The following is a 288,358-nucleotide window of genomic DNA, read 5'->3' as shown; positions in this document are numbered from 1 at the left end:
ACCACCCCAATAGCATTATGCTTTGAAAACAACTTAGACACAATGTAAATAAATGGCATTTTATTAATATCATTAGGCTTATAGGTGCTATTGTTTAATACAAAATGACAACAATTTTAAAAATTGTTAATAAAAAAGAAAATTCATGCCACACACAAATTACAGTCTCCATTCAACTATTTTGTTTCTTCTCTGCCTTTCAGCTTGCTATGTTTCACACCGTTCTGAGAGCAGTGTACAGATTCATTTCCAGCTAACACTGTGTGGCTGTTCCCTGGGAGATACACGTGGGGAGTGGCTAACTGCCTTTTGCCTTCTCTTCCCTTATGTTTGGATTCAATTTTGCAGTTGAGACTTGCTGAAGACTGCAGGTATGAAGACAATAAGACAAGTGGTTGAACTAGCTAACCAGTCTGAACTTAGCCCCAAGATATAAGAAATGTTCAACAGTTCAACCATGCCCTGTCATTTCTCTTTGAAGAGACTTCTTAATCACCAAATCACAGACAAGCTATGTATCTTGCACTGGACTGGTTCCTCATCTGGTAGAGGGACCAATGAGAAGGAAAGAACCTCAATTTACATAGCCACTTGTTATTTCCCTCAGGAAAAGGTATCAATATTCCCTCAAGATAATGTACAAACAATGAGTGATTTCTAATCGCATTTTTTTAATGTGTAATTGTTCCACTTAAGTAAATATTGCAGCCAACTTGCATTCAGCAAATCATAAAATGCATATGAATTGCTTCAGTCTTAGTTCAATAAGGGATATAGGGGCCAAGACAGCAGAAAAATCACAAAATCTCTGGGGTCTTATAGTGCAGAGGCCATTCAGTCTGTCATGCCTGCACAGTCTCTTCAGATGAGCATCATCTACTGCTAATTTCCTGCTTTATTCCCATATCTTTGCACATTACTTTTATCCAAATACTTGTCGAATGCGCTCTTGCATGTCTCAATTGAATGTGCCTCCCCCACATTTCCAGGCAGTGCATTCCATACCCTACCTACTCGGTGAATGAAAAGGTTTGTTCCTCACATAACCACTGCTTCTTCTGCACATCATTTTAAATCTATGCCCTCTTGTTCTTGTTCCCTTTATGAGTGGGAATAGCTTCTCCTCATCTACTCTATACAGGCTGCTCATGATTTAGAAAACCTCTATCTGATCTTCTCTTAATCTTCTTCCATTCAAAGAGAATGGTCCCACTTTCTTCAATCTGTTCTCACAACTTCTCATCCCTGGAACCATTCTTGTAAATTTAAGCTGCAATCTCTCCATTATGTTCATATTCACGCTTTTCTTCAAACACTAAGCAAATTCCCATTGCATCTCTAAATCTGCAACAGTCCTGCATTCATGTCTGCCTAAGTTACCAAGGTGCTATCACTTTAGCCAAATTCATTTTGATTTTAGCCTGAAAACAGCAGGCATCAGCTGATGCCAGATTCCAAATGAAAAAGCAACTCAACACGGAGGCACAAGTCTCGAGGCACATGATTGAGCAGCTCAGAGCTGATACTGTTTGGTGGTGACTGAAATGGATTGGTGCTGCATGAGGTCATTGTATAAAGGTTACCCTACGTTTCACTTCATGGCACCATGAACACAGATCATCTTCTGCTTACTGAGGGGAGGTTCTGTAAAGTTTCAGGTCACAGCTGATCAATATAGCCACTGGACGTGCTAACTGCTTTCTGTGTAGTGACCGCAGTTTTACCTGCAGAAGACTGCAAATATGTGCGTGGGACATTCCAATGATCCAGACTGTCAGAAAACAGCACTTTAAGGTGGATTCCACATAAGCGTGTCAGAATGTGAAGAATGTGATAGCATTTTAGCAGGAATGGCAAACCATGGCTCACTAGCTGTTGCTAACCCTTGGCATGCAGTGACAGGATGTTTCAGAAGAAATTACTCAAACCCTGACATTCTTTTTTTGAGAATAAAGCCTCTGAACAAGTTGAATATTTGCCAAAGGGATGCATGTTTTCCTGTACATGGGAAAGGCATGACCGCCAGCACAGCAGAAGTCAAATATTTTGGTCCGTCATTCGCTAAGTTCCCTGAACCCAACTGTCTATATACTTCTATTTCTCTCTTTAGAAATTTTCGAAATACCTTCTGTGGGGGGAACTACCATTGAAACTCTTTTGCAGCAATAATGGCCTGATTGCAATACATTGATTAAAATGTTTTTCATTACTTACTCAATAAATTTAACAAAGGGGATTTACCGACTAAAATTTGTCTTCTGCTCCTTGCTCCTTAGTACATAAACAGAGTCTGATGTACACAGTTGGTCTGTATGCCAATACAACAGAGAACAATCCCAGGAAATTCTTGTGTCAACAGAGAAATGTCACATATAATCAATTGTTGGAATTCCTTATTAGTAGATATTGTTATTAAAAACCCCATCTGGCTCACTAATGTCCTTTCAGGAAAGCAATCTGTCATCTTTACCTGGTCTGGCCTACATGCGAGTCCAGAACCACAGTAATGTGGTTGACTCTTAACTGCCCTCATAAATCCTACTGACACTCTTAATTCAAGTGCAATAAGGGATGGGCAACAAACGCTGGCCTTTCCATCAATGCTTACATCCCACAAAAGAATAAAAAGACGTATTTTGTTGGGAAGGTGGTCTCCCGTCGTGTATCTCCAGAAAGAACAGCCCATTTACAGACTATTGAGATAAAAATAAACATAAGCAGGAAAACTGAGCACAAAGGTTGTCCTGTGACTAAGAGCAGCTTAGTTAATCTTCGATCATATGACTAACAATCCAGCACAAATACTCTCAACAGCATATTTATACCTGCAAAGGCAAATATATGAAAATATTTTTAATATAAAAACCTTCTAAAAACTGCACAGAACTGAAGTTGAGAGTAATTCATTCTTGAAAGTCACAGATATCAAGCAACAACTCTCTGGAATTTGTGAATAACTGAAAGCAATGTATAAAAATAGAACATGCTATAACTTGCAGTGTATCCAAAAATTAAATGTTATGAAATACATATGATGTTAAAAACAATCTTGGAGGACTGTTTTGATTGCTAGGTGTAGTTACCTCATAAATATGTTCAAAATCAAGTTGTTCACAACCTTGTTAGACTTTGTGAGAGCGGTTCATTCCCCGTTGCTTTGAGGTCTGAATAGTCCGCTATCCCGAACAACATACAATCTACAGGCCAGTCCACATGAGGTGAACAATGAACGTAGATTAATTCCTGAGTGAGGAAGACATAGGTAATTTACAACTGGTCCCCACAAAAGCAGAACATTGCAGGCATTCTACTACTAATTACGATGCTTTAACCTGAAGGAAGGAAACAAGATCTGTTGTCCCTTTTTCCTGAAATGATTTGTTCCAACAGCTCCTGGCTTTATCATGCAGATGATGCAGGGTTAAGTGCAAGCTGTCATTTCAGCTGGCTGAGTTCTCCTAGCGGAAAACTGGATATATTTGTTTAGTTTATCAGGAGTCAGGGAGGAAGCAGACCAGGAGAGGAGAGACATCATGGATCCACACTGATCATAGTTAAAATTTTCAGCATGAATATGTTACAAGGGCCAAATCATTACTGCTCCTATAATATATGGAACAACAAACCACCCAAATTCCATTCAGGTTGTCCAAACAACATTTAAAGCACCAGTAATTATGTTGGGACAAATCCTTGGTACACTGGGTCAATCTCTCACTAGATTTTCATCTGGGTTTGGCTTTAACCAACATCAATGTAGGGAAAATTACTGCAGATGCTGGAATCTGTACTGAAAACAAAAAATTACAGAGTTAACAGCGAGTGTCTATAAATCCCACTTCTATCAATGGGTCAGGCATCTATGAAGAGAAGGCAAGGTAATGTTTCGAGCTTGGATGACACTTCATCACAGCTGAAGTTTTCGATATGAGGAAAGCCTAGTCTTTCTGTTGATCTTTGGAACATGAAATTAGATGAAAAATATCCTCTAAAATGTAACGCAGATATTGAAAATGTGCAAAGTTTGACAGCTTATGAATGTTTTTCATCAGAAGGGCAAGATTGAAAGTATTATGCTGGAATAACACTGTACATCCTTCTGACAGCAGGACAAAAGACAAAGTTAATACACAGCAGATCAACAGGCTCAATTTTTCAGCTCGAAGCTTAACCCTGAGGTGTTGACCCAAGCCATGGTTAAAAACAGCAAGGGATGTTAGTTGTATGAATCAGTATTTATGGTGCTGGAGTTATGTGACTTATATGGAATTGAAAGAAGCTGGTGCAGCCCAAAACTCTGTAATACCTTCATTGTTTGTCCGTAATAAACTCAACACAGTAATTACAAACAAAATCACTGGAGCTTGAAGTGCCAAATCCATGCGCTCAATTTTCACAATGTATTCTGGATTCCCTAACAGCCCAGGAGATCATCATTCGAATTTTTCTCTGATGACGTACAGAAGTGGCACAGGGCCTTCCCAACTCAGAAAGATTAATGCTTCCTTTCAAATGGGAATACTGCTGGTGTACCCTGCATTTAGGTAGAACCTAATTTATTTCAGGGGATGAGGCAGGAAAAGGAGTGGAAAATCCCACCTTGCCATTCAGCTTGGTTGCTCTTCCCAGCTGTCTTAGTGACTATAACTCTGTGTCATTCGGGGGAATCAGCAGTATTGAATGTTATAACATCCTTTTACAAAGGCAACACTACCCTCTGCTGTTCAATTGACAGAGTGCCTCACAATTTCTTTTGCACAATAAGGTAAATCTAAATATCAAATCCCCAGTGTTCCCCTAAGTGGGTTAAAATAACATTGTTTTGCTCCCCTTCGATCAGTGAATACAGCCAGAAGGTTCCTATCAATGTACCCAGTATTAACCCAGTGCCTGAGCAGTCATTACATTTGGTCGAAGAATTTAATCTTTTTGCTTCACTGTTTACCTCCTCAGCCATATGTGCTTGCTCCTTGCAGAGGCTGTTTCCATAAATCATTTCCCAGTAACTCTCTCATGTGTCTATATTAGTATCAGGAGGATTTTTACTATGTGTAATGCAGCAACACTGACTTGCTAATCCTGTTTAACAACGTTCACAGAACCAGGTCTCAGTCTGAGATGCCTTATTGCTTTCCATCTCTGGGCACTGAGGCCAACTTTGGTTTTTATTGAATGTGATCCATTTGAAATCTACCAAAACCGCACACATGTATGATCAAGCTGGGACTTTCCTGACATGTCTACTGAATAAAATCACCAGCATATCCTAATGCTACCAAAATTCAACAGTCTTGCAGACCTCTCCCCGAATAGGAACCACATGCATAACTTTTGTTTCCTCAAACTGACTCTGAAATAATATCAGCTTGGAATGTGGAATAAAAACAGAAGATGTTGGAGAAACTCAGCAGGTCTCACAGCATCTGTGGAGAGAGAAACAGTGTTAACAGCGAGTGTCTATAAACCCCACTTCTATCAGCCTCCAGTCACAAACACTTCAGCTGTCCCTCCACTTCCTCTCATGGCCAATTTTGGGTCCATTTTGCTATTTTCACGCAGGATCCATCACGGAATTCACAAAGCACAGAGACAGGGTGCCTCTCCACCACCTTATGGTCTGCATTGCCCTTAACAGGTTTTGCATGTAAATAAATCAACTGGAAAACACTAGTGTTTTCTGGTGCTGGTTAACAGTAACAAAAAATGGGAAATTTGAAAATGATAAAAAAAATACAGTTGTGTATAACAGCATTTCTGGATGTAGAACCACAAAGGAAGACATGTGACCCATCAAGTCTATCACAGCCCTCTGAATGAGAAAAAAATGAAAGCTAGATGAAAACTTTTGAACTGGATGAAAAATAGTGCATAAAAAACCTTCTTCAATATAATCAGCTTCAAAAAGAACCCACATTCCAAGAATACTAGAAACTGACACTGGATGAATAAGGATAGTGATAGAAAAGAGGAATTCAACAAGATGGTGATATTGCTAGTGGTATTTTGAGTACCTCTTCAAGCTACAGAAAAAGAGTACTTAATTTGCAACTAAAATTTGTGGCAATGAGAGTCCAAAGCAACACTCATATTCTCTGGGCAATCCCCGCTCTGTCTCGTCTGTACAAAATGGAAGACGTTAACGGAATAGAAAGCAGATGGTGGAATGAGAGTATTTAATTAATGCTTATTCTTCACTGCCACCCAAAACAAATTTCAACCCCATTTGTGCACTTCTTTCTGTCGAAGCAGAGATATTTAGCTGGATTTTGTTTCTTAAACAAACACCATTTTTTGATATTTTCTTAATTTCTTCTCTAACTTTTCCCGGAGCATTATTGATTGCTGGGTGAAGCTCTCAGCTGTGGCTTTCTTGGTAGAAGGAACCTACTTTAAGTAGTCAATGAACTCGTCCAGAAGAATTTAGCAAGATATTTTGGGGTTATAATGTTACCGGGAGCAACTTTGGTTCATTCCAATAGATGTTCTTCCTTTTTGTGTGGGAACTATTCAAAGAATAAAAGTTTAAAAAGAGACGAGAAAGGAATCAGTTGAGAGAGCACAGAGTCAGAGACGTGTTCCAATCACTAACTCTCAGAGCTGGGTAGAGAGTCTCTGAGAATGACTGTTGCTGGAAAGTACATATCAGGCTTAGCTTGTTGCCTGATACACTGTAAAAGGAGATTATTCCAGCATCAAAATCCACAAACACTCCCACCTTAGAGGATATTCGGACAGCTAGGTCTGTGATATTACCATTGTGCTGGGCTGAAACAGAGCTGGACCTTGATAAGTAACTCCACAAATTATTATTATTCTCGGAGCACACAATCCATGACTTACTGCTCTCCCCCAGCACACTTTCTTTATCCCGACCCTTTCGCTTTATGCTACCGTAACAGACACCAATTGCCCATTTGCCACGGACTCCGGCAATCTCCACCTCCCAGTAACAGCGGCCACTGTCGACTCCCTCAGAGCACAGCACCTGACCCCAGGCGTCAAATCTCTTGCGGTTAGCGGGATAGGGCTGCCTGTACTGGGTCCCAGACATGACTCTCCTATCGCCTGACAGAATGACACTGCGATGAGCAGTCTCCACGTCCAAAGTCGGTGTCTGTCCATCTGTGAATAAAGCAATGTTAGAGAGGATCACAGCTCTGATCCGTGAAGTTCTCTCCTCATCGATGAATTAGAAATGTTAAGGAGGAGGCACACCTCTTAATGACTGTGGGGCCACAAACTGGGCACCAAGCTGGGATGGAGTGGGTCACTTAATAGCTGCCAGACCATATCTCAGGCAATCCAATGGCATCAAAAGGCCCCAAAGTATGGTAAAATATGCCAAATTTGAGTAAAGGGACCCCAGAAAGAGGATGGGATTTTTCTCAACATCTTAGTAAAGGAATAAAAAGTAACTGTCAACCTTTTGCACCTTCAGATCCGAGTGAAATCCCAGGCCTGGATGTCCAGGTAGCTCCCCCAGGATATATGCTTCCACTTCTCACAACAGCCCAACGTCTGTCTCCACCCCCATGCCCTGGCAATCCCACATCTTAAAACTGTTTGGCTTCTACTACAACAGGCCCCAGTAGGAACTCCAGAGAAAGGCCAGTTCTCAGCTTCATTTGCGACGCATCACTACAGTTTAGCCAGACTTGTGGCTAGGCTGGAGTGGAACTGCCACAGATTTATGACCCTGACGTCTTTGGTGCAGTGGACTATGCAAGCTGAATGCTAAATTGTTATAATTTTAAATAGATCCACACTTTTATAGGAAAGCCTCAATTCAATTTAACAAGTGTCACAGTGAAGTACACAAGAGGAACAGGGCTGTACTTACACACAGTTGCCATTATGTCCCGATCCCTCTCGAGTTGGGAAACCACTTCATACTGTTTCTGCACCCAGTTTATCTTATCCGTTGTTATTTTGTTGACATCAGGCGGTGGTGGCTGTGGGGCTAGTGGTTCAGATGCTGCTTTTATTCTAAAGAACAAAGGCAAGCTACATTAAAATGCATTCAGTGTACCATATAAATAAATCAAGCTGATCTACAGAAGGGAATATGAAGAATTATTCTGGAAAATGAGCCAATTGTAATGATTGGCAGACAGACAGATGTAATGAGCTGATACAATTAAAATGTAAGAATCTACAATGACATAAAAGCCAGCCTGCAGCTAAGGCTGAAGTTCAAAACAGAGCTGGATCAATCCCTGGAATACAACTACTCAAATATACTTGGAACTGAAATATTAAAAGTCCACTGATTTATTAGAGGAGCTACTCTCAAAAGATCCTAACCAAAATTGGAAGGAATAACAGTAGAAAAGAAACAGTAATTGGGAGGTGAAATCTACTATTACTTCACTACTCCAATCTTCACACCCGTCCTCCTGCCCCTGTCAAAATCATCTTTGCTGCTCCTTCCATGTGTGCTATTTGTAAGTTTAGCTAAGGCTTTCCGTGGATGGCTAGATCTAGTCTTTGATGCAATAACTTTTTGAAGTTTTTTCAGCAAAGTCCTGATGGGACTCGTGAAAGAATAGCTAATGAATTCTTTTGATATCTTAGCCAATACTTTGCTCCTCAACCAACACCACCAGGAACAGAGTCAAGGGATCAGAAATCAGGTTCCAATCTCCAGTGGAACAGGAAATTGCAATAGTGGGAAAGCGCTTATGAGGACTAGTGCAAAATATACAAACCTCCAGCGCAAATCACATAGGGAAGTTATTGCTACACCATCAGGTTATGTAATTGAATGGTTCAAAATGGATATTGAGTGAGCATTCCTGACATAAGATGCAGGGCCGGCAGACAAGATGACAAATAATGCCGAAATAGAGAGAATATTGGGAAGGCCCGAAATTTGTAAAGGGCTGATCAAACATACACTAAGATACTTGATTAATGAAGTGACTATGTGTACACTCTAGATGACTAAACACACGTTCACTTCTTGGATAATGGCGCAAACCTAAACACTCAGAGGTCAAATGGTACTGTTTTCAGAAAATTTTCCAAATGGCCATCCATTTCCTGTCTGATAGTCGTGCTTAATGGGGTGAATTTTAGATTTGCCCAGGTGCTTAGTAAATGGAGTATTTATGCATACACTCAGATCCATGGACAATGTCCTGAATGTAAACTCAAGTACTCAGTTTATGGATTATTTATACATGCAGTCAGTTACTTATTTAATGGATCATTTATGCACACTCAGTTTCTCATTTAATGGACTATTTATAGTTATGCACAATTATTTATTGGCACAGCAGATAGCGAGAAGCAGCAAAGCTAAATTTGACAGAATGACTGCTTCATCATAGTCACAGATATTTTCCAGATGCACAACAGTTATAGATGACTGCCAGAATTTCCTGTTCCACATTCTCCATGCCACGATCATCATCATTTCCATTTCGATGAATGTGAGAAAAATGGCAGGTTAGCTAGTGCACAAGTGGTGATCCACAGCATATGTCTCATTTGTCATTCAGGAAGTTACAATATTTTAAGAGGCATTTAAAATACCTCATGAAGAACCTGTTTGCTTAAGCGATTGTATTGAGTATTTTACATAATGAAATAAAGAATGTGCATTTATATTGTGCCTGTTTTATAAAAGCTCCATTGTAGCTTGTAGCCAATAAATTACTTTGAAATGCAATTGGTATTGTCAGATGGAAAACTATAGCAGCCAAACCGTACACGACCAGTTCCTATTAACAGTAATCTGATAAACCACAACTTAATCTACTTTGATGGCGCTAGTTAGGGAAAAACATTAGCCAGGATATGTTACAAATTCTCTGGTCCTCTTTACATCATACCACTGCACTCTCATGTCCACCTCATCGGCAGCTCATTTAAATATCTGATCTGAAAGTAAGCTTACTAACAATGTAACACCCTTTGGGGACTGTGCCGAAGTGCCCACATGGAGCTAACTCCCAACATCCTGACACAACAACAATAAAAAAAATTTGCATTCAATTAGCATCTTTCCCACAGACAAAAGTGTTCTTAAGTCAGATCCAGAATTCAGAATGTGGCCACTGAGCCAAGCTGATGGCTCTATTTTTTAAAAAAAACTAACATATGGCATAGGACGTTAAAGAACAAAAATGTTTAAAGTTAAAAAACAAAGTAATCGTTTTGATGTTTACATAGTGAAGATTTATATAAATTCAATTAATTCCAGTGAATTATATTAAAATTTATTTCACTTACCTCAATGCCATTGAATTAAATCCCTGAAATAATGAGATAAAATGGATAATGATTACAATCGCCCATTTGAATAAACATATCAGATGTACACTCATCCTGTGCATTAAGTATCAGCATTATTGTAGATTATATATACTTAGATACATTGATATTCTATAGCAAAATCAATCATAGTTTCTTATAGTTCTATTTCTCGCTAAGAAAACAAAACAAACTTTATTCCATTGCTACCTGCTGATGGTGAAACATAGCCAACTATATGAACCAATTATAGCAGAATTCAATAACAAACAACAAAAATATTTCTGACCCATACATGAACTAACCCTCTTCCACCGTCCTTCCTGATGATTGGAAACCAAGGAGTCAAGAAGGCCTGCAAGGGCCCATAATATGTGGTACCTTGAGTTGAGGATTGCCTGATCAGCCAAGACCTCATTGAATGGCGCAGCAGACTTGATGGCCTGAATGGCCTACTTCTGGTCTTATGTGAGATAAGACTGAATTTAGGAATATAGTCACTCCAGGAGGGCATTCAGCCGAATTTCAGCTGCATTGCCATTTTATGTGCTATTGGAGTGGTTTGTCCTTTACATCAAATTCCAAAGTCATCCATAATAGCCAGTGTGAGCCTTGTCTCAATTGGGAGGACACTTCTCTCAGTTAGAAGATTGTGAATTCAAGTTTTTTTAATAGACAACACCATCACCACCCTCAGTTATGTCCTGTCCCACTGACGAGACAGATCCAGCAGCACAGTGGTATATAGATGGCCTGGAAATCCGCAACATAAAGTCTCATAGCATCAGGTGAAATATGGATGAGGAAACCTCTTGCAGATTACCATCTACAGCAACACCTACCCCTCGTTCTCCTCTACTTCCCACCCACTCCCCACCATCCTGATGAATCAGTGATCTTCCTTATGGAACACCAATTGAAGGAAGCAGCACGGGGGCCAACGGCATGTAAAGTACCCTGGGGGGAGGCATCAATGTCTATCACAAAGACTAGCTTGGCATCACCACTACTGACCCAGCTGGTCAAGGCTTAAAGAACATAGCTACTGGACAGCAAGTCAACAGGGGAGTCATCCCTGGCCAATAGTTATCCTTCAATCTACATCACCAAGCCAGATAATCTGGTCTCTATCACACTGCAGTCTGTGGGAGTTGCTGTGCTACATTTCCTACATTCCAACAGCAAGTACACTTCAAACGTGCTTCTTTGGCTGAAAGCACTTTGGAGTGTTTTAACGACAAGAAAGTCACTAAAAGATGCAAGCTCTTTTTTTTATTTCTCCAATTATACTTTCCCTCAGGTCTGCTTTTGCATTGCTTTTTAAACAATACACTGATTTTCTGTCTGTAACCTCTGGAGCAGTCCATTTGTATCTTTCTTACAACAATTTTTCTCCTGTATTATTTGCGGAAACAGTTTAAAATTTGCAATTTAATCTGTAAAAATCATATGTCTTACCCTTACTTTGTGTTCCCCTTCCAGCAAGGATGCATTCCCGGCTGGTCGTCTACATTTTATTCTCCATAAACATTTCCTCATCAGTCCCTGTGCTCACTGACCTACACTGACTCCTGCTCAAGCAATGTGATCATTTTTAAATTCTTATCCTTGTTTTCAAATCTCCCTATCTTTGTAACCTTCTCCAGCCTCATCACCCAGTGCTCCTTTAGTTTTGGGCGCATCCCAAATTTTAATTGCTCCACCCGTTAGGGGTCATGTTGTCAGTTGCTAAGGCGCCAAGCTCTGGAACATCCTACCTATACCTATCTGCCTCTCTACTTGCTTTACTCCTTTAAAACTGTCCTTAAAACCTACCTTCTTACCACATTTCTGGTCACCTGACCAAATGTCTCCTTACATGGCTGAGTGTCATTCTTTACAAGGCTCCACAATACAAGTTGCTGTTGTGGAAATGATAATCCATTTCTTGATGTCCCCACAGGCTTGCAAAACAAACTTCCGATCCACGGCCCCCAAACGCCAAGTTCCCACCAACACGTTTGTTGGAGAAGGGGTTTGTCTCAGGAAGGGTTAATACTAAGGAGTGTGTTAAGCTCTACCCAATACTTCTGAATGCCTGGATGGGAAAACTGCTCTGTACAACAAAGAGATAGAATAACCATCTACGACTCCTCATATTCTTAGTAACAAGCAACATCTTGCTTAAGAGAAGACCCTCATCTCTTTAGACTACCAAGTGATATTTTTTCTCAACTACACAACACAAGCTGGCCCTGAGGATCCCAACCTCCAATGAGGATGGTGCAGTAAATTTACCTTCTAGTGACCTACAATCCAGCAAACTCATACAACATGCCAAGGTATGGTGGGGATCAGATATGGCTGGTGCCATCGTTGGGTAATGCTTAGTCTATCAACAGACCATATCCGAATCAATGGCTCCTTTTTAATTCTCGGAAACCTCAGCACCTCCTCTCTTCTCCAATACTCAAACCACATGACTGACATCTCCCCATCCCAATACCTACCCTCCTACAACAGGGGAATTTTCTTCTGCATTTCAGACATTAGATTTTTTTAAAAAGCTTATAATTCCCCCATTTTTCTTTATTTGTTGATGTCATGTTGACATCAGTAACAAGGCTAGAATTTGTTGCCCATCGCTAATTGGCCTTGAGCTAAATGGCGTGGCCAGCCATTTCAGAAGGTGTTTATGAGTCAAGCAAATAACAGCACAGTTGCATGCAGGTCAAATGCAGTAACAGTCATAGTCATAGAGCTGTATAACACGGAAACAGACCCTCCATGCTGACCAAATATCCTAAGTTAACCTAGTCCCATTTGCCAGCATTTGGCCCATATCCTTATAAACCCTTCCTATGCATGTACCCATCCAGATGCCCTTTAAATGTTGTAATTGTACCAGCCTCCACAGTTTGCTCTGGCAGCTCATTCCATAAATGCACCACCCTCTGCATGAAAAAGTTATCCTTTTTAAATATTTCCCCTCTCACCTTAAACCATTGCCCCCTAGTTTTGAATTTCCCCACCCTGGGGAGAAGATCTTGTCTATTTACCCTATCCATGCCCCTCATAATTTTATACATCTCTATAAGGTCACGCCTCAGCCTCTGACACTCCAGGGAAAATGGCCCCAGCCCATTCAGCCTCTCCCTGGTGCTCAAACCCTCCAAAACTGGTAACATGCTTGGAAATCTTTTCTGAACCCTTTCAAGTTTCACAACATCTTTCCTATAGCAGGGAGACCAGAATTGCACGCAGTATTCCTAAAGTGGCCAATGGCAGATTTCCTTCCCATAACTGAAGGATACTAGTGAACCAGATGAACTTTTACAATCATCGTTGATCGTTGCATCGGCATCATTCCTGAGGCTAGATTTCAAATCCAGAATTCTATTTTTAATTAACTGAATTTAAATTCCACCAGCAGCCATGCTGGTATTTGAAAATTCCCCACAGCATTACCCTGGGCCTCTGGAATGGTAGGATAGTGGCATTCACGCCATCACCATTTCCATGTAGTGGATCTTAAATAATCTGCAACATAGACCTACATTACCTGTATAAAAATAAGCTTTTCGTTCTTCGTTAAAAGGTCACTGAAATCAGACATATTCTTCTCAAATTCTTCCATTTTGTTTTCCAGTTCAAGTATCTGCGCATCAATTTCCCTGGTCACATGCCTCTGAACCTTGTCCAGGTATTTACAAGCTTCCTTCTCTTCATTCTCAAAATACTTCCGTACTGCGTTACACTTCTCCTGAATCTGGAGTTTGGTTTCTCTGATCAGAGTCTGAGGAGTGGAAGAATTCTCGTTAATACACCATGAGTCACGTGACTGCACGTAACTTTCCTGATTGAATCTGTACATTATCCAGACTGAGCTTGCGAGACCATGATCTCCACATTCATTGTAATCAGTCAGGTTTGTGAATCTGAAAGGAACAACTGGAGATTAAACTTTGTTGTGGATGTCTCTTTGGGCTGAGTTTAGTGCAGCCTGCCAGGGTTAGCATGTTGGGGTGGCTGGTGAGTAGGCGTACCCAACTGCAATTCTCATAATTGGGAAGACAGTGTAGGAATTCCACCCAGGATACCAACAGGACTCATCAACAGTTTAAAGCCAAATTATCCCTGAATACTCCAGGGTTAAGCGGTGGTTCAGAGATTTGACAGGCTTTGCATGGGTCCCTCCTGGCTCCTAAAGACCATGTAGCCATGAGCTTACCTGGGTGTTCCCATGTTGATGGGAACATGGTGGCCAAACAAAGAATGGGGCATTGGGAATGAGAGGGGGTGGGGACAGGGGTACTGAAAGTGAGCCATTTCTCCTCAACTCCTGCTCCATTCTCCCCTGCCCTGTCCATCCTCATTCACCTCTTCCCATGGATCCAATGTCAATCTCCTGAGTAGGCCTTGGAGTATTGTTGGCAACAGCAGCTGGCAATGGGCAGTTGCTAACATCTGATGATACAAGACCCAGTGGGATTGTCCATGACTGTGAGGCCTGGCACTAACCAATCAGGTGCCTGATTCTGTTTAAGTTGCAGAAACAGAAGCAGTGCAGGGCTCCCACCAGTTGTCTCAGGCAGCAGGGGCAGCATTTCTACAACATATCCCTGTCCTTCATGTTGGACCTTATCGCAACTGGAGCCAGATTAATTTATTTGTTCCAAAGTTTAGCCAATCTCAAGTGAAGAGTAAAAGTGGGGCAACTTTTACATTTGCATTTATAGCATCACAAAGGGTGTTAATCCCTCTAAAAATAGAGAAATAAAAATCTTTGCAAACAAGGCCGTGAAAGTTGTGTGCTCGTTACAGTGCCCTTTAAAATGATGTCCCCATTTAACGCCATTGTCAGTTCCCTGGTTATAATGACCTGCAAGGTAATCAGACACATCAGCTCTGGCCACTGTTAGGTTTACCTTCCTGCAGGACAGAAAGGAGAAGGCAGGCTGGGAGCAGAGAGGATATAGAAGATGTACAATACACACCAGAACCCATATCAGGCTTCTACCCCATAAATCACACATATATGACACAGTAACTGTCTCTGGGGAGGCTCAACCTCTACTGTACCCAGGGTGCCTCAATACAGGAAGAGGCATGGTGTAGGCCTGATTACTGTGGCCTGGGTTCTAAGGGTCTCTCTGTCGTCTGGTCAGGGGCTAGGGGCAGTACTGGGTCCTGTGATGTCAGTGCTTTTAAATATACCATCCTACCCAGCAGGCCAACAGTGACAATCAATCATCTGTACTGTTTCTCCAGTAGCAGTATAGATTGCCCCTTCTCTCAAATGTCACAAGGCATTTACAGGGGGCAGTGCTAGATAATTTGACACGTACATTTTCATTAAAAGACAGCAGAAGCTTTGCTTGACCCATCTGTCCACTGCCATTTCCTTCAGAAGTGTATTCCTACCAAAAGCAAAAACTTTCCATCATCTGAACATGCTTCTGGATTTTATTTTATAGGAATATTCAGATCATGCTCTTTCTTAACATATGCAGAATTCCTCATTCACTTGCTGACCAGTTCATATACAATAGGCCTGCAATCAAAGTTGAGTTTCCAGTTTATCTCTTTCCCATGCAAACATTAGTGTCATTATGGCATTCTATTAAAATGTTTACAAGTGTTTGTAATAGTTCATCACTGAAATAGGATTCTCTTTAGCATGCACCATTCCCCGGTACAAACGTGCATACCACAGGCTGCTGTAATGACAAATGAGAGATTTCTACTGCAAAACCACCTCATTCATTGTTTTGAAAAGCGTCAAAGGATCATTAAAATGTATGGTGTGATTGTCCATGTTTCAAGTGATTACTTTTTCTTGCAGGAATTGGACTTACCGATTATAGAGTTTTCACTTTTTGCATTTTTTATGAAAAGCTGGTGCCGCTGCCAAGTTTAATTCCCTGCGGGACTTGTGTTATATTAGATCTGACAGTGCTTGAGGATGGGAATTTTACTCTCGACTGAACCAGTGTTCTATCTGACTCAAACATATTTGGTGGGACTGTAGACAGGGAGTTTAACTTTGTATTTGCACCTGATAATGCATTACTTACATTGGAATTTAAACTGACTTGTATCCAACACAGAAGTGCCAGGCAATGACACTGGGTACAAAGTCCTACAACTGACAACCTCATCTGATAAGCACCAAGTGTCCAAACTGAACTTAAGCCAATGTGAACAAAACATGTCCTATTTGCTTTGGGATTAGGACAATAGTATCAATCATTCTAGGGGAAGGTATCAGTTCTTCTGTCATTCAAACATACCTGGGTACTTTCCTTCTGTATTTGGAGATGGTCAAGAGCAGCTTGGATTAAGGTTGTATTTGTTCGGACTTTTTCGATTTGCTGCTGCAAGTGGTCCTTGAAATAAATCAAAATAGATACTTCAATGTGGCAAATGAAACAGAAGGACAGATTCTAAACTGAAAATGACATCAGTGACAATGAATGGCAGACAGAGAAACAGCAAATATATGAAGAAGATGGAGTGAGTGAGGGTATGAGTGTGAGAGAGAGAAAGAGAGACAGAGAGAGAGAGAAATGAAACCGAAGACGGACAAATCGAGGAAGCAATACGGTGGAGCCAAATATAGAGATACAATTAAATCAACAGACGGAGCAATAGTGAGATGCACAATGAGTTATGGAAAAATGAAAATTGAAGAGATGAGATTTGGAAGAAGTAGCAGTTCCTTACAATGTTAACTAAAAAACTAATCACAAAATGATAGCTCTCATCAGCAAGATGGTGACTCTGACCGCTATGATGCTGGTCAAATTCACAACAACAGAAAAACTAACTGTGCAACCTTCTGACAGTTAACAAGTTGGTCGTCACTGAGGAATAAAACCTTGGAACAATTTATATTTAATGCATAAGAGATAACAAGGTGTAAGAGCTGGATGAACACAGCAGGCCAAGCAGCATCAGAGGAGTAGGAAGGCTGACATTTTGGGCCTAGACCCTTCTTCAGAAATGGAGGAGGGGAAGGGGGTTCTGAAATAAATAGGGAGAAGGGGGGCACAGATAGAAGATGGATAGAGGAGAAGATAGGTGGAGAGGAGACAGACAGGTCAAAGAGGCAGGGGTGGAGCCTGTAAAGGTGAGTGTAGGTGGGGAGGTAGGGACGGGATAGATCAGTCCAGGGAGGACGGACAGGTCAAGGGGACAGGATGAGGCTAGCAGGTAGGAGATGGGGGTGTGGCTCGAGGTGAGAGGAGGGGATAGGTGGGTGGAAGGACAAGTTAGGGAGGCTGGGATGAGCTGGGCTGGTTTTGGGATGCAGTAGGGGATGGGAGATTTTGAAGCTTGTGAAATCCACATTGATACCATTGAGCTGCAGGATTCCCAAGCGGAATATGAGTTGCTGTTCCTGCAACATTCAGGTGGCACTGTTGTGGCACTGCAGGAGGCCCAGGATAGACATGTCGTCTGACGAATGGGAGGGAGATTTGAAATGGTTCACAATTGGGAGGTGCAGTTGTTTAGTGCGAACGCACATTACTTTAAATCTTTCAAGGGATTTGGATGTCACTAGCTAAGCCAGCGTTTATTTCCATTCCTAATTTCCTGGAGAAAGTGATAGTGAATTACAGTCTTGAGCCCCTGCACTCTGTGTTGTGTTTCTGTTAAGCATAGAGTTCCAGGGTTTTGACCCAGTGACACTAAAGGGACAATGATATAGTTCCGAGTCAAGTTGGTATGTAACTTGGAGGGGAATTTGCAGGTGGTGGTGCTCCCATGTATCTGCTGTCCTAGTTGGTAGAGACAGGTGGCTTTAGAAGGTATTGTCAGAATGATTCGTGAGTTACTGCAGTGCATGCTACAGATGGTACACACTGTTGCCTGTGCAAGGGAGCTGAACGGAGTGAACATTGAAGGGTGAAGTCAAGTGCTTCTTCCTGGATGGTGTCTAGCTTCTTGAGTGTTGTTGGAGTTACACTCATCCAGCTAAGTGGGCAGTATTTGATTACACTTCTGATTTGTACTGTGTTGATAGTGGACAAACTTCCCCCAAACTTGAGGGCCAGGAGGTGATCTACTGGCCACAGAATCCCTGGCCTCTGGACTGCTATTGTAGCAACACTAGGTATATGGCTGGTCCTGTTCGGCTTCTGGTCATTGGTAGCCCCCAGGGTGAATGCAGGAGAGGGAGAGTACTGTCGAGGCTTAACATGGGATACATGCTTGTGTGACAGAGTGAGAGACAGGGAGGGAGTGTCGTGTGAGTAGTTGGCAAAGGGAGAATGTGGGATCAGCGATTGAGAGGGAGAGAAGATGGGAGAGTAATTAAGTGGAACAAGGAACAGGTCAGTATGGCAAGGAGGGTCAGTGTGTGTGGGAGAGGAAGACCGTGTGTGAGCCAACATATTACCATCCTCCTTTCCTTCAACCTCTACAAGAACCTGTCCACAAAGAAAGCTGAATGAGGAGGAAATCCCAGGCTGAAAGGCAATCCGCTTCTGACCCTCACTTTCATGTGAATTCTGCTGAGGCCAATTCCGATGATGCTCACCAGAGGCAAACCAACGTCTATGTTGGTTCAACCCAACTCGTTACCTTGGCCAGCCTCACTCGCTGGGGCCTCATCTGTCTCTCTTTAGGTCTGTTTTCTCAACAAAAAGGCAAGGAAAAAGTTTTCTTATTTGGCTGGGTTTATAGTCAACACCATCATTAGGTGGCGCATTGACCAGGCAAGTGCATAAATACAGCATTACAGGGCTTCATCATCATAAACCAACAGAGTGACAATGACCACTTACAAAGATGGCATTGTCCATATATTAACAAGACAAGGCCAAAACAAATTCAGAAACATTCTGGTCTCTGGTTACCTTGATCCTTTCTCCTTATATTATCCTGATATTTTTCTCACTGCATTCTGTCTGAATGACACAAAGTGAGGCTGCAGAACTAACTTGATTGAAATTTGGGATGGTAAAACTGCGAGCTAGAGGAACTGAACAGCACTGGCTGCAATTGAATCAGAGATAATAGGAACTGCAGATGCTGGAGAATCCGAGATAACAAGGTGTAGAGCTGGGTGAACACAGCAGGCCAAGCAGCATCAGAGGAGCAGGAAAGCTGATGTTTTGGGCCTAGACCCTTATGATGAGGGAGAGTATTGTAGAGCGTGAGTCTAGGGTCTAGGCCCGAAACGTCAGCTTTCCGGCTCCTAAGATGCTGCTTGGCCTGCTGTGTTCATCCAGCTCTACACTTTGTTATCTCTTGATTGCAACTGAGTTGTGACTGATTAAACAAAAGAGGTTTGGGTGTCAATTTAAACACAGGGCAGGGAAATCCTTCCAAGTCGTACCAAAATCTATCCCTGCACCACCAGCCAACCAGCACTGCTGTCAGAACTACATTCACGCATGCACATGTCCTGTACAGCTCATCAATATGTGCTTGCATGGGTGCTGATGTCATCCACACATTTGCAGATACGTACCTGAGGTCCTGTCGTGACTGACAGACAACACAGGGACTATCTGTACATGGTGCCGACTCCAGCTGTCACCTTTACTGTAGAGACACATGCTCTACTATTAGTTTGCACTGCTACTGGCACTTTTTTTAATGGCGATTTTTATTAATTAGCCATTTATTCATTAAATTGGTTTATTGTCTTGGATTTATTTTTCTCTCTAAAATGCATAGTTACAGTTATGCCAAACCTTATCTTTATATTTTCAGATTTAAAAAAACACAAGCCCCCCCCCCAAGTGGGAAAGAAACTGAAATGCACCACCTCAACCTCAGGTAAAAAGGTTAGATGATCCTGTTGTCGAGGGTCAACAATGCTGTCACTATGTGTACTGATGGAGGGAATGAATTTTGAATGTAGAGGACAAGGTGCCATTCAAGCCAACTGCTTTGTGGTGTTGAACATCCTGAGTATTGTTGGAGTCATTATCATCCAGGCAGGTGGAGCGTATTTAATCACACTCCTCACCTGTGCCTTGTAGATGGTAGGCTGACTTTATGGAGCCAGGAAGCAAAAAAGCTGTCGTGGAATTCCGAGCTTTTGAGCTGCTCTTGGAGCCACAGTAAATGTACAGCTGCTCCAGGTCAATAGCAACTCCTAGCATGAAATCAGGGTCTTAGCACAAGCAACTAATATATTAACTACCCATGCCTTTAAAAAATATTTTCAGTTCTTTTTTTCTGCATCTGTGGTGTTCTGCTATCGTATTCACCTTTATAAAGGACTCATTTGTTAGCGATGTAATTTGCAAGTCACAAGGAACACACATGACGATTGAGCACCATGAGGAATATGATGGCTCAGAAGCAACTGGAATATTGGAATGATGCATTAAACAAAAGATGAATGTTCCCTGTGGGTTGCACAGATTATTAAGATGATAAAGTTTGTTCGAATTTACCTTTGGCTGAGAGATTTAGGAAGAAAGAGGTTTGCCAGATCAGAGATCTTTGAAAATTCTACATCAAAATTTTTAGAAAAATAGATTTAATAGGCTGTAGAATAATCAACTGACCTTCAAAAGAAAAAGGAATGCAATTTTTCCCAGTGTCATAGCATCTCAGAATGGAAAGAGGCCCTTTGGTCAATTATGCTGCTTCAGTCATTGAGCACCTCTGGAAACTCATAATCCATCACTTGGAATGCAGGATTTAAAGATCAATGTCAAGGCCCGCTACAATCTCCTCCCTTGCTTCCCACAGCTGCTTGGGGGCTTAAACAATTTGAAGCCCACTCAAATACCTCCTCCCTTCTCAACTGTAATTCATCCAAGGATATCATGGCTCTCTGCTGATTTCTACACTGCCATCATTCTTCTACATTGTGCATGGCAGGAAAGCACCTGTTCTTTGAAAGCTCCAGCTAGACATCACAAACCAGCTACTTCTCAGAACTTCTGAGATAGTAAAAACTGCAGATGCTGGAGTCAAAGATAACACAGTGTGGAGCTGGAGGAACACAGCAGGCCAGGTAGCAGAGGATCAGGAAAGTTGTGTTTCAGGTCAGGACCCTTCTTCAAAAAAAACTTTTCAGAACTTTGTCCCTGCCCTGGTGATAACAGGAACAGATGTGACGTGGGAAAACAATTGTAGGGCACACAATTTTATTTTGTAATGGAAATAAATGTTCAAGTGCTGATGGGATGTGTGGTCTAATTTGGAAAAAAGTGGAGCATAGGTTGTGAAGAGATAAATGAAGGGATACAACCCTGGGAATAATACTGAAACTATTGGATAGGTAGACGAGCAAAAACATATTTGCCTTGGGATACCAGCCTAGCAATCAGCAGCTTCCCTTGAACACAGAATTTGTAGGCGATTTGCAAATGAATGAGGGAGAGGAGTGCAGCGTTATGTGCAAGTGCCTTGTTTAATTACAGCAGCTAGACGCGGTGAATAGCTTTGGGGAAATGGCGCTACTTCAACGCAAATTGATATTTTTGCCACATCGAAACTTTCTGACTGCAGAGCCAAAGAAATCCTGGTATGTGAAAGACAGCTCCAGGTACGTTTAAAATCGTTGTATTGAAACAGGATTTGACAGGACCTTGCAATTTCAAGCAGGAAAGTCCTGCTGAATGTGTCAAGTGGAAGGACGATCCCTGCTAGCAACAACTGTTCGATTTTCATGAATTAATAGCTGCTGGCTTGATTTGGTCACTGAGTAGTAACTCCAGTGTCCCCGACAGGTTATAGGACCACTGGGCACAAGCAGCTAGTCCGCAGCAGAGCGATTAGGATGCTGACATATCAGAACAATAAAACATACCCGCAGTTCCTGTTCCCCCTCACCGATACTGACACAGTTATGGTTCTTGTGTTTCCCCACGACAGGGCAGAGACAGCAGATACACACTTTGTCGTCCTTACAGTAAATCTCCAACAGTTTCTTGTGTTCTATGCACTTCCATGTAGACATGTCTGCAGTGGGATCAATGAGGGGGTGGTTTTTAAACACAGCGTTTTCCCTGTGATGTTTGAGGTGCTTGGGACACATAGAGGCCTCACATTTCAGGCAGGTTTTGACAGCTGTTAGTTTTTTCCTACTGCAGTAGTTACAGGGTAAAGCTACTGGAGTTCCATTCACTGCCTGGTATTTCAGAGCTATGTTTGCCAGTTTGAAATTCCTTTTCAGTACAGGCCTCTCTCTGTAATTGGCTCTGCATTCTGGGCAGGAGTAAGTGCCAGATTCTGGCTCTTTCCAGGATTCCTCAATACAAGCTCGGCAAAAGCTGTGTTTACAGTTCAGTATCACCGGGTCGGCGTAGATCTGGAGGCAGACAGGGCACGTTAGCTCCTCTTCCAACCACTCCGGAGGTAAAGCAGCCGCCATCAGGGTCAAGAGAAACCGAAACTGAAACCGTGGCACTTGGAAGCACGAAGCATAACGGCCCGGGGGTGGGGACCGCTGCAAAGCGGGGGGCGGACACCCTGTTATTTTAACTTTAAGCTCATTAAAGAGCTCGAACTGGAACATTTTCTGCAGGAGTCTGCACAGATGCAGCAATTTTAAAATAAACTGAAAGTAAGTGCGTGCTCCTACACCTCTGCAGGGCAGTGAATTAAGATTGTGGCATTTCCAAACTCCCCTGTTTGTGTGAATGGATCACAACCAGCAAAGCGCACACTTCAGTCAGTAGCTGTCCATCTGGCTGTGTATTTTTGAAAAAGCTGCTGAGTGCCTATCCTGCCCGTGTTTGGTCGTGGCTGGGTGGATATCTGTAACTGAATCAGGATCATTAACCGCCAAACACCCATTTTCATTTATCAAAACTGAGCGTCCCACCGTCTGATACTGACGGCTGCAGCTTCAGAGTGCTTTAACTCCCCTGCAACCCCAGTGACATATTCTGGAAAATCTTCATTGATTACTATTTCTTTAATCAGGCAGTCGGCGGGGTAATCGCCCGGTCGTTGCTATTTTCTCAGTGAGCTGCAATACCTTGAACGGAGAATTAAAACATCTCCAGGCAATAAAAAAATCCCAGATTCTGTGCAAATTAGAGCAGCGACAATTAGACCCTGAATAAAACATTCACGGAGTAAAGAAACTAGCGTCAGCATTGGGAATGTATAGGGCAAATCTCATATATATCTACACGCATTCACATTTCTATAAATCCTTAAAACGTTGCATTCTAATCACTCTGTATGTCGCTATTAAAAATTTTAATACCCAAGCTATTCCAAAAATGCGAACAAATAAATATTATAAAAGCACATAATTTCAGGTAACCACCTGTATTTTAAAACTTATTGGTGGCGTAACTTGTGCAGGGGCTGGAGACACTGTGGCACAGAGTTACGTGGACAGCAAGTTTAGGAATACAGGAACAGGAGTAGGCCGTTCAGCCCTCTGAATCTGTTCCACCATTCAATGGCGGATCTGTGGCTTAACTCCACATACTCACCTTTGGCCCATATGCCTTAACATCTTTGCTGAACAAAAGATTATCTATCTCAGATTTAATATTAACTGATCCAGAATCCATTGCCGTTTGATGGAGTAAATTTCAAACCTCTACTACCCTTTGCGTCTAGAAGTGCTTTCTAACATCTCTCCGAAACACTCTGACCCTAATTTTCAGACTATGCCACCTAATTCTAAAAACAGCAAGCAATGGAAATAGTTTTTGTTTCCCTTTCTCTTCTGTTAATATTTTGAAGCCTTCTAAATTCTAGAGAAAACAAGCCTAATTTGTATAATCTCTCCTCTGAACTTAATTCCTGAAGTCCAGGTATCATTTCTATAAACACAAGTTGTACTCCCTTTAGGGCTAAGATATGGGTGCAGTATGTGTCTGCAGCATAACTTCTACATTCTTTACTCCAATCTTCTAGGTACAAAGGGCTGCATTCCATTAACTTACTGATTATTTTCAGTATGTGTTTATGACATTTTAAAGATCTATGGACCCAAATGCCTCTAGGTTCTTTAGACATCTGTTGTTTTTAACTTCATTTAGAAAGTACTCTAATCTGTCCTTTTTTAGTCCAAAATAGATAACATCACACATCCTTATATTGAATTCCATCTCACACAGTTCTGCCCACTCACAGTGTAACAAAATCCCTTTGTAATTTTCTTATTTCATCTATACTGTCGACAATGTCACCCAACTTTTTGTCATCAGTAAATTTGGAATATGACTTTCTATTCCACTGAGTCAGACAATATGAATAATTGAGGCCCTGACACAGATCCTTATGGACACCACTGGTCACATCCTGCCAAATCTGTGTATCTTCCCATTATCCCTACTTTTTACTGTCTGCCACTCCACCAATTTCCCAGTTGTGTCACTGAGATGTACACATGTTAATTCAGGGGACTGAAGGGTAAAAAAAAGAATGGGTGACCATCAGCCAGATAGTGCAGGAGTTCCCTGGGGTCCTGCTGACAAATTTGTTTTCCATTTCAGAAGCTAATGAGACTGTTGGTTCCTCAAAGGAATGCAGACAGAGCCAAATTTCCAGCACTGTAAGCAGCCTGACTGTAAAGGAGGGGAGGAAGAAGAAACCAAAAGCAAGTGAGTGTGGATTCATTCATTACAGGTACAGACAGATATTTCTATGGCTGCAGATATGACTCCAGGATGGTGTGACGTCTCCCTGATGTTAGGGTCAGGTGTGTCACTAAGTAGCTGTAGGGTATCCTGTAGGTGGAAGGTGATAAGTCAGAGGTTGTGATGTCAATGACAGAGCTAGAATGAGGGATGAAGTCTTGCGACAAGAATTCAGGGAGTTAAGCAGTTACTTAAGGAGGTTATAATTTCTGGATTACTCCTAGTGCTACATTGCTAGCAAATAGAGAAATAGAAAAACAGTGCAGATGAATGCATGGCTCAAGATTTGCTGCAGGAGGAAGGGTTTTGGATTCCTGGATCACTTGGCATTTTTCTTGGGAAACAGAGAGTTGTGAGAGCATGAAATGCGTTGCCAGCAGCAGTTGTGGAAGCAAGGTCATTGGGGACATTTAAGAGACTGCTGGACATGCATATGGTCACAGATATTTGAGGGTGCATACATGAGGATCAATGGTCGGCACAACATTGTGGGCTGAAGGGCCTGTTCTGTGCTGTACTGTTCTATGTTCTATGCAAGTGGGACACATACACTTGAACCACAACAGGAGACTAAACAGCCTTTGGGTGGGTTTGCTCATACTGTCAGCAAGAGTTTAAACGAGTTTGGCAGGTGGAGGGGACACAGATCATTCATTCAATAGGGACACAACATACATTGGTAAAGGAACTAAGGTAGAGGGAATTCAGTCGTGTTGCAATTCGAGGGAGTACGGCAATGATAGTTTCTACTTTAATGCTAGGAATGTAATAGGTAAGACGGATGAGTTAAGGATGTGTAAGACAGGTGGAATTGATGTTGCTGCCATTATAGACACATGGTTGGGGAAGGAGCAGGACAGGCAATTCAGCATTCTAGGGCATAAGGGCCTTCAGGCAATACCAGGGAGGTTGTAAAAGAGGAGCTGGTGTTGCATTATTGGTTAAGGAGTCAGTCACTGCAGTAAAGAGAGTGACATCCTGGAAGGGTCTTCAAATTCAGCTCCAGGTTTGAACCAAGGCTGTACTGAGGTCAGGAGCTGAGTGGTCCTGGTGGAACCCAAACTGGGTGTCACTGAGCAGGTTATTAGTGATCAAGTGCTGCTTGATAGCACTGTTGATGACACTTTCCACCACTTTACGGATGATTGAGAGTAGACTTATGGGTGGTCATTGGCCCAGATTGGATTTATCCTGCTTTTTCTGGACATACTTGGGCAATTTTCCACAGTTAGGTAGATGCTAGTGTTGTGGTTGCACTGGAACAGTTTCATTAGGTGTGCACTAAGATCTTGTCAGGGCCCATAGCCTTTGCAGTATCCAGTGCCTCCAACTGTTTCTTGATATCACGTGGAGTGAATTGAATTGACTGAAAAATGTAGCTGTAATGCTAGCAACTACTAGAAGATGCCGAGATGGATCATTCACTCTACCCTTCTGGCTGAAGATTATTGTGTATGCTTCAGTTTTAACGTTTGCACTAATATGTTAGGACTTTCCATCATTGAGGTTTGGGAGATTTGTGGAGTCTCCTCCTCCAGTTAACTGTTTAATCATCCAGCACCATTCATGACTGAATGTGGCAGGTCTGCAGAGCTTAGCTCTGTCCATCGCTTGTGCTTACGGTGAGAATGAGGGTAAGTGGATTTGAGTCCACGAGAAGATGAGTCATGATCTTATTGAATGGCGGAGCAGGCTCAAAGGGCCGAACGGCCTACTCCTGCTCCTAGTTCTTATGCTGTTTGCCACGCAGGTAGTCCTGTTCAGTAGCTTCACCAGGTTGATCCCTGTGGAAGATGTTAAAAGACAAGGGAGTACTTCATAAACAAAGGATACTGGAGAACTCAGAAGAACATACAGATCTTAGGGTGCTTATCCACACAACATCAGGTTATAGTCCAACTAGTATGTCCACGTCAAGGCTACCATTGACACCATAAACTGCTGGCTAAAAGTGGAGAGGATCTCCAAGAAGATTTCACATATTGATTAGAAATCAAGGTTTCTGCAAAGATGCAAGAAAGCAGAGAAAATACCAAAAGGACTACAGATTATAAACCCACTCAAGACGAACTACAACACAGACTACACTTAGAGACTTTGCCATCGCACCTCTCGCACACTCCTCAAGCATCTTGCTCACCAGCTCTACAACAGATGCCGCAACCTTGAAATTGAGATAGAGTCCATATTCTCAGCTTGAGCTCAGGATACAGTGAACCAGCAATGAGACACTTCCAAGCAGATGAGGCATTGGATTATACTGCCTACATGCCCACCAAATAACTGGCAACTCCTTAATCAGTTATAGTATAGATTATAAGTGCACAAAGGACATGTCAGGCCATGTTGAACTTTGGTTAGGCCACAGGTGGAGTAATATACGTAGTTCTGGTCCCTGACTACAAGAAGGATGTGACTGGTCTATTCCAGTTGCGATTTCACCTTATGCTGCAGCTGTACACAACTCTGGTGCGGCCGCACTTGGAGTATTGCGTACAGTTCTGGTCACTGCATTATAAGAAGGATGTGGAAGCTTTGGAAAGGGTGCAGAGGAGATTTACTAGGATGTTGCCTGGTACGTAGGGAAGGTCTTACGAGGGAAGGCTGAGGGACTTGAGGCTATTTTCATTTGAGAGGTGGTTGAGAGGTGACTTAATTGAAACATATAAAATAATCAGAGGGTTAGATAGGGTGGATAGGGAGAGCCTTTTTCCTAGGATGGTGATGGCGAGCATGAGGGGGCATAGCTTTAAATTGAGGGGTGAAAGATATAGGACAGATGTCAGAGGTAGTTTCTTTACTCAGAGAGTAGTAAGGGAATGGAACGCTTTGCTGCAACGATAGTAGATTCACCAACTTTAGGTACATTTAAGTCATCATTGGATAAGCATATGGACGTACATGGAATAGTGTAGGTTAGATGGGCTTGAGATCGGTTTGACAGGTCAGCACAACATCGAGGGCCGAAGGGATTGTACTGTGCTGTAATGTTCTATGTTCACCATAGTTGCCAAACCAGCCATCAGGAAAACTTTTCTTTGAGTAATGCCAGACAGTAAGTGACAGGACTGGCTGCAACACTCCAGCTTTTCAGCTATGAGGAGCAGTGTGTCTCAAATGCCATTCTGAGGCAGGGTCACTGGACCCAAAACATTAACTTTAATTTCTCTCCACAAATGCTGCCAAACGTGCAGAGCACTTCCACCAATTTCTGTTTTCATTTGTCCCAAACACTTGTCTGCCACTGCTCCCTGTGCATTCCTATATAGTGCCTCGTTGCTGAGACCACAGGGTCCTCGCCTGCTGGGGGCTGAGGTGCCTGGTCTGCAGCAGTCCTCTGAGGGTCACTGGCTTGGGGTGGTTTTTCTCTCGCCCACCCATGCCTCTGATCCTACAATGTCAACCCCAACAAGATATAAGTATCGGAGCTGGTAGGGGTCCCTATGAACAGGAACTGAGTCTTTGATGCATTTCATGACGATATGGTAGAAGCAAAGTTTTAGGACAAACATAGATTCTTTTTACGGAAGAGAATGAAAAGAATGTGGATTTAACGTTGCAATCCGATGAGCCATGACCTGATTGAATAGCAAAGCAGGCGTAGGGGGCTGCATGAAATATTCCTTTTTTTTATTATGTTCTTCACAAACCCTCAGACAACGTAGCAATCCACACTGCATGTGACAAAACCAAACACTGGGCAAGACAGCGATGGAGTTAGACGCTGCAACTAGAGCTCCTCTGCTCCTCCCATTTTTTTCCTTTCTTTTCCTTCCTTTTCTGCGTTTCTTCTCCCCCAGCTTTTGACTTACCCGGAGAAAATGGAGGAGGCAACTCATAGAGGTGAGTTGACAGACTGAGTCCTGGCGCAGAGGCAAATCGAGTTCCAGATGGAGGTCAGCAGAGGGCGGGGGGGTAGGAAAGAGTCCCAGGTGACGGGAGTCCCAGGGAAAAGATAACTTGGAGCAGCTGAGAGCTGATGCAAGTGGACTGGAGGCTCGGAGCAGAGGAGGAACAGTTGCTGGACTGGAGTCTGGCGCAGACAGTCAGACCTAAGCTACTGCAATGCATTGCGTCTTGCAATGTATTTACTTGTAAGTTGTTTATCTGAGTGTATTGTCTATCCTTTCAACTATTTTATTTCTAACTTATACTATGAATCCCTGCAAAGTAATGCAACAAGTTTGTTTCTTATTCATCTTTTTGTATCTAAAATTTGTATTTAAAATGCCAATATAATAGGTGACATTGTAAACTTTTCACTGTACTCGAGTACATGTGACAATGAAGGATATCCTAACTGTAATTCTATTTTTATTGATGATACGAAATGAAGTGAGAAACAACCTTTTGACGAGGACAAAAGAATGGCTACAAGGAATATGGACAGGCTGAGTAATTGGGCAAGAATTAGAAAATTTAATATAATGCAAGGAAGTGTGAAGTTATGCACTTTGGTCCAAAATATAGAAAAACAGAATACATTTTACATAGTGACACCCTGCCACATACTGGTACTCAATGGGAACCTGGAGGCTGGATTTTCTTCATTTTGTGTGGAGTGTGGAATAGATGTCTTTAATGGTGAGTAACATCCCTGATCCTATCTGTAAGAAAACCCACCGATCCAGTGCTATCAGGTACTGTGGTGAAGATGACTTGGTCTAGCCGATGTCACTGGCCAAGGCTTCAGGGAATCATCTGAGTTTAGGCTGTTTAGCCACAGAGACAGAGACAGGTGCAGCGTAGGTGGGGTGGGTCTGTGTATTTTTGGGCTGACTTGGGGGAGTATGGACAGGAGTCACATGGAGAAATGGTCAGCAGGGTCAGAGGCAGGGAAGGGAGTTGGCTTTTTAGCAGCTAGCTCCCTAGCCCAGCAAATGGAGGCCATAATGAGATTATCATAAATAGCAAACTAATCATAGTAATGGCAGCACATAGATGTTACATAGTTAAAATATTCATTAACCCTTGCAATTTTACATAGAGAACAAGTGTTCACTAAACATCTGTGGTTTATAGTTTGACCCCAAGTATGTATACTTCCTCATGCTCAAGCATCAAGTCCAGACCTTAACTACTACTATAGTTTTTCCCCACATAGCTTTTTCATTTATTCTTTCACAGATGTGGGTATCACCAGCAAAATCAGCAATTCTGCTGCCAATTTCTAACTGCCCTTGAATGGACTGGCTTGCTGGACCATTTCAGAAAACAGTTAAGAGTCACATACATTGCTGTTGGTTTGGAGTCACATGCAGGCCAGACTAAGTTGAGATAGCAGATTTCCTTCTCAGAATTATATTAACAAACTAGATGTTTTTATGCACAACAGTTGTTGGTAACGATTGTGCTATTGGCATTTGAACCATAATTAAACTCTTTTCTTAAAAACCTTGTCTTATTACTGACCCCACTGCCTTGCATATCATTCCTTTTGTCAATCACTTGCTTAGTTCAGACTTAGTCTTGTTTTTTTGCCCTCTCCTCACCTCAGCATTTACTTCAAACCTGTTTTACCTTGATCTAGCATCAGTTTTGAGCTGAAACACCATCTAAAACAGAAAACGCTAGAAATGCTCAGCACTCTGGATGCACCAGGATTTTAATTCAAGAGCCACAGGTCAAGGACATCAATTTGGTTTCCCTTTTCACAAATGCTAGCAGATGTGCTGATTACTTCCAACATTTTCTGCTTTCACACCCAATTTAACAGCACTTGCAGTATTTTGCTCATGCACAAATGCAACTTGTCTTGTATATTACAGGAAGTGTTATAAAGAGATTATCAATCTATTCAATCAAGCACAAAATAAATCAGCCTCCTGAACTTAGGCTAGCCTTGTTTCACCAAAAAAAGTCAAAAGTAACACCTTTGGATGGTCGGCAAGGGAATATGAGAGCCTGTGCTAGGGTTACACAATATGGTTCATCTATCAAGAACCATATTTTTACAGCTCACAGATTATTCCATCATGTATTGTTCAAAGAAAGTAAACTCCTGACCATGAGGAAGCTGAAAAGGCTTATTCAAATGAGCCCATATAATCACCGTATCATCAAACATAAATTGGCATTTCCGTAAAACCACAGTAAAAACATCAGGTGCCACCTCTATACATCTTCATTGTAGTCTCCACGAGAATATTTCACACTTTTGAAAAAAAGAGGCATGCTAGCCATAGCCAAAATGCTAAGCAAAATCAACACACAGGATAAAAAGAGCTTTGGACTAACCTAACTCAGCAAACAGCATGATTAGGGAGTCTTTAATTGGTCAAACCTTTAACTCAGTTTTTGATGCATTAACAATCTTCATTTGCACAGCATGCTGCAACTTACTAACACCGCTTCCAAAATTCAGGTGGATCATTTTACACTGAAATTATACACAGACTTGAAGAAACCACTAATCACAGTGGATACAAAATAGAAATAAATTTAATGCTATAACCTGCACATCGACCTGCCACTTGCCATTTGATATTGGTCACATGTATTTTAAATGTATCCCTAGTACTGCTTCTAGGTGTTATCCAAATGAGTAAGCGACGTGACTCATAATTAAGACAATAAAGGTGTGAAGCAGGATGAACACTGCAGGCCAAACAGCATCAGAGGAGCAGGAAAGCTGACGTTTTGGGCCTAGACCCTTCTTCAGAAATTGGGGAGGGGAAGGGGGTTCTGAAATAAATAGGGAGAGAGGGAAAGGCAGATGGAAGATGGGTAAACGGGCAGATAGGTGGAGAGGAGACAGACAGGTCAGAGGGGCGGGGATGGAGCCAATAAAGGTGAGTGTCTGTGGGGAGTTAGGGAGTGGATAGGTCAGTCCAGGAAGCACGGACAGGTCAAGGTGGTGGGATGAGGCTAATATGGAGGAGGGGATAGGTGGGAGGAAGGTCAAGTTAGGGAGGCAGGGACGAGCTGGGCTGGTTTTGGAATGAGGTTGGGGGAGGGGAAATTTTGAAGCTTGTGAAGTCCACATTGATACCATTGGGCTGCAGGGTTCCTGAGCGAAACCTGCAACCTTCGGGTGGCATCATTGTGGCACTGCAGGAGGCCCAGGATGGACATGTCATCTGATGAATGGGAGGGAGAGTTGAAATGGTTTGCGACTGGGAGATGCAGTTGTTTGTTGCAAACTGAGCGTAGGTGTTCCGTAAGGCGGTCCCCATGCCTCCACTTGGTTTCCCCGATGTAGAGGGGGTCAATGTTATCAGTGGACTTCACAAATTTCAAAATCTCCCCTCTCTCAACTGCATTCCAAAACCAGCCCAGTTTGTCCTCGCCTCCCTAACCTGTTCTTCGTCCCACCTCAAGCCCCACCACCTACCTACCTACTAGCCTCATCCTGCCCCCTTGACCTGTCCGTCCTCCCTGGACTGACCTATGCCCTCCCTAACTCCCCACCTACATTCACCTTTACTGGCTCTAACCCCGTCTCTTTGACCTGACTGTCTCCTCTCCACCTATCTCCTCCTCAATCCATCTTCTATCCCCTCCCCCATTTCTGAAGAAGAGTCTAGGCCCAAAACGACAGCTTTCCTGCTTCTAAGATGCTGCTTGGCCTGCTGTGTTCATCCAGCTCCACACCTTGTTATCTCAGATTCTCCAGCATCTGCAGTCCTTATCATCTCTAACGCATAATTAATCGGGATTTTCAAAAAGCCTTCAATGAAACCTCCTATAAGAGTCTAATTTCCAAAGGTCAGAAAACGTGGGGTCAGGAACCGAGTGACAGGGTGGATTGCCAGTTTGCTTCACAACAGAATGCAAAGAGAGTGAATAAACCTTAAGTATTCAGAATGCCAAAGATGGGGAGTGATGTTCCACCAGGATCAGATCTTGGTACAAATATTGATCACAATTTACATTCATGACTTGGAATCTCAAATCAAAAAAAAATTCAAAATTCAGAGTTGGTGGGGATGGGGACAGTCGATTCGAAGAAGGATTGTAACAATCATAAAACAACATTAATAAACTTGCAGAATGGGCAAATAACTGGCAATTGGAATTCAACACGTTAAATGAGGGGTAGTACATTATGGTTTCAAATAACCTGCAAAGTACAAGTCTAGGTGAGGCAAAGGGTCAGACACATTTGAGTAAAAGCTTATCAATAAAAATTGTACCATAGGTTAGCAGTCTTTAAAAAGAATAACCTGTATAGGTTTTATTTCTAGAGGGCACAGAAGAATCATATTTGACTGAAAACAAACTGTTTTTCTCTATCCATAGATTTGGCCAGACTTGCTGAGTTTTTTTTCCCCAGCACTTGGCAATTTTCTTTTTAATTTCTGAAGGGGATGGAACTGAAAACTTACAGACGTTAGTCTCAGATAACAAAGTGTGGAGCTGGATGAACACAGCAGGCCAAGCAGCATCTCAGGAGCACAAAAGCTGACGTTTCGGGCCTCGACCCTTCATCAGAGACGGGGATGGGGAGAGGGAACTGGAATAAATAAGGAGGGGGGGAGGTGGACCGAAGATGGAGAGAAAAGAAGGTAGGTGGAGAGGAGAGTATAGGTGGGGAGGTAGGGAGGGGATAGGTCAGTCCAGGGAAGACGGACAGGTCAAGGAGGCGGGATGAGGTGGTAGGTAGGAAATGGAGGTGCGGCTTGAGGTGGGAGGAAGGGATGGGGGAAGAGGAAGAACAGGTTAGGGAAGCAGAGACAGGCTGGGCTGGTTTTGGGATGCGGTGGGGGGAGGAGGCGAGCTGGGCTGGTTTTGGGATGAGGTGGGGCAAGGGTTGACTTAATAGACACTTTTAAAATTAGAGTGAATGCAGACAGAATGTTTCCTCTTGCAGTGATCATCAAGTAATTCCACAGGAAATTCAGAAGAAATGTCTTCAGCTAAGGAATGTAAGAACACAGAATTCCCTATCACAGGGAGTCATTGAAGCAAATAATCTGGGTGCATTTGAAAGGGAAACTAGACAAGCATGAGTGAAAAAGGACACAAATGGTTTCAATGGTAGATTTAGAAGAAAAAAAATCGAAAGGAAGCTCAAGTAGAGCGTAAGCACAGGTGGGACTAAATGGCCTGTTTCAGTCCTATATATCTTATGTAGTTGTAGGGTCATTATTTTTAAGATCAAAGTGCATTCTTATGTCATTGATAGGTTATAACATTGCTGCCTATCCACTTTAATTTGTAGTTCCAAAAGTACATTGCAAAGGTTTCTAGAAGACTCTTCTTTGCTCAAAATAGCCATGTTTCAGCATTACTACATTTCAAAACACCATTAATCTTCTCTTCAGATATCTATTCATTTGTCCTTCCTTCTATTTTAAAACAAAGCTTATGATTGTCTTTTCTTGTGATATTTACAACCACCAATCAGTAATATTTTATATATTACATTTAGTCCAACTGTTTCAAGTTTATTAGAAGGCTCATTCTTTCATTTTTTCATAACTTTAGTCTCACCCATGTTAACATTCAGGCTACATACTACCGTACACTAATGATTGTAGTCCAGTCAATATACTCACTAGAAGCTTTTACCTCAGCAAATGTGATATTCGCTAACTGATCTCCAACCTTCTTTCTCATCTCTACTTACTATATAGGAACAAGTTGATCCTTTAGTCTTTGGAACTGGCCCCTCCATTCAATAAGATAATGGCTGATCTGCAGCATAACAACATGTGCCTTGAACATAAGAGTAGAGGAAAAGGAGAAGTAGGCCACTTAGCCTGTTAAAAGTGCTGCATCATTCAAATAGATAAGGTTTATCATCCTCCACTACACCCCTATCTCTCACTCAACATAATGAATACCCAGAAATATATTGACTTCTGTCTTGAACATACTCTCACAGCCTTATGGGGTAAGGGACGTATTAAGATTCACAACCCTCTAAGTGAAGAAAATCTTCCCATCTTAAGTCTTAAAGTACCTGCCTCTTAGTTTGAGACTGTGTCCCCTTCTTGTAAACCTAACAGCAAAGAAAACTCCTATTCATATTGAGGCCGGCATGCCTTGTAACAACTTATAAGTTTCATTGAGATCACCTCTCATTCTTTTGAGATTCTACAGAATATGGGCTCAATTTTTTCCAATCTTGCCTGATAAAACAATTCTGGGATTTGGTCTGGCGAAGCTCCATTGGCACTTCCTCTTGTACTTGCTCAACACATTGTTAGGAGGCCAAAACTGTACACAATCCTCTAGGTGTGGTCTCACCAAGGCTTTATACAATTGCAGTGAGACTATCACTCCTGTGCTTTATAGCCCTTACACAATAGATTATTAATTGAGAATCAATTTCTTTCATGGGATAGCATTCCACATTTCTATCATCCTTTGAATGAAGTAGTGCTGCCAAACTGCTCTGCTGAATAGTATGGCTCTGATTATAAAGTTATGGATATCCACACTTGCATAATAGTACTGACTCTATCCTATTAATCTTCAAAATCTTAAAAGTCTCCCTTACACTAAATATGTCCTTAACCTTGAACACACTACAGAATCCAAAGCTTAGTTTACGGAATCTTTTGGAGACATGGTATTTTGACCAGAACTGTCCACAGCAGCCCAGATATAATTAATCATGACTTTCTTCCAATATGGTAAAACCTCCCATCACAGTTATAAAGGATAACATTCAATTAGCATCTTTACTTATATTTTATGCCTGACTACATATCAGTGGTCTGAGTACACAGACCCTGAAATTTGTTCTTAGTTTAATCACCACTTGAACATTGAGAACTTTCCTTCGTTGGTCCAATATCTATGACCTGTACTGAAATCCATCTGTAACAATTTTATCTACTCACCATCCTAGAGATTATTTTTCTTGTAATTTTGTGCTCCTGTCTTAATTTACTGCACCAATCTATTCATTACCTGCAAACTTGGCGGTTTAGGTCTCTACTTAATAAATATGGCAAATAGTTGAGACTCTAGCACAGCTCATTGAGTACCACCATGTAAGTATTTATAAATTTCCTGGACTTAAGAACTGTGCAAACAACAGTAGAATTTGCAAACACAAATCGTGGCACACGACAAATCATGATAGGAGTACAGGACACAAATAGGCTATGAAAATGGTTGCGTATTTAGCAGATTAGTTCAATGCAGATAAGATGAAATAATTCATTTGGAACAACTCTAAATATGCACATCTAAAATATGATCTTACAGAATATGGGGTATATAGATAGGTAATCAATGGCATGGGTGAAAGTAGGTACCGTTACAAAAAGGCCAGCATAATCATTAGTCTAGTACCTTAGAGGTACTGAATACAAAAGCATGAAGGTAATGTTCAATTTTTATAAAATCTTTAGTAAATCATAGTCGGTATGCTGCACATAGTTTAGGCAACTCAAGAATAGAAAACAAAGTATTCACTAGGAACAAAGTGGTTAATTTTTAACAAAGCTTTTCATGCTAGATTTCGGCAGCGGAGTGGTGACCTTTTAGAGGTTTCTAAGATTTTTAAAGGTCAAGTTACTTCTGCTGTTTGATGGCAAGTTTAAGTTAATACAGAAAGAATTAATAAGTTAGAAAAAATTGTTAGAGTGATTAGAATGTGAACTTCTCAGGGTTTTATTCATTGCCCTTGTTCTGCGAATGTTTTACAGACCATGGGTACCATAGGAATAGGAGCAGGCCATTCAGCCCCGAAAGTCTTATTCACCATTCAATTAGATCACAGCTGCTCTGTGATCTAATGCCATATAGGTCAATGCCTTAACATCTTAGCCTAACAAAAATATATCTCTGAAAATTAACAACTGATCCAGCATCAACTGCTGTTTGTATGTAGACATGCTTCTTCATATCTCTCCCCCTGATCAGTCTGGCCCTAATTTGCAACTATGCCCCTCATTCTAGAATCTTCAATGAGTGGAAATGATCTAACTTTATGTACCCTGTCTTTTCCTGTTAATATTTTAAAGAGCAGATTAACCCTTAACCTTCTGAATTCTAGAGAAAGCAGGGCTAATTTATATAACCTCTCCTTATAACTTAATCCTGTAAGTTCAGTATCATTATTGCAAACCTATAATTTATTCCTTCTAAAGGTCAATATATCCTTCCTAAGGTGTGGTGCCAGTTCTGTTCTCACTGCTCCAGAGTTTTGTGTAACTGCAACATAGCTTCTGCATCCGTGTACTCCAGCCCTTTAGATACAAATACCAGCATTCCAAATGATGATTTTCTGCTCCTGTCTGTACTATGTTAAAAGATCTACACACCCAAACAACCAAGTCTCTTTGGGCATCCATTACATTTAGCTTCATACCATCTAGAAATTACCCCGATGTATCCTTTATTGGTCCAAAATGGACAACCTCAAACCTTTTGCTTACATGGAAATTCATCTGTCACAGTTTTGCCCTTTGACCGAGACTATCTCTTTGTAATTTTATGCTCTCACTTAGACTGTCGAAGTATAAGATGTGAATTCTTGAGAAAGACTAATGCCATTCATTGTATGAAACAAAACAGGACTGCATCAAAAATGTTATCTTTTTTAAAAGAAAACAGAATTTAAGAAAACTCAATTGTCTTTATGTTGGGTTTTATGAATAAATTTAGTGTAAACCTGATAAAGGTGATTTAGAGGATGGTTCCAGGGTTGAGGAACTTCATTTGTGACAAAGGATTATTTAAGTCAGAACTGCTTTCCTTGGAGAAAACAAAGCTGAGAGGAGATTTGAAAAATATTCAAAATCTTGTGAGATTTGAACAAAGTTGATGGGGAGGAACCGTTTCCACCTGTAAAAAGAGCAAGAATAAGCAGGCACCAGTCTATAGTAATTGATAAATGAAGCTAAAGTGACATGAGGAAAAACTTTTTCAAATAGTAAGTGGTTAAGGTGTGCAGTGCACTGCCTGAAAGTTAGATAGAAGTAGGTTCAATTGAGGAATTCAAGAAGAAATTAGCCTGTTACCTAAAAGAGTACGCAGAGTTACAGGGAAAAGGCAGGTGAACGGGACTCAGCGAACTGCTTATTTTAAGAGTTGGTGCAGATAGATGAATGGCCACCTTCTGCTTTGTAACAATAAGTGATTCTGTGAAATCTTCCTGAATTATGATTGGTTTCCAATGACTCTAATATCTTCTTTTGATAATTTGGTGAATACTACCAAAGTGTTCAAGAAGAGGAAACAAAGCCAATTAAGATAGATAAATACAACAACACTCCCACACAACCTACGTAACATAAAGTGTTTTGTTAAATGTTTAATGTAATTCAGAAATACATTTTGATATAGTAATCTTACACAAACTTTTCAACCACATCAGTAATGATTTCCTCTAGGAGCTAAGGCTTTAGCAGAAAGTAACCACTTTCCAGCTCGGTCCTGTTGGGAGGGGGTGGGAGAGGACAGGATGGGTCTTATTCTATTTTCCTTTCAGAACTCTCAACTATTCAGTGTAAAGAAAGCTACTATTGGTCCAAAAAGGACTAACTACAGAGACAGAGAAAACACAAACTGACCTACGCGGATCCAACCCCAAACTACATGGAGCGCTTCTGAAGAAATAAACAGAAAAATAAATTGGAGGTTTTTTGTCTTTTTCTTTTTTGAACAAGGAAACATTACATACTAATCGTTTCTGTGCTAAAATTTAACTATTACATTTCTGCTTCCAAGGCTTGCTGCAAAAGCAAGTGGACAGGTAAAGGGAAAAGCACACTTTAATTTACAGCTCAGTAACCTCCCAGCATCTCCGTGTTCTTCCCCCTCAAATTTACCAAAGTTCTTGGTTCCTTCAAGAACAAAAACATTAATGTGTACAAAAAAGCCTGAATTGCAGGATTCTGTGAACACACAAGCATAACTCTTCAAAGAAATTAAAAAAAAACAGCACAACACAAATCCCGGTAATAACATTGGAAAAATGAGAAATGGGCGCTTTTTGCCTAAAAGTCCATTATAAGTCACAAAGTCTGTTAATATTACAGCTGCTTTGAGATGCAATCCTGGCAAACTCTCCTCTTCTAAGTTGCAAAATCTGACCTCCGTGCACTCGTCCGCCAGAGTATAAAATGTATTATGTGTAGGTGTGCGAGAGACAGACAGACACTGGTAACTACAACCCAGAACTTCGTGCACACTGGCTGTACTGAATAGACAAGTCCCATTGGAAAATTGAAGTGCCTTGCTGAGTTATTCTAGAGACAGAGAGCAAATTTCACTCATCAATATGATGAGACTCTGCATCCCAAACTGAAAATCAGCAGCTTCTCAGTTTAACAGTGTGAAATCCATTAATTCAGACAAAACACAAGAATAAGAAGGCACAGGCCGCCAGTGAGCTGTGCTGGGCCCAGTCTGGAGTTCATCTTCAACACTGCCTAAAAAAACACTGGTCTGGGGTGTCCACAGAGGTGCCTGCAAGACCCTGGAGCAGAAACCTTGCAAGCGGAATAGTTCCAATGTTGCTATGTGCTTCCTGTAGTCTGTTTGTCATCTGTGTCACACGGGCCTGCATCAACAAGAAAATAAGCATTAATTGATATGTTTCCACCACATTTGCAACAATCATTTTTTTCCCTGAAAACTCCCAATTTAATGATTTCAGATATCCAAAAAAAAGATGATTTAGCACAACAGCTGTCTCAATAGAAGCCATTAGGATAATCTTTTTAAAACTATTTCCTCATTTTTTAAAAAAAAGTAAAAATTGATTGTTTTACTCTAAAGCAAATCAAGCCAAGTCAACCACTGTAGAATGTAGAACAGCTGTTAATTGATATTCTAGCATGGTAAACAAAAAGAATCAATTATCTGAACTGGGGCGGCATGGTGGCTGAGTGGTGAGCACAGCTGCCTCACAGCACCTGGAATCCAGGTTCGATTCCAGCCTTGGGCGACTGTCCTTGGGAATTTGCACATTCTCCCAGTGTCTGCGTGGGTTTCCTCCGGGTGATCCGGTTTCCTCCCACAGTCCAAAGATTTGCAGTTTAGGTGGATTAGCCATGCTAAATTGCCCACAGTGTTCAGGGAGGTTTGTATTTGGGGGGGGGGGGGGGGGGTCTAGGTGGGATGTTTTAGGTTCGGTGTGGACATGTTGGGCCTAAGGGCCTGTTTCCACACTGTAGGGATTCTATGATTCTAAACATTTCGAATCTGGCAGATTCATAACAATTTGAATAAGAATCGACATAGGTACAAGAAAACTTGAGAGAAATACATTGAATATAATCTTTACAACTTTATTTAACTGGAATATTCATTGAGAATTAGACTAGGAATGTTTTAGATATCAATGATACTTCTAAAATGTCTAAAATATTAATCATGGAATAGTTCAATTAGTCAGACAATTTAGAAGAACAAAAAAGAATGGGAGGCCTTCCAGTGAAGTTTCATAATCTTTTGAAGGGCATTCAGTACTATAGATAATATGGCAGCCAATTTGCACACAGCAAGTTGATAAACCAGTAATCTGACAATTAAGAAATAATTTTGTAAAAACTATTTTTGGCAAAGGGATAGGATACCAGGAAATATTTCATTGCTTTAAAATAATGCAGAGTCCAGTGAAAAGGCAGAGCATCTCAATAATTCTACTTGAAAAACAGTACACCCAATGCATAATACTTCATTAGTACCGCAACTGAATGTCAGCCTGGATTTTATGCTGATGTCTATGGAGTATGGTTTAAATTTGCATCCTTCTGACTCTCAGGCAAGATTGTTACAGTGAACCACAGACAATACTATGAAGTGCATACATCTTGTAATGGTGCAAAGCCTTATTTGGCTCATCAAACCACAAACTTGGTCAAATAAAAAAACAAAAGAACTGTGGATGCCATATGTCAGGAACAAAAACAAAGTTGCTGGAAAAGCTCAGCTGGTCTGGCAGCATCTGTGGAGGAGAAAACAGAATTAACGTTTCGGGTCCGGTGACCCTTCCTCAGGACTTCTGAGGAAGGGTCACTGGACCCGAAACGAAAACTCTGTTTTCTCCTCCACAGATGCTGCCAGACCTGCTGAGCTTTTCCAGCAACTCTGTTTTTGCACAAACTTGGTCAGCAGTTTTATGTATCTAATCTTTAGCATTTGATGATGTATAGCTTAATCTCACATGGTCTCTTAACAATGACCACAGATCTTTCAACAGAGAAACAGGTCTTCTATCCAATCAGGTTTGCCCTAGTGCTTTTCTTCACATGTACCTACATTATTTTCACATTCCTGTTCAACTGGCTTAAACTTTCCGATCACTTCTTTAAAGTTACTGTCCAATTATCTTTTTAAAAAATGTGCTCTTCTTGCATGTGATTTGTTACAGAACTTCACAGTCCTCTAAGCTTCATTTTAACATGAATATTTTAAAATTGTGCCTTTTGCTCAATGTCTTTCACAGCAACGAGCATAATCTATCATTAAGAATAATTCATCATTTTAAATACTTCTATAATATTAACTCTTAGAAGAAATGATGTCTGGTCAGAAAAATAATTTTTCATAGTCCTATAATACTCCCAGAGGAGTTCCTTAGGGAAACATTCATTGCCTAACTAGCCACAAACGTAGAGGTGTATGATGACGTATGCTTAGTAATCAGCCTCACTCACAATCCCTCGAATTCTGCGCCATCCTACAGCAGGAACTGGAAAACGATGACACTTGTGCGAACAAATGCGATCAACAGTCATAGCTGTTTAATGTGCAGCGAGTCACTAATTTCCACTTAATTCAATGCTCAAGTCAGTTAGATCATGAATTTATCAGTAATTGCTTGGAGGTGCTATTCCTGCAAAGAAAATTGTGCAAAATGGTATGATTTCATTTAGAACACAGTTTGTTCCATCCAAGTGATCTTTCAATTGGATTCAATTATTACCCTTCGCTGCTGAAGATCTGTGGTTACATTATGTATCATCTCTATAGCATGAGGTGTAGCAACTTACTGAGAATACCATGTCAACAGCTTCTCCCAGAAACCCACCTAACACTATCTGGCTCCATGAGAAATGATCAGTATTTATTATCAACCAACATCATACTTACCACTTGTTGCTGTTGCAGGAACAATAACCTCATCGTCATCATCGCTATCTTCCTCATTTGACTGTGTCACCACTGACTCTGAGACTATGCATGGAGGTTCTGGTTCCTGTTCACAACGACTTCGCAATGCCAAAATGCGGTGATGTAACGCTGCGTAAAGTTGCCCTGCATCCTTTGAACTGGCCTGTGAGGAATTCAAGAGATGCCAAACCTTGATATTATAAAGCACCTTTCTTGATTTAAACAATAATATCTGTAAGGGAGTCTGGGTTATGGCCACTGTATGATGGAGTCAAATAATTTATTTTGGTTTGAAAGCAATTATACGATGTTTCATCTTTCTCAAGTTTATATCATGGAATCAAACAGATTACTGTCTTAAAAAAGTGGAAGAAGGAATTTTAGTTCCATTAACATTTGCACTCTAAGGTGCAATTTTGATGAAGTTAAGACACAGAATAATTTTCATGCAGTATTAGCATTGAGCATTCCCAAAGCACATTTCATGGATTGATGCCAAGAACAACATTACCCAAATCAAGCTCTCTGATTTAGCATGGATTAGTACATAAGTAAATTTCCATGTGGATTACCCAAAAATATTTCTCGCTCGAAGTCTCAAACAACCACCGTTTACAGGACCAGAATCGTTTCCTATTTCTAGTAAACATTAATTTTAATGAGGACCCAATTTACTAACAAATCCTATACAATTGTGAACTGTTAAACAATATCCGCTAATTCAACTAAATAAACAAACTGATTTTTATCATCCCCCACAGTTGTGGTAGTAGTGGCAGCAGTGTAACAGAGCAGAGAGCGCGAGTGAATGCGAGAGACCGAATTATCTGTCAGTATACTGGGCTGACAGGCCTTCCACCCTGATTTTTGCTTTGGTGGAGCCTTCTCTTTTCCTCCCTTCTTTTCTACATGGCTCTGCACCCCACTGTTCCAGTAATTCACATGCTACCTGTATCTTCTAACAGTTCTCCTATTCTATTATACAACTTGTTCTCTGTCATGAATATCACTTGTCAATTTAACCACCAACCACTTTCTTAAAAACTCTTTATGAGTCAGTCGCCTTGCATGTGAGTGTGTTTAAGTGTCTGTAATTTCACAAACATTCATGTTGGTGTGTTTGTTTGTGCACATCACTTGTGTATGCTGGTGTACCAGCATGTGATTCCACTTGTGTTTTTTAAGCCTATCTGTAGTGTGTGCAAACTTTGATTTGATTTATTATTGTCACATGTACTGAGATACAGCAAAAAATATTGTTTTGCATGCTAACCAGCCAAAATCATACATTACGTAAGTAAATCAAGGTAATAAACCAGAGTGCAGAATATAGTGTTACAGCCACTGAGAAGGTGCAAACAAAGATCAACTGTAACTTGTGAGGTCAAGTTGCATGCACATATCTACCTGTGCTTGTGTGCTCATATGTCTCTGTCCTCTCCATTCCTAGTGTTTTGTTCCTTTTGAAAACCCTGTTTTGCTTAAGTACCTGACATGACCTTGAGGGTTTCCAATATTTTCTTTCTCCTTTTCTCTTCTACTTGCTCCTCAGTCTTTGCCAGTAAAGTCTCATTCCCTGCCTCTTTCCAATCCAGTCTCTTCTCCACAATCCATTTCTACTCATGCCTCTATCCCAATCGTTTTCTTTTCAGCTGTCTCTTGTACTTTCTTGGCCCATTCGACTCATGTCTCTATTACCTTCTATTTCTATTTGCCGATCTCAAAGGTCTCTTTCCCCTTCTGCTTGTCATTACTTAAATTGAGGACTTTGAAGCATGGCAATGGATTTTTGTGCAGATATCCAGCCGAATAAAAGAAAGATTTAAGTTCAAGTTCTTGTAACATTTAAAATTAAGCACTACTGAGACATATACCGATATGAGAAAGACTTTGACACCCTGGTCCTCAGCATCCATGGCTGTGATTCGAATGCTCTTCTCACTTGCTTTATCAATTTGCATCTGGGCCCAGAGTTTGGTGTTTAGAATTAATCGAAGGCTGCCCTGAGTCCGCATCACTACAACAACAAAAAAATGCACTGAAGATATAAAATCAATGCTGTACTGAACATTTACTGTAGATTAGTTCTTGTTGTGCAGATATTGAAGCATTTTAAACAGCTGAGAATGAAATAAATACTTTATAATTCATTGGCAAAGTGCTCTAAGCTAGCAACATTACTATGAGGCATTTCATACTCATACATTCTGTAACAGTAAAGACGCGATGGATTGAATATTTAATTGATTATCATCTTCCTCACTCTTTGGATGGAGGTGTGCTTCACTCAGTAAGAACTGAAAAACCTCAAAGAGTCAGCCTCCTGAAAAGAGTTTCACATTTCATAGCTTTAGTGTTTTACGTAGTTCCCTGAGTTATACTCACAGTTGCACACTAAAAACCACTTTGAATCAATGTCGAAGTAGCAGTGTGACAAAATCTTTTGAAAGAAATTAAAGCTATGTAATTACCTAGCCTGTTATCAACTACGGGGCTAAAAAATTAGAGTAATATCTTTTAGAACATTTATACTTTGCGTCATCAGCTAATTCCAATATACTTCTTCCTACGCTCAAGTCCTTGTCATCCGGACATACCATATGTAGTAATTTCAAAGTATTCTCCAATCCAAGCAACACTCACATACATGAGCACTCTGATTTCTATCCATCAACTGTATTCAACTGCTACTTTTTTTTGTACTGTACAATCTGATGTTTTTCTCGCAAGCTACTTAGACTGAATGAATGATGTCTGAAAATCCATACATACTAAAGCCATTTATCAATCGAAAATTCTTAAAGAAAAATCAAATTCCTTTACTAACTTGATACCAGCTGTCATCAATTACTAATTTCACTTTGAACTATATGTCCAGGAGTTTACTCTCAATGAATGTTTAGATTTTTTTCTACAACTGAAACAAACAATCTATGACTTCAAAGCTAATCATACCGATTTTCATCGCCAGTGGTACTGGCCGTCTACCCTGTACATCATGATTTCTTCCATACTGCTTAAATCTCTGAAGGTCAATAAGTGCCCATCAGTTAATAATGATTTTCAATCTCAACTTTTTCCTTCAACAATTCACACTCATGGCCTTTAATGTCACACATTATTTTTCCTTTTGTAGGTAACTTATTTCCCCTCAATTTTTGACAAAATACAAAGTTAGTCACAGGCTTAATATTTTGCACTTCTCGGTAGGTATCAGAAGTGACCCAACACAGGAAAGTATTCTTCATACATAGAAGGTATTTTCCCCCTACGTTAAAGAATTACAGGAGAAAACAACCACTGTAGAAATATTGCTGCCTTAAAGTGGAGTACAAAGTCCACAAACCTAGAAATATAAGTCTATACAACCTCTCAAAACCATTCTGACACACATCCACATCATAACTTATTTATACCTCGACCCACAGATGTTTGGAACAGCAGTAACTTCTATATATTGAGTATCTGTGGTACGTATCCTGCACAATTCTGGCTTTAATTTGAAGGTTATTCCCACCTCTTCTGGATTTCTTGGAAATGAGTGCCTGACCAAATCCCTAAATTGTTTAATCACCAAATCTTCTAAACCTAAGGTATTATGAGTCAAGCTAATGTGACTATCTTTATAATTTAGGCCAAGAAACTGTGTTACCATTCTTGAGTGTGCAGGTTTTAAATGACTCACTAAGTTCTGATGTAGTAGACATCCCAAGTGTCAAGAGAAATTCTGGAGTTGAGTGTACAGCCTTCAGCAAATCTTACCTGTATTGCCAGCAGCTGACAGTAACTAGAATAGGAGTAAAAGATATATTGCTGAACATCTATTACTTTTATAGTAGCACAAAACAAAAAGAGCATGATCAGTACCAGCAATCGCAATGTCTTTGAGCTGAACCTCAAACATTGTGGTACAATGTGGTTGAAGCTCAATTAAGCAATTGTAAGATGCAGTAACTAATAGAATTATCCTGTAAGAACAAAAGTTTTTATATCCTCGTATAGTTTTGCACCAATCCACAGGACACTTCTCAAAATATTGCTAGAACACAATCTCAGACCCCAAACTCATCTGCCTCTCCATGAGCACATTCTCAGGAGATCTCCTAATAACATTTTACAAGATTAGTATTTGCACACGCTTCATTTACTGCATAAAAGGCATTCAAATACTGATCTTAATTAGGCTGTCATTTCTAGGTTTCAATCCAATTTCTATATTAAGACTCTTTTCAAGGGAATTCTGAAGTGCTAGACAATTAGTATCTTTTTCGAGTAATATTGTGTTTTGATTCTGTTTGAGATGATAATCAGTGCTTTAGTATGCTGATGGCACTGTATGGCTCCAGCGTGTCATAAAGTAAGTTGTCAAGTGTGTGTAGCAGAAATCTGCTTAATATGTTGTTCACGAAGAATACTGTATAAAGGAATTCATTTTACAAAGTAACTCAAAGCTGGTGGAAAAAAGATTACTTGGAAATTGTGGAAGACCACAAGACCTTTGTAGTCCAGCCTACTTCTTTCAGAGATTACAGGCCTGATCCAAGTTTTATATCCATATCACAAGAATTCAGAATACAATCTTTTTAAGATGGATAGCAAATATTTACAACACACTACAATATTTCTAATGTTGGCAAAATAACAGCATTAATTAAGCTAGATTTTAGTCCAAGAAAAATATTTCAGCAGGTATGAAAAATCAAGGTCCCCATGGATGGCTATACAAAGGATACAAATCTATTCCTCTCATGTAGTTCTTTCCCACACAATAAGTTTTTGCATTTCGACAAATAAGTTATTTCCCAAGTCCAAATACAGTATGCTACATAGAAGAAAACAATAAGTAATGTTATTTTGTCGTTGCATTTCTCCTCTCCCCAGTAACTCAAGCTTTTGAGGTGTTGGAGGTCAGTTAACTGTCATCAGCTAACTCAGGACAGGATGGGCATCAGACATCCGATTTAGCTCATGTACATGAATAATTTTCTATAAATTGGGAAGTACAGGTACAAATCGTTTGGTTAGGATTGTGTGTTTAAGGCTCCTTAAGTACTTACAAAAAGAAAAATCAAAACAGGATTTGCACTACTTTTATGAGATACTGCAAAACTCAGAAAACCAAAATTTCTACTTTCTAGGTTATAAATTTTAACTAACCAAAAAAAAATCAATAACTATTATAAACAGCAAGTGTCATTAAGTATTATCAGTAATGTCAACAGAAGATCAACTCATACCTAGCCTTGACTGCAAGGCTCCATCGTCAGCAGATGCCATGTCGTTGAGTCTCAAGAGGCCTCTTCCTCTCTCTACCCAGGATTGTGATGTCTTGTCAAAAACAAACAGCTTGCATTGAATCTGAAATTAATCAAGAATATTCTGAAGTCAAAGAATATTGCCTTCCCATAAATTGCCAAGAAAACTTTTTCTAAAAACAGAAATGGTAGCACAGCAGGCAGGCTAACGGGGCTAGTGATCTGGAGACAGGAATTCAAATGCCACAAGGAAAGCTGGATAATTTAAATTCAGCTAATTAAATAAATCTGGTTTAAAACTACCAGATTGTGTTAGTAACCTATCTAGTTCACTTATGCTCTGTGGGAAGGAAATCAATTGTGCTTACCTGTACATATGTACAGGTAAGCCTGTATGTAATTGCTGTCCCACAACAATATGGTTGATTGTCTGCACAAATGGCCTACACCAAGTTCTCTGGGAAGATGACAAATCCCCCAAGCACTTAATTCTTATTTATAAGTAATTGACTATAAAAATGTTAATGAATCTTCAAAACGTTACGAGCAGCCTACTGCAGTAAAATTCCAGATTGTTGCTTGGCAAAACGCATGCACCTTCAAGGGAATATTGTTAGGAAGCCACTCAAATTATGTCAAAGGCAATTGGGAATTTGCAATAAATGCTGGTTGGTTCACCTTGCTGGTGATGCCCATGTCCGGGAAAAATTCAAATCCAATGAAATAATAGGAAATGATCAAGCAATCCAAAAGCACACTTCCACCAAACTGCCAAAGTCAGTATAAAATCTGCTTGTTTCTAACTTGAATACTTCTTTGAAGTTTTCTCCAAATTGCTCTTTCCAGTGGCTCTTCCAAAGCTTCCTCATACTAAAGGCTCTTGTAAAGAGCCTGCCTGTCACCTGGGCCTGCTCACCACATAGCCTAACTGATATCAGAATCATATCTAAGGCATTTTGATTGGTAACCAATAAGATTACCCAAGGCAAAACCATAAAGAGTTGGAGAATATATCACAAGCCTAGTGTCACCAGACCAAATGAGAAGGCATATGCAAAAGGCATGGAGAAAAACTGTTATATTACATGATTTTGATAGTGTCACTCAATTCTTGAAAGTGTTTCTTCTTTTATGTGCAAATAGCTATAGTCAATCAAAAGGATGGAGTGGGCCTAAGATATATAGTGTCGTTTGAAGAAGTTGACACCGTACAACATCTAGGTTAAGCACACACATCTTCCAAAGATCAATTGTTTTTGTAGCCTCATTTTAGTTGCATGTCTCATTTAGAGGAGGCAATAGAAGGCAGACACAGATTGATGGAACAAGAAACATTCATTAATAGTTTTAAATCAGATGGGCACATATGGAAATACCTTTGAATATGGAATTGAATCTACAAAGGAAGGTTATATCAAATGTTATCCAACACTATTCCTCAATCTACCAGTCTCTTAAAGAATATTAAAATTGTTACATAGACCTCTTGATACACTTAGAAGAGCTACAAATACATTTCCCATGCCGATGCCAATGTCAAAACGGTTACTCCGAACTATTAGTTATAAGTTATGTCTACGTGTAATCAATATATGGCACCAAGTGGTGATGTAATGTGGGGAAAGGTAAAAGCACTGCTAGAACTTCGATATACCTCCAATTTTTGAGAATTATTGTATATGTGATTACTTTTAAAATACAAAACAATCACAATATTTGACGATTTTACAGTTCAATACTAATTCTCCTTCTCCAGTTTCTATGGATGTTTCTTACAGTACCAATCAAATAAAGATTTATTTCTTTGTCCTGAGGTAGCTGTATCTTTCATCTGCCATAAATAATTTTGGATGGACTACTCAACGATCAGTTTGACATATTTTCCCTTTGTCATCTATACATTTTTATGAAAAGATGACCAATGCATACAAAAACCTATTTCCATACTACAAGATGGTTCCAACCATCTTGGGTTCTAAAAGATTCATCAGTTTAAAAATGTACTGAATTCAGCAAAGTGATTGTTGGTACTTTTGACATATATAAAGCGATCTACAAAGTACTATAATATTCACTAGAACTCAGTATTGACTCTTAAGAGGGTAATTTTATTTGGACATATGCTTTCTGGTTTGCACTGGTCTCTTCTGAAGAAAATAAAAATGAGAACCCTTAATTTAAATGGACATTCTTAGCAAACAACTGTCTAATTCTTCATGCCAATAGAATTAGTTCAAAAAGCTCATTGACTCCCTTCTGCCTGGTCATAATGTGGACATGTGGTCACAGAACACAAGTACCACCTCGAATATCTGTCCATTTTACTTGCTACCAACCATACTTCAATAAAGCAGGAGATAATCATCTGACAGAAAACTCACTGTAACAGTTAACCATTCATTCTGACGACAGCACCAGCAAGTATGGATAGCATCCATTTGCTAAGAAGTTGTGCTAACGTTGGGTTTCACTACAGCAGATTAGTATCCCCCTTGATCAAAGTTTGTCTGTCTGTCATACCAGATGTGGCTGGATCCCACACAATTCAGTGTCACTGGTCCACGGAGAAAATAAAAATGAGAACCCTTATTTTAAATGTTCTATTAAGCAAACCACAGTTGTTGACCACATGCAATCTACTTAACACAGTCAGAGTCATACAGCACAGAAACAGACCCTTCGGTTCAACCAGTCCATGCCAAATATAATCCCAAACTAATCGATTCCCACCTACCTGCCCCTGGCCCATATTGCTCCAAACCTTTCCTATTCATTTACTCATATAAGTGTCGATTAAACATTGTACTTGGGTCACATCCACCACTTCCTCATAACTGACTCAGGACCTCACAATGATATCAACAGAACCAGAAAACTCATTACTTCTGGTCAAGGTTAATCTCCAAGTGCAGCAAAAGTCTGACAATCAACACCATGGAGATGACTATGTTCTCAAGATAAACATGTAATATCAAATCCAAATTCAACACTTTATAATGAGAGCAAAATATTTAGGAATTATCTAAATTAACAAAGTTCTAATGGAAAACACAAGCCAGAGCCTTCAAAATGCATGATCTGGAAGTAAATATTTACATAAATCCATGCCCATTGAATAACATGATCATCCAAACACATTAATTACCACAGCAAAATAAAAATAAAACAAATTTGAAAGCTCAAGATTACAGCACTGACCATACAGCTGCCTAAAACTCAGTGGAAATTTGTAAAGGCCCTTCTAGAGTTTCAGAAATGAATTTTACCAAGGACTGCAGGCAATACTTCAACATTTCGCAGCTTCTTAACAAAGCAGAAGAATGAACTGGTACAGATGGCAAGATGTTGGAACAAAAATCCAAATATGTTACCACAGGCAGTTGATAAGAAGTAGATGCTTGAGGTTAACATGAGACTTACATGGAATCAAACACTTTAAAAAAGAAGTGGAAATGGAATAGGGGACAGTAATTGGGACTAAAATAGTAATAGCCGCTCTGGCCAACAAAACTGCAGAAGAGAGTTAATGAGCTATTTGTACTATTGCTGGTCATATCAAGAACTAGGCAGCCATTTGCCACTTTAAATTTTTCAGTAGTAATCTTGGTAATAAATTTCTAGATTGGGCAGCTACAAAGAAGGAAAATGTAAAAAATATAAAATTTATTAATAGTAGTAGAATGGACAGCACTAATCAAGAATTAGACAAATTAAATACAAAACAGACATTTTTGGAGTTTTAATCACATACCTGCAAGACATTACTCTCAGCTTCTTCACCAGTGATAACTTCCACTTTTTCCAACAAGCATTTCTTGGCTGTTGCTTTGGTATAAGCAGCTGCAGATTCTTCTAGTGATTCAGTCACATTGTTTACTGGAATTAAACAGAAGTTAATTACTCTTTGCACATATCTGGAGCTTCAAATACTCCATGTGATTTCTGGTTTTCAAATGCAGCAACCTTTGTTCCACAAGTAAATGCAGCAGTGACCTTTGCTAACATCATTCCACAAAAGCAAATTAAAATCTTACAATGCTAGCAGATAAAATATACTAGGTTAAAGTTTTGGGTAGTAAAACTAAATACTGCAAATGTTGACAAACTGAACTGAAAATACAAAATGCTAGAAATACTCAGCGGGTCAGTTAGCAGCTATGAAGAGAAAAATAGAAATGACATTTCAGGTCAATAACTTGAGTTTTGACTAAAATCACCAACCTAAATCTTTTCTTCTCTTTACAAATGCTGCCTGAACTGCAGCAATTTCTGTTTTTATTAAAGGCCAGTGGAACTACTAATTTCCCTTACCTAACCAATCGGTAGCTTTCTCAGGTGTAGTTTCTGCTAATGGTTCAGGAACAGATCCTGTTGAAACAGCTACATTTTCTCCAAATAGCTGTTCTTTGTTGCTTTCAATGCTCACATCACCTGCTCGTGGCAAGCTCTGTAAATACAATGAATAATTCTAGGTACATTGTCAACTGCTTCTTTGTTACTACTCTACAATCTATATTCAAATATAGCAAATGTTGACAAACTATCAACTATTAAATTAATGTCCATACCATGTTAAACTACTAAAAATCTTAAAACAATTCAATAGAATCCTTTCACATGTTCCTGCATGGTAGACTAATTAGTAAAGTTAGATCACATGGGATTCAGGGCGGGCTTGCCAACTGGATACAAAATTGGTCTAATGGCAGGAGACAGAGCGGTGGAGGAGGGTTGGTTTTCGGACTGGCGGCCTATTATTATCACTGTTCCACAGGGGTCAGTGCTGGTTCCACTTTTGTTTGTCATTCATATAAATGATTTAGATGTGAATTAGAAGACATGGTCAGTAAGTTTGTTAGTAACACTGAAACTGGTGGTCTAGTGGACAGTGAAGCTGTTTATCTAAGATTACAAAGAAATCTTGATCAAGTGGGTCAATGGGCTGATGAGTAGCAGATGGAGTTTAATTTGGATACAAGAGAGGTATTGCACTTTGGTAAAAACAAACAATGGCAAGACTTACCCAGCTAAAAGTAAGACCTTGGGTAGTTTTGTAGAACAGAGAGACCAGAACAGAGGGTTCAGGTACATAACTGTTTGAAGTTTGAGTCACATGTAGACAGGGTGGTGAGAAGGCATTTAGCACGCTTACCTACATTGCTCAGACCCTTGAGTATGAGAGTTGGGACGTCATGTTGAGGTTCAGAGAAGATTTACCAGGATGTTGCTGGGAATAGAGACTTTGAGTTATAAAGAGAGGGTGCATCGATGGAACCTTTTTTCACTGAAGTGTAACAGGTTGAGGGGGTGATCTTACAGAGGCTTATAAAATTATGAGGGGTATTGATAAATTGAATGGCAGGTGTCTTTTCCCTAGACTATGGGACATATTTTAAAGGCTAGAGAAGAGAGATTTAAAAAAAAGAGGGACAACTTTTTCTTTGGCAGAGAATGTGTGTGGAATGAACTTCCAGAGGAAGTGGTGGATACGACTATAGTTACCATGTTTAAAAGACATTGGATAAGTACACGAATAAAATATTTGGAGGGATATAGACCAAGCGCAGGCAGGTGGGACCAGTTTAGTTTGGGATTATGATTGGCCTAACCAGTCCATGCCAAAAGATCTCTTTTTGTGCTGTATAACTCTATGACTCTAGAATTGCTCCCAAAATACCAGTTATATACATTAGTGTCTGTCTTCTTCTTAACACATGCTAAACTTGCAACAAAGTGAAAAGAACATATGAAAATATATATTTGCTGCACTCACCAGTACCCTCTCACTCATGTTCTCCCCAAAAACAAACTTGGCACTTCTCGTATTGCTATCTGCATTTTCTCCAGAATCCAACAGACTGTAGTTGAGATAAAAATAAATAAATTCCAATGAACTGGCCAGAAATACAGCATTCAATCAGTATGGGTAAGTGCAATGAACTACAAATTTAAAGAATAGCAGACAGAAGAGTAAATACATTTAGTCAATGGTGTTACACCATTTCTGAGAGAGGCTGGAAGTGACCTGAAAGGGCCATCAAGCTCAGTATTTAGTGTAAGATCATACAAATTAAGAAGAGTAAACCATTCAATCCTTTGAGCCTGCTACTTAATTCAACAGATCACAGTTGACCTGACTTTAGTCTCAACTCGATATTCCCCACTACCCCAGATAATCTTTAAATGCCTTGTTTAACAGGGTTTGAAAATCGAACACATTGGCTCCAAATCAATCTACCACCCACTGAGAAAAAGAACAGGAAATGACATCACCAACCCAAGGAAACCTAACCAGATAAATAGAAAGCGGGACATAACACCAGCACTTCGTCGGAGGCTCACTGATGATGTTACCTAGAATGGTGACGAGATGTCTGAAAACTAACCTTCCAGCTCAGCGAGCAAACTCACATCGAGAAGGTTTGAAAATATTCAAGACTCTACCTCCATCATTATTTCGGGAAAAGAGTTCCAAAAACTTCCAACTTTGATGGAAAAGAAATTCTTATTTCCACCAAAATAAAGAACTCCTTATTTATAAACTATATCCAGCATATCTAGTAATCAATGAAAGAAGGAGAATTCTGAACTACCCAAGTCTTTGTGACACACAATACTCTGGTACGGCTACATCATGTTATGGCTATGACACAGATGAAACATCTGAACTCTGACAGCAGCATGAACAAAGACTAAAAGATTAACTTTTGGAATCTGAGAAATTTCCGAGGAAAGGCTGGAAAAAATTAAACACTAGGGTCTTCACAGCCTAAGCATGTAGAAACACAAGGTATCATGAAAAATGGATCAATTGATTTTTAAGTGCAAGATTAAAGATAAATCATAACCACAGGAAAAAGGGACACATACAAATTAGCAAAGGACCACATCAGAACAAAGCACTCCTTCAAGCAAGGAGGTACTTACAGTACTTATCTGGGTAGTGCAGTAGAATGAAAAACTCAATACTCAAGAGACACTGTTGAGGTGTAAATGAGAATCACAAAATCTCTGCAGTGTGGAAACAGGCCCTTCAGCCCAACAAGTCCACAATGACCCTTACAGCATGCCACCCAGACACAACCCCCTATAACCCACACACCCTTGAACACTACAGGCAATTTAGCATGACCAATCCACCTAGCCTGCACATCTTTGGATTGAGGGGGGAATCTGGAGCACCTGGAGGAAACCCACGCAGACAGTCACCCGAGGGTAGAATCGAACCCGGGATTCTCGTGCTGTGAGACTGCAGTGCTAACCAGTGAGCCACCGTCCTCCCTCCGTTCATAATAGAAATTATGAATTTCTATGAAGGGTCATGCTGGATAGTCATCTTCATCTGTACATACTTTTTAAATTCTTATAATTCACTGAATTTGACATCATTTATTTCAGGGTCAGAAGATATAAAGTTAAGCATCCAAGTTTTCAATGCTTGTTAAATGCTGTCTTTCTCACTATCATCAAAAATCCCTGACTAGCAGCACAGCACATCTCTATGGACTGGTGGAAGAAGAAATAGGAGAAATAGAACAGGATTCTTTTGCATCTCCATGTTAGAAGCAAGTTCGGCATAGGCTATTGGCATTCATATGTGCACACCCAGAAAGTTATTGAGCAAGAGATAGCACTTATGTCTTCCTTTCATTATTTGAATGAAATTTACCGCCATAATAAGGTCAAAGTTGATACTTGGATTTTGATAACATCAAGATGGTAACAAGATGAGAATCTGCCAATCTCAGTTTTCAGATTCTGCTATCAAGACGTCAACAGACTTGAAAAACACCAAAATCAGTGATAAAAGGTGCTAACTATTACTAAACATGAGAAACATGGTAAAACTACATCTGCAATGAACTGAAACAAAATAATCTTCAAAGTACAAATGAATGACGTGGTGATCAAGATGCACTGTTAGAGATCAAGTTGATGAAGGAACAGAATTGGACTGAACTGTCGCATATTACAGTCATGGTGTTTAGAAGTGAAAATTACACAATGGAGTAAACTATAAGTCTACAGCAGCATTATTATAGAATATAATTTTGATTGCAAGGATAGTATATAAAATTCTGAATTTACAGTTTTTAAATTGTACGGCAGATTGGTAAGTGAGGGGTACACGGCAAGGCATCACTTAAAGCAAGTTTGAAATGCATGGACAAAGACAATATTCTTTGCAAATACCGTTATATGTCCTTAAAGAACATTCAATCCTCATTTCTAAACAGAACCGATAACATATTATCAGTTTCCTTTACAGTCCTGGAGTCAGAAGTTGTAGATTTTGCTGATTCTATATAAATAATTAAATTTAGACACTTACTTTGCAGTGTTTTGTTTGATGTACTGGAGGAAGTAGTTGGTTGCTGGCAATGTTTCTCCATCTGCAGAACTTTGCTTCAGAGGACATGTAAAATCACTGCCCTCCATCATCTGCAACATATCACACATAACAGATATGTACAAGCTAGAATATAGGTCATCCCGGTTACAAGTACTCAAAACTATCATCAGTTTTGCCTTTCTCTCTTGATACTGTTTTTTTTTGCTGAGTGTTATGCAGTAGGTTAAAAAAAAACTCAGGTTGGTTTTTGCTTTCTAAATACACTTTCCAAAAGTTATAGGGCTTCAGAACAAGCTGCTAACTTCAAAATAAGGTAAAACTGAAAACTAACTTTGCTCTAGTATTTATAGGAGCTATAAAGTTTTTTCTTCTGACTGGTTGGTGATCTGCAGTGGCAGGAGCCTGGTGCACATTTAGGCATTAGGATGTACAGAACACCACAGAATTTGATTTACATGCTTCTGCTGATCGTTTATCATGGGTTCACGGGGTGGAATTGTTTGAGAAAAAGAACATAAATTAAGGAAAACTCAATTATAAAGTTATCCCAGGGATGAACTTTTATGATGGCAGTTCAGAAGGAGTCAGGGTTGAGACTTCCTGGATGAGAAAAACATAAAGCATAAGGGGCCCAATGACACACCAGGGCTGCTTTAGGATGGCGAATGAAGGGGTTTTGTACAGCATGTAAAATGTGAAGACGGGATGACACTGCTGTATGTTGGCTTTGGAGGGAATACATGTGAGATATGGAATGGGAACGAATGAACTGGCTTGGAATGGGGGCAGGATGGAAGGATCAGAAGGGAAAGGTAGCAAGGAAAGATTGCGTTGGTTTGGGATCATGGGCTAGCATACGAAGGAATGAGAAATGGCAACTGAGGGCTTGGATGGGAAAGTGAAATAGCAAAGCACTGATTAGCATAGGAAGATTGAGAGGGATAGGATGTCATCAAATGGCTAAGCAGAGAAAGAATGGAAATGGGATGGTATTGGAGGATTGGAGAGAGGAGGAAAATGGATGACATGATGACTAAACGTACAAATAAGGTTATGAATGTTTTGCAGGACTCTGCTAGTATTTCTTAAAACATCTTTTACAGAACAAAAGAGCTTATAGGAACAGAAACTAAAGTTTAATTTAATACCAAAGTTAAAACCCAAGTTTAGTTTAATATCAATCTCATCTTTTCACTAAATCTTGCAATAAATCTCCTTTCAATGAAATAAGCCATATGAATTACAAAGGGATGAGGAAGGATGCAGCGTAAAGCTCAGCACAGAGATGCAGGGTCAAATGGCTGTACATTTTTCTTCGTACTTCTATATCTCAGGCCCCCTTAGTATTAAAATTCTACTTTGGTGAACTATTTGGAGGCAATTTTGAGTTCAGTTTTTAATAAGGAAAACTCCATGGAGTCTTTTCAAATAAAATAAGCTTAATTTCCACTAGCAGTTTTTCATATTTTAACATTTCAGGTATTACGAATCATTATAGTATCACTCCACATGAATTCAAGGTGACAATATGCTTCATACGTCTGACAAGTGAACAGTACATCATTTCTATTATTTACTGTTCATCTGGAATCAACAAACTCAACTTTATCTTTTTTTCAGACAATACTAAGAGCAACTGTAATGTATAGCTTCTAACTTCATTCCTTATTTCTTTCTACTTACAAGTACTGAAGATTTTCATGTCCTTTAGTACATTTAAAGTGGGGGAAGAGAAGTATTCCCAACACACAACTGTTTTCATGAATTACCTCTACACTAAGGATAGGAACTCTAACAAGCACAACCCTAATTTTTCCTGGATCAAATTATAATAATTATTTTCAAAGACTACTAAATTAAGTGTGAAATTCCTCTCTGGCTGTGAATGGCTGAATTTTAAACTCCTGTTGTGTTGTACAAACTACATATTCCTTTGAGTCCACTTTCTCAGTGGAGGCTTGATTGTAAACTTCTAGAATTTAAACAAGTTTCACAGAACTGCACAAGAGTTAGTGAAATGGATCAGAGAAAGACACTCACAAAAAGCAAGCAGCTGTGAAATGTGAAAAGGAAAAAACTACAGGTATATAAGAGCTTAAACACAGAAAAACAAAAGATAACTCAACACTCTGAGTTTGGGCTCTTTGTCAAAATGCAAAGTCAACGCAAAACATCAATTTCCTTTATCTTTACCTGGATGTTCACGTGCGCAACACAACGTCTTCTTATAAAATATAGGGAAGTAGCCTAAGGTTTGAAAATAATGTTTCACATTCCTATGTTCTTTAAATGCCTTTTGCTGTAAGTTGTCACTTCTTTACAACATGCTTGCTAACCACAATTCACCTAATCTGAGATAAGTTCATAGTTAATGGTTCTTCTTCATCTTGAATCTGTTGTCCTCTTTTCTTTCATCGTCATCTTATTTTCTTCTGTCCTAATAACTTTTCAGTTTAGATTCTTCTATACATACTAGTGAACTCTTTCTGCATTTACAGTTGTTCAGTTAAAAGAATCATTAAAATTACAGTTAAGGAGCCATTTGATACATCATACATGCCAGTTCTTTCTCTTCCACTGGAACTTGCTGAACTTCCTTTTAGTTTCCTACATGACTATGATCTTTCAAATCAATTATTTATTGCATTCCTTTTCTAATCATATTGTCTATGACTCAGTGCTCACTTTAGGTAAAGAATTCCACGTTTTAGTAACTCTGGAAAAAGTATCACTCTTTACTTGTTTTTATATTCTTCTAAAGGCAATGCTTCTTATTCTCTTTGATTTTATAAACTGGCCAATCACTAGGAACAATCTTGCATTTCATCATCAGTCCTTTCATTATTTTGACAATCTTCCCCTTAAAACCTTTTATTCCAATGAAAATTCCTAATTTTTTTGAGCAAGGCTGTTCTCCAGCTCATTATGCTCTCATGCCAATGTCTCTGCCCCAGTCTTTACTGCAGTAGGTATTCAACAAACTCAAAGAACAGCAGCCTCATCTTGAATTAAGCACTTTGCAGGCTTCCAAAATCCACTCAGAACTCGACAATTTCAGACCCTCCTCCCTGCATCCATTTTGTTTTGTTTCACTTGCTGTATATTCTCGCTGTAAACAAATTTTTCTACTGCTTTTGCAGTTGGAAGGCAGCAGCTCATTATTCTGCCTTTCACACCTTCCTTGAAAACATCCTGCATTTCCTTCTATGTCTCATGTCCACTCCCTTTAGAGGTCAAAGCATCATACAGCATGGAAACAGACTCTTCAGTCCAACTAGTCCATGTCTACCATGTTTCCAAACTAAACCAGCCCGCCCCCTGCTGGCACCAGGCCCAATTTCTCCAAATCATTCCTATTCATGTACCTATCCAAATGTTTTTTAAAAGTAACTGTATCTGCATCTTCTGGCACACATTAACCACTTTCGGTGTGAAGAAGTCCAACTCTGCGACATCAGCTATTTGTCATTTAACATCGCCCATGTTCAACCTTATCACAGATGTTTCCTTTTGTTTGATTTTAAATCCCTTGTCCCAATTTCACAGTGTAAAACATTATAATATTTCCCTACACTGAGTAAAGGTCTTAACTTAAAACATTTATTCTGCTTCACTTTTCACAAATATCCCTTGACCTGCTCAGTATTTTCAGCACTTTCTAGTTTTCAGTTTTCTAGTATCTGTAGTATCTTGTCTTTGTGGAAGTTCTCAGGCTTGGGTAGTTATATAATTACATTGTTATGGACCCATAACGGGGACCTCTTGTGGCACAATGGTAATGTCCCTACTGTCCCACCTGCTCCAGATGTGTGTCACAAATTCTATGAACAGGTTTATTAAAAAACCAGGTTATTAAAAGTTGCACCTGTAACAGAGCGGACCTTGTTCTCATTCTGTTTAGATAATATCTTTCTTGTGGCGCCACAATTTATACCGAAGCAAAATCTTTGGTAATAGAACACTCTAAATGCAAACATCATTTGGCCATCATCATCCAAACAGCTGTTTACTCCAACATATCAAATACTTCTGGCAGAAACGTGACATTTCATTTTCAATTTCTCAATTTATCTAGAGATACTTTTCAGCTTTTAAGTATTTCTATCTTATATCATTAACTGTTGGATGGTTTGTACCACTTATTCTTACAAAAAGTGCAAACATCCAAACATGGAACAACATTAAGCTACTCGGTCCATCGAGCTTGCTCGCAATTCAATAAAATCACAAATGATGTCATTTTAATTTCAACATTGTATTCCTGAGCATCGAGATTATATTTCATCCCCTTGATAATCAAGACTTGGACCCACTTCGGCCTTAAAAATATTTGAAGATTCTGCATCCACTATCTTTTAAGGAAGGGAATTCCAAACACTCTCAACCCTCAGGCAAAAAATGCTTCCTCATCCCTGTCTTAAATGGGCAGCCCCGTATTTTCAGACTATGATCACTAATTCTAGATTGTCCTTCAAAAGAAAATGTCCTTTTGACATCCATCTGGTGAAGTCCCCTCAGGACTGTTTACGTCTCAGTTAAATCACTTCTAATGCTTCTAAACTCTACAGGTTACAGGTATAGCCTGGCTAGCCTTTCCTCATAAGGCAATCTACTCATTCCAACTCTTAGTCTAGTAAGCTTTCTCTTCTTATACATCCTGCTACAAATGCAACTCTAGGGTCTGCTAGACAACTTTATTAATGTAAGTAATGTTAATAAAACATCACTGAATTTACAAATTACTATAACCTTGTTTTAGTACTTTGTTTCCTTTAACTCTTACTTCTCAGGTTCAATTTCCCTTTCACAGTTAAAATTCTTACTGATGTGGAAGACACATCAATCTGGAATGTTTTATATAATTCATTGTGATTTTTCCGGTTTCTTATCATCTTTCATCAATTCATTCTACACAAACATGACTGATTCTCCATTTCCATACACTAAACTTTCAACAGATTCTGGCTTTGGTGTTAAGATACATATTACTTACATTTAAATCAGTTAATAGTACACTGCCACTCTTTCACTATCAATATCAAACTATAGAAAGGCTTGAACCAACATGTGAGACATGAAGTAATTAACCAAAACTACATTAACCCAAAACAAAACTGTTCAATGGAAGCCTGTACTAGAGAAGGGACTGCAAGAGCATTGAACAGCACAAGTGGGTTTTCAATAAAAACCAAAAGAACTGCGGATGCTGTAAATCAGGAACAAAAGCAAAATTGCTGGAAAGGCTCAGGTCTGGCAGCATCTGTGAAGGAGGAAACAGAGTTCATGTTTCAGGACCGGTGACCCTTCCTCAGAACTGGTTCTGAGGGTCACCAGACCCAAAACGTTAAGTCTGTTTTCTCCTTCACAGATGCTGCCAGACAAAGTGGATTTTCAATACTGGAATAACATAAACCTTCACTCTGTCTTGAAGATTTTCCCCAAACACGAAGTTCGTCTGTTCCATAAGTTGTTCAGGCTGCTCCTGGCTGTCCAACTTTTCTTTCTTCTCATCTACTTCACAGCTGCTCTTCGACTTTGATGATTCGGCTAACTTCGTATTCTCCTAGAAATGTAGAGAAATAATTTTAAGTAAACCATGTATACAAACAAAGTAACCTAAATGTCATACAATAAAGATTTATAAACAAACTTTCCAATCCCCATTTCAGGGCCACCTTACCAAACAGAAAGAGTGACTGCCTCAATTGATCTTCCACTATCATTATCTCTAAAAATTTTTAATCTGCACTTAAAACAAGAGCTTTAATAGACAAAGGAATGTTACATTCTTCCTTATCAGTCAACCTCGACATACAAATAGTTGCGTACCAAAGTTCAAGATATGGTTCCACCGTTGGCTCAATTGGTAAACTAGTGCCCAGTGTAGAACTGAGCCATACAACCAAGAAGATCCCAGGTTCGATCCCTGGTTTATCCTGAGTTAGCTGATCTCAGCTGCAGCAGGTGTACAGGTGCTCCAATTGGTCTTAGTGCCCCTGGGCTAGGGAGGAGAGAAAAAAATAATCAGCCAGGTCTCCCACTCCTGATCATTATCCAGTGACTTTCTAGCAAAGTGCATTTGCGGTCATCGGACAAGGACAGGATTGGCTTGGCTGTGGTGCCTCCCACGATTACTATTTAACCCACTTCCTTGGTAGATTTTGCACTAATGATTGCCAGGAAATTGCATCATTACTTCGAGCCAATTCTTACCATGGTGAGCCCTGATTGGATACAAACGTGTTCATACCTGTGGTCCCCTTAATTGTTCATTACTTCTCTTGAGAATACTCCAGCAGCACCAAGATCATCAATACCCAATTGAGGAAATCAAACAAGGAAACAAGTAAGTTAGCCAGACACAGTCCAAAGCTAAAGTACCTACAGTTCACTAGATTGCTCTGAGTCACCATTTTCTCCATGCCCCGTACATCACAACCAGCCTCAAAACCTAGACTACCAACATCTCCAGGTTGTTCAGCTGGCCTTAGGCTGCCTCCAATAGTTTTAGTGCCTGCTTAACAACCTTGTAACATCAATCGCCAGACAATATCACGTTGCCAAATCTACAAACATCTGACGGCTGCTGGAAGTTTGACTTGCAGTCAACGGGATGCTATCAAATTCCGTCTTGATTTCTTCCGCTGTTCTTCATATATGTGCCATATGACTATGACTCGGTGTACCTTTGGCTCAAAGAAGCTCTCACCACTGCGATTTTCACCAAACTCCTCCTCCTATTTTCAACAGCTTTCGTGCTATGTGATCATTTCACCACAGAACTTTCAAACCCCCTCATACCCAGGTGCTGATATCCCCGACCTCTTCAGTATTTACAACAATTACTACAGAGAGCAAATCCGTTGAAGTTTATGCAGTCTTGCACCCCAAATCACACCTGCCCAACATACCAATAATCGCAAAATCTTCTACAATGGAGAGAAGAAAATCTACTCCACAGCAACCAACTACCCATTCCCCACTGCACTGCTACCCTCCACCCACTAAGGCATTATTGTGGATGTTTATCTTCTTGGAAACTACCTTTAATTCTCCCTGAAATAAGTTCACTCCTAGTTTGTCACTCTTCATATCACAGACTTGAACGCACCTGGCACATGACTGATCTCGTCATCCACTGTCAAGCTTTCTTTAATGTGTTATATATTGTCAGATCTCCTTTACGTAATTAAACTCTGTGTCCATACAGGAATAATTCTGGGGGGCAAGGATAAATCCCTACCCTTCTTTTCTGTAACAAACCACCTTAAAAGTTCCCCACCCGCTTGTCTGAAAAACAAAAGATAAACTTCTCGAAAATTTTATCTTCAAGACTGAAACTATCAAAATTTATTTATCTCTGGAACCTCTTTATTCACTCTCACTCACTCCAGCTCATTTTAAAAAAATCTCCTTGCCTTCTCTCAACTCATTTATTTCACAAGATCCATTTTGCTCTCTTAAAACTTTCCCACTCAACTCCTGATCACTTAATTACATTTCTACACTCCTGCTTGACAATGGTACTAATGTCTATTTGTTGGGCTTTACCCTCTTAACAATGCTTGCCTCACCCCATCTTCAAAAAAAAAAATGCACGATCAAGTGGTTTTATTTTGAGGATCATTTTGAACACCCCTTTGTTCTTGGCCCTTGAATGTATTATTTACTTCCCTGTTCTGAATTATCCTCTCTTGTAAAGATACTTCCTACTCAACATGTTCAGAGGTGTTACAATGCACATCTTGAGTAGGTAGATGTGATCCTAGGCCTCCTAGCTCAAAGGTAGGGGCACTACCACAACTTTTTTGAAAGTTAAACATTTTCACTTTGCTCAAATCAACAATCTGTTACAGTGACTATATCATCCCCTCCTATCCTCTTTGACCATGGAAACATACAAGGAATTAAGAAATAAACTGACATTCATTTAGTATTGTTCCAGTACTTATGATGGCCAAAAGTACTTCCTAGTTGTTACAACTGAAAATGCCATCATCTTCCATCACAATTTTGCATTGTGGGACTGTAGTTTCATATTTAATGTCACAATTCAGTTTGTGCAATTAAAGCAAGGGGTTCTCCTGTTCTCTTTGCATGACCGCACCAAAGTTGAAGGATCCATTACGACACCCTCTTAACACCCCTTTTCCTCACTCAAATGCTTCCATGAATTATGTCATCCATAGGTAATTATTAGTATGTATATTAATGAAAGTCAACTCTTTCCCAACATTTCCTTCAATGCCAGAGCCACCCGTATGACGTTGAATGAAGTTTTGACATCATGAAAGTAAAAGCCAGTGTTGAGGGGCGCCTTGAGACAACAGTAAATTACATTGAAATAGCACAACTAATGCAGAAAATAAGCTCCAATACACTTCCAGTGGGGAATTGAAAAAACAGATGCAAAACTAAATAAACTTGAAGGAGAGGGATAGTCAATGAGATGGGTTTTAACAATAGCCTTCAGGATTAGGAACGGGTATAAAAAAAGGGAATGAATAATAGATTGTAAAGAAAGGATTTTGGATGGAGGGGAAAAATAGATAGAGGGCTCAAGGAATTCACAGAAATAATGATTAAAACACTACGACGACATTTTAAATTTAACCATTTGTGAGCCAATTTATAGCACTGAGGACAGAGGTTGGTATTTGGTGCATGACTGGAAATAACAGCATAACTTCAGTTAGGCTGAAGCTCATCGAAGGATGAAAGACAGGAGCCCCTGCCAGGAATGGAGCACTGAATCAATCAAACCTGAAGGTAATAAAAATGTGAATGAGGGTCTCAGCAGCAAACAGTTAGCCAATACCATAAAATATAAGTAGGTGAGTTCTATGACAGATGTTGAGAGGAACTGGAAGCTCACCTTATTGTCTAACAGAATGCCAAGATGCCAACAGTGTGATTCAGCCTGAAACAGCAACTGGAGAGGAAGTTGGAGTCAACAGAGGAGAGCTTGTGACAGGGATGAAGATTAAGCCTTTGGCCTTTATAATATTTAGCTGGAGGAAAACCTCAGCTAATACTGATGTGGACAAAGCAGGGTGACATCACAGACAAAGGGACAAGTGATGCAGATATAGTGTTGGGGATTAGGTTCAGCCCATGCTTTCAGATGATGTTTCTTAGTCATAGCATATGTAAATTTGAGCAAGGGAAGGTCACATAAATAGGAGTAGACTATTTAGACCCTCAGCCTCATCCACTATTCAATGAGGTTATGGCTGATCTAAACCCCAACCCCAAATACCCACCTTTGTCTCATATCCCTCAACACATTAGGTCAACAAAAACCTATCAATCTTAGTTTTAAAGTTAACAATTGATACAGCATCAGCAGTTACTTGCAGGAGACAGTATCAAACCTCTATCAACTTTTGAGCATAGAAGTAAATTCTAATTTTACATTTGGAAGGTATGGCTTTAATTTTTTAGGTTAGATTCAGACTCCTCATCGAACATAATTTCCCCCCAATGCATTTTTCTTAATAACATGAAAACATCATCAAATCACCCCTTCACCTTCTAATTTCAACTACAATTAACTGCCTATTAGCAGGACATTTATCAAATGCCTTTTGGGAATTCCACATAAATAATATCCAAAGACATGTTCCTGTTCAGTGTATAAGCTACCTTTCAAAATATTCAGAGTTTCCAGAATGGCTTATGCTTTATCAATCAATTCCTGACTTTGTCTAATCAGCTGAAACTGTTCAAGGCGTTTCATCACCCTATTCTTAATTACAGAAAGTGACAATGACACAACAGATCTCAGATTCGGCCACAATTCTCTTGTTTCCATCTGTCATCTTCCGTAAATAGTGAATTGAAATGTGCAATTTTCCAATCCAAACGAATGGTTCCATACTCAGACAGAGGACACATCATTCAAGATAGTATGTGGGGGATGGGAAAATAAACCATGTTGGATATACTGTCATTTGACTTAATCAGGGAATGCAACTGCTAGTGGCCTCACTGTACTGGATAGCACTAGGGAGATGTTGAAGAAAATTGGCATGGCCAACTGCGTCAAAAACTGCAGGGTGTTATGGAAGGCAATGAAAAATAACGAACCATGACTACAAGTACAGGGAATCTCATTAGTGATTCTGATGAGGGGCATGCAGAAACCACACTGAAGAGAATCAAATGCAGCAGACATGGTTACAGACTTTTGAGATATTCTCATCTTTAAAATTTTGACAGAAATGTGAGGTTGAAGATAAGGAAAAATTTTGTAAAGATGGAATGAGCAATGGCTGTGACTGTTGAAAAATCAATTCCAGAAGACAGGAAATCATTTACAATGTCAGGAAGGAAAATTAGGCAGTCAGCAGTTTTTTGGGAGAGGAGTCACAATCTCCTAGATTATGTTAGCCTTTATTTCAAAGTGAATCAAATATTAAAATATATGTAAGGTTTTGCTAAAACTACACAAGGTATTAGTCAGACCACAGGTGAGATACAGTGAACAGTTTTGGACCCTGTACCCAAGGAGAGATATTCTGGCATCAGAACGTTCACTAGGCTGACACCAGATATGGAAGAACAGTCTTACGAGGAGAGTTGAGTAGGTTGGGCCTATACTCATTGGAATTCAGAAGAACGAGAGGTGAGCTTATTGAAACATTCCAGATTTTTAGGAACTTGACAGGAGAAAAGCTAGAAATAGTTCTTAGCAATGAATTCTTTGAACACACAACAGACATAAGAACATTTGGATCAAAGACAAAGTAGGTGTAATTGCCAAGTTCTTTCAAGATTTCCTTCAACAATACTACTAACCTTAGCCAGTTAATAATTGTTTGACAGGTAGTCACGCAACTGTCAGAGTTGTGCAAACATGAGCTTTAGAGCACTTCATAACTGTTTCAGATGAACAAATTAGTTGAGAAAATTAACAGCATGTTTAAATTAAGGTACTGATTAAATATTGTAACTCTGTATAAAGATACAGCCCAGTAACTGATATGATTCTCACTCTTCAGGTTAATCTGCATATCAAATAAACAAACCTACTTCAAATTCCATTCAAGGGTCAGCATGAACCTAAAAAAAATTAACTGCTCCCTCAACAGATTCTGCATGACTCGTATTTCTAGTATTTTTTGATTTATTTCAGTTTTCCAACATCTGTAGTATTTTGCTTCTGTGAACTTAAAAAATTAGAATTCTTAGTCACTAATTTCCAGCAAGTTGTTCAGAGATTACACTGATCCTCTATTTTCTTCTGCATAATATCAGGCACATGTATGATATCCATTCTAAGAAAAATGTGACTGCTCAATTTTGATTAGCTTACCTCAAATTAAACAATTCAACCGAAACTGACCACTTCCAGACAAGTTCGTTGTAAAGCTGAATGGCACTGATTAACTACGTGCAGCAAAAAAAAACCTGAAAGGCCCTGTCGATTGCCAGGGAAGTATACAAACATACCCTTCACAATCCAAAACATGGTAGTCGTGTTCCAGTAACTAATGTATTTTGTACCAATGAGGGCCAGGGATTAGATAGGAGTACACATACATCATGGTTGCTTTCAATCAAATGCAAGTAACACATCTTTTGATAAACACACTGCTTAAAATAATCAATTTTAAGCAAAAAGATCAGAAATACATGTGAACTTGGTCTGTCATCTACAGAGAGGCTTAGGCCACATGGTCTGCAAGATGAGTACTGAGAGTTTGCATAAGGGGTATCAAGTTAGAAGGTATAAGTTGTATGTTATTGATACTGGTCAAAATTTAGCAACAATAGAAAAATATTATCAATTACTTCCCATGCAAGTTGAAGTGAAATACTACAATCAAATGAAATCAATTGTATTAACATTTGGTTGATCCATCACTGACTTTGCTTACAGTTTAGAGTCAGCAGTCTAAGCTATGAATCATGGCTATTGATAGCGATGAAATACACACGATGAGACTTCAAACAGAATAATTCGAACTGTGGCAAGCATCTTACATCTCCAGCCAATCTGTCAAAATTCAGCCTCTTTGATGGGCTTCATTTCCAGTAAGGGAGGAAAGACTCTGGAATGGCAGGTCCAATCCACAAACTCCAGCAGAAAGAAGAGACACACATTTCCTAACCCAGAGGGGCCTTCTACAGGAGCAGAGGGCTGACGGTTTGGAGACTTGAAGATGGGAACCAGAAGCCTCCTGATTCTGTTGGCCACAAACAGGGCCATAAGGCACTTGTTTTCTCTCTTGTTGCTGGTCACACTTCCCTTCTGTTATCAGTCTGACTACAGTTGAAACTTTAAACAGGCTAATGCTGATGCAGCCAACCTTATTAAAAATTTTAAATTATCATTCCATCTCCTGGGTGTGGTTGGCTGTCCATTGTCCAGCATCTTTGCTGTTTCTACTACGTCTGAAAGTAGATAGGTTGGAGGAGTTGAGATTGTTTAAATTTTAACCTCTAACCTGACTGAAAATCAACAATTTTTGGCTGCTAAAATCCAAATCTCAAGTTACATTATCGACGAACCACTTTTTTTTTTCCATTTCTTAATATCAGACAGTGTTGAAAAACCTGTTCAGGTGAGTTATGAAACAACTCTGGAGCAGTCAGGCCTACTCCTACTTCTATCGCAGGTAGGTCATGAGCCCAAGCCTTCTGGCTCAGAAAGGCAATAGCAGTGTACCACAACTGTTTTTCCTCCTTCTTAATGTTGCCATTAGGAAAACGGAAGGGTTTCTTTCAATTCAATTGTTATTACTGTAGCCAGTTCCTAAGCAACCTTTATAAAATGCACATAAAATTACATTCTGCAAGTTCATGTAATGATGGCCCCTTTCTACTGAACACCAGAATATTTAATAAAAGCCGGAAGTTGTAACAGATTTCAACTGCACAGACTGTAACAGTTGTAGGTGTACTGTAAACATTATGAAAAATTTCACTAAGAGCACATGTTGGAAAAAGTCACAAGGATATGACTGAGGTATTGTACCTTTTAGGTAATTGAGAAATACGTAAATTTTACTGGACAAAGGGGACATTTTTCACGAGTGGTAGGGGCAGTATTATTAATTAACTACAAACACATTCATAGAAACAGGTTAATAAGCTTTATTCGGAAATAGCCCCGATTATGCCAAGATGTTCATAGTCGATATGGACATTTCAGACAGGACTATGTAACCGTGGGAAAAGCAAGGCCAACATCTCATTATTTCCAAGTGTTTCAAATTACCAAAAATGCTGCATTGAGTAATTAAAATTTATCGTTTCAGTATCATGTGGGCATTGCAAAATCTAAATGGTGTATGGTCTATGCTGACTTTTGTATTTTTAAACTTAAAAATGCACTGTTGTTACAATGTAACAAACTGAATTTGTATATGATATTCTCACCAAGAAACAAATGATTAATAAACTAATCAGTCTATTGTCACAGAAGCTAGTTCACATAATATTGTAAATATTAGAAACTGTATACCATTATCACTTATAAGGGGAAAGCATTGCAAAAGAGTTTACCAGGTAAGCCCAGATAAATACGATGCTTCAACTCATCGTTCCAGAATACCAATCCTGCAATCATCCATGGCAGCATCTAGCGATTTCCAGAAGTCATTCCACTGCCTGACCTCAAATGCCCTTTTTAGGGAACTACTTCAGCTGATGATGCTCTTTGGAATACAGTATATCCTCTGTATCCACAAAAATACAATGGCATATTTGCCTATCTGTGCCAAAGGTTAAGTAACAACAAAAACCAACATTAATTTGTTCTTCCACCTTTTCTCTTTCCAATCATTTGTTGTTCAGGTCTAATGAGTGTACAGTGCACTGAGGATGCAGATTAGCCAGGTTGTTGTTCCATACTCCTACACCACACAGGTCTTTTGTATTGCATATATTAAATTGTACCAAAGTGACAAATTGCTTGTGATAGAAATCCAAGATATATGAAGCTGTCATTGCCTTTGCTGAAACGGTAAGACCCTGGACCATGACAGTTCATCTTCTTGATGCTGAAGGTCATGAAACATTTCCCAACATATCAAAATCAGACTCATTTGCACCAGACTCATCAGACATTCTTGGTATGATGTCACTCTAGCAATCAGTGTATAGCTACTCTGAGGAGGCTTGGTCACGCCCTTACTTTGGATCCCATGGTCTTACAGCAACATTGAACAGCTTTTTGCTGGTCCTGGTCTAGGCAGAGACCTTGCTCATTTGACATGAATGCATATGATGGCTGATGAGCATCTTGAGCAGAAAACAACTGTTTTTGACCCCACTCCTGATCTCAAAAGGCTCCAATACGTCCTGTCACAGTTAACCTTATCCATTACGACAAATCAAAAGTGAAGATTGATTCAGCAGAATCAGCAGGTAGCCAATTTTCTCCAATTAAAGAGTACTTCTGCTCACATGCCTGAACACCTTAGTAAGATTGATGAAGGCACCATGTAGTGGTCTCCCTTGTTCATGGCATTCATCTTTCAGCTGTCAGACTGAGAAAGTCATGACAAATGTAGAACTCAGTTCTGAAGCATACTAGGATTCAGAATATTTAGTGCTCAGCCAAGGTTTCCAGTCTGACAGTTGCAACAAGCAAATACTTCTTCCACAATGCTTAGCAGGGTGAGATTTTAGTAGTTGCTGCAATTGCTGCAGTCATTCTTGCACTTGTAGAGGTTACAATCTTATATATCAAGGCAATACCCTCTCCCTCCAGCAGAAACAGAACGTTTGTGCAGATACTTTAAAAGTGCTAGTTTCCCATGCTTGATGAGTTCAAGAGGCAGTTCTACTTATGGCAAACAATTCAGTAGCTTTCATAAGTTTTTGAATTGTAGGTTGGTTATCCAGCTCTGACATGAAGGCAAGCTTTCTATGGTATCTAGAGCTTCCAAAATGACAATGTTTTTTTTGTACAGAGGTATAATTGAAGGTAATGTTCCATCCATCTCTCCAACTGCCTACTGCAATGAATGATGAACTTCCTAGTCTTAGTTTTCAATGACGCCATTCCCTTTGCTGTTGGATCATTGTCTCTTTGATACTTTCATACATGCTGTATGCAGTCCCTATGTCAAAGGGCACCTGAATATTCTGGTAAAGTTTTGACCACTAGTCACCGGTATATAGCCTAGAAGTCTGTTCCACCTTGAGAGACTCCGAGTGCATTCAGAGCCTCCTTACCCAGTAACTCTCTTGTAATTCACAAAAGCTTGAATTCAATTCACTCTTTCCTACCACATCTTGAGGATGTGTTATTGGAAATAGTGTATCAAAGAATGCTCTATCGTGCTTCTGCAATCCGACAGAAAATGCTGGAGGGTACTTGTTCAATTCAGTTGAGGAACATGTTCTTTTATCCAAGTAGGCATTATGACCAAAGGTGATATAACGACAAAAATCTGTACTTTGAATGAGAAACTTGAACATCCACGTCCTAATGACTAGCAATGACGCAATCTAGTTAGCGCTTATATCTTGCTGTTGGATGTATCCAGGCCACAGTGTGGCATGGTTTGTACTGTAAACAACACATACGGACCAAATACTGAACTACAGAAGCAACCATCCCAACACCCACAAACGAAGCTGCATTAGAACATTATTTCAGCGAGCCACCACACACTGCAGCACAGAGGAACTACGAAGAGCAGAAGAAAATCATCTATACGGCATATTCAAAAAGAACGGGCAACCAATGAACACAGTCCGCCGATTTCTCAGCCACAAACCCAAACAAACAGACAAACCATGCCCAGAAAGCATAACCACTCTCCCCTACATCAAAGACATTTCGGAAATGACTACCAGACTACTCAGACCTCTTGGCATCATGGTAGCCCACAAACCCACCAACACACTAAAACAGCAGCTAATGAACTTAAAAGACCCTATACAGGCAACAAGCAAAACGAACGTCATTTACAAAATACCTTACAAGAACTGTGACAAACACTACATTGGACAAACAGGCAGAAAGCTAGCCACCAGGATACACGAACATCAACTGGCCACAAAAGGACACGACCCAACATCACTAGTATCCTTACGTACAGATGAGGAAGGACACCATTTTGATTGGGACAACACATCCATCCTAGGACAAGCCAAACAGAGACACGCACGAGAATTCCTAGAAGGATGACATTCCAACCGGAACTCCATCAGCAAACACATTGATTTGGAGCCCATCTACCACCCTCTGAGAAAAAGAACAGGAAATGACATCAACAACCCCAGGAAACCTAAACAGATAAATAGAAAGCGGGACATAACACCAGCGCTTCACCGGAGGCTCACTGCTGATGTTAGCTAGAATGGTGACGAAACGTCTGAAAACGAACCTTCTACCTCAGCAAGCAAACTCACATCCAGAACCTCAACCTGAGCTACAAATCTTCTCAAAATTTGCTAACATTTGACAAGATTCTAAAACAACTGTGGAACATAACAATCCTTCTATATAGGGAGTAACATACTGGCATGGATAGAAGGTTAACTAGCTAATAGGAATGGGTAATAAATGGGTCTTCTTCTGGGTTGACTGGATGCAATGAGTGGTGAGCAATGGGGATTAATGCTGGTGGCTCAACTTTTGACAAATTATACAAATGGCTTTAATGAAGGGGCTAAGAGTATGGTTAAATTTGACAACAATACAAAGGTAGGTAGGAATGCAAGTTCTTAAGTGGACATAAGCAGACTACAAGGGGCGATTCCGAGAAAGGGTCTCCCAACCCAAAACGTTAACTTTGATTTCTCTCCACAGATGCTGTCAGGCATGCTGAGCTTTTCCAGCAATTTCTGTTATTGTTTCTGCAAAGAGTCATCCTAAGTGATTGGTTAAGGATCTGGTCAATGGAGTGCAATGTGGGAGAATGTGCAACTATCCACTTTGGCAGGAACAACAAAAAAAAGTATATTATCTAAATTGCGCGGGATTACAGAGTTCTGAAATGCAAAGGGGTTGGGGTGTCCTACTTGATGAACCCCAAAAGGTTAGTATGAAGTGCAACAAGTGGTTAAGAAAGCCAATAGAATGTTATCATTCATTGTAAAGGAAACTGAATAAAAAGGTAGGGAGGTTCACTGGCTAGACCGTATCTGGACTACTGGATAGAGTATTGGCCTCCTTAAAGATTGTAAATGTGTTACAAGTAGATCAGAGAAGGGATACTGGGCTTGTACCTGGAACGGGTGGGTTATTTATAAACAGTTGGATAAGGAGTCTTTGCATTCATTTAAGTTTAAGAGAGTAAGAGGCATTTGGAATGAAAAGAAAAGAGATTCCAAGGTGTCCTGACAGACAGGACTACAGGAAAGGATGCGTCTCTTCTTGTGGGAGAATCTAAAGCTAAAATTCACTGTTTAAAAATAAAGCATTGTCCACTTAAGACAACAAAAAAAGAATTTTATTTTGTTTTCAAGGGTCAAGAAGTTTTCCGAACTCTTTTTCAAACTGCAGTGGAATCAGAGTCTTTGAATGTTTTCAGGGTAGAGGTTGACAGATTCTTGATAAGCAAGAGAGCGAAAAGGTTGGACAGAAATGTGGAGTATGGTATCAGCCTTGATCTTACTGAATACTGAAGTTGCCTCAAAGGGCCAAATCACATGTTTGTACTTGTGTGCACACATGTAAATTCCCCAGTAGGTAAACAGGCTCTGAATTAAGGATTCTATCCGAACTGTCTAGTAGAATTTATCCTTCACCCCTGTATTGGAGCAGTGTTGAATCATGTGTACAGAGTGACTTGGCTCATTTGACAGTTGGGTGGACAGAGCACATGCAGAACTATTTGTTGGAAGGTATGACAGTGTTCTATCAATGAGGGTAGCAAATCCCTTACAGCAAAGCCTCGAAATTGGACACTTGCTCTGAATTCTTGCAATGCCAGGTGAATTTGCAATTGTTTTCTTTTAGCGATCTGCTCCCACCAAGTCTGATCACTTGCACAAAGACCATATCAACATTCAGCCTTTCAAGTTCCACGTTCATGTTCATGTTCCACAGTCTCTTGCACGTATTACCAAACAGCTTGGCTCATTTGACAGTTGGGTGGACAGAGCACATGCAGAACTAGTTGTTGGAAGGTATGACAGTGTTCTATCAATGAGGGTAGCAAATCCCTTACAGCAAAGCCTCGAAATTGGACACTTGCTCTGAATTCTTGCAATGCCAGGTGAATTTGCAATTGTTTTCTTTTAGCGATCTGCTCCCACCAAGTCTGATCACTTGCACAAAGACCATATCAACATTCAGCCTTTCAAGTTCCACGTTCATGTTCATGTTCCACAGTCTCTTGCACGTATTACCAAACAGCTGCTAATTGTCTGGTAGTCCTGGAAGCATGCTCCTGATACTCCAGCTTGCCAAATCAAAGATCTAGCATCTTCTTTCTTTTTATCTGTTTTCTTTATGTACCTGATGCAATGGATTCTGCCTTCTTGTTAAGCAAACACTCCAAGCTCATCTTGGCTACTGAAGAAGGACCATGGCAGGTCAACAACATAGTCTTTGAGAGTTGCCAGCCTCATGGTGGGATACTGGCAGACTAGTGGGGTTTGATGATCCTTCCCATGAATGGGGACAGCCTGTAGCATGGGCTCCCTATGCTAAATCGAGTTGGGCTCATAAGCCATCACTGTTGTCTCACATGTTCACATTCTGCAGCAAAACTGATGTCTCTTCTTCAGGGCGCAATACTGCATAATATTTATGGACACTCTGTGTCATACAAATAGCAAAGTCTCCCTTTCAACCTTCAATCCATGAGGATGCAATGGATCATGTTAGGCCCTGGATTGGCTACAGTTGCTGGAAAGATGACATATTTAGTGTAAGCTGTTTCCAGTACACAGCATCTTCATCAGCAAGTCCTTGAATGTGCCTCTTAAAGAGACCATATGGATCTGTTTTAAATTGAGACTTTGGACTTCAGGCATGCAGTGTGCAAGCCCACCAGCATGTGGACATGATCTAATACTCATGAACTAAGCTCCCAGCTCTGGTCAACTAGCTCCACTGCCGTATGGAAACCTTGGGAGAGTGCAAGGCTAGGAAGTAAACTTTGAAAAAAAAATTGAAGTGAAATCAAAAGGTTGATGTATCAGTATACTGCAAATTTCAATGCTTATAGATGCATTTGTAACCAAAGTCTCTCACTCTCATCAACTTTACAACCTCGCCTATGTCAAAGACGGAGTGAGAAATATCAAAGTCCTTACTAGACTATTATTGTGTACTCCTGTCTGCCAGCATAACAACATCTGCAGAGGTTCAAATGCCCATTATTTTGGCGACTAATCCATGAGGCCAGGCAAAATGAATTTGGCCGATACGTGATATCAAAAAAATCAGAAGAATCCATGAGATAACAGCTAACACAAAAAACATAATTGAGTCAGCTTTACTTGAACATCAACATTTGTGAAATAAAATAATAGTCATCATGACATTCACCAACTTGTATCGCTGTTAGACATTTACTCATGCTTGCATTCTCCAAAACCAATAAATTCCAAATGCTTCCAGGCATGTTACATACCATATGACTAGGTGTGGCTGTCGAACTGTTGATTGATGTCGTCTCTTCATCTGACGTGCTGTTCAGAGTTACAGAAGGGGCTGAGATAGTTTCTTCGGTTTGTTTGCTCACACCATTGGTGCCAATGCTAGCAACTGGAATATATATATATAAATAATATTGCAATTAGATTCAGTTCTACATCTCTCATATAGTACTGAGTTTTGGCTTACTTGAAAAATGAAAGCTTAATTGGGAGTTGATACAGCTGGAGGACAAGTCTATGCACAGGTATGCAGCATGCTCAATACTGCAATTCCAAGTGACCCATCTGTTTCAAACTGCAGAATTGTTGGCATACATAATGAAAAACATCTAAAGAAACTCCAGAGATTGGATTCAGCAAACAAAACAGAGGAGATTGTAATGTTATCACACTCAGAAATGCAACATTAAAGAAGATATTTCCATACACAAAATTGACTTTCACACTTTGAAGAAAGGTTGATATTTCCAATACAGCAGAAAAACCTCAAATTAAAATCTGACTATGTTAAATTCTATCTTTCATATCTAATTCCTCCAATTTCTATGAAGTTGCTACAGTTGTAAAACTAATATGTGGTACTAGATAATTACACGACAATGGCAACAGTCACATAAACCAACAATAGGTGGGAGGATAATGAGGGTGCTGCCTCTTCCACAAAATAAAATCACACACAACCTCTTTCAATGCGGTCCAACCTCCTTTTAAAGTTAAAACGTCACCAGTCTTTGCGGTATATAAAGCACACTTTAATGTCAATACAGAGTTACGCTGAAAAGCTGGCATGGGCGGCTAACTGGATTCACCATTCCATAGGTGATGTTCTGACATTACATGCTCCTATTCCAAGTGACGTGCTAGCAATAACAGCTTTGTTGAATTTACCCAGTATTTCTTCTGTGACTCCCACTTTTGAGAGTGTCCTGGATACTCAATACCAAGGAAATTTAGTGAGCAGTTCGGGAGCGTGCCGTTCTGCAGCTTTTCTGTACACCCAGCTGCAGGATTAAAGTTGAAGGGCGGAACTGTCAAGGAGGAAATATAGGGAAAGTCAAGACATTTACAATTTGGGTAGGTGATATTTTTCATCTATCCAAGCAAGCCAAATTGTAAACCAAGAATTATCCTCCAGACAAAGTGAATCTCTACCTGTCTGTGCAATTTTAAAAGTCACCAGACAACGGCTTTCTTATTAAAGCTCAATGGTTCAAATGTTTATGTTCACGAACATTATCAATGGAGAAGTGCTTCAGTTGAGAATATAATGGGTTCAGTTGATGACATGGAAGAATTGCTAAAATTTAATCTGTAACATCACAGTAAGTTAGACCATTGAAAACATTTACTTGAATACTAAGATTCAGATTACAACTTTAAAAAGGGATTCATTATAATTTTATCAATATTAGTAATTATAATTGGATGATATCCATGCACATAGCAGGATTAAAGTAAAACTGGTTGTTTCAGTCACCATACCTGAAGAAGCATGGAAAGGGTTGAGAAGAATGACCAGGATGATTCCAGGCCTTTTAGGACTAAGTTCTGATTCATGCAACTAAATATATTTGTGGTTGACTGATGAAAGAATTGAATAATATAGTACATATTACAGGTGTTTAAAATAATTTAAAGCATCAATAATATTAAACATCCTCTAGAGCCAAGATAAATCACTGAATTTGCAACTAAATGCCTATACTTCAAGGGAGATTTGGAAATTAAAAGTAAAAAATTCCTGTTCTAAAGCAAATAATGAACAAGAGAAGATTCTTAGGGAAGGCAGCTGATTTTAAGGAGTATGGGAGACACTCACACCTTTAAAGAATGTGTTTGATGTGTACAAAAGGAGGTAATGAGCATTGTTGAGATATCAATGACCCTGCTTACATTTTTCCATCAATTTAAAGGAAGTATCAAATTATATGACCAACAGCTAATAGAGATGGTGGTGAGAAAACACATATACACTCTTGAAAGAGGTGGAATAACAAACTTTTCTTAACACAAATCTTAAGATATTCATTTGGACTAGATGATTCCTATACAGAGAATTGAGAAGACATGGAATATTTTCTCAGGAGCAAATATTCAGCATATCAGACAGCAAGAGAGAAAAAGTTACTTTAAATCTGTGGCCTTTCATTGGAACTGATGAAAAAAAAAATCACAGACCTGAAACATTCTCTCTGTGTCTATTTCCACAGACACTGTTAGACCTAATGAATATTTCCAGCATTTTCTGTTTATATTTCAGATTTCCCTCTTAAAATATCTTCCGCTTTTGATGTTACCAGAAGTAATGGTTAAGGTACAGTTCAAGAAAAATGTGGAAGCAGAGGAATACTCAAACAGTGGGATTATTTTTTCATTTTCTAATGAAGGGCCTGCAGAGATAAAACAAGGTGAATGACCTCGTTCTGTGCTGTAGTTTCCTATACCAGGGGCTACACACCAAAAATACTTCATTGATTCTAAGTCTTTGGAGTATCAAGATCGTGAGAGATATTATATAACCAAATTTTCCTTTCTCTCTCCCTTTTTACTTTCTTGACAGTCTATTAGCAAATCATGACATGGAAATCCAAACATAGTTTCATCAAAATTCTGTCCCTTCCATAATATTAACAATCTTAATTGATATGTATGTCTCCAAAGTGAAGCTCTGAATCATTGTTATTCAAGGAGCTAATTATGCGATATTTAATGTACCAATTCTGTAAATTCCTCTTGAATAGTAATACCGCCCACTCTACTTCTACAAGAGTTCACCAACATCTTAATTACATAAAATTCCAAAAAAAAATACAGGGTACATTTTGTTTAGTCTGTAGCAATGTGAGCTGCTATACAAGAGTATTGCAAAACTATCTATAAACACATATACCTGACAGTGCAGAAACTTGCAACTCAATCCGCTGAATAAAAAGCAGACAAATACGGCAACACTAATTCAGAGAATCACAGAATTGGTATGGCGCGGAAAACGGTTCAGCCCATCATGTCCGCAACCAGCTCTCTGAATCAGTGTTATGATTCAGTGTCATTCTCCTGTGTTTTCCCCATAACTCTGAAAAGTTTTAACATTTACTGGTTTTGATTTAAGTCGTTAAGTTTGCCAAAACTGCAAACATGGCTAAATGCACTGGGGGAGAAAAGGGTTTTCACACTGAATGTTATATCAACTTGGGAATACAAATTTCACACAAGTACACTCCATTTTTGCTCACACTAACACTTGTAGCCAAGAAGCTAACACAAAAATGTTTAATGGCACTTCAGCAAAAGAAACTTTCTATAGTTTTGGAATACATGCAGAAGGAAATTTAATGCATGAACTGGGAGAAGAGCACTGTATAGAAGAGTCAGGGCCAACTCTTGAATGGATGCGAATAAGAACTGGATGGTTGGACATGCTGCAGCTTCACTGGACCAGGATAATTTTTTTTAAACAAATGATTCTTCAATGCATCACACAAAAATAGGCCAATCAGCTCATTTGGCTTCATGTCCATCAATGACAAAAATTGCGTAAATAATGTTCCAAAAAGAGTGTGACTTAAGCTTTTAAGCATCTCCATTTAACCAAAGGTTCAGGGGCTACGCTCTTCTCACTACAATTCACCACACAACTATGCAATAAACTGCACAAAAGGTCAATGTAAATTATCTTGCATATGAAATATGGCATAAGATAAACATCTTACTATACAAACGCCAACATATATAGTTGTTGGCGAAGGATTAAGATTCCTATACCACTAAACTTGCATTACACACAATCCTATTCCCAGTAGCACAATCATGCATATAAGTCTCAATACATCCCAAAATATGGACTGACAATTGAAGAAAATGAGCCATACATCTACTAAGATTTAGATTCAATTTTGCAAATATAAATACCTGTACATCAGTCCACCCAGTGGAGAAGTACACATGTGGCAGCAAGGTAAAATAATCGTTTGAAATTTCCAGCTATCCGTAAAGACTGATAAACATTAAAACAATGGAAGCTTTGCCACAAACCAGAAGGTAAGTTAATAACAATCAGCAACGATCTACGCCACGAATTGTCTGTCAATTCCAGATCAACACACTACCATGTGAACTTTTTTTAAGAAAACTATTCTGGATTTCTACAATATACAACTCCTACTGTAACATTTTCACAATCAGTGAACAGGATTAGTAGAAATGCTTCGCCAGAGACGGTGAGTGTGGAAAGCCTGACAGCATTCTGAAATTTTGAAGAGGCCATAGCATGGCCTGAAACGCTCTCAAAATTCCTCTCTTCATTCTTCACTTTCCATTTATTTGAGCATTGTTATTCCCTCTACATTTTCTCATTTCTTCCCCAATTTCATTAATTCTTTTATTTTTCTCATTTCTACTTTCTCTTTTGGATCCTGCTTTATCTTTAATTCTACTAATTTCTCTTGATATAATTCTTTACATTCTTCTTTTTCTTAAGAAAATAAGAAGTGTTATCTATCCATTTCATTTATCCTCTTTCCTTCTTATTGTTGATTTTCTTCTTTTTCAATCTCTGCAGGGGTACAGTCTGCTCCATCAATTACAGCTGCAAAAGCAAGAACAACAGCTGTCTTTGCTCCTACTGTGAATCCCAAGCATAAGGGTCATTTAAGTGCAGAATGTGGTACTATGGCGAAGGGGATGTAGTAGTGGATGGGAGCACCTTACATAAATTTGAGAGAAGCAAGTATTTCATACAGAACTTGCAGTCAGATGAAAACGATGCATCACTAGCCCTCAAAGAGGGTATAAGTGTCCATGGTTCAACGAACTGCAGCACAATCCAGACATTTGGCCCTGTGCGTATTGTGATGATTATTCAAAGCCCTGCACTTCATGTTGTTTTTATATGATCCAATATTTCCCTCATGTTCAATGACAATTGGCTCATTGAATGTAGCCTTTGCTCCTAGGCACAATATAAATGAAATTTCTTTTATGATGTTTCATGTAGACTCTCCAGCAGTTTAGGTCTGCATCTTGACTTTATGAGGGGTACGGGTTCCCCAAAGTGCTGTTTAAAATGTGTCACTGTTAAGTCGACCAGATGAACAGTCTTTGTGAAAGTGAAGATTAAAGGTACATTCCCCTACAATTTAAACAGGAAGATTCACAAAAATGATCCTTATCTTAGTTGTAAAAGTATGTTCACAGATGCTTACATCAAAATCAGTCATACTAAGGAGGGCCAAGATAGTTGTAGATGCTGGAAGACGGGTGTGGGAAAAGAAAAGAAAGGGAAGAGGAAGTAAGTAGCACAAAATGGACGAGAATTTGGAAGATGGTTCCCTGCTGATTTAGCTGGAATAGGGAACGAGCAACGTTTCAGAGCGAGCCAATCCCTACAGTTTACAAAGGTTCAATGCAAACGCCAATCTAAAAAATTGTTTATAAGGAAGAAAATATTTCAGAATTTGAATTTAGATTTTGAGGATTACATCTAAAATTAGGTGAAAATTGTATAGGGAATGCAACTTTAACAGCATATGCAGACCAGCAACAAGTTCTCTGAGAGATTATACAGTAGAAACAGGAATTGCAGTTCCAACCAGTTACCGTTTTGTGTAAAGGACTTCGGCTGGGGTGGCTGCAGGACAGCTGGACGTAGGACGCTCCGCTGCTGCTCCTTGGACTTCTGACTAGGAAGACCTGCAAGACCAAACAACTGATTTTACATCACCTCAGCTTTGTTGAGATTCAAGCATGCTGCTTTGAATAAAGCTGCAATTCTAGTGTTAAGGATAAGTGCTCCAAAACAGTCACACATCCTGTTCAGCAGCGTTTTGGTGAAGATTGTGTTGCTAAAATGAAAACTAGGGAAAGTGTGTAACTTGCAGAGATATTAAAAACACATCACAAAGTGATGAATTTTACTAGCAGAAAAGCATTTCTTGCCAATCTACACAACGTTTAGCCAGGTGCATTTCCACAAGGAAATGACAGTTGTAAGTAGCAGCAAGCTTAACACAGGAGTTTGAGCAACAATATTTTATGCTGATTAGAAAGATGTTTAAACATCAGCATATCAGTTTAATACCAAAAAGGTGCCTAACGGAAAAGAGCAAGCAGTTATTGCTATCATACTAGGAGGTCAGAAACTTAAGACTTAACCCTCTAGTATCTGCAATATTAAAGATTCCCTGCTCCTCCATTGTCAAAATGACACAAAAAGGTGCAACTGGTCTGTGGTAACTGCAAAGTGATTCACCATTGTAAGTCATCACAAAGTAAATGGTCATATGACCAAGTAGAGATACGGAATAAGGCTGCATATGTGAACAATGTCTGCAGTCTGATCTATTGGTCTGGGAATGTACAATGCTCCAAATACTTACCTCTATAATACAGTTTCATCATATTTATTTTCTGCTGAAGGAATTACCATTACAAACAAAAACTGTGCAACACACTGCAACAGAACATAGTGAAGGTTGAGAGCGTACTTCAATTTCTGAATGTATGAATATTATACTTTGCAGCCATCCTTTCTACTGGACTTCAAAATCTCTCATGGTTCTCTTCAAAAGATGCAGCGTTGCACCTTTTTAAAGGTGTTCATTTGAAGTAGTAGCATTCCAATTCCATTTGTGACAGTGCGTGAACAACAGTGTCTAATTCCCTATTACAATTGTCCTTTTTAAGCATTTCAATTGGAGTTAATATTCAGTATGAATGGACTTGGTAGATTACATAAAATAAACATATTAATAGTGCAATGACAGTTAACATAATAAAGCAACATGAAATTCTTTCCACAAAGACACAGACTTCACATTCTTTTTTGATCTGGTCACTGAAATCCTACACAAATCTACGTGTATCTAAGTTGCATGGAGCAACATCTGAACTACTTTAGCCATATCTTGGATTTAATACTTTGGTGCTTTGCGCACCACCACCGCGCCTGGCCCCCCCCTCCCCCCCCCCCCCCCCCCCACAAAAAAAAACAAGTACACACCGCAATACAGTACTTAACATTTTAAAGATGAAGCTAATTTTTATAATGGTCTGCAAAGAACTTAGATCTAGTCATTCTCAACACAGTTTGATAGAAATTACAGCAGATCAAGTTCATTTTGTTCAACAATGCTTGTGTTAATACAGTACTCCAAGAGGATTTACCTTATCTAATCTTGTTTGTGTCCTTCCACATTTTTCCTGTTCGAATATTTATTTAATTCTACTTTAAATCAAGTTCTGAAGTCCACTTCAACTCTCATGTGAATAAACTCATTGTTCCATTCTGTGGAAAATTTCCTTTCAGTGACAATGAGTCCAATTAATTAACTTACTAATCAACTCCTTTGCTTACCAAGACCCCAAAAATAACAAATAATTGGCCCTCCATTGGCATAGTCTAAACATATAAAGATTTTGTGTTGTCATTAATCATACTTGACGCAGGTGTCTATTATGAGGTAGTCGTCAATAAACAAAATCAGTTACTATAGTGAGTCTGAACGGCACTGGGCTAGATGTTTGGGCGTTCTACTGTACAGGTCCACCGTGAAGTCAGTTTTGAATTAACTGCTCTTTGAACGACAATTACAAATACAGCATAAAAATTGTTTAAATGAGATCTTTTTAATAATGGCTGGAATGATTCTACGATCAAGGCAATTAAATAGAGAAAGATTCAAGTCAAAAACTTATTTTCCATTGTTGTAAGTTAAAATAGTAGAAGAGACATGAAATAGGTCTTTAGAATGATGAAAGGATACTGAAGCAAGAAATTATTTAGCATGGTTAATTAACAAATTTAGAGTACTTAAGTAGAAAATTCAAACATCTCAAGGAAGTAGAAAGCAACTCAGGGCAACAAATGTATAACAGATTCCAAGGGACAGAAATTACAGCTGGTTTGATACCTGTTGAAGCTATACTTCAAATAATAATTTTTGAAGATTTCAAGGTAAGTAGAGAAATACATTTTCGTTAGTATATCACAATGATACTTGGATTAAATACATCTAATACATTATTAATTCCATTTCTTACTTTAGTTGAAGCAGGCTTTGTGGACTTCGTCCTCCCCCCTGTAACTAACCCCAAGTTGAGTTTTTTTAAAATTAACTATTTTCAAGAAGAACTTTTGCTAGCCATTTATATATCAATGAAATGGTATTCCAGTTGACTATGGTTGTGGATCAGGTCCACGTGTCCTTAAGGTTAAATAATTATCTATGGAAAAGCTTACTAGTAGGATTCCCTCCCTCTCACAAACTTAAGATCATCTTACAGTAATATTAAAGTAGTCACAGAGGAAAGTAACTATTTTACTTGTGACAAGAGATTGAGACTTCTCATTTTGCTTTATCCTGATGGTTTCACACGTCTTACACATCTTCCTACAAAGATTATTCTCTTTTTTAAGCCTTTTTCCTGGATTCTGCAAATAATCATCAAAGGACAAATTAACACAGTCCTGATCTTCCAACCATAGACAAAAACTCTGTACACAACCATGAGACACAATTGTTTTTTGATTGATTCTGCACTCAAATTCCCCGTACAGAAGCCAGTTACAACATGGCAGAAGCCAATTCAGAATGTTTGTAGCCTGCAGAGTTTATCAGCATGGAAACCTCTTTGGCCTGCACCACTTTTTTCAACAGTGCTTGTGTTATACTCTCGGTTAAATATCCCGCAGCCAGTTCACAGCTTTTGAGAAAAGTTAAACATGTAAGGCAAAGTACAGAGACATGGAGGTGAGAGGGATTAGTTGGCAGTTGGATAAGGGATGTAGGTGCGGCACTCAGGTAGGGAGTCAGGAAGGTGTCAGGTATGTAGATGGGGACTTTGGATAGGCGGGGTCACACAAAGTGGTTGTCAGGTTGGGGGTGTGTGGAGACAGTGTACTGGGCCTGGGTGGCTTTGTGAAGAAGAGATGGGATCAAGTGGGGTCTTGGGGAAGTTAGTGAGGTGCAGGGGTTGTGTTACAAGTCTGGTAAGGCTGGAGTGGGAACTAGTGGGCAGCGGTGCATCAGGAGCCCGATATAAAGTTAGAATGGGTTTTTAATGCTACAACCTTTCCTCTGTAACTACTTAGCATAAATGAGTCAGAATCCTCTGAAATCTGACACTGGAGATCTTTTCTAAAGGATTCCAGACGCATAGCAATGGCTCCAAGAAAATTTCAATTTTTCTGGGCAATTCCTTTAGAGTCAGTTGCATTAGATGCTCTCCAAGGTCTCAACACACAACAACAATCTACTCCTGCAGAACTGACTAGCTGGTCATCAGAGTTTTGTTCATTATGCTTCCTAGGCACTTTCATGCCAATGAATTTCAAGTGGTGGTCAGAGTCTGGGAGATACTTTAGAATTTTTCCATCACCAATGTCAATTGGAGGACTATTCTACAAAATTGATGAAGCATGTGTTTCAACAGAACATGTAAATTAGTTCAAATTTTACACTGTTTTACAGGAAAATTGTGTCTGAACAGTTCGATAGACTATCTCACAAAATTTAAATGTATCAAAGAAATTGAATCATAGCGAAGTTAGCTTTGGGAGAAAAACTGCTTACATAAAAATTCATTTCCCAATTTTTACAAGCTGAACTGTAACACAACAATAATTTGAAAATCCACCTGCAGAAGTAAAACTATGGCCTAACTGAGAGTCTCAAACAAAATCATTTTTAAACTAATATTTATCCGTCTGAAAATTACAATCCAACAGTAGGTTTTGAAGAAAGAACAGAGGAGATGAAAGATAAACATCTATTAAAATAGATTACATTCTGCTAGGAACTAATCTAGGTTATTTTACTTTTGCTGGGCAGAACTGGTCGAAACTAACCACCACGGGGGAGATTAGCCCATGTGTACTTGTTCTACAATAAATCTGAGAGCACTTATACAAAGGAAATGACACAGCAGCCCAACAAGTTCGTTTTCCATCCGTTTGGTGAAAAGCAGTACACTTAGCAGCACCAGTATCAAAACACAGGCTATTGATCTAAATGGACCAGACGAAGACATTTACAAAACCTTCAGATGTCTTTGACCAACACTGTAGACACTTGGTTTGATGAATTAGGATTTCTAGAAAATGGATTCTTCGAAATGCATGAAAAGTAAAGAAATTAAAATATTTTCTCAGAGGAACTCTTATGATCTAGTTATACCCAATCAAAATAAATGCAAATAGAATAGGTAAATTACAGGCTTATAAATCACTAACCAGGACAGTTCCTACATATAAAACAAAATTACAAAATATAAATTTTAAGTATACCACTTTAATACCAATCTATCCTTTCCAAATATTCACTTCCCATTACTGTTAATTATGCTAAAGTAAAATGCTGTTAAAAGATATACAAATTAATCAGTAATACCTTGTTGAAATGGAAAATGCTGACAATTTTAATTGATTATATAAACGAACGATGTTGAACGAAAGGTGAACAGTTATAAAAGATTCAGCTGAAATGCTGAAGTTTATATTATGTTAAATTTTGTTCTGAGTCCATAAATATGGCACATGGTGCACTTGTGTGTAATAGAAGCTACTTACATTAACACACAGGGCCCTGTTCTTTGCAGACAGAAAGAACATGTATACACACAGAGTTTCAACTCAATAAAATAGGTGACAGCCATTCTCTGGTTGATATGTCACAGCAATGCTTTGATCAGAGTCAGCCTGCCTGGTTTAAAATGTGAACAAGGCTCTTCGGCATAACTGTGAGCCATCATCTAACTGGTACATTCTCAAGGTCTCTACCAATCAAACTCCACTTGCCAACAAATTAACACTCTGCTCTCATGCAATGTAATGTTGTTGTCCCCTTATTGAATATTTCTTGCAAACTGTTCTGATGAATACAAGATGAAATGCTTTGATAAAATCTGTCTTTTTTAAAAAAAACAGAATACTCAAGCTCTCTACTACAAAACAACTATTCTACATTAACATTTCTTCCTTCAATTATGTATTGTTTGCATCATATTACATTCTACACTGCAATGAAGTATCACTATAAATGTTCTTTGGCTGGCAAACTCCAGTTTTACAAAGTTAAATATGATTATTGAATGCTTTGAACTCCACAGTAAGAAAATGATGTACAGAACATAAAGGGGCATTCATACACATGCAACACAACATAGTTATGTAGAGGATACTGTGAAAATTTACTGTAATGTAGTTTGTTTGTGGAAAAACAAAGATGTGCAAGCTTGTAGCTAGTACTGTTAAGATACAAGAAAAAAAATAAATGATTTGTTGAGGTAGAAAATTATCAAAGGCTGTTACTATTCCGACAAATACATGATAAACTATAAGTAGTAAATTCAGAGTTCATAGTTGACGAGGTTGTACAGTAATGCACTAGAGTTCATCATCATAACAGAAACCATGTCAAAATTCGAGGACAGATGGCTAAAAGAAAGAAGAATGAAAATATATAGCAACAGAACTAACACATGGGTTTAATACTATTGCTTGTGTGGAGAGTTAAAAATCAATATTAAAATGGTTGGAGAAAATGGCCTACTTCCATGTTGTAAATTCTATCGAGTTCTATGCACATCAGAAACACCGGTCCACAAAGAAGCTGATCTGTCAACACGGTAGACCAACATGATTGTTGTTCTCAGACAGCTTGAAAAATATGCTACTGAAAAATTACACTTTAGAAACTGTCTGTCAATACTCTCACCAAAATACTGGAACAGATTTACAGTCCACAAGCAAATTTAATTTAAATGGTTCATCCACGCAGGAGACAACTGGCTTCTACTCCCCATATTTTAATGTTCCAAAAAAAAGAGATGGGGGCCACTGCTGGACCTCAAAATTTCCAATACAGTACCTCAGGCGTAAAACGATCATTACAGTATTCTAGTCAATTTAGACAGAATATCAAAAAGTTGGCTAGTGAGAAAAGCCTAATAATGTGAATCTACCTGTGACTTCAAAATTATGAAGGGTATGATGAGGTCAAATAAGTAGAAAATTAGTAATAAGAGGCACAAATCTGTTAAAACTACAAAAGTAATTAAATTGTAACATTCCTGTTCAAAGGAGGAGGGAGGGAGAAAGTGGAAAATTATAAGCAGTTAGCCTGACCTTGGTCATTGGTAAGACTTTAAAGCCCGTTATTAAGGATTAGATTACAAAGTACTTGGAAGTACATGGTAAAACAGGGCTGAGTCAGCACGGCTTTGTCAAAGGGAAGTCGTGCCTGACAATTTGGCAAAACTATTTGAGGCAACAAACAAATTAGATAAAGGTGCCACTCAGAAGTCTGCTAAATAAGGTAAGAAATCACGGTGCTCAGGGCCAGGCACTGGAACAGACAGAGGATTGGTTGATTGACCAATGGCAGAGAAAAGGATAAAGAGGTTTTTTTTCCAGGACGGCAGCCAGTGCCAAGGGTGTGACAGGACGATAACTGTTCAAGTTATACATTAACAACCTGGTCAAAGGAACTGAGGATATTGTTGCAATATTTGCAGATAACTCAAAGACAGGAGGCAGCATAGATTGCATTAAGGAAGTGGAGAGGCTGCAGAAGGACTTGGAGATGCTATTCTGGGCCTTGTATCGAAGGAAGGATCTGCTGGCCTGCAGGGCGCCCAGCGGAGGTCTGTAAATGTGATCCTGGGAGCGTTGGGCTTGTGTAAGAGGATTCTGGTTCTGTTCTCAATGAAGTTTAAAAGGAGGAGCGGAACCGCACTGAAACTTAAAGAATACGGACAGGCCTGGATAGAGTGGATGTGGAGAAGATGTTTCCAGTCACAGAGAGATGAGGACTTGAGGGCACAGTCTCAGAGCGAAAGAATGATACTTTAGAACTGAGATGAAGAGGCATTTCTCCAACCAGAGGGTGGTTAATCTGTGGAGCTCATTACCATAGAAGGCTGTTGAGGCCAAGTCATTTTACTGTCTTTAAGACAGAGGTGGATCAGCTCTTGATTTGTAATGGGATGATAGGTTATGAGGTGAGGGGAAGAGATTAGAGCTAAGAAACACATCAGCCATGATCGAATGGCACAGCAGACTCAATGGGCCGAATGGCCTAATTCTGCTCCTTTATTTTATGGTTTTAATGTAGTTCAAAGCAATGGTTTTTACACCGAGGGAAATTAGAACATAAATTTTGCCACAAACCATGTACAATTAATTTAATAGAGATTGAATACCTGTGTAAATAAAAATTAAATATTAGCAGTGGTAAGGTGAGGAAAATTAAACTAGCAGTTCACGAAAAAAGAAATGCAGAGTTCTTAGAATGAACCACTCATTTCTGTACTGTAACATCCTATGTCCTAACGTCCCAAATAAGGTTTCTTTGTTCAAATTCAATAATACCATTGTATTAATTACAGCAACATTGTACTCTTTGCAACTAGGTTTCCTTTACAAATTAAGATACAAAATCTTAATGTCAACAGTCAAATCAGGTGGAAAACAAAATCATGGAAACAAACTAAAATCAAAATTCAAGTCTGTACTTAGATCTTGCAAAAACCTGCTTGCATAGATAACATAATAACATTGATATCAGTTTTAGAAACTTGCTGCCTAAAAAATAAATGGTACCTAAAGAGTGGCCAGGAGAACCCTCACAATATTAAGCTTTTTTTTAAAAACAGTACTCACTGTACAATTTCTCACTCTCATCTAATGTTAGCTATGCATACTGCTTAAGCAGCACAACTAACTAAGTAGCACCACCTCAGGGAGAAAATACAACATTATTCACAGCTTATACTAATTTTTAAATAATTGTTTCCATACTGTTTCAATGTCACTTCAGTGCTGTAAACTCAGGGAAAACACAACTAATAAAGAAGCCTCAAAAAATCCTTAAACTACCAGTTAATTTATGCTGTGAAGATTATTGAGTAAACCAAAACAGTATAAATGCAAGTCTCAGGTAATGTACTCATGGAAAATTATACAATTTTCTCCAAAGCAGAAATGTTTCATTCATGAACAGTTTTCTTCTCGTACTTAACTAGTATTAGACATCCGAATGTTTAAACAGTTTAAAAGTCTAATTTGTCTTCCAACAATTACAACTAGACCCATGTCTGCACAAATTCTTGCTACAATCACATGGGTAGCGGGTCTCTGCAGAACACTTTACATGGATAACCAGCCGAAATTGACATTTAGACCTGGTGACAGCTGAATGCAGCATACTTAATTGAGCACACCAGTCTCTTGTAGCAATAGGGCAAGCTTGTAAACATTTGTACTAATGTATGTTAATTAAATTGTATAGGCTTCCATAAAAATCAAACAGTGTGCATAAAAGAACACAAAATATCTGATAATTTAAGCATCTAATAATTTGCACAGAAATATACTTCAGAGATATTTAGAAAGTGCATCAGGTCAATAATTTACTGTTGGAAACAGGTTACTGGTCTCCAGCTCAAAATACCAACAGAGCAGTTCCTGATTCGAGCAATTAACTTAAAAGGTTTTTTTAAACATTCCATACGCATGCTACTAAACATTTTGAAGTACAAATTACTTCAGAAGAAAGTAATTTTGTATGTCTTCACCACACTCCACTACAATTATTTTTTTTGATCATACGTAAAATTTGTAACTGCTATTTCTCCTCCAAAATACATCTTTAGCTCTCACGAAAAGAAAATATTAATTTGATGAACTGAGCCAAAACTACCATGTTGCAGCAATTCAGTGTGTGAGTCACACGTAATAAAGGTTCAGATTTCTGACACAGTTCTAACCAAAATTTGTTAAAGCTGGAGTGGATTTTGTTTTTTTAAAATCATGATTTTTTTCATTTGTTTGAAAACCACAACATATAAAATAAATAGATTATAAGAAATTATTGCGATTTTAGTTGCCTGGTTGAGGCAAAAATCTCACTAGTTTTTACATTAGGCATGATGTTGCTGCAATCAGTGCAATACTTAGCTCCATATAGCTAATAATCCCATGCAATTGTGAAAGATGTGTAGAGTGGCATGTCTTTGCTGTTGTTGAGAACACTCTACAGCACTGGAAACATTTTGCCTAATACACAACTCTCATTATACATTTGCAATATTGAACACTGACATAATCAAACAAATTAGGGACCTTAAACCATATCCCAGAAGTGGCAACATCTTTTCCACATCCACCCAGTCATGACCCCCCTCAGGATCTTAGACCTTTCAATTATGTCACGTCATATTCTGCTAAACTCCAGCAGATACAAGCTGAGCCTTCCAGCTTGATCTCATTAGACAGTCTGCCCGACCCAAAACATCATCATTGAACTGCCTCCAAAGCATTTACATCCTTCTTTACATAAGTGACCAATTCAGTGCACAATACCCCAGGCATAGTCTCACCAGTGTTCTGTATAACTAAAACACAACCTCCTTAGGATTTGTTTAATTGCCCTTGTAATAAATGAAAACATTTTATTAGCTTTCCTAATTACTTGCTGCAGTATCTGCATATTAACACTTTGTGATTCTTGAAGGAGGGGACCCTTTTTAAAGGTGGCACACACTTCGGGGGTAACATGGTGGCTCCGTAGTTAGCCCTGCTGCCTCACAGCACCAAGGGCCTGGGTTCGATTCTGCCCTCAGGCGATGGTCTACATGGAGTTTGCACATTCTCCCTATGTCTGTGCAATTTTGCTCTGGGTGCTCTGGCTTCATCCCAAGTCCACAGACATGTGGCCCAGGTGGATTAGCCAGAGTAAATGTGGGATTACAGGGAAAGGATATGGGTGTGGGTGGGATATTCTTACGGGTTGGTGTGGACTCAAGGGGACAAATGGCCTGCCTCCATGGTAGGGATTCTATGATTCTCTCACGATTTAGATCATGTGCTTCTCTTTTAGTCTTCTTGTCAAAATGGAAAATTTCACATATTCTCACATTATACTTGATCTTTGCCCACGAACTTAACCTATAGCCCAAGCATCCTTATGTCATTGTCACAACTTAGTTTCCTAACTACCTTTGTGTCATCTGCAAGTTGGGCAATTGTACACTCTATCCCATCATCCAAGTCATTTATATAAATATAAATCATTTATATAAATTGGAAACAGTTGAAACTCCCAACACTTGTTAATCTCATCAATCTGAAAAAGATCTATTTATGCCTACACTCTGGACAGCTAACATGAATCAATCTCAATTCATGCCGACATGCTACCCTCAACACAGTGAAGAATGAGACGATAAAAGCTCAAGTATACACTAATACGCAAAATGGGGTTGGTAGTCTTCTGCTGCCACAGGAAATATTACTCGCGACAGTGCCCAGAACAGGCCGAATAACTGGGACCCAGAGCTCGAGGGGGTGGCACCAGTTTATTCAGGGCTGTTGTTTGGGGTGCTATTCTGGGACAGGTGGTTCCAATGTAATGACCTAAAGGTATTATCACAGGACTGTTAATCCAGAGACCCAGGTAATATCCTGGAGACCGGAGTTCGAATCCTGCCACGGCAGATGGTGGAATGTGAATTCAATGAATATCTGGAATTAAGCATCTAATAATGGCCATTGCCGATTCTTGGAAAAACCCATATGGTTCACTAATGTCTTTTAGGGAAGGTAACTGTTATCCTTACCTAGTCTGGCCTACACGGGACTCCAGACCCACAGCAATGTGGGTGACTCTTAACTGCCCTCTGGGCAATTAGGGATGGGCAATAAATGCTGCCTGGTCACCGACGCCCTCATCCCATGAATGAATAAAGAAGTGTGTGTGTGTGGGGGTGGGCAAGACAGTGCTCCACACTCTTTGTGTTGTAACAAAAGCAAGCATACATATTGTATTATTGCTTCTGGCATAGTACCTAGTGGAGACAGCATTGTCATGGATTGGCCCAGTAAATCAACACTTCAGGCACAGCACTTGGAAGGTATTAGACTGCAAAGGTCTCTTTATGACAACAGTTAACAGTACTCACCAGCACTGGGAGCCTGGCCATGGATTAGAGTTGGAGGTTTCAGCCGAAAGCCAACATTCTTTTCATCTAAAGTGAAAAGAAAACTATAAGTTTGCAAGTTATAAAGCAGCATATCAAAATAAACTCAGCTGCACAGCTAATTTACTCATCACGCAACGTGGAAGATTTACATTTAGATTTATGCAGGCCTAACCACTTCTTTGCAGAACTAGTACACTTGGCATTCTACAAAGGGCACAGCACCACAGGGTAGATAAAAATCCACATCTGGTGCATTGAACCTTTAGGCTTCACAAAGCTTTACGGAGGGGAACAAGTAAAGCACACAAGTGAGCCAAAAAAAGGGAAGTGCCATTGTTTGAATGTAGGATTTACCTGGTTCTGAGTCAGAGTTGCTGGCTGCTGCCTGGCAGAAACTCAATGGCATAAAGACATTATTCTTTGGAACTGGAAGGTAAAGAAACGACAGTGAGTATCAACAGATCACATCAATTTTAAGAATCCCTGAATTTGCAAACTACCAGCATTGACCCTTCTTTTCAATGCTTAGTAGAATTTTACACTCAAGGAAAAGGACTGCAGTGTCAATAACTCAGGCAAAGTGGTTACTGATCTGGGAAACATACTAATCCTGCAGTACACTGCTGTCTAAATCACCAAACGATGATGGAACATACTGAAGCTTTCGGATGAACTAGTAATCACTTATTGTCTAGCACATTTTAGAATGTCATTATTAGGCTAAAATATGACTAATTCAGGATGTGATTTTAAAATACACTTTAATCTTAGAATAGTAATGATATCGCTCATTTTGGTAAGAATCTGGCCTAGGAACTCTAAACAGGTGATCTGTTGAATAATTGGTAAAGTAGCTCATTTTAATTTAAACTGGTCATGTCTATCACACAGAAAGGTTAAACTTTAATAAGTGCAGGTTGTTAAAGATATCACTTAAAATATGTTGTATAAAATTCTTACAGTTTATGCAACAGAATAATGAGATTCTTAATCTCCTTTGTAAAGTTGAAAAACAAATTGGATTTTCAATTAGCCTGCTTATCAAAAATTTTCTTCTAACTGTACCTTTGAAAACAAATCTTAAAGTGACTTTATGATTCAATTAGAAAACAAGAAGTTACTGTAAATGATGATCGTGGCAATAACTGAGAATCCAGTTCTGAAGAAAATAAAGATGAAGGTTGAAAAAGAAATGTGGAACTTTCTGTACTTTAGGTAGTGGTCTTCTCATCCTCTAAACAAACTTCAAAGATATAGATATTGCCAAGTTCCTCAATCCACAGATCACAGATAATTAAAGAAGTCCTAACTCAGTTCATCTAATTGCCTTAAAAGTGCTGCCCATTCAGTAGGCAACGTGCCAGTCCTATAAAGAGTGGGCTGTTGCATAAGTATAAATGCAAGTGTGATGGTCTGTGACCCAGAAGCAGTAAATCAAGAAAATGTGTAATTACTTTAAACCACTTGGTGTTATTAAATGTTTCAAGCAGAGATTTCAATCAAAATCAATAAAATGAGTAATTTTTTAAAATAGTCATTACGACCTCACAGCTTTTGACCCGGAAGTGATGGCTACAAGAAGGAAGTTTAAAAATGCGGGCTGTGTGGCAGACAGAAAGAGAGAGAGAAAACAGACAGCCAGAGATAGTCAATAAGCCATGTCAGCGTGCTACATTTCTAAATATTTGCAGTGGCATAATCGACAGTGTTATGCGCCAAGAACTGAAAAGTCTAGTTTGGGTCAGTCTTTTTCAGCCAGCACAGACATGCCAAATGGTCTCCTTCTGTCCCATACATATGTTGTGTCTATAGTCAATCAAAAAGAAAATCTCAAAGTAAATTAGCAGAATCAATAATAATCTTGCTTAAATGGTGGCAAAAACAGTAAATTGAGTGCAGCATTGAACCTGGTAATTCATCACATTTTTGAGAGCGCAGTTACGCCTTGTCATTTTACTCACAAAAGTACAAGCTAAAGAATTGAAGAACGGATATATAAATTCTCCACTTTATAACTGCTGTATTGCAAGAAACATGAGTATATTCTATTTCTCCTATAATTCTATAAATGTCAGGCATTTCTCAGCAGGTAGCACTCTCCTCGATCAGACAGAAGGTTATGGTTTTAAGTTCCGCAGTTGACCCTTGAGCACAAATTCCAAGCTGATGCTTCAGTGCAATACCGGAAAGTGCTGTCTTTCCAATGAGATGCTAAAACTGAGTTCCTGTTTGCTGCCTTAGGTGGATGTAAAAGAACCCATGCCATTAACTCAACAGGCTAGAACTCTCCCAGATGTCCTAGTCAACATTCATCCCCAAGCAACAGAAGTAAAATGACTCCATTATTCTTCCACTCCTCATTCGACCATAACATGTTTCTGCTTTTGAATTTAGAGAGGATGTGTGTTGACAATTCTGTAAATATCCTGCTATTTACACTTCAAACCAGCGAAGAATTCATTCAGAGATAATGGGAACTGCAGATGCTGGAGAATTCCAAGATAATAAAATGTGAGGCTGGATGAACACAGCAGGCCAAGCAGCATCTCAGGAGCACAAAAGCTGACGTTTCGGGCCTAGACCCTTCATCAGAGAGAGGGATGAGGGGAGGGAACTGGAATAAATAGGGAGAGAGGGGGAGGCGGACCGAAGATGGAGAGAAAAGAAGATAGGTGGAGAGAGTATAGGTGGGGAGGTAGGGAGGGGATAGGTCAGTCCAGGGAAGACGGACAGGTCAAGGAGGTGGGATGAGGTTAGTAGGTAGCTGGGGGTGCGGCTTGGGGTGGGAGGAAGGGATGGGTGAGAGGAAGAACCGGTTAGGGAGGCAGAGACAGGTTAGACTGGTTTTGGGATGCAGTGGGTGGGGGGGGGGGGGGAGCTGGGCTGGTTGTGTGGTGCAGTGGGGGGAGGGGACGAACTGGGCTGGTTTAGGGATGCAGTAGGGGAAGGGGAGATTTTGAAACTGGTGAAGTCCACATTGATACCATATGGCTGCAGGGTTCCCAGGCGGAATATGAGTTGCTATTCCTGCAACCTTCGGGTGGCATCATTGTCGACGCCGACGGTACCCCGCCCACGGCCGACGCCGACGGTACCCCGCCCACGGCCGACGACCTCATCGCTCCGCCCACAACCTCCACAGCCAGCAACCCCAGAGGAGACAGCCACACTGAGCCCTGCCGCATCTTCACCATCCCCCCAGACCTCCCACTGACTGAGGACGAACGGTCAGTCCTTAGCAAGGGGCTCACCTTTGTCTCCCTACAACCACACATCAACGAATACCAGTCACGGTTGGACATAGAGCAGTTTTTCCGCCGTCTTCGCCTCCATGCCTACTTCTTCAACCGGGAACCTAACCCTCCTTCCACTGACCCCTTCACCCGCTTCCAACACAAGTCCTCCTCCTGGACACCTCCCCCAGGCCTCCTACCCTCCCTCGACCTCTTCATCTCCAACTGCTGTCGAGACATTAACCGCCTCAACCTCTCCACCCCTCTCACCTACTCCAACCTCTCCCCCGCAGAACGGGCAGCCCTCCGCTCCAACCCCAAGCTCACCATCAAACCCGCAGACAAGGGTGGCGCAGTGGTAGTATGGCGCACTGACCTCTACATCGCCGAGGCCAGACGCCAACTCTCCGACACCACCTCCTACCGCCTCCTCGATCATGACCCCACACCCGAGCACCAAACCATCATCTCCAACACCATTCACGACCTCATCACTTCAGGGGACCTCCCACCCACAGCCTCCAACCTCATTGTTCCCCATACCCGCACGGCCCGTTTCTATCTCCTTCCCAAAATCCACAAACCTGTATGCCCTGGTCGACCCATCGTCTCAGCCTGCTCCTGCCCCACCGAACTCATCTCCACCTATCTGGACTCCATTTTCTCCCCTTTGGTCCAGGAACTCCCCACCTACGTCCGTGACACCACCCACGCCCTCCACCTCCTCCAGGACTTCCAATTCCCTGGCCCCCAACACCTCATTCACCATGGACGTCCAGTCCCTGTACACCTGCATTCCGCATGGAGATGGCCTCAAGGCCCTCCGCTTCTTCCTGTCCCACAGGCCCGACCAGGCCCCCTCCACCGACACTCTCATCCGCCTAGCTGAACTCGTCCTCACACTCAACAACTTCTCTTTTGACTCCTCCCACTTCCTACAGACTAAGGGGGTGTCCATGGGCACCCGCATGGGCCCCAGCTATGCCTGCCTCTTTGTAGGTTACGTGGAACAGTCCCTCTTCCACACCTACACAGGCCCCAAACCCCACCTCTTCCTCCGGTACATTGATGACTGTATCGGCGCCGCCTCTTGCTCCCCAGAGGAGCTCGAACAGTTCATCCACTTCACCAACACCTTCCACCCCAACCTTAAGTTCACCTGGGCCATCTCCAGCACATCCCACACCTTCCTGGACCTCTCAGTCTCCATCTCAGGCAACTAGCTTGTAACTGATGTCCATTTCAAGCCCACCGACTCCCACAGCTACCTAGAATACACCTCCTCCCACCCACCCTCCTGCAAAAATTCCATCCCCTATTCCCAATTCCTCCGCCTCCGCCGCATCTGCTCCCACGATAAGACATTCCACTCCCGCACATCCCAGATGTCCAACTTCTTTAAGGACCGCAACTTTCCCCCCACAGTGATCGAGAACGCCCTTGACCGCGTCTCCCGTATTTCCCGCAACACATCCCTCACACCCCGCCCCCGCCACAACCGCCCTAAGAGGATCCCCCTCGTTCTCACACACCACCCTACCAACCTCCGGATACAACGCATCATCCTCCGACGCTTCCGCCATTTACAATCCGACCCCACCACCCAAGACATTTTTCCATCCCCTCCCCTGTCTGCTTTCCGGAGAGACCACTCTCTCCGTGACTCCCTTGTTCGCTCCACACTGCCCTCCAACCCCACCACACCCGGCACCTTCCCCTGCAACCGCAGGAAATGCTACACTTGTCCCCACACCTCCTCCCTCACCCCTATCCCAGGCCCCAAGATGACATTCCACATCAAGCAGAGGTTCACCTGCACATCTGCCAATGTGGTATACTGCATCCACTGTACCCGGTGCGGCTTCCTCTACATTGGGGAAACCAAGCGGAGGCTTGGGGACCGCTTTGCAGAACACCTCCGCTCAGTTCGCAACAAACAACTGCACCTCCCAGTCGCAAACTATTTCCACTCCCCCTCCCATTCTTTAGATGACATGTCCATCATGGGCCTCCTGCACTGCCACAATGATGCCACCCGAAGGTTGCAGGAACAGCAACTCATATTCCGCCTGGGAACCCTGCAGCCATATGGTATCAATGTGGACTTCACCAGTTTCAAAATCTCCCCTTCCCCTACTGCATCCCTAAACCAGCCCAGTTCGTCCCCTCCCCCCACTGCACCACACAACCAGCCCAGCTCTTCCCCCCCCACCCACTGCATCCCAAAACCAGTCTAACCTGTCTCTGCCTCCCTAACCGGTTCTTCCTCTCACCCATCCCTTCCTCCCACCCCAAGCCGCACCCCCAGCTACCTACTAACCTCATCCCACCTCCTTGACCTGTCCGTCTTCCCTGGACTGACCTATCCCCTCCCTACCTCCCCACCTATACTCTCTCCACCTATCTTCTTTTCTCTCCATCTTCGGTCCGCCTCCCCCTCTCTCCCTATTTATTCCAGTTCCCTCCCCTCATCCCTCTCTCTGATGAAGGGTCTAGGCCCGAAACGTCAGCTTTTGTGCTCCTGAGATGCTGCTTGGCCCGCTGTGTTCATCCAGCCTCACATTTTATTATCGGAGAATTCATTCGCTAAGTTTTCCTTATGTTAAATAAAAATAACTTTTTAAAAAAAATCTAACTTCTCAAGCTAAAAAACACTAGGTAATGTGACACTATTTACACAGACATTCACAGCTACAATCGAACAAAACGATCTTGTTGTATTGAAGGTGCAACATCAAGGTGTAGAAACTGATGACATCCTCAGAACTATATCAAAGAAACAATGATTAGTAATAATCGAGCAGGAAGCTAGTTCAGGAAATAAATACTAGTGCCAAATTTCTTCTCAGGAAGAAGCTGATAAAGGAAGCAAACTAGGCGTTATGTACACAGTGAACGAATTAGGGAAATTGCAATATTTCACAACAAACTTTTCCAGCAAGATGCAAATGTTCCCTCATTTGACAAGTACATTATCTACCATATGCATGGATTCAAAGGTTTGCTCAAACACAAACTGGCTGCTATTAAATACAGACTAGGTGAGAACCAGATCTTCCAAATCAAAATGTTTGAAAAACTACTAAAAGAATCAAATATGTCACAACACCAAAGTAGACTCAAGGGCCTGCAAAAAATTCCTTGCAGTCCAACTAACGAAGAATGTGTTTGTTTAACTTCAACGAACTAGTAATCAGAGATAAAAAGAAAGCAACGTTTCAGCATTTGTTCACTCACATGGAAAAGAACATACCTGGCTGTGAAGGTGGGAACACCTGTGTGAAAGAAGATGATCTCTCTCTTTTCACAGGTGGAGGATAGTTACCATCTTCTCTGTCAGAATCTGAAGTAAATTTATGACATAAGAATAATGATGTTTAAAAGTTTGAACTGAGTACCTAGCTGTAAGAGCAACTTATTTTAAACAGCTGTAATACTTCATCTTGCAGCCAGAAATTTACATGTAAGCTACAAACACCCCAAAATTGGCCTCAATAATTTCCAGTGAAGGACAATTGCCTAGATGTACCTGTTTAGCCCACTTTCCAGAAAGTGCTCAGCAATGACTTCACAAAACAGTCCACATTTAAAAAAAGCTCCATCTTAGCAACTAAATATCAACAATGTTTCAGCGTACCTATAAATAAGAGGATTCTTAAACAAGTACATAACAGAATATTCATTGACAGATCACACCCACCTTCTGCATCTTCAGGACTTGAGGCATCTACTGGCCTCTAAAATAAGAAATATAAAAGCCCGTTACTTTATGTCAATTGTCACAGTTGAAAAAAAAACTTTTCCTGTCACATTCAATATTTGATAGCACTGACACAGAATCACAGAATCCCTACAGTGTGGAAACAGGCCCTTCGGCCCAATAAGTCCACACCAAACCTCAGAACATCCCACCCAGACCCATTCCCCATAACCCAACTAATTGACACCTCCCTGAACACTCGGGGCAATTTAGCATGGCCAATCCACCTAACCTGCACATCTTTGGGCTGTGGGAGGAAACTGGAGCACCTGGAGGAAACCCACGCAGACACGGGGAGAATGTGCAAATATGCATAGACAGACACACAGTCAGTTGCCCGAGGCTGGAATCGAACCTGGGTCCCTGGTGCTGTGAGACAGCAGTGCTAACCACTGTGCTAAATTGAAAATCAAGAGGCAATCATTTAAGACTAAGTATGAAAGCCAAAGATCTAGCAGTGAAGCAATAATTATTCTTTTGTGGCAAGACTTAAAACTTACTGCAGTTTCCAAATAATATTTTTCGTATTTCTTTAAAAGGTCCGTAAGTGGGCAAAAACGTGGTAGTTGAAGTGTAATGTGCATAAATCTGAGATTATCCACTTTCGTAGCAAAAACAGGCAGGCAGATTATCTGAATGATGACAGACTGGTGCAAAAGGAAAGGTGCAACAAGTCCTGGGTGTTCTTATACACCAGTCACTGAATGCAAGCAAGAAGGTGCAGCAGACGGGGAAAAAGACAAATGGTATGATGGCCTTCATAATGAGAGAATTCACATGCAGGAGCATGGATTCTTGCTGCAACTGTACAGGATACTTTTAACCTCACACTTGCAGTAGCACGTGCAGTTTTGGTCTCCTTTTTGAGAAAGAATGTTCTATTTATTCAGAGTGTGCAAAGAAGGTTTACTAGGCTGATTCCTGGGATTGCAGGTCTAAGCATGGGGAAAGACTAGATCGGTTAGGACTGTAATCACCAGAATACTGAAGAATGAGGGAGCTCTCAGAGGAACCCATAAAATTCTAACAGGATTAGACAGGATAGATACAGGAAGGATTTTTTCAATGACCACTGTGTGCAGGGCCAGGGGTCACAATCGAAGGATAAGGGGTAGTCTATTTAAGACAGAGATGAGGAGGAAATTCCTTCACCTAGAGAATGGTAAGCCTGTGGAATTCTCTGCCACAGTAAAGTGTTGAGGCCAAAGCACTGAAGACTTTCAAAAATGATGTAGATACAGCTCTTAGGGCTAAAGGGATCAAAGGGTATAGGGAGAGAACATGACAGAGCTGGCTCGAAGGGATAAATGGACTACTCCTGTTCCCGTATTCTATGTCTCTCTAAATAGAAAAGGTAACAGCAAGTTACCATTTTGGAGACTGTAACCATAAAACAAACACATTTAGCACTACTATAGAAAAGTAGATCGATAGAACAGGCATATTTTTTTTAATTGAGTGAAGCGCCTTGGGGGATGGTTGGGAGAGAGAAGAGAGAGAGAGAGAGTGTGTGTGTGTGTGGGGGGGGGGGGGAGAGAGGGGGAGAGGGAGAGAGAGAAAGATCCTTTATTTGGGATGTTTTTACTGTTAAAGTTGTAGTATAAATCTCTTGCAGTTTATGCAAGGAAATCATGAGATTCTAAATTGCTTTGGAAAGTTGAACGGAAAGGGAAAGAAAAACAGGGGGATCCATTTAATATCAGCCATTAGTTGCAAATATAGCTATCGCAACGTTTGCGAGTTCCTTACTGGGTCACCTGTCTCTCTGGTGGATAATCTGTAGATTTGCAGTTTGCCTTCAGTACCACTGAACTGAAATGAATGAATTGAATCTTCAGCATTAAAAGTTTACGGAGGCAGAACATGAGAGCCAGAGTGACACAACAGGTGCAAGTGTGCATTTACAGATGGATCACAGTGCCACTCAAAAAAGTAAATTAGGAAAGCAAAGGGGGAGATAAGAAAAAATACTGACAGATAAAAATCAAAGAAAACCCAAAATGTTTCTTCAGTATACTAGAAGTGAGAGAATATCTAAGGAGATGGCAGGTACTGGATGTAAGTTTGCTCGCTGAGCTGGAAGGTTAGTTTTCAGACATTTCGTCACCATTCTAGGTAACATCATCAGTGAGCCTCCAATGAAGCGCTGGTGTTACGTCCCGCTTTCTATTTATCTGTTTAGGTTTCCTTGGGTTGGTGATGTCATTTCCTGCGTTGGTGATGTCATTTTCTGTACTTTTTCACAGGGGATGGTAGATTGGCTCCAAATCAATGTGTTTGTTCATGGACTTCGGTTGGAATGCCATGCTTCTAGGAATTCTCGTGCGTGTCTGTGTTTGGCTTGTCCCAGGATGGATGTGTTGTCCCAATCAAAGTGGTGTCCTTCCTCATCTGTATGTAAGGATACGAGTGATAGTGGGTCATGTCGTTTTGTGGCTAGTTGATGTTCATGTATCCTGGTGGCTAGCTTTCTATCCATCATCCATCCTAGGACAAGCCAAACAGAGACACGCACGAGAATTCCTAGAAGCATGGCATTCTAACCGGAACTCCATCGACAAACACACTGGCTCCAAATCAATCTACCATCCCCTGAGAAAAAGAACAGGAAATGACATCACCAACTCAAGGAAACCTAAACAGATAAATAGAAAGCGGGACACAACACCAGCGCTTCGTCGGAGACTCACTGATAATGTTACCTAGAATGGTGACAAAACGTCTGAAAACTAACCTTCTAGCTCAGCGAGCAAACTCACATCCAGAACCTCAACCTGAGCTACAAATCTTCTCAAAACTCAATGGCAGGTACTATTAGAAATGTACCAGAGAACGTATAAGCGCAGAAGATGTGAGCTGGATTCTTAAAGAGCACCTGGACTCTACGTTCACAAAAGGAGAAGCATAATGCAAGAGGAAGTACTGAAGAACTGACATCCTTCAAGGAAGATAAATCACTGGAGCTGGATGGAATGCTTCCTGTGCCATTAAAAAAGGCCAGGAAAAAAAAAAATGGATGCTCTGAAGATTATTTTCGAATTTCACTAAATACACGCAAGTTCTGAGGAAGGGTCACTGGACCCGACACGTTAACTCTGACTTCTCTTCACAGATGCTGCCAGACCTGCTGAGCTTTTACAGCAATTTCTGTTTTTGTTTCTATTTCCAGCATCTGAAATTCTTTTATAGTTTTATTTAAATTCAAAATTGGTTCAGCAACAGTAAACAAATGGAAGTGGCCAATGGCTGTTTTTATGAATGGAAAGCCATTTCTTGCTGACTATTTTATATATATTAATGATTTGCACTGAAATATAATAGCCATAATTCGGAAATATGCCGGTGAAACAAAAATTGGCCATGTTATTGATAGTGAACAGATTTAGCTGTCAACTCCAGAATTATATCAATGGTGAGGTCAAGTGGGTGGAAAATTAGCAAATGGAATTTAATCTAGAGAAGTGCAAAGTAATGCACTTGGGGAGGGCAAACAATGCTAGTTAACATAAGAAAATACAAACTAGGAATAGGAGTAGGCAATTCCAATTGTCAAGCCTGCTCCACCATTTGATACGATCATGGTTGATCTCAGCTCAGATTTAACGTGATTTTCCTGCCCATTTTCCCCAAGCTCTTCGACCCTAAATTATGAAAATTTGTCTTATCTCCTCTATCAATTGAGGTGTTACTTAAGGTGTGCGGAAGTATGATGGGCCTAGACGTGGTGGAGAGGAAAGACTGGACCTCTCTATTGGTGACATCAATTACCAGAGGATGCAGATTTAAAATGATTGGTAGAGTACTGGAGGGAATAGGAGGAAAACGTTTTCACCTGGAGGATAGTGGATGCTTGGAATTTGCTACACAGTTTGGTGGTGGAAGCAGAAGCCCTCAACTTACTAAAAGCATTTAAAGCACTTTAAGCTGTAAGGCTATGGATCAGGTGCTGGAAGATGGAAATAAAACAGGTGATTACATTTAGGTTCTCTCTAAGTTGATAGAGTCACAATGGACTGAATGGTCTGTTGTTATACTGTAACTTTTCTGTGATTCCTTGAAACAGTGGCACAAGCACATTTCACAGAAATTTTCAAAAGGCACCTGAACATGTATTGAAGAGTACTAATTTACTGGGTTATGAGGTAAATGTTGGTGTGTGAAACTATATCCCCAGTTCCTCCCAACACCAGCACTTGTACATCATACCTCCTTCTATGCTGCAAGATTCAATGTATTTGGAGTCAATGCTAAGGGTTATTCTAAAATAGCCAACCATAAAAAACTACTGATTTGGAAACAGACCACAATGTTAATTAGAATAAAGGCAGCAAATGAAGAGTACAATTTAGAAAAGTCCATATTCCCACAGCATGTTTCTTTTTAAAACATTCCACACTTTTTACACCCAGGTGATCACTCTTTCCTGGGACATGGGTGTCACTAACAAGGCCAACATTTGTTGCTCATCCTTACTTGCTCTTGACTGAGTTATTTGCTTGGCCATTTTAACAGAAGAGAGAGTCGTTCATGTTGCAGTGGATCTGCATCACATGTAGGCAAAACCAGGTCATAATGGCCAATTTCCTATCCAATATGGCATTAAGTAACAATGATATTTGTCATGGTGACTATTATTCAGACTGATTTTATAATTCTCGGTTTACGGATGAAATAAATTTAATTTACACAAACTACAATGGTGAGATTTGAACTCCGGTCTACACAGCTATAGCTAGAACTGGATTTCTAGGCCAATGGGAGTTCCTCCACTCTCTGCCTGAAGACATTTCTAACCAATCCCAAAGTTGCCCTTCATCAGTTTCAACTCACAAAAGGGGACAGTTGACCTGCAATGACAACAAAGCTCTAATGATCTATGCCAATTCAGATATACTTTTCATAATCCAGAGGCAAATATCAGAAACCCCAAAAATGTCACTTGTTACGGTCCCAGAAATACGGTGGAAAGGCTCTAGTGGCAAGCACAGGTTATGCGAATTAATTACTTAATTTGGTAAATTTATAACATTATTGGAAGTCAGTCTTCCAAAACAAAGCTTCACTACTTTCCTACCCTCCTCCTCACCCAAGCAGTAAATGGTCAAATGTAGCACTGCCAACTTCTAACACCACAATAATATTCCTACTTGCACTCAACCTGATCTTTCCTTTGTAAATTATGATGTGGAGATGCTGGTGTTGATCTGGGTGAACAAGGTCAAAAATCACAACACCATGATACAGTCCAACAGGTTTATTTGAAAACACCAGCTGTCAGAGTCTTGTTCCTTCTTCAGGTGTTGGTGAGAGGTGGCACAGGATAGAGAATTTATAAATGAAAGATCAAAGGGTCACAGAACAGATATGAATGTATTGAACAAACCTAAGATGGCTATTAACTGTTTAAACAGCCATCTTAGGTTTGTTCAATACATTTGCATCAGTTGTACTCGCACCTAAAATGCATTGTCTGACCTGAGATGTCACCTCCGGTATACTGATAAGACCTTCAGTTATCTCAGAACAGTGACTCAAAAGAAATTCCCGGATTTGCATGTTAATCAAGCGAAACCTCCATCTCCTTTCTAAATGATTAAAGACCCAACAGCCACCTTGGATTAGTTCAATATATTTGTATCTGTTCTACGACAGTTAGATCTTTTGCTTATAAATTCTATGTCTGATGCTGCTCACTCACTCCCTCACTAACATCTGAAGGAGGAGTGAGACTCCAAAAGCTTGTATGTTCAAATAAACCTATTGGACTTTAACATGGTGTCATGTAATTTTTAACTGTAAATTATATAGATCATAGCCTGTAATGTATACTCAATAGCTACTTTACAATTATCTAAGAAATAACACAACACTGAACTAAAAATTTATGCATAAATATATGTGGCAATGGAATTTAAAGGAACCCTGACATGAAAAGCAAACATTTAATGAACTAATCATCACAGATCACATAAAAATAAAGATAAATAAATCTGCATTGGTGAAATACTCAGCATTGTCTGAAATGCAAAGAAACAATGAAAAGACAAAAATTCTATAAGCAAATGCAAAAAAGCACATAAACCAGCATACGTTGATAACTAACTGAGTGCTAAGCATTTAATAGAACAGAAGAGGATGATGATAATGAGGATCAATGTCAGAGGGACAAGGGGAAAGATATACATGACATCAACTGAACGGAAAGAAGCAGTGAGCAATGAAATTAAAAAGCAGAAACTGGAACTAATTGTTGGTGAGGACAAATGAAGTTTACAAAAGGCAATGCCACATTTTTCATAGAATCCCACATACAGTACATAAAACTTTATCGGTGTGTATATGGGAAACTGCCTTACTTTTAACAGTCATGGCAACAACTTATAAGTGCAGGGAGGTTACGTTGGAGGTGCACAAAACTTTAGTTACGCCATAACTGGAATACTATATGAAGTCCTGGCCACCATACTACAGGAAGGATGTGATTACACTAGAGGGAGTGCAGAGGAGATACGGGGTTGAATGGGTTAAAGCATTTTAGCTATGAAAGAGTCCGGACAGGCTTAGTTATTTTTCTCAGCGCAGAGAAAGTTGAGGGTGGACGTGATTAATATATGTAAGATTATGAGCAGCATGGACCAGAAGCAGCTGTTCCCTTAGTTGAAGGGTCAATAATAAGGCGGCACAGTTTTAAGGTGATGTACAGGAGGTCTAGAGGGGATTTGCGGAAAAATCTTTTCAACCAGAGGGTGGTGGAAATCTGAAATGCATGGACTTGGGGGGCAGTAGAGGCAGGAAACCTCACAACCTTTAACAGGTATATGAATGAGCACAAGAAATGTTAAAAATATTCATGGCTATGGGGCAAACTGAAAATCACAGTTAGTGTCGGTAGGTTGGCACAGACCCAATGAGCTGAGGGGCGCCTTTTATGTTGTATGACTCAATGAATCACTGAACAGTTGCAGCACATTAGAATCCTCTGATTTGTTACATCCAGCAGGCTCTCTGCAAGAGCAATTTTGCTGATCCAATGCCTTTGATTGTACCCCTACAATCCTCCACTCTTCAGGGAATTGATTAAATTCCCTTGGAAAGCCATGATTGCATTTGCCTCCACCCCCTTACCAGGCTGTAACCATTCACTGCATACAGGAAAAATTCTTGCTCATATGATCTTCCTGCTCACTTTAAATCTGTGTTTTCTGGTTCTCTATCTACTCTTCATTTTTGGAACAACTCTATCAAATCTCCAGAACAACGTCTCCAACGTACGTCTGGAACCATTCCCTTAACTCTCCTTTGCATTGCCTCTCGACCCTTCACATCCTTCATACAAGAAATTGGTTGTGACATTCTAGTTGAGGCTGAAAGGCATTCATAATTATTTTGGTTTTGCATTTATGCCTCCATTAAAAAAGTGCAAATTCATATCTCTCTCTTTAACCACATTCTCAACATTCCCTGCCAACTTCTACAATTTTTGTATTTTTACCCCATCCACCCTATCCCCTCCCCCAAGATATATATGTTCCTCTAATGTATGGACCACATCACTTCATTATTGCCCAATGCAATTACATCATTAAAGCAATTATGTTCCAAAGCGATATGGTGACTACTTACGATAATTATTAGATGTCTAAAATTGCTCATCTCCTTATTCAAGAACGGCAATAATCACACTAACTGCTATCTAGAGAAGGCACTTGCCACACTATTGGGACGGAAGAGCTATCATAGAAGAAAGGTTGCATTGACTGGGCTGGTACTTATTGCTGTTAGAAGATTGAAAGGTGATCATATTGTTATAGAGAGGTTGGTTGAATAAAATGAACTGCCTGATACTCACTTTATAAGCAACAAACAACAACTTATTTCATCAAATTAACAGAACTACTAACAAACCCAACAATTCCCTCAACTACTAACTATTCCCGAATAAAGAAAAATCCCCAAAAAATATAAGCCCCACTTATATAAACCAAAGTAATAAAAAAAAATTAAAACCTAGACTCTCAAAACTACAGTAAAGAAACATTTTCCGAAATGTTCCTTGTATTTTCCACTATTTTTCAGTCAAAAATTATTTCTTCATTGAATCCTTGTGTCAGGAATATTAGCTAAGAGTGCCATGGCACCTTTCAGATGGTACTTAATCAGAGGTCCTTAAGATTTCTGTGAGAGGCAGTTTTACTCTTTTGATGGCAGTTCACGCTCACTGATTTTTTTTTAAAAAACCCTCTTCTTATATACCCTCGATGACCTCTCAATTTTCTGAAACTAGGATTTATTCTACGTTGTCAACACCATCCGATTTAAATTCAATTGGTTTTCAGTCTCTAAGTGCCTAGTTTCAATTAATTGGCTGATTTTCAAGCTGATTGTCTTAATATCAAAACAAGCCTTGGTTGCCAACCACACTGCTAATTAATACGTTTCAATTTCAGGACTCCAAGCATCACCTCTAAAAGGGGCCATACACTCCTCTCCCCCCTCATCATTTTTACAAACAAATTCTAACATCCTGTCTTCCAATTCCCCAGTACTCTACCAACTTCACAACAATACTGAAGCATTTAAGAGATAGAATGGATTTAATAGGGTGGATGTTGAAAGAATATCTGCCCTCCTGAGAGATATCAGAACTAGTAGTCAGAGTTTAAAAAGTGGGAGTCTCCCATTTATGATGGAGATGAAAAATATTTGTCTTCTGTCAAAGGGTCATGAGTCTGTGGAACTCTTTTCTCCTCAGAGGGTGGTAGAGGTCCTTGAATATTTTTCTTCAGAGTTAGATAGATTATTGATTAACAAGGGAGTCAAACAGCATATGGGATAGATTGGAACGTGGAACTGAGGCTGTAATCAGGTCAGCTACAGTCCCATCATTATTATTCATATGCTTGAATTTACGTAAAGAAAGGCAAATATACACAAGTGGGTACGTAGTCCCACAAACTTGTTACCAACTCTTTTCCGAAGCCAGTTAATCAGGCAATCCTCCAAATTTGTATACAAAATTCAGACAAACAATACTTGCTTTGGTAGACTTTTAGGTATCAAATAAATTCAAGTTCCAAACTGAGAGAGCAACTTCAGAGATGCATAAACAGCATTTTTTGAAGAGTAAACTTGGGTGTCTAATATGACCAGTTACTTATAGCAATGAAATTTGAAAACACATTTAAATTACATTGCCTACCACAAACAGAGAAAAGGAGGTACCAAGAACTCTCAAGGCATTCTCTGAAATTATTCCAAATTTTTGAGAGCTGCAAATCTGACTAGTTAATAACTGTTGTTCATATTTTGCTGAAGAATAATAGCATCTCAATAAGGTATGAAATTAAGGAGGTACATATCAACTTTATGAGAAACAGGCTCTTGTAGTGCAGTATTATTATCCCCACCTCTGGAGTCCCGGATTCAACTCTACTTGTTCCAAGGTGTGACATCATTATCATTTGAACAAGTTGATTCTAAAACATCTACAACTTGTAAAGAACAAGAACAATTGCCTGAAATACAAATCACAACAAGTATCTGGCTTATTTTATTCATTAACGGGACAAAGAAAATAGTTCAGTATTTATTACTCGTGCTGAATTGCACAATGGGCATTTGAGAGTCCACACTGCTGACAGTCTCGACCCAAACCAGAAAAGGATGGCAGATGTGCTTCCCAAAAGGACATTAGTGAATGAGGTGGGTTTTTTTGACAATTGTCAACAGTTTCATGGTCATCATTAGACTCTTAATCCAAATTTTTATTCAATTAAAATTCCAACATCTGCCATTGAACCCAGAACATTACCTGGGTCTCTGGATTAATATTGCAGTTATAACATCACAAAAGCATTGCTTTCCCTCATTTGATTGCATTGCTATTAATTAACTATACCCATTTAACAATATTTGTAAATGACTGCCAATGAGCAAAGTAAGAAAAGTATCCATAGTAGGAACTGCCGATGCTGGAGTCTCAGATCACAAGGTGTGGAGCTGGAAGAATACAGCAGGCCAGGCAGCATCAGAGGATCAGGAAAGCTGACATTTTAGATCTGGACCCTTCTTCAGAAATGGGGGAGGAGACAGGGACTCTGAAATAAAGAGAGTGGGGGGGGGGTGCGGTGACAGAGGTAGATGGTGGAGCAGATGGGTGGGAGAAGAGACGGACAGGTCAAGGAGGTGAGGATGAAGCTAGTAAAGGTGAGTGTAGGAAGGAAGTGGGGGTGGGTGTAGGTCAGTGAAGGGGGGGAGTGGACAGGTGGGAGAGAAGACAGACAGGTCAAGGAGGTAGGCATGAGGGGAGGGCTCTCTGAGGCAGGGGCTGTCTCGGGATGAGGTTGAGGGTGGGGAGATTTTGAAGCTAGGAAAGTGCACAGAGACCACTGGGTTGTGGGCTCCCAAGTTGTAATATGCGGTGCCGTTCCTCCAGTTTCTGGGTGGCATAACTGTGACAGTGGAGGTGGCCCAGGATGGACATGTCATCCGGGGGGTGGGAGGGTGAGCTGAAGTGGTTTGCAACTAGGATGTGTTGCCGTTTGTCGCAAAGCGAATGTAGGTGCTCCACAAAGCGGTCTCCAAGCTTTCGCTTGATCTCCCTGATGTAGAGAAGCCCACATTGGGAACAGTGGATACAATACACCACATTAGTGGATGTGCAGTTGAACATCTGTTTAATGTGGAAGGTATTTTTGGGGCCTAGGATGGAGGTGAGGGGGCGAGGTGTGGGGGCAGATGTAGCACCTCCTACAGTTGCAGGGAAAGGTGCCGTGGGGTGGTGGAATAGTGGGGAGTGCGGAGCGGACGAATTAGTCACGGAGAGCACAGTCCCTCCAAAAGGCAGATTAAGGTGGAGAGGGAAATATGTACTTCATAGTGGGGTCAGAATGCAGGTGGCAGAAGTGGCAGAGAATGCTGTGTTGAATCCGGAGGTTAATGGGGTGATATGTAAGGACAGGGAGAATTCTGTCTTTGTTTTTACTGCGGGAAGGGGATGTGATGGCTGAGATGCAGAAAACACAAGAGATGCAGTGGAGGCGTTGAGAGCCAGGGAATCGGACGTTTTGGAGGAGATGGATGGCATGGGTGCTGTCCTGGACATAGGTGGGGAATTCCTGAACCGGGAGACAGAAAATGGAGTTGAGATAAGTGGAAATAAGTTTGGTGGGGCAGGAGCAGGCAGAGACAATGGGTTGGCCAGGACAGTTGGGTTTATGGGTTTATGGGTTTTGGGAAGGAGATAGAAATGGGTGGTGTGGGGTTGGGGAACGAAGAGGTTGGAGGCTGTGGGTGGGAGGTCACCTGAGGTTATGGATGATCTGGGAGATGATGTTTTGGTGGTCAGGGATGAGGTCATGATCGAAGGGGTGGTAGGCAGAGGCGTCAGAGAGTTGGCACCAGGCCTCAGCGATGTTAAGTGTGCCCCTAAGAATTTTATTACTTTAAAACTGAGTGTGCAAGGTCAGTTTTAAAATGCAAACTATTATTTTTTTCTTACTTTATCTTTCTTTCATCTCTAAATTCAATATTTACCCCTCTCAAATTTAGTTCACATTTTGACACTGGATTAGATTACTCCTCCCCAGCCAGTGTCTACTTATTTCTCAATCCTTTAACCTACTTGGTTAAAGAGATAGACTATTTACCACTTTATTGTCCAAGATTCCAAATACCTTGTTACCCTGTTATCAGCACTTACCAGTAGCAACTTTGTGAACAATAATTTTAAAAACCTGAACATGCATGGAAATGTTTATCAGGGCGAACATAATATATCATGCTCAAGTAAAAATATGGATGAGTTTTTGAAACTAAAAATTAACTAAGTTATTCTGATACATATCCCCAGTATCTCCCCATATCCAATCCTGTTCTCTGGACAAGGTCCAATCAGGCATTTCACCAACTTCTGTAAGTTTCGAATCTGTTTATTTTCACTTCATGAGGAGCTAATGCTGAGCTCTTCATATTGCCTTACAATGTCTTCAGATAAATTTTTGTTTGGATTCAATTAACCCAACACTCATTCATTTCAATCCTGGTACTTTTGAGAAGTTTATTGAATTTATCGTTACCTTGTTTGACGGCGGTGTAGGTGAGGTCATTGGTTCAAGTTTTTCCTATAAACACAGTAGTTATGATAAACATTTTAAAAATTATATGAATTAAAATCAAAAATCAAATACCACATTAAATATATCTTAACAAATACAGTACAATATAAAGTTGAAGTGTAAGTTAACATGTAGGATACTAGACAATACTAAAACTTTACTTTGGGTCAACAAATTCGGATTCTGCACTCAAGGACCCTGTTATATCTTCTGGTAACTCATGCACATAAACAGTTTTCAATCTCAATAACAGATTGGCACCCTGCCAAACTGCTTGTAGGTTGCAGGGTGGCAAGAGAGAACATCTCAATTGGGACTGATCCAGTTTCTAACTGATATCCATACCAGTAGGGTCACTGGACATCAATCGTCGTCCAAACCATTACTTCTTCTTAATTCACTATCACAGAGACAAATTAGAATGCCTCCTACCTCATTCCAGTTGGAATCAGCAACATGTACAGATTCCAGATCAAGCCCAAGGCTGTTTGGTCTTCACAGACTATTAACTAGTAAATCTGGATTTAACATTTGGGGAGGTACATTTCAATACTTAATGGAAACATGAGGCAGCTACAATTGATCAGACAAGATTGTATACACAGGAACGTCAGTTTATTTTCATTAAGCTCTCAAGTTAAAATGGTAGACCCATACTGAAAGATATTAAGGTAGAAGAGAAAAAGAAGATAAATCAAAGGACTTATTAAACAAGGATTGAAAATTGTAGACACGAAAAAAATGATTGCTCTATTCGTAGAAAAAATTTTCTCTTGCTAAATCACAAGCACTTAAGGTAAGGTCACTACGTTGTGTAGGATACCAGCAGTTTTGCAAAAAAATAAGAAATATAAAGCAAGTCCTGGTTAGGGAATATCTGACTTAGATGTTATAACTACTGGTTACAAGTAACAAAAAGAAAACTGTGTTTCTAAACAATGGATAAACAGATTTCCACAGTCTCCTTGAAGAGCAACGATACTATCAAGATATGATCTGGTCAGATCTGCCAACAGACCACAAAGCTAATTTTGTACAAAGGGTGTTCAAATTTTCATCTCACAATATTAAGGGAATAAAGCTGGAGACTGTACAATGAGAACAAGGATTAGAGATAATTGTGGTTTTATAGACAAGAACATTAAGCAAAAAAGACAAAGGAGCTGTCAGCAAGGCAAAAAAGCAAAGTGTTAAAATTGAGGGATATGAGTATTTGACAAAGATTTGAGGGAGGAATTCTGCATAAGTGATAGTGCTAGGATTGTAGAAGGGCAGTAAGACACGGGTGGCCAAAGATACGGCCTCAACGATTGAGATAAAAAGTATAAAGACTGTAAGAGACAACAAATTTGTGGAGATTATGATACATATGGGTAAGAGACTTTACTTAAGTGCGAAATTAAGAGAAAACGCTGACTTAGAAGTAGGCAAAGATATTTCAGTTGTTAAGAGACCGTAGTCACAGGGATGACGAGTGGCTTGATACAAAGACTAAGGAACAACAGGAGGGAGATGATCTGTGGGAAGTAGTCAGTTTCTGCCTTGCAAGCTGTAACGTTTTCAAAAAATTATGGTAAGAATGGAAGCGATGACATTTCCAAAACAAAAGCTATTATGCACATAAGGGCGCTGACTGTTAATGACAGCTGTGATACTAGAGTGGAAAATTGGACAGGGCAGGTAGAAAGGATTGCTGCAGGTGGACTTCTGGAACTTTTACTTAGAAGTTCTGATTTATACATTCACAGTGGTAAAATATTTTATTGTTCAACAATCCCGTGTTGTAAAAGAATTTCTCCTAACCTCTCTCCTTATTCAGTGATGATTTTGAATTGATCAGCTTGATTCTCAACCAGAAGAGTATTCCCCTATTCATTCTATCAAAGTCTTCATAGCACATCTTCTTTTGGCTTCCTCTGCTCCAATGGAAATAATACCAAGTGTTGCAGATCTCACCTCATATCTACTCATATCACCTCAATAGAGATGCCTAGTGTCATCCTGATAAATCTGTAATTATTCGAAACCAAAAGGAGGTATGTTCGTTCATAACATTCGGTGTCTTTCAATTAAATGTTTAATTGTATTTCTCCCAAATGTACTGTCTTGTTCAAGTTTCCATTAAATTTCATGCCAGCTGACTGTTCATTTCCACTAACCTACATCTTCTTGAAATCTTTCTGCCTTATTGTTTGCTAAACCCTCTACATCCGTGTCCTCAGCTAATTTTAATTGTTTCCTATGTCCAACTTGAGTACACATACATATACATATACATATAAAAAAATCAGACCCAGCAGATTCCTGCACTCTCCTACTTCAGCTCTTCTTCAATCTGAACAATACTCATTTACTTTGTTTCTGGACCATCAACCAACTTCATTTCCACATTGCTGCATTTCCTCTTACACCAAACACCTGATGTCACAAAGCACTTCAAATCAAAGTAATTAATTGGTTGTGAAATGTAATTTCTTTGTTTTGTAAGCAGGTTTGTAGCAGTAATAAAGAATGGATCATATTTTTCTGAGGCTAACAGTTTTTTTAAACCACTATTTAGGATAAAGCTAGACAGCATCAACTACAAATAAACATGAAAATCTGAAAATAGGTGCGCAGGCCTCTGTAGGCTGCTCAAAAACCTCATCACGTGGATTCCCATTCAAATCTATCGAATGACATCAAGTTTCTGTACTGACGTTGTAGATACTGATTAAACTGAAACACTGCTTCTTTTCCAGTGTGAGCACCCTTCTAACAGTGGGGCAAGTTTTAATCCCTGCAAAAAAATCTCTCAAATACTGATAAAAAATTTTTATAAAGTGGAGCTTGATTTCTTCAACTTTTAATTATTGGAGACAGCCCCCACCAAAAAAATCAAATAATTAATTTATTTGCCATGTACACATCTCCCTTTCCTAATCAATATTTTCCTTCTTTTTATTTTGCCTTCTGTTCTTGATATGGCATCAAACAAGTTATCCTAACTTAAACTCCTGTGCACATTTACAATTCTTCAATTTGTGTGGTTTAGGAGACAAGATTGTTGGCCCAACTCTCAAAATCTCAAGTGCATTGTAGAGGGCACTGAATTGTTAAACCGACAGCAACTTAGCACGAAAGAGGCCATAGTAATTCTAATATTAAGCAAGTCTAACAGATGTCAAAGCCTGTTATTCCAACAATACTCATCCTTAACTCTGATCATACAAACAGGAAACCTTCATGTACAGAAAAAAAAACATTTATTTCTGGAAGTTTCTAAGTTCACATAACTAATGTTTTGAGGGAATGCTTAAGTGAGTAAAATTTGAGAAATGAGAGATGTTCATTCTGAAAAACAAGACAGTCTCCTGGAATTAACTTGGTTTTGCTGATCCCTCAGATGTGTGGATTAATTCATTTTTATTAAAAATAAAAATTACATCAGAATATCAAAGGTATTTATTTATATGAAATTTAAATATCTTGAATACTTCAGTATAATACAGCCTGACTGTTGGAGATGTCATCTTTCAGATGAGATTCTACACAGCCCTCTCAGGTGAACATCAAAATTTCTAGCACACTATTTTGAAGAGCATGGAAGTTTCTACGGTGCATTGGCTACTATTTACTCATCAACCAACTCCTCTAAAACAGATTATTTGGTCAGACACATCCAAATAACGTATTGCAAATGTATATGTAAGACAATTGCATTTCTCAGTATCGTTGTGACATGATTTAAAATGGGAAGTATAATATCAGTAGATTCAACTGCTACAGTTTGACATGCTTCTCAATGTATTTTCAAACAGAATGGTTTGACTGACCCAGCATTTCAACATTTAACAAATTACAAGATATCCTGTGACATTGTTTACATTGAGTCATAGCGTAAATTATTTCAGCAGAATGATCATGGGGCCAGTAATTTATTTCTATGAAATATGCATTCTACAATTTTTACTTGTGTTGCAGAGCACTGAATAATACAATTGGACCAATTTTCTGAAAGCTTACGTAACGTACTGTAAGGGGAGATTTGAAACTAATGAAGAGATAGAGTGGACTTCAAAGGAGCAGGCAGGAGAAATGAAGGGAATTTAAATATTAATGAATAGTTGGAATAATTTTGACAGAAGTGGTTAGAGGGGATCATAAGAGACATAGGAAGATCTAGTTATTTCAAAAAGCTGGAGAAAAGACTGGACTGTATCTAAGTTGAAGCTATCAGTCTGTCACCTATCTGTTAATTTGCCTTTGTGCCAGAAACAGGAGGGCAACAGTGCTGGAAACTCTTGGACAAGGGGACAGCAAAAACCTGACTTTACTGAGTAAGGCAAAGCTAAATTGGAAGTATGTGGATTTTTTTTCATTTGTTTGTGGGTTATGAGCTTTGCTGGCTGGGCTAGCAATCAGTACCAATTTCAAATAAAAACATCAACAGTGTCATTGAGAAGGGAGTTGCAGGGGTTTGACTCAGCAAAAGTGAAGGTGCAAAAGTACAGCTCCAGGTCAAGATGGTGGATGACTTGGAGGGGATTCCACAGGTGTTGTTGCTTGCTATCTTTGTTCTTCTATGTTGTAGAGTCAAGATTTGGAAAGTTCTATCCATTGAATACCTGTAAGGTGGAAATAGGGTATATGGCCTATCCAGTCTGCACCAACACTCGAAACAGTATCCCACCCTATCCCTGTAACCCCACATATTTAACACCTATACTGCACATCCCTGGACACCATGTGGAAAATTTAGCACAGCCAATTCCCCTAACCTGCACATCTTTGGATTGTAGGAGGAAACTTGAACTGCCGGCAGAAATACAAGCAGATTCGTACAGAACATGCAAACCTCAACACAAAGAGCAACGCAAACCCAGAAGTGAACCTAGATCCCTGGTGTTGTGAGGCAGCAGTGCGAGGAACTGATCTGCTAAGAAAAAGCAGAGCCTTGCTGAAACACTGCAGTGCATCCCATGATGGGTGAAGACAAACACACAGCCCACCCTGTGATCAGTGTGGATGGTACACACTGCTGCCAACGAGCATCACTAGTAACGGTAAAAAACAATCAAGCTGATAGATGGAGTGCTTATCAAGCCAACTGTTTACCCTACATGGTGTCAGGCTTCCAGAATATTGTTGGAGCAGCATTCATCCAGGCAAATAGAGACTATTCCATTAAACACCTGATTTGTGCCTCATAATGATAGATAGACATTGGTGAATCAGAAGTAGGTGGGGAGGTTACTCAATGCAGAATTCCTAGCCTGTAACCTGCTTGCAGACACAGTATTTATAAAACATTGGAGGACAGTTTTTGAACATTGGTGACGCGCAGGATAATGAGAATAGAGGGTTCAGCAATGGTAATACCATTGATTCTCAAGGGCCAAGAGTTAGATTTTCTGGAGGTGGTTATTGCTTGGTCCTTGTGTGGAATGAGCATAACATGCTACTTATCAGTCCGAGCCTGGATGCTGTCCAGTCTGCATATTGGTAGGGACTGTTTTAATGTCTGAGGAGTTGTGAATGGTGAACATTATTCAATCATCAGTGAACATGCCTACTTTGGATTTTATAATGAAAAGGAGGACTTTATTAAAGTAGCTGAAGATGCATGGACCTAGGACACAATCCTGAGGAACATCTGTGGACATGTCCTGGGGTGGAGATGATTGATCTTCCAAAACCATCTTCCTTTTTTGCTTGGTATGACTCTAATGACCCGAGTTTTCTCCCTGATTCCCATTACTAGGTGTCCTTAATGCCACACTCAGTCAAATACTGCCTAGATGTCAAGGTCATTTCCAGAGTTCAGTTCTTTTGTTTGGACCAAAACTGTTATGAGGTCAGGAGCCAAATGGACCTGGAGGAAACAAATTGAACAAAGTGGGAGAATTAATTAACGTACACGGCAGCCACCAGGCTAATTGCACAGCAGGACCTGTTTATTAAACGAAAGGAGCAGGATCAATGACCAGGTTATCAATGTACATGAAAGCAATTCAACACAAGTGGAGTAGAAAAACCTGCACTAAGCAGGACTTTTACTCTCTTGTCCTGAAGGTTCCTGTCCTAACGTGAAACCGCAGTTTTGCAAAAGTCCAGCAGAGCAGGATTCCAGAAGGCGGAGAATATTAGACCTCCGGCAAGTGACAAAATAGGTTAACCACAAGCAAATGGAAGGCTCTGATCAGTGATCCTCCAGGGAGAGGGAATTACAAGCTAAGGTTTAGCCCTAGCAGACAGGCAGGATCCCTAGGGCAGAAATTCTAGAAAACAAAGAATTAATGTAACAAGTGAACTGGGAAAGAAATATTAAAATATTATAACACAACAGTACATTAAAAATCAGAATGTACTATTCAGAAGCAGAAGGAAGCTACACTCAATGAGACCTTGTCTCATCCGTGTTCTGGATTTCACATTCCCATCTACCCCATTAATTGGCACACCACTTAGTTGCTGCAAATGTTACTTGCTATATCTGAGCCCAAGCCTGCGTTCTAAGTCGTGCTCCATGTTGGCATGAGTTGCTTCATTGTCTACAATTATGATCCAGTCACTCTCAGAAAGTGCAATTCATTCAACAATCAATTCTTGTGAAATTGCTTGAGGGTTAAATACTGGCCAGGACACCAGGTTGTCCCTAATGTCCTTTAGGGAAGACAACTGCGATCTTTACATGGCCTGACCTACATGTGCAACATAGTTGACAATCAACTGCCATCTGAAAAATTAGGGATGGGTGCTGGCCTGGTCAGTTACGCCCATGAATGAATTTAAAAAGATATATATCCACTACTTTTTTTAATAACAGTGTCAAAGGAGCTTTTATAGTCATCCAAGGCAGATAATATGTCACTCAAAAACGAGCATCTTCAACTCACTCAGTACCACAGCTTAAGGTGCCTGGTTTGATTTGTAATTCCAAGAGCGCTTTGATCGCACAATCTTTGGACTGAGAGATGAGAACGCTACTAACTCAGCCACAGCTGACAACGAAAAGGAGTCATCATAAAAACTAATGGAAACAGTAAAATAGTTAATACTGCATAGCCTCAATTCATTTTGGAGATTTTTTTTTAAATATTATGGTTGAGAAGCAATAAATAATACCTACAAATAAAAGAGCAAATAAGTAAAGCTTTTAGAATCAATTAGTAGTCAACATACAAGAAGGAAACACCCTTAAACTGTAAAACCCAATAATCTAATGAGCAGCTGCCATGGAAGTGATCAACTGAAATAATGCCTGGATTGGCACACTATTTGGGAGAGCACATGGACCAGGATCAAAGTATGAAACATAAACTGAAAAGAAGTAAAAACAAAATCCATGGAACTCCTGCCAGGCCCACCCAAATCTTCATAAAATGGGTGCAATGAATCAACAAAACGAACGGTAAACAATTTATACTTGAGATTTAGTGACATCAGTACAGGAATGGCCACTGTACGTTATTTCATGCATATTTAATACCACTGGCTGAAGTAAATTTCAGTAAATTTGCAAGTCACACTTATAGAGGGACCTGGTTGGTATAGGCCAATCAAAATCAGCGCTGTAAACAAAAACTACAGGAAAGATTTGAAAGTGAATTTTCAGATTACTACTGTAAACCTTTACAGTCATAACTCCCTACTTTGGCAAACTATCCAAGGGTTTAATGGATAAAAATGAACACAACTAGCCAGTCGTTGGTTTCATCACATAGCTGTGCTATTTATACCAGAGGTATTAAACTATGGGAAGTTGTCTATTTTCTTAACAGTACGAATTCTGTTACTTTGATGTGAACAGTGGATTAATCTAAAGATGACCAAAAGTCTTTATATTTTCATTTGAAGTGTTGCATGAATTCTTGGGAAAAAATATGATAGGTACAAAGTGACTTCTGGGGTACAAGCTCTGTAAGTAGATTAGTGGATTTTCCAGAAATAGCTTGTGGTCAGTCAAACTAGCTTGGTCATAGAAGGCAGAGGGCAGTGATCAGTACCTAGTGGTGCTCCACAAGGATCAATGCTGAGACCTTCGTCGTTTTTTATATATAAATGATCTGGAGGAAAATCTAGGTGGTCTGATTAGTAAGTTTGCCAATGAAACCAAAATTGGCAGAGTTGCAGATAGCGAGGACGTCTGTCCGGGGGTACAGCGGGATATAGAGAGATTGCAGATTTGAGCAGAGAAATGGTAGGTGGAGTTTAATCTAGACAAATAGAGGTAATGCATTTTGCAAGATCAAATTCAGGTGCAAATTATACAATAAAAGGAACCCTCAGGAGCACTGACATACAGAGGGATCTGGGGTTGCATTTCTGGTTGCCACGTTACCAGAAAGATTTAAGGTTTTGGAGAGGCTGCAGAGACTGCTTACCAGGATGTTGCCTGATCTGGTGGGTTTTAGTCCCGAGGAGAGGCTGGATAAACTCCAATTGTTTTTACTGGAAAGACAGAGCTTGAGGAGCGACCTGATAGGTCTACAAAATTATAAGAGACATGGATAGGGTGGATAGTCAGAGGCTTTTTCCCAGGGTGGGAAGGTCCACTACAACACAGTACAGGTTCAAGGTGAGGGAACAAAGTTTAGGAGAGACATGCGGGGAAACTTTTTCCACACAGAGGGTGATGGGTGCTGGAACGCAATACCAATGGAGATAGTGGAAGCAGGCATTTTAGCAACATGTAAGGTGTATCTTGATAGATACTGCACATGGATAATAGGTAGTAGGTCCAGGAATCGGCACAGGCTTGGTGGGCCGAAGGGCCTGTTCCTGTGTTGGGTTGTGATTAATATCCTCTCTTACCTGTCGGTCAGCTTTGTGGTATTGCTTTGCTAACTTTCATCTTTCCCTTCTCTATACCTTTCTTTCCTTATCTAGCCCTTTCCCCTCTCTCCTCTTTCTATATTCTGTTGTTGCCTATTGCCATCTTCTTCTTTGCTCTCTTCTGACCTTTAGCTGGGAGATAGAGACAAGCATTGAGTCAGTACCAGTGGGGCCTGCAGGAAACTGGCCCAGCTAGTTGGCTGTGGGTACCTTTTGTTACACATAACAAGGAGAGAAATCCAGATCACAGACTACCTCTTCCACTAGAAAATATGAGGTGGTGGTTAGGAAGGCACGGGAAAGAAGGTAGTAGCAAGAAGAGGAAAATAAAACAGATAGGAAGAAATTGGCACTCAAGGTAGGAAGTGGTAGCAACAAGAATCAAAGGATAATGCAGAAAGTGCTAGGTGCTGGAAAAGGGCTGGGAATGGGAGCTACCAATTCCATTGCAGCATTAGATTGGGGAATATCTTGTCATTAACAGATTTGTCCATATAACGAACTTTCACAGAGTTGTAGGGAAATATTTTAAGGAATCTCATTCTGCAATTTAAAACCCTCTTTAAAGTTTACGTTTTAAAAAACATACAAACTTATCTAATACCTGCAGGAGTAAGAAACATTAAATACAATAGCTTTATTTAACCATTACTTATGTAAAAAGGTGACAAAATCGTGACTGAGAAACTAGTGAGTATGACAAAACAGGAAATGCCATAAATGAAAGCAAAGATTGCACAAACTGTGTGATTTTGGTATTTGCAAGCTGTAATGGAATGTTCCTAATCAACAGCCTGTTGTGGCTGTCACAAAAACTTGTAACAGTCTGAAAACATTTTGAAACTGCATGCAGTTGCAGGCTCTGGGCATTAGGTGATGCTTTTGACCTTCTCAGTCAGACTTGCTGTGTCATCTTTAATCAAAATACTGCGGAAACTAGAAATCTACAATAAAAAACAAGTGCTGAAAATGTTCAGCAGATCTTGTGGTATCTGTGGAGAGAAAAAAACGTTGTATTTCATTTGAAACATCAATGCTGTCTCTCTCTCTCTCTCATTCCTCCCACCCACTCCCCCCGTCAGCCCCCAACAGATGCTGCAGACCTGCTGAGATGTTCTGGCATTTTATATTTTCATTGCTGTGTCACCTTTTCCACAATGCAAGACAAGTGTGCAGGATTAAGAGATTATCTTTCATCTCATCAATTTAATTTCTTGAAAAATAAGGACTTGTTCTGCTTCTCTACACCAGGGAAGATTAAAGGATTTTTTTTCTTAAAAGTCAGCCCTGCTTCTTCTTGCCATGTTCATATGTGAAGTAAAGATTCCCATCTTGCAATGGGATCATGGCATTGCGAGGATTCGAGAGAATGTGCTGTTCTTCCATTAGAAGCTCTGGGGAAATCTATGGTGCAAGGGAAGAATAGCCTACACAGCCTTAATATGATCAGCCAAAGAGTGAATGGGAACACAGTAATACACTTTATCAAGATATTAACCAACTGAAAGGAAACATTCATTTCATAGCTCTTCATAGACAGCACTTAAATAAAGATTTAGGATAAATAAGGTTGCATTTTAATACCTAAGTAAATTAAACACAGTGAATTAGAGCAATATAGTCTAATCATGCCTTAATGCAGTGCCACACAATGAGGTGTGGTCCAACTGTGATTTTCCATGCAACAATTTCCTAAATTTCTCAGGAAGCAAGGATACAAGACTGGCAATCAATTCCAATAGCATACACTGCACATTTACAATAGTTTTCTCCCTGCTCCCACCGCCGACCTCCATGTTCTCTTGTCCACTCTCCATTTCTTTTCAAATGTTAACTATTCAAAAGACTCCCCACCCAAGCACTCTTATAAATATATCTTTCTCTCCCGTCCACACAACGTACGCTAACCTTTACTACATCTCTTCCGTTCTCAACGCTCTCTTTTACAATTTCACGTCTCCAATTTTAGATTTTCCTCCAGCCTGTATTTCATGTACTTATTTTTAGCCTGGTAAAAATTCCTTTTCTCTCAGCTTGTGCGAACATTCTTACCTGAAGAATTTCTGTTTATCCTTTCTATATCTGCTTTCCCTGAGGCACTATTCTGGCCTTTGTCCACAATCCTCATCTTGCCCCACCCACTTCAATCCCACCACATTTTCAAATTCTCCTTTCCTGCTTCCTCCCCCTTATTTTTCTTTCCTATCCCTCACTCACATACATACTACTTTCCAACAATGCAAGTTGACTCTTCTAACGTATCCTTTCCATGTAACGGTTTGCATTTATGGAGCAGGTTAAACAAAAAAAAACAGGCATCAGACAATTTCCAAGAAAATTAATCTCATGCCTAGAAACTGGGAGGTTCAGGGCAAAAATGAGCTAATATAGTGTGTCAAGACTAGGTATGGGAGAGGAATAATTGTCTTGGAACAGGATACATATAGTATCTTTTTGGAGCCTGGGTGTTTTTGAAGAGTGGAAACAATGAGTTCAACAAGGACATTTGAAAATAGGCCACAGCAGACACTACGGTGGAGGTGAAATCGAGCAGACTTCCTGAGTGAAACAGTGTTCAAGGTTCATCAGGAAACCAAGGTTATGAAAGGTTTATTTCAGCCCAAGAGAGAGGCCAAGAAAATATGGTATAATTGGGAATGTTTGTAACAGTTACTGACGTTGATTTTAATGCAAGTTGAGACTCATCCAAGCACAGATAAGACATTCCCACAGTACACAGACAGTCCCGGGAACAGATGGAGACATGGAGCTGGGTGTTATTGGCATAAATATACGTGGAAGCTGAGCTCATATGATGTATCATTCTCTCTTCCTTGAACATTCATTCTCTCCTAATCTCCACTTATGTACTCTCTTTTCCACTGGGCTTGCAGGAGAAAAAGGTAGTAAATCTCACAGATTTAACAGCAACACAGAACAAATACATTAGTCAAACCACCTTATAGTTAGGTATGTAAGGATAATATTTCTGACACTTAATTAGGCTATGTGCTACAGGATATGATGACACAATAGTCTGCTTGCCGTAACAGTCCTTTCTGAAATGAATTCGAACCAGACTGAATCTTGCCCAGCAGCTAACACAGTGTGTCCAAAATAGGTTGATGATCGACAACTAAATGTTGATTGGGAGAGTGTATAAAATTTATTTTCAGAGAGGGTCATATTAAAATGATTTGTTCATTGCTCAGATTGGCCTAACACCTACAGAATTTTTAAAGAATGCAAGGAGCCCAGATTTTAGATAACATTTAATCTTACTAAATATTTAAACTCTTGATATATCACTGTCTCATTTATAGGGTACCATACAATTTTATGACATGCAAACTATACATTATATATCATATAGATATTATGATTTCAATGGCGTTCAAATCACAGTTTAACCACGAGAATCTACCATCCACATAAATCCCTCAAGGTGGGAGTTTATTTCATAATTTTACAAAATCTCATCGTTCAAATCATTTTGGTAAACCATCCAGTCACCTAACTTCCTTGGCGCATTACTACCTTGAAATACACAAACTACATGCAACTCTTGCACCATCAGCACTCCAATACCAGTACACCTGGTATGTAAAAACAATATCATATTTACAAAAGCATACCAAACTAAAAGTTGAGCGTATCCGGTCAAATCCACTTCCAGCTAATACACAATTGGAGAAGCTACAGGAAACTAATCTAAAATGACACAAGATCACTTGTATATAGAGTTGAAAAGCAGAAACTTAAGTCATGTTATCTTAATTATCTTATGGAGTGGAAACGGTGATTTCTAGGATGACCAGTGTTCCTCTCCTATCTTAAAACAATGAAATTATGATTGTACAAAATAAAGCAATGGGTGAAGAACAATGTAAGCAGATATTGAAATCTGACCTAGACAATAAAATATGCAATTCACAAGTTTCAAACAAGGTTGGAGATTATGAAAAAGATATACTTTCCCCCCACTGGGTAATGGATGCCTGCAACAGACTTCCAGAAAAAGGAAGTAAATTTGGGTTTCATCAACACCTTTCAAATGAGATCTTTATTATTACATGTAGATTGTCCAAGATGTTTTGAAGTTAAAATTTTCAAACTGACAATCCTGCAGTCCCCTAAAACATAATACAGCATAGTGAATATAGAGGTAGAATACTTACCTTCTGTCCTTTCTCGTTTTTCTGGAATACAAAAACAGGTGGAGCAATAGCAGGTTTCTCTGTAAACAAAGAATAAAAATTTGTATACAGATTTTATTCACAACTGCTTCCTCCAACAATATGAAAAGTACAGAAATATTTACACTCACCCATACATAACTGTCCTCTGCCTTCCTTTTCTTCCTTCTCTCACACACACTGCACCCTCTCAATTCTCACATATTCCTCTACTCTTCCTCAACCACCCACGTTTCAGAACCCTTACATACTATTCCACACACATTGCCCATGCACTGACTCTCTCACTTCATAATGTACTAAATTCACTCGCTTAACCTGATACTAATCTCATGTACAGTCACACAACCCATTAAAGTACATTTCACTAATCACAATAACCACACACACACAGCCCCATTAACTACAACACTCTCAATTATGTATGATGACAATCATGCACACCAGAAGCCTGTGCTCTATCACAAACACATCCTCCTTCAAGCACATTTAATCTGAAACATAACTGCCCCATGTATTGTCACACAATTTGCTTACATATGCATAAGCAGTCTCTTACGTACCCTCTTAGCACCTATACCCTTGAGGACACTTCATTCATTCTCCCAGTCTTACACACAGATCTCGCATGTAAAGGCTACCTCACTGCTCACTTGACGGCACACTCTTTCCTGAAAATCCCCTTTGTCTGCTAATATATTGCCTTCCCTCCTCTGGGCTCTGTTTTACAAACTTCTCTTTACTCCATGATCTCAGTCGCATTTCCTTATGTTCACACAAACACTCCCCACTCATGCAAGGTCAGTCTCATGCAAAAGAACTCCTTTCATGCTGACTCCCACTGGGTGCGTTTTTTAAGAACTCTCTAAAGTCTTAAACATTCACAACTGTCATTATGCACAAACTGATGCTCTCAGATATAAACGCTCTCAAGAACTTGTACCGACATGCATAACTCCCACATATGCATATATGTGCACCTGCTGGTAGTCTCACACTTCCCCTGTGGGTTCTTATCTAAACTTTCATAATGCTTTTTCACAATATCGATCGCAGACTCATGGTCTTCATCACACAGAAAAATCATCTCCAGCGCATAACTGTAGTACACACTATCACTAAACAACCCTGTACTTAAAAACACTTATGGAATATTGGCCTTTATCTTAAGGCTGTTGGAATACAAAAATGAGGTGATGACACTTGAAGTGTACAGAGTTTTGATAACTCCCATCTAGCATTCTGTTCAATTTTTGGCTGTGCAGGAAAAGTTAATGGGTCCTGTTGGACTACAGCACAGACTCACCATAGAATGGCAGAGCGCTTCACAAGGCCATTCAGTTAATCATATCTGTACCAGATCATAACTCAGTACAAAAGAAAATGCCCTGTTATCTACAATTTTCTCTTAATGCTTAAATTCTTGATTTCCAGTTACTGATGCTTTTGACACTGGAAATAGTTTATCCTTAAAGCCAATAAAAACATTGTTTTGATCTGAGCACCTTCAAAATTTCTTCTTAACCTTTCATACTCCGAGAACAGTTCTAGATTCTCCAGTCCCTTCATTTAACTGATTTTGGTCTTCCTTCTGATTTAATTAGAGTAAATACTGTCTCCACTTTCTCCAAGATTTTGACAGTCTTCCAAAAGAAGTGCTCAGAATTAGACACAATACTCTAGTTGGGGTTCCACCCATATAACTTTTTGATTCTATACACTAAGGGTCAAAGTGGGACACAACGGCAATACAAAATACGCTGGCAGAAAATCAGCAGGCAATTTTGCATCACATTGTTTTCATTTTTGAAAATATTAGCAAAATTTTCAATTTCAAACTGGGTAAAAATAATTAATCTTCAATAAGACTATACTCTCCTCTCCACCTATCTTCTTTACTCTCCATCTTCGGTCCGCCTCCCCCTCTCTCCCTATTTATTCCAGTTCCCTCTCCCCATCCCCCTCTCTGATGAAGGGTCTAGGCCCGAAACGTCAGCTTTTGTGCTCCTGAGATGCTGCTGGGTCTGCTGTGTTCATCCAGCCTCACATTTTGTAATCTTCAATAAGAGTTTGGTCTCTTGTTCTATGGGCTTCATTGCAAAGCTGACAATTTGCTTTCAGCCTGTTGGTGTTGAGCAATTTCATCACCTAGATCTCTAAATAAAGCAGAACATACCACATGACTTTTTAAACAGCCTCATTTTGTCAGCTACGTTTTCTGCATACACTACAAGGTGTCCCTGTTCCTGCACCTACTAAAATGATCTCAATCCAAAGCTTCTGCTTCCATATCTTCAAGTGCATCACTGTCAGCTATATAAATCATGGAGTAAACTGTTAGGGGAACATCTGTTGTTCAAATCATTAATATTTTGAAAGAGGACCTGCTTCCAGTGGCAGAAGATCAGTTAACAGAGCATGCAGATTAGAGTGTTTGGCACAAGAATTAGAGTCATGTCGGTGAAAGAGCCCCGACACTGATTTATTGTAATCTGGAATGCACTGCCTGAAAAACTCAGATGCAGATTAGAAGTATTCAAAGAAGAATTTGGTATATCACTGAACAAACAAAATTTTCAGAGCTCCTGTGATAGGGAAGGGGTGTGGGACTAACGGAATAGCACTACAAAAGGTGCAGCAGAGATTTCAGGGCATAAATGACCACTTTTTGTACCATATTATATATGATTCTATTCTAGGATTCTTTAAACTGTCTGTCTCCATTATTCAAGCTCAATTAAGTTAATCAAACACTTTTCCTTTAACAAATCCATGCCAACTTCCATTTTTGAACATACTTTTCTCCAAGTAGCAGTTAACTATATTCCAGATTTTTGTCACTAGAAGTTATCTTACCAAAAGGTTAATTGAATGGTAACAGTCAGGATTATCCCTTTCATTTTTGTTCCAAATGGTGTGTATAGTTGCAATTCTTCATTCATCTAGCACCAATTCCCTATTCAAATATGATTAAATTATTGTAGTCAGACTTCCAACCTTTATCTCCAGAAGCAAATCTCCTCGTTCAATCATTAGAGGCAACCTTTCTTTGACTACCTTTTAGGGTGCTCACAAAATTTACTCTCATACACTATCTTTTATGAGATATGAGGATCACCAGCAAAACCAGCTTTGATTGCCCATCCCTAACTGACTAACACTATACTAACAGTACTACTCGGGTGGGTTCCAGGTTTTTGTTCCAGCAACAGAGAATGTTGGGGCAATACCGATACATATCAGGATGACGTATGACTAGAAGATGGTGTTCCCTTATGCCCATTGATCTTGTGGCAGAAGTCATGAATATCGAAGGTGCTGTTGTTGGAGGCTTGGCAGATTTCTGCAAAGCATTTTGTTTTTGATACAGTCTTGCTACCACTGGATGTGGAAGGAATTGGTGTTTAATATCGTGGATGAGGTGCCACTCAAGTGGGCTGCTTTGTTCTGGTGTCGTGCTTCTTGAATGTTGGAAGAAATCCTTCCCCCAGTGTAATGAGCCTGTGTATTTACTCCGCCACTGAAGTGGCTGAGGCTAAAACATGTGAGTGCTTCCAAGAAGAACTTAGATATACTTGTTAGGACTAAAGGGATCAACTGGCATGGGGAAAAAGCAGGAGAAGGTACTGCGTTGGCTGATCTACCACGAACATTTTGAATGGCAAAGCAGATTTGTAGAGCCGAATGGCCTACTCCAACTTTCTATGCTTATATTTCCAAGTGGAGTGGATTTCATCACACTCCTGATATATGCATTGTAATGCCATTGAATATCAAACAGCAAAGAAGGATCGATCACTGGTCTTGAAATTTTAACTCTGCTTTCTTTCCACAGATGCTGCTATGCCTGCTGAGTTCCTCCAACAATTTCTGCTTTTGTTCTGAATTTTCACAATCCACAGTTCTTTGTATTAATCAAGGAGTGAGAGTTAGATTTGCCCTTCGGAAATTGGTCATTGCACAATACTTGTGCAGCAGAAATGTTAATTGTTACTATCAGTCCATGCCTGAATGATATCGAGAACTTGCTGCATAAAGACATTGACTATTACAGTGGTTGTGGTATTGTGAGTGGTACTGACAACTGCACAATCACAATGACCATTCCTACTCAGCATGGGAGAAAAGCTGTTGATGAAACAGCCACCAATAGTTGGGGTTGGAGGCCATCTGAAGAGTTACAGCAGCATTGTCCTCAGGCTGAGCTGAAGGCCTTGATCAACTGCCATTATCTATCTTGGTACTAGATATGATTCTAACCAGTTATCCCACTCATTATATTTGTCAGCAATAATAAGAACTGTCATTGCTGGAGTCAGAGAAAACACACCGTGGAGCTGGAGGAACACAGCAGGCCACGCAGCATCAGAGGAGCAGGAAAGCTAGCGTTTCGGGTCAGGACCAGTTCTTTTTGATTTGGTTGTCTACTCAATTATGAAACTGTCCTTTTATCATAAACTTCTTCCTGTTTCATTTTAATCTGCTTATCTTTAGTCATCCAGGGACTTGAAATCCTTCCCTTCCCTTTCGTGAGAATAGTTTTCACCTCTACCAGAACTATCTGCTCTCAAATGACCTACAAATCCTCATTTATGATGCTATCAGGGATAAAATGAGTAAATGAAGAGTTTGCAAAACTTGGTTTGATTTTGTTTAGAAGCTTGATCCAAATAAGGTCCTTAAAATCAGAGAGATTTGATAGGGTAGGTACAAAGAAACCATTTCCTGAGATAAGAGAATCCAGAATATGGATGCACAACCTCAAAATAGGTTAGCAATTTGGGAGAGGGATTAGCTAGCATATTTCCCCACACAAGCAGTGTGTTGAGAAAATTCTAGATTCTGAGTCAACTGAAATCTTCTGATGAGAAATCACCAGGATATGGAGGAAAGGTTGGAAAACGGAGCTAAACCACAGCTAATCTGTAATTGAACACAGTGAGGCTAAATAGCCTATGATTTCTCTATTGATTTCTCTTATTCATCTCTGCATTTCTCATCTGTCCCTTACTCCTTCACGTTCTTCTCTAGCACCAAGGTTCTTCACTCACCTCCATCACTTTGGACTGGGGTGAAGGGCTTATTTTATGATAAAGGTTGAACAGGTTAGACCTACATCCAGAATTGAGCATACAAGATCTCAAGGGCAGTGAACAATAGATGCCAGGAGGATATATCCTCTTGCAGATACTGAAACCGACAGATACAGTTTAAGACGAGTTCTCTTTTGTAAGACAGAGCTGACAATTATTTTTCCTGAATCTATTGTACGTGGAACACACTTCCCTAAAAGGTAGTGGATGCTGGGACTTTAAATTTATTCAAGATTGAACTTGAGAGATTTTTGGTCAAAAAGGAAGTGAAGTGGAGACCTCAACCCACATTAGCCATGACCTTACTGAACGATGGACAGGCTCAACAAGTTAGTGGCATACTCCAAATTACATTCTCTGCACTTTGTACCCTCCTACTCCCCCTCTATCCAACTTGTCTCTTCCCATCTGCTTTCATCACAATTTCCTTCTGCCATTTCCCTCATTTCACTCGTTCACACCACCGTCCGGTCTGATCACAACTCGCTGAATCTAATCTTGCCGCATTACTAATTTCCCCTTGTGTCTCCTCCCCGATCACTCCCTTACCAACCACCTTCTTTTCTTGCTGCTACCCACACTGATTCTTCCCTTAACCCTGTTATTATACCCCACCCACTGCCCTGGTGGCTTTCTCCCTCTTACTGTTTTCTTTCCGAATCACTTTCGGAGCTTTCTATCTCACCGTTCATTTCCTAATTCTCCTTCTCGAACGCTCCCCCTTCCCGTTTTCTGGCAGGTTTATGTTTCAATCACTTTCTGTTTCTCACCGTTTACCTCTAACAGACACATACTTTCTTTTCGAGCCTTACCCCTTCCTCTTGTAACTATCCAAACGATTAACACTATTTGATTTTGTTACTGATTTGTTTGACGCTTTGGCCTGGTTAGCCGGTGTTTTGTTGTGGGTGTGTGCAACTCGTTCCTCCCCTTAGTCTACCCATTCAGCGGACACCGACACTGCACTGAGGCTGAGGCAGAAACCTGAGGCAGAAACCTGAGGCAGCTGCGTGCACATCTTGGACTAAAGAAGCTACACCCCCAACACCTCGCTTGAGCCGCGCTCCATGCTCATTTTCACCTGCTTACCTTCGTTGGCTAGATCCGCCATTTTAGGATTCTCCGCGTCCCCACAATTCACCGCGAACGGAAAGTAGCAATGCGCATGCGGCTTATCCTCAGAGGCGCCACTTTTTGGGGGTGGGGAGGGGTGCAGAATCGCGCGTGCGCACTTGTTGCTGAGTGCCCGGCGGTGCTTGCAGGGAAACTACCGATGACAGAAGTCTCCAAGAGAGCGCACGCGCACATGTTGCTCAGGGCGGGGCTAACCGTCAATGACCAACGGTCCGTGTAGTGCGCTTGCGCTGCCTGCTTGCAGCTGGTGACCTGTCCGTTGTCGGGGAGGGACGGTGAGGGGTGGAGAGATCGGAGATTATTTTCAGGAAGCGGTTTCATAGTCAGTCAGTCACCCAACAGGCAGCGGCGGCTTCGTGAGTGATCGACAGAGCAGGGACGGGAATAAATCGCCTGTTAAATGACTCGTTCGCGGCAGCAGAGCGCATGCGCCTCCGCATGGTGAGCCGAGTTTAATCTCTAACTCGTTCTGTTTGAGGAAGTTTATATCAAACAGGCCACTGGGATTAGAGTGCGTCAAAACAAAAACAATGCATCCCGGATGATGGGAATTTGAAGTCAAAACGGAAATGCTGGTTATAGTGCATCTGTGGGACCGACCATAGATGATCAAGGTCATGGAGTTGGAACATTCTTCGCCCCAGTGATAGTGCCAAACCTGCTGCGTATTTGCAGCATTGTCTGTTGTTTTTAGAGTGAGAGGTGGACATCTTTTGAGGGTTCAACATGGCTGGCCTCGCTGCTACAATGTGGGAATGTGATCTGTAGCTGAAATTGATATAATTCATCATTAGAAACATAAAATGGTTGCAACACAGTGGGCGTTGCGATTCATCCTGTCTCTGCAAGACCAACGTGCCTAGTTCTACTCTCCTGTTTTGTTTTAGTAATTTTTGTTTCTCTTCTGTAGTGCTATGAGCACAATGTGGAGGCAACTGCATGTAAAATCAGAGGCATCTCTCTCAAGCAAATGTTGTCTATGCTAAATACCAAGAAGATCAGTAGTGTCTAGAGCAATCTCAGTTCAAAAAGTCGACTAATTTTTAAAAATCAGCATGGATACAACCTATTTGGATATTAGCAAGGCTTTTCACAAAATCGTAGCAACCTGGTCAAAAATGTATAAGCCAAAAGAGAGTGCCACCTTGGATCCATAATTGGCTTAGTGGCATGAAGCAAAAGTTAGTTGTTGACAGGTTATTTTGCTGCTGGAAGTCATGTTTCCATGGGAGATCTGCAGGACTCCGTACTTGACCCTTGGGTTTTTTAGTTTATATTTTTGATGTAGGCTGTAATCCAAGATGCATGATAAAAATATTTTAACTGAAATGAATCTTGGCAACAGTGTGAGTTTTGACAGTGAAAAGAAAGGTTTAGACTGCAGAAAGATGTAGATGAGCAGGTTGGTTGGGCAGAAAATGAAAAAGAAAATTCCAACAAGAGAAGTAGTACAATAGACAAGAGGATATATGTTAACCAGGATGATACTGACTCTTATAGAGGAACAGAGGTCCTTTGGAATTTTAGAATGCACCTATCCTTGAAAACAGAACAGGCTAGAAACATAGAAAATAAGTGCATCGAGTTTGTTCCACCTTTCAACATCATCATGGCTGATCTGTTATTTCAATACTACGGCTTCATCTTGAGGAGAATTTCACATGTTCACTACCTACTGAGTGGAGAAATTTCTCTTCATTTCAGTCTGAAATATGTAACCTTGTACCCTGAAACTGTAACCCCTTGTTCTGGGATCGCTGGCCAGGGAAATCACCATCCCTCCAGGCAGTCTGTCAATCCCTATCAGAATTTTAAGTTTCAATGAGACCACCTCTCATTCTGCTAAACTCCAGTAAAAACACATCCAGTCAATATAATCTGTCCTTTTTGAATAAACTTGCCATCCCACGATTCAGTCTTGTGACCTTGCATAACATTTCCTCTATCGGCAACAATATACTTTTTTACATATAGTATCCAGTTGTGATCTCAAAAGGCCTTGGACAGCTGCAGTAAAATGATTTCAATCCCATACCCAAACCCTCTTGCAATGAAGGCCAACATACCATTTGACTTCCTAATGTCTTGCTGGACCTACACGTTTGTCTTCAATGACTGATGCATAAGCACCTGTCACTTTGTAAATGAAGCAAAGTGGAGTTGAGGATTATCACATCAGTCTTGATCTCATTATATGGCAGAGAAGACATGATGGGCTGAAGATCTATGTCTGCTCCTGTGTCGTGTCATACATTAACATTTCCCAGTCTACCACCATTTAAATAATGCTTTGCCACACTGCTTTTCGTATCAAAGTGGACAACTTCACATTTATCTATGTTGTCCTGTGTCTGCTGTCTATTTACTCACTCACTCAACTTGTCTAAATAAGCTGAACCACCTTGATATCCTCATCACAACTCACACATCCCCCTAGTTTTTACAGTAGCAAACATTGAAATATTGCAGAGATAATGGGAACTGCAGATGCTGGAGAATCCAAGATAACAAAGTGTGGGGCTGGATGAACACAGCAGGCCAAGCAGCATCTCAGGAGCACAAAAGCTGATGTTTTGGGCCTAGACCCTTCATCAGAGAGGGGAATGGGGAGAGGGGGAGGCAGACTGAAGATGGATAGAGGAGAAGATAGGTGGAGAGGAGAGTATAGGTGGTGAGGGGATAGGTCAGTCCGGGAGGACGGACAGGTCAAGGAGGTGGGATGAGGTTAGTAGGTGGGAAATGGAGGTGCGGCTTGAGGTGGGAGGAAGGGATAAGTGAAAGGAAGAACAGGTTAGGGAGGCAGGGACGAGCTGGGCTGGTTTTGGGATGCAGTGGGGGGGAGAGGACGAGCTGGGCTGGTTTTGGGATGCAGTGGGGGAAGGGGAGATTTTGAAGCTGGTAAAGTCCACATTGATACCATTGGGCTGCAGGGTTCCCAAGCGGAATATGAGTTGCTGTTCCTGCAACCTTCGGGTGGCATCATTGTGGCACTGCAGGAGGCCCATGATGGACATGTCGTCTAAGGAATGGGAGGAGGAGTTAAAATGGTTCGCGACTGGGAGGTGCGTTTGTTTATTGCGAACCGAGTGGAGGTGTTCTGCAACGCGGTCCCCAAGCCTCCGCTTGGTTTCCCCAATGTAGAGGAAGCCACAACGGGTACAGTGGATACAGTATACCACATTGGCAGATGTGCAGTTGAACATCTGCTTAATATGGAAAGTCATCTTGGGGCCTGGGAGGGGGGTGAGGGAGGAGGTGTGGGGGCAAGTATAGCACTTCCTGCGGTTGCAGGGGAAGGTGCGGGATGTGGTGGGGTTGGAGGGGAGTGTGGAGCGGACAAGGGAGTCACGGAGAGAATGGTCTCTCCGGAACTCAGACAAGGGTGGGAATGGAAAAATGTCTTGGGTGGTGGGGTTGGTTGTAGATGGCGGACGTGTCGGAGGATGATGCGTTGTATCCGGAGGTTGGTGGGGTGGTGTGTGAGAACGAGGGGGATTCTCTTAGGGCGGTTATTGTGGGGGTGGGGTGTGAGGGATGTGTTGCGGGAAATGCAATATCGCAGTTGATTCCCCCATTGAATTAGTTGACATATGTCACAAATAGCTGGGATTCAGAAAGTAGTTAGGAGACCAAATGCCATGCTTTCCGTTGTTAATGCAGGCGTAGAATTTAAGACTACGGTGTTCATAAGAGTCATCGAGTAATACAGCACGGAAACAGGACCTTCAACCCAATCTGGTCCATGCTGACCATGGTGCCCACTTGGCTAGTTCAAATCACCTACATTTGGTCCATATCCCTCTAAACTCTTCTCTTCCATGTTCCTATTCCAAATGTGTTTTTTTACATGTTGCTATTGTACCAGCATCAACTATTTTCTCCTGCAACCCAATCCATATATACACAACTCTCTGTGTGAAAAAGTTGCCCCTCAGGTCCTTCTTAAATCTATCATCTCTCATCTTAAATCTATGCCCTCTAGTTTTCAGTTCCCATCCCTAGGAAAAAGACTATATGCATTCATTCTATCCATGCCCCTGATGATTTTATATAGCTCAAAAAGGTCACTCCTCATTCTCCTACATTCCAAGGAATAAAGTCGTATCCTGACCAACATCTCCCTATAACTCACGCCTACTAGTCCTGACAAAAGTCCTCATAAGTCTTCTTTGCACACTTTCCATTTTGTCTATGTCTTTCCTATAAATCTATCATCTCTCATCTTAAATCTATGCCCTCTAGTTTTCAGTTCCCATCCCTAGGAAAAAGACTATATGCATTCATTCTATCCATGCCCCTGATGATTTTATATAGCTCAAAAAGGTCACTCCTCATTCTCCTACATTCCAAGGAATAAAGTCGTATCCTGACCAACATCTCCCTATAACTCACGCCTACTAGTCCTGACAAAAGTCCTCATAAGTCTTCTTTGCACACTTTCCATTTTGTCTCTGTCTTTCCTATAACAGGGTGATCAAAACTGTACAGAATACTGCAAATGCAGCCTCACCAATGACTTATACAACTGTAACGTAACATCCTAACACATCTACTCAACCGATGAAGGCCAGCAATGCGAAATGCCTTTTTCACCACCTTGTCTACCTGAGATGCCGTTTCATCCCACATTACTGTGTTATAACTGTAAAACAACAGTTATTAATCTTGAATATCAATATGGTTCTGGTCATAACATTTCAGGGTCATGATCGCCCTGGAGATGGTACAGAAGAGATTTACAAGGTTATAACCAGCGCTGGAAAAGGTTAGCTGAGAATTTATGTTGGATAGGCTTGGGTTTTTGTTCTTGCAACAAATGAGATGGACTCGTGAATTAATTCAGGTGTTTAAAGTCATGAAGGGCCCAGATAGAATAAATAACAATGACTGATTTGCCAGAGCAGAGAGTTGAAAATCATGGGATCAGAGATTTTAAAAATGTTGTGAAAGGATTGCAGTGAAGATGAAGTAAAAAGTAGTAGGATTCTCAAATGCTCTGTCTGAAAAGATGACACAGGCAAAAACAGTCAACACATTTGAAAAGTATTTGGGTGGCAGCTTGAAGATCTGTGATTTGCAGGGTCACACATTTTGTGCAAGAACATGGGATTAGCCTCAGTAGTTCTCTGTCAGTCAGCATGAACGAGATAGGCCAAATACCGTGTCATTACTACTTTTGATTTTTAATTGTAATTGTAACTTCTGCAATCAAGTAAATTTTCTCCTGTCTGTTCTCTGTATTTGTAGCCTAATTCATCCAACTAATTTTCCCTATATAAAGGCCAGGAGACAATAGGAAGGTCCATGTCAAAGTCATGCACGAACTGGAATAACAAGCTTTTCTTCAACCTCTAGGCGATTTTATTGTGCTAGATTTTGCACAGATAAGATCACACTTCGAATTTTTAAGAAGGAGGCCATGATGTTTGAACATGAGAAAAGTATTTGGAAATGTCCTAAAGATATAGCAACACCCTTTGCTTTGCAATTCAATTGCACATAATTTAGGTTGACACTTCTGTGCATTATTGAAAGCGCTGAATGTTAATGTTAACATTTTGCAGATGAGATGGTACATAAAGGTCCTGTCTTCCTGTCTAAGTGAACGTAAGTGTCCACGGTATTATACTCCAAAAAAAGTACTGTATGTCCACACTTTTATGTGAGAGTTTTTCTTTGGTTAGCTGTGCTACATAAAACACTCACACCACTGAAAACTAACTCCTCATATTTATACAACCAACTTCAACCCAATTAACTCTTGATTAAAAATCTATCATTCCTGATTCTTCATTTCACTGGGTCTCAGGCATCCCTTTAGACCACATTAGGTAACAATGCGTAGCACCATTTAAAGTAGTTGTTCCAGTGTTGGATCTATATTTCTTCCTCAACTAACACTGCCAGTGTAAATTTAATTGGTTATTTATTTATTTTGACGCTTGTTGTACCTCACTATAATTTATTCCCTTTGTCCAAACCATTGCTGTCATCTATTTTTGGAACTATATTGGTCCCTTGGCAAATATTGACAAACAAACGAAGGTGACTGGTGATCTGTGCTCTACAAGCAAATTTCCCAATCAACAGTCTAAGTCAACAAAAGAGGTGAGAGAGAACCTAAAAGTAATGAAACTGTACAAAAATGCAAAGAATAGAGCAGATTCAAGAGGGTAGAAAGGAATAAGGAAAACAAAACAGACAAGTAAGGAACAAAAACAAAGTTGCTGGAGAAGCTCAGCAACTCTAGCAGCATCTGTGAATGAAAAAACAGTTAACATTTTGAGTCCGGTGACCCTTCCTCAGAATTGATGGTGGCTGGGAAAATGTCGGTTTATATGCAGAAAATAGGGAGGTGTGCGAGGTAAGGAGTAACAATAGGATAAAGCCCAAAGAAAGAGAAATACTGTTGGGCAGACAAAGGAGTTTCTAACAATCAGACTCGGAGGGTAAATAGTTGTTAATAGGGACTGTTAGTGACTAACAACAGAGGATGTGTAATGGCAGGCTATGTGGTAACAAGGCTTGGAGTGTGGGGTAGAGGGCTGGGACATGGGAGAGTTTAGGCCCTAAAATTATTGAACTGAATATCTAGTGCAGAGGACTGTAGGGTCCCCCAGTGGAAAATGAGGCATTGTTCCTCCAGGTTGTGTTGGGCCTCACTGGAACACTGTCGCAAGCCAGAGACAGAATTGTTGGCCAGGGAGCAGCGTTGTGTATTGAAGTGGCAGGCAACATTGGCGACCGCTTTGCAGAACACCTATGTTTCCCCAACGTAGAGGAGATCACATTGTGAGCAGCGAATGCAGTAGACTAGATTCTGGGAACTGCTGGTGAAGTGTTGCTTCACCTGGAAAGTATGTTTGGGCCCTTGGATATAGGAGAGGGAGGAGATAAATGGGCGGGTGTTGCACCTTCGCCAGTTACAGGGGAAAGTGCCATAGGGCTGTGGGGGAAGCTGATCCTCGGTTGAAAAAGGGAAGATAAAGAAGCCAGGAAGTTATAGATCCATTGGTCAAACATTTGTTGCAGGTAAGTAATTAAAATCTACAATTAAGGACAGAGTGACTGGCTAACTAAATCAATTTGAGGTGATTAGAACCAAATTAAAATTTTCAGTGTAGATCATGACTAATGAATATAATTACTTTCTTGGGTGGTAGATTAGAAGAATAGAAATGTATTATTGTGTATACCCTTACATGAAAAATACAGTGAAAAGTTTGGAGTCGCCCCATCATGCACCTCCATCAATGACAGAAGTCATACATAATAAAAAAAATTAAGTAATGGCCAGGACGAGACCACCATGTCAGGCCATTGGATACTAAACTTGTGCTGAAGAAGACTGCCATGCTGGACAGAGGTTGCCACTCCTGAGTGAGACTGCCTGCGGGCTGCTGGAATACCGAGACACCAAAGATGAAGAAGACCTCCACGCCAGGATGGGACCTCAGCACCATGATGAGATTGCCACGCCAGGATACCATCACCCAGGGACAGCCACACATTCTGAGACTGCGTTTTTCCTCCTTCAGGTGCCTGGGCCTAGCTGCATACCTGGACCCTCAACCTAGCCTGCGGTTCTGGGCTGGGACAGTCAGTCTGGGACCTGTTCATTGTCCATTGAGAGATCTTGGACTAGGGTGCAGCCATGTCTCAATTGTTCTGGTGTTGCTGCTGCTGCTCCTTTGGAAGCATTCTCCTTCACCCATCACTTTCCAGGCTGAAAAAAGAAACACAAGACAAAAGAGCAAAAGTAAAAAGAAGGGGATAAAGAGAGAGAGAAAGCTGACAGGATTAAGCCCATGGCTCAGCACCCCCATCTTCAACACCATCTTGAAAAATTAATAGACAAAGAAATGTCTAATGTGGTTTAAATTAACTTCCAGAATGCATTTGATAATGTTCAACATCATGTAAATCTGCTCAGACATAATATAACACATCTTTATGGCAGGTGGGAGTTGATCCCAGACCTTCTAGTCCAGAGGTATAGATGCTACCACTGGACTACAAAGCCCCTTCAACATCAGAAACTGAGCTAAAATTAAGTCTCTCAAGGTTGAAGATAAGTTTTTGGCCAGGTTAGGCGAGTAGACAGTAAATTGAGATAATTCAAATTTGAAGGTCCCACAAGGATGTATTCTGGAACTTTGTATATTCTCCATGCTAAATAATAATTTCCATAACACAATTTTGAACTATGTATTGTTATGGACCAGATAAAACCCCTTCAAATATATATTAAGAAGATAGCCTAGACCCTAACCTTTCCTAATTTTAGATGTAAGTGTGCGTTGCATTCTGGACACAATTCAAATAGTCAGACTACTCAACTTTAAGCAGAACACTTTTTATTTTTACACTACAGTTAAAATACAGACAAAATAAAAATAAAGAATTGGCTTAACTGTAACTCTATCAACATGCTTAACAAAATAGAATATGCCTTAACAACTACTAATTAACACTAATTAACTGTTCCAATGTAGTAATATCCCATAAACACACCCTTGGCAAAGACACATTCACTAAGATAGATTGTCTCACATGTAATTACAGCAGCAGAAAGAGAACCCCAGCTTTTAGCTGTAACGGAGAGGAATAAGAGCTTCCACATCCAGCTTCCAGACCTCAGCGACAGCAGAAAGATAAACTAAAAATCCTGGTTCTGTGGGAGCATGACTGCACCCATTCAGGCAGCTTCTGTTGTTCCAACTTTAAAAAAAACAGCTTGTGAAGCTTTGGTTTTTTACTTTATTGGCTTTGAGCAGACCACTTTCATCTCTGTTTTAACCTTTCTTCATTTAAAAAAATGGTCATATTTTTAAAGCCACAGTATAGTCACCGTATCTAAGCTTGCGCTAGCACAAGGTTAGTGGCCTAGTAAATAGTGTAGATGTGCTGGAATTTAAAGAAGCGAGCAAGCGAAGGCCATTCAAACCAGCAAGCCTACTCCACCATTCATTGATATTCAGTTGTAGCCTTAACTATATGCTCAACTGCCATAAAACTAGACTCCCTTGTCAATCAAATGTCTGTCTAATTCAACCTTGAATATATATTCAATAACACAGACTTCACTCTTCTGTATGGCAGATAATTCCAAAGGCTAACAGCCCTCTGGGTGAAAAAGATCTTGTTCATTTCAAATGAGTGATTCTATATTCTGAGATGTTCCCCCTTATTTCTAGATTCCCTCACAAGGGAAAACAAGTTCTCAATATCTACCCTGTAAGAATCTTTCATGCTTTAGTGTGATGTATGAAATAGAGAAAGTAGTAGACCACTTAGTCCTTCAAGCCTGCTGTACCATTCACTGACATAAAGGTTGATCTGTATGTTAAATCCTACATTTCAATCTACCCTCAACTGACTTTGGTTTATTTTCTAAATAAGAATATATCTAGTTCTACCTTAGATATGTTCAATGACCCTGCATCTACTGTCTTCTGAGCCAGAGAGTTCCAAAGTCACGTGATACTCAGAAAAAAGTTCTCACCTCAGCCCTGAAAGGGTGAGCCCTAATTTTAAAACTGTAAGGTCGCTTCTCATTCTTCTAAATTCCAGTGAGTGTAGGCCCAACCTGCTTAACCTTTCTTTACAAGGCAATCCCTTCATCTTTGGACCCGGCCTACTGAATCTTCTCTGAATTACTTCTCATGCAGTTATATTCCTTCTTAAATAGGAGACGAAACTTGTACACAGCGGTCTAGGTGTGGTCTGCTCCAATGTCAATGGGTTGGAGTTGTTGCTTTTTCTGTGCATCCAAGAGGTTAAACAAGCTGGAGCTTGCCAGTTGCATATTGGACAAGCAGAATCCTGTTAAGGTAACTAGTGTTTTGTTAAAAAGAAAGGGTTAAAGTTGTGCTTGTACTTTCCCTGGAGCAATTATAAGCAGCCAGCATACTTAATGACACACACATAATGAAGTGAAAAGGATCATTACAGAGCTATATCCATTTGTAAGAAGACAGGATCACAAAATGATCCTGTATTATCTTCTTATTAAATTGTCAGTCCAAAGCGTTCTTTTGGGATAGAATCAAAGACTGATATTTTTCAAAAGATTTATGAGGCAAGATATTCTTGTTATTTAGAACATCATATGGAGTTGACATCTGCTCCAAATATTGTTGTAAGCTTCTGTTAGAAGCTTGAAAAACAATAGGATTTGAGGTACAAATAGTGGGGCAGTAGCATATTTGTTCTCTTGTGGGATCAATAATCCAGATGCTTCAACATTGGTCTGGAGGATTATTCTAAAACCACTAATATTGCAATGAAATCTTGATCTGGGAATGTGTTCAGTTACATCCGAGAACACATGATACTTCTGAGATGAAAATTAGTGAGTACGTATTAGAAACATTTAGGATCCACAATTCAGGTGTCAGCAGTGGCTTTGTCCTAACTTCTGAGTAAAAAAGCTGTGGGTTCAAGTAGTCCAGACTGATAACTCCAGTGTCCTATTGAGGGACAACATAGGAGGTGTGCTTTGGATGAAGTATTAAAATGGACCCCATTTGCCCTCTCAAAAATACAATTAATATTCATTAATTAACTAACCCTAACCCTATTAATTAATATTAATTCAGGAAGGAAATGATTTCTGTGAAGAGCTTTGGACAATATGTCTTGTCCACCATGGAAAAAAAATCTCTTTATTATCACATTGCTGTTTGTGGGACCTTGCTGTGTGCAAGGTGCTCCAAAAAAGCATTTCATTGACTCAGTGATGTTTCAAGGTTCTTGTTTATTTTCATTCGCAGGATGTGGGCTTCCTGCTGACTCAGATTTGAACCAAATTCCAGAACATTCACTTGGTGTTCTGGATTGCTAGTCCAATGACAATACCACCACACCACTGACTCCCCTCCCCTGTTGTGAAAATATCCATAGCTATACTTGAATTATTTATTAATATATATTAATCTTACACTTACATTCATTTGGATATTAAGTGTGTGAGTCCTCTGACCCTTACCAAAATTGTTTTTGAATGAAAATGCGGAAGTTGCTGAAACAGCTCAGAGCTGACTTTTCAATTCCTTCTTCCCTTTACTCCATGTACAGAGACCAAATTAGAAGACATTAGAAAGGCACAGATTCACATACCAGTATTATGGCTGCCAATTCAAAACAGACTTCTATAAATCTGCAATTATTTCAGTGAACTGTAAAGCGTTTTATTTGTTCTACATAGAGCACATCCAACTTGATTCACTCAGTTGAACTATTATCAAAACTTGCCCAAGACATTTAACTGTAAAAGTAATAATCACAGCATCTAAGTATGGGTTTTTTTTTGGATGGTAAGCTCAATTAAAATTGTGATTAAAGGTCAAGTGCAATAAGCAATACATCACATTTTCCACTAGAGAGTGCTAAATCCTCAGCAACTAGAAACATAGACAAGTCTAAGAAAAACAATGAAAATCTGATTATAAATAAAAATGTTTTTGAATGTGATAGAACATTTACAGACTAAATGGAATATTTGCGAGTGTTCATAGAATAATACAGAGGAAAACCATTCAACCCATCATTGTCAGTTCTTACAAAGAGCAATCCAGTTACTCCATTTGCCTTCTGCATCTTATCTCTGTATACATTTCTCTTTACTAGAGTTTATTCAATTGCCTTTTGGAGCCTACTGTTGAATCTATATCCACCACCCATTCAGATAATGCATGACACATCCTAACCACTCGTTATTTTTAAAATAATGTTTTTTTCCTTTACTACCTTTACTTTTTAAATCAACTTTAAAATGTGCCATTTGGTAACTACCTTTCAGCCATTGGAAACAGTTTTTTTTAAATTTACTTTTTTTAAACCAGTCATGATTTAAAATTGTTTATCAAAAATCACTTTGCCTTATCCGTTCATGGGAGAATAATAGCAATTTCTCCAGTGTATCCAAGTAACTGTAATCTTTCATCACTGAAACTAATCTTGTAAATTTCTTCTGTACTCTTTCCAAAGCTTTCACGTTCTTCCTGACGTGTAGTACTTTGAATTGGACACAACACTACAGATGCAGCTGAAGTAGTGTTTTATATTGGCTTATATCTACTTGAATATTATAATCTATATCTCTATTTATGAGGTGATTTGTTGTGTGATCGATTGCCTCCCTGGCTCTGAACCACAAGTCTGGATTTAAGTCCCACTCCAGGATTTAAAGGCCAAAGTATGTTTTATGACACGGCTATCAAACAGGTTATATTTAATCTAGCATCCTGGTTTTAACAATCAGCCACTTGAGTCTCCCAGACTCTGAATGTTTCACCAAGGCAGTGCGCAGACTAAAGTGCTTCTTCAGTGAAACCTCCAAAAAGTGATACAGAAGACATGTACAGATTAAAAGCATGTGCACTCTGCTTTTTATGAGAGTGTGCTTTTACTGTTTGACAGGTATTTCCAATTTCTTAGAAGTCACTTTGCCATATTTTGGCTTGACCTGCAGTTACCTGGCGTCAGCCTTTATGGAATTTGACTAACTTATTCAGCTTCTCTGATGAGCAGTGATGTCAATTATAGCAGCAGTGTAGCTGCTTTCTTCTCAGATACATGCAGCTCCACAGGTCAGAAGAGAAATCCAGATGGAACACAGGCTCTACAGTTGAAGGATAGGCTCTCTCGCCATGTGTGGAAATCAGGCTTTCACATTAGGTCATTTTTGATCTTTGCAGACGTTCAGGACCAATGAGAAATTCTACATGTGCTGGAGCCCATTCAGATGTGGATTCATCACAACTCAGTTCCCTCAACACCAATAGTACAGTCAGATATGAACATTACATTTTTAAGGCTCTGGATAGCTTTGATAATGGGCTGGATGTCCACAGATGCATGCTATCAAATGAAGCATCTGTTTATAAGATGCTGCTTGGCCTGCTGTGTTCATCCAGCTCTACATTTTGTTATCTCTTGTCTATTTATACTCTTGAGTATGCCAATATAATTAGCTAATAATTAATTGACAATTCGTTAAAAGAACGCTGTAAGTATCTCAGTAAACTAACTTTTGCATTTAATTTGGCAAATTTATTTTAATGTTATTATGAATGGAATTAAAACACTCCAACCTACAGCTGGTTCACTCCCCATAAATTACCCTAAAGGGCATGAGGCTCATGTGGGATCACAGCAGGGTCAGTGGAGATATGGAAGTTCTGTTCCCATTCTCCTCTAGAAGATTTAGGATTTCATGTTTTATGAAAAATAAAAACCATCAGCAGAGAGACAGACATTGGCTAAGTTATAGTCTGTGTATAAAACTCGCATGCCAAACACACACCATCATGCTTCAGTGTCATTTTAAAATAGTTCATGGTTGAAAGTGCAGTCGTATTCACACCTAGTTGAATAAAAATCCTTCTAATAAAATACAAATAAGTCAGCACATAAGAGGCATGGAAAATACCTGTCAACAAGTGGGACAGAAATGAATTAGTGAGGAGCCATAGGCTGCACAAAGGACATAAGTATCTTTATCCATTAAAGAGAGACAATCAGATATGAATAGCTTGAGATAACCACTTCACAAGCTTATGGTAAACTGAGTAGGCAGGCCTTCATGAACTCCCACAGCTAGGAGAGCGATTAAATCCATGCTGTTGGCTTTATGTCGCACCACACTCTTGTCATCCAGCTAACTGAGTGTCAGAAATGACGTCACATCATGAAGTATAAGAGTTTGCAAATAAAAATCAGCCATTAACTAGTGGCTATTACGAAAGCAACAAGCAAGTAGATTCAAAATCAGTTGGGCAATTCAAATCTTTTCTTGAATTATTTGATTGCCACCATTTTTTATATCCACTTTTTAATCAGAAAACCAGCAAAGAAGGTGTTCTGGCTGCCAAATTAATTCAACACTGGCATAATTGGAATCGCAGTGTTAACTAATTCATATACAGTTTGACAGCAAAATAATGTAAGTTCCACCTATCATTGGAGACTTGCAATGGAGCAGGGTGGATAAAGGTGGAAAATTTTTGAGAGGAGAGGTCTGATGAATCTACAAGACCTGAAGCTTTCAATACTCTAAAGGCAAATTACCAACACAAAATTGGTAGAATGGAACAGTGGCTAGGACTTGATTAATTGGAAGGCAGCATACCGCATAGATGTCAACGCTAAGGTACTACTCAAGAGATGAGCTAGGAGGAGTGCAGTATCTGGTGTGGGCATAAGAAAAAAATATCACTCTCTGGTTAGAGAGATAAAGACGACGTAGAAAGCTATGGCAGTGTCTGAGTACCTTGGAAAGAGCAGTCCTCCAAAGAGGAATTTCAATGGACTAATGAGGTGGAAAAGGAAAAAAAAAGTTAAATTCAAAACAAATGCTGTTTAATGTTATGTTCATGCCAGTCTTTCACTTCTTTCCCTCATGTATCAGCAAATGAATATGCAGGGATCAACAGTGTACTTTTGGTCAATAGTCTTATCCCTTTCCATCAGCTTCCCTCATGATTGCCATAACCAAACCCCATTGCCCATATCTTTGCTTGCCACTCACAAACATTGCATACTTTCTGTAAAATTGTCCAAAGGAGATTACTTGTAATACGAGAAAGAGAAAAACAAGACGGGAAGACTCTACCCGTTCAAAAATTCAAGCATTACCTCACATGAGGAAGTGGTATTGTTGGAAGGAATGGAAGTGCTGAATTATCAAATAACAGTACTTTGCTGCAGCTGCCACATCTAGTCATGTTTCAGATAATGTTCATAAAGTGGAGACATTTTTGGAATTGGTAAATTTCTGATTACTTAAACTTGAATCATATGGGGCCATGTGTGCGCCATCTATTACCCTTAAACTTCAGAAAACCAGCTATTAAATTTTCTTCAAAGTTGTCTTTTTATAATGAATAAATGGAATCTCCCTAATAAGATATCAGTGATTTGATATTTACTCAGTAAGAACAGGAAATGCCTGTAGAAAGTCCCCTTCTGGTAGAAAGTCAATTTCCAAAACATTAAGAGGGTTATGACTATTGCTCAGAGTCAGACCCTAGTCTTTGGCATGGAGCTGGGTCCGAGGTCCAGTTAAGGACAGACGCACATATCCTCCATACCTTCTGTTGAATTGTGGCTTATCCCACACATATTTTTGACTGAGCCACAGAAAGAAAGAAAGCCTTGCATAACCTTCCAATGACCAAACAAAGCACATTACTGGTAATCAGGTACATTTTTGAGTCTGTCATGATGTAGGAAGGAAAATAGGAGTCGATAGATTTTGTACTTCAGATTCTTCCAAAAGAAACTCATTCTTGTTTTTGGCTTCTCTGCATGCATCCTCCTCATCCTGTTAGTTTAGCATGTATTATCGGATTCCCAAAGGGAATATCATGTTGCAGCTTCTCAGCCCAATTCCTAAGGCAGAATAACACTCGAAGCTTCCAGCTGTTCAGCAGAAAATTTTTTAACATATAATTTTGTTCATGAGATGTGGCCATCACTTGAAAAGTCACCATTTATTGACCATCCCTAATTGCCCTTTAGGTGGTAGTAGTGAGCTACCTTCTTGAACTGCTGAAGTCCATGTGATGTCTTTTCACCCAGTAGTTGTTAGGGAAAGAGTTACAGGATTTTCTCAGAATAACAATAAATGAACAGTGTTATAATTCTAAATAACAATGGTGCATGACTTGGAAGGGAATGTAGTTGATTGTAATTCGGTCAGTCAGGAGCACCTCATAGAATATGAGTTTGATTGAGGCTGTTAATCTGGTCCAATCGGGGAGCCCCCACTGACAGATAAAAAAATAGGAGTGTCAAAGGTTCTGGTCTCTCAGAGCTGGCTCTAAGGAAGCCGGACCAGTATCGAATACTATGCACACATAAATAAAGGGTGATTTGATGATGGGGCATGATCTCTGTGGAGTTATTTCAGGGAACTTTTTGATGGTATTGCCATCGATCTGTTGTCCATGTCCTTTTACCTGTCACGAGTTTGAAAGGTGCTGTTGAAGGAGCTTGGTGGGATGGTACATGCATCTCCTGCAATGCACTGGTGATGGAAGGTGTGAATGTTAAAGGTGGAGGGTAGAACGCTTTGTTCTGGATAGTATCTAACTCCTTGACTGTTGATAGAACTGCAATCAGCCAGGCATGTGGAGAGTATTCTATCACACTCCTGGTTATATCTTGTAGATGGTGGACAGGCTTTAGGAAGTCAGAAGATGCGTCACTCACCCCAATATTCCTTTATCTGACCTGGTCTTGAAGCCACAGTAATTGTGTGGCTGGTCTAGTTAGGTTTCTGCTGAATGGTAAGATCTCAAAACGTTAATGGTGAGGAATTCGGTGCGGTAATGTGTTTGAAGGTCAAGATAAATTGTTAGATACTGTTTTATTGGCTCATTGCCTGGTGCCCTGATGCAAGTGTTAGATGTCATTTATCCTCCTTCATTATCTGAGGAGAATGCATGAAACTAAGCACTGCAATCCAATGCTCAAAACACAAAAGGAAGAAGTTGAATTTGCTCCTGAAAGTGGTCACATCACCCAGGAAAATTCAGTCATTGGCTAGTTGTTCAGAGGAGAGTTGCCCTGGACTTGGAACAGAATTAGTAAGGATCTGATCCAGTTGCAGGCTGGTTCTCTCTCACTTACCATTTTTAGGTTCAGAATGAGCCTATCAAGGGTAAATGCAGGAGAGAAGTGTGTATTTGGAGGAGGATCAAGAAGGTGAATGGGAGCAGTGAACAAGTCAGCTGAGAGCCAACTAGGGCCATATTTAGGGAGAGCGGAGGAAGCAGGACCTGACTTCAGAAAGCTAAAGCAAACAGCCAGAGGTGGGGAAACTGGAACAGGCTTAAAGCAGGACCATTGAGGTTGGAGGCTGTGTGGCCAAAAGGTGGGGAAAGAGCGGGTGGGCAAGAAACGAAGCTGGTGATACCAGGGCCCAGACATTGCGACTGGAGGTTGGGGACAAAGTGAATCTGGAAATAGGAGAGAGGAGTAGCAAAGTAAAGATAGGGACTGCAAAGATTTCAACAAAAGAGTGACTTTTGTCTGAACATTACCAATGGGATAAACATTGTAGGTTGGATAATTTGATGATGAACCCTGTCATTTGGATAATTTTTTACTGAGCAGTTTTGTTTCATAATGATTTACAGTTACATGTTGTCATATCCCAAAATGTCTCTCAAACTGAACTACTTACAATGCAGTGATCGTGCTTGAAAAAACATGGAACTGTTCATCTGCAACTTCACCAGTCCAGAGAAAGTGTTTGTTTTTAATCTATAGGTTTGTGTGTTTATTTTTAAAAAGCATCTGTTGTTAACATATGTTATGCCAAATTCATGAGTATTGTCTTGGAAATGAATGTTTTCTTCATGAATTATAGTTTTAGGTGAATGGAGCAGTGATGATTATTAAGTATATTGTTGAATTCTTCCAATTCTACTTCTGTGCAATTGCAACTACCCTGTACATCAATGCACACAGGGAATATAAGATTACTTTGAGACTTCATTACCTAGGCAAGGAGTTAGTGAAAATGAAAAAGGAGCCTTTGAAAATCAAAATTAGCCCCTGAAAATGAAGAAGTAGCCCTCTAGTAAACTTTTAAAAAACATGGTACAACTATGAGCAACCATTCCTGCATCTGACCTTGTGGTGAATGGAAGAAAGTTGAAAAAGCAGTTAACGGTGATTAGGCCTAGAACACTAGAACAAGGGCCTAGTATGTAGCAATGTTGTCGACTGAATTTATTGGCTTTGAATAACCACAACCAACTTCTGTGCTGTTCAAAATTCCAACTAGTGCAGTGTTCCGAGTGGATCCCATTGATAACAGAGAAATTTGTATAAAACTCAAGTAAAGACCCTTTTAGAAAAGGCCCTTCTGCATTGATCACCTGAGACCAACGAACACACCTGCTGTATATGTACTCTGCAAAGGTGGAAATGATGAAATTCAGAAGGTATGATGACATCACCTCTATGCATCTTTGTGGAGAGGTAAATACTTAGTTATGAAAACTAAGTAGACTGCCTGAATAAAGGTTAATTCGAAAATTGTGACATTTTTTATACCTAATGCATTGTCACTGATTCACCTAGACTCTGAAATGTCAAGCACAGGTTTATAGTACAATGAAGTATTGCATAATTGAGAGCAAGATCATTAAAGTTGCTGGTAGAAACCAGTATTACAAGTCACTACTGCCAGTGTTGAGCTGTGATCTCTTGTGCTGCAAATTGGAAGGTGTACCATGTTCAATAAATCTCAGATTTGCAGGAAGAGCAGAGGGGAAAAAAAAGATTGCTGCAGCAGTTTAGCTACAAGAGTTTCAGGATGAAGTAGTCATTTTTTGTCAAGTATAAATTATGTCTCAGGCATCTTCTAGCTCCTCGTGCCATCTCCATCAATGTATCTCTCTCTCACAACACCCATCAGTGTTTAGCTAGTTAGACTAACTGTAGATCAGAAGGAATGATTGGGGAGCTTGAAATAGTAGTTGAGGAGGACCTTGGTACTCTCTGAAAAGCTGGAGATGTTTGGCTTTTGCTTAAGATATCAGGGACTAAACCTCCAGGGCTAAGCATTGAAAATAAGATGATTTCAGATTATCAAATGTATTGTCAGCTTTGGCTCAGTTGGCAATTTTTTCACATCTGAACAACAAGGTCCTAGATTCAGCACCTATTCTGGGCTTCATTACATATGAACAAGCATGGAAGCTATGAATGATTTACTCTAGAGTAGTGGAAGCTCCTATTACATGGTACCATTTGGTCTGCCTTCCTGCTTATAATCAGTACAGAAATCCAGTATTAGTGCGTACACCCATGAAGAAGTTGTTTCTAATGAAAGTCCCACAACCATTTCACCAGCACCTACAGGTGTAGAAGGAATGGAGCCAGCAGCAAACAGTTATTATAGAAATACGGGGTGGAGCGCACCCCGTGCAATCTTAGCTCCGTGGTACAAGGGTTACCTCACTTTCCCAAATATCTTGGTGGAAAACACTGCAGAACCTCCTGTTACTGACAAAACAGCAAGAATTGGAGTTTACTGGTGAGTGAATGTACAGGCATGTCCATCAAGTAAAAGTACCCTATGAATAAAGTAATTTAAAAATGATGTAATAAATTTTTCAGACTGCTGTTGTGTATTGAATGTTTTTGATAAGTAGGATAATATCTGAAAGACAATTAACAGAAAATTTTCTGCACAGCTTTTAAAAAGGAGAATCACATGTCAACATTTGAATGAAGTTACATAGTTTGCAAAACAGAAACTTATAACAGCAGATGTTTCTTGCCGTGCTGTTTACTCCATTCCCTTCTCCCCATTCTTTGCTATCTGGTTTACTTCCTCCTCTGTACTCTGCTTCCTGGTTGTTACCACTCCTTATCATGTTTCCTTTTTTCCCCTCCCCACTGACACACCCTTCCCACTGTACAGCTCCTCCTCCCTGACCCTCCCCATGCTGTTTCCTCGCTCCACATATCTTTTCCCTTCCCTTCCTTCTATTACTCAGCTGTACCCACCAATTTGAGTTCTTTTTGGAGCCCTCCCTCTGCTTGCCCATTCTGTTCCTGGCCCCCTGCTGAGCTTTATCTCCAACCATCCACTACTTCACAGTGCCGAAGAATATGAAAGACTTTGTGTTAAATAGGGAAATTAATGAGGCAGCATTGTTTGTTTCTCTGAAACAGCTTTGTATCTTAACCAACCCCGAAATCCCAATTATTTCCCTTTTTGCAGATCAAATCTACATGCACTTCCAGGACTAGATTGATTTAAAGCAACTTGCATGATTAAATTCCAGTGCACGTTTCAAGCTACTTCAAGTTGGTAACTCACTTTTACAGCTGCTTAAATAGCAGGCACTGTGTTTCTGCAAATCACACATACACTTGTCCTGATCATAGCTCCAGCACTTCCACTTCACGCCTCTGCCAACATGCAGATTCTTTAATTGGTGTTGACACACGATTATTTAAAACTAAAGTTTTCATTGAGAATTGGCGTATTTGAAGAACACATTTTTCATCGCATGACCAAATCAAAGGCAAGTAACCAAACTGTGCAAGGAAAGTTCTGAATAGAAAACAATGAACCCATTTCCACTCAGAATCTGTGTTTAGAATGATTGACTGCACATTTAGATTATGTAACACTCTATGAATGGAGGGAATTAGGAGTGAATTCAAATTAAAACCACATGATTTGTTTTCCTGGATTCAATTCAATTTTAAGTCTGGAATAAATTAGCATCAAGTCACTGATTTGGTTTATTTTATTTTGTCATCGTCTTCTTGAAAGCTTATGCATCTGGTTAAGAAAGTTCATATAAGACCCACAACACTGTCATGTATTCAGATATTTACCTGTGCAAATTAGTATATTTGACAATGCTAACAATTAAATAGTACTGGATAATTAGGTATTTGGGAACAACGGTGTTTCACAGTGCCTAAACAGGATTTTCTTGATGGGTGGCTGCATACCAAATGGGGAGCCAGGTTAAGGGCAACTTGGCCACTTAAGCGCTGAAGCCATAGAGATGGTTAGTGTTTGCTTGTCATTTGTACGGATAGTGGAGAAATAATTGTTGCTTTTCTCACACATTTCCATTTCCAGGCACAAACCTACGTCTTTAGACTGGCATGCATCCCACAGATGTTTCAGATGCATCTTTGTAGCAAGAGCATTAGGTTACATAAGTATGTAAGAAATAGAAGCAGGGTTATGGATCAGGCCTCTCAAATCTATCCCACCATTTAATAAGGCCTCGGTAGATTGCTAGTCACTCTCCACATTTCTTGATTCCCTCAGAGTCCAAAAAATCATCAGTAATTGAATATCCTCAACCATCTATAGAATTCCACAGCTTTATTACCCACTGTGTGAAAACATTTCAAAATGGCTGTTTCCTTATCCTGAGACCCACAGCATCCGTATGATATGCAACATCTCTTTAATTGTAGGTACTGTACCCCTGGCTGCACATATCTTTAAATCAATTGGAAACGTTCATCTACTAATCATTTGAGATAGTTGTGACGCTGGCACCTGTATTTATCTGAAATTTGATTGGGTAACCAGTTTTGTTGATGACATCTGTCAAATTACATCAGATGGCCTGAATTAAAGCAAAATACTGTAGGTGCTGGTAATGTGAAACATTCACAGAGAATGTGGAGAAACTCAACCAGTCTGGCATTTTCCCTAGAGAGAGAAACAGAGTTTATGTTTCAAGTCCCATATGACTGTCCTTCAGAAGTGAGTTGACCTGAGAGGTCTGCCTCCTCTTGTCAGATAGTTTGTGTTGTAAGTAGTCAATATGATCATAGAATGTATGCATTCTGATTTTTTTTTCCTGCATAATACATCTGAAACAATTTTCTGGATTCTGTATCCAACCACTGTTTGCACTGATTCGTTATCGAGTTAGATTCTCTTTTGGTTTAAAGAGATTCAGTACAGATAGTCCTTAATTTGGTTTCAGTGTGGTTTTGCTTTGCTTCCCGTGATTCCAATAAAGTGTGTGCCTGATTTGCAATCACACAATTTTTACCTGACTCCCAGCCGCATGGAGGAAAGAATATGCACTCTTCCGTTTTTCAAAAGATTAAATCTGCTCTTGAGTATCTGGTAGTCTGCCTCTTTTCAGTACTCTTTTTCAGATTTATTCCCCTTTCACTGGTATTGTGCATTTACTACTATCACTGCTTCTTTAAAAGTTTGATTTCCCTATTATTGACCTTAAAGTCTATTGTTCACTTAGTGTTGTTCTTCTGATTTCTCTGGAAGATTTTTCTATTCAGCAATATCAAAAAAAAAGTACATTTTTAATTTTTCTGTATTTTTACTTGTGGTCTGAATTGGGATAACAACTGTTGGGGGGAAGAAAACCCAAAAATTATTGAAGGATTGCTGCACCTTTTAAAAGCAGCCACCTGAAACTCATTATAAGTGTTTACACAGCTGCTGGTTTGAGCAGTAGTGAAAGACTTGTTACAGATGCGCTAAAGCCAAAGGGCTGTGTATGAGTGGAGATACAACATCAGGAAGCTGATTGGTCTGGGGTTTAGTGACTAGTTATCGATGACAAGGGTTCTTTGATTGCCTATATCATTGGCTCCCAGGTAGCAGCAGAACAGTTTGGGATATGAATGTTTCAGCAGAAACCGCCGGACCGCTAGAAAAGAAGGAACTATATTTCTGCTGTGCGGTAAAAGAAGCATCTTAACCTTGAAGATAGATTGCTTGTCAGTTGCCATAAGCAGTGACTTTTAATAAGTCAGAATCCTTACACGTGCTAACCAGTCACCCTGTTCCGACTGCAAACAAGTTAAAGTATCTGGAGATGGAAGATCCAGAAAATGTTCTGATCAGCAAAAGGATCATCTCAGCCAGCACTGTGGACAGGGACACTGAACTGCATTCGCAGTCTTTCTCCTCCCAAAACACACAGGTTCTCATTGTCTCTTGTCTTTCTGTGTCTATTTTTATAGGAGGAGTTTTATAAGTCAGTTAGAATTTTTATGAGTAATTTGTAATTGTTTAACTGTTGGTAGAGTTTATTAATTTTTAATAAATAGGCATCCTGGTTCAGTGCAGAAATCTGATCCATACTTTCTGTCGACCTGGGTCTAAAAGACAGATAAATTGGGGAATTCTGTGTAATTTAATTTTTTTTAACTTCTTGTGACGACCTAGGGAATAGCAAGGCTTCTTTTCAAGTGGGCTGTACATTTTTAATTCCTCTGTATTTGAAGAGGCTTCTGTCTTCCAGATGGCCTTGAGGCTGTGCCAATGATTTTTTTGCCAGAATTTTAAAAAAATTTTTCCCTTCTCAAGGTGGGACCCAGTATATTTCTTGATCTTCCCTGCTGCCACAACTTTTTAGGCAGCGATTACTGTCATTGTCACCAGCATTTATCATGTGTTTTGGTGCTACACAATGGATTTGAGTTCAAGACCGAACAGTCAAAGAGAAGGCAAAGTCAAGAACTGTCTTGAAGCTTAGATTTCAAAGCAACATTATTTATTATACTCTAATACTAAATATTATTGTACGCACTGATCATAGACTAGGCTCTGTTCTTATAGTTACATTAGGCAAAGACTAATTTGCTTTCTTCATTTATTCAGTGTGCTCTCAAAACTCTCTGATTTTAGAGTGTGGAATCATGGCTAGTGTCATGTAGTTTGGTATAGCTTTACCCATTCTGCTCTTTTATGCTCAGTGATGTGCAGCTCTGTGATATCATCATAAGGGTGCTCCAGAATCCTGAAGCTGTTAGACATGTATAGCCTCTCCTTTCAAGTTTCTTGTCATCTGCAGTTTTCAAAATTGTGCCCCATTCTGTTGAATTTAAGTCATGAATAAAATCAAAACTGTGATGTTTTCAGAGACCTCCATTGTATACTCTTCTCCAGACCAAAGCCTGGCATTCACAACTTTTTCTATTCCTTAGCAGTTTGGATGCACAATTGGCTATTTAATACATCTTTTATGCCATGGATGTCAGTTTTGCTTACATGCCTAATGTGTGCTATTTTATTGAATGCATTTTTAAAGATACCATTATAGTCCACTTTGAGGATCTTCTTGTGGACATATTTTCAGGAAAAAAAAATGTGATTATGTTTCAATCACTGTTACATGGTCTGTATATGCATGGGTTGTACTTTGGCCCATATTATAGATGAGGCCAGTGCCAGCCTGGAATGAAGCAGAAATAAAAGGAAGGGCTGATGAGGTGACCATGTCTGCCCCTGGCAGGTGCAGGTATCTTTAAACATAGTTCCCATCTTAGCTGGCTCTGGCCTGACCGAGTCTGTCAGGTCAAAGCAAAATCTAGCCTGACATCTCATCTCACCTGTTCAGAGAATTTTCGTGGCTGAAAGTTTTGCATTAGAGAAACTCCCAGTGAAGTTGGTCATGGTATTCATTTTCTCTAGGTTTTCCTTATTACAGATGTTGGGATTCTCACTGTGTATCACACCTGTCATGTTTCATTACACATCCAGAAAGAGCTTATATTTATAATTGATACTGTCTCTGAAGAAAGTTCTCAAGTTTCTATTAATGGAAGAATGAGTTTAACATCTGTGATATGCCCAATTCTGTAGAATTCTCCAGTTGCAAAAGTGTTGATGGAAGATGCTACGTAGGATGATGGTTCATTCTCTGCTTTGTGCTTCAGATGTTATAAAAGAGATATTAATCTGTTCTGGTAATTTATTTGAATAACTTAATAAAATTAACATCCTACAGTTAATCCATTTCTCTAACTGTTCTGTGTCTCAGTGAAATTCTTTCTGGCTTTCCGTCCATTCTGACTCATTGTTTATCCATCTTTTTACATGGTCTGAATGGCTCTGAGCAGTCTCCTGCCTAAAAATGGCTGACAGTGAGTTCAGTTTGTTTTGACTCATGTTTATTTTCTTCAAACTGCCCATTATTTTCTATTGAAGACTAACAGACAATGGTAACAATGTTGAACAGTACATCATGATATTTGGGCCCAAGCAATAGTCTGCCCTTCTGGTTCATACCCAATCTGAATATTCAATGTGAGTGAGCTGGCCACAAGGGGCACAATACTTGGGCACCACTACTTTTGTGTCTCTGCCAAGGCAAGGCCAGAAATACAAGGCATGTATTTTCAATCATGTTGTTTCAAGGATTGTGCTTTATTGTTACAATGAAACTCCATCTGACTGTTGAAATGTATTCTCCAGGAAGACACATCTAGAAAATATTGGGGAAAAGCACAGAAGTAGGTCATTTTTCCCATCAAGCTCATTCAATATGTCTGAGCCTCTCTCTCTCTCAATGCCACACTTCTGTGCTCTCTCCATCCCCCTTGACTCCTGTAGCTTATGGAAATGTTTCTCTTTTTAATATTCACTGACTTGGCCCAAAAGAGAATTCCACACATCAGCACCCTCTGAGTGAATAAATTTCTCCTCAACTCCGACTGGAATGGCCTTCCATGTAGCCTGAGACCATGACCCCTTGTTTTGGAACCCTGGCAGGGAAAACACCACCTTTGCATCCAACCTGTCTAGCCCAGCCATCTCAATGAGGTCTCATTCTTCTAATCTCCAGGGAATATAGGCCTGATTGGTCCAAACACTCTTCAAAGAACAAATCTGGCATCCCATGAATCATCTGGTGATGCTTTGCTGCACCTCCTCATGGCAAGTCTATCTTAGGTGAAGACAATTTACCCACATCACACAACATTGCAGGTGTGGTCTCACGAATGCCCTATATAGCTGCAGTATGATGTTCTTGCTCCTTACTCAAATCCTCTTGCTATTAAGACAAACATACTTGCTGCACGTACCATGCTTGCTTTCAGTGTACTGGATTCCAGATCCCTTTGTAAATCACTATTTCTCAAACTATTACAATTTAAGTAATGCTGTGTCAATCTGTTTTTCCAACTAAAGTGGGCAACTTCACCATTATTGACATCACACTATTTCGGCCACTCACTCACCTTGTCTAAACTACCCTTAAGCCCCTCACAACATCATCACTACTCTCAATCCCATCTAATTTTGCATCATCAGCGAACTTGGAAATATTACATTTGATTCTCTCATCCAGATCATTGACATATATTGAGAAAAGCTGAGGCCTAAGCATTGATCCCAATGGTACATCAGTGGTCACCACCCTCCATTCCAAAAATGACCCATTTATTTCTACTTTCATTTTCTGGTCTCCTAACTAATTCTCAGTCCATATTACCACTAGTCTCAGGTTTTTTGGTTTTTCACAGTGACCTCTTATGTTGGATTTTATCAAAAGCCTTCTGAACATCCAAATACAGCACAATCAATGGTTGTTGCTCATCTATCCTACTAGTTATGTCCTCGAAAAACACCAGTTGGTTTTTCTAACATGATTGCCCTTTCTTTAATCAATGTTGACTTTGTTTAATACATTTGTATTTTCTAAGTCAAAAACATAAATTGCTGGAAAAACTCAGCCGATCAGGCAGCATCTGTGGAGAGAAATCATTAATGTTTCAGGTCAAATTTCTGTTTTTGTTTCTGATTTCCAGCATCTACAGTTCTTTCATTTTTCTTAAATTTTGTATTTTCTAAGTGTCCTATTACCACACTCTTTACAGTAGACTCCAGCACTTCCCCGACAATTGATGTTAGGGTAATCGGCTGTAATTTCCACTTTTCTCCCCTTCTCCTTTTTTGAACAGTGAGATTATATTTGTGACCCTCTAGTCTGCTGGACTGTTTCAGAATCGAAAGAATTTTGGAACATGACAACCAATGCATCCACTCTTTCCATTGCCACCGTCTTTAATATTCTGGGCTGTAGAATCTCACGTCTTGGTGATTTACCAGTTTTCAGTCAATGGCCATGAGTATCAGTGGGAAAGTTCAAGCAGAGAGAAAGGTTAGGGACCAATGTCCCTCTGAACAACGCAGCCCAAGGGTTTGCCCACACCAAGGGAGTGGGTAAGAGGCTTGTGGGGTGGGGGGGACCTGGAAAGCAACCCAGGGCAGGGGTGTGGGAAGGAGGCCTGGTGGGAGGGGTGGTTAACTTCACCCTCTATGCTGCACCGGGTTCAAAACCAAATGATTTTAATGTGATTCACAAATTTAAGCAAAGCCTAACATGAGTGCATTGATGCATGCATATGAATGTGGTGTCAATAGCCACAGCCCTTAAATTCTGAGACCCCAGTCTGCCTTCAGGTGGATACATTGATCCCATTGTATTGTTTCAAAGAAAGAAGGGGATTTATCTCCGGTATTCTGACCAGAATTGATCTGTTAATCAATGTCACAAAGAGGAATTATCTACTCATGATCACATTGATATTTATGCATGCAAATCGGCTACAAAGCAATGGTGTCTATACTTCAAAAGTACATCAGTGGCTACCAGAGAGATGTCTTGTCATAAAAATAGAAATTGCTGGCAAATTTCAACAGGTCTGGCAGTACCTGTGGAGAGACGTCAGAGTTAACATTAGTACTCGGTGACCCTTCTTCAAAACAAGGTAGAAGATGTGTCATGAAAGCACAATATAAATGCAAGTGTTTCTTCTTAAAGATCTTTTTTGCAGTATGCTTTCATAAAATAGGAGATACAAGATTTAATTACAGTGAAGTATAGAAACACATTTTGCAATGCATTTCAACTTATAGTACTATGAGCAGAAACACCAGGTTAATTAATTTGCAGTTTGCTTTTGGAAGGAGTTGATTGTAGCATGAAAACATGTTTTGCATTCTTAGGTATTTGTTAACACTCTCTATGTTCTCCATTTACAGGCAAAAGCTGCGCACAGCCACATAAAGTGAATCCAGGCAGATTGTGGTCGACGAGTACTTTTGGACCTCATATTCTATGAATTCACAAAACACAACCTTTAGAGCTGAGATAAGAAAGTGTGACGCTGGATGAACACAGCAGGCCAAGCAGCATCTTAGGAACACAAAAGCTGACGTTTCAGGCCTAGACCCTTCATCAGAGAGGGGAATGTGGAGACGGTTCTGAAATAAATAGGGAGCGAGGGGGAGGCGGACCAAAGATGGATAGAGGAGAAGATAGGTGGAGAGGAGAAGATAGGTGGGGAGGTAGGGAGCGGGATGAAGTCAGTAGGTGGGAAATGGAGGTGCGCCTTGAGGTGGGAGGAGGGGATAGGTGAGAGGAAGAACAGGTTAGGGAGGCGGGGATGAGCTGGGCTGGTTTTGGGATGCAGTGGGGGAAGGGGAGATTTTGAAGCTTGTGAAGTCCACATTGATACCATTGGGCTTCAGGGTTCCCAAGCGGAATATGGGTTGCTGTTCCCGCAACCTTCGGGTGGCATCATTGTGGCACTGCAGGGGGCCCAGGATGGACATGTCATCTGAGGAATGGGAGGGGGAGTTAAAATGGTTTGCGACTGGGAGGGCAGTTGTTTATTGCGAACCGAGCGTTGGTGTTCTGCAAAGCGGTCCCCAAGCCTTCGGTTGGTTTCCACAATGAAGAGGAAGGCACAACGGGTACAGTAGATGCAGTATACCACATTGGCAGATGTGCAGGTGAACATCTGCTTGATATGGAAAGTCACCTTGGGGCCTGGGATGGGGGTGAGGGAGGAGGTGTGGGGGCAATGTAGCACTTCCAGCGGTTGCAGCGGAAGGTCCTGGAATGGGGGTGAGGGAGGAGCTGTGGGGGGCAAGCGTAGCACTTACTGTGGTTGCAGAGGAAGCTGAGAATCTGCTGAAGGAATTGATAACAGAAATTTGGATGTATAGCATCAACATGCAAATAAGAATCCTCCATTTAATATTATCTTTCTAACAAGTTCCTATTCCTTCCTGTTGAGGGGGGGGTCACTGACTAAGCATACAAACATATGAACGAGAGTCAGGAGTAGACCGTTCAGCCGTTCCAGCCTGCTCCGCCACTCAATAAGATCATGACTGATCTGATTTTAACCTCAACTTTGCATTCCTGCATATCCCTAGTAATCTTTCATTCCCCTTGGTAAACAAGAAACTATCTACATTTGCCTTAAAAATATTTAAAGATTTTCATCAATTACTCATTGAGTAAGGGAATTTCAAAGACTTGAAGCCCTCTGAGAGAAAAGAATGTTTTTGGAATTCTGTCTTAAATGTGCAACCCCTCATTTTTAAATATGACCCCTACTTCAAGAAGTACTGCTTAAAGTATGGATGGGTGCTGGAAATCCAGAATTTTAATTTCAGTCTGCTGCTGTAAATATAAGGGAATCCATTAGAAGCCCTATAGGATCAGTATTAACAGCAATTTTCAGATATTTATCCTTCCTTTTGAATTCCTGGCCAGCCACCTCGAGCATCATTGGAATCCAGGAATGAAGTTTATAACATTCTAACAGTGCAGAATTTGAGAACTATAATGCTTGGGAGGCAGCAGGAGATTGGAAACACAATTAGTGTGATGAAAGTGAAACAGTTCTGTCTTGTTTTAGCTTCTTGAGGTCTCTTTCGATTACTAATTATAAGCTGTTTTGAAAATAAAACTAGCTGACGTGAGAATAGTCGCAAGTTTCACAAGATTGCAAGTTATTTAAAAAAGAGGAAAAATATTCAACCCATATTTGTTCAGTCATTCAGAATCACCCTTCAGAGCTGCTAGTACAGCCCCTCCAATTGTTTCTTAAAAGCACCTAATCCATCTCTTGGACCATTTTCATTCCAAGCATTGGTCACCGTATGCATTAAGATATATCCTGTTCTAAGTCATAAAATCATTTTTTACCAGTCTGAACCTGCAACTCGTGGTTTATTTTCACTATTATTTTAAAGTAGTAACACTGTTTTGTCTTTTTACTTAGTTTCTTGTGTACTTTTTATGATCACCTCTCACATCTTTCCTACCAGTTGAAAAAAATCTTCGCCCAACCTATTTTCTCAAAATTCAGTTCCCAATACAAGGACTGAACTTGGCAGCTGTCTTCTGCACTCCCTTCAATCCTTGCAAAACTCCCTAGTGTCAAAAATAAAGGTAAATACAAAACAAAAAAACAATTGAAAATATGTCAGATGAATTCAGGGGTGAATCTCAATCTGTTGATTGCAGATTGATTGATCAACCACTTCATTAACATTCCAAGATTACTTTCTGCTTCATCTTCAGCTATTTCAATATCATTCATGGAATAACTATTTTGCTTACATTTTTATTCATGCTGCTATGCCTTACAACTTTGTCAAATTCAATCAGTAATTTCTGAGTTGGTTCCACTGTTGCTGTCTTGAGGGTATCATCTGTGAATTTGTGAATGTTACTTTGGGTCTTTGAGATTTAGGGAGAGCAAACACAAGAGTCATCATTGCTGTACTAACATGGATTTTCACCTTAGATCATCACAGTGTAAGATGTATCTGGTAGATTTGCTGCCACCAACCTCTTTCCTGGTATGGATCTACAGGACCTGCTTGGCTTAGTGGAGTAGAAGAAAACTATCTGGTAGTCTAGTGAGAAGAGGTTCTTGTTATAAACAAAATGTAGATTGCATGATGGCAACTAGGTTCAAGTTACCTTAGTGTGAAAAACATTCTTAGACAATGAGGGTGACCTTTATGTCAGATGTGATGCCTCAAGATCCAAAGTTGTTTCATTGCCCAAATCCATGTGACATCATATAATATATGACACACATGTTCACATAGTCTATTTTAAATTACCAGACTGCACCAGCAGAGGAATATCAGTCCTGTCATGCTCAAAACCATATAATTCAGCCGATAGAAATGTATCTGCAGGGGCTAGTCATTTACATGACATTGCAAATTCCTGTCTGTAACACAAACAATGATTTAGTTGGAAAATGTGTTGCTGAAAGGAATGAAGACAGAGACACTGATCTTACTGACAGAACATTTTCTCTGCTTTTTCCACTGACAACACAGCATAACTCAACATTTAAGGCAGGAGACTTAAATAGTGAAGTTATGCATTCCAATGACCATTTACATTCTTCTGGGTTTCAATTAACTCTGAAGGGAAACGTGCCACAGTTTTGATATTTTATGGTACTGGGGCAAGTGGCTCATAACTTTAACTTAGTGAAAATTCCCAAAAATTTGATTTTTTTTTCCCTCCTTGGATTTGGTTCTAATCGTTCAATAAAAAAAATGGCATTCTTGAGCACTGTATTGCAGGTCCAGCAGGAAGATTCGGAGATAAATGCATGCCTTTCAGGCTCTGATAACCATGATGATCAGCAACATATATAATCCAGACTTTCCAACATCCCCCACATTGATAGTGACGCTTGTCTGATGCACCCACATCTTTCAAAATGGGCATATAGTTTTAACTCTGTTTCCCTCCTTTATATATTAACAAACAGATTTCATTGAGAGGTCTGTGACAATTCAAAACTGCAGTGCTTTGAAAGGAACTGCTTTGACACTCGACTAAATCTTAAACCCTGTAATTTTTTGCTGGTTAGAAACCTGTCAGGTGGCTGTTGACACACCTCTGCACGACTCAGAACTCTCCGTAAGACGTGGCAGCACCAGGTAAAAACACATGGACCTTTTTTTTCAAAGTTTTCAGCTTCCTGCCAAAGACCTGACCTTGGGCTATCTGACCAGATCTAATGGTTACTTTGCAGCATTGCTTTGAATTGCCCAACTGTAAAGAGTTTTCAAAAGAGCTTTATATCTTCTCAGTACCCCATTTAAATGAGCTGTTAGTTGGTTCTCTGCATTGCACAATCAAAGACTGTGTTGCACAGCAGGGTATCATATTTCTGAGGAGTGACCTTTGTCTGGATAAAAGACATGAATGACAGAAGAATCTTTCATCACTGTAAGTGTAACTTCATGAACTCTTGTGGTGGCTGACAATGTGTGATATAAGAACAGGTTAGTTGGATTGGTGTATGAATGTGAGTTTGCTGCCAATCAACCAATTTGCAGCAGCTGAACAATTTGAGAATTTAAATTGCCACATATTTGTCAACTGTCCAGTGTGATGAATGCTTGAATATAAAATAATTCATCTACAGTGTAGCCTGATCGGGTCTGTAGATGCCTTGAGTAAACAAATACATTATATTACAGTTGAAAACTAAAAGTGACAAATACATGTTGAAAGCTAACTTTCACACCCATGCTAATGTTTGAAGAATTCTTGCTTAGCAGTGAGTAATGCAGAATTTGTTCGCTGTAAGCCTCTGAAAACTAATGACTTTGTGAATGTTTAAAGAGAATAAAATGCTGCTTGTGGTGTATTAAGAGCAAAGCGTTCTCTACCTTTGTAAAGTGAATGCTGTTTTGTATTTAAGTATTATCTTGGTTTCTGGGGGATTTGTGGTCCCCAGGAGTGATTTACTAGAGATAATAGGAACTGCAGATAGAACATAGAACATTACAGCACAGTACAGGCCCTTTGGCCCTCAATGTTGTGCCGACCTGTCATAGCGATCTGAAGCCTATCTAACCTACACTATTCCATGTACATCCATATGCTTATCCAATGACGACTTAAATGTACCTAAAGTTGGCGAATCTACTACCGTTGCAAACCGTTATTACCGATGCTGGACAATCTGAGATAACAAGATGTGGAGGTGGATGAACACAGCAGGCCAAGCAGCATCTTAGGAGCAGCAAAGCTGACGTTTCGGGTTCATATCTCCTTTACTCATTCATGGGTTGTGAACATTACTGGCATGTTGATATAACAAGGTGTAGAGCTGAATGAACACAGCAGGCCAGGCAGCATCGGGGGAGCAGGAAAGCTGACATTTCGGGTCTTCTCCCTTCTTCAGAAATGGGGGAGGGGAAGGGGACTCTGAAATAAATAGAGAAGGAGGCAATGATGGAAAGTGGACAGAGGAGCAGATAGGTGGAGAGAGGATGGGCAGGCCAAGGAAGCAGGGATGGAGCCAGTAAAGGTGAGCATAGGTAGGAAGTTGGGATGGGGGTTGATCAGTTGGGAGGGAGGGGCAGCTAGGTGGGAGAGAAGATGGACAGGTCAAGGAGGCGGGGTTGAGGCTAGTAGGTAGGTACTGGGGGTGGGGGTTGTTCAATGAGGGAGAAGGAGCGGATATGTGAGAGAAAAGACGGACAGTTCAAGGAGGTGGGGACGAGATGAGCTGGTCTTGGGATGAGGTTGGGGGTGGAAGATTTTGAAGTTTGTGAAGTCCACATTGAGATCATTGGGCTGCAGGATTCCCAAGCAAAATATGAAGTGTTGTTCCTCCAGCCTTCCTGTGGCATCGTTGTAGCGCTGGTGGTGACCTAGGATGGATATGTCGTCCAAGAAGTGGGAGGGGTGTTGAAGTGGTTCGCGACTGGGAGTTGTAGTTGTTTGTCATGAACCGAGCATAGGTGCTCCGCAAAGCGGTATCCGAGCCTCCGCTTGGTTTCTTCGATGTAGTGGAGGCCACATCAGTAACAGTGGATACAATATACCACATTAGACAATGTGCAGGTGAACATCCGTTTAATGTGGAAGGTTATCTTGGGGCCTGGGTTGGGGGTGAGGGGGAGGTGTAGGGGCAGGTGTAGCCCTTCCTGCAGTTGCAGGGGAAAGTGCCAGGGTTGGTGGGGAGTGTGGAATGGATGAGGGAGTCACGGAGAGAGCAGTCCCTCTGGAAGGCAGATAAGGGTGGGCAGGGAGAAATGTCCTTGGTAGTGGGGTCAGATTGCAGGTGGCAGGGGATGATGTGTTGAATCTGGAGTTGGTGGGGTGATATGTGAGGACGAAGGGAATTCTATCTTTGTTGTTACTGCCGAGAAGGGATGTGAGGGATGAGCTGCAGGAAACACGAGAGATGTGGTCAAGGGCGTTTTTAACCACTGTTCAGGGGAAATTGCTGTCCTTGAAAAACGAGGACATCTGGCATGTTCGGGAGTGGAATGCCTCATCTTGGGAGCAGATGCAGCGGAGCTGAAGGGATTGGGAATAGGGGATGGCATTTTTGCAGGAAGGTGAATGAAAGGAGGTGTATTCTATGTAGCTGTGAGAGTCGGTGGGCTATAGTTCATTTCCCTCACTGGTTTGACTGAACTGAAAGAGCATTGCTCTGCTGAACTATTATCCAAGTTTCTTTATAATGTGTATTCCGTAGTGTGGTAATTATCTTTTAGACAATTTACTAAATAGTTGTGTTAAACTTCTCTAGTCTTGTGTAACTGAAGCTTTTTCTCATGTGATCATCCTTGTTGTGTGTTTCTGCATATTTCCCAATGCAGACTATCTTCGTGAAGTACATGGAGCAGATTTACTGATAGATTCTAAAGCTGCAGCCTAACAATGCTGCAAAGGACTGCCTGAGGCCTTAGATAAAGAAAGATCATGAGCATAATAGTTTCATTAATGACAACAATTAGTTATTTTGAACAAAGGAGTTTAGATAGAGAAGCTAGTATCATCACTTGGTGGTAAAGCAGTTTCTGTGTTTTCACAGAAGTATCTGATGGATAATATGGAATTTAATATGATTCTAATTATGACTAGAAAACTTCAATGTACAGACAGACAGACATTGTGGATGGTGTGGAAAATTCAGTTTTGCATTTTTCAAAAAAAAGAGGGTATTTAGGCCTCATTGTTTACAGAGGAGGAGTGAACTGGGTGGGGCATCATAAATTCTGGAAGCATTGAGGTCATGGTGAATATAATAGCATGACCTTATCGTTACACCAGATGCTGTGCCAGATTAGTGAACTAGCCAGCTGTTTGTTGGGAAAGCTACGGCAGTGGAAGGCTGTAGACCGGGACAGTTCGTAACAGCCAGGATGGTTCCAGTATTGGAATAGGCAATGTCTTACTGGCAGTCAGGAGAGAACAGGACTGAGAGAGACCAAGGGCTTGGTGGCCAACAGTGTGGGTAGTGAGGAGGCAAAGGGGTGGTGATGTGCTGGTATCGCTGAGTGAAATAGGAGATTTGTTTGAGAGGGCGGCATGGTGACTCAGTGGTTAGTGCTGCTGTCTCACAGCAACAGGGACTTGGGTTCAATTTCACCCTCAGGTGGCTGTCTGTGTGGAGTTTACACATTCTCCCCGTGTCTGCATGGGTTTCCTCTGGATGCTCCTGTTTCCTCCCACAGTCGAACAATGTGCAGGTTAGGTGGATTGGCCATGTTGAATTTCCCAGGGATGTGCTAGCTAGGTGGATTTGTCATGGAAAATGCAGGGTTACAAGGATGGGGTGGGCCTGGTTAGGATACTATTTGGAGGGTTGGTACGGACTCAATGAGTTGAATGGCCTGATTCCACACTATGGTTATTCTATGATACATGTGGCAGAACTGTGGTCTACTTGGCCAACAAGCAGTTCAATGAAAAGCACTTACTGGCTGCTCCCTGGCATACTCTTGGGCAGCCTGTGCAGAAAGGATCAAATTCATATTGTTGTTAAAACACCAAAGATTGAACCCTGTTTACATGAGGACAGCATGGTGGCTCAGTGGTTAGCACTGCAGCCTCGGAGCACCAGGGACCCGGGTTTGATTCCAGCCTCGGGCAACTGTCTGTGTGGAGTTTGCACATTCTTCCCATGTCTGTGTGGGTTTTCTCCGGGTACTTTGGTTTCCTCCCACAGCCCAAAGATGTGCAGGTTAGGTGGATTGGCCATGCTAAATTGCCCGTAGTGTTCAGGGATGTGTCAGTTATAGGGGAATGGGTCTGGGTGGGATGCTTCAAGGGGCAGCGTGGACTTGTTGGGCTGAAGGGAATCTATTATCATTCCTGATCCACTTCACCAAGAGCTTAATCAGTTACACTAAAATGAGTTGTTGTTTAAACAGAAACGGCTAAATTCATGACAGGATGGAGAGTTGAGTTTCACAAATTTCTCAAGTTAACCCTCCCCCCGTGTAGCCTTCTGCTGCTTGTTGGAAGAGATGGAATAAAATATCCCTGGCAGTCCTCTCTGTCTATGTCTCTTCCTCCACCTTGCACATAGTTCATTAAGAATTCAAGCATGATTTTGATTTTTTTTAAACTTAGGGGAAAATTAAATCTAGTGCATCGGAGGTCAGCAGGGTCTAAGAAGAGTTAACATGAAGAGAGCATTTATTGGAAGTAACTCCATGTGATTTAGGGGAATAATCACAAAAGACTGACTCAGCTGGCTTAATGGGTCAATCATTTGGGACATACACAAATTTTGGGATCTGGTCATTGGCTGAAAATGTCAATCAGTAACTCCCATGCAACAGATGCACACCCACTACTAGGGTTTGGAGTCCAGACAATATTCAGAACAGAGTACTTGAGAAGTGAGTCTAGAGGCATAAAATGACAAGCTGCGATGAGCACAATTTGTGGATGTTTGCTGATATAGCTGAACAGCTGTAGCAGGAAGATCAAGTTCTATTGTCGTGAGGGCCACTGGGTGCACACACAATGACGGAATACTAGAACCCATTGACCAATGGAATGTTTAAGTGGTATTCATGTGTCAGGCTATACCAGTGCTACTTGCATCTGCTGCAGTAAAGGTAATAGAAAAGCAAGATAGTTCAGTGTCTTGTAATCTTGTAGATGGTAGGCATCAAAGTGTGCCTAAAAACCCGTGAGGCTCTCCACTTCGCAATACTATGACACATAGTTCCATAATAAATATCTTTCCCTACCTTCAACTTGGGATGCATTCCCTGTTTTCTTTCTCTATAACTTGAGCCAGAGAGATAAAATTAATACAGTTCAATATTTAATAACAGCCACTGGTTTCCAAGGTTCACACAAATATGCATGCATCCTTGGCAATCAAACATGAAAAGATTTTCAACACTACCATAATGTCTAGTATTAAAAACCATGCTTTATCCAGTCATTTCGAAGGCCTTGGATACTGATAAGACACTGGCTGTAGTATTGAATGCTGTTACACCTAAACCAGCTGTTACACCTAACCACACTCTAACTGTGGCTTCTGACTATTAAGATGATTCTGAAGAAGGGTCTAGGTCTGAAATGTCAGCTTTCCTGCTCCTCTGATGCTACTTGGCCTGCTGTGTTCATCCAGCTCTACACCTTGTTAGCTCAGATTCTCCAGCATCTGCAGTTCCTACTACCTCTAAGAAGATTATCCACTTGTCTTCTATGGTAAAGACACCAGAGGCCCATTGGGCTGCTGTCTTATCAGGGAGAGACACACACATCTCAGGCGAGAAAGTGAGTTGTTCATGGTAACATCCGCTGGAGTGGTATCCACAGGTCGATGGACAGAGTGGATATGTGGGATGAAGAATTAATGTTCTTTCAAAATGCCAGCAAAGGCACAATGAGTTGAATGAGTTCCATCTCTGCTTGAACTACTTTGTCCAGACCTGATCATGAACTTGATCTGCTAATGAAAAAGTTGAATTCCAGGGACAGTGAGTGTATTTGCCTTTTGTCACATTAATGTTTAAACAAGTAGCCCTTAGGAAACAAAAGTATAAGGGAGATCAAAGAACGAATCTTTCAATGCTGGACAAACAAAATAAAGCAGAGATGGAACTCATTCAACTCATTGTGCCTTTGCTGGCATTTTGAAAGAACATTAATTCTTCATCCCACATATCCACTCTGTCCATCGCTATATGTGTTAGGTGGTAATGAGTCTCTGCTGCTCAAGTTCCTGTCCACCTGCTTTTAAAAAAGTACATTTGAAATCCTCTGATAGCTCCCTGGGTGAAAAGGATTCTTCACATGTCCCCCAGGATCTTTTGCAAACAATTTTGAATCTAGGACCTCTATTGACGCACACAAGTTTTTCTCATCCGAAACTGCTTAATGTTTTGAAAATCTCGATTAGGCAATTTCTTAACTTTCTCTATTCCATTATGAAACAGTCCCAATTTACAAAACATTCCTCATAACTGAAATCCCTATGCTTGGTAAATCTTTCCTGTTTGAGGGATCTTTCCTGAATCATAGGATAGTATACACAAATGGAGGCCTATCAAATTTGCACCAGCTTTCTCGAAGAACAATCCAGACTGTATTACTATCCCAGTCATTCCCCATATCCCTGATTTCTGTTTTCCTAATACTTATCTAATTCTCTCAAAGGCAACTTTTGAATATATATCCAATATTATATCAGGCAGTGCTATCCAAAAGCCGAGCTACTTGTTGAGTCAAAAGGTTTATCCTTCAGTTATCTTTGGCTATTTTGCCAATAATCTTAAATCAGATATCAATCCTTCAACTGTTGGAAATAATTTAACGTGGGATGTAAAACTACATGCATCAGGTAAGATAATAATAAAGTGCGCAGAATTGTACTCAATTATCCAGGCGAAGGAACATGGTTCTGTTAGTCAGAGGCAAATTATTGCAATCTCTGGACATTGACTGAACATTTCTCATTAAAACCCCTGAGTTAACGTTTTTCAGCTGCATCATCACTGACTTTACCCTTTATGACAAACTTCAGTGTTCGCTAATAACTGTGCAGTGCTTTGTCTTTTCAATAATCCTGAGCAAAGAATCATTGAACATCTGAACATTGACTAGGCTCAAGCAGACAACATCATGTATCATTTTCACCAGGCAAGTGCCAGGTAGTGGCCATCCTGAATGAAAGTCCAACCATCTTCTCTTGTCTAGTTTCTCAGAATTCATGCCCTCGTCTAGCATGATTTTCCCAATTCTTTTAATGCATGGCATTATTATATTACATGATGATGAATACACAACTCCTACAGGTCACGTAACTGCCCATCAACCAGCTCATTGAGGGTTGACAGATGAACATGGTCAAGTTCCTCAGCCTATCCTTGGCCTCACCACTGGCATGCTGTATTTCTAGAAACTGCCAGCCAGTAAGAGGGGCAACCTCAGGAACATGAGGCCCACAGGACAAAGCCTACTGTTCAGAGGCCACCGTCTTGTCTCCCATCTGTGTCTCTCCCAACCCTACAGTCAGGCCAGTCTGGTTCCCGGTCTAAACTATAACCACCTTTCTCACCTGTCAAAGGTGTTCATTAATTAGCCACTTTGGGACCTTAATTGATGGTAGGTCAAAAAGGTTACTTTTGGACTTTCTCAACCAGAGCATAATCATTGAGGGGATGGATTTCTCCAGGACAAATCACTCCTGTTTCTCACCACTTCAACAGACGGCAACACTGCACCCATCAGCTTCCTCCCTTGCTTTATTATACTTGAAGGACCTGTGGGAAAGGAAAGACAAGCATTAGAATTGATTTAGGGAAAAGATGAATGTGCAGAAGTCCATATTTTAGTTAGTGGTGACTGAATTGTGGTAAGACGAGGTTCAGGCTATTAAAATGGGGATATGAAAAAGAGAAAATACTCATTTGTATATTGCTTCTTTACTACCAAAGGGAATTTCAAACAATTTAAGGCCACAGTAATACTTTTTGAAGTGGTCACTTCTGTAATGTAGGCAACGCAGCTGCTTACTATACTCAGCAAGGTCCCATAAATAGTGACAGTGACAAGATGATGTATTTGTTTGATGTTCTTTGTGGGATAAATGCTGGTCAGGACACAGTGATTGGATTTTACAGGGAAGAGGATTGTACTCTGATTCAGAGGGGAGTGTGCTACCCGTGGGACTAAGGACGTAGTTCAGATGAAGAGAAATTACTGTAACTGCTTGGTGTGTTGGTCATTGTGTGCCGTGAAGGTCAATGCTCGGGAGATATAGAGTAATGACTGCCACCTAGTATGTTTGCTTGGTGGTCCAAATGAAGTCAGTAAATTTTCGCTGCACTCTGTCCATTTCATTAACACCAGTGCCTTCTGCTACTTCCAGCCATGTCTACTTGGTGAGACGGGATGTCTTTCTCCTATTGTCAACTAAGAGGACTTCCCTCCACCCCTCACTTCATCCATTATTGCCTCAAGTGTGGAGTCTGAGAATTGGGTCTTCACCTCTATTATCCAGCAGTTTGCTTCCTTCCACAGCAAGATTTTCTGGAACCATTCAGATCCCTGTTAAAGATCCCTAATAATCTTACCTGTCCTCTTTAATTGGTTGGGAAACCAGAAATAGGATACGCAGCTATGTTAAAAAGTCATGCCAAAGTCTGCTTGTTGATTATTCAGCATGTGGACACAAATAAAATGTGCACGTACATATGTTGCATGCAAAAGCATTATGTTCTTCATGTACATCAGCATGCAGTTTCAATGTGGAATCTGCAAGAATACCTTGGATTATCAGAACTACTGCTGATTTGGCTCTACATCATGAGGCTCTGCAAGATTTTGTGTAGAAAAAGGTAAATGCAAACATGATTTCTGTGTTAAATCTCATCTGTGCATGCTTGCACATCACAGAAGAAAAGTTTCGATGTGGAATGTTAGCATACACCCCTATCTATTTGTGTTCTCGCCTCTCGTGTTATTCCTGACAGTTTTTGATAAGCTAGAGTGAATATCTAATTACCGCTTTTACACAAGGTTTTAAAATTAAAGTCAATGTTTTTGACAAAACTGGTGGCTTTTGTGAATATTTCACTGAAGCATCCATTTCAATTACATTACTCCCTGTTGTGAGTGAAAGGCTTAGCAACGCCTCAGGCCTCTTATTAATAATTAATTCATTAATGGAGCTGTCTGCTGCTCCTGTGACATTTTGCAGCAGATGCTCAGATTTCAAAACCTCTGTCCTTCAGTTCAGCTTTAATTGTCATAGTGATTGGGCACCCACAAGGTTCCCACTCATTATCCACAGTCATGCAGCCAGACCACTAATGGGTTTATTTCTTTCTTCATGGTAACACAATGCATGATTGTACCTCTATCAGGCACAAAGTCTTTAAGATACCAAACTATGTCATTTCAATGGAGCTCAATTTACAATAGCTTCCCTTTGGTCTTGTATAGTTGCTGAGGTTACCATCTCTGAACAAAAGTTAAGTACAATATTTCACAGGATCGAAATGTGAGTCTCTGAATTTGAGGTAATCCATTCTTTGCCAATCCTGATGACGCCCTTACCAGTAATTCACTTGTTGCATTTTGACATGTTCACAGGCTTCTCTCTTCCTCTCACCTTCTAAATTAAAACAAATAAATGAAAAAAATACAGATGAAAGAAAAAGACAATTCTTACAAATAAAAATACAAATACAAATAGAAAGACCGTCCATAATTAATCATTTGCAGTTAGCATAGAGTGTTAACATTAATTATCAATACACATCTCAATCTGGATTAAAGACTTTTATAGAGCACAACAAAAAAGTGACTTACTGTTATATAGCACCTTTCCAAAGAAAGCTTTTTACAATAATTAAGAACTTTTGAAGTGCATTGTTACAATCCACAAAATTCAACAGCCAGTTCAAACACAACCAGCTCTCACAAACAGCAATTTAATATTATCAGAGAATCTGTTTCAGTGGTGTTAATTGAGGACTCTGTGGATGACCGCTACTCTTTGTGGGAAAAAAAGTGACATTTGTATCCACCTGCTGGAACAGTTCAGATTTTGATTTAATATCTCCTTCAAATCTCAGTATATGTGACATTGCAGCACACCTTCTGTACTACAATAGCCGTCAATTTTGTTTTTCATCAAGTGCGGGAGTAGGACTTGAACCCACAACTTTCCCGGTAGAAGGAAAGACTGTCATGCATAGTGTCACAGCTGACAAGCATAAAGACAGGCATTTACTCTACAGTGCAACAGTTGGAATCATAGAAATATACAATAAAAACATGGTGTGGTTACAGAACCAAAGGAGGCCATTCAGCTCATTATGTCTGTGCTAGGCTTCTGGAGGAGCCACTCATTTAGTGTCACTCCCTTGCTTTTTCAATACAGCCTTGCATTTTTTTTTCCTTTAAAGACATTGGTCTAATTCCTTTCTGGAAGTCTCTATTGATTGTATCGCTCCTTTGGTGATTGTAACAATATCAGCCAGGTGCACCTCATAGAACCTGAGTTCCCTGAATGGGGCTGTTAATCTGGTCCAGTCAGGGTGCCCCAGCTGACAGATATAAACAGGAGTATCAGGGGTTCTGCTCATTCTGAGAGCTGGCTCTGAGGAAGCTGAATCAAGGACTTCCTACATGTAAATAAAGGGTGACTTGGTGACAGGGTACCAGCCTCTGTGGAGTTATTTCACTCGCAACAATAGAAATGCATGCTCCTGAAGAAATTCACTTGCAACAGTCATCTTTAAATTGGGGTAACCAGTTCTGTCATTCACCATTATTTGGGAAGGTTGACTCATTTGATCCTGCTGTCGAAGACTGGGCACAGTATGTGGAAAGAATGCATTAATTTTTCTGGGCCAATGACACTGGGGCAGATGAAAAGTAAACAGTCATTCTCCTGATAGCTTGTGGATCTGCACCTTTTTTGGTTATTAGGAGTCTCATATTCCCTGAGGCACCCAATACTTAAACCTTTCAAGAGTTGACGGAATTAGTTTAGAAATATTACGACCCCAAGCCTCCTCTAATTCTGTGACCCTATCAGTTTACCTCGCAATTCAAGAACCAGGAGAATCTGTACTGGGATTTTTGTCTAGATTAAGATGACTGGCAGAGCATGTGGCTTTGGTTTAACCCTTAATGAGATGCTGAGACTATTTGATATTTGGGATTAATGATGTAACCATGCAAAACGTCCTAGTAGCTGAAGCACAACTGGACTTCAAACAGGCATTACAACTGGCTTTATCATTGGAAAATGATGCAAATTGAGCATATGAGTTGCAGGGTATTCCAACAGAAGTGGACACCCTCATCAGTCTGACTGAGCTTGGGGAACACGCCTTGAGTGCAGACAATTACATAGCATCACTCAGGACATATGTTGAACAGAGGGACTCTAGGTCAGCCCAAGGCAAAATTCTAAACAAAGACAAGCCTTGGCCAAACGGTTAAAATTTTCTTCAAGATCCAGGCCAACAATCCACTGTAGTTGCTGCTGGTATGCGGATTCAAGACAGCAAATTGTCTCACTGGACCTAAATGGAATAAGAGAACTCATTGGCCAATATCCAGGAGAGTGCACACCCTAGCAAGTCCACTTACATCTGGTTTGGAATAATTAAATTGCTTAGTAACATCCAAATCAGAACCAATCAAAATAAACATCGGGTTAAATGGTCACCCAGTCAATACCTGTACAGCCATTTGAGTGATCGCGGAATCAATCTTTAACAAAATTTGCTCTGGACTCCAAACTTAAGTTTGCATCAGACCTCAGCTAGACTGAGAACCTATACTAGGGAACCTTTACAGATGAAGGGTACAACTTTGGTTTTTGTTCCAGTCTCATATGAGAAGCAGCTGGTTCAGTTCCTACTGATTGTAGTAAAAGGCTCAGGCTCAAATTTGATGGGGTGAAATTGGTTGAGAAAGGTTCACCTAGATTGGCTGAATGTTTTTCAAGTAGAAAGTGGCTGCCAGAGTGAAGTCCTAATTAAATACCCGGAGGTTTTTCAGGAAGGTCTAGGTGACAAGGCCATCCTGCAGGTTGACCAGGAAGCAAGTCCATGATTCTACAAGGCCCACCCAATGCCATTTGCCTTACGGGCAAAAGTAGAGGCAGAAATCAGAAGGCTGGAAAGTGAAGAAATCATCAAACCAGTCCAGTTTGCAGAATGGGCCACACCGACCATACCAATTGTGAAGCCCGATGGGTTGGTTTGCCTTTGTAGGGATTTTAAACAAACGGTAAACTGTTTTTTGCAGCTGGATAAATATTCAAACCCTCACATAGTGGATTTATATGCAGAGGTGTGGGGTTGCTGCTTCCACAAAGCTGGAAATGAGCCATTCGTACTTGCTATTGCAGTTAGATGAGGATTTCCAGAAATAAGTTACAATGAATACCCGTAAGAATTTGTTCCAAGATTGGAGACTGAGAAATGTTCTCCTCCCCTCTTCAAACATTTTGGAGAGGCCTGTTCTGTAAAATTATCATCAACTGATCAGGTAGAGCCAGCATAGTTTTTTGAGAGGGAAGTTGTATTTATCTCGTCTATTGGGGTTTTTGGTGAAGTGACATTTACAGTGGATAAAGGGAACCAGAAATGTGGTGCATTTGAATTCCCAAAAATTGTTTGATAAGGTGTTATAAAAGTTGCTACACAACATAATAGCACAGAAACCAGGGGTCACAGTTTAAGGATGTGGGGTAAATCATTTAGGACTGGAATGAAGAGAAGTTTGTTCACGCAGAGTGGTGAGTCCCTAGAAATTGCTATCACAGAAAGCAGTCAAGGCCAAAACATTTTTAAAACTTCACGGAAATAATAAAGTGTGAAGCTGGATGAACACAGCAGGCCAAGCAGCATCTCAGGAGCAACATGCTGCTTGGCCTGCTGTGTTCATCCAGCTTCACACTTTATTATCTTGGATTCTCCAGCATCTACAGTTCCCATTATCTCTAAAGCTTCACGGATACTTGGTAATATTGATAGAAAACTGGCTGAATGGCAAAAAACATAGCTTAGTGTTAATGGTTATTTGTCAGACTGGAGGAAGTTTATACTGTGATTCTCCATGGGTCAGTGATCCCAACATACCATAGACCCAGCATAAGATCTCATTTTCTTAGGGCCAAAATGCATGATTAGGCCTACACTTGGCAAAAGTTAAGCTAGGTTTTTCACCTAATAGTTGTATGTTTGTAGTGACGCTCCTATAAAAAGTTGTCCTCAATTTTTCAATTCAGATTAATGTTTTGGATTATAATTCAGTTCGTGGGATTTGGTGATTATCAACCACGCTGCCAAGAATATGTGTAGTCATTTAAGAATGCTCACACAAAGCAGGTCATGCATGGTGCCCGATGAACAGAAATGAGTTCTCCTGTGTCACAGCTCGCAGTTCACATTTCATACTGTAGATTTGGAAACATTGAAGGACAAGCTGAAACAAAAAGGCAAAACCATTTGCCTGCACAGGGGGCACCCAAAAGGACAGACTTGAAAGCAGAATACAGGGTTAACAGAAAAATTCTTGGCAGTGCGGATGAGCAGAGGGATCTTGGGGTTCATGTCCACAGTTCCCTGAAAGCTGCCACCCATTTGGATAGAGTTGTTAAGAAGGTATATAGTGTGTTAGCTTTCGTTAATAGAGGGATTGAGTTCAAGAGCCGTGAAGTTATGGTCCAGCTATACAAAAGCCTGGTTCGGCCACATCTGGAGTATTGTGTCCAGTTCTGGTCCCCTCATTACAGCAAAGATGTGGAAGTGTTGGAAAAGGTGCAGAGGAGATTTACCAGGATGTTGCCTGGAATGGAGGGAAGGTCTTATGAGGAAAGGTTGAGAGAGCTAGGGTTTTTCTCTTTAGAATGACGAAGAATGAGAGGTAACTTAATAGAAGTGTACAAAATGATCAGAGGTATAGTTAGAGTGGACAGCCAGAGACTTTTTCCTAGGGCGAACGTAGATATTACAAGGGGGCATAGTTTTAAAGTGCGTGGAGGTAGATATAGGGGAGACATCAGAGGTAGGTTCTTTACTCAGAGAGTGGTCGGGGTGTGGAATGCATTGCCAGAGAGGGTAGTGGCGTCGGCCTCATTAGAGGCATTTAAGCAGCTATTAGATTGGCATATGAATGATAAGTATAAGATAGTGGGGAGGTTAGATAGACTTTAGGATTAGGGTAAAAGTTTAGCATAACATCGTGGGCCAAAGGGCCTGTACTGTGCTGTACTGTTCTATGTTCTAAGGAAAAGTATCAACAATAAATCAATACACACTCCAAGTGGAAAGAGACCAAAATGGGTCTCTCCCAATAGTTTTTCTCATGTTTGACATTAAAATAGCTTTCATAGATAAGCTTACAATATGTGACAAAGAAAACTTCTCTTGATGTGCACAATTTTCAAAGTAGCAGGGTTTAGGCAAATATTTAATCATTTTGCCACTGCCACATTCTAAATAGTGTGTTGAGGATTTATGAAGTATAATTGTTTGAGAGCTTAAGTTCAGTTCTATGAAAAAAAGCTTGTTTGGAAGCGAGGAGAAACGGCAAGACATCTGGATATAAATTGTCCCATTGGGAACACCCAGCATAGGTTCATGAAGGGTACGTCATGTTTAACTAATTTAGTGAAATTCTTTGAGGACATTACTTGCATGGTGGACAACGGGGAACCTGTAGATATGGTGTATCTGGATTTCCAGCAGGCATTTGACAAGGTGCCACACCAAAGGCTGCTACATAAGGTAAAGTTGCACAGCATTACAGGTAATGCATTGGCATGGATAGAGGATTGGTTGACCAGTAGAAAGCAAAGACTATGGGTAAATGGGTGTTTTTCTGGTTGGCGGTCAGTGGCTAGTGGTGTGCCTCAGGATTAGTATTGCAACTGCAATTGTTTACAATTTCCATAGATGGTTTGGAGTTGAGGACTAAGTGTGGTGTATCAAAATTTGTAGATGATACTAAGATGAGTGGTAGAGCAAAGTGTGCAGAGGATACTGAAAGCCTACAGAGGGATATAGATAGTCTCAGTGAGTGGGCAAAGGTCTGGCTGATGGAGTACAATGTTGATAAGTGTGAGGTCATCCATTTTGGTAGGAATAACAGCAAAATAGACAATGTTTTAAATGGTAAAAAAATTGCAGCACACTGCTGTGCAGAGGGACTTGGGTGTCCTTGTGCATGAATCGCTAAAAGTGGGATTTCAGGTGCAGCAGATAATTGAAAAGGCAAATGGTACTTTGTCCGTCATTGCTAGAGGGACGGAGTTTAAAAAAAAGGGAAGCTATGCCGCAGCTGTATAGGGTCCTGGTGAGGCCACACCTGGAATACTGTGTGCAGTTTTGGTCTCCTTACTTGAGAAGGGATATACTAGCACTGGAGGGGGTGCAGAGGAGATTCACTTGGTTGATGCCAGAGTTGAGAGGGTTGGATTATGAGGAGAGACTGAGTAGACTGGGATTATACTAATTGGAATTCAGAAGAATGATGGAAGATCTTGTGGAAGCGTATAAGATTATGAAGGGAATAGATAAGGTGGAGGCAGGAAGGTTGTTTCCACTAGCAGGTGAAACTAGGACTAGAGGGCATTGCCTCAAAATAAAGGGAAGCAGATGTAGGACTGAGGTCAGGAAGAACTTCTTCACCCAAAGGGTTGTGAATCTGTGGAATAACCTGCTCCCTGAAGTGGTTGAAGCTACCTCACTGAATGTTTTTAAGGCAAGGCTAGATACATATTTGAACAGTAATGGAATTAAGGGGTGTGGTGAGTGGGCGGGTAGGTGGAGCTGAATCTCAAAAAGATCAGCCATGATCTAATTGAATGGTGGGGCAGGCTCGAGGGAACAGATGGCCTACTCCTGCTCCTAGTTCTTACGTTCTTTTGTTTATTTTATTAAGAGTCAGAAACTTTTTTTTTGGCCTTGGGACAAAACAGTATTTCCAGGTAATCTTGTGATTTAAGCTAAATAATTAAAAAGCTCCCTAGTGCGATAATTGCAGAAGTGTTTGCTAAATTGTGCTGTCATCACCCAGAAAAGGTGAAGCCAGAAGCAGATTCAGTTCAGAAGGAAAGATCTTCTGATAGCAATCTAATAGTTGTCACCATAATTGGAAAAACCTTCACTATTTTTTAGAACTCAGTGAGAAAGGTTGGTGAGGCTGTGGCTATGTATCTTAGAGAGAGATAGATTTGGTGAATGTACAAAATATGAAAGGAAATGCTTGTGAACTTGTCATTTGAGCAAGAATTTTTTTCTGATGCTGGCAGGAGGAGTGTAATATGCCCACAATAACCTGAGCCATATTAAGAATGTAAATTCCTTATGCAATCTCCGAACCTGGTCAGCTTGTTTCTCTTTATTACAGAATCCTGCTTCAAAGGCCTCTCTGCCTGTGTCTGACTTTGGTGACATTTTGTCCTTTTTTGCAAAACCAAGTGTCAAAGTGCATCATCCTCTCACCCATGTCTGCTGCAAAGACATTGCAATAACTTCAATCAAATCAAGAGGTAAATTTGGCCAGAACTCTAACCCAATGGATTATGCCATCATAAAACTTTCACTTGGCTTAACAATAAACTGAAAAAAATGTTTATTTCAGGCAAACGTATTATTTAATTAAGCTACTATGCTTTGTTTTTCTTTTGTATAATAAACTAATGTTCTTTTGGTAAATGTATATTGGCCGTCTCATGCGAATATAATCAGTTATAGACTTGTTTGCCAATTGGTATATTTGATTATCAAATACACTGGCTCAGTGAGCAAGTCTACAACCTCATCCACAGCCCGAGCTATAAATCTTCTCAAAAACTTTGAATATAATCAGTAGCTGACCACAATTGCAACCAAATTGCAACAGAAAAATTTATGGTATTTCAAGTCATATTTCACTCTGGAAACTAACTTGTTAAATATTCAGTATCAGCAGAAATCATAACACTGGCACATTCCTGATATATGCAGCTGTCAGATGACATTATACTTTCAGGTCAATACATAAGACTAAATATGATGTCATAAAATCAGATACATTTACAGTATTTCTGTTTTTTTTAATAAGTTTATATAATCTGTTCCAGGTAAAATAAAGCCAAAAGTCACAACAATGGAATCGGAAGTTTGAAGAACACACACAATATACATTTCTATTTTCTCTCTAGTGTCAGGACTGACCAATTGTAAGTTAAAAGTATCTATGACATTATTCATGAAATATGTCAAGAGACACAGTTTCAAATTTGAGCCAACCATACATAACACATCAGTTCAATGTTGTCTGCTGTTCTATGAATATTCAGCACAAAACTACTGGGAAAATGAGCAACCGATTCTTAATATCTTATGTAATACTGTAATCCTGGGTTTTCACAATATATCACCTTGTGATCTGATGATTTATGTCTTCTGTAATTTCTTTTGGCAGTGAGGTGAACAAATACAACTGGTAAAATAAGGTTTGAATAAAAAAAAACAGGAAGCTGCTTTATTTCACAATAGCTGGATATATAATGCAACAGTCATTGACTTTGGTTTATATATAATATAAAAATAGTGAATATGATACACTTCCCCACATCAGTGGATTATATTGTTTTCCGAAAAGTAATGTACGATTTCTACATTATATTTTTCCCCCAACCTTTTCCTAAGCCTCCATGATTCTCAGTTTCCAGTTTCAAGGGTCAATCTGCCTGTACAGAATCCTACTTCAAAGGCCTCTCTGCCTGTGTCTTTCTTTGGTGACATTTTGCCATTTTTTGCAAGACCGGGTGTCAAAGTGCATCAGCTTCTCACCCATATCTGCAGCAAAGACATTGCAATAACTTGAATCAAATCAAGAGGTAGATTTGGCCAGAACCTAAAACAAAGGATTATACCATCATAAGGTTTTGCTTTACAAAGTAATACAAAGCAATATAAAGTAATGAGTACATTGTCCAATGAGCTGAATTTGAATTATTTTAAGCACAATATTACACTTAATTGTAGCCATCACAATAAATCAACATCACTCCTGTTTTGTCTGCTTCACTTGGAAGAGGCTGGAAGATAGTGATAATGAATTAATTCTGTTATGCCAACATAGGTGATCTCAGAGATTCCATCTTCCTTTTGGGTGTAGGAAGCCCATTGAAATCTTTTACCAGTTTTCTTTCAACTTATTGTTCAAAAACTATCTTTCCTTGTATTCGGATTCACAATTGGCTGTTTCTTGGCTGACGTCAGACAACTTGAACGGTCATGGCCTGATGTCACCAGTTCATTGTCAATTGTAATTAATATAACCCGTTCCATCATTGAATAAGGTTGAGGCCGAGACACATATTCATGCTTTGAAGAGAGAATTCTTGATTGTGAAAGACACTTTCTGTAACCTCTGACATCGCTGGTGTTGCAAAGTTACACATACCATACCTTTAATCTTGAGATCTATACCACCCAGACCATGCAATTTCAAAGTTATCTTTGATTCTTTATCCATTCAATTTGATAATGTCATGACATTTGCCCTGGTATCTACCTTTTAAATTAATGCCTCTTCTTGCGAAAATAATTTGCTTGGATTGTGAATTTCCCCTAGGATTCCATTTGATTTTTCTTCTATCATAGGTTGCTCTATCTCTCAAACTTCTATCTACGAGCAGGTTTTTAATCGTTTGCTGTATAATTGAGTCCTACCTTTCCAAATCCTGTAGCAGTGACTTTTTGATTTACAGATAAAATGGTCTGTTTCTCCTGATGGGCAAATAGCTCTTTCTGCAGCATATCAGGAGTTACGTGGGGGATACTGCAGAATCCATGCCTTGCAGATTCCCAAGGGAATTGCCTGAGAATTGAAGATTCCACTTGCAATCCACTGGCGCCTGGAACCCTCTGAAATTCAATTCAAAGCATTCAAAAGGCTCTGCTGCCATTATGTAAATAGTTGCTCAGGAAAAGTTAGACTAACAAAACCTAATTTAACATCTGGTAAACTATTAAAGTGACTCCCCCAGTTTAGTTCACCCCCTACCTGTCCCAAACCCCTCACCATCCTCCAAAATCTGACCCACAAGACCTGCCAAAGCCAATATCTTCCAAGTCTCACCCATCCCATTAACACTGGTCCCCTAACTACCTGGCACCCTTATCTCATGCTTAACTTGTGTACGCTTACTCTTTCATAGGAACTGTCAAAGTGGCTGCCTATGATCCTAGACAGTTAAATCACAGAATATAACAAATGATTGCTGTGAAAACTGGAGTGTGATCTACTTTTTCCCAACTGTCCTGTGTTACAAGGGACCTGTCAGATTTAAACAACAAAAACAGGATTTGCTGCAACAGCTCAGCAGGTCTGGCAGCATCGGTGAAGGAAAAAGTCAGAGTTAATGTTTCAGGCCTGGTGACCCTTCCTCAGAACTGACAGTAGCTGGGAAAATGCTGATTTATATGCAGAAGGTATGGATGGGGATGGGGTGGGGAGTAAACAGTAGGATAAAGCCCAAAGACAAGGTAAAGCAGTTGAATAGATAAAGGAGTTGATAATCATCTGGCTAGGAGGGTCAATGGCTGTTAAGGGGATGGGCTATGTGATAACAAGGCCTGGTGTGTCGGGTAGGGACACCCTGGTCCACTCTTTCTTCACCCCAACAGCATCCCCTTCCAACAGCCTCACAGCACCTTCCACTGCAACCAGCGAAGGTGCAACACCTGCTCATTTATCTTCCTCCTCACTAACCAAGGGCCCAAACATACCTTGCAGATGAAGCAACACTTCACCTGCACTTATCAGAATCTGATCTACTGCATTTGCTGCTCACAATGTGGTCTCCTCTACATTGGGGAAATGAAGCGTAGGCTGACTGACCTTGTCACAGAACATCTACGTTCTGCTTGCAAAAAAGACCCTGAGTTACCTGTTGCCTACCACTTTAAGGCATCACCCTGTTTCCTGGCCAACATCTCTGTCTCAGGCTTGCTGCAATGTTCCAGCAAATCTCAATGCAACCTGGAATAACAACACCTCAATTTCCACTTGGGGACCCTGTAGACTTTTGGACTCAATATTGGGCTCAATAATTTTAGGGCTTAGATTGTCCCATATCCTAGCCCCCTACCTCACACACTAGGCCTTGTTATCGCGTAGCCTGTCTTTACACACTATCATGTGATAACAAGGCCTGGTATGTGGGCTGGGAGGCTAGGATATGGGAGAGTTTAGACCCTAAAATTATTGAATTCAATATTGAATTCAGAGGGCTGCAGGGTCCCCAAGCGGAAAATGCAGTGTTGTTCTTCCAGCTTGTGCTGAGCTTTGCTGGAACGCTGCAGCAAGCCAGAGACAGAGATGTTAGCCAGGAAACAGGGTGATGAGTTAAAGTTGCAGGCAACTGGAAGCTCAGGGTCTTTTTTGCGAGCAGATGTTGGATATTCTGCAAAGCAGTCACCAGTCTACGCTTTGTTTCCCCAATGTAGAGGAGACCACATTGTGAGCAGCGAATGCAGAAGACTAGATGCTGAGAAGTGCAGGTGAAGTGTTGCTTCACCTGGAAGATATGTTTAGGCCCTTGGGCACTGGGGAGGGAGGAGGTAAATGGGCAGGTGTTGCACCTTCGCTGGTTACAGGGGAAGGTGCTGCAGAGTGTGGGGAAGTGTTGGGGATGAAGGAAGAGTGGACCAGGATGTCCCTACCCTACACACCAGGGCTAATTATCAAGATAATAAAGTGTGAAGCTGGATGAACACAGCAGGCCAAGCGGCATCTCAGGGGCACAAAAGCTGACGTTTCGGGCCTAGATCCTTCATCAGAGAGGGGGATGGTGTGAGGGTTCTGGAATAAATAGGAAGAGAGGGGGAGGCGGACCGAAGATGGAGAGAAAAGAAGATAGGTGGAGAAGAGAGTATAGGTGGGGAGGTAGGAAGGGGATAGGTCAGTCCAGGGAAGACGGACAGGTCAAGGAGGTAGGATGAGGTTAGTAGGTAGGAAATGGAGGTGCGGCTTGGGGTGGGAGGAAGGGATGGGTGAGAGGAAGAACAGGTTAGGGAGGCAGAGACAGGCTGGGCTGGTTTTGGGATGCAGTGGGGGGAGGGGATGAGCTGGGCTGGTTGTGTGATACAGTGGGGGGAGGGGACAAACTGAGCTGGTTTTGGGATGCAGTGGGGGAAGGGGAGATTTTAAAGCTGGTGAAGTCCACATTGATACCATTGGGCTGCAGGGTTCTTAAGTGGAATATGAGTGGGCTAATTATCACATAGCCTGCCATTACACATTATGTATTGTTAGTGATTAACAGTACCCATTAACAGTTAGTCAACCCTTCTAGCCAGATTGCTATTAACTCCTTTTTCTGTCTTTGGGCTCTATTCTATCATTCCCTCCCCAACCCATTCCCCTCCCTATTTATTGCATATAATCCAATGTTTTCCCAGCTACTATCAGTTCTGAGGAAGGGTCACTGGACCCAAAACATTAACTCTGACATTTTTCTTCACACATGGCGCCAGACCTGCTGAGCTTTGCCAGCAATTTTTGTTTTTGTTCCTGATTGACAACATCTGCAGTTCTTTCAGTTTTTATTCTGTCAGATTTAAAATCTGTCTTCACATTTCACAAAGAGCCATGTTTGAAATGTCCTGTCGGAAACATGGAGCTCTTTCATAACTTAAAGGAGTGAAGTGGTCATTTGAGACTGATTGCGCTCCTTAGCCAATCCAGCCCCATTATTTTTGAATAACTGGGCACTACTTGTGCTTGTGAGGTTCCCTTGCTCCATAGTTCTGACACTGACTCTTAATCTCTGCTGTCTAGCTTATTTTTCTGTATTGGTTTCTCATGTGGGTCTTCAGGGCTTTTATTTGTCCCTTTTAAAGGTGAATGTTGCTGTCCAATATTAAGGTTACCCTTCTCCTCTTAGGATTTAACTGTGGTTCTTTTGGTGTAGTGCTCCCAGAGCCATCTGAATGGCACTTTCCAAAATCAAATCTTCATCAATTTCTATAAGTGCCAAACCTCTTCCGCTACATCTTGCTCTGTCAAGAGTTTTCTTCGTTGTAAGATTAAAATAATTATCGAAAATGTGGAGAACTTAATCAAAGGATCTGCGCTTGCTTTCCTGTGGTCAGTTATGGCATCGTTAGCTGTAGTTTGGAAGGAATTCTGTATCCTTAAAAACTGTTTTCTTCAAGATGTTCTGTCTTCCATTTGACCTTTTCCCAAATTTTTATCTGCCAGCAAATATTATTTTTCTTTAATTTCTTTCTGACATGACTATTAATTTTTCTTGCTTTAGATAAGTTTCAGTTCTGCTGCAAAACGAAGGGTCTAGGCCCGAAACGTCAGCTTTTGTGCTCCTGAGATGCTGCTTGGCCTGCTGTGTTCATCCAGCCTCACATTTTATTATCTATTTCATTCTCCTTGCTTTAAATGTTTTTAATTCTAATGCTTCTCTGTATTGCTGCATTGGACAATTTCCCTCGATTTCCAGTCAAAATGGAGATTTCCCATCTTCTGGGAATAATGTGGATGATTCCCACCATTGGTGGCCTAATAAACAATTCCTGCCATTTTTTAATGGCTTTGCTGAGTGAATCCTGCTTTTTGCAGCGTTAAGATGAATACCATTTTCCTAACATTTTCTCTAGATGATTCTGTGTCTGCAGTGCTGCTAATTATTCCAGTGGTCTTATCATTTCAGTAAAGATTCCCATTCTCTTTAACAGTTATTTTTAATCATTCATGGGATGAGGGTGTCACTGGCTAGGCCAGCATTTATTGCCAATTCCTTGCCCAGAGGCAATTAAGAGTCAACCACATAGCTGTGGGTCTGGAGTCACATGTAGGCCAGACCAGGTAAGGATGGCAGTTTCAAAGGACATCAGTGAACCAGATGGGTTTTTCCAACAATTCACAATGGATTGTAATGATCATCATTAGACTCTTAATGCCAGTTTTTCACTGAATTTAATTTTCATGATCTGCCATGGCAGGATTTAAACCCGGGGCCCCAAAACATGACCTGGGTCACTTGATTTACAGCCCAGCAATAATACCACTCGGCCAAAGCTTCCCTGAATCAATCTGCTTAAAAAATGTCTTTCTGACTTTACTGCAATTTAAATTGGGAACCTCTCTCTCTCTAAACTTCCTCTTCAATTAGACTCTGCTTAGGATTCTAAATTGGCCCTTTATCTTTTTAAGTTGGCTTTGGCGGTTCCCAGTGTTGTGACATAATTTTAAATTAAACCCATGGCCCTGGATTTCCATTATTGTAGCCATTTCTTTCTTTGGCAGTGATCTCTCTGAGCAGTAAGTATTTCACTTACTTCTAGCTTACTCAGTCTGCAAATGAACATTATTAAAGTTTTTCCCTTGACCACCAGGAGTTTCGACTTTACCCATGGAATCTCTGGTACCCAATTACTCACTGGCTGAACCCAGGCTTGATACCACTCCTACAGTTTATTGCCACCTAATGCAATCCATAACTGTCAAGTGGGCCTAGAATTCCAGCTCCAATTTTCTGAGGAACTAGGTATGAATCAGCATTCATTGTTGCATTTACTTTTCTGTAGCCTGTGCTGAATCTTGTTAGCCAATTCAGATAAGGAACCAACACCACCAGTGATCTCCAGCTCCTTTGGCTAGGTCTAACTAAAGTGATTTTCTTGGCTAGGTTCAACTATGATTTTCTTGCATGTATTGCATTTCCTTTTCTACCTGAGCTAGTTTTCACAAGCTTACAAATTAAGGATGCTGTTTTATTGATTTCCCACATCATGCCTAGCTAATGCTGTACATCATAATGTATCTCTAGAGATTTCCTTGAACTTTCTGAGTACCCTAATTACATAGAGTTATAGAGTCATAGTCACACAGCACGGAAACAGACCCTTCAGTCCAACCAGTCCATGCTGAACACAATCCCAAAGTAAACTCTTCCCACCTGCCTGCTCCTGGCCCATATCCCTCCAAACCTTTCCTATTCATGTGCCTGTCCAAATGTTTTTTAAACATTGTAATTGTACCCACATCTACTATTTCCTCAGGAAGTTCATTTGACACAACAACCACCCTCAGTGTAAAAAAAATTGCCTCTGGTGTGCTTTTTAAATCTCTCTCCTCATTCCTTAAATTGCCCCCAGTCTTAATCTTCCTGTTCAAAAACAAAGTTGCTGGAAAAGCTCAGCAGGTCTGGCAGCATTTATGAAGCAGAAAACAGAGTTAATGTTTCAGGTCTGGTGACCCTTCCTCAGAACAGGAGCCAGTTCTGAGGAAAGATCACTGGACCCGAAATGTTAACTCTGTTTTCTCCTTCACGGATGCTACCAGAGCTGCTGAGCTTTTCCAGCAACTTTGTTTTTGTTCCTGATTTTCACCATCCGCAGTTCTTTCGGTTTTTAATTTTCCTGTTGTTCTTCCTCCGAGTACAAGAATACCTAACTGTCTCTGTATGGTTCAGCATTGGCTAGTCAGATTATAGGAAGTTTACTTAGTGAATTATCCACATCTCCTTCCTCTGTCTCTGTCATCCTCCACTATTCTTACACTCTGCATACTTGGTCTTTCTTCTCTCCCTTTTTATGATGAAGTTGGTTTAACACATTTACATGACATAATCAATTCTTCTTCCTACAACCTGGAGTACATACCACACAAGTCACTTTACTAATGCTCTTAATTACCTTGCCTGGACCACAGAATCTCACTTTCAGAAGTTCTCCCTTTAAAGGTGATAACACTAACACTGTGTATCCTGTTTGAAATGTTTTAGTTACATGTTTGTCTGCCCATTCTTTCACCTTTTCCTGTGAAGCTTTCAAAAGTTCTTGCATGACTTTGTCTGCTCCTATGTTTCTCTAAGAACATGGACACGTAATCCAACATTGGAGATTTGTCTTAAAAAACTTTCCTTTGTCAAATTTAGTGGGCCTCTTTCTTGTCTCCATGGTCACTTTGAATTCACTAAAACTAGTAGTTACATTTATGGAATCTCTGATAGAAAATAACAAAAAATCCAATCCTTAATGGCAATTCATTATACCATCGTAGCAACAATCATCTCTCGTTGGTTTCTTGTGTTTGCAGATAATGAGCAGTGTACTTTAAATGTTTTGTACCAAGTTAACTATTAGACATAAATTTGGAATGTTGGGATGACAACATTTGTATTGGTAGTCCATAACAAATAAAAAAAAATTAGTTTAGTTTTCTTCCACTCCTCTAACTGTAATTATCCTCTAAGGAATAGCTTCTGGGAATTGGGTTATCATGTTCATAATTGTAAGGATATCCTAGTGTCCAACTTTTGTTTTGCATAATGGTCCTGCTCAGTTTACTAAAACTTCACTGAATAGCTCTTCGAAAACTTGGAAGTGTATTAAACATGTCAGTTTGATTGTGTGTTGAGGTTTTCCTGTTACCTGGCATGTATGCCACCTTTCTATTCAACAAGAACCTTTTATGTCTCTCATCCATTTTATTCACCTCTCCTGAACTCACACCTTTGATTTCATAGTTGTACATAAAATTACAATTTGATCCCTGGTATTTTCCTTTTGAGTTCCTTTTTTTGGTCTCACTCTTAGGAAGCCCAATATGTCCCATGGTGTCCCTTGCAATTTCTAGAATTCTGAATTAAAGTTTCCCTCTTTGTGACAACTGCTACTTCTACCCTCAATACCAGATGTGAGGAGTTAGAAACGTAGAAAATTGGAGGAGAACGAGGCCCTTTGGCCCATGAGCCTGCTTTGCCTTTCAGTATGATTACGGCTGATCATCCTACTCAGTACCCTTTTCCTACTTTCTCCTCATACTCTTTGATCCTCTTCGCCCCAAGGAGTGTGATAAACTCCATCTCAAAAACATTCAATGTTTGGGCTTTAACTACTTTCTGTGCCAGAGAATTCCACAGGTTCACCACTCTGTGTGAAGTAATTTCTCCTCAACTTAGTCCTAAATGGCCTACACCATATGCTTAAACTGTGTTTCTGCTGATTCGGGACTCCCTTGTCATCAGGAACATTCTTCCTGTGTTTACTCTGCCTAGTCCTGTTAGAATTTATAGGTGATAACAAGGCGTAGAGCTGGATGAGCACAGCAGGCCAAGCAGCATCAGAAGAGCAGAAAGGCTGACGTTTTGGGCATAGGCCCTTTTTCTGAAGAAGGGTCCAGGCCCAAAACGTCAGCCTTCCTGCTCCTCTGATGCTGCTTGGCCTGCTGTGTTCATCCAGCTCTACATCGTGTTATCGCAGATTCTCCAGCATCTGCAGTTTCTACTATCTCTGAAAGAATTTATAGGTGTCTGAGATTCCACCTCCCCACCGCCCAATTCTTCTAAACTCCTGTAAATACAGTCCTAACTGATCCAGCCCCTTCTCATATGGTAATCCTGCCATCCCATGAATTAGCTTGGTTATCCTTTCTTCTTTAGTCAAAACATCCTTCCTCAGATAAAGAAATTAAAACTGCGCACAATACTCCAGGTGTGGTCTCACTCAGGCCCTGTACAATTGCAGCAAGACATCCCGGCTCCTGTATGCAAATCTTCTCACTGTGAAGGCCCACATATTATTGGTCTTCTCCACCATCTCCTGTACCTTTTTGCTTACTTTCAATGACTGGCATACACGTTCTCATTTTACCTCCACCTTTCCTGATCTACTGAGATCCTAGGGCTTTCCCAATTGTCCCTTCTCTACCCTGACTACTTGCCTTCTTTCATTCTCCAACCTTTTACCCTTTTCCCATTTATAAGGAGGTTGGCCATTGGGCAAAAGTTTAGTTTTATGAATCAACATATAATTGTCAGCTATTTCTGTTGTCAACCTCATAGTTCCAACTCTCTGGTCTTCAACATGCGTTCTAATTACTAAAATAAGTACATTTTAAAATTTTTCAAAGAGAATGAACTCTCTAAGAGCTTCATGTGTCATATTTATTCCAAATGAACAAACCTGTTGTTAAAATTACATGCATTTATCCTTTCAAATTCAATGTAGGGTTTTTTCCTTATATTCATTCATGGGATGAGGGTGTTGCTGGCTAGATAGCATTTATTGCCCAAAGGGCAGTTCAAAGTCAACCACATTGCAGTGGTTCTGGAGTCACATGTAGTCCAGACCAAGTAAGGATGGCAATTTCCTTCCCTAAAGGGTTGGAATGGGTTTTTCCTCAACAATCAATTCATAGTCATCATTAGATTCTTAACCGTAGATATTTATTGAATTCAAATTCCACCAGGTACCATGGCAGGTTTCAAACCCAGGTCCCTAGGACATTATCTGGGTCACTGGAACAACAGTCCAGTGATAACACTACTAGGCTACCCCCTCCCCCAAAGCTTGCTGAGGCAGTTCTCTAAATTTCACAACTTTTGCCTGTCCATTTCAGGAACCAGCTCATACACACCCCGCATGGCCTTTTGTACAGCATCATAATCCATAGAAAGCTCCTCTGACTATGATGCATAAATTTCATGAGCTGTACCTGTCAATGTGCTCCGCATGAGGAATGTCAAATTTTCCATCTCCTATTTAATTTTTATTGCTACCCTTCAACTGGCATAAAGAGTGATCTGTATATTTCTCCTCAAATGTTGGTAGGACCTGTACAAATTAAACATTTTCCTACTGGATTTTAGATTATGAATATTGTATTCCTCATCAGAACCTTTTTCTGCACCTCGTTTCTTTTTTAGCCTTTTACACGAGTATTCTCTATCATTCTCTCTTGCCTCTTTTCTATTTCCTATTGCAATTCAAGATTCAATACCTTAAGTTCTCTCAATTACATCATTCTTTGAAGTTCAGACATTTGCATCTCCCATCTCTATCCCTTTCAATTTCACTGATCTTTCCTACTCTATCTCCACCATTTATGATTAATAACATGCAAGTATTACAAAATAAAAACCAAAAGAATTGCAGTTGCTGGAAATCAGAAGCAAAAACAGGAATTGCTGGAAAAGCTCAACTGGTGTGGCCTGAAACGTTAACTCTGAATTCTATCCACAGATACGGTCAGACCTGCTGAGCTTTTCCACCAACTTCTACTTTTGTTTCTGATGTAAGTATTGCATCCCATTTCCATCAAGTCAGTGGCTTCTGAGTATACTGTCCCTGATATCACAGATACAAATCTTACAATGACTAGGTGATGCATTCCAGACCCTCCATGTGTTTGCATTGCTCCTGAAATTTGATAATGCTCAAAAATTAAAGACGACTTGTTTTTGATTTAAAATACATCATCAGCCATATTCTGGTTTTAACCAGCTTATGATTTCAACTTTTACTTCTGTGCCTTAGGCTTTGCCCGTAGTACAATTTGTTGTACTGTGAAATGCTAGTTGTTAAAGGATGGAACTGGAGCCAATCTTTACACAATTTTAGAATCAGTTATTTACAGAGTTGCATATTAAAGTGTACACCTCAAACTCAATCTCCACAGTTTCCAAATAAAAATCAAAAGAACTGCAGATGCTGAAAATCAGAACAAGAACTGATTTCTCTCCTGCTGAGCTTCTCTAGCAATTTCTGTTTTAGTTCTACAGTTTCCATTTGTGTTTTTTTATCGAATTGGTAACTGCCAATAACTAGGAGCTACGTACTCCTTCTGAAAGGTGCACCACTGATATGCTGTATCAAAAGTCAACCTTTTAAGAAAACAAAATAAATCATTCATCTGCCAGCAATGATGCACTCCAGTCCCACTAGTGTCCACTTGTTACAGAAGGGTTAAAGTGTACTGGTTGACATATAGAACATAGAACATCGAACATTACAGCGCAGAACAGGCCCTTCGGCCCTCAATGTTGCGCCGACCTGTGAAGCCAATCTGAAGCCCATCTAACCTACACTATTCCATTATCATCCATATGTTTATCCAATGACCATTAAATGCCCTTAAGGTTGGCGAGTCTACTACTGTTGCAGGCAGGGCATTCCACGCCCTTACTACTCTCTGAGTAAAGAACACACCTCTGACATCTGTCCTATACCTATCAACCCTCAATTTAAAGCTATGTCCCCTCATGTTAGACATCACCATAAGAGGAAAAAGGCTCTCACTGTCCACCCTATCTAATCCTCTGAGAAGTCTCTATTAAGTCACCTCTTATCCTTCTTCTCTCTAACAAAAACAGCCTCAAGTCCCTCAGCCTTTCCTCATAAGATCTTGCCTCCGTACCAGGCAACATCCTGGTAAATCTCCTCTGCACCCTTTCCAATGCTTCCACATCCTTTCTATAATGTGGTGACCAGGACTGTACGCAATACTCCAAGTGCGGCTGCACTAGAGCTCTGTACAGCTATAACATGACCTCATGGCTCCAGAACTCAATCCCTCTACCAATAAAACCTAACACACCATACGCCTTCCTAACAACCCTATCAACCTGCGTGGCAACTTTCAGCAATTTATGCACATGGACACCGAGATCTCTCTGCTCATCCACACTACCGAGAATCTTACCATTAGCCACAATACTCTGTATTCCTGTTACTCCTTCCAAAGTGAATCACCTCACACTTTTCCGCATTAAACTCCATTTGCCACCTCTCAGCCCAGCTCTGCAGCTTATCTAGGTCCCTCTGTAACCTGCAACATCCTTCCGCACTCTCCACAACTCCACCAACTTTAGTGTCAACAGCAATTTTACTAACCCATCCTTCTACGCCCTCATCCAGGTCATTTATAAAAATGACAAACAGCAGTGGCCCCAAAACAGATCCTTGCGTTACACCATTACTAACTGAATTCCAGGATGAACATTTCCCATCAACCACCACCCTCTGTCTTCGTACAGCTAGCCAATTTCTGATCCAAACCACTAAATCACCCTCAATCCCATTTCTCTGTGTTTTCTGCAACAGCCTACCGTGGGGACCCTTATCAAACCCTTTACTGAAATCCATATACACCAACGCTTTACCCTCATCAACCTGTTTGGTCGCCTTCTCAAAGAACTCAATAAGGTTTGTGAGGCATGACTTACCCTTCACAAAACTGTGTTGACTATCCCTCATCAAATTATTCCATTCTAGATGATTATAAATCCTATCTCTTATAATCCTTTCCAATACTTTACCCACAACTGAAGTAAGGCTCACTGGTCAAGAATTACCAGGGTTGTCTCTACTCCCCTTCTTGAACAAGGGGACTACATTTGCTCTCCTCCAGTTTTCTGGCACTATTCCTGTAGACAATGATGACATAATGATCAAAGCCAAAGGCTCTGCAATCTCATCCCTAGCTTCCCAGAGAATCTTAGGATAAATCCCATCTGGCCCAGTGAACTTATCTATTTTTTATACTTCCCAGAATTGTTAACACCCGCTCCTGATGCACCTCATTCCCGTCTAGCCTAATAGCCTGTATCTCAGTATTCTCCTCGACAACTTGTCTTTTTCCTGTGTGAATATTGACGAAAAATATTCATTTAGCACCACTCCTATCACTTCGGACTCCACACACAACTTCCCACTACTATCCTTGACTGGCCCTAATCTTACTCTAGTCATTCTTTTATTCCTGACATACCTATAAAAAGCTTTAGGGTTTTCTTTGATTCTACCTTGAAAGCAAGCAGCCAGAGAAATCAGACTCTTTGGCTACATGCTGCCTTGACCTTTGATAGCCATTCTGGCTACGTCCAGGAGCAGTCCCATGAAAACATCATCCACCCTGCCCATCCTCTTCCACACCAAGTGGCCAAAGGTTAGGAATGAGGGACTTAAGTACAGCCAGAAATTGTGGAAGGGCTGCAACCTCTCACATCCTACCAGATATGAAACATAGACACCTCCAGTGCACAGAAATCACAGAATACATGAAAAAAGAAAGACAATGAACAGCTAAAAAAGGGTAAAAAATGCAATGGACTACATGTAGAGTCTATGAAACAAATGCAAATCACAGTGCACAGAAATTACAGGTAGCCCTAGGTTTCATGAATCTGTGTCAGAGAACTAGTGTGTGTAACATGCTCCACACCAAATCCCCAATGGGCAAAGTGAGTCTCCAGCACAGACCCGCTCCCACTGAGGACTCTCCTCTTCTACAAAGCGCAAAGGAATATCGCGGTATGTTTAATGAGGGTGAAGAAGTAGAGGGTGTGCAAGATGAATCCATAAAGGAAATCCTCTATGTAGAGGGTGGCACGGTGGCTCAGTGCCTAGCACTGCAGCCTCACAGCGCCAGGGACCCAGGTTCAATTCCAGCCGCAGATAACTGTCTGTGTAGAGTTTGCACATTCTCCCCGTGTCTGTGTGGGTTTCCTCTGGGTGCTCCGGTTTCCTCCCACAGCGCAAAGATGTGCAGGCTAGGTGGATTGGCCGTGCTAAATTGCCTGTAGTGTTCAGGGGTGTGTGGGTGATAGGGGGTTGGGCGTGGGTGGGATGGTCCAAGAGGTGGTGTGGACTTGTTGGGCTGAAGGGCCTGTTTCCACACTGTAGGGAATCTAATCTAATCCAGTCGAATTTAAGGGAAGGGATTTTCCTGAGACAAGAACAAAAAGTTTTACTGTGCAGAAAGAGGGCATTTGGCCCACTGGGCCTAATCAATACCCTGCCTTTTTTCCATATCCCCGCACATCATTTCTATACAAATCATCACTAATGTCCCTCTCAAATGCCTTGATTCAACCATTTCCATCATATTTCCAGACCCTAACTACTTGCTGTGTGAAGAAAGGTGCTTTTTATCTCCCTCTGTCACATCACGCTTGCTTCATTTGCACATCACTTTAAATCTATGTCTTCTTACAGACGCTTAGAGTTGTACAGAATGGAAACAGACCCTTCAATCTGTATTGTCCATGCCGACTAGCTATCCTGAATTAATCTAGTCCTATTTGCCAGCATTTGGCCCATATCCTTCTAAACCTTTTCTATTCATCAACACATCCAGGTGCCTTTTAAATATTGTATTATATGGACCTCCACCACTTCCTCTGTTAGCTCATTCCATACACACACTGCCCTCGACATGGAAAAAGTTGCCCTTCAGGTTCCTTTTTAATCTTTCGCCTCTCACCTTAAACCTATACTGTCTAGTTTTGGCCTCCCCTAACCCGGGGATAAGACCTTGATTATTCACTCTACATGCCCATAATGATTTTATAAACATCGATAAGATCATCCCTCAGCCTCCAACAGTCCAAGGTAAATAGCCCCAGCCTATTCAGCATCTCCCGATAGCTCAAAACCCCAAGCCCGGCAATATCCTTGTAAATCTTTTTTGTATCCTTTTGAGTTTAGCAACATCTTTCCTATTAGCAGGAAGACTATAACTGAATGCAATATTCCAAAGGTGCCCTAACCAAAGTCCTGTACAACTGCAACATGGCCTCCCAATGCCTATACTCAATGAATTGACCAATAACGGCAAGTGCACCAAATGCCTTCTTCACTATCCTGTCTACCTGTGACTGCATCTTCAAGGAGCTATGAACCTGCGCCCCAAGGTCTCATTGTTTGGCAACGCTCCCCAGGACCCTACCATTAAGTGTAAATGTCCTTCCCTGATTTGCCCTACCAAAATGCAACACCTCACATTTATTTAAATTAACTCCATCTGCCACTCCTCTGCCCATGAGATCAAAGTCCCATTGTACTCTGAGATAACCTTCTTCACTGACCACTACACCACCTATTTTGGTGTCACCTGCAAACTTACTAACCATTCCTCCTATGTTCATATCTGAATCACAGAATCTCTACAGTGTGGAAACAGGCCCTTTGGCCCAACAAGTCCACACCAACCCTCAGAACATCCCACCCAGACCCATCCCCCGAATCGACACATCCCTGGCAGTTTAGCATAGCCAATCCACCCAGCCTGCACGTCTCTGGACTGTGGGAAGAAACCAGATCACCCAGAGGAAACGCACACACACACAGGGAGAATGTGCAAACTCCACACAGACAGTTGCCTGAGGATGGAATTGAACCCACATCCCTGGTACTGTGAGGCAGCAGTGCTAACCACTGTGCCACCGTACCACCCAATCTGCTTCTTTTGTCTTTTATATGTAGAAACAGCTTCCCCCTGACCACGTTATCCATCCTGCTCATGATTTTGAAAACATTTACGAAACGTTGAAAACCTCTATCAATTCTCAGAAGACTCAGGTTATCGGGGTAAGGCTCCTGGGGATGATTTTCGGGCCTGGGACCAATTAGAAATTGTGTCCAAATGAGTATCGGCTCAGACAAAAGTGCTCTTTAAAGCTGAATAAGCTTGATATCAAGTGCTTTTGGGGGTTCAGCACCACATTTTACTGTGGGGGCGGGGCTCACCAGACTCAAAACATTCACTCTGCTTTCTCTCCACAGATGCTGCCAGACCTGCTGGCTTTCTCCAGCAATTTCTTTTTCTACTTTCCTCAGGACATTATCTGGGTTTCTGGATTAATAGTCTTGCAATAATACTACTGGACTATCACCTCCCTGTACTTGTGACATATCTGGATAAAACCTGAAAGAACTGTGGATGCTGTAAATCAGAAGCAAAAACAGAAGTTGCTGGAAAAGCTCAGCAGGTTTGGCAGCATTTGTGGAGATAAAACTCAGAGTTAACATTTTGACTCTGGTGACCCTTCTTCTGAACAGATGCTGCCTGATCTGCTGAGCTTTTCCAGCAACTTCTGTTTTTGTTATAACATATCTGGTAGGGTCCATCAATCATGATTCTTCTTGAGATAGCATGACTAGGCTTGGAGGTGAGTCAGCAATCTGAAGAAGTTCCAGCCCATCCTACAGAAAGATTGAACATTCATTTTAAAATGCAGAAGCTGGGACTTACCTCTTCCCGGGCAGACTGCAAAATTGACTCCTAGAAATATATTACGAGGTGTTTCTCAGGTTTTTTGCATCACCAGAACTAATGTTTTCCACCTCAATGAAAATAAGGCTCTTTCTCATAACTATACATCTTTCCCTGTCAGGACATTTCCTATGACATGAACTAGTGTAAATGTTTGTTACCCTTCGCTTTGTGCTGAGGGTACCATGGTAACTCAGTGGTTAGCACTGCTGCCTCACAACACCATGGACCGGGGTTTGATTCTACCCTCAGGTGACTGTCTGCATGGAGTTTGCACATGGTCCCTGTGTCTGCGTGGGCTTCCTTCGTGTGTTCCGGTTTTTTCCGCAGTCCAAAGATGTTTGGGTTGGGTGGATTGGCCATAGTGTCTAGGGTATGCAGGGTTATAGAGATGGAGTGGGTCTGGGTGGGGTGCTCTTTAAAGGATTGGTGTTGGCCGGATGGCCTGGTTACACACTGTATAATTCTATGGAATTTTCTGTAATTGATCATTTTTCCTTTAAAATTGGGTATTACATGAAAGTGAGTGAAGTGGGAAGTTCAGGAGCAACCTTGCACAAACGCAGCATAAAGACAGTTGTGATCTCATTTCGACCTTACCGGGCAGATGGCAATAAATATAAACTGCAAGATACCAAAGTGTAGAGCTGGATGAACACAGCAGGCCAAGCAGCGTCACAGGAGCAGGAAGGCTGATACCTCGGGTCCAGGCCCTTCAGCAGAAGGGTCTGGGTGCGAGACGTCAGCTTTCCTGCTCCTGTGGTGCTGCTTGGCCTGTTGTGTTCATCCAGCTCTACACCTTGTTATCTCATATTCTCCAGCATCTGCAGTTCCTATTATTTCAAATATTAGCTGCATTTTGAGGTGCAGGTCATAAAGTCTCAAGAACTAATGGCCAGAGATCAGCAACTCAGACAGACCCTGAAATCTAACAGAGACTGAGGGGTGTCTCTCACAAACTTGAGTCAGAGGTTTCGGTCTTCTCTGAAATCAAAACTAAAACTACTGACATTACTCAGCAGACCTGGCAACATCTGTGGAGTGAGAAACACAGTTAATATTTCAGATCGATGACCTTCCAGCAGAACATTTCCCACCCTTTGCACATGCAAATAAATCCGACGAATTAAACTTTCTTGAGTCTCATGCTGTTGAAATCAAGATGATTTGCTTCCCAGCAACATTCACCCCCAACCTTTAAAGAGCTACCACCTCATGTCAAAATCACAGCTTATATGCTCCACTATAAATAGCAAAACAGTGCAAATAGCCATTTTGTGTTCATGTTTTGAGTGTTCTAATGTTCTCATTTTCAGTGTTAGGATTTATTTAAATGGAGGCTGAGTGACAAAGCTCTGAATGGAGGGAAATATACACTTGTTTCATAAATAGAAGCTCACAGTAACATTTTGTCTGCTTCACACTGGTATTCTGTCTTCATTATCACCCACCCTTTGAGGTACCTCCAGCACTGAGAGCGAGAGGGGGATAATGAGCATTGTAGCAGCTGCTAATTCCAGTACTCTCTGATTGGCTGTTGATAAGCATCTACTGTTAATGGCCTTCCCACTTCAATCACTGAAAGCTTTAGCTCTGTTTTCGGAGCTAACCATGCATATTTACTGTCCTCTGAGGAACCATTCTGTAGTGTCTGACGAAGAGTGCTAGCAAAAGGAAAAGACAGAGACTCTGCGTTCCTGTATGATTTACTGCTGTTGCTTACTGAGCTATAAGCCTGCAAGGGTGAATTTGTAATGCCATTCTGTGCCAACAGAGGACAAAAGGAAAAGGTTTTGAAACCAGTGTGAAGAGATTCCCGACTCAGCTTCATTCCCGTGTGCATCATTAGCACACATACTGAAAACTTCAACATCAGAGAACAAGTGATCACTCAGCTAATGCAACAGTTGTCTCCTACCCATTAGTAGAATAAAGAAGCCAGTATCTGTGTGACTGCTCATGTAAGTAAGATGAAAAAATTAATGTTTTTTTCATACTGCTGACTTTTGTTCTGAATGGTAAAAATTAACTGAATAGATGCTTGAGCAAGAATAAATTTCAAGAACGTCAAGCCACTTGTTAATATTTAATGTAATTTTCAAATAATCACAGGAATAGATTCTATTTCCTAGTTTCTATTATTCTGTTGTGTTCAGTTCACTTTATATTGCTACCTCCTGTGATTACTGCATGGCTTTCAATAATGTTTCGCCTTTGGTGTGATTTGCATCAGTCTCTGGACAATCTGACTGAATTATTCAAAAATGCTCAAAGGTTAAGAAACTTTGCAAAGCAGGTACCAATTTTTGAGGGGAGCTAGATGTCAGATCTTGAGATGCAGGTCTTAAAGTCTCAGTGGCACAGAAAGGTACAGATCACCACTATAACAAAGGCCAAAAATATCATGTATCAAATCTAAAATTGTTTGACACGTAATTCATCAATGTTTTAGGAGACTGAGAGATGAAGCGATGACAGAAAATCTAGCAAAGAGTTGAAATAGAAAGGTGCAAATGATCAAATCTGGAGACTGAGGAATATGGATCATCAAATCTAATGCAGATTACAAGTCAGCGATCAAATAAATTGTCAAATCGAACAAATGAAGTCCAATGTTACTTAAGTCTAGAAGAGACAGAATTGTGCATGTTTAGAAATCTAACACACCCTGTGTGATGTAAATCAAGGTCCAAACATTGAGGGACACAGGTTCACAAATCTCACAGAAACTTGGAGGTTAAGGTCACGAAATCGATAAAAGATGGTGATTACAAAACTAAGAGAAATTGGAAAATAGAAGCCATAAATCCAAAACACTTAAAGGTACATGTGAAATCGAAGAGATTTTTATGTGCTAAAGTGCTAAAATCGAACAAATGTAACCATGTCAGTCACCGAATGAAAAAGACAGAACAAGAAGAGTTAACAATTTTATGGGATGTTTAGGTTTAGGTCCACAAAGCTTACCACTTCCAGTGTTCATATTATCAAATGTAAGTCAGAATCAAAGAATCCCTACAGTGCAGAAAGAGGCCATTTGACCCATCAAGTTGACACTAACCATCCACTGAGTTTCCCACCCAGACACAGCCCCTCACCTTATCCCTGTATTTGCCATGTCTAATCCAACTAGATTAGGCATCCCTGGACACAGCAGACAATCTATTACAGCCAATCAGCAGATCTTTCGACAGAGGGAGGAAAGCTAAGCAACCAGTAGAAGCCTACATAGACACAACGAGAAAGTACAAAACTCCACACAGACAGTTAACTGTGTCTGGAATCAAACCCAAGTCCCTGACACTGTAAGACAGCAATGCTGACCATTGTACCACTTCTTGACATTTGCAGGTCAGAAAATGGAACAAAACAAAAGCATGCAGGTCACTAAGAGAAGTGGAGAAGCTGAGATTACATAATCTAGGTGAGACAGGTCAACAAATCAAAGCTAAATAGCAAAGGTCAGCAAAACCATATTGATCCTTTGTTTTGGGTTTTTCTAACAAGAGTTCACCAAGTCCAAGCCAGTTGTTGGTTTGGTTGCGATTTAAGTATTGTGTTTATTTTGGGCAACCTAATTGTGGAGAAATATCAAGGCCATACAAAGGTGTGTAACAGTGATGAAAAGGCTACAAAGCTTTAGTTAAGTGAAAAGATCAGAGAAATTAAGGCTCTTTACAGGAAACTAGAGATCCCATGATATAAAGGGTTAAAACTTAATGACAACTTGGATAGATTTGGCTCTTTTCCTCTTGAATTAGAAAATTGAAAGTTGATGTAATAGAGTTTTTCAAATTATGAGGGGATTTGATTGGGTAAAACTATTGAAACGGAGGTGAAATTACTTCATCTAATAGAAGTACTGCAAATGCTGGGAATCGGAAATATAAATAGAAAGTGTTGGAGAAACTCACGGGAGCATTTATGATGGCAGAAATAGAGTTAGCATTTCAAGTTCATTAAGACTCTTCTTCACATCGCTATTTAAAACCAATTTCCTCAGTTTGTGAGCTGATGGTGGTGGTGGAAACGCTATGTTGGGGCTGTTTGTGATCAGGAATAAGATGATGTAATCTTATCATTAGAATTAACTCATTTCGGAATGAAATCATAAAGTTCCACTGAAAAGGTAATGGTGATGTGAAACTGAACACCCAACCTCTCCCAAAATATAACACTTGGAACCTTCATGATTACTGTGACTGACTGCAACAAGTCGACTGGATGACTGTTCTCTTGGGGACAAGCTGTCTACTTCCTTAACAACTGAAATTTAAATATCGAAAAAGAAACAAAGGAGCGATGGAGAAAGGCAGCAGGTAACTTGGAGTCAAATCAACTATAAAAGAGAAAATGGAAGAAAAACTGGATTATATTGTGGAGAGAAACAGACGGAAAAGTGCGAAAAAAACTAAAACACTTTAACTTTTGAAAACTTCTTAAGACTTGCAGGAGCATGCCAACAGTTTCACATCTTCTTTCTGGACCTCTGAGATTGATTGATTGACATTGTAGGAAAATAAATCTTACTATTAAAGATCCTTTAATGTAATTAAACATTAGCCCGAACGCTCAGTTTAATTTGTTTCAGCAGTGCAAATGCAATAATTTCTTGAAATTGATAATGAGGTTATTCACAAACACCAATTTCATGAGGCTAACCGCAATTTGCGATTCATGACTCCCTTATTAAATTCTCAGCCGTTGTTTAGGTTTTGAAAAGTGATTTTTGATTAGGTCACATTTACTTGTCACAATGTTATGCTGTATTCAAGTTGAAATATTAACTACAAACCTCCTGGATGACCGAATATACCAAAGGATATAAAACCTGTTACAGATATTAAAAGAAGTAAATCAAATATTAGTTGTTACTTGAGACATCAGATGGCCTAAAAAATTAGAATTGAAATTCTAAGGGACTTGAATCACGCAGGCATTAATTAAAAAATACAGGAAAGAAAACTAAGAATAAAATCTTATTTGCAGAGTTGGTGTATGTTTGCAACTTTGCATGCTGAACAGCCCACAATAGTAATAGTAAGAGTAAAACTAATAGTAACAGTAATAGGCTGTTCTTCATCTAATTTTCAATACCCCAGGTCTGATAAACATAGTTTAAAGGGGAAAAAAATGTAGGATTGCAGTATTATTAGAACTGATAGTCATGAAGATGTATGAAACAAGAAGTGATACAAAAATTATAACTCACAGAAAGGTAGAACACAGAAGGAAGACATTTGGCTGTGTTCGTTTTTTTGAAAATGAGCTTGTACTTAGTCCCATATCCCCAACCTTCAAAGAACAGATTTAAAAATGGGTTCAAAATTTTGACCCATAATAATGGTAATTGTGCAATAGAAAAACAATGTTTAAGAAAGAACGGATCATCTAAAATTGAAATTCCATCTGACAAAATCAAAGAGATTGAAGAACAATGCAGTTCTGGTCAGGAACAATAGGGAAGTATATTTTCCACATACTCAGGTTAATGTTGAATAAGTGGAATAAATGTTGGGAGGAACCAAAATGTGTCCGATTCATGCTGTACCACTGGAGTGCTAAGTGTAGTTTTCCAATGGATTTTCTTTTTAAGTCAATCTGAAGTGGTTTCACTGAGAAAGCAAATATAACTTGATTTAAATATCATAATGTATTCAATGAAAATTAAAGCCTTGCATGTTCTCCTCACTTGTTTGGATCATATAAATAGTGATGCCCTAATTCAGAAGTATTGGAGGAACAGACCCATATATGTCCGATGCCTTTTCATTTGGATAAGTACTGTTATGCTTTTGGATATGGATAATTCCAAGCATGTGTATATCTTGTAAGGTTATTTGATAAAGGCAGGTGAGATGAAATATTGAAGGTACAACATGCAGTCATCTGAAATTATAGGCAATGCAGATAGGATTAGGAGTATGATTGATATAACATAAAATACAAAACTAGGAAAACGCATCAGTTTTGATATCCAAAACCGAATTTCAAAATTTAGCTCTTCATTGGGGAGTCTCAGTTCTGTTTTGAGAACCGTTTTGCTGTTAAAACATAGGAAGAATTTGGCTTTAAGAACTTATTTCTTTTTTTTTCTGCTTTGATTGCCTTATATTTGTTTCAAGATCTCTGTATTGTTTAAAATGATCTTTATCACCTTTCTCTCCACAGGTATGTAGTGCTAATTTTGTAATGATCGTTAATGGTCATATTAATCCATTTCAAGTCAATGTGGTTTTAATCACTGCTCACCAGTCGTTGTTATATACTTATTCTACATTCTCCGCCAAATATTCTCAAAGGTGTTTCATTTCTCTTCAAATGTGGTTTTCTTTAAAATGATCTCCTTGCTTTTAAGTTTTATTCTGTATTATAAGGGAGATTGGGGATGAGCAACAAATATGAGCTTTGCTAGTGACGATCGCATCTCATGAAAGAGTAAAAATTCTAAATTGTATTTTTAAGTTATGGTTAGTAAACAAAATAGGAAATGAATTATTCCACTTAAAATTGACTTTGGGAGTTATAATTCAGGGATAATAAAGAAATTGTAATGAGGACGATTACACCACACAGGAGATTGTCAAGGAAGATAACAGCCCTTGATGTTAGGGGCAAGGTATCGGCATGGACAGAGGTTTGACTGACTAGGAGAAGGCAGAGAGTGGGAATAAAGGAGTCTTTTACAGGATAGTGGCCGATGGCTGGTGGAGTTCTGCAAGGATCTATGTTGGGACCACAGATATTCACGTTATGCATAAATGATCTGAACGAAGAAACAGAGGTCATTTTTGTGAAATTTACTGATGAGACAAAGACAGGTGAAGGGGCAGATAGTGTTGAGAAGGCAGGAAAGCTGCAGTTGAACTTGGACAAGCTAGGACCGTGGACAAAGAAGGGAGTACAACGAGGGAAAGTATGTGGTTGTACATTTTGATAGGAAGACTAGAGGCTTAGACTATTTTTTAAATGGGAAAAGCTTTGGAAATCTGAAACACAAAGGATTCAGGAGTCCTAGTTCAGGAATCTCTTAAGATTAACATGTAGTTTCAGTTGACAGTGAGGAAGGTAATTTTACCGTTAAGAGGGCTAGAATACAAGAGCAGAGATGCACCACCGAGGCTGTACAAGGCTCTGGTCAGACTGCATTTGCAATGTTGTGAGCATCTTTGGACTCCATATCAAAGGAAAGATGTGCTGGCATTGGAGGGAGTCCAAAGGAGGTTCACAAGAGTGGTCCTGGGAATGAAAGACTTGTCATATGAGGAGCAGTTGAGGACTCTGTGTCTGCACTTGATGGAATTTAGAAGGATGAGGGGGAACCCCACTGAAACTTACATAATACTGAAAGGCCTGGATAGAACAGGCAAGGAGAAGATGTTTCCACTGGTAGGAAAGATTAGGATCCAAGGGCACAGGATCAGAGCGAAGGGACAACACTTTTGAACTGAGGATGAATTTTTTCCACCAGAGGGTGGTAAATCTGTGGAACTCATTGCCACAGATGGCTATTGAGGTTAAGTCATTGAGCGCCTTTAAGACAGAGATAGATAGGGTCTTGATTGTTAAGGGGATCAAAGGCTATGGGGAGAAGGCAGGACAATAAGTTTGAGAAACATATCAACCATGATCGAATGGCAGAGAAGACTCAATGGGCTGAATGGCCTAATTCAGCCCCTCTACCTCATGAACTTTTGGTCTTTTACCAACTCTCCTCCACTGGCATGTTCTAGCTTGTAATATGCAGCCAAAGTGACTACTTGCACAACTGAGAGAAATATAAAAGACTGATGGATGAATTCAGAGAATGAGTGCTCATTAGCCACTAAGTTACAGAAAGAAGGAATACCGCACATTCATATTTTATGCTTGAAATCCGACTGGATTTACTACGAAAAGAAGGCACACTGGAAAAGAGATGTTCAAGCTCTTTGAAGGAGGTCACAGACAAATGGTGAATGTTAACAATATCCTAAGGATTATCTCTTAATAATAAGAAGATCACAGAGGAAAGGCCAATCAACAGCTTCCGATAATCAATTAGGTGCTGCAGTCCTACATGGAACAAATTGTTTCCTCCAAATCTGCTCCATTTTTACTGCCGCCACATCCAGAATGTTTCCGATAACTTGGCAGCCCTCAGCTATTTGCCATGCATGTCAGTACTGCATGGGACACAATGTCACTCTGCAGCTTACAACTGAAATTATTGTCACAATAAAATCCTTGAGGTAATTCTCACATCAAGTCCTTTCACCACAACTCAACTTCTTGATCCATGTTTGCTTATGCAAAAATGAAATTGCTGCATTATCTTAGTCTATGTAACCTTTAAATGTACACTCTCTGAAGACAGAGTCTACACTTTCAGAACAAGATGCTGATTAAAAAAAAGGAGCAGGTTTAAAGTGAATGCTGCCACCAAAATATCAGGGAAATAACTTCCCGTCAAAAAAGCCTCAATGGATCCTTTGAACTCGGAGCAGTGAACGAGTCAAGCTCATGGACAGTGATTAGCCCTATTCAAATTGATGTGCAAAATCTTTCCATTTTTGGTAAAAGCGTTTGGTCCAGTGAGATGATGACACCCTGCTATCATGTCCTTTCTCAGGTAATCTTCCGCTGTTCATCTCCTTGATAATGCAGCCAGGAGTTTGAATTATGCAATGAGAGAGGTGCGAGTGCTCACCTCTCCTGGGAGCAAGCAATGATCACATCAGTGGTAGAAGGTTTAAATCCAAGCTGCACATCACTACAGACACTGTGACAGGAAATGGGTCCTGTTACTGGTGCAGAGGGAAGGAAAGCTCACTCTCCACATGGTGGATAGGGATCTGGAAGAGTTGGTGGGTGGATGGTTGGGAGCAGAGCCATCTTTTCTCCTGTCGATGTCCATTGGAGGCTGTACCACCAGAGCAGCCTGGGCCGAGTTGGTAGCCCGCAGCACTGTGGTGTCCCAAGTCAGAAGGGTCACCCAGCATTGCAGGAAAATGTCAATGACATCCTGCTCTCTGCAATGATAAGTGTAAGCATCTTCTCCCTACTATCTTACACTCAGAACAATGTCACTGCATACATATCTCACCAAGGTTCATGGACTAAAACACTCACCACTGCGTGCATTACATCCCCTCACCAGCTCTTATCCATTTTATTCAAACTGCTAACTCCTCCAGCCCTCTGTACTTTCTACTCACTTGCTGAAGACATCTCAGCACTTCTCCTGTTCCTGCATCAGCACCAACAGCTCTCACATCCACTTCCACTATTCTCTACCTCTCTGTTCATCCTATTGCAGGCCATATCAGTCCAAAATCAGGTGCGGGGAGGTTTCATGGAAATAGTGAGAGAATAGCACCAGTGCTCATGTAAGGACAGGGAGACCTTCATAGCCAACTAACCCAATAAACTTCATTGTGTTAAACTGCTTTGCTGATGAGTAAATATGTCCCTCTGAGACAGGCAAGAAGGGGTAAGATAAAGGAACCTTGGATGACGAGAGCGGTGGAGCTTTTTGTGAAAAGGAAGAAGGTAGCTTACATAAGGTGGAGGGAGCTAGGGTCAAGTTCAGCTAGAGAGGATTACGTGCAGGCAAGGAAGGAGCTCAAAAATGGTCTGAGGAGAGCCAGGAGGGGGCACGAGAAAGGCTTGGCAGAAGGAATCCGGGAAAACACAAAGGCATTTTACACTTACGTGAGGAATAAGAGAATGATCAAAGAAAGAGTAGGGCCGATCAGGGATAGCATAGGGAACTTGTGTGTGGAGTCTGAGGAGGTAGGGGAAGCCCTAAATGAGTTTTTTGCTTCTGTCTTTATGAAAGAAACAAACTTTGTAGTGAATGAAACCTTTGAAGAGCAGGTGTGCATGCTGGAATGGATAGAGATAGAGGAAGCTGATGTGCTGAAAATTTTGTCAAACATTAAGATTGACAAGTCGCCAGGCCCGGACCAGATTTGTCCTCGGCTGCTTTGGGAAGCGAGAAATGCAATTGCTTCGCCACTTGCGAAGATCTTTGCATCCTCGCTCTCCACTGGAGTCGTACCTGAGGACTGGAGAGAGGAAAATGTAATTCCTCTCTTCAAGAAAGGAAATAGGGAAATCCCCGGCAATTACAGACCAGTAAGTCTCATGTCTGTCGTCTGCAAGGTGTTAGAAAGGATTCTGAGGGATAAGATTTATGACCATCTGGAAGAGCATGGCTTGATCAAATACAGTCAACACGGCTTTGTGAGGGGTAGGTCATGCCTTACAAACCTTATCGAGTTTTTTGAGGATGTGACTAGAAAAGTTGATGAGGGTCGAGCTGTGGATGTGGTGTATATGGACTTCAGTAAGGCATTTGATAAGGTTCCCCATGGTAGGCTCATTCAGAAGGTCAGGAGGAATGGGATACAGGGCAACTTAGCTGCTTGGATACAGAATTGGCTGGCCAACAGAAGACAGCGAGTGGTAGTAGAAGGAAAATATTCTGCCTGGAAGTCAGTGGTGAGTGGGGTTCCACAGGGCTCTGTCCTTGGGCCTCTACTGTTTGTAATTTTTATTAATGACTTGGATGAGGGGATTGAAGGATGGGTCGGCAAGTTTGCAGACGACACAAAGGTCGGAGGTGTCGTTGACAGTGTAGAGGGCTGTTGTAGGCTGCAGCAGGACATTGACAGGATGCAGAGATGGGCTGAGAGGTGGCAGATGGAGTTCAACCTGGATAAATGCGAGGTGATGCATTTTGGAAGGTCGAATTTGAAAGCTGAGTACAGGATTAAGGATAGGATTCTTGGCAGCGTGGAGGAACAGAGGGATCTTGGTGTGCAGATACATAGATCCCTTAAAATGGCCACCCAAGTGGACAGGGTTGTTAAGAAAGCATATGGTGTTTTGGCTTTCATTAACAGGGGGATTGTGTTTAAGAGTCGTGAGATCTTGTTGCAGCTCTATAAAACTTTGGTTAGATCGCACTTGGAATACTGCGTCCAGTTCTGGGCGCCCTATTATAGGAAAGATGTGGATGCTTTGGAGAGGGTTCAGAGGAGGTTTACCAAGATGCTGCCTGGACTGGAGGGCTTATCTTATGAAGAGAGGTTGACTGAGCTCGGTCTCTTTTCATTGGAGAAAAGGAGGAGGAGAGGGGACCTAATTGAGGTATACAAGATAATGAGAGGCATAGATAGAGTTGATAGCCAGAGACTATTTCCCAGGGCAGAAATGGCTAGCACGAGTGGTCATAGTTTTAAGCTGGTTGGTGGAAAGTATAGAGGGGATGTCAGAGGCAGGTTCTTTACGCAGAGAGTTGTGAGAGCATGGAATGCGTTGCCAGCAGCAGTTGTGGAAGCAAGGTCATTGGGGTCATTTAAGAGACTGCTGGACATGTATATGGTCACAGAAATTTGAGGGTGCGTACATGAGGATCAATGGTCGGCACAACATTGTGGGCTGAAGGGCCTGTTCTGTGCTGTACTGTTCTATGTTCTATGTTTTATCCATCTTAGACAATTAATTCCGTCTTGTCTCTTCGGTAAATACTTGGGACATATAGAAAGAGGCAAAAGCTAGAGACCCTCAGTTCCACTTCCACCCTGAACCCTCAGAGAATGCACCAGCAAGGCTTTCACCCATTCCTTCCACCAGCTCAGGAGTTTCATCTCAGTACATTCTCTTTCTGGAATCGACTTGGGAGCACATTCTGGTGCAGATATAACTGGCTCATCTCTGCAGCTAGTGGAGGAAAAAATGGTCCAGATCTCTGATTCTCTGATGACTGCTGGAGGCCAGGCACCTGCTGAGCCTCAGGCAGAAGATAATCCCATAGTCTCAGCAAATTGACTTCATGAATATGAGAGGAACAGCAGAGAAGTTTGTCAAAGGCACTTGGTAGGCCAGAATGAAGAAGGAAGTCAATACTGTGCTGGCTCCACCATCTGTCCATCTGGCTGTCCCAAATTCTGCCATGGAACTTCATGTCCAGCACACTTAAGGTCTGCTGAATATATGCACAGGCCAGCACTACATCACTCTCTTCATTGATGTGGCATGACAAAAGGGGAAAAGTGACCTCCCCCCCACCAACCTTGGTGCCCCTTTCTCTCATGAAGACAGGTTGGTGCCAGCAGACATGCAGAAGGAGGAGGAACTACACACAGGACCCCAGAAACAACTTCTCAGTACACCCCAGAGGTTCCTAACTTCTCCACCTGCCCCTTACCTGTGATGGCAAAGCCTGCAGAGGTTCAAGCCAAGGAGAGTGAGCTTGCACTTTTAGTGGGAAGGATACTAGAGATGCCAAGGCATAATGGCTGACTGATCAAACCTTCCAAGCCTGCAGGGTGAGCCAAAGAGCAGGTTCATTCCTCCACATCTGCTGAAGTCAGAACTGCCTTTAAGAGTAGTGGCAGGCAATGGAAGAAGTAAGCTTACTGAGGACATGAAGTCACAACAAATGAGAGAAAAGCAGCCACTTCAGACATCCTAAGGATGAAAGAAATTGAAATCTCCAAATATGACTCACCTCTTCCTAGCTACTGACTCCTTGAACTGCAGATTGCCTCTGACATCAGAGTTGCTTGAATCCATGACATTCAGAACTCCAACCACAGAGACTTCCATGTGAAATCCATAAGCAGATAATCTGTGGGGATGTCAGAAATAGAGCACAGCGTTATTACTCCTCAGCCCTCACATCCACCACAATGAAGCCTTGTGCTATGCGTCCACACAGTTTGGTAGGGAGGCTTATCAAAGGAGTTCAGTGTCATACCACCAACATTGAGCTGTAATTATCCAATTGCACATCGCACAATTAAAGTCCTAATAGAGTAGAATTCTGCCAGTAAGTCATTGATATGCTGCCCCGCTCACAAAGAATGGGCTCCCTTCCACAACACAGACCGTGCCCGTGCATACTTTAATTTCCTTGTGAGAATTTGGGCGCAGCAAAGTCCTCACTTTCAGTGCCAACTGTGGAAAATATTGGTGAAAGGGAAATATGAGGTTGCATTTTTAAGTGTGTTGCATCATAGCTTTTCTGAACAGGTTGATTTGAAGATACAAAAGTTGAAACATGTATTTTTGGGCAATGAACGATTTGCTGATGAGCCACAAATCGAAACCAAATGTTGACATTGTGGAATTAATGGAGGCAGAGTTTCCAAGAGTTTTACTCCATTCCCCTCAATGCACAAAGCAATAATTAACCCATTAATTAACCTATTTCACCTTCCAGTCAAGATGGCGCCAGAGTAGCAGCACAGCATACAGGCTCCTGAGCCCAGATAATCTGCTTCGTCTACTTTCAATTTTTTTTTTCTTTCTCTGCTGTTTTTTTAACTTGCAACCTTATGTTTTGTGGAGAGCACAGGCAGCATCAAGGTAGCCAGTGTGTAAGAGGCAGGTTTGTAGCTAGAGGTGGCAGAGCAGGGAGTCGAGTTTGTGCTCCCAAAAGCGGTAGTGGCTAAGGGACACAGGTTTGAGCCCAGGGTCCAGTGTGGGACCCGGTAGCTTCAGCAGTGGCTGTGTTGCTGAGATCAGACCAGCACAGACTTATGACGGTTAAATTGGTAGAGACAAGGAGGCGCCAAAGAGTGGTGACTGTGTTCCAGCTACAGTGCGGTGAAGAGACCAGGGACTGGCCTTCCTGCTGTTGTTGGGCTCAGTATTGGGGTGGAAGAGCTCAGATCCAGGCCCATGGCTAAGCACTTAAGAAAAACTTTAATGTCGAACTTTTAATTTTAAACATCTTTATTTTTCTACTTTTATACCTAAGATTTTGTATCTGTGTACCTTTGTACCTAAGATTCCGCCTGACAATGACGACTGCACTCCTTTCACTGTGCTCCTCTGTCCCTGTACCTGAGTACACATGACAAAAAAACCTAATTCTAACTCTATTTTGTGCAGTTATTGTGCCATTGAATTTTGATCCCACATGGTAAGGTTCCAACTTTGTGCTCTTATTAATGAGTTGCAGTTTCCACATGTGGCACAAGAATTTCTCTCCCCATTCTTTGTTTTCTTTTTGTTTTGCTATCACTATGGTCTCTAAGGTTTTTCAGTCTCCCAATACCCACTGTTTCCATTGAGCCGCCTTTTATATTACATTATTGTGCCCCCCCTCCTTTACCCCCATAGCCATACCTTTAGAAATTCCTATACCCTTGATAGTCCTTTAACCACCCCAGGCTGAGGCCATAAGGCCAGATGACCATGATATTTGAGACCATCGTTTGGCCCCAACCAGCTTCCAGAGCTTCACAGTCCCCTCCTATCAGGCCCCACTCTTTTATCCAGAATTCCCTTCTATTACAGTGACCATTCCCTCAGTAACCCGGTACAATCAAGCCTATCCCCAGAGGAATTGCTCACTGTCTCCCAGGCTTGAGGGACTGCCCCTTGCTAGTCCCCCGATCAAACCCACAGACTCACAGAGAATTGTGTTATTCACACCAAGTTGCAAATGTCCTGGACAAACATTATCCTGGGAGCACCATTATCAAAAACACATGATCTGGCAATTCTGATTTGTGGAACCCTGCCATGTGATTATTAGCTGTTTTATTTGCTGACTTTATGATGGTGACTGCATTTCCTTGGGTCTCAAATATTTTGAGACACCCTTAGGAATATGAAAGACACCAGACATATTCAAGCTGTTCAATGCTATTGCTGGACAGCTCACTGAAAGCAACAGCACTGTGTCTGACAATAAGAAGGAGAAGTAACTGAACCATTGACGTATCACCAGAAGGATAAAATGCAAACCCTAGAAGGTTCCACAGTTTCTGCAAGCCCCTGGTATGGCCATACCTGTCATGTTTCACAGAGTTCTGAACATTACAGCTGCAATGATATCTAACATTTCAATTTTTCTGCTAGCCTGCAATATAACTCACATTGAGTTCAAATTATCTGACCTTTAACAGGGTGACATTTTGGGGACAGTCAACTGTACAGAAGATATCGTTCATGTTTGCACAGAAATAAATAAATTGAACATTGATAAGATTGCCCCAAACTCTATAACTATGGAACTCAATGCAAACTTAGAAGATGGAAATTTCACAGACAGTTTAGATTTGTTGCTTTGCCAAGAGAACTATGAATATGTGGAGTTGATGGTCCAAAGAGATGGTGACAGCAGTCCATGTGGAAATTTTTAAAGCAGAATGAAATAATTTTGTGTGTGGCTGACTGAAATGCTTTTAATGCTGGTACATGGAATGCAAATCCTTTAACAGTTTTTTCTTTGTATTTCTTATTATAAACAGTTTGTTTCAGAATTTGAATCTACTAAGATGTATACTATATTCTTTTACACCAAAATCAATTATGATCCATTTTGATATTCATCAAGAAAATAACTAATGGGATCAAAGTATCATAAACTTGAATTGTGTGGCATTTGCCTCTTCTCCACATCCTCATGTCTCAGTGGGAATCCTGGAAGTGCAGGAATTACAGGTTGCTGAGAGTTGGTCTGAAAGCTGCATACACTTTGGCGAACTTGAAGCACAGGAATTGACTTCTCTTTTGAAGATAAACGAGAAGGGAATCAAAGGCAGTTAAAAGGTTTCCTATAACCTATTTTCTTCCTTATCACTCTCAGAGCACAAATTCACTGAGTGGTACTATCATGTAAACATTGATCATTTATTCTTTTTTAAGCTGGTGTCTGTTAGGGCTGAGCAAAATCTGACAGTCATGATACGCCCCATATTTGGTGCAGTTCCTGTAACAATGCTGTGTCCAAGTATTTCCTCATTTAAAAGAAACAAAGGAACGTCTGCAATTTTCAATATCTGTGAGTGCATCCCAAAGTGAAGTGGAGAGTAAAATACAATTAGTTGAGAGGAATGGGGACAGAAAGGGAGTGTAAGTATTTGGAAAATTATACAAAGTTGTGAAGATTAACTTTCTAAGCAAATATTTTGTCAGCAGTAACAACTCAGACAAGCATATGCCAGCTTCATCAGTTCTGTTTGATTCACGTTTGCTTGCAGCCTGTCTGTATTGCAGATAATATGACACACATTATATAAGCTGAAATAATGTAAACAGCATACAGATGCTAAGTGTTATGTTGTCAGTTTGGTTGCTGCTATAAGTATTTAAATAACTCCACGAAGGCTGGTATTTCACCACCAAATTACCCTTTATTTGCACGTGCGTTGTACTTGGTCCAGCTGGTACAAAGCCAGCTCCTGAAAATAGCAGAAGCTCTAACAGTCAGCCAGGACTCCTTGATTGGACTAGTTTAAAAACCACAACCAGGGAATACTCAGTGAGGTCCCTCTGGCTGACTTTGTTACAATGGCTACAAGTATGGTGGTGTGAGCTATTCATCTGCTATTGTAGTTTGTACTCTCTGTAACAATTTCTGAACTCAGGTACTTACAATAATTTTGTTGGACTCCAAATTTCTCTGCATTAACACAGAGATTGTCAGTAAAAGGGGCTTCAGAAATGGCTACTGCTGCTTCAGAAATTAGCACCTATAGAAGCTTAAAGGGTCAAGGAGCATCACAGAATAACAACATATTGCAGCCTCTCCCAAAGAATCAAGGAAGGAATGTATACACATGAGACTTGAATTGATTGATAAGTCCAGTGGTTATTTTGTAATTAAATTTTGAGGATATTTTCTAAGCAACCTGTTCAGAGATGTTGTTACGCTTATCTGGAGCAGATGGGACTTGAGCCTGGGCCTCTTGGACCAGTGGTAGGAACACTACCACAGTACCACTTGAGACCTGAAGCTAAAACTATAGTTTCACACAAACACCGGTTTCCTTTCCCCTTCCCCATCCAGAAGCCAATGGGCAAGAAATACTTCATTTCTAAAAAAAAACAACCTCTTCAGAGATGGTATGTTACATCTCTGGAGCAAGTGGGAGTTGGACACAGGCTTACTGGCTCAGAGACAGGGGCATTGCCATTGCATCACAACAGCCATAGAACATAGAACATAGAAAAGTACAGCACAGTACAGGCCCTTCGGCCCACGATGCTGTGCCGTGGAATAATCCTAATCCAAATCCAAAAATAAAATAACCTAACCTACATTCCCCTCAATTCACTGCTGTCCGTGTGCATGTCCAGCAGTCGCTTAAATGTCACTAATGACTCCGCTTCCACGACTACCACTGGCAAAGTATTCCATGTGCTCACAACTCTCTGGGTGAAGAACCTCCCTCTGACGTCTCCTCTATAGCTTCCTCCTAACACCTTAAAACTATGACCCCTCGTGGCATTCAATCCTGCCCTGGGGAAAAGTCTCTAGCTATCGAAGCCATTACTTAAATTTTATAAGATATTTAACTCAACATGAAACACATGTTGCAAGCTGGCAAGCCTAGCAACCAGGATTACTGAGGCAATAGTGAAGAAAATTGCAACATATGGCATTGTGAAGTTATTAACATCTCATTTAAATACACCTACCCAGATACGCCCAGTGATTGTTGGAAATGACTCTCAAAATTTTGTTGAAGTAAAAACAAAATGGCAGGATTCCAAGATAGCAAATACATATGTATTTCTGAGAGGAGTGAGAGGGTATTGATATAGACTGCGTAGGGCTATAGAAATATTTCTGTAGTACTTGGCAGTTTTCAATAATGCAAATTCACAAGGATTGATTGGTAATTTAGCAAAGTAAGGGACATCAGCTAAAACACACAGACTGAGATATAAAGGAATCTTTACTGATTTAAACTGTATGTTGTGTGTCTAGAAATAAATTTTGTGAAGTTTCTTATATCACTGTCTCAAAAGCAATGAGCTTTCCTATACCTACAGTGAAAGTGATCAGACAGGATTTCCACCCACCCATGTCAATCTGCTGGAAACTTGGTTCACGTTTGTTGGTGTTGATGGCCTTGACTTATACACTCCAGGAGATGGTTTCAGTCCTCTTCCTGCTGCCTGACTGATTATAAAAAGGAATATAAGATACTGCAGCTGCCTTGTGTAAGAGCACTGTTACTTCAGGGGCTGAAAACACAGGAAATTGGGGAAGATTTCAAAGAGGCGGCAGAAGAAACAACTCTGGCAATACCAGCTGTGGTGAGACCCCCACTTTCTCCGATGTTTCTATCGATGTCTGACTGGAAAAATTCAAGAAAGGGAAGCCGGACTTTATTGAGGAAATAATTCTGAGACTCAGTATCATCTCCCATGCTTTGAACATTGTGTACAAAAAAGGTTTAAAAACATTGTGGGGTTAAAAGGCAGAAGACGATCTTGAAACATTGTATGATTCACCTGCCTGTGCACGATGCCCAACTGCTCTCAAAGTGCTCATTGATCACCAAGACAAAGCTTTCAGCTACATGGCGAACATACTGAGAGTAGTTTGGATCTTGCAGCTGCTTCTGAGATTCAGGCTTATTTCTAGATTTACTTCTAGATTTCTTACAGTTATTATAAGTTCATGAATAAGAAATGTTTGAAGGGATATGGCAGCTGGGACTAGTTTAGTTCGGGATAATGGTCAGCGTGGACTAATTGGACCAAAGGGTCTGTGTCTGTGCTGCATGACTCTATGACTATTTAGAAAGACAGTGGAGAAGATAGAGAAGTAGGAAATCTGCAAGGCACAGGTTGGTAATAGCTACTATTGTCTGCAGTTCTTAGTGCTGTCCTGATCTTTTAGACAAATGAAAGCCATCTTTTCAATCAAGCAGTTATAAACAATGTGACAATGCTGTGTGGAATGGTGAATCAGCTCCCTTCTTTCCAGTGTTCCTGGCTGGCTGTAAGTTCTTTTTAGCACAGGGCTATACCTCTCTCCAGATGGAATGCAGGTTACTGATTTCTACCCTAACAGGAAGGAGACAATTACAAGGGTTTTTTTCAAATAATAAAGAGCAATTTTATCACCTACTAACCCCAAGAAAAATAATAAAGATTAAATGTCAAGCACAACTTTTAGCCTCTCTCTCTCTCTCTCTCTCTCTCACACACACACACACACACACACACACACACACACACACACACGCACGGTTACAGTTCTGAATGGGATAGCGTCCAGTACAAAATGGAAGATGAAAGAATATGCAGTTTCTTTTAGGTGGCTTTGAGGCATAAGGTTTTAACCTGAGACCACTGTATAGTTCATACATTCGACCACTGGCAATAGTGAATGGTACAGTTATCGTTTGAGTTCTCAGTATTTGATGTTCTTTTGTAATCCATATTTTCACTGGGCACTTTTTCTTCTTGAAAGACAGAAATAGAGTTTCCTAGCCTTAGTTCAATAATAAAAATCCACTTCTCACTTCTGCTACAAGCAGGCAAATTTGTTTACGTATTTCTGTGTCTGTGTTCACTGTCTCCAAGCTTAATAATTCCAAGTGATGTTTTCATCTCCAACATGGGTGTGAACAATCATAAAGGTGTAAACGAATAGGTCTTTTCATGCTATCTTTTCCACAAATATTTGTGGTACTCATTAAAGCCCTGAAATGTTATTACGGATCTAAAATATAAAGAAGTTCCAAATGTTGCAAGAAAAGCATACAGGTTCCCTGAAGGTACATGCTCCAAATCTCCATCAGTGTCCATATGAAACCATAAACCATGTAATAGAGCACAGAAACGGACCTCTTGGTCCAACTCACCCATGCTGATTAGGTATTCTAATCTGAACCAGTCCCAATTGCCTGTGTTTGGTACATATCCCTCTAAACTTTTCTTATTCATTTATCTATCCAAATGTCTTGTCAATGTTGTAATTGCATGGGTCTCTATAATTTTTTTGTGGCAGCTTGTTCCATACATGCACCACCCTCTGTGTGAAAAAAATTCCCCTTAGGTCCCTTTTAAATCAACCCACCCCATGTCTCTAACCATCCAGTATAAAATATCCCAGCCTATCCACCATCTCCTTGTAACTCAAACCCTCCAGTCCCAGCAACATAGAATCATAGAATCCCTACAGTGTCAAACCAGGTCATTCGGCCCAACAAGTCCATGCCGACCTTCCGATGAGAATCCCACCCAGACGCATCCTCCTTCCCTATTCATGTAATCCTGCATTTCCCTTTGCTAATTTACCTAACCTTCACATCTCTGGACACTATGGGCTATTTAGCATGGCCAATCCACATAGCTTGCACATCTTTGGACTTTGGAAGGAAACCGGAGCACCTGGAGGAAACACATGTAGACATGGGGAGAATGTGCAAACTGCACACAGACAGTTGCCCAAGGTTGGAATCGAACCCAGGTCCCTAGCACCCTTTCCAGTTTAACAAAATCCCTCCAATTAGCAGGGAGATCAGAATTGTACACAATATTCTAAAAGTCCTTGCAGTGGATTTTTTTCCTGATGTGATTTGGGGCAGAAATAGAGGGAATTAACAGGAAACGGATAACTGTCATCTGCTGCGATTTAAATGGTTCCCAAACTAAAACTGAGGCCATCATTGGGATCAGGATCTATGCTGTAGGGTCTAACCCTACAATTTTAAATCAGGGTTTTAACAGAAGTGGCAACTGTAACTCCTTTATTCAAAAACAGAGACAGAAAGTGGGAAACTACATGCCAGTTAGATTAGCACCTGTCGTCAAGAAGACGTTAGAAGCTATGATTAAAAACATTATTACAGGACACTGAGAAAGGCTCTACATAATCAAGCACAGTAAAAATGGTTTTGTTGAAAGGAAATTATGGGTCTAACTAACTTCTAAGTTCTTTTAAGGAAGTAACATATTCTTTAGATCAAGGGGAACGAATGCATATACTGTACTTGGATTTCCAAAAAGGATTCTACAAGGTCCTACTTTAAAGGTTATTGCAGAAAGTAAAAGCTAACACTGTAAGAGGTAACATGTTGGAATGACTAGAAGATTGGCTAGCTAACAGGAAGCAGAGTGCATCCCTGGGTGGCTCTGCACATTTCAATTAGTGTGCCAATGCACTGGCCTCTGCTTCCAGTAGCAGGTGCCATATACAGACCTCAGAGATCCACACAGCAGAAAACATTTTCGAGGGAATGTTGAAACAGAGCAGGCAAAAATAGATCATTTTACGGTCGGCAAAATGGCACAGGTATCAATTTTCACAATTTATATCAGCGACTTGAATAAACGGACCTAAGGTATGGTTGCTAGATTTACTGGTGATACAAAGATAGGTAGGAAAGCACGTTGTGAAGATGTTCAAAAGAAGTCACAAAGGGATATGGATAGGATAAGTCAGTGAACAAAGATCTGCTAAATAGAGTATGATGTGGAAAGATCTGAAATTAGCCATTTTGGCAGGAAGATTGAAAAAGGAGCATATTATCTAAATGCTGAGAGATTACAGAGCTCTGAGGTGCAGAGGGATCTCGGTGTCCGAGTACATGAATCACAACATTTCAGTGTGGAAGTAATTAGGAAAGCTAATTGAATGTTATTGTTTATTGTGAAGAGAATTCCAAAAATAGAGAAATTATGTTTTAGTTATACAAGGCAGTGGTGAGACCACATCTGAAGCACTGTGCACAGTATTGGCCGCTGTACTTACAGTTGGATGTCAATGCATTGGTAGCACTTTAGAGAAGGTCTATGAGACTAATAACTGCAATGGATGGGTTGTCTTATACAGAAATGATGAACAGGGCAGGCTTGTATCAACTGGAATTTAGAAGAATAAGAGACAATTTGATTGAAACATACAAGCATCTAAAGGGTTTTAACAGCATGGATACAGGGAGCCATGTCCCTCTTATGAGGGAATTCATAACTAGAATGAATTTTTAAAAATATTTAAGACAGAGATTAGGAGAAGTTCCTTCCCATGGAGGATTGTGGTTCTTTGGAATTGTCTTCCTCAAAGGTTAGTGAAGACTTTGAAACATTTTTAAGACAGAGGGAGATAGGTTTTTGATGAAGGAAGAGGTGAAAGGTTGTCAGGTTAGGTGGGAAATTGGAGTAATTCGATCAGCAATGATCTTATTGAATAGTAGTATGGACCTGAGGAATTGACTGGCCTACTCACGCTCTAAATTCATATGTCCCTATGTTTGTAAGTACCTTGAAATGTTTCCTGCATTGAAGATGATAAAAAAAATGCCCATTTCATTGTTGTATTTACTCCCACATCTGCTGCACCAGGAACTTGGGGAGAAGCGAAAAGCATCAACTCCAACATATCTGCCTTACCTGTCTCATTCTTTTTTGTATTAACTGTATGTAACTGATCGACAAATTCTGCTAAACATGAAGCCCATTCTTGACTTAAATTGTTGAGTGAACAGGGCTCTCCTGCATAATGTCAGAAATTTAAACTGGCTATCAATACAGTTAAAGTACTAATGCATTGGTTCATACATTGGTTCTGCTACTCTGGATGACCTTCTGTGTGGATATTACAGTACTGCATGTTATCACATGACAGACACAACAAAATAGGAAGAAGGAGCCGGTAAATGGGCACATGAATTTTATCACCTTAATACTAATCAATACCGAGCTCATTCTTCATTTGTGCTGTAACAACAATTTCTAAGATTTTAATTAACTTTGGCTGATTTCTACATAAATTGCCCTAACCTGATTAAAAAGTGACCATTCTACATGTTTGGAATACCCTGTCTTTGCAAGATTTTATTGTTTACTAAATAAATAAAGTATTTATTTTTAAATATCTAAGCTGGGACTTTGAAAACACTGTCTATAGAATTACACGGAAGTGAATATCCCTGGAAGCGCTGGAATGTTATCAGGGCCAATATCTTTTGCAGTATCCAGTACTTTCTGCATTTGTTGTATCATGTGCAGTGAATCACATTGGTTGAAGACTAGCATCTGCGATACTAGGGACCACTGAAGGAGGCCGAGATGGATTGTCTACTCTGTTCTTCTAGCAAATATATTGTTGTAAATGCTTCAGTCTTTTCTTTTGCACTGAAGTGCAGGGTTCCCTCATTATTGAGGGTGGGATGTATGTGAACTCTCTTCCTCCAGAGAGTTGTTTATTTGTTCACCACTATTCATGACTTGAAGTGGCAAGACTGTAAAGTTTGGATCTGTCATTGGTGCAGAATCACTCAGCTCTGGCTATCACTTGCTTGTGTTGTTTGGTACACAAGTAGTCCTCTGTAGTTTCACCAGGCTGGCAACTCCGTTTTAGATATACCTGGTTCGGCTCCTGCCATGTCCTCCCGCATTCTTCATTGAATCAGCAATGATCCCCTGCTCATGATGTGCAGATTGTATTGGAGTACAGTCCTGCTGCTGTTGATGGCTCACAATGCTTCATAGATGCCCAGATTTGAGTTGCTAGACCTATTCAAAATCCATCCCAATTAGCATGGTGATAATGCTATTGATGGAATGCATCCTAAGTGCAAAGAAGGGGCCTCATTTCCACAAGTACTGTACATCTGTGTCAGGCAGATTTGTGAAGATGAGGTCAAGTATGCTTTTCTCTTGTGTTGCTTTTCTTTATGATCTGCCACAGACCAAGTGTAGCAGCAATGTCCTTTAAGACTCATCCAGCTTGGTCAATAGTGGCGCTGCTGCTCTTGGTTTTGGACATTGAAAGGCCTCACCTAGAGTACATTATGTGCCCTTGCCATCCTTAATACATTTTTGAAGTAGTGTTCAACATGATGGAGTACTGATTCATCACTGAGAGTGGGGAAGTTGGTAGGGGCGTAATCAACAAGAGGTTCTCTTGCTCATGATTGACATGATGCCCTGAGACTTCATGGAATCCAGAATCGACAGCTAGCATCAAATGTAGGCCAGTCCAGATAAGTATCTTGTTGGCCATGGTGAGCTCCACGCACCTCAGTAAAATAATGGCCTGGCTGTGTAAGCCAAATTGCAGGCTTATAATCACAGTTAACTGTCCCCTGAACATTTTAATTACTTACTTCGCAGGTCCACAGGGGTTTTTGCAAACCTGCCCAGACTAAACCCTGAGGGAGACAGAATTCCCATTTATTTCCATTTTTGGGTCTTTGTTTGTCTTTTAGATTTACATTTAGATTTTATTGTCATAAGTACTCAAGTGCAGAAGCACAGGAGTACAATGAAAAATGTCTAATGTCATCACACATGGCACCATCTTGGGTACAAAGGAACCTCGATACAAAAGAATGTAGGTACAAAGTAGCAAAAAAACAAAGTTAAGCAGTTAAGCATTATCTTTGCAGAACAAGTAGAAAAATAAAGAAATAGGTAACAGTTAACATTAAAGTCCTTCTTAACGTAAACTAGAAAAATACAGGAATAAAGTTAAAAGTTCAACCATCTTTGATTCTCTGTTTAGCTCAATCTCCAGGAAACCTCAGCTGCATGTTCTTGCCACTGCCACAAATACTGAGGGACCTCCCTCACTGCTCGTTCTTCCCACGTTGGGCCACAATGTCATTGCTGCTGCTGAAGCTGCTGCCTCACTGATCTCCTGCTGCCTCCTGTTCATGCCCACGTGAAGGGCCACTTGCATGCTGAGGCACGGCCATGCCAGGATGAGATACTGCCATGCCAGGATGAGACACTGCCATGCCAGGATGAGACACTGCCAAGCCAGGATGAGACACTGCCAAGCCAGGCTGAGATGCCAACAAGAGACCGTGCTGAGACACCGCCACGCTGGGCTGGTCCAAGAGGACATCTCACCAGGTCTGCGCTGATGCCAGAGTGAAAAGGAAAGAAACGCCGAGAGAAAAAAAGAAAAAAAGAGAAAGAAACGAGAAAGAAACTGATGGAGTGGATAAGCTCCAGCTGAAGCAGCCTACTCTGCCACCATCTTTGCTGTCCCACTTTTGGGTCCTTAAATCACATCCCTTGGTGGTTGAAATTCTGTCTGTTAAATTTTGGACAGAGTCATTAGTATTGGATTGTAGAGAGATATCATTCCTGTGATATTGAATTGCACTCTTACGTTTGAGTTGGAAGACTATGGCCCCATGTCCCACTCAGTGTCTTAACCATATAATCCAGCTGGCAGTTCAGAATCCATGGCACGATCCAAAGGATGGGAGACAAGTGCTCCCGTCCAATACTTAAACATCAACCAACACAACAAAATAAAAGCTTCTCATTTCTGTTTGTGGAACTATGCTAAGCCAAACTTGACTGCCATGTTTCCTAAATTAGAACATTGACTATACTTCAAAAACACTTAATAGACCAGAACACTGGAATGTCCTGGGTTTATAAAAGATGCTTTATAAATATTGAGGGACAAGATGTGCATATATTGTCAAACATACCTCCTGCTGCACAACATTAAGCATTTTGAAACATAGTCAATAGGCTGTAAAATGTTACGATACATGTTGAGATCAGGAAAGATGCTACATAAATGCAAATTCTTTCCTTTGCCATTAAATGTCATGAAGAAGTACTGCCCTATTACACTACCACTTTTCCTGAAATTCCTAGGCTGCTATTTTATATTAATGCTCTCGGTATAAAATTATTAGACAAAAGTATTTATAACTATATTTCATGAAGAACAATAACGAAAGAAACTGAATGCTCCTAACTTTAGAGGAATGTATTAATATGGCCTAGATATGTTACTGTTTAAGAAAGGCTGGTTTACCTTTGTTCCTTTTTTGTCTCTCAGAATAATAACGGACTAATTACAGTGGATTCCATAAATTCTGCTATCTTCATAATGACAATTAGATTTATTATTGAGGTCGACTTTGTTCTGATAGCTTACAACTGTTGTGATTGCTTCCACAGGAGTGTGCATTGTATGTTTTTGGTGCTAATTTTAATTTATAATAAAATGCCAAACATTCCTGTTCCTCACTTTACATACTGAAATGGCCTGAGGTTCAAACCTCACTGTGAATGGAAGGTCACAGCACAATCAGAATCCAGTTGTATTGTTGCTAAAGTCCTGACTGTCACCGGATTATTTTCCCATGTGAGAAAAGTTGCTTACCTTTATTTCCCTGTTAAAACAAAAGTGAGTGTATTCAGGGATGAATACTGTTAAAGGCAACACTGAAAGTATTTAAAAATCTGTACTATGGTAATCATAGTGAAATGTGTGGGGAGCCATTTATATGTATCTGCAAAAATATAAACATATGCAGATTAAAGAAGCCTGCACCCTAATAACCATTCAGTTACTAAACTTCTTCAATGAATTTTTGAATGTAAGGAGCAACTCAAAAAGTCACACTATTCACAGTTGAGGGGAGAATTGCTTTCATCAGAGTTCGGCGTGGTTATACCAAGATAAGAATCACAGGATAGGAAGGTTAAAGAAAAAGAGTGACGTTGTCAAAACATTGTCAAAGGAGCATAATTTCAAGAGTGCAGGGCAGCGCCATTGAAAGTTACTTTACAAACGTTGTGTCATAGACTTGCCTCCTCCAACACTTATCAGTGTCTCTGTACATTGTGACATACTGATTCCTGATGACCAAGGGCAGGATTCTAAGAAAAATAGAAGTCAGAGCTCGGGGAGGCGGTGGTGAATAGTAATGAAGTCACTGAGACTAATAACCCAGAACTCCAGATCAATATCCTGGGGGCTTAGATTCAATTCCCATCATGGCAAGGTAGTGATGTTTGAACATAGTAACAATCTGAAGTTAAATGATGATCATGTGACCATTGTCAATTGTTGTAAGACCCATCTGTTTCACTAATCCCCTTAAGGGAAGAAAATTTCCCATCCTTACCTGGTCTGGCCTTCGTATGATTCCATACCTAAAGGAATGTGGTTGACTCTTATCTATCCTTTGAAATGGTCCAGCAAACCATTCAATCCTAGACCATTTAGGGGATAGACAATAAATTGTTTCACCAGCGATGCTCAATTCCCTAACAGAACAGGAAGGGTCTGATATGAATCATGGCTCTCTGTAAAATCAATGTGTTGGAATATTGAAGTATTGGAATGTGGTATGGCTAAAGGACGGAAGGGGGATGTTGGAAGACAGCGAGCATAGGAAGAAACAAATATTACTGGTGAGAAGCTAACTGCAAGGGGCTGGATAGTCATCGCCATGTGAGAGGTTTTGAGTCTAGATCAGCTTGTCATCTTCCACACACAAGATTGGAAAGCATCAAAATACATACAGAAAATTTTGGGGCGCCACAGCGGCTCAGTGGTTAGCACTGCAGCCTCACAGCGCCAGGGACCCAGGTTCGATTCCAGCCTCGGGTAACTGTCTGTGTGGAGTTTGCACATTCTCCCCGTGTCTGCGTGGGTTTCCTCTGGGTGCTCTGGTTTCCTCCCACAGTCCAAAGATGTGCAGGTTAGGTGAATTGGCCATGCTAAATTGCCCGTAGTGTTCAGGGGTGTGTGGGTTATCGGGGGATGTGTCTGGGTGGGATGGTCCAAGGGGTGGTGTGGACTTGTTGGGCCAAAGGGCTTGTTTCCACACTGTAGGGAATCTAATCTAAGATGGATGATCATAGTGGTTGGCATACATATGTGAATTAATTATTTTGGGAGGCCTGAGAAGAGTGTTATATGGATATGTGGGGAACAGAAATGAAAGAAAATCTCTAAGGCATGTATAAAGGTAATGGTTCAAAGGGACAAAAAGAAACTTAAGGTATGGTTCAAAGGTGTATGAATGGAGGAATTTTGAACTTATTGGATATTCTTTATTTCTGTTCCCAACCCGCATGTTTCTACCTCAGCAGGTGAACTTCTCTCACACAGCCAGGCATGGGAGGATATGTATTTAATGCAATAAACATGATTTCTCACTTTAAAGAGTTCTGCAACTCATCTCAGCAATTGTGAATCCAAGTTATTGATAGGCATTGAGGTGTTCATATTTCTGACTATTATTGAGGAGGAAAATGATGCACAGGGCGTATTGAAATCTTTCAATAAATTAAAATCAGTGTATCTGTTTCAGGAAGCTTCTTCTTACTCCTTTCATCCTGTCTGGAGAAAGGGTTATCTTGCATAAATATCATCAAAACTTGGACTTTTAAAATATCTTTGGCTTTGTTACAGGATAGCATCTTCCAATCTTGATGATAATTGGTTGCAGAGAATTCGGAATTGGCTGAGTGTTGGGGGACTGATTACAAGTGGTTCATGCTGGGAATTTTGTTCTTTACTATCTTCATTCTTATCCGAGATGCAGTTTTTGGAAAAATTGTATATATATATATATATATATATACACACATATACATATTATAAAACGTACATGCATTAGACCTGCAGAAGCTGCTTAACTGGTGCTCGTAGGTCACTCTATACTTTGAAAATGATGTCTAACTTAGGGAAATGGAGACCAATACATTATCTATGGGCAGATCTAATGTTAAATATAAAATTAGCCACAGGTAATATATTTAAAAGCAATGTTTAAAGAAATATCAGTTTGTGCATAATTTCTCAAGATTCATGATCAATGTTGTTATGCTGTAGCTAAATAAAACAGTAGGGAAGTCTTACTGCAACAATATGTGGTGCTGGTAAGACTACATCTGGCACACTGTGAGCAGTTTTAGTTTCCTTATTCAGGGAAAGATAACATTTCATTGGAGTCAGTTCGAGAAGGTTCATTAGAATAATTCCTCATATGGAGGATTATTGGCTTATGAGTAAAGATTAAACTAGTTGGGACTTGACTCATTGGAGTTTAGAGGAATGAGAGGTGATCTCGTTAACATGTAAAGGATAGTTAAGGGGCTTGACAGGATGAATACTGAGAAGATGCTTCCCCTCATGGGAAAGTCTGGGACCAGAGGGAACAGTCTCAGAATTAAGGAGCACCAATTTAAGATTGAGCTGAGAATGAACTACTTTTCTCAAGAATTGTAAGTCTTTGGAACTCCTTGTTGCAGAGAGCTGTGGCCACAAAGTCCTGTGTATATTCTCCTTGCTCCAGGGGCTGAACTGCCTACTTCTCTTTCTATTTCTTATGGCCTTAGCCTCCTGGTCTAATGTCCTGGAGAACTCAATCCAAAATAAAATGACCTGTTACACCTGGTTAGGCTTCATTTTGAATATGGTGTCCAAACTCGGTTTGCTAATATGGGTGGTGATAGAGTCACTTTGGAAAGAGTACAGAAGAAGGCCACAAGAATAATTGCCTAATTTAAAACATTTTAACTATCCAATAAACTCAAAAGCTCAAGTTTGTAGGTATTTCTAATCAACCTGCGCAGTCATTTTTCAACATATAACTGGAGCAAGTGAAATTGGACCTGATCAAACCAGGTCTTCACACATTAGAGAAAACAGACTTGGAGCAATTTGATTGAGGCTTATAAAATAATAATGACGAGTACTTGATCATCCTTACATGAACTAATTACCGTAAATGAATGTTTAAGGAGGACCAGGAGTCACATTTACACTTATTGAGGAATAAAGTTAAGTTAGCTGCTTCTTCATTTCACAACGATCAGTGGAGTAGGTTGCAGACTCACAAGGTTGAATGTTGGTTGTATTGCTTTACCTGATTGAGAATAGTACCACCTCACAGAGGAGCCAAGTACACTGTAATGTAAATCAGAGTTTTTAAACATTTATTCACGGGACAAGGGCATTGCTGGCCAGACCTGCATTTATTGCCTATCCAAGACGGCAGTTAAGAATCAATCACATTACTGTGGGTCTAGAGTCACATTTAGGCCAGACCAGGTAAAGATGGCAGTTTCCTTCCTTAAAGCACATTAGTGAACCACATGGGTTTTTCTGACAGTCAGCAATGGATTCACGGTCATCATTAGGTTCTTAATTCCAGATATTTGTGGAATTCAAATTCTACGATCTGCCATGGCAGGATTCAAACCTGGGTCCCCAGAACATTAGCGATAACAAGGTGTAGAGCTGAATGAACACAGCAGGCCAAGCAGCATCAGAGGAGCAGGAAGGCTGATGTTTCAGGTTGAGACTCTTCTTCAGAAATGGGGGAGGGGAAGGAGGTTCTGAAATAAATAGGGAGAGAGGGGGAGGCAGATAGATATCCATCTTCTATCCGCCTCCCCCTCTCTCCCTATTTATTTCAGAACCCCCTTCCCCTCCCCCATTTCTGAACAAGGGTCTCGGTCCGAAACGTCAGCCTTCCTGCTCCTCTGATGCTGCTTGGCCTGCTGTGTTCATTCAGCTCTACACCTTGTTACCTCAGATTCTCCAGCATCCATAGTTCCTACTATCCCCAGAACATTATCTGGGTCTCTGGATTAACAGTCCAGTGATAATACCATTAGGCCATCACCTCCCCATTGTCAATATGATCTCCTGGAACAGTTTTAAACACCTAAAGGTATCAGAGAGAAACTTTATGGTTTTACTTCTCATGACTGTCCAAGGTTATAATCTGCCTTTATTTTGAATCTGCCAGGAATTTATATGACTCTTACCAGGTGAGAGATGTATATATTATGTGCAGAAGGCATCATAACTATTATCCAATTGGCTAGAAAACCACTGGACATTTTTCCCTTGTCCATTAATTTTGTGTGTCTCTTACAAGAGTCTAGCAGAACTCCATTCCATTTTCTCTCAAAGAAATATACTGTGAACAAGCACAAATGGGACACACAGATAAAGATAATTCCGCCCTTATCTTGAATGACTGATATTTTGCTCCCATTAAACTGTGTTCAGCAGCATTTTATCTCCTGCCTGACTTTACAGTGGGTCTTCTTGACAATCCATATGTCCTAAAAGTTATCTTCGACTTGGTGGCTTCAGTTTCTGAGATAATTGCCTGTTTCTAGCAGATGCAGCTAGAAAGGCTTAGTGGAGTATTTTTGTTTCGTAAGTGACTTAAATTAAAGGAGACTCATATATGAAAGAAAGCATGAGTGAATATAAAATTAAACAGGAAAGCTATAAGGAGGGAGAATACTGAGGCTAAGAGATCATTGCGGGAAAAATATCACTTTCTCCAGCAGCACTAATAGTAAAAAGATCCAAATCTAATAATTCCCATTGTCACAATGCTTAAGCAATATGTGGCTTCCATCTGCTTTCAGAATAAGTCAGCAATCTTCCCATCAGTGATCGGTACAAAATATAACCAAAAAAGTCTAATAGAAATGTAGGTGTTATAAGTAGAAGGCTAGAATAAAAGTGGGCAGATGTGATGTTCCAATTTTTTAAAGCCACAATTTGGTTACATCAGAGTACAATGCACACTTCTGGGCACTGCATTTTGGAAGTGATAATATCAGCCTTGGAAGGAACGCAATATATAACCTTTAGAATGTTACCAGTGCTTTAAGGTTGGATTATGAGAAGACATTGCACAATTTAGGCTTGCATTCCATAACATGTGTAAGGTTAAAGACTAGTTTTATTTTAGATATTAAATGGATTTGTTAAAGTAGGTGGAGAGAAACATTTGTACTGGTGGAGAAGTCCAAAGTCTGAGGCAGGTCATTCAGGGGAGAAGTTAGAAAACATTTCTTCAGGCAAAGGGTGGTAACAGAATGAAACCATCTCCCACAAATTGTTGTCGATGTTGGCTCAGTTAATGATTTTAGTTCCCAGAGTGATAGATTTTTGATTGCCAAATGTAACAAGGGATAAGGTGCCAAGGTATGTGAAATAGGCTAGGTTCCAGGCAACTGTGATCTCATGGAATGGCAAAACATACTCAAGAGTTTGGTGGGCCTGTTTCTGTTCTAATCAACCAGATATTCTGAGTAGAGCTCCAAACTGTTTTGTAATCATGTATTGCTAGGAGTGAACTATTATACTATTATCAAAATATAAATTCAAATCTAACTAATTGAAGATAATAGTGAAAAGTGCCAAGATTTTATGTGAATATTCAAATTGTAGAACCTCTAGTAATTAGGGTAGAATGGCAAATGGAGGCTATTATCCAAAGCAAGGCAGTGCTAAAGAAATTTAATAAAACAAATCACTGTGCACTGAAGATTAGGGAATTAGCTACAATATAATATTTCAATGGCTAATAAAAAAAGAAAATGGAAAACAGGGTTGAAATGAAGAAATTGTGTACTATCTCTTCAAAGCTAAGAAAGAGGCAAGCCAAAAAATAAGCTAGATAGATTCAATTGAATTATTCATCAACAAAAACTGAATTTTAAAACACAATGATTTTTTTCAAACAGATGGAGAAGTTATTGAGAAAATCAGGGTCACTCAGCATTGACTCTAAGAGGCAGCCCTGCCTCAGCCAACATTCGGGAATTCATTGAAGAAGCAACACAGATGTTAGATAAAACAAAATGCAGTTAATGTGATTTGTTAGATTTTCAAAATTCAACTGTCAAGGTAGCACGTGAAAGAATTGTGTCACTGAAATGTGTGTAGGATGATGGTAAGGATGTGATTACAAGCAGTCATCAAAAACAACCACTAACTAGTCTAATCTCATGTTGCAGTACTTGACCACAGCCTTGTATGGCTTTATATCACAAGCGCACATCTAAATACTTATTGAATGATATGAGGGTTTCTGTCTCTACCATCCTTATCAGAGTTCCAGATTCCCATCATCCTTTGGGTGAATAAGTTTTTCTTCATATCCCCCCTAAATCTCCTGCCCCCTAACTTAAATCTATGCCCACTGTCATTGACCCCTCAACCAAGGGGAAAGCAACACCAGTCTGCCCAATCTCTCTTCATGACTGAAAATCCCTAGCCCAGGCAGCATCCTGATAAATCTCCTCTACACCTTCTCCATTGCAATCACTTTCCTCCTTTAATGTGGATTCCAGAACTGCACGTAATACTCTAGCTGTAGTCTGACTAATGTTTTATACAGTTCCAGCCTAAACCCCTTGCTCTTAAACTCTATGCCTCAGCTAATAAAGGCATGTATCCCATATGCTGCCTCAATCACTTTATCCACCTGTCCTGATATCATCAGGGACCAGTGGACATGCACACCAAGATCCCTCTGACACTCGGTGTTTCCCATGTCCTACTATTCATCTTGCATTCATTTGTCTTGTTTGCCCTCTCTAAGTGCATCACCTCACACTTACCCTTATTGAATTCCATTTGCCACTGATCAGCCCATCTGACCAGACCATTTATATCCTCCTGTGATCTAAGGCTACCCTCCTCATTATTGACCACCCCACCAATTTTTATATCATCTGTAAACTTACTGATCAACCCTCATACATTCAAACCTAAGTCACTTATATCAACAGCAAGGGCCACACCACTGATACCCCTGCAGAATCCCACTGGAAACAGACTTCCAGTCACAAAAGTGCACCTCAACCATCATCCTCCATTTCTTGCCACTCAGCTAATTCTGGATCCAATTAATCAATGTCCTCAGAGATCCCATGGGGCCTTACTTTTGTGATCAATCTCCCATGCAAGATCCTATCACAAGCCTTGCTAAAACCCCAGTAGACGACATCAAACGTGTTGCCCTCATCTACACACCTGGTCACTTCCTTCAAAATTCAATTAAATTTGTCAGACATAACCTCCCCTTAACAAAACCATGCTGATTTTTCTTGATTAATCCCTGCATCTCCAAGTGCAGATTAATTTTGTCCCTGTGACTACTCCAGTTAATATTGGAGGAGTTGAAATCCCACACCATCATGATTCTACTACTTTTACACTTCTCTGAAATTTGCCCACATATCTGCTGTTCTATTTTTGTGTGACTGCTTGGGGGCCTACAGACATTTCCAGCAATGTGATTGTTTCTTTTTAGTTTTAAAGTTATACCCATATGGCTTCATTTGAGGAGCCTTCTAAGATTCCATCCTTCCCAACTGCTGTAATTGTTTCCCTGATCAATACTGAAACACTCACCCCTTCATTTTTATCTCCTTCTCTTTCTCACTTGAAGACCCTATACCCTGGAATGTTCTGCTGCCAATCCTGTGCCTCTCACAACTGCATCTTAGTGACAGGAATGACAACATAACCTCATGTCATAATTTGTGCCCTTAACTCATCTGCCTTGTTCATCAGACTCTTTGCTTTAAAATAAATATCGTCCAATCACCAAACTCCTTTTTACCTCACCTGGCCTAGAATTTCTATGCCTTCCTCATTCACTTGCTTTCTTTAATTCTGGCCATTAATCTACCCTGCTGAACCTTCTGTCCAACCACCCAAATTTAACCCCCCCCAAAAGCTTTAGCAGCCTTCTTCCAAGAATACTGATCCCATTCCAGGTTATGTGCAGTCCTCCAACTTTGTACAGGTTCCACTGCCTCCAAAAACTGTCCCAAATATCAAAGGAATTTAGAGCCCGCCCTCATGTATTATCTCTCCAGTCATGCATGCATCTTGACTAACCTCATATTTCTATATTAATTGTCACATGGAAGTAATCCAGAGACTACTACCTTCTGGATCCTGCTTTTTAATCTATTTTGTACTCCCTAAATTATGTTGGCAGGACCTCTTCTCTTTTTCTAACTATATCATAGGTACCAATACGTGCCACGATCTCTTATCTGCTTGTCCTTCCCACTCTTTATAATATCCTGAAGCCGTTCAGTGATATTCTGAAACCTGGCAACAGTGAAGCAACATTCTATTCTGCAGAAACGCCTGTCTGTTCAACTTAAGAGTTAAATCCACTAACTCTACTGGTCTGTCATCTTCTTCCTCCTCTCTTGTGCCCTAGACACACCCATGGTGCCATGAAGTTGGCTGACCCCACTTTGTCCTGCACAGTCACCTCCCCCAACAGTATCCAAAACGGTATGTCTGTCAGACAGGGGGATGGCCACAGGGGCTCCTGCACTACCTGCCTTCCTCTACTCTGCCTGGTAGTTACCCAAACCCTTTCTGCCTGTTCAGTCTTCACCTGCAGTGTGGCCACCCCACTGACTGTGCAGTCCAAAACAGACTCAGTACCACGGATGCCCCACCGTGACTTCACCTGCAGCTCCAGCCCCAAAATGTGGTTTACTAATAGCTGCAACTGGACACATTTTCTGCACACGTGGTCACTGGGGACAACTGAAGCTTCCATGATTTTCTGCATAGCATATGTTTAATCTACATATGGAATCTTATCTGAACAGACATAATTTGGTATGTAAATCTTCCAGAGGGTTTAAGAGTAATTGCCAGATCTGATTGGCAAAGGCAAATTCCAGCAACAATTTTATACAACAAAGGTGTCAAGAAACTGAAAATAATTATTTTTCGTGTTAATGAGAATGAATCACAAACCAATCAACTGTCTAAACAGTATGAAGCATATGACAAGGAGGTGTATATCAGTTTTTTTGTTCAAAATCCGCAAGAATATTAAAAACAACTATCATCTTGTTTTTTAAGGAGGCCAAAGGATTTATATATTAAAATTAGGTGGTGTTTCTCCCTGTGGCAAATATTCCAAACTGAGCAGCTGTGAATTTTAGATTGCATATGGATTTGGCAAGAACGTGTGCTATATAACTGCTAAAGAAATTACCTTCATCTTGAACAATTAATGGCCATTTCTGTCTTTTGTATAACACAGTACTGCTGCATGATTTAGCAAAGAGGAACAAGAAAACTCTATGGCCAGATTGAAAGGTAATTGGAGTTAATCCAAGACTTTATAATTCTACATGACAATGCAAGCTGTGAAGACAGCATGACCTTCCTATTTTTGTCCTTATATTGGAAAAGCCACCTTTATGTTAACATTGACCCATAAACCCATACCTTGGAATTGTCCTCTTGATCAACACAGACATGGATGACAAAATTCATCATCACATCTAGTGCACCAGCTCAGTGTTCATCCAACTGAGGAACAGAACATTGAGCACCAGGATCTCAAACATGAGACTCATACATGAAGCTCATGTTTACTCAGCAGGGAACACTGCATTCCTATAAAGCTTGGAGGCCTGAACAACATAAAGCCGCTGCCTCAAAGCACAGGAGAAGTACAATTGTGATGTTTTCATAAAATCTTCTAAATCCAGTGACTATAAGGGCATCCAACTGCATTGACATCTCCCTAGCTAACTTGCTTGGCATTGAGGTGCAAGATCACTCAAAATGAGGTCTGCTGTGCAGGGCATTTTGTTGGTATGCTTGACACCAGAGGCCCAACGCAGTTGCTGTAATTAGAAATCATTTGTGCATGAGACTTCTTGGAGAATAGCAGCATTCCTTTAGAGATGCCCTTAAAACATTACTTATGAGGTCAAACGTCCCCATTGATTCACTGGAGTCCCTGGTTTGTGACTGACTGAAGTGAAGAAGATTCATTAGGGAAGGCAAGAAATACCTTGACAGACTGCATCAGGAAGAGGCAAAGTTGAGGCAGAGGAGAGAGTGCACAAATCTCCAAATAAGTCATCATTAGGTAGGTCATCATTAATCCTACGAGACTGCCCAGAAAGGAAGGATTAACATTGTGTATGAAAGTAAATTGGAAGCTGTTATCTCTGCCTCACTAGACTTTAATATTGACTCAGATAGGATTGAAGCTATATCCCATAATTTGTGAGCAGAACAGTTATATGTGAATACTTTTCCTGTACTTATGTATCTATCTATGCCTATCTAATGTATCATTCAATAAACACATTTGAAAATCAAATACTTAACCTCCACCTCCCCCACTCTCCTTTCCACCTATCTTCTCCTCTATCCATCTTCAGTCCGCCTCCCCCTCTCTCCCTATTTATTTCAGAATCCTCTCCCCATCCCCCTCTCTAATGAAGGGTCTAGGCCCGAAACGTCAGCTTTTGTGCTCCTGAGATGCTGCTTGGCCTGCTGTGTTCATCCAGCTCCACACTTTGTTATCTTGGATTCTCCAGCATCTGCAGTTCCCATTATTTTTGAAGTTCAAAGGCTGAATTGCAGTGTGAATTACATCAAAACATACACAAAATTCATATACAGACTAGGTAATCAAGTTTAAAACATGTGATAATCATGTAACATCAAAATTCAGCAGCTGACAGGGAAGTAGCAGTATTTTATTAAGGAATAATTAGTTAAAAGTATACTGAATTTACTAACCAGTCCAGAGATAATAGGAACTGCAGATGCTGAAGAATCCAAGAAAACAAGGTGTGGAGCTGAATGAACACAGCAGGCCAAGCAGCATCTTAGGAGCAAGAAAGCTGACGTTTCAGGCCTAGACCCTTCATCAGAAATGCTGCCTAGACCCTCTGATGAAGGGTCTAGGCCAAAATGTCAGCTTTCCTGCTCCTAAGATGCTGCTTGGCCTGCTGCGTTTATGCAGCTCCACACCTTGTTATCTCTTACCAACCAGTGCATATGGATCTGATCATTCGTGTACTTCATTGAAGACTCAAACTCTTCAAGGAGCAAGACATGATCTGCATCTTTTGGCCTATATTTAGATAATGAATTTAGTGGAACCTGAAATTGTTTTGAACGTGGCGATGACCTGAAAATTGTTTTAACTGGATGCATGTTTAATCCAGTTTGTATTTTAAATGGGTTAATGTCGCTAAGGTACCAGACACTGGAATATCACCAATGGGTCCAGCACTCATTCACTGCTATTCCGAACAGTAACGTGCAGCCAACTATCTGTGGAAAATATTGCAAAGGAACAGGTTACGATCTTTGCTGAAAGCGCTTGTTCCGTTATGTATGTTACTTACAAAATCTATTTTCAGCCAATGAGTTCAAAGGATTAAACTATTACTCTTCAACACGAGGGCTGTGCCGATTTAAAAATAATTCATACTTGATAAAGTGCGAATGTGTGAACTTCTTTCTATGTTTATCTCTGAAAGTGTTCAGCGCAGCATTGTGTACGCAGTGGTCTGTCTTCGAATGCCTACTGCTTTCAGTAATGCTTATATTTAAACAGCAGCATACTTTGGTTCTGTCATTTCACTGCGAGTTGTGCCACGGCAGTTAAACTTGAGCCACAGTGGAATTTTTTCTCCCCCTGCAGTATCCTCAACAGGTCATTTCCTCTGTAAAACGGGACTGAAATCCAGTCTGCAGGGTTTGATTAGGCAGGCATCAGGCTAGCTGCGCTCACTGCAAACAAATCTATTCACCCAGATTCCCAGATATCTAGGAAAATGAGGAGAATACATTTTTTTAAATTCGGAAATTAGAACTTATAAATGCAGATGTAACTCAGGCGAGGGAACTCTACACATGGCAGTGTAATACCTCATACTGGGGCTCCCGACTCACTAAGGGGAAGGTACAAAGTTCCGTTCCAGTTGGTTACAGTTTGATCTCAAAGACCTGATTAATGACTCTATCATAGTGTGCGTGTGCGTGGAATTCCGCTCAGAGATTTCCGCAAATGTGATTTCACCTATCTTTTTGTTCTCCTCCAAAGTTGGCCCCGAGTGGTGCAGATCGGATCGATCATGAGCGAGCGGCAGACCAACGTGAACAGCCTGTTCCTGAACGAAGAGTCGGGCAAGCGGAGTGCGGCGGACAGCCGAGTGCAGCGCTTGCAGAAGGCGGTGAGGAGCCGAGCTGGGAGGGCGAAGAAGAGCTTGAGTAACATCACCCGCCAAAGCGTGCTGAGCTTTGTCAAGAAAAATGCCTTTGTCCTTTTAACTATCTTTGCGGTCATTCTGGGTAAGAAATTCGGCTACTTGTGTTTCTGCAGGCGGCGGCCAATCAGGTTTCGAAACATTTGGACTCATGACAGTCAGGGTTTTATTCAAATTACATAAAGTACAAAAACAACTTGACCAAAGTTTTTATGCGTTTACTGTGATCACTTAAAGAAAACCCTTAAGTGGGTGATTCAATACATTCAAAAGTACAGCGAGCCAAATTCCTTGTTAGAACAGATACATCAGCAATGGTTTGACCTCTTACAACTTCTCCAGCTGACCTAGCGAGATAGTAAGAACCGCCTATGCTGGAGTCAGAGATAACACGGTGTGGAACTGGAGGAACACAGCAGACCAGGCAGCATCAGAGGAAAAGGAAAGCTGACGTTTGTGTGGAAGGCTTCATCTTCATCTGTGATACCTCTGATCTAGCATTGCTTTTGATGGAGCAGAATGGAGGCGTATCTTTATCTATCCATACTACTACTGACCCGGAATGCATGATTGGCAGTCTAGAGGGGATCTGACATTCCATCACATTGTGCTTCGCCTGACATGATACAATTTGGTGATGACTACAGAGATTAACTCTCCACTAACTAGAATCATTCCGTGAGCTTTCCTTTTTCTCTGATGCTGCTCGACCTGCTGTGTTCCTCCAGCTCCACACTTTGTTGTCTCTTTTCTCCAACTGACTGTTTAGCTCCACATTCCCCTATACTGCCAGTTGCATTCCACACAAGTGTTCATGATCCTGGTGGTTAAGGACTGTTAAAAATTTGCAGGAAAAGGTCTGAACACAGTTCAAAATATTTTCAGAGATAACAAGGTGTAGAGCTGGATGAACACAGCAGGTCAAGCACCTCCCCCTGTCTACCTATTTATTTGAGAGCCCCTTCCCCTCCTCCATTTCTGAAGAAGGGTCCAGACCTGAAATGTCAGCTTTCCTGCTCCTCTGATGCAGCTTGACCTGCTGTGTTCATCCAGCTCTACACCTTGTTATATCAGATTCTCCAGCCTTGGCAGTTCCCACTATCTCTGAATCAAAATATTTTCAGACTTTTTTGCACTATCAGGGTGAAAACTGGAATATAAGTATTCTCTTTCTTTTTCAAAGGATGTTAGCACAATTTTTTGAATGTAGTCTTCTGACTTGGAATAACTGTTTGTTCAACTGTGAGCCTTTCAGAAAATAATATTACCCTCTAGTAACCTGTATTCCACTTCTGGACAGAAAGATGCCTGATGCAGAAATACAAACATATCAATTTGTACCAAAACTCATGCATTCAATGCTTATTAAATATTGCAGTGAAATTTTCATTGATTTGTCCCCTACAAACATATACCTTACTAATTAGTATGACACACCACCTTTCCACTTTGCACAGAATCTTTTTCTTGGCTCCTTACTAATCATATTAGACCCATGTTGGAATACAAGTGTTATGTGTTGTTCAACTTATCCTTGAGATACTTGGTTCAAACTCTATGGAGATCATCTCAATCTCTCACCATAATATTGGTAGGACCTCAGCAGACCCCACTCACAAAGAACCAGAACCTCAGTTGAAACTGACTGATGGTGTTTCTTGTTTAGACGTTCCATTCGTTTCCAACTGAAGTTACTAAGTACTGACTGAATGACCTCCCCCACAACACTCACCTGAAATCTCTACCTGCTAGATTGCTCTGCAATATTTCTTGATACAATGATGCAGAATAATCGTTACTTCATGGCTAAATATGCAAGTGGCTGACCTGACAGAAATGAAGACTTCATCTGCATCTGTGACACATCTGATCTAGCAATTTTTTTGATCGTGTAGAATGGAGCCGTATCTTTACCTATCCATGCTGTTACTGACCCGGGAATGCATGATTGGCAGTGTAGAGGACATAGAACATACAACGTACAACATACAACATAGAATAATACAGCGCAGAACAGGCCCTTTGGCCCTCGATGTTGCGCCGACCTGTGAACTAATCTAAGCGCCTCCCCCTACACTATCCCATCATCATCCATATGCTGATCCAAGGACTGTTTAAATGCCCCTAATGTGGCAGAGTTAACTACATTGGCAGGCAGGGCGTTCCACGCCCTTACCACTCTCTGAGTAAAGAACCTGCCTCCGACATCTGTCACTCCTCAATTTGTAGCTATGCCCCCTTGTACAAGCTGAAGTCATCATCCTCAGAAAAAGACTCTCACTGTCCACCCTATCTAACCCTCTGATGATCTTGTCGATTTTACATTCCATCACATTGTGCTTTGCCTGACATGATACAACTTGGTGGTGACTACAGCGATTAACTCTCCACTAACTATATGATATGAAATTGGGATGTGTTTAGTGAAGGAATGGGAAGGGAAATTTATTTTGTCTTCACCATGCTAAGGATGAGTGTGGCCTGCTTGTTGAGAAACAACATTCCTTATGTCACCACTCACATGTTGACAGGTAGAAATATGTAATCATATTGACTATCACATATTGCAAAAAAGTACGTGTGTAACTACATTGCAACTGCCATATAAACGTTTCTCATAGAAAGTAAAAATATTCACACTTCTCACTGACAGGTAATTCTGATCAATTCGTGTAAGCCTTATTGATTTCCTGCATTAATCTAATCACTGATTTCTGTAACATCGCCATTTGGTGCTATAGTGCTTTCGTTGCATGTTACAAATTTTGTTCTGCTGTGGATAAGTACTTGAGTTCATTGTTTTAGTCCCTTTTATTAGCAGTCTGAGCAGTTTATTTTTATTTACGTTAGTTCATGTAGTCATATCTACTTGGACAGTTGTAGAACCCCACACTGTAAGATTAAAACTTGATTGTCACCTGCAATTGATCACTATCTCATGTAAAAACACTTCTTCAATCTTTCTGAAGGAGGACCCAGTTAACAATGGATTGGGTGAAGCTAGGTTTAAATCATAAACTGCTTTATTCCAAGCAAGGTGAATCATAGACAACAAAGTAGTGTAATTCATGTAATGTAATTAAATAAGAAACACACATTGCCTCCGCTCACTTTGGTCAGGGTAGACACTGTCTCCCTGTATCAGAGATAACGGGAACTGCAGATGCTGGAGAATTCCAAGATAATCAAATGTGAGGCTAGATGAACACAGCAGGCCAAGCAGCATCTCAGGAGCACAAAAGCTGACGTTTCGGGCCTAGACCCTTCATCAGAGAGGGGGATGGGGAGAGGGAGCTGGAATAAATAGGGAGAGAGGGGGAGGCGGACCGAAGATGGAGAGTAAAGAAGATAGGTGGAGAGAGTATAGGTGGGGAGGTAGCGAGGGGATAGGTCAGTCCAGGGAAGACGGACAGGTCAAGGAGGTGGGATGAGGTTAGTAGGTAGCTGGGGGTGCGGCTTGGTGTGGGAGGAAGGGATGGGTGAGAGGAAGAACCGGTTAGGGAGGCAGAGACAGGTTGGACTGGTTTTGGGATGCAGTGGGTGGGGGGGAAGAGCTGGGCTGGTTGTGTGGTGCAGTGGGGGGAGGGGACGAACTAGGCTGGTTGAGGGATGCAGTAGGGGAAGGGGAGATTTTGAAACTGGTGAAGTCCACATTGATACCATATGGCTGCAGGGTTCCCAGGCGGAATATGAGTTGCTGTTCCTGCAACCTTCGGGTGGCATCATTGTGGCAGTGCAGGAGGCCCATGATGGACATGTCATCTAGAGAATGGGAGGGGGAGTGGAAATGGTTTGCGACTGGGAGGTGCAGTTGTTTGTTGCGAACTGAGCGGAGGTGTTCTGCAAAGCGGTCCCCAAGCCTCTGCTTGGTTTCCCCAATGTAGAGGAAGCCACACCGGGTACAATGGATGCAGTATGCTACATTGGCAGATGTGCAGGTGAACCTCTGCTTAATGTGGAATGTCATCTTGGGGCCTGGGATAGGGGTGAGGGAGGAGGTGTGGGGACAAGTGTAGCATTTCCTGTGGTTGCAGGGGAAGGTGCCGGGTGTGGTGGGGTTGGAGGGCAGTGTGGAGCGAACAAGGGAGTCACGGAGAGAGTGGTCTCTCCGGAAAGCAGACAGGGGAGGGGATGGAAAAATGTCTTGGGTGGTGGGGTCGGATTGTAAATGGCGGAAGTGTTGGAGGATGATGCGTTGTATCCGGAGGTTGGTAGGGTGGTTCGCAACAAACAACTGCACCTCCCAGTCGCAAACCATTTCCACTCCCCCTCCCATTCTCTAGACGACATGTCCATCATGGGCCTCCTGCAGTGCCACAATGATGCCACCCAAAGGTTGCAGGAACAGCAACTCATATTCCGCCTGGGAACCCTGCAGCCATATGGTATCAATGTGGACTTCACCAGTTTCAAAATCTCCCCTACCCCTACTGCATCCCTAAACCAGCCCAGTTCGTCCCTTCCCCCCACTGCGCCACACAACCAGCCCAGCTCTTCCCCCCCACCCACTGCATCCCAAAACCAGTCCAACCTGTCTCTGCCTCCCTAACCGGTTCTTCCTCTCACCCATCCCTTCCTCCCACACCAAGCCGCACCCCCAGCTACCTACTAACCTCATCCCACCTCCTTGACCTGTCCGTCTTCCCTGGACTGACCTATCCCCTCGCTACCTCCCCACCTATACTCTCTCCACCTATCTTCTTTACTCTCCATCTTCGGTCCGCCTCCCCCTCTCTCCCTATTTATTCCAGCTCCCTCTCCCCATCCCCCTCTCTGATGAAGGGTCTAGGCCCGAAACGTCAGCTTTTGTGCTCCTGAGATGCTGCTTGGCCTGCTGTGTTCATCTAGCCTCACATTCACCGTCTCCCTGTAGTCTTCTGCCTTTCCAGCTTGCCCAAAGTACCTTAAATTGTTTGTGTTCTGATTAATAAAGTGTCCTTCAATATTATAGCATCATAGGTTAAACTGCATTACCTAAACAAGCTCATTAATAGGTTACACTTTATTGTCTGGAAAAACAATTCCCTGTTGAGTATTTGCTCATCTTTTACATGTTTCTCTTTTTTACATTTACACATTAATGTTGCCCTCAAATCCTTTGCTACAAAACTTAATTATTTTTCCAAGTTATGCAGAAAATCAGAATCTGTGAACAATAGCAATTATGGTGGAAGGGGGGAATAAAGGTTGCACCAGAGAGTTGGGAACAGATTCTGAGAAGGAGAATCACTGGTCAGGAGAGGAGGCTGGGACTTAGGAGCTGAAGTTGGTAGTAGGAAGGATTGGGAGTTGGGGCTGGGGAATAGTGAAGAGACCAAGAGGAACAGAGACTGGTGTGTGGAAAGGACCAGGCTTCAGGAGAGGAAACTTTGAGTTGGGACTAGAGCCAGAAAAGTGTAAAGATCTGAGATCAGGAGAGGAAAGCTGTAAAGAGGATTGAAATTCCTGAGAAGAACCAATGTCAGGTGTGAATAGCTGAGCACAGAGGTTTCTTTTGAATTCTCTCATTCATCGGTGATGTCTTTTTGTTACGCCCTTAAAGTTTTGGTTCAAACATTGGATTTATGTCGACCCTACTAAACCTTTTGTGAACCTCCAAAACCATAATCAGAAAAACCTCAAACGTGTCCACATGTTTATTGCTGCCAAATAGCCGAAAATTAGACCTGGCAGGACAGCCAGACCCTGAGTTGTGACTCTCGTGTAACATACCCCAAACACATTAAAATTCATCTTTAACATTTGAAAGGATTGCATCAAGGAATGACAATAAGCTGATAGTCCCCATAACTATTCCTCTTCTCTTTCCTCCTCCTGCATTTTCCCTGATCTATTCTCTTCCCCTGTGCTCATATTTGTGTCTCTGGACAATGGTGACCTTGAATTTTCCAAACTTTTCTTTTTGCCTCAAGTTTATTAATCAATACGGGGAATATAATTCTGTTTGCACTAATGTATTGCATGAAATTCAGTTTATTTTGACTTTTTGACAGGTATAATTCTGGGTTTTACCCTCCGGCCCTATAAGCTGTCTTACCGTGAGATTAAGTATTTCTCTTTCCCGGGTGAGTTGCTGATGAGAATGCTACAGATGCTGGTGTTGCCACTCATTGTTTCCAGTCTGGTTTCAGGTAAGAGGGCTTAAACTATTACTGATTTCATTCATAAATAATGTCTGGAATGTTTGTAAGGCTTTAAAAAAAATACAGGGTCTCTAAGTTCAAACCATAATGACAATCAAAGAATTTATGAAGGTGAAGGAATCCAGGATAAGTAATGACTAGACAGGGACACAGTTTTATTGCTGAAAGATGTGTTTCATAAGGTAATAAATCGTGCAGATGGAGAGGAAGAATATTTCCAAGGGGAAAGTGTTAGAAGCCCAAACTGCAAGTTACAACAGTGATGAAGGTTGTCTCAGAGTACAACAGGATTTTGATCAGATAGGTCAATGGGCTGAGGAGTGGCAGATGGAATTTTATTTAGATAAATATGAGATGTTGCATTTTGGTAAGTGGCGGATGGCGTTTAATTTAGATAAATGTGAGGTGTTACATTTTGGTAAGGCAAACCAGGGCAGGGCTTATACACTTAATGGTGGAACCCCGGGGAGTGTAGCCAAACAAAGAGACCTAGGGGTGCATGTTGCACATAGTTGCCTGAAAGTAGAGTCACAGGTAGACAGGGTGGTGAAGAAGACATTTGGTATAAGAACATAAGAACTAGGAGCAGGAGTAGGCCATCCAGCCCCTCGAGCCTGCCCCGCCATTTAATGAGATCATGACCGATCTTTTTGAGACTCAGGTCCACTTATCCGCTCACTCACCGTAACCCTTAATTCCTTTACTGTTCAAAAATTTATCTAGCCTTGCCTTAAAAACATTCAGCAAGGTAGTTTCAACCGCTTCGCTGGGCAGGGAATTCCACAGATTCACAACCCTTTGGGTGAAGAAGTTCCTCCTGATCTCAGTCCTGCATCTGCTTCCCTTCATTTTGAGGCGATGCCCTCTCGTCCTAGTTTCACCTGCTAGTGGAACCAGCACCCCTGCCTCCACCTTATCTATTCCCTTCATAATCTCATATGTTTCTATAAGATTTCCCCTCATTCTTCTGAATTCCAATGAGTATAATCCCAGTCTACTCAGTCTCTCCTCATAATCCAACTCTCTCAACTCTGGAATCGACCGAGTGAATCTCCTCTGCACCCCCACCAGTGCTAGTATATCTCTTCTCAAGTAAGGAGACCAAAACTGCACACAGTACTCCAGGTGTGGCCTCACCAGGACCCTATACAGCTGCAGCATAGCCTTCCTGTTTTTAAACTCCGTCCCTCAAGCAATGACAGACAAAGTACCATTTGCCTTTTCAATTACCTGCTGCACCTGCAATCCTACATTTAGCAATTCATGCACAAGGACACCCAAGTCCCTCTGCACAGCAGTGTGCTGCAATTTTTTACCATTTAAAACATAGTCTATTTTGCTGTTATTCCTACCAAAATGGATGACCTCACACTTATCAACATTGTACTCCATCTGCCAGACCTTTGCCCATTCATTGAGACTATCGATATCCTGCTGCAGACTTTCAGTGTCTTCTGCACCCTTTAGTCTACCACTCACCTTCGAGAAGGTGGAGGGGCAGTGAAAATCCAACAGCAGGTTTCCCAACTCCTAGTCATTTGCCTCAGAGCTGTCTGAAGCTTTGCAGCAATGGAGGAGCAGGTACAGGAAGCCTGCACACCCTTGGGTCTATTGAGGCACTTGAAGGCCTTCATCTCACTGCCAGTCTTTTACCTGATTTAGAGGGAAGTCTACACTATCTGAGAATATGCGTAACTGTCCAGACTGATGTTGAGTGAGGGCAGGGAGAGACCTCCTCTTGGGGATCCCATAGACCCATTAGAAGTATCTCCCCACCTCCCAGAAATGTTATTTTGTCACTTTTGACTGTGGAAACTGCCTCTTGAGTCTAGAGCCCCATCCCCTCGCTCCTCTTGCTGGATTCCTTGGCAGACCCATATATGACCACTGTTTCTGGCTGGGCCTACATAGCTGCCTGTCATCTCAAATGCAGGTTGTCCACCTGAGCAAAGGGCTGAAGTCACACTTTAAAGCAATTAGCACTGCTCCCAGTGTGCTCTGGGAAGCTACTGGCATTGTAGATGGATCCCCACTAAACTTTCATCTCGGGCAGGAGGCAAGCACTGACATGCTGTAAAACCCAGCCTACTGCATGTTTTTGTTCTGTGACCAGCTTGTTCACAAGGTGGCAAAAGAAAACGCATGAGCTGGTGAATTTTTTTGATGTTCGGGTATACTTTACTTCCTTGTTACTGCTTACTGGTATGTGGACATGACATGTAACGCCATTAAAAATGGAATTTTCTAACACTATGGAAGCAACAGCAACATTGCATAGAGAGAGAGGTCATTTGTGGTAGGCTGAAATGATTAGAATGACCACTGCAGGCGAACAGATAAAAGCAAACCTATCCAAAGATCAGCAGCTCCAATAAGCATGGCTCTGATAATGGGCAACCTGCATCCAATCACTTGCAAACTGTGGACAAAAACCTCAAAGCAATGCTAGGATTTGATAAATTCACATCAGATTTGAAAACTGGTAAAAGTTAAAGACAACAAAGTTCCATACTGATCAGTGACAAATATTTGATAAGACAATGTCCTTTGATGTACATTTACTTGTGTTGTATTTAAGGCATTTTCAACTAGAAGGAAGCCCTTTTGCTGAAATCAAGGCTCTACATCCACACTTGTGCCTAGTGACTGACTTCATTTGGATGGTACTGCTTTAGGAACTGTGTATGTGTGGTTCCGATTATTCAGTAGTTTATACACACTCTGCTAACAATAACAAAGGTAATGGTTGTGGTTGGACATCGGTTATCTCAGCTCCAGGACATCTCTTCGAGAATTCTTGAGGTTAGTGTTTGAGGCTCAACCATCTGCAGAACCACTTCACAGATACTAAAGCAGACCACGTCCAAATGCAGCAAGTCTTGGACAAATGCAGGTTCAGGCTGACAAGTGGCAAGTAACATTCATACACAGAAGGTCCAGGCTATGGCTATCTTCAACGAGGGAGAATGTAAGCATTACCCCATCACCCCTGTTCACTGACATTATCATGATTGAATCCCCCACCAACAACATCCTAGTATTTACTATTTACCAGAATCTGAACTGGACTAACTGTATAAGTATAGTATTGCGCAAAGCTAGGAATCTTGCAGTGAGTAACTCACATCTCGACCCCTCTATAGTCTGTCCACCACCTATAAGGCACAAGTCAGCAGTGTGATGCAATACTCCCAAATTTCTTGAATGGGTGCAGCTGCAGCAAAACTCAAGGAGCTTGACACCAGACAGGGCAGCTCACTTGAGAGATAATGGGAACTGCAGATGCTGGAGGGCAGCTCACTTGATTGGCACCACAACAACAAAATTTCACTTCCTGCACCACTGATACTCAGTAGCAACTGTGTGAACAATCTACAAGATGCACTGCTAAAATTCTCCAAACACCTTCCAAACGTACAACCATTACTATTCAGAATGACAAGGGCGGCACCATCTGCAATTTTGCCTCCAAGCCATTCGCCATCATGACTCGGAAATATATCGCTACTCCTGCATTTTCACTGGGTCGCAATCCTGGAATTCCCTCCCTAATGTGGGTCTACCTGTAGCAAACTGACTGCAGCGGTTCAAGAAGGCAGCTCACCACCTCCTTCTCAAGGGCAACTAGGAATGGGTAATAAATGCTGGTCAACCAGCAATGCCCACATCCAATAAATTTTATTTTCGAAAAGGTTATCAGACAAATTACTGTATCAATGTCAGCAGCCATTCAAGAGCAGATTGGTGGCGGTTGATTTCTGTTATTAAAATATTCCAAATGTAATTGGTGCAGTATAGGTATTCAACCATCACTCTTAGCTCAAAAAGGCTATATCTATAAGCAAACCCAGATAGACTTGAGAAGAAAGGGAGAAGATACATACCTACTTTGTTAACATTTATAAGCCTATACTTGATGAAGGTATTAGGATAACATTGGACCGAAAATTATTTTTTACCATGCCAGATTGTGCCAGGGACTATAAGGACTGTCTGCCATTTTCTTCTGATCTCAGGCCAAAATTAGTGGGTGTATCCATAAATTAAATAATTGCATATAAACAAAAGCATGTAGAAACTAAGTGAGCTAACACGGTGTAGAGCTGTATGAACACAGCAGGCCAAGCAGCATCAGAGGAGCAGGAAGGCTGATGTTTCAGGCCTAGACCCTTGGGCTGGGCCTGAAACGCCAGCCTTCCTGCTCCTCTGATGCAGCTTGGCCTGCTGTGTTCATCCAGCTCTACACCTTGTTAGTTTAGATTCTCCAGCATCTGCAGTTCCTACTATCATAGAAACTAAGTGGTTGTGTGAGAAATTAAAGTCGTAAAATAATCAAAAGTCTAATTCCAGATTATTTTAATGAAAGCTCAAGGTGAAACATCACTTAGCTGTGACTTCTGTATGCTTAGAGCGAGCATCATTCATGTGGTCAGCACACTGCAATAAATGGGAAATCTGAGCGACATCCCACAGCGGTAGCTGTATTCTGATGTACATTAGTGGGGCCTTGCACTTTTCTCTTTATCTTTCCCCACCTGAAGGCAGTTCATTTGTGATTGCTTAAGTCCTTGCCTAACAATGGCAAAGTTCTGTGATTGTTTATTATGAGTAGATTGAGGAGACAGGCCGTAAATTTACCTCACCTGGTGAAATAACTCCACGGAGGCCAGTATCCAAGTCATCCTTTGTTTATACATGAAGAGTCCCTGACACTGATCCAGCTCCCTTAGAGCCAGCTGTCTGAGTGAGTAGGATGTCTGATACTCCAGTTCTTATCTGTGAGCCAGAGCTCCCGGATTGGAACAGATTGATAGTCCCAATCAGGGAACTCATATTCCAAAGGTCCACCTGGTTGACCTCATTAAAACTACTACATCCCTTATCCTTTGAGTCTAAGGACATGGGCCAGTTCATTTTATTTTAGCTCCTCCTAGAGTTTTTGCACCAGGTCAGTTTCCTCTAACTCTGCCTCTGATATAGGTGGCGTGTAATGCATAGTAGCTTGCCTCTTGTACCTGAAGTGACTCAAAAGAAATTCAGTCTCCTCCTCAGGTAGCCAAGGCATCAAGGTGATGACATCCACCCTGTCCATCTCAGATTCCAAGGTATTTTCAATGCTCAATGCAGAGGGTAAGCCCTATGGGTTCCGGAACAGTCAGAAAGGCTGTTGAGGAGCTGGGCATGTTTTACTCCCACACTGTTGGCGAGTTTGCAGCTTTTATTTGGTCCACATCCTTGTTCAGGACCTTCCCACCAGAGCAAACTATACACATCATAGGACCTCACCTCACTTTGACCATGTCCCTTACCCATGCAGGGCCATTCCCGTGTTTCCTACACCAAACATCATTCCCTGAAGTAAACTGTCTCTCTCACTGAGCGGAGACTTGTGTCCGGCATTGGTGTACCTGATGCCATTTCACCCGGTCCCCTCAGGACTGAATTTAACCTGGTGAGGAGTCTTCTCCCCATTAGCAACTCTGCTGGAGCTATCCCTGTAGTTGCGTGAGGGCCTATAATCAAACAGGAATCGGGACAGTTTGTCACCTAGTGAATCTGGGGCCTGTTTCTTTAAGCTCTCCCTCAAAGTTTGGACTGTTCTTTCTCCCAGACCATTGAATAACAGATAGTCCTTGTAAGACAAATACCATTGACTTTAGGAACTACTCAAATTTCTGCTGGTAAATGACAGCCTGTTATCTGTGACCAACACTTCAGGGAGACTGTGCATTGCAAAAGATGCTCACAGTTTTTCTATCATTGTCACTGTGTTTGATGAATGAACACAATGTACATGCAGCAATTTTGAGCGGGCGTCCATAATGACTAAGTACGTTGAGCCCAAGAAAGGGCCTGTCGATGTGTAACCGAGTTCAGGGTTTACCTAGTCATTCTCATGAATGAGGGGGAGCTGCTAGTGGCAATTTTTGTCCTTGTTGGCATTGCGCCACCAATGCAACTATGTCAGCATCCAAACCTGGCCATGAGACATTACTCCTCGCCAACGTCTTCATTTTGAAAACCCCTGGGTAATGCTGGTGGAGTTCAACCAGCATCTGGCAGTGACCTTTGCTCAGGTCAGTCAGTCTTGCTCCCCATAATATTGTGCCATCCTCTCCTGTTATCTGGTCTTTCCTGGTCTGAAAAGGTTTCAGATCTCGTTGTGACAGCCATTTGGTTTCCCTTATTAGCCCTGGATGTTTCAATTTTGCCACGGTCGGAGAGAGGTCTGATATTGTCAGCCCTGACTGGAGGTATGTACAGAAAATTTGAAACCACTACAGACTCTTCCAGTGGCAGTACCCCCAGTGTACAAGTGTATCTGCCAGTGGGAGGCAGCTCAGTGCACTTGGCATCCTGGACAGTGTTCCAACATGTAATTATAAATACTTAGTGTTAGAGTCTACCGCTGAATTCAGCCTGAAGCTATGGGCGGAACTGCCTTATCCTGTTTATGTAGACCTAGTAGAGGTTTGTAGTCCATTATTATTACAAATTTACAGCTGTAAAAGTATTGGTAGAACTTCCTGTCTCCAAATGTAACCGCCAAACCTTCTCTTTTTGGGCTATGAGTTCTCTTACTCAATTTAGGTCTAGTGGGATTGTGTTCTGCTTTCTCGAGTCCACAGATCAGGAGCAACTATAATGTCTGGTTGGCCCGGATCTTGAAGAAAATTTTAACTGTTTGGCCGAGGCTTGGCTTTGTTTTTGGGGCTTTGCTGTGGGCTGACCTAGACTCCCTCTGTTCACAATATGTCCTGCGTGAGGCTATGTAATTGCCGGAAGTGATGTTACCCAAGCCTAGTCAGACCGGTGAGGGTATCCCCTTCAATCAGAAAATCCTGCAATTCATGTGGACGGCATGGTGGCTCAGTGGTTAGCACTGCAGCCTCACGGTGCCAGGGACCCAGGTTTGATTCCAGCCTCAGGCAACTGTCTGTGCCGAGATTGCACATTCTCCCCGTGTCTGCGTGGGATTTCTCCAGGTGCTCCGGTTTCCTCCCACAGTCCAAAGATGTGCAGAGTAGGTGGATTGGCCATGCTAAATTTCCTGTAGTGTTCAGTGGTGTGTGGGTTATAGGAGAATGGGTCTGGGTGGGATGCTCCACAGGGGTGTATGGACTTGTTGGGCTGAAGGGCCTGTTTCCACACTGTAGGGAATCGAATCTAATCTAATCATATGCTCCATTTTCCAATGATAAAGTCAGTTGTAGTGCTAGTTTGAAGCCCAGTTGGGTAGGGGCTTTTACGTGGTTATATCATTAATCCCACATTCCAAACGGTCTCTCAGCATCTCATAAAGGGTCAAGCCAAAGTCATGTGCTTCTGCCAATCATCTTAACCTAGTCTAAAAACCCGATAGGAATTCCCCTGTTTCTCGAATTGCTGAGTAAAACCAGTAGCATCTCAGAATCAGATGAAGCTTTGGGTTGTAACATTCCTTAACTAAATCTATCAACGATTGAAAGGTTTTAGTATCTGGTGCGTCAGGGAAAGTTAGGCTCCTAATAACCAAAACAAATACTGCAGCTCCACAAGCTGACAGGAGGATTAGTCATCGCTTTTAATCTGCCCCAGTGTCATTTGCCTGGAAAAAAAAATGCACTCTTTCCACAGACCAGGCCCAGTCTTTGAATGCAGGCTTGAACACTCCCTACTCTTCCGGTGACCATATCCCTCTCATACCCATCTCATTTATGTATTTGTCAAGACGCCCTTCAAAAGTCACTATAGTACCTGCTTCCACTACCTACCCTAATAGCGAGTCCCAGGCACCCACCATCCTCTGTGTAGAAAACTTGCGTCGTACATCACCTTTAAACCTTGCCCCTCACACCTTAAACAAATGGCCCCTGGTAACTGACTCTTCCACCCTGGGAAAAATCTTCTGACTGTCCGCTCTGTGCATGTCCACATGTGTCATAATCTTGTAGACTTCTATCAGGTCACCCCTCAACCTCCGTCGTTCCAGTAAGAACAATCCAAGCTTCTTTAACCTCTCCTCCTAGTTAATGCCCTCCATACCAGGCAACATCCTGGTAAATCTTTTCTGTACTGTCTCCAAAGTTACCATTTTTTCTAACATTTCCACCTCCAACGTTTATTCTTTCCAGTTACCTTTGACTTGCTGCATTTTTCTTTCGGCTGTCTCAGGACAGTGGAACAGCGCTCTTCTGTTTTTCACCTAGGATATGATTACCAGTTTGATTCAGGCAATGCCCGACTTTCTCCAACCCTGGAATCCATGATTTAGGAATCTGAAGTTCCCTCTCTACATTACTAAAATATTTCTTAATATAGCTTATTAGGTATAGCCAAATGCCTTATAATTGAATACATTATAATTGAGCCATCAGTTACATTGAAACCATAACCTGTCCACCCAAGATATTTATAAAGTGTATAGGGACATGCTACTTTACATTAAGTTGTTTAAGATATTAATCTAATTATTCCTTTATCATTCACTAGTGCATTATAGTGAATTCTTAAATAGTTTGCCATTAACATAGTTTGACAACACAGCAAGCTCAATTGCTTCTGAAAAAGGATCACTGGGCCCTGAAATGTTAATTTGTCTTTCTCGCTACAAATGCTGACAGGCCTGATGAGTTTCTCCAGCAACCTCTGTTTTTGTTTCAGAGCTCCAGCATCTGTAATTGTTTGTTTCTTTTTTAAAACTCAGTTGATCTTCCATCACAGTAACGACACATAAAGATCACTCATCTTCACAGATCAAAATCTAAACCCAATCAATTATTTCTTCACTGTCTTGGCTTCCATATTCAAATATACTATTTAGTGAGTTGAAACACCATTTGTTTCCTCCCTCTGCTCTCTCCTCTCTCTCTCTCCTACTCATTCTGTGATTCTCCCCTTTCTTGAAGAGTACCAATAAATCTGAATGCTGCTTTTGCCTCAGCGAGGAAGAGTTGTCAAAGTGGCTGGGCTTGAAGCCAATTCCCTTCTTACCGTCCCCTGGGAATATTTGCTGAAGAACACAGTAGTGTGGAATTGTTTTCCTGGCAGGGCCCCAGCATCACATGAAACAATCAGGCTTTTGTGGGCAAGCTTTTCACAGCCTCAAACATTGCCTGTCTTCAATCGGATGTACAGAATTCTTTGTTCCAAAAGATAATTAACATTCAGAGAGTCCACAGCAATTACATTAATCAGTGCTGGACCGATAAATATTTAATTCATAGGAATCAGGTTTAATTTAAATCACATATGGCTGTAGTGTGCCGAACAGTTGGATGCTTGCTGATTTGATGGTCCGTTGTTTTGAAGTTGTCAGCAAACTTTCTATCTTAACACTTGAGAAAATATACAGAACGTTTGTGTAAAGTACTGTATTTATCTTGCTTATTCCAGCTTTTGCCCAATGCCAGGTGTAGTGTTCATGTCAGATTACCCTGAATGCTGTTATCTACCTGTCATTACTACATAGTGCAACTGAGAGTGGTGAGATTGAACCTTCCCTATTGCAGATGCACTGTCAGAAGTATACAGTAAACTTGCATTCACTCAAGTTGTTTCACTAGAAGCTTTCGGCAGTGAGATCCACAGACAGCCACTTCTGATGACAGCGCGTGTATTCTGAAAGGTTCAAGGCGATAGGTTGTGGCTGGATTTTTCTGCGGTTGCCAGTGCAGTAGCAAAGTGGGCTTTTATCTAGCCACATGTGATACTGTCAGGTGGTCCTTGTTTCACCAGCTAGCTGTGTCTCCAGCTATTTTGCGGTTTTTTTTGCCAGAGGTTAGGAGAGATGAAAATGACATTTCGGTGCACAAAAGAGTAGGAGCACTTGAACAAGTGAGAGCAAAAATGGCAAGTGCATCAAATCATTTCAAAGGAGAAGGATGAAAATATTGGACATACTTGTTGTCATGAGGACACAGGTTTTCGGACTAACCAGTAATGGCAGGGTTGCTGGCAGTCCAATGCATTCAGCAATTGCAGGTCCACAGAAAGCCACTTTTGTTTAATGTCTCAGGTCCAAAATCCTGTATCGCTCTCTGTTCAGCAGCATTAAAACACAAACTTTGTTCTCCAGTGAACTGATTCCCAGGCCATTCTTTCAATTTGTGCATTTCTACTGTGTGAACCATCTACTGCCATTAATCCTGCGAAGTCATTACAGGATGCTTGGCTGATTTCTGTGTTGCTGCTTGGAACAAATGATCACATAAAGTTTAGGAACGGGGGAAACCAGTGATAAATCACCTCAACTCCACACCATGATGACCACTCCCTGAATGTGAGGGAGGAACAAAATTGAAAATCAGTGAAACAATATCAGGGTGATAACGGAAATAATATTCCGAAAAGTTCCTTCCCAATTCCGTCAGGTGATTGAACCCTGTCCGTGAGCTCACATTAAAAGAAAGACTTGCTTTTAAATAGGACCTTTCGCTGAAGCAAATTACTTCATCTGCATTGAAAGTAAATGTGGCCATGTTGCAAAGGACCATAAGCTGTTCTCTGATTGGAGAGAGATAACTGGTGGTGAGTTTAACCCAAAGGTCACCATTTCTTGGAGAGAGACAAGGTAGAGAACACCCAGTTGTCATGGTGACCTCACCCAGTACTGGCATTAAACCTGCGCTGTTGGCATCACTCTCCATTGCAGACTATCCATGAGTGTGGCCACTGTTGTAAGAAGCACTGTCGCCAATTTGCACACAGCAAGCTCCCACGACCAACAATGTGATAACGACCAACAAATTGATTTTTCTGCTATTGACTAAAGGGTAAGTATTGACCAGGACACCTGTGAGACATCTCGTACCCTTCTTTGAAAAAATATCACAGGAATATTTGCCTTCAACTGAGGGCAGAGTAGGGCCTCAGTTTAACACCTCATCTGAAAGACAACCTTCATGACAATGCAGCCCTCACGCAGAATTGCATTGGAGTGCCAGTCTTGATTTGTATTCTTAAAGTAAAAAGTAAACCCACAGGTTTTCTGTCTGAGAGGTGCAAGGGCTATCAACTGGGCCATTGGTGACACTTGGGCCTTATTTCTAGACACCTACCTGTTTGATGTAATTGCTGCACCAGTCAAGAGCTGGTCAAGCTACCTCTTGAAAAATGAGAACGAGAAACATTGTGATCAGAGATAATGGGAACTGCAGATGTTGGAGAATCCAAGATAACAAAGTGTGAAGCTGGATGAACACAGCAGGCCAAGCAGCATCTTAGGAGCACAAAAGCTGACATTTCAGGCCTAGACCCTACAAGGGGGATGGGGAGAGGGTTCTGAAATAAATAGGGAGAGAGGAGGAGGTGGATCGAAGATGGATAGAGGAGAAGATAGGTGGAGAGGAGAGTGTAGGTAGGGAGGAAGGGAGGGGATAGGTCAGTCCAGGGAGAACGGGCAGGTCAAGGGGGCAGGATGAGGTTAGGAGGTAGGAAATGGAGGTGTGGCTTGAGGTGGGAGGAGGGGCTAGGTGAGAGGAAGAACAGGTTAGGGAGGCAGGGATGAGCTGGACCGGTTTTGGGATGCAGTGGGGGGAGGGAAGATTTTGAAGCTTGTGAAATCCACATTGATACCATTGGGCTGCAGAGTTCCCAAGCGGAATATCATTTGCTGTTCCTGCAATGTTTTGGTGGCATCATTATGGCACTGCAGGAGGCCCAGAATGGACATGTGGCCTGAGGAATGGGAGGGGGAGTTGAAATGGTTCGCATTTGAGCGGTGCAGTAGTTTATGGTGAACCAAGTGTAGGTGTTCTGCAAAGCGGTCCCCAAGCCGCGGCTTGGTTTCCCCGATGTAGAGGAAGTCACAACAGGTACAGCGGATGCAGTATACCACATTGGCAGATGTGCAGGTGAACATCTGCTTGATGTGGAAAGTCTTCTTGGGGCCTGGGATGTGGGTGAGGGAAGAGATGTGGGGGCAAATTCCTGCGGTTGCAGGGGAAGGTGCCGGGTGTGGTGGGGTTGGAGGGGAGTGTGGAGCGGACAAGGGAGTCATGTAGAGAGTGGTCTCTCTGGAAGACAGACAAGGGTGGGGACGGAAAATTGTCTTGGACAGTGGGGTCGGATTGTAGATGGTGGAAGTGTCGGAGGATGATGCGTTGAATCCGGAGGTTGGTGGGGTGGTATGTGAGGACGAGGGTAAATTCTCTTTTGGCGGTTATTGCGGGGACGGGATGTGAGGGATGAGATGTGGGAAATGCGCATTTCCTGCAACTCATCCCTCACACCCCACCCCCGCCACAACCGCCCTAAGAGGATCCCCCTCGTTCTCACATACCACCCCACCAACCTTCGGATACAACGCATCATCATCTGACGCTTCCGCCATATACAATCCGACCCCACCACCCAAGACATTTTTCCATCCCCACCCTTGTCTGTCTTCCGGAGAGACCACTCTCTCCGGGACTCCCTTGTCCGCTCCACACTCCCCTCCAGCCCCACCACACCTGGCACCTTCCCCTGCAACCGCAGGAAGTGCTACACTTGCCCCCACACCTCCTCCCTCACCTCCATCCCAGGCCCCAAGATGACTTTCCATATAAAGTAGAGGTTCACCTGCACATCTGCCAATGTGGTATACTGCATCCGCTGTACCCATTGTGGCTTCCTCTACTTCGGGGAAACCAAGCGGAGGCTTGGGGACTGCTTTGCAGAACACCTCCATTCGGTTCGCAATAAACAACTGCACCTCCCAATCGCGAACCATTTCAACTCCTCCTCCCATTCCTTAGATGACATGTCCATCCTGGACCTCCTGCAGTGCCGTAATGATGCCACCCAAAGGTTGCAGGAACGGCAAACGATATTCCGCTTGGGAACCCTGCAGCCCAATGGTATCAATGTGGACTTCACAAGCTTCAAAATCTCCCCTTCCCCCACCGCATCCCAAAACCAGCCCAGCTCGTCCCCTCCCCCTACTGCACCACACAACCAGCCCAGCTCATCCCCTCCCCCCACTGCATCCCAAAACCAGCCCAGCATGTCTCCGCCTCCCTCACCTGTTCTTCCTCTCACCTATCCCCTTCTCCCAACTCAAGTCGCACATCCATTTCCCACCTACCAACCTCATCCCACCTCCTTGACCTGTCCGTCTTCCCCGGACTGACCTATCCCCTCCCCACCCACACTCTCCTCTCCACCTATCTTCTCCTCTATCCATCTTCAGTCTGCCTCCCCCTTTCTCCCTATTTATTTCAGAATCCTCTCCCCATCCCCCTCTCTGATAAAGAGTCCAGGCTTGAAACGTCAGCTTTTGTGCTCCAGAGATGCTGCTTGGTCTGCCGTGCTCATCCAGCTCCACACTTTGTTATCTTTGCCTGACATCCAGCCTGGTTGTCACAAAAATTGGGCACTCGCCTTCCAACGACACTGATTGATGCTAATTGTTGCAACGTTTAATTACCTCCTTGCACTTGCCTGTCCTGGCAAGATAACAAGATTTCTTGGAATAAAACAGCCATCCGATGTTGGTGGTGGTGGCATTAAATACCAAGTCACTTTTCTCCTTTTGCATCTGATTAATTCAATTTTGGCTAAAAGCTTGTGGTTTCATCCCCTGAGCCACAGCATTTTCTGCCTCCTATCTCTCACATGCAACAATGAGTTTCTATAAAACAGTTTGTGAACTCAAAGCTCAGTGTCCTGCTCCAGGATCCACAGCCACACTGCTTTTTATCTCATTGTTCAAATTCTGTGCTCCTGACTGCTAAATAAGCTGTTGCCTATGTTAATACTTCAAAAGCACCGGATTTCCCATGCTTCCCTCCATTTGCCAGTGCTGAAACAGCTGGTGGTGTGCCCTTGTTGCTATAAAGAATCTGACCCCATAAAATTTACTAAAATCAAAGTTGGGCCTGGCTGACCCATTTCAAGCAGGAACCCTGCTGAATCAGAAAATCCTACTGCAAGCATCCAAATATTTGTCTTGATTACAAAATGTGTCAGTGTAACTCTCCAACAAACTGTCATTATTACAGATTATAGATGACAATGTTACTGTCTAAATGATTGTTATTATGCTTTGTAGATGAGAGTTAATGTGTTGGGAATGAATAATAACTTGGCTGAAGAATGGGAAAGAAAGATTACTCATTATTGAAGTGAAATCAGGGTAGAGGAAGTACTCACGCAGAGACCCAGTGCTCAGTGATAAAAATATCTCTATTTCCAATTTACATTAATGAATTGGACTCAGAAACGCAATGTGAATTCATTACATTTTTAAGATGTTCCCAAATCAACAGGGTCCATGGGATCAGCAGAGGTAACTCGAAGTTAAATAATGCATTGGATAAAACAGATTAGTGTTTGGACAATGACTGATTAAGTCAAACGCAAGTGAGAAGCTAAAATAGGCATACTACATGAGACAGGTTAAAGTAGTTAAGGGTGGAATTGAAAAAAACATAGATGATTAATTTTCATTTTTGGGGCACACCACCCCAATAGTCACTTTCTGCCCAGTGATAATTGTGAAGATTCATCCTTTAGTATGTTGAGTAATCTCAACATTCAATAATTTACAAATTCCACAATGCTATATCCCATCAGAGCAAATAAAGCAAGGCAAGATTTCTGTCCACACATTTGCCTTTGGCCCGATTCTATCCCAAATCCAGGAGCTGGGGATTTGAAGAATGTAATAAGCGCCCTTATTACATGGGATGTGGACTTTGCTGGCAAGGCCAGTGTTTATTCTAATCCCTAACTGACCTTGAAGTGGTGGTGGTGAGCTGCCTTCTTGACCCGCTGCAGTCCGTGCCAACAATGGCATGATTGGGGTGCCCCCCCCATAAAACCAATTGAACTTCAGAGCAGTAGCAAGTTGATCCATTGAGGAAAAACAGGACTGTCTAGCTTGCATGTTGCAACTCACCAATCCCAATCAATCCCACTTTGCTGAACAAAAAGCCAATCAGTCAGGCCCAGAAATATGGAAGGTTGTTATATGAAACTTCCAAGAGAATATGCCTTTCAACACATGGTAACTTGTCAACATGTAGAATTTGACTGTCCAATATTTTTGTTTTACAGATTCCATTTATATGGCTATGAGCTATAAAACATTAATGCCCTTTAAAAAGTATTGAACTATGTGCTGACAAATTTGACAGAGGTCACCTGAAGCTACTGGGAAAGATCCAGTGGCAAAAAATTGCAAGGAAGATTATGGTGTCAAATTTTAGAACATAGAACATAGAACAGTACAGCACAGAACAGGCCCTTCAGCCCACAATGTTGTGCCGACCATTGATCCTCATGGATGCACCCTCAAATTTCTGTGACCATATGCATGTCCAGCAGTCTCTTAAATGACCCCAATGACCTTGCTTCCACAACTGCTGCTGGCAACGCATTCCATGCTCTCACAACTCTCTGCGTAAAGAACCTGCCTCTGACATCCCCTCTATACTTTCCACCAACCAGCTTAAAACTATGACCCCTCGTGCTAGCCATTTCTGCCCTGGGAAATAGTCTCTGGCTATCGACTCTATCTATGCCTCTCATTATCTTGTATACCTCAATTAGGTCCCCTCTCCTCCTCCTTTTCTCCAATGAAAAGAGACCGAGCTCAGTCAACCTCTCTTCATAAGATAAGCCCTCCAGTCCAGGCAGCATCCTGGTAAACCTCCTCTGAACCCTCTCCAAAGCATCCACATCTTTCCTATAATAGGGCGCCCAGAACTGGACGCAGTATTCCAAGTGCGGTCTAACCAAAGTTTTATAGAGCTGCAACAAGATCTCACGACTCTTAAACTCAATCCCCCTGTTAATGAAAGCCAAAACACCATATGCTTTCTTAACAACCCTGTCCACTTGGGTGGCCATTTTAAGGGATCTATGTATCTGCACACCAAGATCCCTCTGTTCCTCCACGCTGCCAAGAATCCTATCCTTAATCCTGTACTCAGCTTTCAAATTCGACCTTCCAAAATGCATCACCTCGCATTTATCCAGGTTGAACTCCATCTGCCACCTCTCAGCCCATCTCTGCATCCTGTCAATGTCCCGCTGCAGCCTACAACAGCCCTCTACACTGTCAACGACACCAATATTGCTGCTGTGAAGTGTCCTGTAATATTTTACTATGTAAAAAACACTATATAAATGCAAGTTGTTGTGTTCGTTTTTACTTATATACATAAATCTGCAATCTCTGTTCACGTGAGCTGCGTATCTTCAGCCCATAGCTTGTATACCTTATCAATAATCTCCTAGGGTAAAGGGGGATCATCCTCGAAGTGCTATCTTTATAGATATTGACAGGCAGAGAAATCCAATTAAACTTTCTCAGTCTGCTCATACCTGCAGTCTCAGCTAATTTGTTGGAAACAGATATTTTATATGGTACCTTATTTTACAAAACACGCAATCCTGCCTCTTTCATTTCCTCATTACCTCGTTTGCAAGGAGGCAAAGAATTCTCATTATTATTTCCTCAATCAAAAATATAATAGTCTCCAGTACTTAGTTAAATGATAGGTGATGTGTTTTGTAAGGTTGCAGTATTTAATGACAAGGAAAAATCATTTTCTTTGAGAATTACAGTAAGGTGGTCCCTTCCATTTGGTATCCACACCTAAGGCTACAATATTAGTTCCTGGAAGTGTAACGTTATAGAGTTACACCATTTCAGTACAGTTTGTGTCAGTTACATCGTAGTGCCAAATTGTGTTTGGGCATATTGTAGTGGTAACCAGATAATGTTGGAGGGAAGTATAAGTGTAAACATGGAAGTATGGTACTAATCCATATTAGTAAGTTCAAGTTACGAGTGAAAGTTAAATGATAGTGTTTAAGTTATGTTAAAAATGTAAGTAAATCATGTTAATTTTATGAAGTAAACTGAATTTCAGAGAGAAATGTGAAGTGATGCTATTTGGAAGTTGGAATGGAAAGCGGTAACATAGATTTAATTACACATTTACAAAAAGTATGCACAAGAAACTGGTGGGTCCATGAGTATCAAACTTGGAAGGTGTAAGGACACATTGGAAGGGTTGTTGGCATACAATATGGAATCTTGAATAATGAATCAAAGATGTTGTAAGATGAATCCTTAGCATAGCTCCTCATGTTATTCAGTCTATCTGGTAGATTAGTTGCCACCCTCCTTTTCCCTGGTTAGGATCTACAAGACATGCTTTATCTACCCTCCAGAGGAAAAACAACTGGTAGTCTGATGAGAAGAGACATTTGTCTTGAACAGTATGTAGTTTATTTCATAATAGTAATTAGGTCCAAGTTACCTTGATGTGATAGTCACTGCTACTTATACTTTGGGGGAGATCTGCAGTGTTACATCAAATTCCTTCAAGATCCAGCACTGTTGTCTGTCCCAATTCCATGTGACATATCCTAGTGGGCGATGCTTAATGCACTCCTCAGCATTGATCCTTTCAGACCCATGCACCCTTCTACAAATAAAGGAAAGGCAGAAATGCTGAAACTTAATAAAGCTCTGGTTAGATGCCAACTAGTATATACTATTCTGGCCACCACATTTCAACAGAGATATAAAAGTGCTTGTGAGAATGAGAGGAGATTTACAAGAATAACTTCAGGGATTTATTTCATAAATTAGGTTGGAGGAGTTGGGACTGTTCTTCTTGGAATGGAGAGTGAGGCAAGATTTGATAATGGTATACAAGCTTATGACAGGCTCATATAAGACAGATGAGGAAAACCCTTTCCCTCTAGTTGATGTTATAAGAACCAAGGGGTATTATGAGAAGGACTTGTTACACAATGACCTAGAACACATTGCCCATGATGATATTAGAAGCAGAAACAATCAATCATGCCAAAAGGAAATTGGAAGGATGTTTGAAGGAAATAAGTTGCAGGGTTGAGATGATCAGGGTGGGTGTGACCAATTGGACTGGACAGTATGGACTTGATGGGCCAAATTACCTCAAGCTGTGTTGTAAATGGCTGTATGAATCCTGTGCCACTCCACAGGTTGTTTGGAAAGCAGTGTTTCTCTAATTCATTTATGGGGTGTGGGCATCAGAATCTAAGCCAGCAAATATTACTTACTCCTCTAATTCCAAAGGAATGTTAAGAATCAACCACAAAGCCGTGGGTCTGGAGTCACATGTAGGCCAGATCAGACAGATTTCCTTCCCTGAAAGCATTTGTGAACCAGATGGGGTATTTATTTTAGGGTTTTTTTTAACAATAATCAACAATTATTTCATGGTCACCATAATGCTAGTCTTTAGATCCAGACAGTTTTTCCATTCAGTTTTCACCATCTGCCATGATGGGATTTGAACCCTTGTCACCCATGGTTCTGAGATTATTACTCCAGTGACATTGACACCAGCTCCCTCAAGTTAAATTATGAACAGATTGCAAAACCGATTGCTTTCACGGTGAATGTAATGAGCAAGCTGTAAGAAACTTTGCAATAATGATCAGGTACTTCTAGTGTGAATGTGTCTGCCCTGTAATTTCTGCCAGTACCTTCCAGACCAGTCTACATCTAAGTTGTTCTCTTGACTTGTACCAATCAGGAATGGCAGCTCTGGACAGCAAAGCATCTGGTAAAATGGGAATCCGAGCTGTCGTTTTCTACATGGTAACTACTATCATCGCTGTCTTTATTGGAATTGTCATGGTAATGATCATCCACCCTGGCAAAGGATCAAAAGTTGACCTACATCGGGAAGGAAAGATTGAGAAGGTGCAGGCAGCAGATGCTTTCATGGACCTAATCAGGTCAGTGAGTCTCTAAATGAAAAGTAACTGGTTGTGTAATAATCAGATAGGTATCCAGTTGGTGGCTTCAATGGACTTGTATGTTGAGAAACTGGCTTTGAGTTGAAAAACAGACTTAAGGCAATAAGATGAACATTTCTGATCCTTTGATCTTTTGACTAGAATTTAGGGATGAACATGAATAGGAAAGGTTTGGAGGGATACAGGCCAAACATAAGCAAGAGGGACTGGTTTGCTTGGGAACATGGTCAGCATGAACTAGTTGGACTGAAGGGTCTGTTTCCATGATGGAATACTCTATGACTCTATCACCTTGTTAGGTTTGTGCCTCCTTCTGGTTTCTTGGAGAGATTCCAACCAGAGAGGAGCTAAGTGGTTCTTCCCACTCAACAACACTTCCATTGTCAGGCCCAATGGAGACTGGATTACTAGATTGTCATGTTTCTCCAGAAACGCCACAAGCCCTGCTCAGTGTGTAAACAATGGCAAATTCTTGCTTTCATGCAAACTCAAGACGACACTAGCAATTTTTCTTGACTTCAGCATGAAGCAAGTGCCACATGATAGACAACAACGATAATTGGATCCCACTACAATGTATCCAAACAGCAATTGAGAGGCAGCTAAATAAAGGAACAGCCAACAAATTGACTTGTTCCTATTGATAATTTTAGCCAAAAGTAGCAAAATACTGTGGAGACTGAAAATCTGAAATAAATACAAAAAATGCTGGATAAACTCAGCAGGTCTGGCAGCATCACTGCAGAAAGAAGCAGAGTTAGCATTACAAGTGATGACTCTTCTTCAGATGAAGAAGTCATTCTGGATTTGAAATGTTAACTTTTGTTTCTCTCTCTAAAGATGCTACCAGACCTGCTGAGTTTCTCCAGCATTTTCTGTGTTTGTTGTAGCCAATTTCCAATGATGGAATAGCAAGCTGCTGCAGTGAAACCCGACTTCACACTGTTCACACCAGGCAAAGCTTCTGGAATTCAGGGCATTCCGCAGAGCAGTAATTTATCAAACACAACTGCTTTTGCTTTTCATCTCCTAATTTTATGACTCCTATGCGTTTTAAAATATCTTACCTAAGACTTGCTTTATGATAACTTTTGATTGGTTTGATATAACTGCCCAAGGCAGCCTTATGTGCCCTACACTTTACTGTTTATTCATTCTCATAATCCAAAGTGTAGAGCAACAGCATACATGCCACAGCACAGATTGAAGTACAATTGCATAACTCTTGTCACTGTGCTAATTCTCACCCTTTATATTCAACAGGAATATGTTCCCACCCAATCTAGTTGAGGCTTGTTTCAAACAGGTGAGTAATTACTCAGCAAAGCCCCAATTTTAAATCTGTTTCTAACTGATACCTACTCTTTTCAAGAGGAGGGAAACTTCTCTGGTGGCTGGGGTTATTCAAGCTAGTACACCCTTTAAAGTCCTCAGATGTTGCTACGCCACAAGCTGGCAGTTATCCCACTGAGGCTGCGGAAAGCTGCACAAATCCTTCTAAACAATGGGATCAATCCCACAAAGGAATCAATTACATTCAAAAGATCCTCCACTGGGCACTGACATTTTTAAAAATGTTTTTGTTGAACTCTTTTGCATCCCAAAAATATACCATTAAAAAATATTCAGTAAATTTTTCTTGTTTTCCTTTAGGTTACTTCATCCATCCCTTTGTACTTCACTGTTATATGTAGGAAAATATTATAATTCAGATAGTTATACTTCCCACTGTACATTAGAATTAATTCACACCTTGATTATTATAATGCCTTCTTGGCTGATTTCACTTTGACTGTGCTTGGTAATTTCCAACTTTTCTAAAATGCTTGTATCTTGTCCCATGTGGAATCATGCTCCTCAGACATCTCAGTTCTTACTGGCCTACGTGGCTCTCTGCCATTCAACATATCCAATGTTAAATAGTTGTCTCGTATTCAAAACTTTACATGGCCTTGCTCCAGTCTCCCTGACAACTCTTCATAGTTGACTTTCCTTCCTATAGCCTTATGATCTTGGCCTCCAAAGTGTCTCATCTTACCATATTGGCTGCAGAGTCTTCCACTACCTAGGTACTGCTCTCAAAAATTCCTTTCTCTGACCTTTCTGAGTCTATGCCTTGCTTCCTCTCTCCTATCATTTTAATTCTGTGTCAAATTATGTCCTCTGTATTATCAATCAATTCCTACACTTTCCTTCCTTTGGCAAGGAGAAGCACCCCTCTTTTGCTCCCTTGAAAAATCTTTTACTAAGTAAAGTGCAGAAAAGTTGTTGCAAAATATTTTCCTAGTTATATGTCCTCACCTGGAGCCATAAGGATCAGATGTACCTCTCAACTGATTTCCCACAGCTTCAGCCATAAGGAGCTGCCTCTAGGACATGCTATCTGAGCCCTAGGAGTCCGACTAGCTCTCCACCCCAGAAAAGAAACTGGTTAAGAGTGTTAATGGGAACTGCAGATGCTGGAGAATCCAAGATAATGAAATGTGAGGCTGGATGAACACAGCAGGCCCAGCAGCATCTCAGGAACACAAAAGCTGACATTTCGGGCCTAGACCCTTCATCAGAGAGCTCTCTGATGAAGGGTCTAGGCCCGAAACATCAGCTTTTGTGCTCCTGAGATGCTGCTGGACCTGCTGTCTTCATCCAGCCTCACATTTCATTATCTTGGTTAAGAGTGTTCCCTTCTCCCCTATTGTCTCAAATGCTTTTTTTTTAGCTAGATTGTAATTTTCCGAGACATTGTAAAGGTCCAAATAAAACTCCTCAGAAAATATTCCTCCACCAAAGGGAATAGCAATTGGATTTGCCAAACATTTGAAACAGAAGATTAGATGAAACAAATTAAATTTTAAGTAAACACCTAAATTTAATATTATAAGAAAACACACATATTACGAAGAGTATAAATCACAAAGCTAAATTGATATCTTGAAAATCAAAGATAACTAGAACTTATTTCTAGGAGAGAACCTAATCTTCAATCTTTACTTATTACAAAAACTAGACTTTTAAAAATAAGGCATTCAAACATCAAGATAGTATTACTTTAATCCTCAAGCATTTGAGATCTGTTATGTTCAGAAAGAGTCTGACCTGGGAGGTGACTGATACTCATGTCTCTCTGCTGACAAATCTAATCATTTAGATTAAGTTGTGATATTTGCAGTGTTTCTTTTGATGTCATATGATTAAAGGTGGCTTGGCAGATGGTCATTCCAACAATTATAGAAGGTTCCTAATCATTATCCCATATTCTGTGAGACGGCTTTCCCGTTGTACTTTGGTTGCCTGGTCAATTTCCAAGAACAGTTTTTTAAAATATTTTCTTGAAAAACAAGGGCTAGGCCACAATCATTTTGGTCAATCTGTTTCATGAAGGTATTTTGTCTAATAAATTATTAAGACTCGGTGTGTGGCTCCCTTTATCAGATTGTGGTTTTACCTAGCTAGGCAAGCATTATATTCTAGGATGAGCTGTCATCACAGTGATCTGCAGGATAGTGACTTTTAGGTGTGTGTATTTTTTGGGGGTTTTTAAAAATTCATTCATGGGATGTGGGCATCACTGGTTAGGCTAGAATTTATTGCCTATCCATAATTTCCCTATCCATAATTTATGGCTCCAGGTGAGGACATATAATTAGGGTCTGGAGTCACGTGTATGCCAGACCAGGTAAGGATGGCAGTTCCTTCACTAAAGGACATCCAGACCCACAGTTATGTGGTTGACTGCCCCCGGGAAATTCTTTATCTATATTCCGTATCAGCAGTTGTTGTGAAGGGACTTAACCATGTCATACTTTGCCATTTTTCTCCTCAAAAAGAATGCAGCTTGCTGTAGGTTTACATCTGATCCTTATGTCTCCAGGTGAGGACATATAATGTGGGTCTGGAGTCACATGTAGGCCAGACCAGGTAAGGATGGCAGTTCCTTCACTAAAGGACATTAGTGAACCAGACGGGTTTTTCCTGATAATCGACAATGGATTCATGGTTATTATGAGACTCTTAATTCCAGACTTTTTTCCTATTGAATTCAAATTCCACCGTCTATGGATTTAGAACCTGGGTCCCCAGAAAATTACTTTGTTCTCTCAATTATTCTTTATCTGTATTCTGTATCAGCAGTTGTTGTGAAGGGACTTAACCATGTCATACCTTGCCATTTCTCTCCTCAAAAAGAATGCAGCTTGTTGTAGGTTTTACTGACAGTAACTTTTGGGTCAGCTTCTTGTGGTCATGCAATATGTTTTTGCCTTTAGTTCCTTCACAGTTGCAGAAGTACTCATAGTGATAATTGTTGCAGTCATTGTGGAAGCCGTGCATTAGTACCTTCAAAATAGTCCCAACCAACTAAGGTGATACAGTAGCACCTGATATTATTATTATTAATGCAACCGTGGGATTTTTACTAATTAAAATCAGAGCAAAAAGACCCTAGGCCTTTAAATAACACATAGGAATGAACATACAGGAATCTAACACATACATTTAAATCCATATCTCTGGTATTTGATATTTAGTATTAACTTTGTTATTTTAATAACTGTCCATGTCTCCAACACAGGGAGCATCCACACAGCCACAGTCATAACATGTATATGTGCTGCCTTAAAAATGCATCGTATTAATTAGTATGCTGTTTAGACTCCACTAGAGTCTGATGAATAACATCTTAAAATCGAAAGGACTTTGCAATTCTCCAGACACTTCTAGAGAGACTTGTTCCAGACCCAGCAGCCTTCAGCTAACGTCAGCACAGCAAGCCATATCATTACCATCAGCATCATCAACTTATCCTCTGAAGAGACTGTGCCAAACAAAATGAACACACTACAAAGCGTCATTTATACACCTAAGAAGTGCGGATAGAATATGTGGGCTATTTTTCCTTTAAAGAAACTACCAATAACACAGTGTAACAATGTTTGGCAGTGTAAGGAGGACAGAATGCCCCCTGAAACAAGCTGTATACAGACATCTCCTCGATAATGTTACATCCACTGAGATTCAGTGAGACAAGTGAAGGCAAACTGTAACACAGGAAGAAGTAATAACAGAAGAAACAAAGCCAGAAAGGGTTGTAGCAGAGGCGGTGTCACAGTTCAAGCAAGGTTCCAAAATGTTTAGCAAGATATAGAATCAGGACAAAAAATAATTTTCATACTCTCAGGAGGTTTTTAAAAAATCAACTTCAGAAATCATCTGAGAAGGTAAGGTATGGCGTTACACTGAATCTTGTTAAAGAAGAATTGGGAGACTGTTTCCAACCCTCTTTATCATCTGAATGCATTTGTTGATAATGTTCCCAGCTGCCTATTGTACTTTGTGAGTCCATGACACTTGCTCCCATCTTCCATTCCTGAAACTCATTTCCAGAGAGGAGTAATGTTGATTAATTTTGCTGGTCCGACATTGGGACTATGCAGGCAAGTTGGCTAAGTGGAATAAAGGTACAGATCAGCCATAATCTAATTGACTGATAGAATTGGCTTGAGAGTATTGGATGTTCTTTTCCTTTCCCAAGTTCCAAAGTAAGAAAGAGGCAAATGGGGAAAAAGTAGAAGAAATGTAAATCTCTGAATGGTAACACTCATATTATTTTGTCTTTTACAGTACAAGACAAATTATGGCACACGAAAAATCTTGAGACCTACATTATCATCTATCAATTTTACAACCACCACTGAACCACCCATGATAGAAAACATCACTGCAGCATTCAAAAATTTGCAGGATTTAATGTTTGTTGAGGAGGTTATTCCAGTTGCTGGTTCGTCCAATGCAGTGAATGCGTTGGGTCTCGTTGTCTTCTCCATTGCTTTTGGTCTGGTAATCGGCAATATGAAACAGCAAGGCCAGGCACTGAAGGAGTTTTTTGACTGCCTGAATGAAGCCATCATGAGACTGGTTGCAATTATAATCTGGTATGTTTCAAGGTTGTGTTTTTGTTTTTTTTAATTAGAATTCTGGGCTGTAATTGGTTGGCATCCAACAACAGGTGGGGGATTACAACAGACAAGTTAACCAGGCTTCTTGAGTGGAATGCATGCCACTTGCTTACCTTACATTATGATGCTGTCTAGGTTCAGCCAGAATTTTGTGTGTTGTTCATTGACTTGATGCATTAGCTGGAGACCCGCTATTGTTGGTAAATTGCACTTCTTAAAGCTTGCCTGCACTCTTAAAGGAGCACTGTGGCTGCAGCAGGTGCTGGAGGTCATCCCACAATTGGACCTGACTTGGAAATAGGAGAAGAAGAGGAGAAATGGGAAAATAATGCAAACCATGAGAGAATGTTTGGATTTTGCACTGGTAGTCTTGGTAGAGGTGATGTAAATGAAAATGCAGTGGGAACAAGGAACTGCAGAGGTTAATGTCAGGTGTGTAGTTCCAAGGATTGGTCATAGGATGTTTAATAATCTCACTTGAATGGTCAAAATCAGTGAATGGATCTCCAAACACCATTCTACCAATTGCATTACTCGCCTCAGCTTAAATCGCCATACCCCACCTCTCAGCTCCCCATTAGGATTTACAACTAACACTGTGTGGTTCATTTCATCCTCACACATTTAATACAGTTGCAATCCTCACACCCACATCTCACAAACTGAACACACTGTCAGCTACTCAGCCATGGTGGTGATATCACCCATATTGCCCAGTACTTGTTGGCATACCTCCCCTTCTTTTAGAGGAAAGGATGGCGCAGGAACTTACCAAAGAAGGACACAAAAGCCTGTACATTCTATCTTCCATGGAATAGATGGTGCTGGTGATGGTCCATTATTGGCAGGGTATTTCTGAGGCCGGGGCCAGAATGGTTATTGAATCCATTGAAGTGGAAGTATATAGGGGATTCAGGAGTTTACTGAAGAAGGAAACCAGCAGGTGAAAAGGGGGCATGAGGCAGCTTTGGCTGAGAAGATTAGGTGAATCCAAAAAGAGATTATTTAACTATATTAAAGTAAAAAAAACTAGTGAGAGAATAGGACCCCTCAAGGGCCAAAGTGGACATGTATGCATGGAACCACAGGAGATGGGCAAGGTCCTCAATGAATATTTCTCCTCTGCATTTACCATAGAGAAAGACATGAAGACTTGTGAACTTGGGTGAGTTAGTGGCAATATCTTTGGGACAGTCCACATCATAGTAGAGGAAGGGTTAGAAGTATTAGAATATATGAAGGTTGATAAATCTCTTGGTCCTGACCAGATATATGAAAGAACCCTGCTAGAGGCCAGAGAAGAAGTTGTGGGGGCCCTGACCAATATATTTTCATCATCATTAGCCATGGGAGAGGTCCTGGAAGACTGGAGGGTAGCAAATGTTCTGCACTTATTCAAGAAGGGCTGCAAAGAAACAGCTGGGAATTATAATCAAGTAAGCTTAACATCTGTGGTAGGTAAGTTACTTGAGAAGATTCTGAGGGATAAGATATACGTGCATTTGGAAAGACAGGGTTTGACTGGGAGTACTCAGCATGGCTTTGTGCATGGGAGATCATACCTCACAAATTTGTTAGATTTCTTTGATGAAGTGACCGGGAAGGTTGATGAAGGGAGGGTGATAGATGTAGTCTACATGGATTTCAGTGAGGTGTTTGATAAGGTTCTACGTGGTAGGCTGCTCTGGAAGGTTGGAACGCATGGAATCCAGGGAGAGCTGGCAAATTAGATATACAATTGGCTTTATAGTAGGAAGCAGAGAGTAATAGTGGAAGGAAGCTTGTCAAACAGGAGGCCTGTTGACTAGTGAAATGTCTCAGGAGTCTGTGATTGGCCCATTGCTGTTTGTTATCTGTATCAGTGATTTGAATGAGAACGTACAGAGCATGATTAGTAATTTTGCAGATGACACTATAATAGGTGGTATTGTGGATACTGAGGAAGATTATTAGAAATTGCAGCAGGATCTTGATCAGCTGGGGAAGTAGGCCGAGAAGTAGCAAATGGAGTTTAATGTAGATAATGTGAGGTGTTGCATTTTGTAAAGTCAAATCAAGGTCGGAGTTTCATGGTGATTGGTAGGGCCGTAAGGAGTGTAGTGGAACAGAGGGACTTTGGAGTTCTGGCGCATAATTCTCTGAAAGTGGAGTCACAGCTAGACAGGACAGTGAAGAAGGCTTTTGGCACACTGACCATCATCAGTTAGGGCATTGAGTACGGAATTTGGGAAGTTATGTTGCAGTTATACAGGACATTGCTGAGGCCACACTTGTAGTGTTGTGTTCAGTTCTGGTCACTTTGCTAAAGGAAGAATGTTATTAAACAGGATAGAGTGCAGAGAAGATTTACAAAGATGTTGCCAGGACTCAAGGGACTGAGTTATAGGGAGTGGTCGGACAAGTTAGGACTTCTTTCTTTAGAGCATAAGAGACTGAGAGGGGATCTTATAGAAATGTACAAGATCATGAAAGGCATGGATAGGGTGAATGCACTTAGTCTTTCTTCCAGGGTTGAAGAATTGAGGACTAGAGGGCATTAGTGATGGGAACCTGAAGGGAAACTTTTTTTACACAGAGGGTAGTACACGTATGGAATGAGCTGCTAGCGGAAGCGGTTGAGGCAGATACATTAACAACATTTAAAAGGCACTTCGACAAATATATGGATAAGAAAGATAAAGAAGGATATGGGCCAAGTGCAGGAAAATAGTGTTAATGTGGCTGGACATTTTGGTCGGCTTGGACCCATTTGGGCTGAAGGGCCTGTCTCGGTGCTATACGACTCTATGACTCCAAGGTGAGAGTACTGTCATCCTTAAACCTCTTTCTCACATCTTACTCGCCCCTCGTCCCTATCTCGATTTTAATTTATTAGCTGCACGGGGCATAAACATGCACTTCTTTACTTCTCTCCACCCATCACTGCAACCAACTGATTGCCTTTTTCTCAGGACAAATGAACTGAAGAACTACAACCTGTTCACAAGTGGTGATGGAGCAGGAGCAAGCATAGGAGTACCTTATTTTCAGATTCACTGCTGCCATTTCAGATACTGACACTGTATGCACTATAGAGAATTGTGGTGGCATCAGCATATAGTGAGACACCAGGAAACAAAATGTAGGCAGAGCACTGTAAACGTAGGTGAGCACAGGATCTAGTTTATCATATAGTAAGCTTACACATAACAAAGTGTGGAGCTGGATGAACACAGCAGGCCAAGCAGCATCCTAGGAGAACAAAAGCTGACATTTCGGACCTAGACCCTTCATCAGAAAAGGCGGAGGGGGAGAGGGTTCTGAAATAAATAGGTAGAGAGGGGGAGGCGGATTGAAGATGGATAGAGGAGAAGATAGGTGGAGAGGAGACAGACAAGTTAAAGAGGCGGGGATGGAGCCTGTAGAGGTGAGTATAGGTGGGGACGTTCATCATCCCAACACTGTCACTCTGCCAGTGCCCTTGCTGTAATCTGTCTGCCAGCCAGCCCAACATGTTTCCTTCTAAGGACACAGCTCATCAACAGTATATTTCAAGATCATCTCCAGAATCCTGTGCTGAAAATCAGCTGCCTTCAGCAGCATCGCTGCAGTCATTGGGGCAGCACCTTGAGAATTGCTAGGATAGAAAAAGGCAGATGGAATACCAGGCACTAAGCAAGTCCGTCTTCCCTGGACTGACCTATCCCCTCCCTACCTCCCCACCCACACCTTCTCCACCTATCTTCTTTACTCTCCATCTTCGGTCCGCCTCCCCCTCTCTCCCTATTTATTCCAGTTCCCTCCCCCCATCCCCCTCTCTGATGAAGGGTCTAGGCCCGAAACGTCAGCTTTTGTGCTCCTGAGATGCTGCTTGGCCTGCTGTGTTCATCCAGCCTCACATTTTATTATCACAATGGTGATTGGTTTATTCTTGCTTGGGTAACAGCCATTCCCTGGTGCATTTCCCATGGTAATGCCTTGACCAATCTGAATCGACTTACTTGGTTTGAATTTCGACAAAAGCTGGAGATTGAAGCATTCCTTGGTGCAATCTCCATAGCAACGCCTTAACCAATCAAAGTCCACTTGTCAACCAGTCAGCACCCTCTTCTCAGGCAGTGTAAATTGTCATTCCCTTTGAAATTTGATATCCTTGTGATTCTGTCCTGATCACTTCAAGACAAACATTTTGGTGCCATGTCTCTTTTATCAGTAATACTCATTTATTCTTATTCAAAATTTGTATGATTTAGTTTATAAATTTGGATTGGAATGTGAGCTTTGGTGATGATGGCAAGTTTGTCCAGTATGGAGGATTCCAAATCTTTTGTACTGCCAAACCCAGTATTGTAACACTACTATAGAGCAGTAAAGGTAGCAGAGTCATTGCATCCAGACTGCAGTAATCAGCACTGTCAAGTATCTTGTGGCTGGATGTCTCCTATTTTCTGTCAGCTGCATTCATGTCTATAGGTCATTAGCCATCAATCATATCAGCAGACAGCCGTTGCTATAGTGGTTGAAAGCCAACAGTCATAGAATGAATGCATTTTGACTATGACTAGAATACCAGACACTGTTCTGCACAATGCAGTGTGTATAGAACATAGTAGTTGAACATTCAGGAAGTGAAATCCTTTTCCGTTCAGAGATATAACAGCATTGACTTCAGTGCATGAGAAGCAACATTCATGATGAGTAATTCGCACACGGTGAATGGCACTATATGCCCTGCAAAAGTCCACAATTACCTACCAGCTTTCATGCTCACTGTGATTGCTTGGACCCACTTTTAACTCTGTGCCATGGGTGGGTTTTGATTGGGTTAAAACAGGGACTGTCCTATGTGGTAAGACAAAATTTGGTGAAACCATTTGTCTTCATGTAATGACTTTCTCCTTCTCGTCAGAAATTTGTGACCTGAAAACCCCGGGCAGGTGTGCCCTTCTGCTTAGGACCTTGCATCCCATTATCTTCCCCTCTCCTCTAGCAGCTTGTCCTGCTCTGTATGACCTCTGCTCATTCCCATCGACGTGATCCCATCGTTTTAGCCACTCCTGTCTGGAGCAAATAGATTTGTACACGAGCTGTGAAAAAATTATCACTCTGAACCAAATACATCTTTTAGACCAGTGAAACTATTCACACATATGGCAAAACACAAAATGTGCAGAATAGCAGCAACAGCTAAAATAAGTAATCATGTAATGATTCATACGTAGTTGATGGTCACTTTGCAGACAGTTAGTTGGATGGATCTTTTATGCCAATGAATATGTATGGGAAGTAAGGAGAGGGTCAAAGGAGAATGCTGAGCTCCAAAATGGAACTGCATGCGGATTAGTGTCACTACCTTGTGGTTTTGCATGTTACCAATGGGATTTAGATGTGTGGAATAACTCCTTTACTAACAGGGTTTGTGGTGCATTTCATATGAGTTGTGTGTACAATTAATGGGTGCTACCAAGTCCACTTCTGACCCCCACTGTTTCTGGTAGGTATTGGACCTTTGGAAGTATTAATTTCATTCTATAAACTAGAGCCGTGTAGCTTGTCATGGTTACAAGTTTGCCAGGTAGTTGAAGGAAGGATAATGGGCAAAGCAATTTTCCAGTATTTTGATCCTTTCTACTTCTTACATTATTCCCCAGAAGTGACAACAGGAATCTGATTTCCCTGTTCAAATATAGGCAAGTATATGAAAATGAACCAGTTTTAAGTTGCCAGTTTCCAGACATCAAAACAGTGAAATTATTATTTCTGCAGACCAACTTGTATTGCTTTGAAGCACCAACACAAATTCCTTCCTATTGCATGAAATAGGCATCACACTGATGCAGTAAATGATTGACTATGTGGCACATCTGAAATATTGAAATTCCTTTGAGCCCTATATATAAATGGAAGGGGAGGTGAGGGGAGAATAGAATACAATGGATTTTATTTTTTAATTCACTGGTGGGATGTGGGCATCGCTGACTGGCCAGCATTTCTTGCCTATCCCTAGTTGCCCTTGAGAAGGTGGTGGTGAGCTGCCTTCTTGAACTGCTGCAGTCCATGTGCTGCAGGTTTACCCACAATGCCCTGAGAGAGGGAATTCCAGGATTTTGACCCAGTGACAGTGAAGGAACAGTGATATATTTCCAAGTCAGGATAGTGAATGGTTCGGAGGGGATCTTACAGATGGGAATGTTCCCATGTATCTGCTGCCCTTGTCCATCTAGCTGAAGTGGATCATGGGCTTGGGAGGTGTTGTCAAAGGATCTTTGGTAACCAGAGCTATCCCACAAATCCCACCCAAACACAAACAGTTCTCCACTATTACAGATCATGGGAAAGTCTTGACTACAATTTATCAGATAGACATTTCAAAATATGAGTGGTAGGCATGTCCATCATGAAGTTTTGATGCAAGCAATGTTGTGCAATCCAGAAATGGGCTCAGGCAGTTCTTTGACCAATGTCTGCTAGGATTTTAATCACCAAATAAACCTCGAATTCCCTTCCTGAAGTTCGACATGCTTCCCCACAAACAATGAAACTGTTCCTTATAACATCACCATTCTCTGACATCTATGCATTAAATATTTAAATAAGCAGATGTTAGGCACAAATGTGGTATTCCCACAGAGGGTGAAGATGAAATGTGTGCCAGAGGCTCTCTATTCACAACTTTACCCAATTGGACTATGTTAGTGAACATCTGGACATTTACTTTTGCATCAAAACAAAGCTTGCACTCAAACAGTGCTCAGTGATAGCTCGACAGGAGGGAACAACTGAATTTAAAGAGAAAACACAGATCAGCAAAATGACTTGGACAAAATATATCATGAGTGGAACAATAGTGGGTGAAATTAAACAGGAATGAGCAATTATTCTGGACATCGAAAAATTAGAGAACAGAGATAAGGTTAGGAAAAAGCAATTGCCAAAACTATTCTGGTTATAATTAGACAGTTAAGAATAGAACTAATGGTCTGGTGGTGCAAGTCAATGGAGGAGTGTTGAAAAAGGGTAGAATCGTTGACTATCAAATACTACAGAGGGATTAAGAAGGAATAAAATCATCACAAATAAAATAATTTGTGATTTTGAATGGGAATATTTGATGTTGAGCTATGGAAGGGTTGGAAGTTGGAATCAAGATCTATAAACAGTGAAAAGTAGAGTGATCTACTCCTGAACTTTGGAGAAGAAAAGGAGGGATGAAATCTTCTTGGTGCAGACAGAAGAGACTGGCAAATATTTTCAGTGAGTTCAGCGATACCAATAGTCTTTAGATGATTGAATACTATGCTTGAATGAGAATTAGCTTTTTAACATGTTAGCTAGCATGAGGATCAGGTAGGGAAGTTCAGCGGTCAGCAGTTTATTGGGAAAGAAAATATTAATGATGCACAACAAAGGAAAACCCCAGTGACAAAGAAGGATTCTAGGAAAGGGGACCACGGTTAACTAAAGAAGTGAAGAGTAGAATTAAATTGAAAGAAAAACATACAATGTGACAAAGGTTAGCGAAAAATCAGAAAGCTTGGGAATATTTTTAAAGCAAACAAAAGATGACCAAAAGAATACTAATGGGTGAGAAAATAAACTATGAAATTAAAATATGAAGTAATATAAAGTAAGGTAGTAAGGGCTTATTTAAATGCATAAAAAAGAAGAGAAAGGTCGAAGTGAACATAGCTCCACTAGAGAATGAGGCTGGAGAAGTAATATTAAGGTACCAGGAAATAGCAGGGTAAAATAAATTCTTTGCATTGGTCTTCATGGTACAGGATAGTAATGGTATTTGAAAAATACTTTATGATAGGCAGAATATGAGGAGGAAATAAACACCATATTGTGAGAGAAAATGTCCAAGTTAGACTAATGGGGCCAAAGGCCAATAGACTTAACGGGATGCATCGTAGAATATAAAAGGAAGTAACCACAGAGGTAGTGGATGCTGGTAGTAATCTTTCAAGAATCCTTAGATTCTGGAAAAGTCCCTTATGATTGAATAATAGCCAATGAAACATCTTTATTCAAAAGGACAATTAGCTTAACATCTGTCACTGGGAAAATATTAGAGTCTGCTACGGAGGATGTAATAGCAGAGCATTTATAAATGTACGTTATCAGCAATTGCTTCATGAAGAGGTGTAATGCCCAACAAATATAATAGAATTCTTTGAGGAGGTAACAAGCATAGATAAAGGGGAACCGGTAATATGTTTGGATTTCCAAAAGGCATTTGACAAGATATTGCACATAACACTTCTCAATAAGATGAAGTCCATGGTATTGCGGTAGCACAGATTCATAGATGTTCACTGTGGCTCCAGGCCAGTTAACAAAGATCTGACTACACTAATCTCATTTTCCAACTTTTGCCCCTATCCCTGGAGGCTACAGCAACGCAAGTGAATATCTAAGTATTACATAAAAGTTATGAGAGTTTCTGACTGAACCACCCTTTCAAAGAGTGAATTCAAGAGGCCCACCAGCCTTTTAGTGAAAAGATTTCTCCTCAATTCTCTTCTTAGGTTTCTATATCTTACCTTAAATTTATGCCCCTTGGTAATGTACCTCTTTACTGTGGGAAAAGTGCCTTCGTACCCAACCTGTTGTACCCCTAATAATCCTGCATATCCCCATCAGATCCGCTCAACTGTCATTACTTCAAGGAACACAAGCCCAGCCTATCCAATCCTTCCTCATAGCTCAGAGCCTCCAGCCCACACATCATCGTAGTAAACTTCATCTGCATCCTTTCAAATGTAATAACACCTTTCCTTAATGCAGTACTCCAGCTATGACCTAACCAACATTTTATATAGCATATCCCCCTTGATTTTGTATTCTATACCTCAGATAATGAAGTCAAGTAGGAAACTCTTGCTGTACAAGTCACTAAATAGACCACATCTAGAATAATGGGGAGAGTTTTGGCCCCCTTATCTAAGGAAAGATATATTGGCATTGCAGATATCCCAAACAGGTTTTTAGGCTGATTCTGGACATAGAGAGACTTCCTTATGAGAAGTAGTTGAGTAAGTTGCACTGCACTCATTGGAGTTTGGAAAAATGGGTAAGCACCTTATTGAAACTCATAAGATTCTTATGGGGCTTGACAAGATGGATGTAGAAGGTTGTTTCCCTTTGTGGAAGAGACTAGGGCCAGAGGCCAAAATCTCAGAGTAAGAGGTTGTCTTTCAAAGTCAGAGATAAGAAGGAATTTCTTTTCTCAGAGATTAGTGAATTGAGGCTTATTGACAAAAGCAGGAAAGTGGATTTGAGGATTATCAGATCAGCCACAACTTCATTAAATAGCAGAGCAGACCCAATGGATGAAATGGTTCTCCATCTTATGGTCTGAATGGGTTGCATTTGAGCCATCATGCATTTTTCCCCTCAAGAAAATTATGGGATTGTAGAGATGTCGATACAGTGAAGTATGTGCACATGATGTTTCCCGCTCCCTTCATTCTAGATTCTCTGAGAGGTTTGAACTTTGACAGCCTTGTGCCTTTGATAATTACCAATCAGCTCGTACAGACTTGCAGTCTGTCTGTTAACATTAATTCTTTTTTGATAAACTGCAATATGCCTAATAAAAGATTGCAGATTACATTTTCCATTGTTCTGCATCAGTTAATTTCTAATATGTCTGATACTTTATCCTTAGATATTTTAGACTGCAGTTTATGATAAAACTAACGTAGATCCTTTCAGAGGCTACTTAGAAAATTCAGATCAATGGAAGACCAGTTAGCTACTCCATCCAAAAATCACCATATAAGTGACATTCATGGACTTTTCATCCCCATCATCTACTGATCTCCTACTTCAGAAAAGATTAGTTTCTTTCGTCTATTTTTCCTGTTTGAAAAAGTGAAGTTTGTTGAGTATTCCTACGACCCTCAACCAAATTAGCTGCTTTTAAATGTGTTGATTTAAACTGAAACCATCAACACTTGTTCTGATTCTGATGGTGGTATAAAGATTTTGTAATATACAACCTTGCTGAGGGCTTCCAGATTTTATTCTTGTTGTCTGGTCCAGTATCCTGTATGCTGTACTGTGCTGACTTTCAGTTACCACTCTTTAGGAGGGATGTGATTACATTAGAGAGGGTGGTGAGGAGATTCAGCAAGATGTTGCCTGGGCTGGAATGAATCAGCAAAGAAGGGAGCCTAGATTGGCTGTTGTGGTTTTCTTTAGAGCAGAGCAGTTGAGGAGGGACCTGTTAGAGACATACAAAGTAATGATGGGCATAGAGAGGGTAGATAAGGAGAAACCTTTGTCCTTAGTACAGTTTTAAGGTAGGGAGCAGGTTTTTTGAAGGGGATTTTAGGAAGAGGTTGGTGGATATCTGGATCTCAGTGCCTAAAACAGTAGTAAAGACAGCAATCCTAACAACATTTAAGAAGTATTTAGATGAGCACTTGAAATGTCATAGCTAATAAAAGCTATAGGTCAAGTGCTGAAGCATGGGATAAGAGTAGATAGATTCTTGATGATCGGTACAGACACAATGGGCCGAAGGGCCTTTATCCATGTGGTAAAGCTTTATGACTGACAATCGGACAAGATGAATGGCACATTCATGATAGCCTCATCTTTTATCATTTTTGAAGAGCTGTATCAAGTCTTTCCTTCATCTTTACTTTAGTGGAAATTAATGACTATAACCATTGGTAAAGGACTGACAGAGTCTTTTGTGAAGTTAAAAATCCAGTTTAAGTCATACTTAGCCTTTATTTATAGCACATATAAATGAAAAAAAAAGGCAAGGTGGAAGTGAAGCTGAAAAGCAGCAGTAAATTTGGAGAAAATCATTTTTTTTAATTTTAAACAGCTCCAAGTCACAAGAAGCAGAAGATGAATGAGGCATAGTTAAACACAATGACAACTGCTAATTATTTACGTAGTTTTCACAGACACCACTTTCATGGCCTTAATGGCAGTTCCAGAGATTCTGGCAAGGATCTGCTCACAGCAGTTGCATTGAACTCTGTCTGCCAAGTTTAGTTTCCTGGAATCTAGGCTGAAAAACATTCTCTATGTATCAAATAAGCCAGCTAGTTCACAGAAGATGCAAGAAGCAGTGGTCAAGTTCAGGGAGCAATGAACATCTATAATCCAGAGTGAGGTATTCAACTATGCCAAATTTTGGGGGAAGTTAAAATTGCTCAGTTTTTAAAAATATGTAAACATCCTAATAGTTACAAAACCAATGTTTCTTAAAAGCTTTCTGTGTCTGGTGAGACATTAAACAGTTAAAGCTCATGCTTATGTTTGTTTTCAAATCTTGTTCATTCTGGAACTGGTTGCCAGGGACTGTAACTTGCAGGGTACCACTCAGACCATCCTAAGATAGTCTCCTGCTCTCATTGCGTGTCATTGGTGCATTGAAAGAATTTAGATTTTGAAAATTAGCCAGCTTGTCCATAAATGAACTCACCTTCCACAGTGATCAATTCCTGCGTTAGGACTCAAACCTGCAACTTCTGACCCAGAGGCAGAGACGCTACCATTGCACTGCAATATTTCTGCCTAATATTTCACTATCTGGATTCTTTCAAGAGCATTTCAATTGTTAGTAATTTGAATCTGAAATGTTTGGTCTAATTCTTTTCTTGCCCCCAATAGAATGACCCAAGATCTTTGTACAATTGGACAAAGCTTTTTGCAAGTAATTGACATTAATAATCTACTCAGATGCCATTAGACTGCATCCTTCAACAGAAACAATGCACTGTTCAATCTGGCACTGGTTTCCAAAGAACAGGTCTACCTAGCAAATCTTTATAATATTTTAAACATTCTTCTGGCTTTTATGGGGTCTTCCCCCATCCTATTTAGTCCCACTGCCACCCTGTACATCTTACAAACTGATCAGCTTTATCACTGGCTGCACTTTGGCTGGTAGTGACAACAAGGGCACACTTTCTGCTCTCAGTTACTTTAGCCCCAGCAAATATTGTTACCACCTCTGGACAGTTACCTCTGGTCCATCCACCGCACAGCTACAGGCATAACACAGATACAGTCTAATCCTCCTCTGAATGTTGTGCATTGGTCTCACATACCAATTGTACAGCAAATAGCCACTTTATTACCAGATTGGTGATTATTAAAATCATTGAGGTCTACAGCAAGGATAAAGGCTCTTTGGCTCATCATAAACAAGAACTGCCTATTCAAACTTGTTTTCCAGCATTTGGCCCATAGCTTGAATGCCTTGGCATCACAAATACACATCTAAATACTTCTTCAAGGTTATGAGGGTATCTGTCTCAACAGGCAGTGAGCTCCAGATTCCTACACCCTCTGTGTGAAAAGGCATTTCCTCACATACCCTCTAAACCTCTTGCCTGTTACCTTATATGTATGGCCTCTGATCATTGATCTCTGTACTGAGGGAAAATGTTCCCTCCTGTCTACCGTATGTATGCCTTCATAATTTTATAATCTCAATATTTTTATGCCGAATAATTAAAAAAGCACAAAGAAAATTAAAAGAAGACAATTTTATTTTGGATGCTCCAGTGATTTTTTTTTGCTGAGTTATTCTCAGCATAACCCTGGAGATTGGTCTTAAACTCCTGGAGGTTTTGGACCCATCATTGATATTTCACAATCCTACCAGCAGACAATTGGGAAAGGTACCCCTGATGCTTACAGCAGCCCTTCTGAGGGGCATTACCAGTCTGGAGATGGGCTTTCTGCCTCCAAGAGCAGCTGGCCATCTGACTCACTGAAGGAAGTTACCTTCAGTGGCCACTGCTAGAAGGTGATTGCAAAGTGAGCACTGGAGGAAGAGGGGCTACCACCGGGGCCCGGACCACAGGCTGCAGCTTTAAGGATGGGAGGGGGCCCACGATTGCAAAAAACTGCCCATGAAAGACACACTTACCCCCACCATTCCCACCTGAAGCCAACATCTTGTCCCTCCCCATTTGACACCGTGATTCCCCCACCTGCTGTCATCTGCACAATTACAGCCACCACAAGTCGTAGGTTATGGATGGGCAGGCCTTCAGCATATTCATAGGGGGCAAGGAGGGTATATAAAATGCTGCTCTTCAGTGTCCCAACATCTAGAGTCAGCCGGGTCACTCCTGTACGAATCCTCCTTAATAGTTCCATATCTAAACTGACTGAAAATGGGTAAGATTGCACATGATGGGAGTGAAATTCTATGCCCCAGCACATACCCTTGGAATCAGAGAGGGCATTTGATTGGACATGGGGGTGCAGGATGGATCAAGCTCCTTGCTGCCTGGGTGCCAATTGATTCCCTTAAGCAGCCATTTAAGAGCACTCTCAGTGGCTGGTGGGGCTGTCACCATTGGAAAAACTGTAGGTGGTTCTCTTACTCAGCTACTCTATTCAGGAAGGAAAGGTGCCACACTACCGTTCCTGTTCAACCTGCCCTACCCACTTCACTGCAGTTTCCCTTCCTCCCGAACCCATTTCTCTCCAGGGCTCCATCTCTGATCCCTGGTAGATGACCATGTATAGTACCAGCAGTGTCCATCACTCACAGTGGCACAGCTGTTGCATAAGGCCTGGTAGCTACTGATTGGCTGGCACCTCCAACGTTGCGAGATTTCTAACCCTCCCCTGGCACTTAAATCAGCGGGAGGTCCAAAAACAGTCAGTCAAGTGAGTAATTTCCTACAAAATTTGCATGGCACCTCCCAAAAGTGTTCAGTCAAGGACTCCTACTGTTTTTTCAGCTGGTGGATGTGAACCCTGCCTTGAACATTAGATTTGTGTTTGAGAATTGTTCCGCCCATATGTGTATGTTTCACATGGGTAGGTTTAACCGAACTCCGCCAGATCCAGAGCATTGCCAATTTTACATCCCACCCTGACTATTTCTGACTGCTCTAGAGAGTGAAGCCTCCGGTAGGGTATAAAATCTTGTTTTGTTTTAGTTAAGCCAACTGTCTCCCAATGAGAGCATCAGACTAAAGTTACCTCTGGTCATGTCACTGAAAGGAATTAGCTCTTATTATCATGATTTCAGATATCGTTTTAATATAAACCTGATGCATTTCAGCAACATCACTCAATATTTCTGGTTAGTTTTCAGTGCTGAATTCTGGAATCTCTGCCACAGGTTTCAAAGTTAGATTTTGACTGCAGGTGGGTTTTTAGTTGTCTTGCCAGTGAATGGCACCTACACACTGCTCAGAAGCTGTGACAGGAAACCCAGTCCATTTTAGAGACCAGATCTCATTCACACAGGGCTAACAGCCTGCAGTGGTCCTAAGATGACCCACTGGTTCAAAGATTTTGCCATTCGGGGCAAGCTGGCCCAAAACAATGTGACAGTCCATCCTCAGGAAATGGGGATCTGAGCATGCAGCACACTAGATTTTTGTGGATCCCAGAGAAGCAGCTCTGATCCTCATGGTGCCAGGGAATTAAAGCTCACTTGCTGGACACCGCTTGTACCATACTTCCAGGTGGGATGAAACGTAGACTGTACCTGCACCAACCAATGCTGTTGAAAATGTCCATCGAGGTCACATGTATTTCATAGGACCCTGATTTGCATTTTTAAGGGCTCACTGCCAAACACAAGCATGTGGCCCTGTCATGGAAGGCTCTTCTAAAGCCAGTGTTGACTGGATCAGAAGCAGGAATGAAGTGGTTTCCCTCATTCCACCATCCAGCTTCCAACCCGTTTAAACCTCCATTGTGTCCTTTGTTTGACTGTTTACAATCGTAGCCAAACTCAGCTGCTGCCAGGTCCTGCTAAACTGAGGAAATGCTTTGCCTTCTTTTGTTACAGGTACGCTCCCATAGGTATCCTCTTCCTGATTGCAGGCAAAATCATGGAAATGAAAGACCTTACTGTGATGGGCGGACAACTGGGAATGTACACTGTGACAGTGATAATTGGCCTACTAATTCACGCACTCGTTGTCCTGCCACTTCTTTATTTCATTGTCACCCACAAGAACCCTTGGGTTTTTATTGGTGGGTTATTGCAAGCATTGATCACTGCCCTTGGCACTTCATCCAGGTAAGATTGTCTATCCTGAATAAAATGCGTTACCATTGAAAAACATTGATTCATTTTCTCTGTGTGAATCTTTATTCCTCTTATCCTCTCTGCAAATCTTTCTAACTGGCCCTCTCCATCCTATGCTTCTCTCAATATGAATTTAATTGTTTAGTCCATTTGTTTTGCAGCTCAGCAACTCTCCCAATCACCTTTAAGTGTTTGGAAGAAAATAATGGTGTAGACAAGCATGTTACTCGCTTTGTCCTTCCTGTTGGAGCTACTATTAACATGGACGGCACAGCACTGTACGAGGCTCTGGCTGCCATTTTTATTGCACAAGTCAACAATTATGACCTAAACTTCGGACAAATCATCACAATCAGGTAGATTATCAGAATGCAGTTGAATTGAAATCAATGAAATAAAAATCTCAAATTCAATTCAGATTCAGCTTTGCAGTTCACTGACATTTACAGCTAACACTTAACACATCCGCTTTTGTGCCACTGAGCTTATAGCTACCATGTGATCTAGAAATCTCCATAAATTATACAAACATAATAAACATTATGCATTTATATCTGACGTTCAGAAGAGAATACAGAGAAAGCACTTCTTATCTAATTACATAATTTACTGAAGACATCAAATTATGCATTTAGGTGACAGATACAAAGAACTGATACTGTTTAAAGGGATCTGAACCGAGGAAATCAATTTAGGAATGCTTGTTGTTCATGCAAAGCTAGTGTCATCATGGTTATCATGTATTGGGGTTTCTGAAGAGATATTTGGCTAGATGTCGAAATAAAATTATTTTGATCATCTTAGATCATTAACACATCCATCTAGGCTATCTCTGCTGTTGTAATGGTTTCAGATCCTCCGGCCTGTTATTTCCTTTTCACCAGTTCTATTACAGCCTCTATCTTCAACAGAACCATTTACTTCAATCTTGAATAGTCACAGATGAGTTACTATCTACAATCACCTTCCTCAATTTTGCTGAATTTATTCTTACCTTGAACAACTCCTGGTAACTCTATTCACTTCCTGCTGATAAAGTACATTTCTGTGGGAAGCTACATTAACCTAGTTGTGCATGTTGTTTGGTTGACTATCTGGACCCTTGCTCCAGCCTGATGCTGGTCCATTTCCAAATGAATTTCTTTATTACATTGATGGTTGAATTAGTACCACTTCCTCCTTTCTTTTTGGAGTACTTCTTTAACAATATGTCTCATTTCTACTCATCTCTGCAAAGTCCATCTCTGACTCTTCCATTCTTTGATTGTCTTTCACCTTATATGCTGATGTTTGGGTTTGCTGCTGACAACATGACAAGCCACTGACACCCATAACTATTCTGATTATATGTGGTTGTGTTCACCCTATTTCTTAAACATCTGGTGTAATTCCATTATCCCTTATCATGCATCAACAAGGTTCCCATCACTTGTGCCTTCCAAACATCCAATCTCTGTGTTCACATGTCCTCTTCCACCATTTACAAAACAGTCCTATAGCTGGGCACATTTTTCCTTTGCTTCGACTTTTAGCAAGAGTATTTTATCTACCTTAGACAACCCTTTCTTTCAGTTTCCATTTTGTTGCTACTTGCCTGTGCAACACCTGAAGACACAGCACATAATCATTTGATTTCTCCCATTCCTTATATTTATTCCAAATGAAACAATAATTCACAGGCACTCACCGTGCCCAATAATTTTTCCTTACATCTGTGTGGACCTTCAAGGTCTCTTCATGGCAGTAGATAGAGTTGGGGACCTGAAACGTTAAGTCTGCTTTCTCTCTGCAGATGTTGCCGGCAAGTTTTTCCAGAAATTTCTATTTATGTTTCTGATTTCCAGCATCCATAGTTCTCTGGATGTTTTGTTTAGATTATAATGTGATCCTTTATTGTTTTTTACAATAAGTAAATCCACTCAATTTCACTTGCATGTTCTTTCATTTCTATTGAATCTAATATCTTGCTCTTCTGTATTTTCCTCTTTCTTTGTTGTTACATTATTTTTCGTTGTTTTACTGTGCACATGCCTTTCTTGAGAGCTTCTTGGCTCCCTCTCCCTTGTTATTTATGTATGTTCTAACCTGTCTATTTGAACAAACATAATTGATGAGAATGCTGAACAGGATCAATGACAATAGACAACCCAATATCTTTCTCAAAGAAGCTAGCTATGTATTATCCTTTCAAATATGGATCTGCACTACAAATGCTGAATAAAATCCAAGATGTGCCAAAGCATCAGCTTCTTTGTGAGAGTTGCACAAGATTGGATGTCAGAAGTCTTTCAAATTCTCAAATTCATATATAGCTAAAACCTGCCATATTCTATCATCACAAGAGCACAATCAAACAGATTTGTGAATAACATTTAGAAGGGAGCAATTCAACTTCAATAAAGGAAACAAGTAACAACTATTTCCAGTGGCAAAGAGGTCATTAACCAGATGGCACAGATTTAAGATGTTTAACAAAGAAACGAAAGGTGACATTGAGAAGCTTTTTTCTTCAAACCTTGTTATTGCTTAGGATCTGGAATGCATTGCCTGAAATGACAGTTGAAATAGATTCAACATTATCATTCAAAAGAGAATTAGATAAATAATTGATGGGATAAATATTTCATGGATATAGGGGAAAAAGCCAGGAAGGAGATTCTACCAAAGACCAGGTATGACTGAGATGAGTATGATAGTCTTCTTCTGTTCTAAATCATCCTCAGGTTCTTCAAAAAAACATTTCCTAGCCATTGGCAGACACGTCTGTAAAATCTGTAAGTGTGCAGGCAGTTATTCTGACAGCTTAAGGTGACCCAGTTCCCAGGATGAGGTCGACCTCAATAGTCATAGGTGACTATAGGACAATAAGAAATAAGAACAGGAGTAGGGTGTTTGGCCCCTGGAGCCTTCTCCACCATTCAGTAGTTTCATGGCTAATCCAACACTCCTCAAGTCCACTCTTCTGGCTTTTCCCTATAACCCTTGATTTCCCTACTGATCAACAATCCATCTCAACCTTAAAATACACACAAGGTCCCCACAGCTCTCTGTGGCGAGGAGTTCCAAAGTCTCATAAGCCTCTTGAGAAGAAATTCCTCCTCATCTGTCTTAAATTCTGAGATAATGCCCTCTGGTCCTAGACTCTCCCATGTGGGGAAATATCCTCTGAGCATTTATCCTATCAAGCCCCTTGAGAATTCCATGATTCAGTGAGACTGCCTCTCATTCTTCTAAACTCCAATGAGTAGAGTCCCAATCTGTTTAATCTTTGATCATAGGGCAGTCCTCCATATCAGGGATCATCCCAGTGAACTTTCTCTGAACTGCCTGGAATGAAATGATATCTTTCCTGATACCTAAGTACGGAGACCAAAACTGCTCACAGGACTCCTGATGTGGCCTCACCAGCACGTTATACAGTAGCAGTAAGAATTCTCTCCTCTTATATGCCAATCCCCTTGAAATAAAGACTAACATTCCATTAGCCTTCCTGATTACCTGCTGGCTTTCTCTATTTTATGTAAAAGTATCAAGGCCCTTTGTGATGTCACTTGCTGTAGTTTTTTCACCATTTAAATAATTTACTTTGTTCTCCCTTTTCAAAATGAACAACTTTGTATTTTCCCACATTACAGTCCATTTGTCAACTTAATGACTACTTATTTAAGTTATCAATATCTTGAAATACCTTTTTGCTGCTCTTCTGGCACTGGAGCAGGACCTGGTATACTGGATCTAAGGCACAGGAGTTCCCATAAGAACCAGTAAGAATAAACTTTAAAATTCATGAGTTCTTTTAATCTTATATAGAGATTGAAAACAATGGAACTGTCTTCACTCAAATAGGATGATGAAGTACTTGAAATTTTCCAGAGTTTTATCAGTGATGGTGTGAAGGGATATGGAGAGAAAGTGTGCAAATGGAGTTGGTTGCAGATCAACCATGAGTTAATTAAATAGCAGAACACATTTGAGGGGCTGAATGGTCTATTACTGTTTTCTAATAAAAGTTGTGGTAATTTTAATTGTGTGAAATGTTTGTTCAACTTAAATTCGTTTACATCCTGTGCTCTATTTTTCCATCGCCTAGTATTACTGCAACAGCAGCTAGCATTGGAGCTGCAGGAATACCACAGGCTGGCCTTGTTACCATGGTGATAGTGTTAACATCCGTTGGACTTCCCACAGAGGACATCACCCTGATCATCGCAGTGGACTGGTTTCTGTATGTAGGCTCAGTAATGTTCTTGTCTTTTAACTTTACAGAGCTTGTGCTAAATTATTAACTAGAAAGATTCCGTACTGATTAATCATCTTGAGAATTATTAAGAGAAGGTTTTGTTAACCCAGCTGAGCTTAGCTTCTTGGGGCAGATGTAGCAGTGATTTTTTTTGGAGTAATCTATTTAAGATAGTTTACTAAAATCCAAATACTTCAGGGAATGGAATATTTCAATGATGTCTTCTGACACCTGATAATAGATAATACTCAGAAGTATTTTCATAGTAGTCACATTTCAAATTAAATACTTGTAGCATTGTGTTCTAGTAGTGGCTGCAGCAGTGACCAAGCTACAACACTGGTATCTAGCCACAAAGAAAATTTCCCAGGGTATACCTGTTCATTAAGAGCACAATGAATCCAATCTGGCCAGCTGTCAGTTATCAAAATGACAGAAGGTGTTGTTGTTAGTGTTATCAAACATCACCTACTGAACAATAGCCTGCTCATCTTTGTTCAGTTTAATGCTTATTCAATGATCTTCCTTCCATTATAAGGGCAGTAGTGGAGATGCTCGCTGGTGATTGCTCAAAGTTCAACTTTATTCATGACTCTCAGATACTGAAACCATCGTATCCCTAAGCAACAAGATTTGGAGAATATTCAGGCTTAGGATAATAAGGGACAAGTATCATTCATACCACACAAGTGCTAGGCAATGACCGTCTGCAAAAAGAAAGACTGTCACCATCTCCCCTTGACATACCATCACTGAATTACCAAGGCTTCTTTGACAATGCTTACCGAACATGTGGGTTCTCTCTAGAAGAGAAGCATACACATGAGAACAACACCACCTGAAAGTTTGCCTCGAAGTGTTACCCTGACTTGACTTGGAAGAATACTGTTAATCCTTCATTATCACTGGAATCCTGGAACCCCCTCCTTAATAACACCATGGGAATATGTTCACCACACAAAGTGCACTAGTTTAAGAAGGTGCTTGACCACTCAAGGCCAATTAGGAATGGGCACTGAATGCTATATGTTCGATTTTTTGGCACAGGCACCTGAATCTAATGTTCTATGAACTTACTACATACCCAAAACAAAAATGAACCAGTGGAATCTTTCAGAGTTAATTTAATTAAAAACAGAGAAGAAACTTTCAGCTTCCAAATGGCAATTTTTCAAATGCATGTGATGTCTCCTCTTAGAGGGCTGAAAGTCCAGTTTAAAGGGATGGTGGCAACTATGAGAAAAGAAACAAGAAATAGTGAAACACATATAAAGAATTCCATCATTCAATCACAGAGTTTCTTATTCACAAACTACACCAGAGGAAAGATTCACTATTTGATAATGAACTGTAGTTACCCTGCAGTAGAGCCATTGACAGTGCATGACAGGCATGGTCAAAAGCATCTACAAGTACATTTAATGTTCATATCACCTGGGAACAGACAAAACAAGCTTGGCACCCTGAAAAATCTGTCATTATAAAAACCACCCAGCATTTCTGAAGGCATTGATATACTTGCCACAAAGTTTCCTTTCAACCGGTTACACTCTGACTGGCATCAAACAAATAGCTAAAAAACTGCAATCCAATCTGTTGTTTTTGTAGGGAAGGATTTTATCCCAAGGAGCAGGTCTAATGGATGAAATCAAAAGCCGGTGTATTATCTTCTGTTGACGCCCTTAATGAAAGAATATTCCCCTGTTATAAAGTGTAAGATTACCAAAATCTAATTCACAACATATTCTAGGAGATACCAGCCATTCTGTTTTCCTTGGCATACACAAAAATAGATAAAGCTTTATTGTCTGACAGAGGTTATCAGGTTTTCCTTGAAACTAAGGAAATTAATGCTGCTTTTATTTCACAGGGATCGCTTACGAACTACCACGAATGTACTCGGCGACTCATTGGGAGCAGGCATTGTGGAGCACCTGTCAAGGCATGAACTGCACTCACCAGATGCAGAAGTTGGAAATTCTGTCATCGAAGAAAATGAGAAACCTTATCAGCTCATCTGCCAAGAGCATGAAAACCAGAAGCATTTGGATAGCGAGACCATGATGTGACCCTGAGACTAAGACAGGCTTAGTACTGTAGAGATAAACACATACCACCATGTAAATTGTGTGTCTGTGCATTTCTAACCAAACTAGTCAACAAAGGAATGTCTAAAATAGCCTAATTATTCAGCAAGAAACTCTCAATGTAGGAGCAGACCTGTATGCATGTGTATGCATGTGTGTGTACATATGAGTGTATTCATGTACATATGGATGTGCATGTTTGTGTGAATTTTCATGAATGAATGTCTCCACCTGTGTTTGTATGCATTTCTGTATAGGTGCACATGATTATGATTATAGACACACATGCGCACAAATAAATATACACAGATATATACAGAAGCACTCACCCTCTCACTTATACCCATTCGTACATATGCATGCACACACATACATACATATACACACACACACACACACACACACACACACACATACGTGCACACACAGACACACACATAGAGTCTGTCTCTGACAGTATATAAACATAAATGCACACACATCAGTTTGAGTTTGGAAAGTTGTGTCCTCATGTGTGACAGTATTTATACATATTCATGTGTACAGGTCTCTACATGTGTGTGCCTTTGTACATGCACGTATGTGGCATCGTCCTTAACTGGAATTGGTTGCCTTTTAAACCAGGTGGATGCCTCAATAGCACTTTCCTAACTGGGACGTGATTTCTGCTGTGTGCAGGGTGCAGTGAAATAGTAAAAATATCTAATTTTGCTATACTCGACACATAAGAAATCTCCCACTGTCAGAAACAGATTAACATTCATTAAAAATACTTGACAAAGAACAAAAAATATCAAAGGGACAGAGAAAGTGCAGGGAAATGGGATAGTAGTAGGTAGATCTGATATGGAGCATCAACAAAAAAAGTGCTGAAAAGTCTCCATCTGTTCTGAGATTTCCACGGTACTAATGTGACATACTCCTGTGTCAAACTGGTTACATTTTGCAGAGTTTTGATGTCTTGGCAGACATCTAACAAGGGGCTGATTTTCTTTATCTGATGCAAGTCATGCCGAAAAGGTTAAGATGTGGTGCTAGATCCATTTAAGTGTTGGGACCGATTTTGTGCTAAAGTGTAAAACTGATGATGGTAAACTGGCAACAATATTTTATATCTATTCCAATTTTTGTCTCCATTGAAGCCCAAAAGGATCCCGATTATCCATTTACAATGGGTGTTAATTTCTTCCATTTTAGACACAGTGTAGGAGAACTAAAGGGACACACGAGGCCTTGGATCAGCAGTACTGCACATTAATGTCAAACTCCTACAGTTTTCTTATTGGGCCGAGGGTAGGGAGGGGTGATGGATTCCACTATGTTGAAAGTGTGGCTAACTGGAAATGACTGAGGAAAATCTTCCCACAAGTCTCTGTATTTCAAACAAACTCAGAGACTCAACAGGTCTGACAGCATCTGTAGAGAGAGAAACAGGGTTAATATTTGGAATCTGGTATGACACTTCTTCTCTCCCACATCATCCTATCCCATTTCTGATACTCTTCAGCTGATCCGGCCTGAAAGCAGGAGGTCTACAGCGTCTCCTCTTTCACAAAACTGCTCTGTCCCAATTATTGTTATTTACCATCATGAGACCAGAGAAGTAAAGTATAACTAAATGGCACATTAAAGTAGTTATTGTAGCAGACACACCCTAATTCATTAATCTGCCAGGGTGATGCGGACACGTAATCTTAGGAAAGCTCTAATAGTAATGTTAAAGTAGATCCTTTGAGGAGCTCCAGCTGCACTGAATCAATTAGACCAAGTGAACTATGTGCACACTTGTAGATTCAGAAGAGGTAGAAAACCTTCAGACATTCTAAAAATAATGTTTCCCAACCTTCCAATGTTCTCATTGTCAGATGATGTAAAATGTACAATATCTGTGATGTACTTCTAATCTCTAAATGATATGTGGCGTAAGATCAGAAACATGTACTCAGTCCAAACAAGACATTGTACTTCCATATCACTGACTCACTTCTGAGTAAAGTCTCCACTGTTCCTCCATCTCACTGAGTTTGGGTGTGCATCTTGCTACATTTAAATATATAAAGCTCCCCCAAAGAATGTGTTTTCTAGAATTCTCAGATTTATCCTGTCTTCTATAGTGTTGTTTGTAGCACTCAGTCATTTTCAACTGGCATTTCGGCTGGTAGCAAATTTCAAAACCATTGAGACGTGGGAAGACCCTAGCACAAGAATAATTACCACCATTTGCTGTGTTTCTTTCTCGATGTTATAATTCTACAGGGAAAGTTAATGCAACATTTTATACAAAGCAGCCTGTGCTTTGTATGTTTTAAATTGTTATTCACCATATGTTTTTGATACCAGTCTGAAGGCTAGTTCTGAGTATGATATATTCTTCTGGGTGGCTACAAAAGTCAACTCTGTCTGGATGTTGCAGAATACTACCTGCAATTTGTGAACTTTTTGTGGCAAATTGGCAGTATTCATGCTCGGCATGCTATGAAATGGAAAACAGCTTTGGGGTTTAGCTTAAGCACAAATAAACACAGAAGCATTAAGTTATGATCTATCATTCACTCAACCTCTAACAGAAGCTGCACTGTGGACACCCTTCACCTGAGTCAGCAACTGGTGAAACAGCTGAATAGGTGAGAATATCCCCTTTTCCAATTTCACCTTTAAAACATTTTTAAAATTAAGGCTTGTTCAAAGAGATGTATTGGTATTTTACTGAGTAATCGTCGAGTAACACTGCTGAACAACCAACCTTGCCTTGGTAAATATTTGTAATTGTGTCAAG

The 288,358-nt window shown here is 40.7% G+C and overlaps 3 protein-coding genes and 2 long non-coding RNA genes across 8 annotated transcripts; 2 read left to right on the top strand and 3 right to left on the bottom strand.

The window, feature by feature from the left end:
• Window positions 1-43: 43 nt before the first annotated feature.
• Window positions 44-22,595, bottom strand: LOC125465948 (E3 ubiquitin-protein ligase TRIM21-like). Its single transcript, XM_048559976.2, has 6 exons — window positions 22,022-22,595; window positions 16,530-16,625; window positions 13,799-14,032; window positions 10,237-10,259; window positions 7,841-7,986; window positions 44-7,122 (listed from the first exon to the last, which is right to left on the bottom strand). The coding sequence occupies exons 1-6, from the start codon at window positions 22,583-22,585 to the stop codon at window positions 6,545-6,547; spliced, it is 1,641 nt and encodes a 546-aa protein (XP_048415933.1). The 5' UTR covers window positions 22,586-22,595; the 3' UTR covers window positions 44-6,544.
• Window positions 22,596-38,021: 15,426 nt separating this feature from the next.
• On the bottom strand, window positions 38,022-130,408 carry LOC125465925 (ran-binding protein 3). 2 transcript variants are annotated; one of them, XM_048559931.2, is made up of 18 exons: window positions 130,308-130,408; window positions 124,108-124,166; window positions 111,074-111,118; window positions 98,937-98,973; window positions 98,490-98,579; window positions 92,358-92,429; window positions 91,983-92,048; window positions 80,622-80,714; window positions 75,002-75,135; window positions 60,865-61,014; window positions 55,431-55,540; window positions 52,872-52,956; window positions 51,410-51,545; window positions 50,850-50,974; window positions 47,081-47,201; window positions 43,718-43,860; window positions 41,823-42,006; window positions 38,022-39,285 (listed from the first exon to the last, which is right to left on the bottom strand). In XM_048559931.2, the coding sequence occupies exons 1-18, from the start codon at window positions 130,327-130,329 to the stop codon at window positions 39,242-39,244; spliced, it is 1,716 nt and encodes a 571-aa protein (XP_048415888.1). In that variant the 5' UTR covers window positions 130,330-130,408; the 3' UTR covers window positions 38,022-39,241. The 2 variants fall into 2 exon arrangements, with proteins under 2 accessions (XP_048415888.1, XP_048415889.1); XM_048559932.2 differs by lacking the exon at window positions 80,622-80,714 and having other exon boundaries at window positions 130,308-130,407.
• A 23,019-nt stretch (window positions 130,409-153,427) lies between these two features.
• Window positions 153,428-207,676, bottom strand: LOC125465941 (uncharacterized). Its single transcript, XR_007250335.1, has 4 exons — window positions 207,561-207,676; window positions 170,798-170,855; window positions 168,795-168,999; window positions 153,428-157,338 (listed from the first exon to the last, which is right to left on the bottom strand). It is a non-coding gene; the product is annotated as an uncharacterized LOC125465941 (long non-coding RNA).
• LOC125465942 (uncharacterized) lies at window positions 158,542-178,433 on the top strand. Its single transcript, XR_007250336.2, has 3 exons — window positions 158,542-161,397; window positions 177,620-177,761; window positions 178,335-178,433. It is a non-coding gene; the product is annotated as an uncharacterized LOC125465942 (long non-coding RNA).
• On the top strand, window positions 196,610-288,116 carry slc1a6 (solute carrier family 1 member 6). Of its 3 annotated transcripts, XM_048559969.2 has the most exons (11): window positions 196,610-197,022; window positions 230,431-230,486; window positions 233,248-233,495; window positions 239,404-239,541; window positions 258,060-258,264; window positions 259,549-259,591; window positions 263,902-264,212; window positions 279,013-279,246; window positions 279,417-279,611; window positions 283,346-283,480; window positions 285,366-288,116. In XM_048559969.2, exons 3-11 carry the CDS (start codon window positions 233,279-233,281, stop codon window positions 285,562-285,564), a joined length of 1,677 nt encoding a protein of 558 aa, XP_048415926.1. In that variant the 5' UTR covers window positions 196,610-197,022; window positions 230,431-230,486; window positions 233,248-233,278; the 3' UTR covers window positions 285,565-288,116. The 3 variants fall into 3 exon arrangements, with proteins under 3 accessions (XP_048415926.1, XP_048415925.1, XP_048415928.1); XM_048559968.2 differs by lacking the exon at window positions 230,431-230,486; XM_048559971.2 differs by lacking the exons at window positions 196,610-197,022; window positions 230,431-230,486 and adding an exon at window positions 232,888-233,106.
• Window positions 288,117-288,358: the final 242 nt, after the last annotated feature.

The sequence above is a fragment of the Stegostoma tigrinum genome, chromosome 30, assembly GCF_030684315.1.
Source record: "Stegostoma tigrinum isolate sSteTig4 chromosome 30, sSteTig4.hap1, whole genome shotgun sequence".
Taxonomy (NCBI): domain Eukaryota; kingdom Metazoa; phylum Chordata; class Chondrichthyes; order Orectolobiformes; family Stegostomatidae; genus Stegostoma; species Stegostoma tigrinum.
This window is presented reverse-complemented; position numbering and strand designations above follow the sequence as displayed.

Bases quoted from the DNA above. Each gene is read 5' to 3' on its own strand.
- LOC125465948 (XM_048559976.2), bottom strand. From the start codon at position 22,585: ATGGCGGCTGCTTTACCTCCGGAGTGGTTGGAAGAGGAGCTAACGTGC. The intron at 14,033-16,529 runs GTATGTTTGAAT...TCCACTCCTCAG, and splicing joins TACAGAAGGAAAGTACCCAG to ACTCTGATCAGAGAAACCAA. The intron at 7,123-7,840 runs GTAAGTACAGCC...CTTTATTCACAG, and splicing joins GGACATAATGGCAACTGTGT to ATGGACAGACACCGACTTTG.
- LOC125465925 (XM_048559931.2), bottom strand. From the start codon at position 130,329: ATGGCGGATCTAGCCAACGAAG. The intron at 43,861-47,080 runs GTATGAGTTGAT...TTGTTGTTGTAG, and splicing joins AGCCTTGCAGTCAAGGCTAG to TGATGCGGACTCAGGGCAGC. The intron at 39,286-41,822 runs GTAAGTATGATG...TTGTTGATGCAG, and splicing joins TCCTGCAACAGCAACAAGTG to GCCCGTGTGACACAGATGAC.
- slc1a6 (XM_048559968.2), top strand. From the start codon at position 233,279: ATGAGCGAGCGGCAGACCAACGTGAACAGCCTGTTCCTGAACGAAGAG. The intron at 259,592-263,901 runs GTGAGTAATTAC...TGTCTTTTACAG, and splicing joins TTGAGGCTTGTTTCAAACAG to TACAAGACAAATTATGGCAC. The intron at 283,481-285,365 runs GTATGTAGGCTC...TTTATTTCACAG, and splicing joins ATCGCAGTGGACTGGTTTCT to GGATCGCTTACGAACTACCA.